Source organism: Chiloscyllium plagiosum, unplaced genomic scaffold, assembly GCF_037043375.1.
Source record: "Chiloscyllium plagiosum isolate Xiang-an unplaced genomic scaffold, Cpla_swu_hap1 HiC_scaffold_25, whole genome shotgun sequence".
Classification (NCBI taxonomy): domain Eukaryota; kingdom Metazoa; phylum Chordata; class Chondrichthyes; order Orectolobiformes; family Hemiscylliidae; genus Chiloscyllium; species Chiloscyllium plagiosum.
The window spans coordinates 24,886,205-25,123,584 of NW_028270163.1; the positions used below are offsets into that span (position 1 = coordinate 24,886,205).

General features: G+C 40.8%; 3 protein-coding genes across 5 annotated transcripts in view; 1 reads left to right on the forward strand and 2 right to left on the reverse strand.

Moving 5' to 3' along the window:
• Positions 1-403: 403 nt before the first annotated feature.
• On the reverse strand, positions 404-127,062 carry LOC122562073 (glutamate receptor ionotropic, NMDA 2C-like). The gene is made up of 14 exons (XM_043714557.2): positions 126,916-127,062; positions 87,959-88,353; positions 72,864-73,456; positions 51,608-51,722; positions 46,055-46,266; positions 35,480-35,639; positions 33,403-33,556; positions 32,380-32,505; positions 21,681-21,910; positions 17,418-17,578; positions 15,389-15,576; positions 11,939-12,171; positions 6,948-8,408; positions 404-1,135 (listed from the first exon to the last, which is right to left on the reverse strand). Exons 2-14 carry the CDS (start codon positions 88,343-88,345, stop codon positions 1,115-1,117), a joined length of 4,041 nt encoding a protein of 1,346 aa, XP_043570492.2. The 5' UTR covers positions 88,346-88,353; positions 126,916-127,062; the 3' UTR covers positions 404-1,114.
• A 30,400-nt stretch (positions 127,063-157,462) lies between these two features.
• Positions 157,463-218,434, forward strand: LOC122562075 (protein HEATR9-like). Its single transcript, XM_088000522.1, is given in 19 exon segments — positions 157,463-157,824; positions 172,390-172,510; positions 175,012-175,079; positions 175,539-175,649; positions 178,873-179,021; positions 182,454-182,580; positions 188,251-188,307; positions 191,873-191,929; positions 197,236-197,296; positions 198,227-198,357; positions 202,184-202,372; positions 203,531-203,623; positions 206,290-206,409; positions 208,171-208,244; positions 210,297-210,348; positions 214,618-214,704; positions 216,698-216,789; positions 218,191-218,241; positions 218,243-218,434. Coding segments are annotated over 16 exon segments (1,467 nt in total). The 5' UTR covers positions 157,463-157,824; positions 172,390-172,510; positions 175,012-175,079; positions 175,539-175,547; the 3' UTR covers positions 218,268-218,434.
• Positions 212,723-237,380, reverse strand: part of mrpl27 (mitochondrial ribosomal protein L27) — a 27,520-nt gene continuing 2,862 nt past the window's right edge. For 2 of the 3 annotated variants that reach the window (XM_043714573.2, XM_043714572.2), the window contains exons 2-4: positions 235,938-236,063; positions 230,606-230,673; positions 220,304-225,744 (exon numbers count right to left, since the gene is read on the reverse strand). In XM_043714573.2, coding sequence (XP_043570508.2) covers positions 225,538-225,744; positions 230,606-230,673; positions 235,938-236,063 — 401 coding nt within the window. In that variant the 3' untranslated portion in view covers positions 220,304-225,537. Of the gene's footprint in view, positions 216,793-220,303; positions 225,745-230,605; positions 230,674-235,937; positions 236,064-237,380 lie in introns of those variants that run through there. The other variant, XM_088000523.1, reaches the window with a different exon arrangement.

Here is a 237,380-nt window from a genome sequence, read left to right on the forward strand (position 1 = left end):
TTGTGTGTTGTTCGTAATTTTCAGGTTCAGTTAAAGAAATGAAGATCAACATGCGAGGCAAACATTACCAGCAGGAACTGGTGCTCAACAATTGTCCTCCTTTATTTCTTACTCTTTATTTTTATTGCTACAATTAAAACACTTAATGTAAACAATGGCTGTCATCACTCAGTACAGAATACACTAATGTGGCCTCATCATACAAAGTGACATTCTGATATAGAATCATAGTGAGTTGGGCCAGTTGTACAGCATAGATTGTGTTGTCATGTACTAACGTATGTAGTTCACTGAAGGAAGACTGTCTCTGTCTCCTATTCATACCTTCTTTCTCACTTTCTCCCTCCTACCTATTCTGCACCTTAACTCCCACTTCCCCCTTTCTCCCCCTCGTTCTTTCCATCCCACCTCATTGTATCTTCCCCTTCCCTCTTTCCTCACCAACCCATCCTGTTGTTTCTGTCTCTCCTATTTTTCCATATCTCTCTCACTCCCCATTCTTGCTCTCCGCCTCTCCTCACCAAATTCTGTCTTGTTCTGTATATGTAGGGGTGTGTGTGTCAATGTGATTGACTGCAGGGCTGTGGCAGGGTGAGGGGTGATGCAAAGGTGTACCATTGGTGTTAGGCTTATACACACAGTGGATCAGCGTGGCCCATTATGCATGGAACTGAGTTTTATAATGCACAATACAGGACAGAAAACAACCCATTTAGTAGGTGCTTTTGTTTCCCGTAATATTTTGGATATGAAGCTGATGAGTGTTTGTGATATTAATACAGAGATTAGTTTTGTAATGTGTTTGGTATGGTCAGAGATGTGTAAATGTAATTAAATGTCTGAAGAATGAATAGAGGTGCCATTAACTATAGAGTGAGCAGGACGCTAAATAGATCTTGTACTTAAACGTGTACTGACTTGAACACAGCACAAAGAAGTCATTGTTCAGGAAATTGAATTTCTTAGATTAGAATAGTCATCAGCAGTTTGGTCCAAGTCCAGGCCCAGGATGTGTGGGTCCAGGCCCCAGGGGATGGGGGATAGGTCCAGGTCCACCAAGGGCAAGTCCAAGCCCTCCAGTGGCAGGTCCAAGCCCAGTGTATGTTGTGCCGAATCAGACTGCCACCGTGGTTTCCTGCAAGGAACAAGCAGAGCTGGGGTTATATTAGAGCCTGGTGCTCCTAGTAGGACTGAATTAACCCTCAGCAGAAAACGCAAGCTTTTGAGATTGGACCTCATACAATCAATTGAAATGTTACCGTTGAACAGAGCATGGTATGGATGCAAAGCTCCCAGAATAGTGTTGAAAACAAAATCCTTCCTGATACTTTTCAATAAAACTGAAAATTCTGGGGTGAGGTGTTTTCAAACAAAAAGCAAATTAAGTGGATTCAGGAACTCTGTTTGAACATAGAATCCCTGGAGTGTGGAAACAGCCCACTTGGCCCATCATGTCTACATCAGCCCTCCAAAGTTCATCCCACCCAGTCATTACCGTATTCCTGTAACCCTGCATATACTATAGCTAATCAACCTAGCCTATACATCCCTGGACACAATGGGCAATTTAGCTTGGCCAATCCACCTAAGCTACACATAGTCACAGAGATGTACAGCATGGAAACAGACCCTTCGGTCCAACCTGTACATGCTGACCAGATATCCCAACCCAATCTAGTCCCACCTGCCAGCACCCAGCCCATATCCCACCAAACCTTCCTATTCATATACCCATCCAAATGCCTTTTAAATGTTGTAATTGTACCAGCCTCCTCCACTTCCTCTGGCAGCTCATTCCATACACGTACCACCCTCTGAATGAAAAGGTTGCCCCTTAGGTCTCTTTTATATCTTTCCCTTCTCACCCTAAACCTATGCCCTCTAGTTCTGGACTCCCCCACCCCAGGAAAAAGACTTTGTCTATTTATCCTATCCATGTCCCTCATAATTTTGTAAACCTCAATAAGGTCACCCCTCCGCTTCTGATGCTCCAGGGAAAAAAAGCCCCCGCCTGTTCAGCCTCTCCCTATAGCTCAAATCCTCCAACCCTGGCAACATCCTTGTAAATCTTTTCTTAACCGTTTCAAGTTTCACAACATCTTTGGGACTGTGGGAGGAAACACACACAGACATGAGAACATATAAACTCCATACAGTCACCCAAGGCTGCACTCAAACACAGGTCCCTGATGCTGAGGCAACAGTGCTAATCTCTAAGCCCCATTCTGCCCTTAAACCAAATAAAGGAGGGCGTAAGTCAGCGAGATCTCATGAAGTGTGTCATAGTTCAAGTTGATTTTAAACTGAACTCACCCAAACTATTTACCCATTTACGCTAAGATCGCTAACATTATAACATGAGGATTCAATTCATGATGAGCTTTTACTGTAATATGACACAATTCAGAGTTCTCTCCAGTGACGAAATACCATTCTGTCATGTTACAAGGTTAGTTGCACAAAGATCTCATTCTAATTGTCTAACACTAGGTCTTATAATATGAATATAAAGTTGTTACACAGAATTAAGACTCATGGGATTTGGGTAACATTAACGTGAATTCACGATTGATCAGTGGACAGGATTAGAGTAATGGGATATTTAGTTGGCATTATCTAGCAAATATCAATACTTAAGCCTTAGGTAGTTACAAATTATCTTAACTTGGATGAAGAATCCAAGTTTTCTGATGATACAAGTTTTGCATGAGGACATAAAGGCTACAGAGGAAAAAAAATTAATCGAAAGCTAAAGCATGATATATTGGAATACAAGTGATGAAGTTTGAAGCTATCCACTTTGCTAGAAAAAGCAAAAATAGTAGATTTTGTTTACACATTGAGGGATTGGAAAATCTTAATCTTTAAAGACATGGATGTTTTTGTATACAAATCAAAGTTAAATGCTGGTAAACCAAGCAATTCAGAAGATAAATCATGTGTTAGACTTTACTGCAATGACATTATATATGATATTTTTAACATGTTATGGAATAACATGTCCCATTTGATCATCTCATTTAAGGAAAGATGTGCAGGCCTTAAACAAAGTTTCACTCCAGTCATTTCTGGTATGAGGCCATTGTCCCATGAAGAGAGAGTGAGTTGACAAGGTCTTTCTCCTTTGGAGATTAAAAAGGTGTAAGTGATCACATTGGAACAGGTTATATTCTTACGTGCCTTGATAGGGTAGATGCTGGGAGGATGTTTCTCCTCTCTGACAAGCCGATAAACAGATTGTATGCTGAGGGTAAGTGGTTGACCCTCGACTGAAATAAGGATAAATTTCTTGATTCAAATGTTTCTAAATCTTTGTAATTTTATATCATTGTGGTTTGTAGATTCTCATTTTGGAAAGTACATTCGAGTAACGATTAATAGATAATTGGAAACTCAGAATTGAAGGATATGGGGATAATGCAGGAAGGTGAAGTTTTAACAGAAGATCAGCCATTATTTTACTCCTTTTTTTTCTTTGAAGTCATGATTTTATTAACTGATAAATCAGGCTTGAAAAGGCAAATGGCCAATTACTGTTGCTATTAATGTTCATAAAATCTTGGTACATTACTAAAAACTGTCTCCAACTATAATGTCAAATTTGATTCACACTGAGATCAGTGTGTAATATTAGAACTTGCAAGTTAAAATGGTAGTAAAAAGAGCACAGACATTGAAAAGTGTGATCTTAGACTGTTAGCAGAGCAGGAGAAAAATTGTGAAATGATGTCACTGTACATGGAAGAACAGTGGGATTCATTACGGGGGGTGGGGGGGGGGCAATATTTAATCTAGTCAGAGTCAGATTGACTGAGTTGTACAATGCAGAAACAGACCCTGCGGTCCAACTTGTCCATGCCGACCAGATATCCTAAATTAACTAGTTGTGAGAAGATGTATAGCTCAGATTGAGGTTTTGTATGTAGGTTTGCTCACTGAGCTGGATGGTTCATTTTCAGATGTTTTGTTACCCTACCAGGTAACATCTTCAGTGGGCCTCAGGCAAAACCAACATATTGAGTTATATCCCATCTACCATCCCCTGAGAAAAGGAAGAGGAAGTGACTTCACCATAGGAAATAACATCACTACAGGAAATGACATCACCAACCCAAAGAAATCTAAACATATATATAGAAAGCAGAAATTTTCAGCATTGCTTTGCCTGAGGTCCACTGAAGATGTTACCTAGTAGGGTAAAGTCTGGAAATGAACGTTTCAGCTCAGCGAGCAAAGCTACATCCAAAATCCTAAATTAATCTTGCCCCACTTGCCAGCACTTAGCCCATATCCCTCTAAACCCTTCCTATTCATATGCCCATTCAGATGTCTTTTAAATGTTGTAACTATACCAGCTTCCACCACTTAACACTTAAATCAGATCAAGTAAGTGTTTTACTTTTTTAAAAAGAGCTAAAAATTAATCAAAACACTAACTGATTAAATAACTGAAACAAGGTGAGACAGGATTGACTGGCAGTAGGGGGAGGCAGTAGTGTAGATGTATTGTCACTGGACTAATAATCCAGTCATCTGTGCACTGGATACATGGGTTTAAATTGCTCTACTGCTATTTGAATTAAATTATTAAACCTGGAATCAGAACTAGTCTCTGTAATTATGCAACTAAATTGCCATTGATGATTGTTAAAAACCCCATTTAGTTCACCAATGTTCTTGAGGGAGGAAAACATGCTATCCTTACCTGGTTTGGCCTACACATGACTCCAGATTAACAAGCCCCCTGAAATGACCGAGCAAATCAGACAGTTCAGAAATAATTTGGTATGGGAACACATTCTTGTCTTGCCAGTGATACCATCAAAACATAAAAGAAAAATGGGGAAAAAAGTCAGGAAGGTAGTACATAGAGGTTTTTGATGTTGTTAGCAACACATTCCTTAATTATTTTTTGGAATGCATAGATGATTTGATTAAGTGTGCAGATTGTTTAATTCTCTTTACATTGGCATGCACACATAGCAAGTTAAAGGACATATCCTATGTGGGAAACAATTGCAATGAACGGGCTGGATAAGAGAGAACCCTATGATGTAGTAATATTTGGATTTTCGAATATCTAAGGAGATGCTGCATAATAGGCTGTTACCCAAAATTATGCCCCTGAGGACTGGGGTGCAGAAAGCAGGAATTAATTATACTTTTTAGAATGCTATATTCTAACTAGTGGATCACTATTTGTGTCTCAGCAGAGGGACCCGTCTGTCCATACAGAACTTTACCATACAGGTATAGTAAGCAGTTTAAGAAAGCAAAAGCTTTGTTAGCAAAAGGATTGTAATATGAGTAAAGAAATCTTTTCACGGTTGTACAATTGGTACAGATATCCAGGACTTGATTAGACCCAATGTGGAACATTGTGTTCAACTGGACCTCCTCACATAAGGAAGGATGCATTTTATTTTGAGAGAGTGCACTGAAGTTCACTTCAATTTCTGAAATGAGAGAGCTATACTACAAGAAGAAATTGTGTAGAATTGGCCCACTATGTCTTAATTGTTTAGAAGAAGGAGAGATGATCTCTCAGAAATATCTCAAATACGTAAGGAGCCTGATGGGCAGGTGTTAGTAGTAAGTATTCAGAGCTGAGGAATCTGGGACATGGAGCCACAGTCTCAGAATAATTGATCTCCTAATCAGGACTGAAATATAAATTTCTTTATTGAAAGAGTCACAAATTTCAGAATTCTTTAGCTCATGGATCTGTGGATGCTCAGTCATTTGAATACATTCAAGTCAGAATCGGGTAAGTGTTTGGACAATGAACAAATTAGAGGTATGAGGATTGTGCATGAACATGGATTTTATGGAGAAGATTAGTTGATATCGTATTGGATGTGCAGCAGGTTTGATCAAGTAAATGTATTTCAGTGCTCTCTATGTAATGTTAAAACGTAATTGTACAAATCTCAGGGTGAATCAAGTGGTGTGCCTGATTTTGGATGTAGTTATGTCAGAGAATGATCCCTCAACCATCTCAAACTGCTGCCCAGATAAACGTGTTTGAGACTTAATGTTAAGAGGACTGGCCTCCGCAGCTGCCATAATGTGATCTCTCATGTTAGCCCTACTTCTCTTACAGGCCCAACTCATGTCTGAACTCCGGTAACAGAAACACTTTTTATGGTTCTGTATTAGAGAGCAGTCTGTGACACTGCTGATTGCACCATCAAGTATAAAGTTGCCGATCTGTCTGGTTACACTGGCAGCGCCTCTGTCAGGCCATTGACATTGACTTTAGCCTCTAATGCCTGCAAGTCCAGTTGACATGGCAGGGCAGCTGTGCAATAGTTTGCTGTATGAAAATATTGAAATATTTTGCTGTTATCCACTTCTGTCTAAATGCAAGGATTATATGTCATAAAACATTCGTACAGCTGTGAGCAGCCAGGAGCCATCTACTTTGAGATGTATTAAGTCCTCAGCTAAACTGTGCAGCTGCTACTACTCGGATGAGATCAATGAAAGCTCAAGTCATATGACAAACACATTGGATAATTTATCAGTTTTGAAACCCCACAGAATGGATGCTTCATTTCTACCGAAATAGATCTTATTTCCCAAGAGAGAACCATAGCACTGAATGCAGTTGATCCCTTCACTCTGTTCTCCATTCAATTCATAGTTGTTTGCCTCCAGCATTTGCAGCTCACTCACCTGAGACCTGCTTGATTGTCATGACATCTTTTTCCCATGTAGCATTATGGTGAATAGCTCAGGTATTAGGGACTGGAAGAGTTAGATTGGGAAGAAAAGTCCTTTCAACCCAGTTGGCTAAATAAAATAATCAAGGTGTGTTTTAATCAGAGAGAGAGAGGGAGAAGTTGGAAAACACTCAAAGTAATTGAACGAAGAAGGGGATCACTGAATGAAAGGAAGGTTTTCACTCCTGGAGTTTAATTCTTTAAATTTTACTGAATCTATACCTCAGATTCAAGGCTGGAAAACCTTGCACACGATTTTCTCAAATGAGTGCAACTGACTCCTGCTCTTCCAGCCTCCAGCTCCTCGCATCCTCTAGCTGTCACCCTATGGTCGACCATTCTGCTCCTTCCAGCCGTGGGCTCCCTCGCAGGATTGTCATGGTATGGAGTCCTTTTTTCTAAGTACTTCATCACAATGTCTCTGTCACAGGATTGGTGTCCTGATCCAATCAACCAATTGAAATGCTGGGAGCCCACACGGCGATGCCAGACGTACATGGAGGGACTAGGACAGGAATGTGACCACGACTGTTGGTGTAGTTCTGTGGAGGCATGTCTCAGAGCAGCTGAGTTTTGCAGGCAGGCCTCTCTGTATGAGGGAAGTCTGGCAGGTGGAGAATACCTGGGTCTACTTGGTGAGCTGGAATACAAGAACTTCTTGTCATGACCCAGGATTGCTTCTCTCAGATCTGAGGAATGCTTGGCAGTGTCCCTTCTTGGTTCCAGAAATTCATTGTTCAGGCTGGAGAACAGATCAGTAATTTCTCCACGCCGTCCCAGCTTTTCAAAGTTTACTGTTCTGCCTTGAAACCTAGAGGTTTCCTCTGGTTCCTTTGTTGCTTTAATATATGAAGATCGTCTGGTCAGTGAGGGTAGTTCTTCTGACTGTGACCCAGAATAAAGTCTCATACATGAACTACAATTGGTCTGGTTGGGATATGACACTGGATGGTGCAAGTTTCGCACAGGCCATTTCTCATTCAATCCAATACAAGATTTCACTGCAGGCACTGTCTTTGTCCCACTCTGAGAAGCAACATGCCCTGCAGAGCAACTGGCCAATTTCCTACAAGGTAACGATAGTCGTCTTGTGAAATATTTTCTGTTATAAATATCCTGGTGATGTAATTCATTATTGCTGATAAATGGAATATACGGGGATTCCAAGTCTTTTCTCATATCAGTTCCCCTGGTATGTTGGGAGTGCTTAGGGAACTCATTTGATGTCATGGAATGAGGGTTGTGAATCTCAGTAAAAGGTTTTGAAGCTACATATTTGCTTTCTAGTCTGTTCTTATATTTAATTATTGGTCGACCTGACCATCTTGTCTCGCGTTCAGAAGCCAGAGATGGAGATAATGTTGCTGGAAGGTAGCAAAGTTGGTGTCTGTTAGAAATATAGGGAACTGAAAGTTGGCTATCCATGGCCTCTGACCCTTCAATCTGCTGTGATGGTGCTTTAGGAAGTCTGTTTGTGAGGTTTTCACCTGCACGTGTCCAATGTTCTATTGTTTTTGTTGCGTTCTCCAAAGAACTTTCCACGTTTGTGGATGAGACTAAATCTTTGGCCGCCTGCAACATCATCTTCATATTGGCCTGAGAAAAGCTCGAGGAGACAATGGGAGAGGCCACATGGAGTGGGCTGGAGACTTCCTGTACACCACTGAAACAACTGTAGATTCCCTGAAAAGGATGAAGGGAAACAGACAACTTTGTTACAATTCCATTCACAGCCGAGGGCAATTGAAACCCTTTCACCCCAACCAATCAGCTAAAAGACCAACTCTATAATCACAATTCTGTGGTGAAAATCAGAAAATTTGATTTCTGTTAAAGTGAGACTTGTCATTTCTGGAGAGCCCTTGTGCCTTATGTCTGTTCTTGTCGGGCAGGTATAACACAGGAATGATGAAGCTTCCTCTAACTATCCCCATCAAATTGTCCCTGGGCAGATACAGCATAGGGACAGAGGGATAATCTGTTCCAAGACATTCCATTCTCTCTTAATTTGCAGGATATTAGTTAGTGTAGGAGGTATTGTAGTACCTCAAGCTCTTTTTGCTACTTAAAGGCAACTACTGTCAATTCCTTTGATGTACAAGGGTTTATAGCAAACCTGCCTCAAATTAAAGCAAAGAGGAGTTGCTACTGGAAATGGAAAAGCCTGTGCGAAACCAGATTGTGATCTGTTCACATCTCTGTGGTGGTTTTGATTTTATGGATCTGGATTCATACTGAAGATGATCACAATACTGTACTGGTTATTAGGTTGGTCAGAAATTTTGCAGCAGTAGCTTTCAAACCTTCTCAGCATGGACTCAAATAACTGTGCACCAAATCTTGTATTGCCTTTTCTTGTCATTGTGTGTGCTCTTACATTAATTTTTAAAAATTTTGAGTGTTATGCTTATTGTCTCATTTGTATTTTATTTCCCTTTTTGGATAAGTCCTGGCTGCAAACATCCCATACTCTTAGCTCCTGCCCCCCTCGCTCTCCACTTTCACAATCCCTGTCCTCATCACTCCCCACGTGAGGCAAGATTTAGATCTATCCGCCAGCATTGTAGTTGTGCTCTATATCCTGTTTTCATAGAGTCCCTATGCGAAAACAGGCCATTTGGCCCAACAAGTCCACACTGACCCTAAGAAGAATAACCCACCCAGACCCATTCCCCTACCCTTTTACACTACATTTACCCCTGACTAATGCACCTAACGTACATATCCCTGAACACTATGGGCAATTTAGCATGGCCAATTCACCTAACTCCCACATCCTTTGGATTATGGGAAAAGACCGGAGCACCTGGAGGAAACCCAGACAGACACTGGGAGAATGTGTGCAAACTCCACACAGGAGGTGGGAATCAAACCCGGGTCCCTGGTGCTTTGAGATAGCAGTGCTAACCATTGAGCCACCGTGGTTTTATGTTGCTTCAGCTTCTACCATCAGGGTCCCAGGAAAGATGTCCACCATTGCAGTAATCATATGGCCCTAAATTTCGAGTCCTTTATTGAAGGTGAAGGTTAGTGGGAATCGTAGAATCCCTACAGCATGGAAACATTCAGCCCAATAAGTCCACACTAAGTCTTCAGAAAGCATCCCACCCAGACTCATCCCCCTACCCTATCCCTGTAACTCTGCATTTACCATTGCTAATCCATTTAACTTGAACATCCTTGGACATTATGAACAATTTGACATGGCCAATCCACCTAAGACACGCACCTTTGGACTGTGGGAGAAAATTGGAGCACCTGGAGGAAACCCACACAGACACGTGCCTAGTTGGAATTTAACCTAGGTCCCTGGCACTGAGAGATGGCAGTGCTAACCACTGAGCTACTATGCTGCCACTTCTGTATTGGGAGCATCCTGTTTATGGACTACTTCTTGGAAAGAGGTGATCCTGTATTTGGAAATCCATCCCTTTTTTAAGAGAGTTTCTGCATCGGGATGATAGTGTTGTACTGGAGTCCCTGTACTGCAGATGATTCAAGAGCTGGTGAGGTAAATTAGATCCCTCATATCCAACACAGGATGAAATTTCTGAGCAGTTAGGAGTTGATGAGTGATTATGACTAATAATCGTAGATTTATAAGTGACTACTTTGCTTGACTAGCCTGACAACATTATTTAATTTAAAACGCAAGATAAACAGTGTGGCAGGTCTACAAAAGTAAGGTCTCACAGATTAGTCTAATGGAGGTTGGAATCCCATGGAATGTGATGGTGACATTTGGGGAATTGAAAGTTAGTCTGCAAATTTCTGGTGAGTGATTTTCACAGGTCACTGAGGTTGCACTTACTCAACCCATAACTTGCATTGAAAGCAGTGGCAGCACCTTGAATGTAGAAAAGCCCTGCAGTCTTCATTGAGGCACAAGAAAAGCCAAAGATGACACAGACAGATGAGGATTGAATAAAACCTGGTCAGGGGTGCGGCTAGAAGAGAAGCTGAGAAGTTTGGGAATGAATTCCAGATGTTGTGGCCTATGCAGCTGAAAATTCAGTTGCCAAAAGTGTGAGGGAAGGAAGGGCTGGATTTTCAAGAGGCCCATATCAGAGGATTGAAGATTATATTTACTATTTTGAATACTAGTCACTTCTCTATGATTGCTAAGTAAATTTGATATTTTCCAGTAAGTGGTGAAAGGGAACTTAGTGGACTTTTGTGTCCTATTACATTTTCCCAGTTTGTGGATAGCCTTTGTTTTGTATTGCTGTTAAAGTTCTGATTATGGAAATGGTCAGTAATGTGGAACTCCAGAAAGTGTAGCAGAAAACTTCAAAAATATAACTGCAAAAGCTTTTAAAATTGATGCAGTCCAAGGTTTTGTATCTTATGGTGTAGGATTCCAAAGTCAAGAGGTGTGTGGAGAATGAGTCATTGATTACTGGGAATAATCATAAATGTGGATTTTAGGCCACAGTCTAATCATTTTTAATTTTATTGAGCAGGTCAGAGGACTGAATGGCCTACTTTTTCTCTTTCATCTTTTTTTACTTGTATTATATAGTGTAATTGTTGAAAATCTGGGTTTCTGATTAACTAAATCGAAGGTATTAGGATATTCTTCAATGGCAGTGAGAACATTAGATGATGGATTAAGACAAAATACCATGGATGCTGGAAATCTGAAATGGAATGCCCTGAAGAAAAGTCATACCAGACTCGCCACGTTAACTCTGATTCTCTCTCCTCAGATACTGCCAATTTACTGAGCTTCTCCAGCATTCTGTGTTTAAATCCGATATTGAGATGTTCTAAAAGATCAATATTGTACTGAAATAGTATGACAGTCCTGCTACTTAGTAAATCATTTGTTCTCCCATGCTTGGGGCATGGTTCTGGTCAATATAGTACCAGAAGGATATTTCAGTTTAACTGTTTTTTATAAGGAACATCTGTGGATGTTTGAAGTATGTCTAACAATGGACCTCAGGGTAACGGTGATCATGTCAATGTAAAGTTATTGTAGCAATGCTCTGATGACATCATGAATGGTTCAAGCAATAAGTGGAATAGTGATGAACTAGAATACTGGTTAGTGCAAGTCTGCATGCAGTGGCACTCACTCCCATTGTCAGTGTTTACAATAGTTACAGTCTGCCCTGATCCTCTCTGACTCTTGCCCTTTCCCCCTCAGGCTGCTGCCCTTTACCTCCTCTGCCCTGTGCATTATGCTGTTTCTGTTTTAGGCAGCTTACCCTGCTGATTGCCAGAAGAAAATCTGTCTTGCTGGATTTCTTCACATGATGTCTCAGCTTCCAATAAACCAAGTGTTCCCAAGCGAAGACCAGCAGACTGAGGCCCATAGCCACCAGGAGCATGTAGAAGACACCAGCCATATTATCAATGTCCAATTTGCTGCTCATTGCCTCATTCTTCTCATTCTGACAGATTCCTGTCAACCACACAGTGTGCAGCTTATGTGTCTCTCCTGTAGAAAATGCAAAAAGAAATGCTTTATTATGAGTGGGATACGAGGAACGAACAAGCGTGTGTTAAACTGAATGAGATATTGAAGGGCAAAGAGTGTTAGGGACAGTGAAATTAGACATGGGTGGATTTTTATAAATATTTTTAGCACAGGAACAAGCTATTTTTTTCCAAATGACTCTGATGTTACTGTTCCACACAAGTCTCCTCTCACCTGTATTTATCCCATACCATCGATATATCCTTGCTATTCTAATTCTGACATGTTTATCTATTGTCCTCTTAAATGTATCAGTGCTACTTACCTCCATCATTCTCTGTGGTAGTGAGTCTCAGAGTCACTACTCTGAGAAGGATATTTTTCCTGAAATCCCTACTGGGTTTATTGATAACTATGGTATAATTATTGACCCAGTTTGGATCCCTGCAAGTGGGCATATCTTCTGTATTTATCCTATTAAACCTTGTCATAGTCTTAAACACACAATATTCTCTTTTCAAGGGGGCAAAGCCCCAATCCATTCAATTATTCCTGCGAAGTATAATCTTTCAGTCTTGGTGTCATTCTAGTCAATTGTTTTGCACATTTACAAGTGTCTCTATCCATTTTAATATGAAAACAAGAATAGTTCAGAGCTCCAAGTATGTTTTAACCAAGTTCCTGTCCAAGTTTAACAAACAGCACTGCTGCCTCACAGCGCCAGGGACCCAGGTTCAATTCCACTCTCAGGCGACTGTCTGTGTGGAGTTTGCATGTTCTCCCTGTGTCTGCATGGATTTCCTCCCAAAGTCCAAAGATGTGCAGGTTAGATGGATTGGCCATGCTAAATTGCCCATAGTGTCCAGGGATGTGCAGGTTAGGGAGGTTAGCCTTGGGAAATACAGGGTGAATAGGGTAAAGGGGTGGGTCTGGTTGGGATGGTTTTTGGAGGGTCGGTTTGAACTTGATGAGCCAAATGGCCTGCTTCTACACTGTAGGGATTCTATGAATTCCTTTGCTTTTCAATGTTATATCTCTAAAAATAAGCCCAGTGCTTTGTTTACAACTTTTTTGCTTTATACCTTACAGAACTACTTTTAGTAATGTTTATATCTGTATTCATGGGCTCTTCTGGTCCTTTACCAGGATTTAGACACACCCAACTGGATTCTTGCTCTGAGGTGGATAGTTTGAGTCAGGAAGTATCCTGACTTGACAGATTTGTTGTGGATTAAAGAATCTCATTAGATTCACATTCAGTGAAGGCTTTTGAGTGTTAGAACTTGCTGACCACGGAAGTAGATCCTCTGCAAACAGATGAGTGCAGAACTATTTAGAAAGTCCATCTCCACTCCTGCCAAGGTGTTCAGCCCTCACACACTTTCTGCCTACTCCCTTAACCTCCTTGCCAAATCGTACCTCCTTTACATTGATACACCTACAGGCTAATTCATGCCCAACATCCACTTGTCATGCCCCGTCACTGCCAATACACTACTCTATTCACCTCAATACTCCATGCCATTTCCAACAATCTGATAAATCTCTCACACATATACACTTGATAGTGATTAAAATGTTCCATTCTTGAAACTCGACACTTTTAAATCTTCTCAAGTATTCAATCTCTTATTAAAGCACTTCTATTCAGATCCTACATCAAACATAGCTGAAACTAAAGCCTCTTTAAGTCAAACTTTGACTTCAGAATATCCTGCTGGGATCATTGGGTTACCATGAAGGTAACCTTCTTCACCCCTCCCCTAGCCTGAGGTGTGGTGACCCTCAAGGTAAACCACCAACAGTCATCTCTCTCTAATGGGAGAGTAGGATGATGGTGACTTTACCTTTTTTAATTGTAGTTTTCTTTTTAACTCAGGTAAGTGTCAATGATGACAGAATATTAGCCCCAGGAACTGTCAAAACAAAGAAACTTTATTGAAACTATACATATTGATAATTATTTTTCTCACCTACACCTTATGGGAATATAAATCAAAGCAGTCCAACAGTTCATGTTTATTTAACTCTCATTGACTCTTGTTTCAAGTTTAAAGGATTTAAAAATCCTCACATCATGATGTGTAAAGAAAAGTACAGGAATGTTTATATCCACGCAAACATTTTATTGCCAGACATTGGGCTAAAGCTATTGGACCAGCTAAAATGGAGTTTATTTAAACCGAGTATTATGTTCCAGTGGCTTGCTGCTTTCCCTCCTGTGTGAATCGTGCCTCAACTCCAGCAAAAATTGCATTTGTCAGAAACAAACATTGGACTGCCACATCAGGTCACGTGTACCATTTTAAAATGTCTGCAGAAGCTAAGTCTGGCCTTTATTTCTAGGTAATATGTTGCCTCTGATTCCTCCTAAATTTACCCTCTAACCCACATTGAACTCCATTTATGTGCCTGTTCTGTTGGTTTATTAATGTCTTCCTTATTGTTGCAGTTTTCCTCTCTATGTATACTCTGCAATTTGGTGTTATCCTCCAATTTTGAAACTTTATTTCCAATTCCTGAGTTCAGATTGAGAAGATTTATAGCTCAGGTTGAGGTTTTGGATGTAGGTTTGCTAGGAACCTCCTTGCTCAGCGAGCAAACCTTTTTCCTGATTGTTTACATGGATAGTGAAAACTGTGATCTCAGTACTGATTCCTCTGGAACATTACTTCCCAATCTCAGGAACTACTTTTACTTCCCTGCTCTGTTCTGTAGCTAACGTGCTATCTATTCTGCTATTTTTCTCTAAATTCACATATTCTGATCTTAAAATGAGTCCAGAATGGGGTACTTAGCAAATGGATTTAAAAGATATTCAAATATGCCATGAGTGAGCAGAGTTGTAGAATTACAAAAAACAAGAGTGTAATGGAGAAACAAGGCAGATTTGGCAGCATCTGTAAGAGAAAATAGAGCTAAAGGTTAGAGTCCAGTGACTCTAAAAATGTTCAAGGAGGGTTCTTGTAGGACCAGACTAGTTGCCAGAGCGAGCTTAGTGAGAGTGGAGTTCACTTGGTTTGAATACTCCACTATTTCCTTATTTGGCATAGTATCTATTTTTGACAGTTTACAGATTAGTGGAGTCCCTTGGAATGCTTTTACATCACTAGGCACACAATGATTTGATTTTTGTATTGACTGCAGTCTGTGCTTTATTCCTGTTTAATGAGGGCAAAACTTCAATGTTCATTTCCACTTGCTTACCATAATAACATGAATTTAAAGTTTAACTTACCATCGCCCAGGAACTGTAAGAGGGCCAGGTCAATGGCTCTCTTCCATTTGGAGTTTTTCTGCAAAGCAATTCCGTAACCAGTCGTTGCAAATACTTTGCCACTTCCGATGGTAACGAGTTTACAGCCCTCATCCTTCCCAGCCATATAATTAAGAACAGCTGCATCATAAATAAAGGCATCAAGCTTCCTGCAAGAGGGAAAACACATCAACCAGAAACGCTGGTGTTAGGAATATCAGAACAAAAGGAGGCAACTTAGCTCCTTGATTCTGTTCTACATTCAAATTAAATAATGGCGGACGGGTATCTTAACTCCAGGCTGCCTTGATTTTGTAACTCCGAATGTCCTTAACCATCAAAAATACATCTAACTCTGTTTGTCTTTTTAATTGAAAACTCTCCAGCCTCAACAAGGTGGGAGAGAGTCCCAGATTTCCAGTGCTGTCTGTGAAGAAATGCTTTTTGACATCATCCGTGAATGGCCTGGCTGGAGTTTTAAGGTTATGTTTCCTTTTTATAAGTCACTCCACTAAAGGGAAACAGATCAATAGAAAAAAACTATCATCATCTTTAATCATCCTAACATCATCATTAACTGGAGGAGGGGAGTGATTTCCTTCAGACTCCCTTAAACTACACACATCCATCCGTATCCCCTCCTCTCCATCCAAAAATCTTAACTGCACAGGTTAGGTTCAGAGAGGGATGACCAGTTCAAATTCTTTCCATACCCCTGCACTGCTTCACAAACACTCCCCATCTCCCAAGAGAAACCTGTGCTCGTGATATTGTATGAGGACAAACAAATCACCCTGTCCTATAACAACTTTATGAAAAGAAAACATCTCATTGCCTCATTTATTCTATCTATTGCCTTTAGAGATACAAGAAATGGAATATTCAGATCTCTTTCTTTCTCAAAAATCCTTGATGCTGTCTCCCTGAAGGCTACAATTAACATGTTTCCTGTCCATAACACTGCATCACATTTCAGTCTTCCAAATTAAACATTATCTGTGAGTCATGAGCCCAAACCCCAACATGTTCAGATCAGCCTGAAGCAACTGGGCATTTTGTACGGTCCTAACACTCAAACCTTAGTATCATCTATGAGTTTTCAGATATTGCTGAAAAAAGGAGAATTACTGTCAAACTTTCATCTTGCACACATTACTTATGCAAGAATGCCAAATTTCCAAAGGAAGCATCAATTTAGATTGCATTAAAATGTTTGCTGATTGGTTAAGACATTGCCATAGAGAATTTATCAGGGAACTATTGATCGGCAAGTTTTTGTTTAATTCAAAAAATGTTTGAATTAATGCAGCTTTCAACAATTTTGTTAGAATGACTGATAACCTTAAGTTGGTTGTTACTGAAAGAGGGCAAAAAATTTACTCGAATTGTTCTGTGAATGAAGATCTTCAATGAAATGTGTAGTTGGAGAAGCTGAGGTTCATCTTCTCAGAGATGAAATTGTTGAGAAGGGATTTTAAACATTCTATCAAATCACATATGTCAATCTGGGCCACAGAATAGAAAGGGAGAAACTATTTCCCACAGGTGGAAAAGTTGAGAACTAGAGACCCTGATTTATGGTAATTGGCAAAAGAAGCAAGGACAACAAGAGGAAAATCTTATTTTATGCAGCAAGTGTTCAGAAATCTGAATGTATTGCCTAACAGTCTGCCTCCATCAGACTTAATCCTGGCTTTCAAAAGTGAATTGGATAAGCACCTGAAGAAAAGGTAATTGCGGGATATTAGGGAAAAGATGGGGGCTTTGAGATTGGCTGATTTGCTGTTGCAGAGAGCTGACACAAACAGAATGAGCTGAATTTAAGGGTATCAAAGGGTATGTGGAGAAGGTGGGAGAATGGGATTGAGAAACACATCAGCCATGATTGAATGGCAGACCTGGTTTGTTGGGTTGAACAGCCTAATTCTGTTCCTATATCTTATGGACTTAAGTCCTCTTTCTGTGCTGCAATCAATGTATGAATCCATGTTGATGAGATTCGACAGCTTACCCTGATTTTAAACTGTCAAGAGCATCTGCCACAGAGCGTTGATTATATTTAGTCATGTGAGTATGCATGTCTGGGTAATTGTTCTTGATATTCCGCTCTGTGCTGCCATTGGGAACCGTACCAAATCGAAACGGCGGATAGTGATCCTGTGGCTTCTGAAACTGTTCACAACGAAAGATCATGTTAGAACCTCACCAATGAGTAAATCACAAAACTTATTCTACCCTTTATTCAGCCCTCTGTTGACAATTCCTGATGTGGGGCAAGTGACAATAGCAAGGTTTTCACTGATTCCTACCAAAGACATTGGCCCCAAATTGACAGAGTTACAGCAGCCAGCCTCAGAACTCATAATGTTCAAATCAGGTGATAGTAAACAAAGTTCCAGATGAGGAGAGCCATATCATCCACTGAGTACCCCACAATCCCCTTTAACACTCACCAATTTCAAGACTCCCTAAGATGCCCCTAATAGCCGATGACCTCCAGAATCTCTGAGAGTCCACTTAACATATAAAGATTCCAGCTGTGCAGCAGTTCAAAATATTTCCAATGTTTTGCTTCCACATTCTACCTAAAATGTACATCCAATATGGCTCACTTTCTGAAGAAGACTTTTCTTTTATATTGATCAATGGTAACCTATTTCAAAATCAAAGTAGTCTTTTAGATTAACCCTTAAATAACTTCACATTGAAGTTATCAGTATTTTACAGAAAGAGATTGAACAGTGCCACAAAGTTTTTTTTATATTTTATTCATTCATGGGATGAGGGTGTTGCTGACAAGGCCAGCATTTATTGCTTATCTCTAATTGCCCACTGGACAGTTAAGAGTCAACCACTCTGCCATCCTTATTGGCAATGGTTTCATAGTCACCATTAAACTCTTAATTCCAGGGTACATATTGAATTCAAATGCCACCATCTGCTGTGGTGGGATTTGAACTCCAGTCACCAGAACATTATCTTGATCCCTGGGTTAACAGTCCAGCAATGATAGCACTAGGCCATTGCCTTCCCATTTATTCTACTGTTCAATATCATAGAATCCCTACAGTTGGAAACAGGCCATTTGGCCCAACAAGTCCACAAAGACCCTCTGAAGAGTATCCCACCCAGACCCATTTCCCTACCTCTCTACATTTCCCCTGACTAATGCACCTAGCATACATGTTTCTGAACACTATGGGCAATTTAGCGTAGCCAATTCACCTAACCTGCATATCTTTGGATTGTGGGAGGAAACCGGAGTACCCAGAGGAAACCCATGCAGACACTGGGAGAATGAGCAAACTCCACACATTTGCCTGAGGCTGGAATCGAACTGGGTTCATGGTGTTGTCGGGCAGCAGTGCTAACAACTGAGCCGTCATGTAGTCCTAAGTTAGATTGTATTTTATTTTTACCTCAGGCCTCTTAATTCATTTTATGATTTTAAAACATCCGATCAGAACATTATTTATTCTTCTACATACAAGGAAGGGTGAGCCTTCTCCAAGCAAATTCTTTTCATAACTTCATCCACCATTCTGATGGATACGTGCTGCATCCTTTCCAGGGCCAGTATATCTTTTTTGAGTGCAGTGCCCAGATCTAAACACAGGCAAGGTCTGGAGCTGCTGCGATAAGGCAGATTCTGATTTTGAATTGGTAACAAATGCAGTATGTTAACTATCCATCTCCTTCCTTCCTTTCATCTACAAGAAAATGTTTCAAGAAATATTCCATATAAAATGTTGCTGTTCATAGTCAGTTTTATCAATGAGCAGTATCATTAAATCTTATGTGCTGTTTAAAATGGAACAAGGCCAGGATGCTATCTTCCAGATTGCTGCACAGTTATGCATGTGCAGATCATAGCAGGAGTTGCCATTTCAAGTAAGCACAAGATGCTTGATGGGAGATTATCTGGAACAGACTTCTTTTGAGATGCAACACTGGGATCTGTCTAATTGTAATAGCGAGCTTTTCCTTTCCTGTATCTTTTGAGCTCTCTCAAGACCTGCTCCATTGTATTTCTGCTACATCAAAGATAAATATTTCAGATAAGACTTCATGATGTGTCTGTTCCTGAATCTTTTAAAGACTGTCTCTTTGTAAATAATTGCAATTCATTACTGCGAAGCAACTTCCCTCAAATGAAGCCTGTGACAGTTCTGAACCTATTTGAACTTGGAGAAAGTGAGGATTGCAGATGCTGGAGTTCAGAGTCGAAGAGTGTGGTGCTGGAAAAGCACAACCGGTCAGGCAGCATCCGAGGAGCAGGATAATCTATGTTTCAAACATAAGTCCTTCATCAGGAATGAGGCTTGTGGCCCAAAGGGGCTGTGGGGAAGGTAGCTGGGAGTGCGAAAAGGTAGGTGAAGGTGGAGCTGAAAGTGATAAGTCAAAGAGGAGGATAGAGTGGGTTGGTGGGAAGGAAGATGGACAGGTCGGACAGTTCAAGAGGGTAGAGTCTAGTTGGAACTTTGGATCTGGGATAAGGTCGGGGGGGGCGGGGAAATGAGGAAACTGGTGAAATCCACATTGGTCCTGTGGTTGGAGGGTACCAAGGTGGAAAATGAGGCATTCTTCATCCAGGTGGCAGGTGGTTGGGGTTTAGCGATGGAGGAGGCCCAGGACTTGCATGTCCTTGGCAGAGTGGGAAGGGGAGTTAGTGTTTGGCCACAGGGTAGTGGGGTTGTTTAGTGCGTGTGTCCCAAAGATGTTCTTCGAAATCTTCCAACTAGATCCAACCTTCCACCTTGGCACCACCCTCTTGAACTGTCCTATCTATCCGCTCCACCCTTCCCTCCAACCTAGCACCTTCACTCCCACCTTCATCTACCTATCACATTCCCAGTTACCTTCCCCAGCCCCACCCCCCTCCCTCCCATTTATCTCTCAGCCTCCTTGGCCCACAAGCCTCATTCCTGATGAAGGGCTTATGCTCGAAACGTCGATTCTCCTGCTTCTCGGATGCTGCCCGATCAGCTGTGCTTTTCCAGCATAACACTCCTTGACTCTGAATGTATTTGAAGAACAGGTTTTGTGAACTATTTTGTTTTGATATAACATTAATAGATCTATCAGCCTGTGTTTATTACGTTAACCACTAAAGCTACAATTCGGTCACCCATAGGTTTTATCGCCATTGTTGCTTTGTTACTTACTCAATCATTTCTCAATATAATATTGTAAACAAGGCAGGAACATTGTTTCAAAGTGGCCAAAAAACACCATAATGCTAGAAACATATTGTGGAAAACCGTTGAAGGAAAAAGCTGGGTATTGTTGCTGAAATCAGACTCTTAAAGACCCTAAGCTTCACTTGGAGTGCCAGGCAATATGGTCAGGAAGGATATATTGATCTTGGAAAGTCAGTTTTTATAAGAGTTTATTTTTGATTCTTAATCCTTAACACCCAACAAATCAAGTCGTCTTTTTCACTTGGACATGTTAGATTCAAATTATAGCATTAAAACCCCGACCTCAGTTTTGGAGCATCACTTGTTAGACTGGCACACAAGTTAAAAAAAGGTCCAGGATGTTGATGTAAATGAGAGATTAGTGGTCATGCTATGGGCATGATGTACATGACTCTCCAACACTCTACATTCTTGCTATTGGTCAGTTGACAAAACATTACTATAATTTATGAAAGATATAACTTGACAGATTTTAAATGTGGAACCAAGGTTTATACCAGCACAGCAAAAGAGCCTTTCTGAATTTAAGCAAAACCTACTCATTAACTGCAGGCTGTTTTCCAAAGGTAATCAAAAGCCAAAGGTTGGTGAAGAAGGTCACACTTTTAATGCCAAGGAATGTTTAGCCAGAGACCCTGGGTTGTGAAATTAGAACTAAGCGTAACAGAAAATCATACTCCAAAGCTGGGATAACTTTAGTGTTGTGCTTCAAGAAGTATGATAAGAAGTTATCATGATTGGTCTCAGACAGGCAAACGGACTCAACAGACACCTATTGCTCAATTATTATCCAGGAGGCTTTCTCTTTAATCTACTTTCTGAGACGTAATGGAGGATTACAGGTTGGGGAGGAAGGGACATGAAAAAGTGTCAGAAACAGAATAAGGAGAAAGTAGATGAGGGAAGAGAAGGTGATCATTTTGACAATTGATTAGTAGAAGAGTTGTTTCAGCGTCAACAGACGTGTTCTGAATTTACCGCTGATGTTGGTAGTAGTAAAGATTCAGTTACAGTGACATCACTTCTAGATGCAGTGCTAATGATGTAGATTCTGTTGTTGGGTTGTGCCTTACCTTTTTGTCACTGAGACCAGAGACAGTGTCAATGAACTGCTCTTGAATCATAAATGCTGCCAGGTTTGCTGTATAACTTGCCAGGAAGATGACAGCAAAAAAAGCCCAGATTAAGACCATGATTTTGCTTGTTGTTCCTTTAGGATTTTCGATGGGGACAGAATTGTTGAAGACAAGTGCCCAGAGGAGCCACACTGATTTCCCAATGGTAAATGTTGGCCCTCCTGTAACTGAACAGATATTCGGAGAGAATTGTAAAAACTACTGCGACAAATATAGTTCTCCATTCATTTTCAATCTTACAAATGTAATCAAACAAAATGTTTGTAATACTGTACATCCATCTCTACTTTTTCCCTTCACCACAGGCAATAATTCACCAAAAATCACCTTCTTAATCTTGAACATTTTGATAGAAAACTAAAGACTATTTGGTGAACCTCAATAAATTGAACCCTTAAGCCTTCCTGATAATGTTAATTCTTGATGCCCATGATCTAATATATGTGACGAGGGCAGAACAATATGATACTATTTGTTGCACACAAGGGCTCTGGGAGATGCACAGGGTTGATGTTGATGTATTGTATGAGACTGGGCCTACTCACATTCTATTGACTCAAACTAACATTGTTTCTGTTTTGCTAACTAAATATTAGTGTTTACATTTGCTCACAAGTTAATTATGTTGCACTTTTTTGAGCACTTGGCCTTTCTCACAATATATCCATTCAGTTTGATTTTCATAAAGACTAATAAAGCTGTTAGTAGGATCAATTGAGGCAAAGAGAAGTGAGCAGTCTGTCTGTATGAAAAACTGAAGTCCCACACACCAGTAATGTCGTCATCAAAGGAATTAAATGAATGGAGAAGAGGTGCCAGCTCCTCCCAGAGACTAAATAGCAGCAACAAGTTGCATTAATGTTTCTGTCTGTACGAGATTGGTGACCGAGAGGGCTGTGAAGAATTAAGAACATGGTTCTGCTGTGCGGGCCGGCTGGCCTGTAGTTTGGTCTATGTCAAGGATCATTCAGAGTTCTAGTTTGCCCAGAACAATTTTGTAAAAGAACTGAGTTTGGCTGTTGCCGGTGAGGAGGCCCTATCTCAGTCAGAGGCAGGCTACTTGGCAAGGAATCTTCATTAACTACCACAAGGGAAACTAATGCAAAATCCTCAGTTAAATATTCTCGACAGTGCCAGTCTACCATTACCTTTATCATAAGACCATTCTTCTCAATTTCTACTTAAAGGGACGTTTTCTTATTTGAATGTTCATTTTATTCTACTTTAGTCAATGAGAGAGAGAATTGCAGGTAATTGATGTCCATGCTGTACAATAGAGGAGCCTCTTGTTATGGCAATTCATTTCAAACTAGAAGATACAAATGGCAGTAACTCTGGAGTTGTTCCTGTGCATTCTGGTGCTGCTTCCCATGCTCCACCTGCCTGGTATGGTGAGAATGATTTAGTGCAGTGAGTTCTTTGAAGGTGTAATTAATAATACAGATAATAGGGAACCTGCTGAAATTCCAAAAGACATTAAATAAGGGGGTATGCAAAAGATTAATAGGCAAGATGAGGGCTTATGTACTTAGGTGTAACATAGACGGGAAGCAGAAGGTGGATATAAATGGGGCCTCAAGATGATAAGGTATAGGAGCAGAAGTAAACTCTTCAGCCCATGAGTCTGCTAACGATTTAATAAGATCATAACAGGTCTGATATTCTTAAACTCCACACTCCTGCCTTTTCTCTATAACTCTTGGTTCACTTATTGACTAAAAGATCTATCTGAGCCTTGAATATACTTAATGATCCAACTTTTACTGTGCACCGTGATAAAGAATTTCATAGATTCACTATTTTCTGAAAGCGGAAATTCCTCATCGCTGTCTCAAATGTGTGACCCCTTACTTTGAGATTATGCCCTCCTAGACCTTCCCACAAGGGGAAATGATATTTCCTCATCTAACCTGTCAAGCCTCCTGAGAAACGTTTATATTTCAGTAAGATAGTCTGTCCTCATAAACTCCTAAATGAATACAGGCACAGTCTACTCAACTTCTCCTCATAAGAAAATCCCTCTATGTCCTGGATCAACCTCATGATCCTTCTATGGATTGCCTCCAATGCCAGTTTACCTTTCCTTAGAGAAGTGGACCAAAACCATACACAGTATTCCACATGTGATCTAATTAGTGTTTTGATTAGTTTTAGCAGGACTTCCTTCTCTTTGAAATAAAGACCAGTGTTCCATTTGTCTTTCCTGTTATTTGCTAAACTTGTGCTAGCTTTTTGTGACTTATGTACAACTTCATATTCTTTTGAGCCGCAGCTCTCTGCAGTCTTTCTTCATTTAAATGTTATACATTAACTTTATTCTTCTTACCAATGTGTATAACCTTATATTTTCCCACATTAATTCCATCTGCCAAGATTTGCCCATTTCCTAAACTGTCTATAACCGTTTACAGACTCTGCGTCATTCTTTCCACTTGCCTTCCCACTTATTTTTGTGTCATCCACAAAGTTGGCAATAGCACATTCACCATCCTCAAAGTCATTGATATACATTATAAATAATTGTGACCCCAGCAATGATCCCTGTGGCCCTATTTACACAGCCTGAAAATGGCGTCCTTGAACATAACTCTATATCCTCTTAGTTAGTCAACTCTCTGTTCATGCTAATACACTACTCCCAATATGATAGGCTGTTATTTTATTGAGTAGCCTTGCATCCAGAACCTTATGAATTGCATTTTGGAAATCCACATATATTACATTTACTGGTAGCCCTTATCCTGCTGGGTTACCTCCTCAAAATAAAACTCGAATGTAGTTTTCAGGTATGATTACTTCTGCATGAAGCCATACTACCTCGACTTGATTATATTTTGTATTTCCAAATGCTCTGCTGTTCCATCCTTTATAATAGACAATTTAACATTTAGTCACTGACAGATGTTAAACTAACTGACCTATTGTTGCTGTTTCATGTCTCTCTCCCTTTTTGAATAAAGGGTTACATTTGCAGTTTTCTAATCTTCTGGGACTTTTCCAGAATTTAAGGATTCTTGGAAGATTACTTCCAATGCATCCACTATCTCTGTAGCTACTTCCTTTAATATCTTAAGATGGAATCCATTAGGTCCAGGGGACATACTAGCTTTTAGGAGGAAGCGAGGATTGCCGATGCTGGACAGTCAGAGTTGAAATGTGTGGTGCTAGAAAATCACAGAAATGTGGAGGGGGGTAGGAGGCTGGGAGATAAATAGGGTGGGGGTGGGGCTGAGGGAAGGTAGCTGGGAAGGTGATAGTTGAATGCAGGTGGGGGTTGTAATTTTGATAGGTTGGTGGGGAGGGTGGAGCGGATATGTGGGAAGGAAGGTGGACAAGTAGGGCAGGTCAGGAGGGAAATGCTGAGTTGGAGGGTTGGACTGGGATGAGGTAGGGGGAGGGGAGATTTGGAAACTAGTGAAGTCAATGTTGATGCTGTGTGGTTGTAGGGTCTCAAGGTGGAAGATGAGGTGGCTTTGATTTGATGGTGAAGGCGGCCCAGGACTTGCATGTCCTCGTAGGAGGAGGAGTTGAACTGGTCAGCCACAGTAGAGTTGTTTGGTGCATGTGTACCAGAGATGTTCTCTGAGACTTGATATCCTGTCTCCCCAATGTCGAGGAGACCATATCGAGAGCAATGGACTCAGTCGGTGAGTTGAGTGGATGTGCAGGAAAATCTCTGCCTGATGTGAATAGATCCTCTGGGGCCTTGGACAGAGGTAACAGGGGAGGTGTGGGCACAGGTTCTATACCTTATGCGGTGTCAAGGGAAGGTGCCGGGTGTGGAGGGTGGGTTGGTGGGGGGGGAGTTGTGGATCTAACAAGGGAGTCACGGAGGGAATGGTGTCTGCGGAATGCAGATGGGGCGGGGAGGGAAATATATCTCTGGTGGTGGGGTCTGATGGTCGGTGGCAGAAATGGCGGATGATAATACGCTGTATCCAGAGATTAGTTGGGTGGAAGGTGTGGATCAGGGGGTTCTATCCTTGTTGCGGTCGGAGGAGTGGGGTTCAAGGGCAGAGAGGCAGGAAGTGGAGGAGATGTGCTGGAGGGCATTTATGATCACGTGGGAGGGGAAATTGCGGTCCTTGAAATAGGAGGCCATCTGGGATGTCCTGGAGTGGATTTGCTCCTCCTGCAGATGCAGTGAAGGTGGAGTAATTGGGAGTAAGGAATCATTTTTAAGGGGGAAGGGCGGGTGGCAGGAGCTGTTGTCGTCAAGGTAGCTGTGGGAGTCGGTGGATTTGAAATAGATTTCCAAATCTCTTTTCCCCCCCCCTCCCACTTCATCCTGGATTGAACCCTCCAACTCAGCACTGCCCTCTTGACTGTCCTACCTGTCCCTCTTCCTTCGCACCTATATACTCCACCCTCCCCACTGACCTACCACAATTATCCCTCACCTGCATCCAACTATCGCCTTTGCAGCTACCTTCCCACCCAGCCCCACCACCACCCTCCTATTTATCTCTCAGTCCCCTTCCCCGTCCACATTCCTGATGAAGGGCTTATGCCTGAAATGTTGACTCTCCTGCTCCTAGGTTGCTGCCTGACCTGCTGTGCTTTTCCAGCTCCACTTACTCTCTGACTCTTACTAGCCTTTAGCTCTGTTTGTTTACCTAGTAATATTTTTCTTTGTGATAATTATGATTATTTTTATTCCAGCCTTTGCCAGTTGATTATCTTTGGAAGGCTATTATTCTCTTCTACTGTGAAGACTGATACAAATTAATTTTTTTTTAAACTCCTCTGCCATTTCCTGGATCCACCTTATTGTTTTCTCTAGCCTTGATTTCTTTTTGGCCTGTGTTCACTGGTCTTTCTCTTTCTTTTTACATATTTCAAGGAGTTCTTATCGTCTGTTTTTATTTTATTTCCTACTTTGCCCTCTTGGTTCATTTTCTCTCTCTTTAATAATTGTTTTTGGTGATCTTTTGTTGAATTATCCTACCCTCCTAAGCCTGTGATTTACCGCTAATCTTGGCCATATTGTAGGTTCTTTCTTTCAGTTTGATACTATCCTTAACTTCATTAGTTTACCATGGTTGGTTTTCCCGCTTTCTAGAGTCCTACTTCCTTACTGGGATGTATCTTTGTTGCAAATCATGAACATCTGTCTTTGTTCCTCAACCATATTTTCTACTAAACTCCTTTCTCAATCTACCAGCCAACTCTGCTCTCATTCATAAAGCACAGAAACAGATCCTTCGGTCCAACTCGTCCACGCTGACCAGACATCCCAATCTGACCTAGACCTATTTGCCAGCATTTGGCCGGTATGCCACCAAATCCTTTCTATTCATATACCTGTCCAGATGCCTTTTAAATGTTGTAATTGTACCTACTTCTGCTACTTCCTCTGGCAGCTTGTTCCATAAATGCACCATGTTCTTTGTGGAAAAACTTACCCTTCAGGTTCTTTTTAAATCTTTCCCCCCTCACCTTGAACCCATGCCATCACAGTTGTTACTGACCCAAGTCTCAATATCAAATTGAATGCCAAGTTCCACCATATTATGGTTACTGTTTCCTAGGGAATCTTTTGCTCTGAAATGTTTTATTGAACTTGCCTAATTACCAATAACCTGATCTCTGAGTGGATATAGAACATACAGTTCTCAGAAACTGTCCAAATTACTCCACTATATGGATATTTCTTGTGGCTACTTTTTGGTTTTTGCCAATATTGTTTTCCTGGTTTATATGAAGATTAATATCACCCATGATTCATGTACCTTCTTTTTTTGCATTCCCTCAATCCCTCCAGATTTATTCTCTGTCCTGTTATAGGCCTATGGACTACTCTCACCAGTGTCGTCTTCCCCTTGTTTTTTCTTGTCTCCAACCATATAGATTCTACATCTTCTGATCGAAGGTCATTTCTTGCTATTGAACTTATTCCATCTTATATTAACAAAGCCTCCCTATTGTCCTTTCCTTTTCACCTGTCCTTTTGGAAAAAAACATATTCCTGAGTAATTAGACACAGCTTTGATCTCCTCATAACTGTCTCCTGAATAGCGATAAGATTATATCAATCATAACATGTATTTGTATTTGTTTCTCTCCTGGTACATGGGCATCACTGGCTGGCATTTATTGCTCATTCCTAGTTGCCCTTGAGGTGGTGATGGTGAGCTCCTTTCTTGAACCATTGCAGTCTATGTGCTGTGGGTGGACCCACAATGCCTTTGGGAAGAAATTCCAGGATTTTGACCCAAAGAGAAATTGAAGGAATGGAGATATATTTCCAAGTCAGAATGGTGAGTAGATTAGATTAGATTAGATTAGATTACTTACAGTGTGGAAACAGGCCCTTCGGCCCAACAAGTCCACACCGACCCGCCGAAGCGTAACCCACCCAGACCCATTCTCCTACATTTACCCCTTCACCTAACACTACGGGCAATTTAGCATGGCCAATTCACCTAACCCCTGCACATTTTTGGATTGTGGGAGGAAACCGGAGCACCCGGAGGAAACCCACACAGACACGGGGAGAATGTGCAAACTCCACACAGAGAGTCGCCTGAGGCGGGAATTGAACCCGGATCTCTGGCGCTGTGAAGCAGCAGTGCTAACCACTGTGCTACCGTGCCGCCCAGAGTAGTCTGGAGGGAAACTTGAAGGTGGTGGTGTTTCCATATATCCGCTGCCCTTGTCCTTATAAATGGAAGTGGTTGTTGATTTGGAAGGTTTTGTCTAAGGATCTTTGATGAATATCTGCTGTGTATCCTGTAGCGGGTACACAGTGTTGCTACTGAACGTCAGTGGTAGAAAGAGTGGACACTTACGGATATGTTGAAAGTGAGGACTGCAGATGCTGGAGATTAGAGTCAAAAGTGTGGTGCTGGAAAAGCACAGCAGGTCAGGCAACTTGCACAGAGCAGGAGAATCAACGTTCTGGGCAAAAGCCCTTCATCAAGAATGAGACTGAGATCATCGGGGGTGGAGAGATAAATGGTAAGGGGTGGGGCTGGGTGAAAGAATGTGATAGGTAGATAGAGGTGGGGTAATGGTGATAGGTCAGAGAGGAGGGTGGAGCGGATAGATGGATAGGAAGATGGACAGGTAATACAGGTCATGAGGCCGGTGCCGAGTTAGAAGGTTGGAGCTGGGATAAGGTGGGAGGAAGGCATGTCCTGGGCCGCCTCCATCGCCACTCCCTTACCACCTGTTGCCTGGAGGAAGAACGCCTCATCTTCCGTCTCGGGACCCTCCAACCCCATGGCATCAATGTGGATTTCACCAGTTTCCTCACTTCTCCTCCCTCCACCTTACCCCAGTTCCAACCTTCCAACTCGGCACCACCCTCATGACCTGTCTGCCTGTCCATCTTCCTTCCCACCTATCACTCCACCCTCCTTTCTGACCTATCACCATTACCCCGATCTCCCTTTACCTATCGCACTCTCAGCTACCTTTGCGCTACCCCCCACAGCCCCACCCTCTTCTCATTTATCTCACCACCCCCTCGGCTCACAGCCTCATCCCTGTTGAAGGGCTTTTTCTTGAAATGTCAATTCTCCTGCTCCTCGGATGCTGCCCGACCTGCTGTGCTTTTCCAGCACCACACTCTCAACTTCTGAATATGGTGCCAGTTAAGCAGACTGTTTTGTCCTGCATGGTGTAAACTTCATAAATATTGTTGGAGCTGCACCCATCCAGAGAAGTGGTGACTATTGCATCATATTCAGACTTGTGTCTTATAGATGGGAGGCTTTAGGGAGTTACATACTGCAGTATTCCTAGGCTTTGACTTGGTCTTATAGCCACTGTATTTACTTGCAAGACCAGTTGAATTTCTGGTCAATGGTAACCCCTAGTATTTTGATAGTGGGGAATTCAGTGATAGTAATGCCAGCGAATGTCAAGAATCAACGGTTAGATGGTCTCTTATTGGAGATGGTCATTGCCTGACATATGTGTGGCATGAGTTTTACTTGCTACTTGTTAACTCAAGTCAGGATATTATGCAGCTCTCATTGCATTTTAACATGGGCTGTTTCAGTATCTGAGGAGTTGCAAATTATGCTGAACATTGTGCAATCATCAGTGAACGTCTCCACTTTTGACATTATGATGGAGGGAAGGTCTTTGAAGCAGCTGAAGATCATTGGGCGTAGGACACTACCCTAAGAACTGCAGAGATGTCCTGGAGCTGAGGGGACTGACCTCCAACAACCGCAACAATCTTCCTATGTGCCAGGTATGAGAGTTTCCCCCAGATTCTCATTGATCCTAGTTTTGATAGGGTACAGCAAGCAATTAGGAATGCATAATGCATGTTGGTCTGTATTGAATGGGGATTGCTGTGCAGGAATAAATAAGTATTGCTAACATTGTGCAGGTTAGGCTGCATCTGAAGTACTATGTGCAATTGTGGTCTCTAAAGTTGCAAAAGGACACACTTGCATCGGACACAGCATAACAAAGGTTCACTAAATTAGTCCTAGAGATAATGTTTGTCCAATAATAAGATGCTGAGTAAATTGAACCTATACTCTGGAGTTTAGAAGAATTAGGGCCTATTTCATTGAAATGTAAGGATTCTGAAGGGGTTTGTTGGTTGGATGCTGAACATTGTTTCCACTGGTCAGGGAATCTAAAACACAGAGCATAGTCTCAGGGTACAGTTGAGTAGAGGGGTGATCATTTGGGGCTGAGATGCAGAGAAATTACTTCATTCAGTATGTAGTGAATCTTTGGAATTTGCTACATCAGAAGGTTGTGGATGCTCCAACATTGAAAACAGTTAAAGTGGGGATAGGCAGGTTTTTTTTTTATTTTTTAAAGAAAGAGGAATGTTATATTGTCATGTAGAGAAGTATCCAGAGCTATATTATGTGGACCTGTACATCAGTATCCAGCTGCCATCTCACTCTCTACTACACTACTGCATGTATCCGAATCTAACAGTATATCATTTGTACATACACCACCTGCAGGAATAACTGCAAGAAATACACTTGAAGAAAGCCCTGGTATTGCGCCTAAACATACGCTTATTTTTAAATTCTGTAAACCACAAACATAAGTATGGAGATGAATGTTAGATTCAAATCTTCAGACCTAAGGATTCCAACCTTGACCATACTAAAGGTTGTTGATTTACCTTTGGAAAAGCTTTCCAAGCAAACTCCTTGCCCAGGGGCCTGTGAAATAGTGCAGTCAAGACCACGAATTCACATAATCGAGAGTGTAGTGCTGGAAAAGCACAGGTCAGGCAGCATCCGAGGAGCAGGAGAATCGACGTTTTGGACATAAGCCCTTCATCAGGAAGGGCTGATGAATGGTTTACGCCCGAAACGTTGATTCTCCTGCTCCTCTGGTGCTGCTTGACCTGCTGCGCTTTTCCAGCACTACACTTTCGACTCTGATCTCCAGCATCTGCAGTCCTCACTTTCTCCAAGAGTTCACATAGCCACTCCTTCTCCAGCACTAACTGCTGTATTCTGTGGCTTAAAGATCCTTAAACCATTTTCACAGCTACTGAGAGAAGGTAAGTATTGAAGTGATAGTGAGGTGCTGGGTGGGTGCAGGTATCAGATGGTTGAAAATGCAGATAGGGTGGCAGATGGGTTATGCGCTGGGGAGTAGATGCTGGAGACGGATAAAGTGTTAGGTGGGTGGGAGGGGTTTAAGAGTGCTTGGTTGGCAAGGAGTGATGTGTTGGGTCCAAATAGGTCAAGGTTCATGTTTGGAAAAGTGGGTCTGAAGAGTCTATGGGAGATGATGGGGTGCAGAGAGGTTGGGAGAAGAGAATTGCTATCAGATCATATGGAGCAATGTGATGTTTTGGATCTCTGTGTTGGCATTGCATGTTCCAGGATACAGAAGGGTGGGCGTGGTGACTGTTCCTGTAACCTTTTCAGGCAAGTGACTCAAAATTATCTGAAGCCTCTGACCCTAATCCAGAGTTGGAGATGTTTTCAGAGAATTCAAATGGGGGGTAATTGCCAATCAGATTTGCGCAGAGTGAACTTCATCAGGGCTTCTGCATGGTCCTGTCACACAATTCCAGTTTATGTTGCTGCAATAGATCTTCCTATTGGGAATAGTGATATCTGTTGTCATTGGTTATAACACAGAAACATTACCATTTGACCCACTGAATCATGTCAGCTGTCTATTGGGGCAATTCAATAATTCCTACTACACCATGTTAGAATCCGATCTTCCAAAAAGAAGATAAGCCATGGACATATACTCCAGTGAATGATGGGATAGGTGCACTGATAACCACACTCAGAAAATGGAATCACTAACAAACTGCAGCAAATATTGTGTGCTGAGGGCCTTGGAGCCAGTATTCAGGTTTTGTAAGGCTCTTGTGGAATAGTGTGGTATTTCTACCTCTTGGTCAAAAAGCCTGCATTAAATTCCCATCTGTTCCAAAGGTGTGTCTGAATAGGCTGTTTATGGGTCTAAGGTGTGGAGACAATATAAACTAAATAGTATAATTTTGAGAGATTGCACAATCAGATGATCAGTGAAAAGGCTAATGAAATATGGCTAAATGGAGTTGAGACACAGACCAATGATGATTGATTTGAGTGGTGGAACAGGCATGATGGGCTGAATGGTTTCCTGCAGTTCCTATGTTTCATTCCAATCATTATATCTCACTACAACTTACTTTTGCCATTCATGAGGTTTCTGTTGTATCCAACGGGACTGAAGTACTCAAATAGACAGACTGTGAGAGCAACCACCGTCAGACACATCACAAACATCATCATCCACACTGCGGGGCTGTAAGGTTCTGCAGAGAGAGAAATGGCAGCTGAGTGTCTTCAACAAGCAGTCATGAACTTTCTAATTACTCAATCAGCATGCATTCACTTCCTGCAAAGCTCAACCTGCAAACTGAAATGTCTCAATGCATTAGCTCAGAGAACACTCCTATGCATGAAATCAAATTCCTATCAACCACATCTAATTGTTAATTTTGTAAACCTCACAAAGGTAGCCAGATCCATCTTTAACACCTTCACTGTTTTTTAGCTCAATCACTGATCCCAATTCTGATCACTGACCCGTGATCCCAAAAACTGACCCCAGACTCCGAACACTGACCCCTGACCTATGAATACTGATCCCAGACCACATCACTGATCATGTTTGATTATTGCAGTTTGTTTCAAATCATTGTTCCCAGTCCCCAATCACTCACTCCAGTCCTTGACCATTAACTCCCAGTCCTTGAATGCTGAACATTGACCCCAATTACTCACTAGTCTCAATCATCAACCTTTAACATAATTATAGATCTGACTCTTTGATGATTGACACCTGACTTCAATTTTTGACCTCAATCCATTGCACACCTATGACATCCCAATTAATGAATGATGCAGCTCCTATTATAGAAACCAGCACAATGATAAATCCTTGCCTGAACCATTATCATCATTGGAAATCTTTGATCTCAACACTAATACCCTCATACTCTTCATCCCCAAATATTTAATAAAACAAAGGTACGGCAATCAACCTGGGCAATCACACTCAAAATTTCTTGTGAATAAGTTGAAAACAGCAGATTTTTTTTTTCCCTTGTGGCCGACTTCATGACAACATTTTCAACTATGACCTGATGTTGACCCATTTGCTGCACAGTTTTATCAGTACAAACTCTTCACAACACCATGCTGCTCACCAAGAAAAGCTGATGGGGAGACAGTACCATTGCTCCTGGCCACCATCACACTGATTCCTGTTTCCACAAAGGGGACAGAAAAACTCACAATCTCCGAGCGCTCTTCATTGATGGTGAGAGATCCGATGGCCATGTCTGCTCTCTGGTAGAAAACCTAAAGTGGGAAATAAAGGACCAAATGGGGTAAATATAAGGATGAAACTGATCAGCATTTATTTGGAGTGAGTGTTTTCTACTGGTTTAATGTGAGTAGACTTAGAGTAAATATGAAGAGTTTGTATTTGCTGAGTGTAAGGGGTTTTGTATTGACTAGGTGTCAATGGTCTATCTTTATTAGACGAGTTAATCACCAAATGAAGTCATTCAATCCATCATGCCAATGCTGGCTCTTAGAGCATTGCATTTAGTCCCATGTCCTTTTCATTTGCCTATCATCCTGCAATTTTGTCACCCTAAAATATGCATCCAACTGCTTTTAAAAATATATTTATTTATCTGCCTCCTATTTTTTGGGTAAAGAATTCCAGATCCAAATGTCTGAAATACTTTTATAATTATGGTTTTTGGTTAATGATTCCTTCACTAGAGGGTTTTTTTCTTTGTCAAAACTCTTAATTCGATAGGCTTCTGCCTTAGCAATCATCCTTTGAGACTTTTTAAAACATATTCTGAGGGTCCATACATGCAACAGCTACTGCAATACCCCCTCTGTTGAAACATTTGATCCACTTAGTCAGATGTTATTTCTTTTAACAAATCCACAGCTGTATTCCTTGAGTAAATAGTGTTGTTGCAAATGAAAATGTATTTTGTCTCTGATATTAGCTTCCATTAATTCCTCCATCACCAACATTTGACGGACTGGCCTGGAGATGCTTGGTTTATGTCTGTCTTGTTTCTTGCCTCAAACAAAATTGCCTCATCAGAATTGAAAGGTGTGGCACTTGAAAAGCACAGCAGGTCAGGCAGCATCCAAAGAGCAGGAGAGTCGATGTTTCAGGAATAACGTTCAGGAATTCCTGATGAAGGGCTTACCCTTGAAACGTTGATTCTCCTCGGATGCTGCCTGACCTGCTGTGGTTTTCCAGCGCCACACGTTTTGACTCTGACTCTCTAGCATCTGCAGTCTTCACTTTCTCATAGTTTGCATCAGTGATTTATATTAATAGAGTACAAGTTAATTTTATATTTTGATTACTACCCACATTTAATTGCTACAAGTGGTCCAAATTTCTGTTGTTGTTATGTATCTGGTGGAGTGGTCTGTATGGACGGAATGAAAGTATTTTTTCTTTATTTGATTTGGGGGCCCTTAATTGTGAATGTGCTCTATTGATTGGGTTTCATTTTCTAAGTTAAAGGATGTAGTGATAATAATGAGGTCATAGAATATAAGTTCACTGACCTCATAGTCTCATTCAATCAGGGAACTTATATTCTAACGGCCCCAATCAGGGAGCCTCAGATACCCTGACACTCTGAGGAAGGTGGACCAGTGTCCAGGACTTTCCACATGTTTTTAAAAAAAGGGTGAACTGGTGATGGGAAACCGGCCTCTATTTCAACGGTCTCTGAATTTATACAAAATGAGTAATTCTGTTAAGTGAGTGTGATTTTCTTTTTGTTTTGTTTATTTTTCTGTATTTAACGAATAGTATTTATTTGGCCCGAATAAATGGTATTTAATGTGAGTGTCTTGTTTTATTGAAGGTGATGATCTATGTTTCTTGTAACTTTTTTGAATTATGTTGAGAGTGATTGATCTATATATGTAGTGTCAGTAGTTTTTATGTGTCTGGTTCATATTTGTTTGTTTTGATTTGTCTGCATTTGATAGTTATTTAGTAATTGTTGCTTAATAAATAAACATCTTGTGAAGTTTGAGCATGTGTTATTTGTTGGCTGCATGGTTTCTGTTTAAATATTCTTTAAGTTCTCCCAATGACAGCTTGACCTTCGATCCCACACTTGCCATTCTGCTGCAACCCTCAACCTCCCAAGCCCGTGTCACCAAGCCGTGCCCCATCCATTGATGATTATTTTTCATTGTTCCTCAGAGGAGACATGAATTCCATACCTCTCCAATCATTCCGTTCCAGGTTCCCCGAACTTTCTTGCCGTGTTTCCCATTGGTCACGAGGTAAAGGTCATAGGAAAATTTGACAGTTTTTGCGAGTTTCTTCAGGATGTCGATGCAAAATCCTTTACAGCACAGCTTGGTGTACGTCTCTGCAATGCTGAAATATGTTTAGGTTAAGACAATGCATCGCAACAGATCAGGACTTGGCACAGTTTTAAGAAGCTCCACAACAAGTTACAGACTAAGAAGTCCAGAGACCTGGCCTCATGATCAGACATATAATCTCAAACCCTAGGTGGCTGCCTGCGAATTTGAACTCAGCTATTTATTTTATTCTGGAATGAAAAACTAAGTTTGGAGGGAATGGGATTCCTCAGCATTGATTCCAGCCCCCAGGCTGTATCAAGATATCAGGTCAGTCATAGGGGAAGAAACCTCTGTGTCAGTATTGGCAAGAGTGATCGCTTTGCTGTTCTTGAGATAAAATCCAATCTTCACACTGAGAACAATACACTCTATTGTATAACACATTTACTGTGCTAAAAACAGATCTTACATCCTAGAGTTAGGCATGCAGCTGTGGGCCATCAGCAACAGCAGAACAGTATTCAGGTACTAACCCTGGATCAATGAAGAGAGTAGAAGACGATGTCAGGAGCAACACAAGGCATATCTAGAAGTGAGGTCCTACTCAGTGAGGCTAGAACATGGACTACATACCGGTTAACTAATAAAATCAATGTGTCAGAGACACAGCTAAGCAACCTCATGACCAAGATTACATTTCTGCAGTCTTGCCACATCTCATCATAATTCAACAACTAAACAAAGGAGAAAATGTCAGAAATATCCTCATTCTCAATGATTGAAGAGCCCACAAACCAATGAAAAGCAAGATTGAAAGATTTGCATTATCCTTCATCCAAAAGTGGTGATGGTTAATGCACCTCAGCTTTGCCCTGAGGTTCTCCATATCACAATTTTGAGACAGATTAAGCAAATCACTGAAGGCACTGGATGCTATGGGCCTTTACAACATTTTAACCATAGTAGTGAATACTTTTCCTTCAGAACTAATCATGTCTAAAGTCAAGTTACTGTAATACATCTGAAATGGAAACATCTAACCGGCACTATGGAGACGTCCCAGGTATGTTCTGCTACAAAAAGCAAGATCAATCCAATTCTGATTGGATATTGCAAGGATCTGGAAATGGATGGGTGGTGATGTAGTATTAATGACAAGGCAGATACAACCATAGGACATAGCAGAATTAGGCCATTTGGCATATGAAGTCTGCTCCACCATGCGATCGTGGTTGACATATTTCTCAACTCTGTTCTCTCCAAAAACTTTGATTCCTTTACCAATCAAGAATGTATCTGTCTTAAATACACTCAATAACTTGCCCTCCACAGCCCTCTTTGGCCATAGGTTCCACAGATTAATCATAAAAATGTACAGCACGGAAACAGACCCTTCGGTCCAATTTGTCCACACCGACCAAATATCCTAAACTAATCTAGCCCCATTTGCAGCAGTTGACCCTCTAAACTCTTCCTATTCATGTACCCATCCAGGTGCCTTTTAAATGTTGTAACTGTGCCAGCCTCCATCACTTCCTCTGGCAGCTCATTCCACATGTGCATCATCCTCTGCATGAAAATGTTGCCCCTTAGGATTTCTATCTTTCTCTTCTCACCTTAAACTTATACCCTCTAGTTTTGGACTCTCCTACCCTGGGGAAAAGACCATGACCATTCACCCTATTTGTGCCCCTCGTGATTTTATAAACGTCTACAAGATCATTCCAGGGGAAACAGCCCTGGATTCAATCAACAAGCACATCGACCTGGACCCAATATACCGGTCACTGCAGCGGACAGCTGGAACTGACAACCGGAAGCGGCAGATACAAATCACTATAAATGCCGGAGGAAACATCACAGAAGCGCTTCAGAGGAGGCTCCCAAGCACTGAGGATGTCACCTAGACAGGGGACGAAACGTCTGCAACACAAATTCCCAGCTCGGCGAACAGAACCACAACAAGCACCCGAGCTACAAATCTTCTCCCAAACTTTGAAAAACAGCCCCAGCCTATTCAGCCTCTCCTTATAGCTCAAACCCTCCAGACTTGGAAACATCCTTGTTAATCTTTTCTGAACCCTTTCAAGTTTCACAACATCCTTCCTATCGCAGGGAGACCCACTCTCTAGCTGAAGCAGTTCCTCCTCATCTCAGTTCTAAGGGATTGTCCCTTCACTCTGAGGTTCTTTGGGTCCTAGTCTCTCCTACTAGTAGAAACACCTTTTCCACCAACACTATCCAGACCTCTCAGTATAAAGTTTCAATCAGATCCTCCAATCCTTCTAACACTCCATCGAGTCAGACCCAGAGTCTTCAACTACTACTCATATGATAAGCCCTTCATTCTCAGCATCATTCTTGTAAACCACCTCTGGCTCCCTTCCAATTCCAGTGTATCCTTTGTTAAATATGGGACCCAGAATTGCTCACAACATTCTAAATGCATTCTGACCAAAGCCTTATACAGCCTCAGCAATACAATTCTGCTCTTGTATTCTCTTGAAGTGAATGCTAACACTGCATTTGCCTTTCTAACCACCAACGGAACTTGCAACGTTAACCTTAAGGGAATCCTGAACTTTGACTCCAAAGTTTCTTCGTGTTTCAGATTTTTGAATCCTTTAATCTTTAGAAAATAATCTGTGCTTCTATTCTTCCTACCAAAGTGCATAACCTCACACTTTTCCACATTGTATTCCATCTGCCACATCTTTGCCCACTCTCCTAGCCTGACTAAGTCCTTCTGCAGCTTCCCTACTTAATCAACACTACCACACCTACAACTATGTTTCTATCATTTGCAAGCTTAGGAACAATCCCCTCAGTTCCTTCATCCAGATTATTAATGTGTAACGTGAATAGTTGCATTCCCAACACAGACCCCTATGGAACTCCTCTAATCACTGCTGTCACCCTGAAAAACTCTCCTTGATCCCCACTCTCTGCTGCCTATCGGTCAGCCAATCTCTATCCATTCCAGTACCTTGCCTGTAATTGCATGTGCTCTTATCTTATTTAGCAACCTCCTGTGCAGCACCTTATCAAAGGTCTTCTGAAAATCCAATAGATCACACCCACTGGCTCACCTTTGTCTAACTTGCACATTACTTCTTCAAAGAATTGTAACAGATTTGTCAGGTATGACCAAATCATGACGAAGAAATGCTGACTCAGCCCTATTTTACCATGCACTTCCAAGCACTCCGCAATCTCATCTTAATAATGGTCTCTAAAATCTTACCATCAACTGAGGTCAGGATATTATTTCCTACCTTCTACATCTCTCCCCTCTTAAACAGAGGAGTTACGTTGACCATTATCTAGGTATCTGAGACCTTCTATGACTCCAGTTATTCCTGAAAGATCTCCACAAATATCTCTACAATATCCTCAGCCATCTCCTTCAGAGCATAAGGATGGTATGGTAATATTATGTTTAACACTGCTGCCTCACAGCCGGGGACATGGGTTTTATTCGAACTTCAGGTGACTGTCTGTGTGGAGAATGCATGTTCTCCCCGAGTTAACTTCTGTTTTTGATGGATGCTCTGGTTTTCTTCCACAGTCCAAAGATGTGTAGGTTAGGTGGATTAGCCACCTAAATGTGGGGTTTTGGGGATGGTTGGAGGCGGGGTGTTCTTTGGAGGGTTGGTGAAGACTTGATGGGCTGAATGGCCTCTGTCTGTACTGTCGGGATTCTATGATTCCAACTCAAATGGGGTGTAATCCATCTGATCCAGGTGATTTATGAACCTTCAGAACTTTAAGCTTCCTTAGCACCTTCTCCATCACTTCTCCATAGTGATGCCCACCACACTTACTTTGCCCCTGGCTTTCTTTTGAAGTTCTGGTATGCTACTAGTGTCTTGCACTGTGAAAACCGATGTAAAGTACCTATTCTGATTCTCTGCCATTTCTTCCTTTTTACCTATTGTCTAGGCTCACTTTCCAGCAGTCCAATGGTCCAATATACACTCTTCCCTATTTCTTACCTTTTAGATATAAAAGAAAATTGCAAGATTTTTTTTTAGATATCACCAGCTCCCTTACTCTCATATTTCATCATCTCCCCTCTTATTGTCTTTTTGGTTATCCTCTGTTGGTTTTTAAAGGCTTCCCACTAATCTTCACCCCACTGCATGCTTGTAAAAAATAAGGGTAATCACATAGCGATGAAGCCAGTGTTGGCTAGAGTGGATTGGGAAAAGAATTTAGCAAAAAAATAGTTACATAAGAACGTAAGAACTTATGAACTAGGAGCAGGAATAGGCCATCTGGCCCTTCTAGCCTGCTGTGCCATTCAATAAAATCATGGCTGATCTTTTCAGGGCCTTACCTCCACTTACCTACCCTTTCTCCATAGCCCTTAATTCCTTTACTGTTCAAAACATTATTTTAGCTTTAAAAACATTTACTGAGGAAGCCTCCGCTACTTCGCTGGGCAGGGAATTCCACAGATTCACGACCCTCTGGGTGAAGAAATTCCTTCTCAATTCAGTCCTAAATCTGCTCCTCCTAATTTTGAGATTATGCCCTTTTGCCCTAGTTTCACCCACCAGTGGAAACATCCTCTCTACTTCTATTTTATCTATTCACTTCACAATTTTATATATTTCTATAAGATTCCCCCTCATTCTTCTAAATTCCAATGAATATAATCCCAATTTACTAAGTCTCTTCTCATAAACCAACCCCCTCAACTCCAGAATCAACCTAGTGAACCTCCTCTGCACCCCCTCCAGTACCAGTACATCCTTTCTCAAGTAAGGAGACCAAACACTGCACACAGTACCCTAGGTGTGGCCTCACCAGCCCTATATGGCTGCAACATAACCTCTCTGTTTTTAAACTCAATTCCTTTAGCAATGAAGGACAAAATTCCATTTGCCTTTTTAATTACCTGTTGCACCTGCAGACCAAACCTCTGTGATTCGTGCACAAAGACAAGCAGGTCCCTCTGCAGAACAGTGTGCTGGAATTTTTTACTATTCAAATAATTGTTCTTTTACTGTTACTCCTACCAAAATGGATGATTTCACATTTATTAATATTGTACTTCATCTGCTAGACCTTTGCCCACTCACTTAAAGTATCTATATCCCTCTGTAAAATTTCATAGTCTTCTGCACACTTAGAGGAACAAAGGCAAATGTTTAAAGAAACAGTTCATAACTCACTTTTACGTTATATTCCAGTGAGGAAGAAGGACTACAGGGAGGGAATAAACCAACCATGGTTAACCAAGGACATTGAGAATAGTATTAAGTTGAAAGAAATAGCATGTAATGTGGCAAGGATTAGTCGCAAACTAGAGGTTTGGGAAAAAAAATATAAATCAACAAAAGATGACCAAAAATGAATAAAGAGGGAGACAATAGTTAATGAGGGTAAACTGGCAAGTAATATAAAAATGGACGGTAAGAGCTTCTTTAAATACTTAAAAAGGCAACAGTGAGGCCAGCTTCAATATAGGCCCCTGAAATAACGAGGCTGGTGAAATAATAATGGGGAATCAGGAAATGGCAGAGGAATTGAATAAGGTTTTATGGTTGAGGACATTAGTTGCGTTAACAAAACCACTGAACAATTAAGTGCGCAAAGTGGGACAGCAAATAAACACAATAACTGATTAGAGAGAAAGTACTAGGGAAACTAATGGGGCTAAACACTAATAGATCCCCTGAACTTTGTGTTGTGTCCTAGGACTTTAAAGGAAGTAGTTAATGACATAGTGGAAGCACAGGTAATGGTCTTCCTAGATTTTGGGAAAAGTCCCACCAGATTGGAAAACTGCAAATGTAACATCCTTATTCAAAAAGAATAGACAAAAAAAATCACTCTAGACCAGTTAGCTTAACATATGTCATGGGAAAATGTTGTTTTTTTTTAAATTAGATTCCCTACAGTGTGGAAACAGGTCCCTTGGCCCAACAAATCCACACCGACCCTCTGAAGAGCAACCCACCTATTCTCCTACATTTACCCATGACTAATCCACCTAACACTATGGGCAATTTAGCGTGGCCAATTCACCTGACCTGCACATCTTTGGACTGTGGGAGGAAACTGGAGCACCCGGAGGAAACCCACGCAGACACTGGGAGAATGTGCAAACTCCACACAGACGATTGCCTGAGCCAGGAATCGAACCCAGGACCCTGGCGTTGTGAGGCAGCAGTGCTAACCACTGAGCCACCCTGCTGCCCCAACTGCACTATAAGTGCTCTTAATGCAGTGTATTGTCCCTACCTCCAGGCCATAAGGCCTTGGTTCAAGTCCCACCTGTGTCATAGTCATCTATAGACTCTGTATAAATAACTGTTGAATGTTGTAATAAGCCATCTGGTTCACAATTTTGGGAAGGTAACTGCCAACCTTATCTGACCTGGCCTGATATGATCCCAGGCCCACAGCAATGTGGTTAACACTTAACTACCTTCTGGAAATTAAGGATGGACAAAAAATGCTGACCCAGCCAGAGATGCCCATATCACATAAACAAATAAAAATAAAACTTAGAGGGTACTGAAGGAGGTGAGTCTACAATGACAAGTATCTTGCAGAGTCTGAAGGTGAGTTACTTGCTGTAGGATTCCCTTGCCTTTGACCTGCTTTTGTAGCCACAATACATACATGGCTAGTCCAGTTCAGTTTCTGATCAACTCGAACTCCCAGAATGTTAAAGGTGGGAGATTCTGTAATGGTAATGCTAATGGTGATTGTCATCAACTGGCAATGATTTCATTCTCTCTTTCTTGAGATGGTCATTGCTTGACACTTGTGTGGCATGAATGTCACTTTTCATTTGCATGTCCAAACCTGGATATTGTCCAGGTCTTGCTGCAGTCACCAGCAAATATCCCCACTTCTGACCTTATAATGAAGGAAGGTAATTGATGAACCTGCTGAAGATGGTTGAACCTAGGACACTAGAATGAAGAATTCCTGCAGAGTTGTCCTTGATCTATGATGACAAACCAACAACAACTCCAACCATCTTCCTTTTGTGTCAAACATGATTACAACCGGCAGAGATTTTTTTTCCTTTTGATTCACATTGACTTGAGTTTTGCTAGGTCTCTGATCCTACACTCGGTTGAAGACAGTCAATCTCACCATACCTCTGTGAAGAGTCCAGATCCTTTGTCCATGTTTGAACCAAGGAAGTAATGAGGCCTGGAGCTCAGTGGCCCTGGCAGAACCCAACCCAAGAGTCACTGAGCAAATTATTGCTAAACAAGTGCTGCTTGTTAGCACTGTTGTTGACATCCTCCATCACTTTACTGATGATCCAGAGTAGACTGAGAGGATGATATTTGGCCTGGTTGGATTTGCTCTGTTTTTATGTATACAGGACATTGTCACCACATTGTTGGCTGGATGCCAGTATTGTAGCTATACTGGAATAGCTGGCTCAGGGTGGGCAAGTTCCAGCAGACAATTTTCATTACTATTGCTGGAATATTGTCAAGGCCAATAGCCTTTGCAATATCCAGTGCCTCCAACCATTTCCTGATACCTCATGGAGGGAATTGAATTGGCTAAAGACTGTCATTTGTAATGGCAGGGGCTCTGGAGGAGTGAGATAGATCATTAACTTGGCACTTCAGACTGAAGGTTGTTATGAGTGCATCAGTCTTGTCTTTTTCTTTGATGGGGAAGCTTAGCATATCAATGAGGATAGGGATGTTTGCCTCCCTATGAGTTGTTTAATTATCTATTACCACTCATGGTTGGATATGGCAGGATTGCAGCGTTCTGATCAAATGCATTGGCTGTGGAATCACTTGTCCCTACCTATCGCATGCTGCTTACAGTTCTGGCATTCCTGTTGTGTAGCTTCATCAGGTTAGCATCTCATTTTTAAAGTATGACTGCTCCATACATACCCTCCCGCACTCTTCATTGAACCAGCATTGATCCCCTGGCTTGATGATAATGGTAGTTTGGGGAGTATAATGAACCATGAGGTTGCAGATTGTGTCACAGTTAAATTCTGCTGCTGCTCATGGGCACCTCCTGGATTCACGGTCTTGAGTTGCCAAATCTGTTCAAAGTCTGTCCCATTAAGCATGGTGATGGTGCCAGACAATACAATGGAAGTATTCTCAATGTCAAACTAGATCTTCACCTCCACACAGGCTGTATGGTGGTCAATCTTATCAATACTGTCACGGACAGATGCAACAAAGAAGTTGCTGAGCTATGTGTTTCCCTCTTGGCTCCCTCACCACTTGTTGCAGACGAAGTCTCGCAGCTGTATCCTTTAGGACCCGACCAGCTTGATCAGTAGTCATGTTGCTGAGGTAGTTATAGAGTCATAGAGGTATACAACATGGAAACAGATCCTTCGGTCCAACTTATCCATGCTGACCAAATATCCTAACCTAATCTAGTCCCACTTTCCATACCCCCTCTCAACCCTTCCTATTCATATTCCCATCCAGATGCCTTTTAAATGCTGTAATTGTACTAGCCTCCACCACTTCCTCTGGCAGTTCATTCCATACATGCACCACCCTCTGTGTGAAAACGTTGCTCGTTAGGTCCCTTTTACATCTTTTCCCCCCTCAACCTAAACCTCGTCCACCCCAGGGAAAAGACTTTGTCTATTTATCCTATCCATGCCCCTCATGATTTTATAAACCTCTATAAGGTCACCCCTTAGCCTCCAATGCTCCAGGGAAAACAGCCCCAGCCTATTCAGCCTCTCCCTTTAGCTCAAATCCTCTGAACCTGGCAACATCCATGTGGGCGGCATGGTGGCAGTGGATGGCATGGTGGCACAGTGGTTAGCACTGCTGCCTCACAGTGCCAGAACCCAGGTTCAATTCCTGCCTCAGGCCACTGTCTGTGTGGAGTTTGCGCATTCTCCCTGTGTCTGTGTGGGTTTCCTCCGGGTGCTCCGGTTTCCTCCCACAGTCCAAAGATGTGCAGATTAGGTGAATTGGCCATGCTAAATTGCCCACCGTGTTAGGTGAAGGGGCAAATGTAAGGGAATAGGTCTGGGTGGGTTGCTTTTCGGAGGGTCGGTGTGGACTTGTTGGGCCAAAGGGCCTGATTCCACACTGTAAGTAATCTAATCTAAATCTTTTCTGAACCCTTTCAAGTTTCACAACACCCTTCCAATGGGAAGGAGACCAGAATTGTGTGCATATTCCAAAAGTGACCAAACCAATATCATGGACAACCACAACATGACCTCCCAAATCCTATACTCAATGCTCTGACCAATAAAGGAAATTATACCAAACACCACCTTCATTATCCTCCACTTGCAAGGAACTATGAACCTGCACTCCAAGGTCTCTTTGTTCAACAACACTCCACAGGACCTTACCATTAAGTGGTTTGCTTTTCCAAAGTGCAGCACCTCACATTTATCTAAATTAAACTCCATCTGCCACTCCTCAGCCCATTTGCCCAACTGATCAAGATCCTGTTGTACTGTGAGGTAGCCTTCTTCGCTGTCCACTTCACCTCCAATTTTGGTGTCATCTGCAAACTTACTAACTATACTTCCTATGCTCACTTCCAATTCATTTATATAAATGGCAAAAAGTAGTGAACCCAGCACCGATCCTTGCAGCACTGCACTGCTCACAGGCCTCCAGCCTGAAAAGCAACCCTCTACTAAAACCCTCTGTCTTCTACCTTCAAGCCAGTTCTGTATCCAAATGGTTAGTTCTCCCTGTATTCTGAGATCTTACCTTGTTGGAACCTTGTTGAATGCCTTACAGAAGTCCAAATAGACCACGCCTACTGCTCTTCCCTCAAAAATCCTTCAAAAGCTCAATCAAATTCATGAGACATGATTTCCCATGCACAAGCCATGCTGACTATTCCTAATCAGTCCATGCCTTTCCATTACATGTAAATCTCCCAGTCTTGTGATCCTCAGTGCTTCTTCCAAGTATTGGTCAACATGGAGGATCACTGATCTCTATGTTGGTCAGTGGGGGGGTGTTGGTAGAATGTGGGGACGTGGTATGGGGAGTGAGGGACATGGTGACCAGTAGCAGGCTCTCTCTCCCATGTATGACCTGATGCCATGAGACCTCATTGGATGTAGAATGTTAAGAACTCCTATAGCAGTATCCTTATGGCTCTATTGCCTCTGCTGGGTATGTCCTTTTCCACAGGAATGATGATGTCGAGAACATTCTGTGTAACAAATTATCCTGTGACTATGTCTATATCAAGTTGTTTGTTGATGTCAAGTGGTACATCTGATTTCATTCCTTTTTCACTCTATAGTAGTTGAGACAAATGAATGCCTTGTACTTACTTGTCGGCCAGACCAGATAAAGATGGCAGTTTCCTTCCCTAAGGGACATTAGTGAACCAGTTGGGTTTTTCCAAAAAAATCATCAAGAGTTCCACAGTCATCACTAGACTTTTAAATCCATGTAATTGTGAGCCTGTGATTCCTGTAGGCATTGCACCAGTTTATTACCTACATCACAAAATGAAGCTCCTTACCTTTCACTCAGGTTTGCTTGCTTCCTGCAGGGGACAGTATTCCGTACACACGCTCCATTTTCAGGATCTGCTTCTTCCACAATCACAAATGGCCTCTCCTCCAATGTGGCAACAGTTAAATGGGCACTGTCAGTTACAGGTTGCTGGAATTTTCCATATCTTGGCCACACTGGATATTTCATTCTTATCAAGCCATTTTCCCATCTTCCAACCTGTAGATGCGTGGAGAGATTTTACATTTAACTCTCAGTATATGCAAAGAGTGGCAGTCACCTCAAATCTAACCGTCCAGCCATTATAATTTCTCTTTATTCAATCTTCATAATGATAGAGAGTTATGCAAGAGAATGAGAATAGTGGAGAAGTGCTGGCACTGGACAATAAGAATGACCGTGACTGATATGGGAAGGGTTTATGGTGCTACACTGACACTTGCAAATGGATTGATAGTGGGAAAAGAATGAATCTGGGGAATAGTCAGGTGAGGTTTTGCCAAGAATGTCAGAGTCCTATTGGAGTGAGTAGTACAGTGGAAAATGTGAATTATAGGTTGTCTAACACTGGCATGAGCAAATGAGGCTGTTAATGAGATAATAATGAAGTTGCAGAATGAGAATCAAATGAGAAAGAAATATGTGTGACAGGCAATCCCACAATCTGAATATATCAATATCATGGTCAATGTGTGGAACCAGCACACAATGAGTCAAACTACTTTCTGTTAGTTATGATGTACCGCATCGGGGAGTTGAAGACAAATGTATCTCTAGAGACAAGCAGGGTAATAAAATATTTGAACTTCACTCAATGGTTTGTAATGGTCTGTGATAATTTGGAATAAGCCAATTCGACACTAATGTGTTTGCAGAAAGGGATTGAAAATAAGGTGATGATGCAATCATATTAACACGATTATTGAAAGAGATTAAGAAGTTATATGTGTTCTGCTGAGTCCTTGTCATTATTCTGCTGTCATTTGTATGTTTTTTTGTTTCACTACGATTTATTTATGGGATGCATGAAAGATAAAAATGGAGCACCTGATGAGCAATTCATTGTATTATAGCAATCATATGGCTGTTGTGAATATGACATCTCAATAAGGATCTCTTATTACAATTTCAGTATATAAATCTGTTGTTTAAGTAACAAAATGAATTTGATGTAGAAAGCAGTTTATCGTCTTGAAAATTTCCAAATTTTATGAACTTGTAATTGTTTTGTGAAAGTTTTTCTAAGACACCTGTTTGTCTATTTGTGTGACTAGGTCTGCTGTTCTCTTAAAAATCACAACCTGAAGGGATTTCCAGTTGATGATGGGAAGATCAGGAGACATTCCAGTAAAAGTCTAATCATTTCATAATAAATTGATTTAAATGTAAGGCGGGGGGGTTCTGTGGAATAGATAATGAACTAATTAGAGGAGGATTGAGAGAAAGACAACAATCTTAGTGGAAACTGTTTAATTAGGTGTATCAGTGTCTAATGCTGGAAACATAGAAATCAGGAACAGAGGCAGAAGCCAGAAATAAACAAGATTCAAAATGAGGAAGAAGGCCATGAAGGAGACTGTGAAAACTTGATGATTCAAGACACTTGGAGCAGACAACACGATTCTGAATCTGGATTAGTCTCTCGCTAATAAATAGGTTAAGAACTGGGTTATTTAGAGAAGAATAAATTGGCAGAAACTCAGGTAGATTAGAATGGGCTCTATTGTCCTGCATCCAGTGATGGGGATGGAGGGGCAGTAGATGATGGGATAAGCTTTCTCAGTGGAGATAGATATGAATAAAGCACAGTAGAGTCCACAGGATCCCAAGATCTAAATGTTGATAAGGTTGTAATGGAACATCATTCCCTTCTGCAACTCCTTTACCTTCTCTGCCTTTAGAGTTTGGAACCAGATGGTACTAGTGGTGATTTTAGATAAAGTCGAAGAGCAATTAAAAGCCTTTTTCATTCTTCACTCACTTATTACTTCAAAATAGTAGGCAGAGCCTTTCAAAAATGCAGAGATTGAGAGAAGTACACTTGGGTGGACAAGCTGACAGTCTGATCATGAATCTTCAATTCCCTTGAGAGGTCATAAAGGTAACATGACCTTTAGAGGTTTAATGGATACCTGATGAAGTTACAGGACGTGAGAAAAGAACTGGTGTAGATGAATATGGAGTGACATATGGAATTAAGAGCAGGTTTTTCACAGCATATAAATGTTATGAGAGGTTTATTGATATGCAACAAAAGGGTAAGGAAAATGAGAAACGAAGTTAAAGAGCACAGACCAGAAAATTTCAATGAGACTGTAATAGTAGGTTAATTAGATTCCCCTCATTCTTCTTAACTGCAGGGAATATAGAAAGGACTAGTTCTACTCTGGGCCATGGAGATTCTAATGTATGCATTGTGTATATTGGTTGGTCCTACTCAGAAATTGATCTGGAATTTTATTCAAGGTTTGACAATGCTATCTGTGATACTACCTTCAGGGCAATTTTAGTTTAATTTGTGATTAAGAACAAACTTGCTCTTATAGAGTTGAATTTCATTGGTTAAACAAATCTATAATTGTGGATGTGGGATGTGCTTGATTATGTGTATATAATTTGATGTATGCATCAGTTTTGTTGTCATTCATTCCCTGAACAACTGTACAGTGCGATTGAACAAGCTATGATTTTACAGATAACTCCTGGCAGGAAGGACAGAGAGAAGATTTGTCATTACATACACTTAAGCAACTTCACACTATCCAAGTAGCCTGCGGGACCAGTTCAGGATGAGTTAAAACTGTTTTCTGTCGAGACCGAGGTATAGGTTTATCTGCACAAACATGGAATGTGCTTGAATTGTTCAGCCCATATTTGATGGTCTCGACTATATTTGTCTAGTCACTATTGGAAAATGAAACTTAGATTAAGACCATAAGATATAGGAGCAGCATTCGGCCATTTGGCTCATTTGAATCTGCTCCGCTGTTTAATCGTGGCTGATATATTTCCCATTCTCATACCTTCTCCCTGTAACCCTTTACCCCCTTACTAATCAGGAACCTAGCTATCTCTGTCTTGAACACACTCAATGACTTGACCTCTCAGCCTTCTGCAGCAATGAGTTTCACAGATTAAACACCCTCTGGCTGAAGAAATACCTCCTCATTTCAGTTGTAAAGGGTCATCCCTTTGCTTTGAGGCTGTGCCCTCGGGTCCTAATCTCTCCTCCTTGTTAAAATATCATCTTCATGACCACACAATCCAGGCCTCTCAGTATTCCGTAAGTTTCAATTAGAACCTCTCTCATCCTTCTGAACTCTATCAAGTACAGACACAGATTCCTCAACTGCTCCTGACATGCCCCTCCTGGGATCATTCTTGGAAATCTCCTCTGGATCCCCTCCAACACCAGCACATCCTTCCTCATCTATGGGACCCAAAACTGATCACAATATTCTAAATGCTGAGGGCAGCGTAGTCAAGTTAAAGTCGAGATAGAAAACAGCTTAATGACATTTTAGTCTAACCATTGTTGTTATTCTGATGTTACTGTACTTGCATTTGCATTAGATTCACTGATTTATTGCTATTTCTGGAGTGTAGTGATAAAAAGATAAAAAATTGTTTACACAATGAATACCACAGTACAGTTAATTAATCACATAAAAACTGTAAGGTGTTTCAGAGACCTAATTCTGAACTGTTACAACAGTATGCATACATGCAATCTGTTGTTTATTGTAATTTAAGTTGAATTTCTATGGGAAATTCATACACTATTAAATGTGAATGAAATGGTGACAGAATATTGTTGGAGAATGAGAATTTTAATGGGGTGGAAAGTTCAATGGAGAATGGAATTAATAAAAGGGATAGAGATATAAATAAGGTGTCACTGCGCTGGCAACTGAGATTGATCTTGAAGAATGAAGTACACTGGGACTGGGAAAGATAATGGAGAGATATTTACACTGGGAAATGAGAATCTTAGGATGAGAAATAATTTGGTATTGAGAATCATAGGTAGAGTCACTGTCACTGGTTCTTGATGACACCAGTGGGAAAAATTAGACTTAAACTAAGGAATGATTATAAGGTGAAGGAAGGTTTGCACTAGGGAGCAAGAATGATGATGGGTGGGACAGGATCTGGAGATTAAGAATGATAATGGTCAGGGAAGCAAATTGGGGAATGAAAATCAGAGGTATATCACTGACACTGAATTCTCAGAATATCATCAGGGAAAGCTGATGTTGCTGGATGGCAAAACATTAATCGGATGTGAGGCAATGACTCTGTTTCCTTCCTATGTCTGCCTGATTAAGTCCAAGGCAGGAAGGCTCAGGACACAGCCTCATACTCCAACATTAATTGAAGTCCTTAAGTGGGCATTTAATGTTTATTTAAAGAGCCTTATTCTGCCACTATTGATGCTCGATTTGAGAAGGATCATCAAGCACTTAACTGGCCAGCATTGATCCTTCCCGGAATTTAGGACTCTTGGGAATTCCAGTTCTCATCACAGACACCTTCCCCATTGCCTGTTAGAGCCACTGGCAAAAATGGCAGCTGACAGTAGCGTACCCACCCGAGACCTATCCCATACTAAAGATGACTGAAGGTGGGCTGGAGTCACTAGCTAAGGCTGGAGAGGTCAAAGAAAGGGCAGGAGGTGACTCTCAGTACATCCCATCCCAATGTTAAATTCCTTGAGCAGGCTGTGAATATTTTTGATGCAATTTGGTTTTATTTTGGTTTCCTCATGTGGTGACTAGTTGAATCCCAGTGATGGTGAGATGTGCCCTTGGACAGGCATTAAAATCTCCATATAAAGAAAATATATTGGAGATGTTGGAAATCTGAAATGAACACAGAATGCTAGAGAAACTCAGCGAGTCTGGCAGCATCTGGGGAGAGAGAATCAGAGTTACCGTTTCAAGTCTGGTATGACTCTTCTTCATTCAAACTCCTCCTCTTCAAGATTAAAATTTCCTCGCTTAGCAGACCTGCCTTAGTTTAAAGGTGTCTGTAAACCCAATTTCCACCCAAGGGGGCAGAGATAGAATGCACCCCAGAAGCGTTTCCTAGGCAGCCGCTGGGCAGGTGAGTGCTGAGGTGGGCTGATTAGAAAGTCCACCTCAGTTCTCTGAAACTTTGTAACAATTATTTTGAATGCTGTTTGCCCTTTATCCATTCCTTCTGCCTTCTCCATGCCTGTTCATGCTCACTTCCCACACCCATACTCTCCATGGCAACTGCATAGCTAATCAGCTACTATCCAACATGGGCAGATCTCAGGAACCATGTGCAGATCAAAGAAACAATATAATATAGTCTTCATTCATGCACACTTCAAGCATTTAAATCTTAAGTGGTTAATCTTTTGTAGAAACAAACACTCCTCATGTTCTGACTTTAATTTTTATGAATATTATCACCACAAAACACATACACAGACTAACCAATTTGAACCATGTACACTGAATACATCACTGGGGGATAATTCAGACTGTTCTTGACCAGGTCGCTATCATAAAAATATTCATCTAATACTCACCATTTCCCAAAATCTGCTTCGGTTCAGTGTGACCACAGCCATCGATGGTCTCACCAAATAGCCATCCTCATTGAAAGAGAAGTCTTTACCTTCCCAGCTAATGTTCAACATGTGCCTGTGAAATATGTTTCAAGATCATTGTTAGGTCTAGTGAAATGGAAAATATAGAGAATCTTGGTTAATTCAAACATTCATTATTCATCGTTTCAAGGTGATACTACTCTGCAATATGCTCACCCACAGGTAGAAACAGTTTCTCTCCATCTGCACCATCATTTACAGGTTGTTCTGCTAAAGCGTGCATTTGATTAATGTGAATTCGCTGCAACATGATTAATGAATTGGGGACACTGTTTCTAAAGAGCGAACTTTTAAACGTGTTGGTTGTAACACGATTGCATCGGCAACACTTTAAGTGTTGTTTCTAAAGCGTGATTTCTCTATACTCTGGGTTTGTATAAGAATGCAACCATTGCGTTATATAAGAACTACATGTACTTTCCCAAAAGCTTCATTCAAACCATTTGCCATATTTCAGGTTATGTAATTTTTTATTGTAATCTAGCCCTTGGAGCTATTGTAGCATTTTATTTAATCTGTGTGCCATTCCTTCCCAAGACCAACATAACTTTCATTATATACAGTTCCCAGAACTGTACACAACAATCAAGACATGGGTTAGATTTTATGTTATCCATCTTGGCAGGAACCATGGTTATTGGATATATGCAATTGCTGGAGATGCCCCTGTTGTTCTTGTAGTTTACAATATCCCAATTATTGTTAATACTGGACAAATCAGATTCCAGACTGAACTCAGTGGATCACATTTTGTTGTTTTGGTTTTAATGAATGGGCTTTCCTGGAAACACAAACACACAATGTTGCAAATTTGATTTTAACAATAAAATAGAAGTTTAAGATGCAAAAGAATTGAAGACAACATAGAATAAACCAAACTATTTTCATAAATACAAGTTTAAGGATTTTGAAACATGCTGTAAAATAAAATCCTGTTAATCCCAAAAGCACTCCTTTACTCTCATCATTCCAGACAGAAGTCCCACTCTATCACTTCTATAGGACTTAGCTTAATTGTGATTTCAATTCCCAGCCTAGACAATCCAAGAGCCTCTTCCTTGAGTTTAAATGGAACTGAGCTTGGACTCTCTCAGCTTCAAATAACTGGTTCAAGATTTTAACCAAGCATTTGTGATTTGGAATTTTCAAACTGATTCCTTACGCTAAAGTAAATTATTTTTTAACAGTTCTAAACTACTTCTATTCTGTTATTTTGAAGCAACTGTCTTACACATCCAGCTTCAGCCAAGAGCTCTGCAAAAGTGAAACCAAAAGGTATTTCTTCAAACTATGGGTGCTTCTCCTAAGTCAAAAAAATTCCAAAACCTTCTACCTGTAACATAATACCCAACTGTTCACTCTGCTCGTAACAGTCACCCAATGAAAACAAAATCCAGGAAGTCTCTCTCTCACACACTTTCACTCTCTCTCACATTTTTTTAAAAATAATAAATGACCATGACTATAGAAAGGTTTAAAATCCAACCTATAAAGTAAATGATATTAAAATATATATCATACACCTTACATCACCACCATGAGCAGCATAACCTCTCCTGATTGAGTCAGAGGTTGGAATGGACAGATGTTGGATTTCTAGCCATGAGCAGAATGTCATTTAAGCTCATTAATGAGTTAATTGATATCTATCTCCCTGAGCCCACTACAATGCAGTGGTGAATGAGTGGGTATCATAAACCCTTGGAAGGTGCTGAGCAAAACATGTTGGTTTTTCCTCAAGGTCAGGTAGTTTGTGCATGATCAAGGAACCTGGTATTGTGTAAGAACTGAAAATTACCCCTTGCTTTTGTTTCACCCTCACTTGGGGTCTCGCTATGATTATGGTCCTCAACTGTGTTCAGTGCCATTAGCTACGGCCAACACTCTCACTGGTACACATGCTGTCACCCTCTGAGTGGCTGGAAGATCTTGGAAGGTTTGATTTCTGTCATCTTGGACTCCAGTCAGGGAGTAAGCATCATTGCAACCAATTACTGCCAGTTCTCCTCACTCCTTGTGTAATACTGATCGAGTTTCTGTGCTAGTTGTTTGATCAGTAGATGAATTCCCCATGGTTACAACAAAATCCTGGCTATTCTGTAACCTGACCTGAGTTGATATACCCATTCCACTTTATATTCCCAGCCCTTATGTTATAAATGCTAACAATAAATTAGACACTTTGATTTTTCTTCGAACATTGCATTTTGGTGATCAGTTTACAGAACCCCCAAAAATCTCTTTGGACTTTCTACTGCTCCTGGCTTTTTACTATCTAAAAACTCAATTCTAGCACTTCTTTTTCATCCAGAACAGATGACATAACATATAACTGCAGTGAAAAGTATCTGCTATACTTCTATCTACTCACTCATTCAATCAATGTTTCTTTGCCATTTTATATTCCCAGCTGAAGCATTTACTATACTAATTATAGTTCTATTATTGGCAAACATGGATATAATGAATAATTCAACTCCCAAGGATTGTTGTGGGCCACTAGGTCACTTGCTTTAAGTTCAAGTGCATACCCATCACTCTTTATTCTGTTTTGTACTGTTGAACCAGTCAGCAATCTCAATCATTTGCTGTCAATTTGCTTTGTTTTGAATCATGGAATGTGTTAACCATGCATTTGGGTGTTCGTTCACTCATTTTGCTGCTCCAGTCTTGATTTCTACTGTGACATTCAGATCTGTAAAAAGTAACCCTCAATCTTTTTTTGTTTGTAACTATTACATTGAAACCCACATTCTGTATTTGACTGATCTTGACAGACTGCAATTATTGATATCTCCGTTCTTGAGTACACCACAGAGTGCCCCATTTGCACTATCAAGGCTGCTGGAAATAATTCTTCTTCCAGGAATTTAACTAAACAGCAGACATTTGATCCAAAAGGGTATATTTTCCTGGAACTAAATGCCTCAAGAACCGAAGCCTATCCATATATGACATCTCAATAGAATCCAGCAATATGAAGATGAGAACTGATTGTCTGACTTCTATCTTCAAGTTGACTTCCTACATTTTTACAAACAGTTTAATAAAGTTCATGATATTCCTCTATGGAATGACTGTCCAGTATTGAAATCTATCAAAGTCTGCATTTAATGGATCATCTTTTTTTATAAATTTTAGACGTGAAGCTTACGACAAGATGCAAACCATCACCAGCAATTAAAATACTTTGCTTTTGATTTTGTTTGTATTAGTTAGAGGCAATACTCTGGCCATAGCTTGTTTTCACTTTAGTAAAACCATATTTCATGTCCACACATCTGCTTTTTTTTTCACCAGTCACAAGTTTCAGATTCAGAGAACATCACTGGGTATTCATATCTTGACAACTTATCCTTGCTTTCAGCCATCCTCCACAGGAGTAACTCAGATTACAATCTTCTGTCTGAATTGGAATAACTTAACCCTGTTGGAAAACTTAACAGGATAACAGATACTACTACTAATTAACTACTACCAATAAACTGTTCCAATATAGTAATGTTCCATAAACACACCCTTAGCAAAAGGCAAATGTAGAAGACAGATTGTCTCAGTTTTCAAGTTTCATCTTTTGGGAAACATTCTCTGCAACTTTGGTGGGTTTTTTAAAAGTTGGAACAATAGAAGCAACTTGAGTGGGTGTGGTCAAGCTCCCACCCACAGAAGCAGAATGTTTTAGTTTAGCTTTCAGCAGTTTCTTTTGGGGACTTGAAGAAGAAAAAGCTTTTTTTTTCCTCTCTCGGTTACAACCAAACATTGAGATTTCTCAAGGGAGTTGCATGTGAGGCAATCTATGTTCTGAATTTGTCTTTTGTTAAGAGTGTATTTATCTGATGTTACTTTATTGAAACAGATCAATAATAATAATTACTGTATCTATTACTCTGTTGAGTTTTCCAGTCGAATTATGTTATTCCAATTCCATCTTTCTTTTTGTTGTATTTTAACTGTAGTGGATGAATGATGTATGTCTTGCTTTAAATCTGATAGTTTGACCAATCTAATTTAACATCCAAAATAAAGGACACGATCACTTACCACTTGCTTCCTTTGAATTCAATAATCCTAAACCCAACCCAGACTTCGAGATTTTGATCCCGATAAGAGTGCCAAGTTTGTTATGGACCAGATCAAACCCCCTCAAAATATTCAGAAGATGGTCTAGATCTTAACCTGTTCTTATTTTAAAAGTAATTGTGAGGTGTTGTGTTCCAGATGCAATTCAATTGGTCAAACTACCAGATTTAAAGCAAAACACACTTTATTCATCCACTATAGTTAAAATACAGCAAAAGAAAGATGGAATTGGAATAACTTAACTCTGTTGGAAAACTTAACAGCATAACAGGTACTACTACTAATTAACTACTACCAATAAACTGTTCCAATATAGTAATGTTCCATAAACACACCCATGGCAAAAGGCAAATTTAGAACTCAGATTGTCTCCATGCCAATCCCTTGGTAGGCAGAAACCTCCCAGCGTTTGGTTGTAACTGAGAGAAGGAAAAAAAAGCTTTCACTTCTTCAAGCCCCCAACAGCAACAACTGAAAGCTAAACTAAAACATTCTGCTTCTGTGGGTGGGAGCTTGACCACACCCTTTCAGACTGCTTCTAATGTTACAACTTTTAAAGAAAACACCCAATGTTTCAAAAATTGTTTATCTTGTAGAATGCTCAGTACCTGTTCCCCAATCTCTCTTAAAGGAAACAAGGACAAAACACACTTTTTGTGAAGCACTTGTGACATCTGGGAGTTGCATGTATTAAAACACAGGGCATCTGTCTCTGCAGATATGCAGAAAGAGAATGCAGTCACTGAATCTATGTTAACGCAACAAAATAGACAACAACCATTCTCTGATTTATTCTTGACAATCCCTCGACAGAAAGGAATCTGCCTGGTTTAAATTTGAACAAAGCAAGCAGTTAACTGTCAATTATCACCTAACTGCTACATTCTCAGTAGCAACACCTCTACCAATCAGGTTCCACTTGTCAACCAATCAGCACTCTCTTCTCACATAGTATAAGGTGTTGTTTTGGCACCCGGTACGGAGGAGGGAGGGCAGGTCTGAATACCTCCTCGTGGGTCTGCTCCTGGGCCTGGCCAAACTGGCCATCAACAGGTCCAGGCAGTGGGCCGTGGAGGGGGTCGTTACGGCCGACTGCCTGCCCCTCTTCCGCGGTTACGTTAGAGCCCGGGTGTCCTTGGAGAAGGAGCACGCGGTGTCGACCAACACCCTGGAGTTGTTCAGGGAGAGGTGGGCGCCGCAGGGAGTGGAGTGCATCATTTCTCCCTCCAACTCTATTTTGATTTAGTCCCTACCCTCCCCCTTCACTGTTTTGATCACACAGCACTGCCCTTTGATGTGAAGGGCAGTGTTTGTCACTGGCCACCCGGGTGTTTTCCTATCTTCCTGGTAGTGGAAATTGAATAAAGATTCGTGCACTTTGTGTCTTTCACTGTGTCTCACATCTGCGCACACACACACACACACCATGGGTGCTGGGGAAAAAAAAATATAATAAGCACTACCGCACTTAGGTGGTAGTGTGGGGGGAAAAAAAGAAGAAAAAAAAGGGGACTAAGGTAGTTGTCAAAAAAAAGAAAAAAAAAAAATAAGGTGTTGTTTGGGCACCCGGTACGAAGGAGGGAGGGCAGGTCTGAAGACCTCCTCGTGGGTCTGCTCCTGGGTCTGGCCAAACTAGCCATCAACAGGTCCAGGCAGCTGGCCATGGAGGGGGTCGTTAGGGCCGACTGCCTGCCCCTCTTCCGAGGTTACGTTAGGGCCCGGGTGTCCTTGGAGAAGGAGCACGCGGTGTCCACCAACACCCTGGAGTTGTTCAGGGAGAGGTGGGCACCGCAGGGAGTGGAGTGCATTATTTCCCCCTCCAACTCTATTTTGATTTAGTCCCTGCCCTCCCCTTCACTGTTTGATCACACAGCATTGCCCTTTGACGTGAAGGGCACTGCTTGTCACTGGCCACCCGGGTGTTTTCCTATCTTCCTGGTGGTGGAAATTGAATAAAGATTCGTACACCTTGTGTCTCTCACTGTGTCTCACACCTGCACACACACAACATGGGTGCTGGGGAAAAAATAAGCACTACCGCAGTTAGGCGAAAAAAAAATAAGGTGTTGTTGTCCTTTATATTGGCATTCTTATGACTATCCTCCTGATGAGGGCTGTTCAAAAAGCTTTGATAAAATGTCTTACTTTACAAGACATAAGTTACAAGACAAAACAGACGTGGATGAATTCTTGTTGAGCAAGAGGGTGAAAGATTGTCAGTGTGAGCCAGAATGTGGACTTGAGGTTACAGTCCGATCCACCATTATATTATTAAATAGTAGAGCAGACATAAGTGGCTGAATGGCTTACTCCCACTCCTTTTTAATATATACTTTTTTCCCTACCTTGGCGTCATCAGCAAATTTAACTATACCTTCAGTCCTTTCATCAAAGTCATTGATGTGAATTTTAAAATGTGAGGCCCCAACACTGATCCTGTGGCATTACATCTTGCCAACTAAAAAATGACCTAATTACGTTGAAACAGTTTCCCATTAGCTGGTTAATCTTTAATCTATGCAAATTTATTGGCTGCCACCGCACAAACTTGTAGTTTCTACAATAATCCACAAATGTGTTCTTGGAAATCTAAGTTCAGTACATCCCCCGTGGCTCTTTATTCACAGCTGTGTCAGAGTGTCTGTGTGGATACCACCATTACGCATGGGGACACCTCCCACCATGTATGTGGCAGGTACTCATGCAACTCAGTCAATGTTGTCTATCTCATATGCTGCAGACAAGGATGCCCTGAAGAATGGTACATTGGCGAGACCGAGCAGAGGCTACAGCAAAGGATGAATGGACACCGCACAATAATCAACAGACAGGAATGTTTCCGCCCAGTCGGAGAACACTCCAGCAGTCCGGGACATTCAACCTCGGACCTTTTGTTGACTGTCCTCCAAGGTGGACTTTGGGACAGGCAACAATGCAAAGTGGCCGAGCAGAGGCTTAGAGACAAGTTTGGTACTCATGGGGATGGCCTCAACCAGGATCTTGTGTTCATGTCACACTATAGGTGACTCCACTACACACAGATCCGGACACACATTGACAGACATACACAGACACTACTACACACATACACTCCTACAGGTACACACAGACTTCTACAAATCCATACATTCACACAGACCCTCTCTCATACACAACCTGTCCCTCATACGCTCACACGTACACTCACACACAACTCTCTCACAGACTTTACACTCACACTTGCACATGCACACATGCACACTCTCCCACAGACACTTGTAACACCCCCATGCCTACACACACGCACTCACACGTACACACGAACACACATATAGGTTTGTGGGGGAATTTGTACTCGCAGAATTATGTTTTATTTTGTTCAAAAACTGCATGAATCCATGTAAGATTCTGTAAATCCATTTTTTAGATTAGAATTAGTCTGACCATTGTGGCATAGACAATCTCACACAGAGCACTTCACATCTTTCATGCAATATCTGGGCCAACATGACACCAATTGTTAAAGTCACTTGAGAATGTAACTTTAAAAACATTCTGTGATTTACATACGAATGTACTGCAACCAACATGGTCATTCTAAAAGATGAGAGACTTAACAAACAATCCAAGTCTTTTTCAATATATAATTTCAGTTACATCACACTGTAAACTTTTGCTTTTAATTCTGTGTCTTATGATCTTATATTCCACAACCACCTGAAGGGGCAGCGCTCTGAAAGCTAGTGCTTCCAAATAAACCTGTTGGACTATAACCTGGTGTTGTGTGAATTTTAACTTTATTTACAGCACTTGTTATTTTGTCTAAAAAGTCCAATAAATTGGTAAAACATGATTTTCCTTTCACAAAAGCATGCTGACTCCATTGATTATTTTGTGCCATGCAATAACATCTTTATAATAATCATGGAGCAGGCTATCTCTGGTCACTTCCATGAATCAATCCACTCCCCTTTCATGTCCAATGTGACCTCCTTCTATGTCTATGTCTAGAAAATACTATCAAATCACTTACAACTGTACGTACAAAATGTCAATTGTCTAGCCTTTGACTCTATGTTCACCACAACATTTCTACATCTATAGATTTTCTTAATTGCACTCTCCACCTTTAATGCCCTTCTCCATAATAAATCCATTTTTCTTTCTCAACCCAACTGTTCCCTGATCACAGATAGACATAAATGGATGTGGTGGACAAAAGATTTAGCCATTCATCACTAGATATGGCTGGACCATATAGAACATTATCAGGTTTCATTATCATTTGCTAAAACTGCTCACTATTCCAGAAACATCCTGGAATGCAAAGCTGTTCCAAAGAGCTCACAGATATCTTTATCACTAAGATAAAAACAATCTGTTCACTGCCTCTGTCACTCAATCCTTTTCACTAGTCTAAACATCCCTTAATTCTCCCCATTCCCAACTCTAAATTTGCATCTTTCTCTATTTTCTCCCCTGTCTCCCCTCAAACCCTCTGTGAACTCATTTTGTCCATGAGTTCCACCATCAGCTCCCTCAAACCTATTCCCACTTAATTGCTGATGACCTCACTTCCCCTCCTGCTCCCCATATTAACCAATATTGTTACTCATTCTCTCTTCAGTTGTGCATGTCAATTTATGTTGTTCATTGTTGTTAAAATGAATATTAAATAAGTGAGATTTTGTCCCTTGGTTTTCTTTGTTCAGATCATCTGGTAAGTTTGATTCTTTTAGATTATTGGTCTCCAGGGGGATCAAAACAGTCTATGAAATTTTGCTTAATAACATCCCTGTGAAATGATTGATATAATCTACTGCATTAGAAGGTATTACATAAATGTAGGTTGTTGTCTTTGAATGCATCTCAGCACGTAACAGACGTTTCTCTGCACTGCACAAAACTATTTCCTGTGGAATATCACTCTGCACAATAGATTTTTATTTATAAAATGCTACTATTTATAATAGAGTATCTTCTGTAAAGTGTAAATATTTATAATAGATTATTACTTGTAAAATCTGAAAGCCTGCAGTGGAGCATTACTCCCAACACAATGCTGTCCATAATGGATCATTATCGGTATAGATGACTACAGTGGACCATTCACTGCAAAGTATTTCATGATTGTACTGAATGATTATGTGTATGTGGTCAAAGCCCATGACAACTCCCTCCATGCAAAGTATTACTCGCTATAACGGATCATGAATTGCATTAAGTTACTACCTATAATGGATCATTACCTTCAAAAGTTTGCTCTCCATAATAGATTATTAGCTAAAAAGGGTCTCAGTCTAAATGGATGGTTACCCATAAAACTACTCTCTATAATGGGTCATTATAAGTATAAGGTCATTGAATTTAATGGATGGTTATCTTTAAAAATGTCACTTTTTGCAATGGATTATAATGTCTACAGGGTCCATAATGGACCCATTACCTGTCAAAGTTCACTGTCTATAATGGATCATCCTCTGAAAATTTCACTCTCTGTACTGGATCATTACCTGTAAATCTTCACTGGTCATGAAATATTGTTGTCTTGAAATACATTTCCCTGGAAAGGGTCAACACCTATATTGCGTCCTCATAAGCACAGGATCACAGTCCATCATTCATCCTCAAATTTAATGGGTCATGTTTCACTAACTCTAAAAGTTCATTGTCTGTAATGGATCATTAACTGTAAAGTGTCACTGCCTATTTTTAATTGATATCTATAAACAGTCACTGTCTCTTAGGGATTATAACCTGTAAATGGTCATAACTTTAATAAATCATTATCAATAAAAGTTCACTGTCTATTGCAGAATTTAGTTATCTGTAAAAGATTATGGTCACTGGTCACCTGTTATTAGCTTATTAGATTATTAGCTGCAAATGATTGTTATACATAAAAGATCAATAACTGAACAAAGTTGCTCTATGGAAACCTTAAAGAGTTACTGTGTGTAATGTCACTAAGAGTTTTCACTGAACAATAAAGGTATAATATTTGAATGTGTGGTGCCTGTTTTCTGGTTGCCAGTAGACATAGTTGTCCAAGCAGCATCATATATTAAATTAGTGATTGCCCATTTTTGAGTTCAATACTCTAGTTAATGTGTCTCAGAATCACACAAATGTCAGCTTTGATTGCTCAGCAAGAAGAAGCATCCTATGTCTGTAGAACATAACTTATTGGGATCACCAATTACTTACAGATTAGTTACTGATTGATTTCTAAAGGCTGGTAAGACAATTTAAAAAGGAAAAGTAAAGACTTTCATTTCTGTGGTACTTTTGCAATCACTGAAAGTGTCAAAGCACTTTGCAGATAATGAAGTACTTTTGAAGTATAGCCACACTATTGTAAAATAAACAATGGAATGGCAAAATTCCCTGAAACAGCAATGTGACAAAGACCAGGTCATCCATTTCAATGATATTGATTGAGAAATAAATATTGGTCAAGATACCTAGGACAGCTCCCTACTATTTTTCAAAATATTATGGACTCTTTAAATCCACTTAATGGGCTCTAGTTTAAAATCTCATTTGGAAAACACAACATGCTAGATTTTCCAAGAGTGGCAATTTCACACAGATTGGGAGGGTGTTAGGTCCAATGGCAGGAGGTGTTGAGTCCTGGTGAAAGAGATAGTGTGCTAGGCCAATGCTTGCTCTGTGTAAGGAGTTTGTGGAAGGTATAGTCGGTTGAGTAGTTACTTAAGAATTAGGCTAAGTATTTAATTATCTGACTTTTCCTGAGTAACTATTTGATTAATGGAATTGGAACCTTCCAAATTCTCCAGTTTAAATGGATACTTTTGGAGAGTTTCAGGCAGAAGAGAATTTCCCGAAGCAATCTTCAATTCCCAGGCAATTCTCTTGGAGTCTGTTACATTGGGGAATCTGCAGGGTTGCTGTGCACAACTCCACTTTGTGGTTTAGAACCCAAACCATTCTGTTAGCTAGCCCTTGGAAACTCGGGGCCAACCTTTGCAACTGCAGTGAAATGTCAGCCCAGGAGCATGTGACTCAGAGACAAGAGTGCTACCTGCTGAGCCAAAACAATCACATAAAATAACATAAAAACTTGGTGTTCTCCAGAGTTCTTTAAAGTTTCCAAAGTCTGGAGGAAGTGGCTGTGGCAGCTGCTAAGGGAATTGATCCCAGACATGTGCACCGAAGTAGGCATTTACATTGGAGGAGGATGATGCATTTGCATCATAACAGGAGGAATGCACAAAGGACTTGAAGAAAACAACAAAGTTCCAGAAGGAAAAAGGAGGAGGGAGAAAAGTTAGGAAGGGGTAAAAAAAGGGACAGACAGGAGGGCATTTCATCCAAGGTGCTCAAGAAGCAGTTCTCCAACTTGAATCTGTGAGAAAAGACATATCTATGCTTCAATAAGAATGAAACACTCTGAAATCTGCCAACTGCTGAATACTATTGCTATTGACTGTGATGGTGATCGTGGCCTTGAGCTTTTATGTGCTGGCTAGGCTGGAGCAGACAATGTCTGTAACATCACCCAGTTCCCATTCTTTGTTGCCTGAGGAGGTCACTGAAACCCTCTATACAAAGAGAGCTGATTACATTTCAATTTCTCTAGTCAGTCAGCAGCAGATGGAGTGAGCACATGACTTCTGAGGATTGCAGGCTTCTCCTTGATGCAGATCTCTCTTGAATGCACAGGCATCGCTCTGCGGGAATTGCATGTCAACTCCATACCCCAATCAAAAGGGATTACATTCCCTCAGAGTCCAGTTAGATTGTAACCATATACAGTGTATCCATGAGGACAGCATTCACTATCCTGGGAGCAGTCATCTTCATCATGCAGCAGATTGCTGTAACATCTGCATCTGAATCATCATGAAAAGCCAAACAGTCGCTGCTAGGTTGTGAGCTCTCTGCACTGACCATGTGATTGCTGTCTCTAGTGTGTCTACATGTGCAGTATGCTTAAAGTGAAAGTCAAATGTCTGTTGACCAGGGTGGCACGGTGCCTCAGTGGTTAGCACTGTTGCTTCACAACACCAGGGTCCCAGGTTCAATTCTAGCCTCGAGTGACTGTGTGGAGTTTGCACATTCTCCATGTGTCTGCGTGGGTCTCTGGTACTCTGGTTTCTACCCACAGTCCAGGTGTGCAGGTCAGGTGAATTGGCCATACTAAATTGCCCATAGTATCAGGTACATTAGTCAGATGGAAATAGGTCTGGGTGGGTTACTCTTTGGAGGGTTGGTGTGGACTTGTTGGGCCGAAGGGCCTGTTTCCACACTGTAGGGAATTTAATCATATTCAAAATGTGACCATTGGGGTGCAGAAGCCAGTACCTGGGCAGCTCTGGAGGAACCACAGTACTTGGCAGAACATGTGTCAAGATTCGTGGTGGTCTACTGCATCCTGCACAACCTTGCATTATGAAGGCGCAATACTCACAATGAGTGATGATGATGAGGAGGAGCAGGAAGAGGAAGCAAGGATGTAACCAAGACAGTCTTTTTCTGGCAGGATTATACAACTGTAATCCCAACATTCTCTCCATTACTAACTATACCATAAAATAAACATTTCAAACCAAATTTGTAAATTTAGTGATACTACATCAAAGACAAAGGTCAACTCTTGTCCACTGCGTTACCTTTCCTTGCTACAAAACAATGCTACCACCAATTTGCTGACTTTCAATGGGGAGACTACAGCTGTCATTGCTGGATGATCTTGAGCAGCTCCGTGCTGGGAAGAATGCATCATCCTATGGACTGGCTGGATGATACGCAACAGCAAAAGCTCTGAAAAGGCTGCAGTTATGAGAGAGAGCAGTAGGCCATATCAAAAAGTTCAGATTGACTCTAAGAGGGGACAAAATTTAATCTGGGGAAGAACAATGAGCTACCTTCAAAGGAGAGGCATTCAGCAGCCAAGATATATCCCTCAGAGGGGAAAGGTAGGGCAAACAAAGATAGAGCTCCCTGCATGACAAAAGAGATAGAAACCAAGATAATGAAGAAAACACACTTTAGATGAAAATACAATTGAGAACCAAACTAAACATGGGAGGTTTAGATAGGAGGTGAGAAAGCAAAAAAGAGAAGCAAAGAAGAAGTGTGTAAAAAGACGAGCAACATGAATAGAATAGAATACCAGCTTACCGTCTCTGTATTTTTACAAAAAAAATTGAAAATTTTTATATGTCACCATATCACAGCACTTAAATTAATGTCAGAAGTCATCAATAAGAAAAGAAAATGTAAAATGTTCATCACAGTTCAATTAATGGCTCCTGGGTTCAGGGTAGGCTGGAAAACCAGACTGAGACTGCCACATTGGACTGAGATGAGATCTCCTCACCGGGACTAGACCTTCATGCTGGGCTGCTGGAATACCCGGGAGCCACTGAAGAAGACCTCCATGCTGGGATGAGACCTCCACACTGGGTGCTACATGATAGGAAGGATGTGAAGTCATTGGAGACATTGCAGAAAAGATTTGCAAGATTGATTGCAGGGATGAGAAAGTTCACTGATGAAAATAGGTAGGAGAAGTTGAGATTGCTTTTACAGAAGAGAAGGCTGAAAAGCGGTTTGTTTGAGGTATTCAAAATCATAACAGGTCTGGATAGGGTAATAAGGGGAAACTGATTCCACTCCTGAGAGGATTGAGAATGAAAGGACACAGATTTAAAGCATTCGGCACAAGCAACGTGAAGAAAAACATTGCTGTTTCAAGGCATGGTTAAGGTCTGGAATATGCTGCCTGAGAGAATGGTTGGAAATTCAACTGAAACAATCAAATGAGAATTGGAGTATATTCTGAAAAGTAAAAATGTACAAGCTATACAGGCAGAAGACGACAGAACAGCACTGTGAATTGTTCTTTCAGCGAGCCAATCCATTCATGATAAGCTGAATGGCCACCTTCTTCTCAGTGACAACCTTTTTATTTCTGTAGTTCTGAGGTTCCTGTTCTTTAGAGCCGCATGAAATCCCACAAGACGATGCATCAACAATCCAGTCGTCTGTTAGAGTCATAGAGTCATAGAGATGTACAGCATGGAAACAGACCCTTCGGTCCAACCCGTCCATGCCGACCAGATATCCCAACCCAATCTAGTCCCACCTGCCAGCACCCGGCCCATATCCCTCCAAACCCTTCCTATTCATTTACCCATCCAAATGCCTCTTAAATGTTGCAATTGTACCAGCCTCCACCACATCCTCTGGAAGCTCATTCCATACATGTACCACCCTCTGCGTGAAAAAGTTGCCCCTTAGGTCTCTTTTATATCTTTGCCCTCTCACCCTAAACCTATGCCCTCTAGTTCTGGACTCCCCGACTCTAGGAAAAAGACTTTGTCTATTTATCCTATCTATGCCCCTCATAATTTTGTAAACCTCTATAAGGTCACCCCTCAGCCTCCGACTCTCCAGGGAAAACAGCCCCAGCCTGTTCAGCCTCTCCCTGTAGCTCAGATCCTCCAACCCTGGCAACATCTTTGTAAATCTTTTCTGAACCCTTTCAAGTTTCACAACATCTTTCTGATAGGAAGGAGACCAGAATTGCACACAATATTCCAACAGTGGCCTAACCAATGTCCTGTACAGCCGCAACATGACCTCCCAACTCCTGTACTCAATACTCTGACCAATAAAGGAAAGCATACCAAACACCTTCTTCACTATCCTATCTACCTGCGACTCCATTTTCAAGGAGCTATGAACCTGCACTCCAAGGTCCCTTTGTTCATCAACACTCCCTAGGACCTTACCATTAAGTGTATAAGTCCTGCTAAGATTTGCTTTCCCAAAATGCAGCGCCTCGTATTTATCTGAATTAAACTCCATCTGCCACTTCTCAGCCCATTGGCCCATCTGGTCCAGATCCTGTTGTAATTTGAGGTAACCCTCTTCACTGTCCACTACACCTCCAATTTTGGTGTCATCTGCAAACTTACTAACTGTACCTCTTATGCTCGCATCCAAATCATTTATGTAAATGACAAAACGTAGAGGGCCCAGCACTGATCCTTGTGGCACTCCACTGGTCACAGGCCTCCAGTTTGAAAAACAACCCTCCACCACCACCCTCTGTTTTCTACCTTTGAGCCCGTTCTGTAGCCATTTGGCTAATTCTCTCTGTATTTCATGAGATCTAACCTTGCTAATCAGTCTCCCATGGGGTACCTTGGCGCCTTACTGAAGTCCATATAGATCACATCTACTGCTCTGCCCTCATCAATCTTCTTTGTTACTTCTTCAAAAAACTCAATCAAGTTTGTGAGACATGATTTCCCACACACAAAGCCATGTTGACTATCCCAAATCAGTCCTTGCCTTTCCAAATACATGTACATCCTGTCCCTCAGGATTCCCTCCAACAACCTGCCCACCACTGAGGTCAGGCTCACTGGTCTATAGTTCCCTGGCTTGCCTTTACTGCCCTTCTTAAACAGTGGCACCACGTTTGCCAACCTCCAGTCTTCCAGCACCTCACCTGTGACTATCGATGATACAAATATCTCAGCAAGTGGCCCAGCAATCACTTCTCTAGCTTCCCACAGAGTTCTCGGGTACACCTGATCAGGTCCTGGGGATTTATCCATCTTTAACCGTTTCATGGCATCCAGCACTTCCTCCTCTGTAATCTGGACATTTTGCAAGATGTCGCCATCTATTTCCCTACAGTCTATATCTTCCATATTCTTTTCCACAGTAAATACTGATCCAAAATATTCATTTAGTATCTCCCCCATTTTGTGTGGCTCCACACACAGGCCGCCTTGCTGATCTTTGAGGGGCCCTATTCTCTCCCTAGTTACCCTTTTGTCCTTAATATATTTATAAAACCCGTTTGGATTCTCCTTAATTGTATTTGCCAAAGCTATCTCATGTCCCCATTTTGCCCTCCTGATTTCCCTCTTAAGTATACTCCTACTTTCTTTATACTCTTCTAAGGATTCACTCGATCTATCCTATCTATACCTTACATATGCTTCCTTCTTTTTCTAAATCAAACCCTCAATTTCTTTAGTCATCCAGCATTCCCTATACCTACCAGCCTTCCCTTTCACCCTGACAGGAATATACTTTCTCTGGATTCTTGTTATCTCATTTCTGAAGGCTTCCCATTTTCCAGCCGTCCCTTTACCTGCGAACATCTGCCTCCAATCAGCTTTCGAAAGTTTTTGCCTAATAACGTCAAAATTGGCCTTTCTCCAATTTAGAACTACAACTTTTAGACCTGGTCTATTCTTTTCCATCACTATTTTAAAATGAATAGAATTATGGTTGCTGGCCCCAAAGTGCTCCCCAACTGACACCTCAGTCACCTGCCTTGCCTTATTTCCCAAGAGTAGGTCAAGTTTTGCACCTTCTCTAGTAGGTACATCCACATACTGAATCAGAATATTTTCTTGTACACACTTAAGAAATTCCTCTCCATCTCAACCTTTAATACTATGGCGTAGGACACTTTATTAGATTTTTACACCCTGTAAATCATTTTGGGTATTCTTATCCACAGCCATGAGGTACCAGTCTGAATTTTCACTCTTATATTCAGAGTAGGTAATTTTCATGAGCTGAGAGTCAGCCATCAGGTGATGTGTTGTAGTTGTGTCCACAAGTGTGCTAATGTCATTGGCTGCCATTTCCACATTGGAAAAATATGGGCTTCAAGCCATGAGCAAAGCCAGATCTCTGCACATATGGATTTGTTAAGGAAAAGTTGTGATGCTTAACGTGATTGAAATTTTTCTGAGGGGGCAACAAAGAGGGTTAATGAGGACAGAGCATTTGATGTTTTTTACCTAGATTTTGGTAAGACTTTCAACAAGAGTCCCAATAACAGACCAGTCAGAAAAGTAAAAGCTTTTGCGATCCAGTGAAGTAACAAATTGGATCCAAAATTGTCTCAGAGATGGGAAGAAAAGTGTGATGTCCAATATGTTTTTATTTAACTGGAAGGTCATTTGTACTGGAGTTACACAAGGTACAGTGCTACATCCCCAGTGTTCACAAGTAGAAAGCAGTGATTTATAATAATGCCTCTTTAGTTTAATTTAAACATTTACATATGCAAAAATTGACCATGTGTTGATAATGAGGAAAATGTAGACTACAGGAAGATGTCGACAGACTAGGCATATAGGCAGAGAAGTGGCAAATGGAATTAATTTCAGAAAAATGTGTGGGAATACATAGTAACTACAGAGAAGTGCAGAGGAACAGAGGAACCATGGTGAATATTCACAGATCCTTGAATGTAACAGGACAGGTAGATAAAATGATTAAGAAGGCATAGAGGATATTTCCCTTTATTGGTTTAAATATAGAATTTAAGAGTAGCAAATTTATAATAGAACTGAGTGAAACACTAGTTGGATCACAGCTAGGGTACCATATAAAGTACAGTATACTTTTTTATTTATTCATTCACAGAGTGTGAGTGTCAGGACTAAGCTAGAATTTATAGCCCATCTCTCATTGCCCTGGAGAAGTTGGTGAGCCACTCTCATGATCCATCGCAGGTCCATACAGTATAGGGGAATTCCATGATTTTTTACTGAACAACAATGAATGAATGGTGGTATAGTTACAAGCCAGGATACTGCATGTTTTGGAGGAGAACCTGCCAGCCATATTGTTACCTTTGCCCATCTTGGTGATGGGTAGTGATGGTGGGGTCACAGATTTGGAAGATGCTACGAAAAGACTATGGGTAAATTAATGCAGTGCATCTTGTAGGTGGTACACATAGCTAACTCCACGTTTTGGTGTTGGAGGGAGTGGATGTTGAAGTTGGTGGATTTGTTACCAATCAAATAGAATGCTCTGACCTGGATTTTATTGAACTTCTTCAGTATCATTGGAGCTGATCACATCCATTCAAGTGGAGAGTATTGGATAACAGTCCTGCCTTGTAGATGGTGGACAAGCTTTGGAGAATCAGGATGTTGACTATGGTCAATTCGATGATGGTAATGCCATTGAATTTCAAGGGGAGATGGTTAGATTCTGCCTCATTAGCTTTGGTTATCACTGGCACTTGTGTGATGCAGGTGTTACTTACCACTTATCATCCTAACCTGGAAGTTGTCCAAATCATGTTGTATAGCACACAGACTGCTTTTGTATCTGGTGTTGCAATGGTGTTGAGCATTGTGCAATCATGAGGTTAGCATCACCAAATTTGACCTTATGATGAAAGGAAGGTAATTGGTGGTGATGGTAATTGGGCCTGCGACAGTAACCTGAGGAACTCTTGCAATGATATCCTGAGACTGAGATGATTAACCTCTAACAACCACAACTATCTTTATTTATGCCAGGGATGACCCAAATCAGTGGTGTGTTTTCCAACAATTTCCATGGAGTTCTGTTTTGTCAAGGCTTCTTGATATCAAACTTAGTTAGATTCAGTCTTGAGTTAGGGCCAGTCACTTTCGCCTCACTTCTAGTGATCAGTTCTTTTTGTCTGCACTTAGGCAGCACGGTGGCACAGTGGTTAGCACTGCTGCTTCACAGCGCCAAAGACCTGGGTTCAAATCCCGACTCATGCGACTGACTGTGTGGAGTTTGCACATTCTCCCCATGTCTGCGTGGGTTTCCTCCGGGTGCTCCGGTTTCCTCCCACAGTCCAAAGATGTGCAGGTCAAGTGAATTGGCCATGCTAAATTGCCCGTAGTGTTAGGTAAAGGAGTAAATGTAGGGAATGAGTGGGTTGCGCTTCGGCGGGTCGGTGTGGACTTGTTGGGCCGAAGGGCCTGTTTCCACACTGTAAGTAATCTAATCTAATCTAATCTAGGCGAAGATCGTGATGAAGTTAGAAATTAAGTATCTTGGCAGTATCAACCTAAACTGAACATAAATGAGCAGATTTTGTTAACCAAGTTGAAGACTCATTCCTGCCTAGTAGATGCTAATCTTGCAGCTGTAACTGCAATAGCTTGACTTGGGATGCAGCTATTTCTGGAGCATAAGTCTTCAGTCCTATTGACAGAATGTTGTCAAGGCCTATAGCCTTCATAATTTCCATTGCTTTCAGCCATTTCATGATATCATATTGAAGTGAATCAAATTGACTGAAGACTGATTCTGTGATACTGGGGATTTCTGGAGAATGCCTAGATGGATCATCTACTTTCCACTTCTTATTGGTTGCAAAAAGCTCTTTTGCTGGATTCCTCCATCATTGAGGATGAGTGTTTATAGAGTTGCATCTTTCAATTATTTATTTAGTTGTCCACCAACATTCATTAGCTGGATGTGGCAGGACTGCAGACCTGAGATCTGCTATGTTGTTGGTTGGATTGCTTAACTCTATCCATTGCAGTTTGCTTCTGCTGATTGGTATGCAAGTAATCCTGTTTTGTAGCCTCACCAAGTTGATCCCTCATTTCTATGTAAGACCAATGCTGTTCTTGACATAGCCTCTGGCATTCTACATTAAACCAGGGTTGATCTCCTCGCTTTCATGGTAACAGAAGAGAGAGGGATATGCTTGGCCATGAGGTAACAGATTGTGGTTGAATATCATATTAGCCAGTTGAGCCCTGTGGCATCAGGATAGTCTCCACTTAAGGTCTTCCTTGGTTTGCATCCTTTTACTGCAGTGAAGTATTAAGAGATTCATTTTGGTAGGATGAATGAGGAGAGACAATTTAACCTGAAGGGTACAATTCTAACAAGGGTGCAGGGACAGAGAGACTTGGGGTACATGTGCACAAGTCAGTGAAGGTACAATTCAGGTTGCATGAGCAGTTAATAAACCTATGGCATCTTCGGATTTATTAACAGGACCATAACATAATAAGAGTACAGAAGTTATATTAAACCTCCATAGCTAGAAATGGAATACTGCATATAGTTTTGAGCATCACACTTTAGGAAGGATGTAGAGGCATTAGAAAAATGCAGAAAATTGTCATTTACATAAATAAATTAGAGAATTTATAACTGTTTTTCTTAGAGAAGTAAAGTTTGAGATGAGATTTGTTCAAGGAATACAGAATTAAGAGGGGTCTGCTCAAAGCTCATTGGGAAATCCTTCCTGTTGGTGGAAGAATTAAGAATGAGAGAGCAATGATTTAAGGTGTGGGAAGTCTTTGTTCAACTCTGACCCATTGGGTGTTTCACTTAAATGCCAATTCTCCATTAGGGCTTGACATTTTGGTATCAGTGCCCTGGGTTCCATTCTTGGAGTGTCAGGAAATAGGAGAGGCTGCAAGTCAAAGGTTCAGCGAGGAAAAGAATCCACAACCAACAGGAGGATCAGGGAGCTGGAATCATAATTGACAGTGAGCAAGAGATATTCCAAATTTTTCTTCTGTATTTTATTTTAGTGGTTATTTAGTTTACAAATATAGGAACAGCCATTTAAAAATATTACATTTCAGCTTAATGGCTCTCAGTATAATTTTAATTTTCTCTTCTGCAACTGAAGGTCCTATGGAACACTTGACTCCAATTTGATTCTTATGCTAATTAATGCATCACTTAAAGTCATCCACTTTATTTTGCAATTTTCAGGAATGCAACTATGACCTTATGTGAGAACTTAATGCATTGGCAATCAAAGCAATGAAAACATGAGGAAAAACCATTTCACGTGTTCAAGATCTGGAATTCACTGCAGGTGAGTGTGGTGGGGTCAGGTTCAGCGAGGCATTTAAGAAGCAATTGGCTTATTAGCTGAAAAATGTAAAGCATGCATAGCTAAGGGAATTGTTCCTTTGGAGAAACGGCACCGATGCAACCAAATAAATTCCTGCAGGAGCAGTAATGGTTCTGTGATTGATTTTTTATAGCAACAGTAGATGGGCACCACAAGCAGTGATAATGGGCCCCTGAGAGAGCTAGGAGGTGCTGTACCAACTCTCAAAGCCACACTATGCAAACCAATTCCTAGTCCACTGGAGATCTGATGGATCAGTAGTGTAACATGTCTCTGCAAATAACAGATATTCTGCCATAAAGGAACATTGTCTGTAAAGAATGATTACTTGTTTTAACTGCCATAAGTCACCTGCCAATGGTCGTTGATTATATTTGATATCAGCTTGTAATCATTCACTATCTATAATGGACCAGCATCTATAATTGGATTTCCATGCAACGGTACCTGTACAGTATATTCCTTGTGGCCCCTCGAGCTGGATGCCGACAGTCAGCACTTGGTCCCGGCATGTATCCATATGTTTTATAAAAACTTTCTGCACCTTTTGCGATGATTGCCACTCCATCCCTCACCCGCTGCTGTAAGCTCATCTTCCATCTCTCTGTCATGACGCTGATTAATCCGACTGGAAATTGTTTCGCCACTCGTTCCATGCTGCCCATTGCGATACTGGACAGTATCCAGATATAGCCTGGGCCAAGGAGATTAACTTGTTCAGCCAATTCAAACAGATTTTCTGCCTCCTCTCTTGAGCAATATAGAATCAGAACCTGTGCATCAATCTGCTGCAGAAGTCTCTTTGTTTTGAAATTGTCCTCATCTTTTGTCATTTCAAGAGTAAGAGTCTGTTCAATTTCCCACCCATAATAGCTGGTTTCAATAAAAAGCTGAATGTGGGTGATGAATTCCTGATATCCAGGGAAATAACTGGTAATGATGGTAAAGCTCCCCCAATCATACTCTTCCATTACTTTGAAAATGACCCTGATCTGCTGTTCCATTGAAGCACCCAACTGTAGAAATCCAGAATGCTGCTCCTGGAAGGAAATGGAAAGTTAAATAAGTTTGATTAAATAGCAGGATCCTAACCACAACTTCACTTTGTCAGAACCGTTTGGGAAACAAGAGTTACTGGGGTTTCTGCTGTTCCTCCCCCTACCATCCAACGTTCATATCTTATCTGAATCAAGTAGGTGTTCACTGGTTTTAACATCAGGTCTACATAAAATCTGACATCATGCCCAGATTCTGACAACAATCGTTTGTAGAGCCTGACATCAGGCTTACTGTGAGACCTCACTGTTGAGTCTATGGCTTTCTGTTTCTGTTCCTTGAGATTTATGAGAAGTTACACAGGAAAGTCAAGTTCAGTCTATAAGACCTTAATATATTTTTAGGACAGTTTCAAAAACACCACTACCACAATCTAACATTCAGTATAAAGGAACACTACAGTGAAAGCAGTTCGTTGTAGGTATGGTTATCACTTACATTGTAAATCACAAATAGTTGATTAGTCTTTGCTGAGTATAGGTCTTCCCAGCCAGATTGGTGCCAAGATGGACAAGTTGCCATCTTCTGACTAGTAATGAAGTGCCTTTAACAACAATTTTTTATATTTTTAAAATGCTTTTTAATAACCCCACACTACCACCTAACTGCGGTAATGCTTTTTTTCCCCAGCACCCATGTTGTGTGTGTGTAGGTGTGAGACGCAGTGAAAGACACAAGGTCTACAAATCTTTATTCAATTTCCACCACCAGGAAGAAAGAAAACACCCAAGTGGCCAGTGACAAATGGCAATACTGTGTGATCAAAAAGGTGAAGGGGAGGGCAGGGATTAAATCGAAATAGAGTTGGAGGGAGAAATAACGCACTCCACTCCCTGTGGTGCCACAACAATCTTTTATAGTGCTATTCAATAGTAGACAGGATGTTAGATTGACAGGGCCTCACTGTTTAGTAAAAGTCTTTTGTGGTATAAATTATCCAATGGAATTTCAAGTTCTTCATTGGAACCATGGCATTAAAGCTTGCCTTGACATTGTCCATTCTCTTTGAGCTTTCACATATGATTTCTGTCAATGAATAACCAAGCATTGATACTATCTTGTAAATAGACCTGGATTAAGATTTTAAAATAACCCGATAATTTTAAAATTATTTCCATTTTACATTCACTGTAGCAATCTAGCACGGTCCAAAGAAGCCATTTTGAAACAAGTATTAAATAAGCTATTTTACATTCTGTAACTTACAAATACAAATCTATTAATTGGAACTACTGTACAAAACACCAATTAGAAACAGATGATTAAATAGCTTGTGAGTGAAGTAACTATAGAGGCCAATATCCCTTCACCAAATCACCCATTATCTATACATAGTTGACATGGTTCCAGATCTCTCAGAACTAACTCTCAGAATGAATAGGATATCTGACACTCCTGTTCTTGCCTGTCAGCCAGGGCTCCCTGATTGGACCAGATTAACAGCCCCAATCAGAGAACTTATATTCTATGAGATCTACTTGGCTGACCTCGTTATAATCACCACAGTGAACCTCCATCAAGTTACAATTGAAGAATCAGTGGTTATATTTTATTGACTGGGTAATATTAAAAGCTCTTTAATTCTGTTTTGATGTCATTAATTATCCATGAGTTTTTGTACATGTGAAAAGAATGTAGATATTTTAATCAACATGTTTAGAGATGTAATGATACGTAATGATATGTCTCTGGAGCACGTGGGACTTGAATCCAGGCCTTCTGGTGTAAAAGAAATGTATGATCCAGTCAAATATGTTAGTAATTAATCCTGCTGACCTTGATTAGCCTACAAGAGAACTACATGACTGTACAGAGCATTGATATCATTGGAACATTTCTATACATGGGAGCATTATCCAAAATTAGTTTGGCAGATGCTGTAAACACCTCTAATGTAGATATTTTCAAATCAACCTGTCCAGAGATGTTGCATACCTCTGCAGTAGGTGGGACCTGAACCCAGGCCTTCTGGTCCTGAGGTAGGGACATTATCAATGTGCCATGAGAGCCCAATATCACCATTGCATATATCTTTAATCAACTTGTTCAGAGATGCTATGACACACCGCTGGAGAAAGTAGCACTTGAATCTTAGGCTTTCAAAGCCAAAGGTAGGGCATCACCATTGCAGATATTTTCTAATCAATCTGTTCAGAGAGATTATTATATACTTCTGGGATTCGATTCTTAGTCTCTTGGCCCAGAGGTAGGGATACTGTCACTATACCAGAAGATGCCTTCACATTACCATTCTAGGTATTTTCCAATCAAACTATTCAAATATATTATAGCACACCCCCTGGAGCAGGTAGGACTCAATCCTGGGTCTCCTGGCCCAGACATACAGACACTACCACTACACCATATGAGCCCCACATCAGCATATATATTTTGCAAACAACCTGTCCAGAGATGCTATGGCACATCTCTGAAGCAGATGGAACTTGAACCTAAGCCACTGTTTCCAAGATAGGGACATTATCACTGTTCCACAAAAGCACTTTCATATCACCATCTTGATATTTATAGTCAACCTATTCAGAGACATTACTGCACACCTCTGGAGCAGATGGGACTTGAATCCGGGCCTCCTAGGTCAGAGGTAGGATACTACCACCAAACCAAAAGAGCTTCAATGCATATCACTACTCTTGCCTGGGAGCTGGGATAGTAAGCATAGATGACTGTAATAATTGGGACCTAATTGAAATACTTAAATCATAAAATTGACCAATTATCAAGTTACACTGAATTCAACTCAGGATAAGGTAAGTCATTTCATGGTTAAAATTAAAGACTCTGATGTGCTTCCAATCTAGACATAGACTGAAGATTCTGTCAGACAGAATTCCTAGAGAAACATTTGGCAGAGAAGGATTCCAATGGAGTAACACTTTTGTGTACAGATCCCCCCTATAAATCTGTTAATAGTTATCTTAAGTTGCATATCTACCATTTTCTTTCAATATATTCAAAGTTCACTTTTGTCTTCAATTGGTTAATATCTAGTTTGAACCAAAATTAAATGGCAAGTTGGGGTGACTAGAATCAATAATATTACAGACAACAAGATTGAAATTATCAAGATATTAACAGGAAAAGACAATGTAGAAAAAGATAAACTATTTCTACTGTTGGGGCAGATTCTGAGAAATTGGGGCAGACTGTTCAGGAGAGATGTTAGGAAGTACATCTCTACACAGAGAGTAGCAGACATTTGGAATTCTCTTCCACAAACTGCAGAATCAGTTGTTAATTTTAAATCTGAGATAGATTTTTCATTAAACAAAGGTACTAAGGGATATCGGCCAACACAGCTTTATAGAGTAAGGTCATAGATCACTCATTATCTCATTGAATAGCAAAGCAGGCTCCAGGGACTGAATGGCATATTGATGTTCCCATGTAGATAACTTGAATCTTATCTAAAATCCTATCATCTTCCCTTCCCTCATTCTAGGCTTTTTCCTTGACTCTCTTGAATCATCTTATCTCTGGTTTGTATAAACAAAATGACTTTCAATCAACCTGTCATGACACAGATCTTGGACAAATGGGATTTGAACCAGGACTTTCATGATCCAGAAGTAGAAACAGTGTGCCGCAACACCTCTTGCATCCCTACTTTGCAAATTGACATTCAGAAGCTCCTCACTGGTATTTATTTGTTAGCCATCAGTAATGATCGGAGCTGTTCATAATAGTTATCTAGTCCAAGAATTCTGAACAGACTATTGAAACCATATTAAAAATGTTCCTTCTCACAATATATATGGAATTCTTGTCTGTGAAAAAGCAGTCTGCAGCTTTGAGCAAATGACTTTACATCCAAATGTTTCCTCTGGCCTTTTCAGAGCATGCCGTAAAATTGGGTCAGGTTTCTGAAAAGCCAGCTCCTGTAAGCAGCATTCATACTTAATGTAACTGTCAATGTCGTGTCCCCTGGGTTGGATAGTTTTTCTGAGTCTCAACCTCATGTTCTGAGGTTAGTTGATAATATTATAGTGTCTCATATATTGCAATGTCTTACATCACACACCGACATTGTCTTTGCACAGGGCCTAACATCATGAAATATGAACAGAATCTGACGTTAGAATCTAAGAACGGAGCAGGAGGAAACTGTTTGACCTTGAAGCATGCTCTAGGATTCCAGAATTCAATGTGATCAGGGCTGACTTTCTGCCTCAATCCCACTTTTCCACCTGCTGTTATATCCCTCGGTTCTCTGAGAGATTCTCTAAAATTGGTCTGTTTGAATCTTGAATATATTCAATAATGGAGCGTGTAGAATTTTACGGAGTAGAAAATTTCAACAATTCATAACCCACTAATATAAGTTATGTCTCCGCATTTCAGTCTGATTGGTCAACCCGTTACCCCAAGACTGTGCCTCGGTACTCTACATTCCCCAAACTGGGAAACCATCAGTATCTACCCTATAGGCCCCTTAAGAACTTTGTATGCTTCAATAAACTCAGCTTCCTTTCTTCTAAATTCCATTTTACTTAGGCTCCCATCCTGACAGCGTTGTGGATATCCCTACAACTCCAGGACTGCAGTAGTTCAAAAAGGCAGCTCACCACCACCTCTCTCCAAATAGGGCAAATAGGAACGGCCAATAATTGTTGGCCATGCCATTGGCAAAAGCATTTCCTGAACAAATGAGGGGAAAAAAAATCATAGGACAACAATAACATCCCAGAAACATATCAGGTGACCTTTGGACTTGTCACCTACGAGTGAAGCATACCCACCCTTAATTATTGAGACCAAAACTTCATACAGTATTCCAAGTGTGGTCATCAAAAATCTAGCAAGACTTCGATAGTCTTATATTCTAACCCCCTTGCAAGTAAGGTTAACATATTATTCAATTGTCTAATTGCATCAGTCTCCTTATACAAACTCCCACATGTGATCTGCCTAGAGCCTGCTGCTAGCAATAAACTGAATATCATCCATCAATATGTAGTGATATGAGCTAATTCATTTTGGTAAGAAGAAATGAAACACAATGTAAAATAAAGGGTGCAATTCTAAAGTGAATGGTGGAGGAGATGGATCTATGTCTCCATATAGATAAGTCACTGAAGGTGACAGGACAGTACCTCAGACTTTATATGTAAAATAGAAGAGCAAGGCAGTGATGTTGAACTTACATTGGACTAGCTGTCCCAAGTTGGAGTATTACATCCATTTCTGTGGACCACAATTTGGGGAGGATGTGTGAAGACTTCAGGGAGTGAAGAAATGATTCACATGAGAATGGTTTCAGGGATAAGGATCTTCAGCTATGAAGATAGATCGGAAAAGTTGGGATCATTTTCTTTGGAGAAGAGAAGGTCAGGACGAGATGTTTTTGAGGTATTCAAAATCATAAGGGGCCTGGACAAAGTAAAATGGGAGAAATAGGGAGGGGACAGAGAGAACAAATTTAAAGTAATTCGGGAAAACTGTACAAGCAAGAAGGCGGTTAAGATCTGTAATACATAACTTGAGAGTGTGTGAAGTTAGGTTCAGGAAAGGCATTGAAAAGGGTAATACTCCTTTTGTGAAAGGACGGAATATGCAGGGTTATTACAGTGAGAAGGCAGGGAAACGTTTTGCGCTGAATTGCTTATTTTGAGAGCCATTACAGACACAATGGGCTGAATGGTACCCTACACTGTGAAAATTGTGTTTGGGTGAGAACCAAATTAAATCTGAATTTCGTATCTGAAGAAGATCTGTATTAGATTCAAAACATTCTCTGTATTTTTCTTTCTATCCACAGATACTGCCAAACCCGGCAGTTGTTTCCACGACTTTGTTTTTATTTTAAATTTCCAGCATCAGTAGTATTCTGCTTTTACAAAAAATCTGAAATCAGGTCAACACAGAATCTGCCGATTTATAAGTGCACAGCATCTGTCAAAAGCTGGTCCACACAGAGTATGACATCAGGCCTATAGAGGTTTTAACATCAAGCCTACACAGAATCTGACATGAGGATGCCAGAGTTGCAGCACCAGGCGAACACAGAATCTGACATCAGAACAACAAAGAATCTATCAGGACTACAGAGTCTGACCTCTGGATCACATTCTCAAAAATCAAATATGCACACAATCCGACATGAGGATGCAAGAGATTTTATTGTCAGACCTGCAGAGAAACTGATATTAGAGGCTGTGTTGTAGCTAGCCTGCAGCTACAATCAGAACTGGGTGCAGAAACCATTTAACTTAACAATTGACTGACTACACGCAATGATGAATCATTGAATGATAGGATACCTACAGTGCAGAAAGAGACCATTCTGAAGAGCATCCCTCTCAGACCAACCCTCCTCCCCATCTCTGTAACCCCACATGGGTTTCTATCCTGGCCAACCATCTAACCTGCACACCCCTAAACACCATGGGCAATTTAGCATGGCCAACTACCTAACCTGCACATCTTTGGACTGAGAGGAAACTGGAGCACCTGACAGAAACCTTTGCAGAGAACAGGAGAATGTGCAAACTCCATACAGTCTTCCAAGGGTAGAATTGAACCCATGTCCCGAGCACTGTGAGGCACCAGTGCTAACCGTTGTGCCACTGTGCTGCCAGCACATGAGAAGAAAGACCATAAAAGCTCTACAATACAGCAATGCCCCTCTCTGGGCTCTCCATGAGGCTGCATGGGCAAGGTCCTCTTCAGGAATGAGAGGCAGAAATTGATTTAACTGCCTAAGCAGGATGAGATACAGAGGAAGCAAGCAGCTCTGAGCTTACCTCCAGAATCTGGCTCCGGTGTTACATGTGCATCAATGACTATCTGTTCAATCCGTTTAGGTGAGTGCCTCGTACGGGATAGGGTGGGGTTATGGGTCTGGGTGAGATACTATTCGGAGGATCAGTGCAGATTTGGTGGACTGAATGGCCTCTTTTCACACAAGAGGGATTCTATGACATCCATTTTAATTTAAACCCTGCCCTCTTTCCCTGCGATTACTATTCTCTTTTGTTCTTGTTGGGGGCTAAGCTTGTACTTTGTTAATTTACTTATATACAGTAATATCCTTCCTATAACTGGCTGACCAGAACAGGACACAGTATTCCAAACCAATGTCCTGTATAACCTGAACACGACGTCCCAACTCCTATACTCAATGTACTGAGCAACGAAGGCAAGTGTGCCAAATGCCTTTTTAACGAACCCTGTCTATATGTGATGCCATTAAATAAAGCTTTTTATAAAAAAAAAATACCCAGGTAAACATTTAGAAAAATAATTCTGTATCCTACTTTAAAACATTACTGATCAGTAATAAAATTACTTTTCTTCATAGTCCATAATATTCAATTGACAAACTTTTCTTAAGTCAGCCTTATCAAAAAGATGGATATTCACAGACAAAGTTCTTCCCATTGAGACATAAGGCTAAAGCCAGACTTAAGGCCAAGTGGTGTCAAAGAAAGATTCTGTGATCAAGATGTTAGATTGCATAGGATTTTCTTCAGAATTTGGCAATAAATACACCCTGGAGCTATAATGCCTACAGCACCAATGTTTCAGCTGGTAAGATACTTCAAATTAACCTTTTTGTTTCTTGGCTTCCCAAACCAATGGGCAACATTTGTTAATCTTTCCAACCGAGACCATGATAAATCTTGCCATTCTAGAAAGAGCCATTTAGAATAGGTTGCCATGTGAAGCATCACTGAAAAGGACTCTCTTCATAACTTCTGGGTGACTCAAGGTTGGATATTTCACTGTGTATTTTTTGGAACTTACCTTCTTTGATGTCTTGTTTGCTCCCAAGACTTCCTCATGTTTCATTGTAGTCTTCAAATTCTAATATTGGCATCAGTTCTAGTCAAACTGGATGATCCGATTAACTATTCGAATAAACCTCTTGTCAGGTCTGTATCATCCTTGGACGTAAAATCATCTTTGTCTGAGGGCCTGACCCAATTTCTCAGGGTAATTTGCTCCAAGGAAGCTCCTGATTTATTCTGCTCAGTGTCTAACCCTGTACGTTTAAAATTCCTTCCACCAACCCCCAAGCCTGATCTCTAAATTTAAATTTCCCCTTTTTAAAAATTTTATCTATTGCTCAAATTCTGTAGAATCTCCTGACAGAAAATTGATGTTTCTCTTTATAATTCCTGTAGAAAATTGCCAGGTCTGCTATAAGTTGAATGCAATTTATTTTAGATCAGGACAGACCTAATTGAGAAATACCAAACACATGCAGAATATTCTGGAGAAACTCAATAGGTCTGGTAGCATCTGTGGGGAGAGAAGCACTGTCAATGTTTCAAGTCCAGTATGACTTTTCTTCAGAACTGGTATCAGTTCTGGTGTAAACATTCAGACACAAACTTTAACTCTGTTTCTTTCTCCACAGATGCTGTCACTTCTGCTGAGTTTCTCCAGACTATTCTGTCTTTTTTCCCCAAGATGTCCAGCATTCGCAGTAATTTTACCTTTACTTGAGCAAAAGCAAAACCTCGCTGCAATTCAACCCATAAACATGATTGTTTATTTTCTATAGCTTCGCTTCCTTATCACTTGCTTCTTCAAGTGACTTCAAAAATACTTCCCTTTGAAAGTTTTCATCCTGTAACAATGCAATTGTTGCATTGATCAATTTTCACTTCCAGGAGTATGTTGTGAAAAGAGGCATGAAGATCTTTAAGATCCCTTTTCCTCCAGTAGGGGAGTCCACTATTACCTCTTGATTACCATGTTTTTCTTCAAACCCTTGATCCTTTAGCCGGACTTTATCTTGACATATCCTATTAGAAAGGAGGAGAAAGTGATGCTGCAGTCCTTTTCAACTCCTTTTCAACTCAATATCCTATGAGAAAGAACATTTTCCGTGAATACCCATCTGTTTGGCTGTCCCCCATAGAACATAGAACAGTACAGCACAGTACAGGCCCTTCAGCCCTCACTGCTGTGCCAACCTTTTATCCTACTCTAAGATAAAACTAACTTACATATCCTTCATTTTACTATCATCCATGTGCCTATCAAAGAGTCACTTAAATGTCCCTAATGTATCTGACTCTACTACCACTGCTGGCAATGCATTCCACGCACCCACCACTCTCTGTGTAAAGAACCTACCTCTGACACCTTCCCTAAACCTTCCTCCAATCAGTTTAAAAGTATGCACCCTCTTGATAGCCATTTCCGTCCTGGGAAAAGCCCTCTAGCTATCAACTGTATCTATGCCTCTCAAATTCTTGTACACCTCTATTAGGCCACCTCTCACCTTTCTTCGCTGCAATGAGAAAAGCCCTAGCTCCCTCAACCTTACTTCATAAGACATCCACTCCAGTCCAGGCAACATCCTCGTAAATCTTCTCTGTACCCTTTCTCAAGCTTCCACGTCCTTCCTATAATGAGGCGACCAGAATTGAACACAATATTCCAAGTGTGATCTAACCAGTACTCTTAAACTCAATCCTCTGCTAATGAAAGCCAAACACACCATATGCCTTCTTAACAACTCCATCAATTTAGGTGGCAACTTTGAGGGATCTATGGGCATGGATCCTTCTGTTCCCCCAAACTGCTTCCACCAGTTTGTTGTCAAGTACAAAATCTAATATGGCCTCCCCTCTAGTCGGCCTATCTACATATAGAGTCAAAACTCCTTCCTGGACACATCGGTCAAAAACTACTCCATCCAAACTATTTGAACTAAGGATGTTCCAATCAATATTAGTGAAGTTAAAGTCACCCATGGCATCAACCCTGTTACTCATACACTTGTTAAAATTCTGCCTCCCAGTCTGCTCCTCTGTGTTTTTGTTGCTATTGGGGCTCTGTAAAAAACTCCCAATAAAGTGACTGCTCCTTTCCTGTTTCTGACTTCCACCCACACTGACAGTGTAGACAAACCCTCCTTGATGACCTCCCTTTCAGAAGCTGTGATACTATCTATCACTGATTAGCAATGCCATTCCCCCACCTCTTTTACCCGTCCCTCATTCCTTTGAAACATCTAAATCCTGGAACATCCAACAACCATTCCTACCCCTGTGATATCCAAGTCTCCGTAATGGCTACATCATCATGGTTCCAAGTACTGATCCATACTCTCAGTTTGTCACCCTTATTCCTCATACCTTTTGCATTAAAATAGACACACTTCACCATCACACTGACTGCACCTTTGCCCTATCAATTGTCTAATCCTCCTCACAGACTCTCTGCATGCTGCGTCTGGCTGTTCACTACCTACTCCATCATCTGATCTGTAGCTCTGGTTTCCACCAACCCCTGCCAATGTAGCTTAAACCCTCCTGAAGAGCTTTGGTAAACCTCCTGCCCAGGATATTGGTGCTCCTCCAGTTTAGTTGCAACCCGTCCTTCTTGTACAGGACCCACCTTCCCCAGAAGATATCCCAATGATCCACATATCTGAAGCCCTTCCTCCTACACCAGCCCTGCCGCCGCGTGTTCATCTGCACTCGCTCTGTTTCTAGTTTCACTAGCCTGTAACACCGGTAACAATCCTGAGATTACTACTCTGCTTGTCATGCCTCCTAGTTTCCAACCTTCTCTATTCCCTATCCTTACCCATGTCAATGTTACCGATCTATACCATGACTTCTGGCTACTCCCCCTCCCTCTTAAGAATCCTGTAGACTCAATCCTTGACCCTGGCACCCGGGAGGCAACATACTACCTGGGACCTCATTTGCGACCACAGAATCTCCTGTCAGGTCCTCTCACCATTGAGCCTCTTTTCACTAACATTCTCCTATTTCCAAACCCCCCGCCACCCAAATTCCCTTCTGGGCCACAGAGCCAGGCTCAGTGCCTGAAATCTGGCCACTGTGGCTTTCCCTTTCTAGGTCCCCCCTCAATAGTATCCAAAGTAGTATTCTTATTATTGAGGTACACGGTTATAGGGGATCCCTGCATTGTCTGCCTATTTCCTTTCCCTCCCTATAACTCCTCTCTATCACCCCCTCGTGATCTGCAGTTCATCCAGCTCCAGCTCCAGTTCCCTAACGCAGTCTGTGAGGAGTTGGAGTTGGGTGCACTTCTCACAGGCGAAGTCAGCAGGGACACCAGTGGTGACCCTTACCGCCCACAACCTACAAGAGGAGCATGCAACTGCCCTAGCCTTCATCCCCTCTGCTCTAAATTATCAAGAGAGATTGAATAATTGACCTTACCATCCCTCCACACACAGTCTTTTGTTTTGGTTAGAGGAGGAGGACAGGTGGGAGACATTACACGTGTAGTGTCTCGGGTTTAGCCACAGTCTAAATATATCAGTCCACATGTTCAGAAATCCCTGTGTCCGCGTCGTCTCCTGTTGAGCTTTTGCCCCGCCTATTCACGAGGTAAATCTTTAAGAAGGAAATTTACCTTCCCTAGTCCGTGCTCTCACCACTCCCGCTGCTGTACCTTAATGTATACACAAATTCTTTCCAGCTATCCCACTGTTTTTGGTTGGCAAACTTTATCAACTTATATTCTATTTTCTTTGTAGCCACTGAAACTTCTTGATCGTAAGGGTTTCTACTTCACGTGGTACTTCCAGCTTGATCCATGTTCTTGTTTTTCTCTTTTTGTCAAACAATGACCTCTATTCGCCATCATAGCTTTTTCTGGACTACTATAGCAAGGTTCTTCCAACCATGATCAGAACTCCTTTCATAAGTTTGTTATTTTTCCCATGGTCCATGTTCAGAACTTGTGCTGTATTTTCTGGTCTTCCACATCTTTACGTCATTATGTGAATTCATGGATCTTACCTTCTATCCCTCAACTTGTACACTTAATCAATATTTGTACTTCCTGCTCCCCCTATAATGGTGGCACTAAATTTTGATTAAGGAATCTAGGTCTTTTGGAGAAATACCATAACTTTCTGATTGTGTAAATTCTAATCCCACTGACATCAGAAACAACTGCCTATTGTGTTCAATGTCTGGTTTCCTTTTGAGCTCCTTTCATAGAGGGCCTGCTTAATAGTAGGAGTGAACATTATGCCTGTGCTGGTAAATTTGTTCATCCGTGCTATTTTACATAGAATCACCACTCTTTTTAATGATTTAGCATGCTGTCAATCACAAGTCTGAAGCTCTTAACTTCCTGAACATCACTTTAGTTTTTATTATTTAAATAATCCAGACAGCATTTTATCCAATCCATTCCACATGGTGTGGATGTGCATTCACTGTCCAGCACAGTGCAACTGAATGAGTCTGACTAAAATGTTGATTATTGGAATGAAGTTTCTTGTAACTAGTACAATATCCTCTGCCCGATCAGTATCACCTCTTCCTCTTCTGAACCTTCCAGATCATGTGTAATTTTGAAAATCTTTGTTATTCAGTTTAAGATAATTCATTGTATAATGGCATAGAGTTGCCAGTAACCATACCCTAGACATTTCTGGGATTTGTTCTTCTGCTATAGTTTCTCAGTCTCTGTTATAATTACTCAGGGTATCTCTATTCCCACTTCTTTTTAGTTATGATTCTCCTTCTGAATTTACACTTTCAGCCTGTATTTGGAGATGTCTTATTGCTACCACTACTGAATTGCTTATTTATTTGAGTTCTGCTGAATGTCCTATGAAGGCCACTGGGAATTAATGTCTTCCCAGGAAATATTGTTAGGAATTCTGGTATGTGTTCCTAAAGCAAGCTGCTTTCTTAAAATTTAATTCTACTGAACCTATTTGTGTTCAGTGTCTTAACATTGTCCAAAGTTCAAAGACAAGCACTGAATTAGGGCTGTTCAAGTAGAATTTAAACAATTTTGCGTATTGTCTGTTAAATTCCATTATATTTTCTTCTATAGAATATCCAACCTGTTTACTAAATTTATGAACGCCTGACCATGCCTCATGCATTTCATAAGCCATCTTTCTTTTAAATTTTATCCGTAAATGTTAGTAGAATTTGCAAATCTTCCTCAGTGTCGAATTGTTGATCTTTGAACTCAAGCAATACTTTGAACATGTTTTATTAGAAAGTAACAAAACTAAGGTCACGCCTTGCTCTTTTTCTTGGTAAAGATTTAACCTATCTCCACATATTCATTTAGTTTGTTTATTGATCAAAAGGTCTTTTATACAAACTATCAATGGGAAGTCAAACCTCAAAACTGTGTACTTGTTTTCATCCACCCATCTCCAAAGTAATTCCAATTACAATATTCTGTCTGAAAAGAACTTTTAGTCTTCAATCTGCAACTTTCAGAAACCACCTTCTGCTACCAATATCATTTTGGATCCAAGCCAGTTGGTGAGACAGAAACCAAGAGACCTTTCTTTGTGAGTAGAGTTTATTAACTACCAACATTTTCAAAATTATGTAGGCTGGAGATACAGTACTTTATCTCCCCCTCCAACTCAATTTTGATTTAGCCCCTTGTTGCTCTCCCTACCCCACCCGCACCTTTGATGGTTTGTGTTGCCCATAATAAGCTTTGCTTGTAACTATTCAATTAGCTACTTGATTGTTTAACTGGTGGTAGTCACTAGTTTAAAATAAAGCAATAAAAAGTCAGAGATTTTGATAGTCGAATAGTCACTCAGTTGTGCATAATAGCACTTGTGGGTTTTAAATAAAGAACAAACAATGATGTGATCAAACATATTGATGGGAGAGGGGTGCTCTTGTGGTACTGTGGTGGTGTCCCTGACTTTGAACCAGGAGGCTCTGATTCAAGTTCCATCTACTCCAGAAGTGTGTCATAGCAGTCTGAACAGATTGGTTTAAGGTATCCAACGTATTAAAGGTTGCAAACAGATTAGCAAGAATGAAAAGGGATAGCTTACCTTTGTCAAGCTTTGCTGGAGAAAAATAATTATTTGTGTGCAATGCAGGAAGGGGAGATATAATCAGCAACAATCAGCAGAAGGTTTGTTCAATGAACAAAAGAAATAGAAATAGGAATAATCTATATTGCCTCTCGAGCTTGCTCCACCATTTGATAAAATCAGGGCTAAACCTCTCCCATTTCCACTTTTGTGGCCAGTGTCCTTATACCTTAGATTCTGTGAGATCAAAATTCTGCCAACTCAGCCTTGATTAAGTTTAACTGTGTAGAAACACAACAATTTGAGAGAGAAAATTCCAAAGATTCACAAACTTTCGAATGAAGATGTTTTTCATTAAGTCTGTCTTAAACAATCAGCCCTTTTTCCTGAGACAGTGCCCCTATGTTTTAGCCAGGCACAACAGTGCCCCAGTGACTGATCTGTGAAACCCCTTTAGAATATTGTATATTACAACGAAATCATCTCTCGTTCTTTTAAATGCCAAAAATTACAGACCCAATCAACTCAGCTTTTCATCATAACTCAGCACCTTTCTGCCAGGTACACATCATTAACTGCATCATCACTGATGCAATTATATCCTTTGTTAAATATGCAAAGCTAAACTGCACATGATATTCCAGGTGTGGCCTCAGCATAGCCCTGTAAAAAAAAATGGATTTTTGCTTGTGAGACTGGAACTGGAACTAACCTTTGGAGTGAGCACAACAGTAGAGCCTCCACTCATCCCTATGATTGGAGCTGACACTTCTGCAGAGGTAAAATCCAGAATTTGTGCCACAGCCTCAGATTCAATATCATCCTCAAAAATAACAGCATGGATCCTGGATTTGGCCAGCACATCACAGATGTGAGTGATCAGGCTGCTGGGATTGGTATTGTTAACTACTACTGTGACGGTGTTGATTTGTACAGGCAGGTCCTGGAAGGTCTCTTGATTAAAGCTGCCCCTGATTTCCATGTGGTACCAAGATCCTCCGAGTACAACAGCAACATTGATGGTAGGTTGACTGGGTTGTCTGGTGAAAGCAGATTCTACGGCAGACAGGAAGAGGATGGTCTGTAGCATTTGTTCCATGGTGTTCCCTAAAGAAAAGCAAGGATCGTCTAGTTAAAATAAATCCAAAACTGTTTCCATGTAAACCAGTCACATTTAAGGTGTCATAAACAAGGAGACCTAGACCAAAACCTCAGTTTGGGACCATTTGGGTAGGAGAGGAAAGGCAGAGATTGAGGAGAATGGAATTAGAGGTAATGTGGAATATTGGATTTAAAGTTGCTTAGAAGATAGGCAATAGAGTAGGAACTCAGGGCAGATTTTAAATGTGGTTGGAACTACATTGTGGAATCTTCAAGGATTCGGTTCTGGGGCTATATCTCTCCACTGTCTCTCAATAATCTGGAAATAAACTAGAGACATGATGAAAGATTTGTAAGAATGGAGGGCGCTGCAGGGGATGTTGATGAGATGGTGGACAGGATAATAAAAGGTGCAGTGGAGTTCTATGCAACTTAATGACAGATTTTGCATTCTAGTTTAAAATGTGATTATATTTTAACAGCTGGGTGATTGGAATTATGATTTGGGGGTTCAGGTTTGTAAGACATCTATTCAAATGGATAAGATCATAAATGAAAATGAAATGAAATGGGTCAAATGACAAGTGTACAGAATGGAATAATAAGCATTTATGAATCTAAGCAAAACCTTTACTAGATCACAGCTGCTGTGATTGAGTCCGCTATACAGGAAGATGCTGAAACTTTAGAGGTTCACTAGGATGTTGCATAGTATGAGGATATATAAATACAAGGAAAAGGTAAGAATAATTGGAACTGTTTTCATTTAGGAGATTAAAGAGTGGTTTGACATGAATGATTAAAGATTAATCGGTGATGTTGCCAGTGAAAATTGTTGACATCAGAATTTACAGTTGAAGAAGAAATTAGCGTGTTCGAAATCCCAAGGGAACTAATATTGAATCAGGGATAGCAAATTGAGCAAAATAAGAACTATGAGAAAACATAATGGTACTAAACATAATGGTGACAAATCAGAACTAAATATTTTCCTTCATCATTAGTAGATGAGAACGTTATAGAAATGCTATGAGCTTCTGAAGTTCTCTGAACTTAGCAACCATTTATTTAGCTTGAAAAGTTGTGCATGTCACTCTGCAGCTTCAGTAAAGTGACCTGTGTGGGAAACAAGGGAATGAGAGGCCATTAAGCCTAATATTTTGTGTCAAGAAATTGCAAGTATCGATAATTATAATAGGGTAGCTGAATACCTTGATATTTTCAGCCTCAGAGAGCTAGCATGAAGTTGTAAAGTGTAACTCATATCTGATTAACTTAATTGAATTATTTGAAAGGGTGGCGAAATTAACAGAAAGGAAACACCTTTGGATATTATTTAAATGAAGTTTAGAATTCATTTGTTTAAGCCATTTACAATAATACTTGTTAGATGGAAGTGAAACTCATGAAATGCAAGAATATTATTGACCTGGATAGGAAATTGACATAGTGGAAGGAGACAAAGAGGAATAAAGGACAACAATAATAGTGACAAGGGAAGTTTGGGGTGGTCTGTCGGTGCTTGGGTTGATTAACCATTAAGATGTCATCATATAGACATGGTTACAAGGTGACCAAGATTGGGAAATAAATATTTCAGCATAGACAAAATTATGAAAAGAGAGTTAAATAGGAAGAGGAACAGCCCTAATATTGGAGAGTAACATAAGGACATTCATAAGAAAGGATCTTGGCAAAGTGAATCAGCATGGGTGGAGATTAGGAATAGCAAGAGTCCGAATATGCTAGTAGTATAGTTTATAGGCAGCTAACAAGAGTTATACCATTTGAAAAAGCATTAAACAATATAATCATTATTAAGGATTTTAATCTTCACATAGACTGAATCAATCAAGTCGGCAAAGATGATCTGGAAGATGAGTTTGTGAAGTGGTTTTGTGATATTTTTCTGGAACAATACATTGTGGTACCAGTTAGAGTTTAAACTATTTTCAGATCTGATATTGAATAATCAGGCAGTGTTAATTAGTAATCTAATGATAAAAGGTACACAGGGAAAATGTGATCATAGTTCAGTTCAATTCCATATTCAGTTTGGAAAAGACATATTCCAGTCCCAAACAAGAATAAAAACCAATTATATAGATATGAGAGGAAACTGGCTATGGTTGATTGTGTAAACAGACTAGAAGTTATGCTGACAAATAGATAACAGGTGTAATTTAAAGACACAATTCAATATGTTCCATAAAAATACTTATCATTTTAAAAAGAAATCTCAGCAAGAAAGATCCATCCTTGACTTAATAGAAAAGTTAAGGACAGTTAAAACCCACATCCTTAATATTCTTTATTTTTGACTGTGGATTAAAACTGCAGGTCTATTGCTTTGATTCAAAGGGACTGTGGGGAAAATGGGTGCAGTTTTAAAAATCATGTTTGCAACTCTGATTGTGGATTGCAAAGCAAATGGAGCTAACAGGTCCATCAAAAACTGTTACTGTGTGGGACACATTGAAATCAGACACATTGTCATCACTTTTTCTGTTCAAGGTAAACCTGCCCGGAAACACTAGTTTTTTTTTCCATCAACCACTTGGAGTGGATGTGAGAGAATAATGCTAGGATTGGCCTTTGAGGAGGAGACCAGTTCTGTGTGCAAGCAAGAGCAGCAGAAAAAGCCCAACTTCTGAGGAAAAGCTTAATGTTTTGGCTTCACCTCCTTCAGTCTGTGAAAAGTATCAGCAAACCCCGTCTTTTCTAGCTATTCTCACCCATTCCTGTAATCGTTTCTTTCATATCTTGGCTGAAGGAAGGGAAAATAAAACTTTCCAACGCGTTCAAAGGATCAATTCTCAACAATAAATGAAAGACTGAAATTTACAGACAATCTTATATTGCTGTTTTGTAATGCTCTCTTCCAACCTCTTCCGTCAGGCAGAAGATACAGAAGCTTGAACACATCCACCAATAGGTTCAAGAACAGCTTCTTCCCTGCTGTTATTTGACTGCTGAATGGACCTCTCTAATTTCAAATAATGTTGATCTTGCGTGGTGCACCTCCTGTGCAACCATAACCTTGTATGCTTCACCCTGTGATCTATATGTCCTTGTTTTCTATAATCTGCCCGTATTGCTCACAAATCTTTTCACTGTATTTAGGTACATGTGACCATAATAAAGCAAATCAAATCAAAATGAAAAGATATCAGGAAACTGGAAGACAGCAAACTAAAACCACTTACTCAATCCTGTACTCCAGGTTGGCACTATTGAACTTGGTTATCCCTGGGGTTTTTTCTCATCCTTAAAATCCATGTGTCTACCTATGTGTCTTAGTCGTTAAAGGCAGACGCATAGAGTTTTAATTTAGTAATTTATATTTATTTCTTACTATCAGTTAAAGACCATTTGTTCATAATGAATACAAATCTGGTATATTCTTTTGACCAGAGTTTATAGGTCAGGTAAATTTGATGGTTTAATTAAATCTTTTCACATTTTATCTCAGCTCCAGGATATCGGGGCTTGATTTTTTGTTTAGAGTGCACCCTCATAAGGTCATAACACAGTAATGAATTAAACAAAGGGGTTTACAATGTTGCAGAGAATAATGGTTAACCTGAGCATTGGGCTGTCAACAACATTGACAGAAAGTGAAGAAAAATAGCACACAAGTAAAATGACAGCAAGGCAAAAACAAATTATCTAGTCTTTTATAACAATGTAAAAAGGAAGCAAACAGTTAAAATACATGTTAGTCCCTTAAGGGCACAGACAGGAGAAGTTATCTTGGGGAATGATGAAATGGCAGAGACATTTGAACAAATATTTTTGTCTGTAACCACATATTATAGACCATAAAAAGAGAATAATCAAAGAACTTATAAGAGCAAAGAGCTTGAAATAATTAATGACAGCAGAACCAAAAAGCATAGGAGACACTTTCGGGACTAAAAAAACATCAATTTTCTATTATCTGTTGGCCTATATCCTACGGTTCTATAAGAAGCAGTTGCAGAGATAATGGATGCACTAGTTATGATTTTCCAAAACTACCAAGATTCTAGAACATCCTAAGCAAATTGGAAGCTAGAAAACATAAGACATAAAACATAATTCAAGAAGAGAGAAATAGAGAGAGAGAGATTTAGCCTAACATTAAACATTTGGAAAAAGCTGGGATCTGCAATAAAGTAAATCCGAACAATGCAATTAAAAAATTCTCATACTATCAAACTCAGTGTGGTTTCACAAAAAGATAATCACATTTGTCAAATGATTATAGTCGCATGGCACCTTTTGTTGAGACTAGTTTTTAATTACACATATATTAATTAACTTCACCAACTGCCATGGTGGGATTTGAATCTATCATCAGGGCATTAGCTTAGGCTTTTTAAAAATTTATTCACAGGATGTGGGCATCGTTGGCCAGGCCAGTATTTTTTGCCCATCTCTAAATCACCAGAATGCAGTTAAGTGTCAGAATTCTTTGAGGCTGTACGTAGTAGGGGGAGTAAACAGAACCAGTAAATGAAGCTTATCTAGATTTCCAAAGATTATTCAATGAAATACTGCATTAAAGGCAATGATAAGGCAATATGGACTTGATGTCATAAATCAGCACAGATAAAATATTAGTTGATGAAGATGAAGTAAAACATAAGGATATATGGGGCATTTTCAAGTTAACAGATTAAGCATTGCAATGTTGGCACTGTTGTTAAGAATAATGGATCTACATCTGCTGAAGATACAAAGCTAGATGGGAATGTTAGCTGTGAGGACCAGAGTGGCAGAAAAGAGATGGAGTCAGGTTGAGTCTAATGATGACCATGAAACCATTGTCAATTGTCAAAAAAAGATATTTCAAGGTTAACATCCTTTAGGGAAGGAAACTACCATCCTTACCTGTTCTGGCCTACATGTGACTCCAGACCGACAGCAATGTGGTTGACACTTAACTGCATTCTGGGGATTTAGAGATGGGCAAAAAATACTGGCCTGGCTAACAATGCCCACATCCTGTGAATACATTTTTTAAAAAGTCCAAACTAATGCCCTGGTGATAGATTCAAATCCTACCATGGCAGTTGGTGAAGTTAATTAATATATCAGTAATTAAAAACTAGTCTCAACAAAAGGTGCCATGAGAGTATAATCATTTGTCATTGAAAATATACGTTCATTCATATCTCTGCTGTCCTTACCTGATCTGACCTACATGTGCCTCCAGATGCACAGCAATTTGGTTGACTCTTAACCGCCCTCTGAATTGCTGACCAAGCTACTCATCTCAAGGGTAATTAGGGATGATTAAGAAATGCTGCCTTTACACACATCATAAAAAATAAAAATAAATAGATACAGTGAGTCATTTGCAGGTTGATGTACTAACTGACATTCGAACAATGTTGAGGCCATAAATATTTATGATGTATACTAGTGATTTGGATGAAGGAGCAGGCTATATTGCTGTCAAATTTGCTGATGATCCAAAAAAAAGGAGCGGAACAAGTTAGTAGGTGGATAAAAAGTATCCTTCAAAGTGATATAGATAAATGTATGGTCAAAATTGTGCAGATCGACTACAGCGTGGGAAAATATTAGGTGTGCTTGATAGTTTTTCTTATCCCCATAAATTTTGATTACAGGATTTCATCTCTCTTTGCCTGAATGGTTTGCTACAATGTGGATCTCAGCTGTTGGCTGGTCATTTTGTCCCCCTCAGCTGTGATATCCTTGACCCTGGCATCAAGGAGATACCATTCTGGATTCATATTCACAGCTGCAGAAATGCATGTTTGTTCCTTAATCCACGAATCCCTCTTTATTGCTTTTCCAATTTTCGTCCTGACATCCTTCACATCTGAGCCAGGCCTGGTGCTCTGGGCTATGCTGCAGTTATTCACCCAGAAAAAAAGCACTATGCTTGTGGAATACAGGCCGGGTAGTGAGGTGCACTAAGGAGGACTCCTGCACTACCTGCCTGTTCTTTCTTGACTGTCTAGCAATTTCCCAATCTCTCTCTACCTGCACAGCATTCAGCTATGGGCTGATTACATCTATAAATTTGGTATCAATAAAAATATCAGGTAACACCTCCTCACTTAAAGGAGTTGAAATCTCTCCACATTAGGCAAGGCTAATTAAAAGTTTCAAAACTAAGATCCTGTAAAATGTGTTTTACTTGTCAGGACCAGTCTGGACTTACCTTTCAGTATTTACCAGTATTTTCAGTATCATATTTGTAACAAATATAATGATGCACCCGTGTACGGTCATGTTGAAGCAAAAAGCTTTATTTTCTCTCTCTGGCACTGCTGCCAGCTGTTGGCTTCAGTAGAGAAGGTGCCAGATTGCTCTTATCCCTGTTCTGACTGCTAATGTGTTTGCAGATAATGACGTTCTTCTTGTTGTAGCTCAGGAATGCACAGTCACTGACTGCTCTAGAACCATAGTGGGCCATTGGGAAATGAGACTTCAAGTCAGGTGTTGTTTGTAGGACATGATAGGTCTTGTATGGGCATGCCAGATCATGAGACTGTAGGAGCTGCTGCTCATGGTGGTCGCCACCACCATCCTCTTTCAGTGTAGAAAACTACAGGGCCTGTTTGGTCTCTGGTGGTAGAGGAAAACCACTTCATGGTCTAACCGTAATTATCTCTCATAGTTAACAATATATAGTTTATCGCATTTTAGCAACTAGTTACAGGTTATATTGATATGATGAACATTGTCACAGAGACTTTGAACAGGAACAAATGTTAGGTATCACTGCTTTGAGATCCCAAGCTGTTCTACCCAGAAGCCCATATGAAATAATCATAATAATGATGCTTATTATAGTCCTCCATTCAGATTCCCCCAAGCTTTTTTTCTGGTATCAATTTTAATTCATTTGTGCATAGATTACATTGACCACTAACTCAACTCCTCCCCATGTCTGACATTACAAATTCAGGCAATCTGGAACATACGCCTTAGCACTATTGCCAGAATGTTGTCAAGGCCCGTTGCCTTTACTGTATCCAGTGGCTCCGAGCATTTCTTGATATCACATGGAATGCTTCAAATTGGCTGAAGACCGGCATCAGTGGTGCCAGGGACCTCTGGAGGAGGAGAAAGTGAGGTCTGCAGATGCTGGAGATCAAAGTTGAAACTTTATTGCTGGAACAGCACAGCAGGTCAGGCAGCATCCAGGGAACAGGAGATTCGACGTTTCGGGCACAGGCCCTTCTTCAGGAATGAGCAAGAGTGTTCAGCAGGAGAAGATAAAAGGTAGGGAGGAGGGACTTGGAGGAGGGGCGTTGGAAATGTGATAGGTGGAAAGAGGTCAAGGTGAGGGTGATAGGTCGGAGTAGGATGGAGGCGGAGAGGTCAAGAAGAAGACTGCAGGTCAGGAAGGCGGTGCCGGGCTGGAGGGATTCGGCTGAGACAAGGTGGGGGGAGGGGGGATGAAGAAACTGGTGAAGTCCAAGTTCATCCCCTGTGGTTGGAGGGTTCCCAGTCGGAAGATAAGACGCTCCTCCTCCGACCGTCGCGTTGTTGTGGTTTGGCGGTGGATGAGTCCAATGACCTGCATATCCTCGGTGGAGTGGGAGGGGGAGTTGAAATGCTGTGCTACAGGGTGGTTGGGATGGTTCGTCCGGGTGGCCCAGATGTGCTCTCTGAATCGCTCCGCAAGTAGGCGGCCTGTCTCTCCAATATAGAGGAGGCCACACCGGCTGCAGCGGATGCAGTAGATGATGTGGGTGGAGGTGCAGGTGAATCTGTGGCGGATATGGAAGTTTCCTTTGGGGCCTTGGAGAGAAGTGAGGGGGGAGGTGTGGGCGTAAGTGTTGCACCTCCTGCGGTTGCAAGGGAAGGTGCCGGGAGTGGAGGTTGGGTCGGTGGGGGGTGTGGATCTAACAAGGGAGTCGCGGAGGGAATGGTCTCTACGGAAAGCTGATAGGGGAGGGGAGGGAAATATATCCTTGGTGCTGGGGTCTGTTTGGAGGTGGCGGAAGTGACGTTGGATGATGCGCTGTACATGGAGATTGGTGGGGTGGTAGGTGAGGACCAGTGGGGTTCTGTCCTGGTGGCGGTTGGAGGGGCGGGGCTCAAGGGCGGAGGAGCGGGAAGTGGAGGAGATGCGGTGGAGGGCACCGTCCACCACGTCGGGGGGGAAATTGCGGTCCTTGAAGAAGGAGGCCATCTGTGTTGTACGTATTTTGAACCGGTCCTCCTGGGAGCAGATGCGGCGGAGACGAAGGAATTGGGAGAATGGGATGGCGTTTTTACAGGGGGCAGGATGGGAGGAGGTGTAGTCCAGGTAGCTGTGGGAGTCGGTTGGTTTGTAGTAGATGTCCGTGTTGATTCGGTCGCCTGAGATAGAAACAGAAAGGTCTAGGAAGGGGAGGGAGGAGACCAAGATAGATCATCCACTTGGCACTTCTGACTAAAGACTGTTAGAAACATGAAAAATAAGAACAGCTGCAGGCTCTGTGGTTTTTCAAGTCTGCTCTGCCATTCAACATAATCATGGCTGATCATCCTACTCAGTACACTGTTCCTGCTTTCGCCCCATACAGTCCCTTTAGCTCTGAGTACTATATCTATCTCCTTTGTGCTTCAATTGCTTTCTGTGGTACAGACTTCCACAGGCTCACCACTATCTGAGTGAAGAAATTTTTCGAGGAGAAAGTGTGGACTGGAGATACTGGAGATCAAAGCCGAAGAGTGTGGTGCTGGAAAAGCACAGGCAGGTTAGGCAGCATTCAAGGAGCAGCAGTGTCGACATTTCGGGCAAAAGCCCTTCATCAGGCCAAGGGGACAGAGGGATAAATGGGAGGGAGGGCTGGCTGGGGGAGGGAATTGGGAATGCAATAGGTAGGTGAAGGTGGGTGTGATATGTCGGAGAGAAGGGTGGAGCAGATAAGTGGGAAGGAAGATGGACAGGTAGGACCATTCAAGAGGGCGGTGCTGAGTTGGAAGGTTGGGACTAGGATAGGTGAGGGGAGGGGAAATGGGGAAACTGGTAATTTTATCAGGTGGTGCAGGGTTCCCAGACTATGAGGTTGGAAGCTATGGATGGTTCATCAGGTTCCCCATTCTGTGGTAATCAGTAGGACGTTCCTTTGCCCATATTTGACCTACTGCCATGAGACTTCATGGGATCTGGAGTTGTTGTTGAGGACTCGTAGAACAACTTCCACCTGACTGTATCCTACTGCGGTGCCATATCTGCTGGGTCTGTCCTCTCCCATATCCAGAAGTGGTGATGTTGATGTCTGGGACATTGTGCGGTATGATTCTGTGAGTATGGATACGTGAAATTGTGTTTGACTAGTTTGTGAAACAGCTTTCTTAATTTTTTTGCAAGGTTTGTGAAGGTTTGTAGCTCAGGTTGAGGTTTAGGGTGCAGGTTTGCTCGCTGAGCTGTAGGTTTGAACCCTAAACCTCAACCTGAGCTACAAAGATTCACAAACCTTGCAAACACCTGTGGGCGCAACACGCTACAACTTGCCCGAAGATGGGAAAGGAGTCCACCCGCGAACAATTGTACTTCCTGCATGAATGTTTGAGAAAACAGGTACTGCCAAAATGTCTCCAATACAAACCGCCGATAAAAACACCTCAAGCCAGAAGTTTAACAGAATGAAATGGCCGCAGAATGCTCTGAGAACTAATCAACGACGCCCACCACAGACTCCGAAAATACAACAGGGAAATTGCGCGCCAAAAACCGTTATTCAAACAAGCAACAAATCAAGAAGGGACAGACGCGGTAGAACGAGCCATAAACACCAAACAACGACAAACACAGATAAAGAAAAATCGGGACCTGAAGAAAAAACTGGACAAACTCACAAACAAAGACAAAACTGACAACACAGGGGCATGGATAAAGAACTTATCAGACAGAACCCTATCAGACACAGAAAAAGCGGTACTAGTAAAAGGACTAAATTTCAATTACTGAGATGCTGACAAGAAGGATTTCCTAGCGGCACTAGAAACCACATGAATATCAAACCTACAGCTCAGCGAGCAAACCTACACCCTAAGCTTTCTTAATTTTGGCAATCGGCCCAAATGCTGGTAAGAAGGACTTTGCAGGTTTGATAGAGCTGTGTTTGTTGCTGTTGTTTCTAATGCCTTAGTGGACGCCATGTAGTCCATCTGGTTTTGTTTCTTTTTTCCTTTCTAGCAATAGATGGAACTGAAAGGCTTGCTGGTCATTTCAGAGGGCAGTTAATAGTCATCCACATTGCTGTGGGTCTAAAGTCACATGTAGGCCAGACAAAGTAGGCCAGACATATTCTTTTCTTAAAGGGCATTAGCAAACCAGATGGGATTTTTCACAATCAATAATGGTTTCATAATCATCATTAGAATTTAAATTTCAAATTTTTATTGAATTCAAATTCCACCTTCTGGCTTTGCAGGGTTCAAACCTGTGTCCCACAGAACATTGCTGGAGTCTCTGGATTACTAGTCCAGTAACAATGTCACTATACTGTCACCTCTCCATAATTATTAAAACTATGCTATATGAGCTTCTGATCATGATTAACGTTGCTGCTGCCATCCTCTTTAAGTCTCATGAGCTACAGGACCAATTTGGTTTGTGGTGTAGTAAGGGAAAACCACTTCCAGGTCAAACTCCAAGAGCCTGTTATAATTAGATGGATAGTATAGGTAAATGGGTTATGGTTTTCAGTTCTGAGAAAGTGAATTGTATATTTTAAGGGTCAGAAACTCATTTTCCTTTATCAGTGGGTCAAAACAGCATTTCCAAAATATCACATGATTTAAGTTGAATGAATAACAAACTACCTGGCAAGATAAAGGCTGGTAGGTATAGGGAATGCTGGATGACTAAAGAAATTGAGGGTTTGGTTAAGAAAAAGAAGGAAGCATATGTACGATATAGACAGGATAGATTCGAGTGAATCCTTAGAAGAGTATAAAGAAAGTAGGAGTACACTTAAGAGGGAAGTCAGGAGGGTAAAAAGGGGACATGAGATAGCTTTGGCAAATAGAATTAAGGAGAATCCAAAGGGTTTTTACAAATACATTAAGGACAAAAGGGTAACTAGGGAGAGAATAGGGCCCCTCAAAGATCAGCAAGGCGGCCTTTGTGTGGAGCCACAGAAAATGGGGGAGATACTAAATGAGTATTTTACATCAGTATTTACTGTGGAAAAGGATATGGAAGATATGGACTGTAGGGAAATAGATGGTGACATCTTGCAAAATGTCCAGATTACAGAGGAGGAAGTGCTGGATGTCTTGAAACAGGTAAAGGTGGATAAATCCCCAGGACCTGATCAGGTGTACCCGAGAACTCTGTGGGAAGCTAGAGAAGTGATTGCTGGGCCTCTTACTGAGATATTTGTATCATCGATAGTCACAGGTGAGGTGCCAGAAGACTGGAGGTTGGCAAACGTGGTGCCACTGTTTAAGAAGGGTGGTAAGGACAGGCCAGGAAACTATAGACTGGTGAGCCTGACCTCAGTGGTGGGCAGGTTGTTGGAGTGAATCCTGAGGGACAGGACGTATATGTATTTGGAAAGGCAAGGACTGATTACGGATAGTCAACATAGCTTTGTGCGTGGGAAATCATGTCTCACAAGCTTGATTCAGATTTTTGAAGAAGTAACAAAGAGGATTGATGAGGGAAGAGCAGTAGATGTGATCTATATGGACTTCAGTAAGACATTTGACAATGTTTCCCATGGGTGACTGATTAGCAAAGTTAGATCTCATGGAATACAGGGAGAATTAGCCATTTTGATGCAGAACTGGCTCAAAGGTAGAAGACAGAGGGTGGTGGTGGAGGGTTGCTTTTCAGACTGGAGGCCCATGACGAGTGGAGTGCCACAAGGATCGGTGCTGGGTCCTCTACTTTTTGTCATTTATATAAATGATTTGGGTGTGAGCAGAAGAGGTACAGTTAGTAAGTTTGCAGATGATACCAAAATTGGAGGTGTAGTGGACAGTGAAGAGGGTTACCTCAGATTACAACAGGATCTGGACCAGATGGGCCAATGGGCTGAGAAGTGGCAGATGGAGTTTAACTCAGATAAATGCTGCATTTTGGGAAAGCAAATCTTAGCAGGACTTATACACTTAATGGTAAGGTCCTAGGGAGTGGTGCTGAACAAAGAGACCTTGGAGTGCAGGTTCATAGCTCCTTGAAAGCAGAGTCACAGGTAGATAGGATAGTGAAGAAGGCATTTGGTATGCTTTCCTTTATTAGTCAGAGTATTGAGTACAGGAGTTGGGAGGTCATGTTGCGGCTGTACAGGACATTGGTTAGGCCACTGTTGGAATATTGCATGCAATTCCGGTCTCCTTCCTATCGGAAAGATGTTGTGAAACTTGAAAGGGTTCAGAAAAGATTTACAAGGATGTTGCCAGGGCTGGAGGATTTGAGCTACAGGGAGAGGCTGAACAGGCTGGAGCTGTTTTCCCTGGAGAGTTGGAGGCTGAGAGGTGATCTTATAGAGGTTTAAAAAATTATGAGGGGCATGGATATGGTAAATAGGCAAAGTCTTTTCCCTGGGGTGGGGGAATCCAGAACTAGAGGGCATAGGTTTAGGGTGAGTGAGGAAAGATATAAAAGAGACCTAAGGGGAAACTTTTTCACACAGAGGGTGGTACGTGTATGGAATGAGCTGCCAGAAGAAGTGGTGAAGGCTGGTACAATTGCAGCATTTAAGAGGCATTTGGATGGTTATATGAATAGGAAGGGTTTGGAGGGATTTTGGCTGGGTGCTGGCAGGTGGGACTAGATTGGGTTGGGATATCTGGTCAGCATGGACGGGTTGGACCGAAGGGTCTGTTTCCATGCTGTACATCTGTATGACTCTATGACTCTGAAGATTTATGATCCAAAGAGAGACATTTCCACAAGTGGGTTCGGTTCAGAGAGAAAAGATTCTTACCAGCAGAAAAAACAGTTTAATTTTCCCACTGTCTAGGCCATCAGAGCTAGAAAAAAATCTTAAGCTGTTTTAACAATCTGAGCTGTATTCTAAGAGTTCAGCAAGTTAGTTTGAACATAGAACATAGAACATAGAAGAATACAGTGCAGTACAGGCCCTTTGGCCCTCGATGTTGCGCCGATCCAAGTCCCACCTAACCTACACTAGCCCACTATCCTCCATATGCCTATCCAATGCCCGCTTAAATGCCCATAAAGAGGGAGAGTCCACCACTGCTACTGGCAATGCATTCCATGAACTCACGACTCGCTGAGTAAAGAACCTACCCCTAATATCTGTCCTATACCTATCACCCCTTAATTTAAAGCTATGCCCCCTCGTAATAGCTGACTCCATACGTGGAAAAAGGTTCTCACAGTCAACCCTATCTAAACTCCTAATCATCTTGTACACCTCTATCAAGTCACCCCTAAACCTTCTTTTCTCCAATGAAAACAACCCCAAATGCCTCAGCCTTTCCTCATACGATCTTCCTACCATACCAGGCAACATCCTGGTAAACCTCCTCTGCACCTATTCCAGTGCCTCCACATCCTTCCTATAGTATGGCGACCAAAACTGCACACAATACTCCAGGTGCGGTTGCACCAGAGTCTTATACAACTGCAACATGATCTCAGGACTCCGGAACTCAATTCCTCTACCAATAAAAGCCAGTACGCCATATGCCTTCTTCACCGCACTATTTACCTGGGTGGCAACTTTCAAAGATCTGTGTACATGGACACCAAGATCCCTCTGCTCATCCACACTACCAAGTATCCAACCATTAGCCCAGTACCCCATCTTTTTATTACTCTTACCAAAGTGAATCACCTCACACTTAGCTACATTGAACTCCATTTGCCACCTTTCTGCCCAGTTCTGCAGCTTATCTATATCCTGCTGTAACCTGCCACATCCTTCCTCACTGTCAACAACTCCTCCGACTTTCGTATCATCCGCAAACTTGCTCACCCAACCTTCTAGCCCCTCCTCCAGGTCATTTATAAAAATGACAAACAGCAATGGTCCCAAAACAGATCCTTGCGGAACACCACTAGTAACGGCACTCCAAGATGAACCTTTACCATCAACTACTACCCTCTGTCTTCTTCCATCCAGCCAATTCCTAATCCAAACCTCCAACTCACCCTCAATGCCATACCTCCGTATTTTTTGAAGTAGCCTACCATGGGGAACCTTATCAAACGCCTTACTAAAATCCATATACACCACATCTACCGTTTTCCCCTCGTCCACCTCCTTAGTCACCTTCTCAAAGAATTCAGTAAGGTTTGTGAGGCATGACCTGCCCTTCACAAAACCATGCTGACTATCCTTGATCACATTATTCCTATCCAATGTTCATAAATCCTATCCCTTACAATTCTCTCTAAGACTTTGCCCACAACAGAAGTGAGACTCACCGGCCTATAGTTACTAGGGTTATCCCTACTCCCCTTCTTGAACAAGGGAACCACATTTGCTAGCCTCCAGTCTTCTGGCACTACTCCTGTAGACAACAAGGACATAAAAATCAAGGTCAATGGCTCTGCAATCTCCTCCCTTGCTTCCCAGAGAATCCTAGGATAAATGCCATCAGGCCCAGGGGACTTATCTATTTTCACCCTCTCCAGAATTTCCAACACCTCTTCCCTATATACCTCAAAGCCATTCATTCTACTTAATTGTGACTCAGTATTCACATCGGCAACAATGTCCTGTTCCTGAGTGAATACTGACGAAAAGTATTCATTCAGTGTCTCCCCAATCTCTTCAGCCTCCACACGCAACTTCCCACTACTATCCTTGACTGGACCTATTCCTACCCTAGTCAGTTTATGTCTGATTAAAATACTAGCCTTGGACCCGATCACCAGATGCAAGATTCAGTCATGTTCTGGTCACTGTCATCTAGGATACTTTTATTCTGAGGTATTTTGAGAAATAATCCTGATGCATTACACAAAACTAATGTAATGTGCTGCTTTAAGGAATCATCTGAAAAGCATTCTACACACTCCTCATCTAGGGTGCAACTACCGATTTGATTTTTTTCAGTATATGTGTACATTAAAGTTATCCATGATTATTGCCACACCTTTTATTAAAAGCACCGAATATTTCTTCTTGTATACTTCTCCCAAATTGTGGTTACTGATAGAGGTCTTGTAGATCACTCCCACTGGTAACATTTTTCCCTGTATTCCTCATCTCTAACCAAGCTAATTCATAGTGAGTCATGATTTGGATAGATGTGAGCATGTGGTTGATTGTAGCAAATACCTTCTGTTAGAGTGTCTCCCATACTGAGCCTGGTTTGATGATGTGCATTAGGTTGGGCAGAAATGTGCACAGCTAGTTTATTTTCATAAGCAGGTCCATAAAATATTAGAGTTTGGGTAATGGATAGTGGAAAATTCTTGAATAGCTGTTGTCTTTTGAGGATCTGTCTTGATACCTGAGGCATGGACAATGTGACTGAGGATGATGATGGTGAGTTTGGTAAGCACAGACTTTGTATTTAGTGTGAACTCCACCATCTGCAGATATTGTTGTATTTCCTGTACTTTGGCATCATGCTCTGTTGAGTGGAGTCATGGATGATGATCCTCTGGGCCCTCTAAGATGTGTAAAGCATCGAAACATTTCGGATGCTGAGTTCTAAATGGAAGACAATGTAAACAGTACGTTCCTAAGGGAGTGAAAGATGGAGCAAGGAGGCTGGACTGATCATCCAGTGGAAACTGTCAAAAGCTACCGCTGGCATCTAACTTATTGAAATCTGGGCTCCCTGTGAGTTTTGCCAAGCTCATATTAATTATGTCATGGGGTGAATTTCTCTTCCTGCCTTCTTATTCAATTTTATATGGTTAATACAATATCATCAGACAGACGATATCATCTTCCCTTCAGTGTAGCATGAAGCTTATCCCCCTCCTGACCTTTTGTAAGAGGGGGCAAGGAACCTTCAAAAAGAATGGACACTACAACTCTTGTAGATAATTTAACAATAGGCTTGTGGTTTTTAACCATTGTTTTCGTGGTTCAGATTCTCTGAGCTCACCTGAAGAAAGGTTGATACTCTCAATGGTTTTCTAGTGCTTTAGAAATTATAGGAACATGGCAATATGAGTAGGCCATTCAGCCCTCAAGCCTGATATATCACTGTAATTGGGAGTAGTGTATCTTTAAATTTTCAACTTAGATCTGAAAACTTTCTGTTACAACACTCTGTTTGAAAATACCCCTTCCTGTGGCAAGTCTGGCAATCTATCTTAATGAATGCACAGGCACATGCACAGACACAGGGTGGCGTGATTGTTTCTTGCAATGATGAAAACCACAAACAATGGCTGCAACCGTGCCTTTACTCTTCCCCCTCAGCTTGTCGGTGGATGTCCTATGAACTGTTAGCTGATAACAATCACTTTGGAAGGGATCAATACTTGCTGCAGTTTTGAGTGGCCCTGCCAGTCTTTTCTCAGTCTGTACCATCTTGTGTTTCAGAGGAAAGCAAGAGTTGAAGGCAGTAAGTACATCTGCAAATCTAGCTGTTTCCTATTAATCCATCATCAAATTAAAATGTCTTAGTGCTGCTGGATTCATGTAGTAGCATCCTGATCTGATCCCTGTTGACTCTGGAGGCTGGTGTGGTAGTGTTGAAGTAGAAAAGCCAATTGGTCCAGTGTATAGCCCTCTGTATGGTCTAGGGGCTCAGGAAGGAGTAAGGCTTTCTCAAAATCTATGCATACCTATTTTCAGCTGATGTGGGATTCTGGTAACGTCATTGCTCCATTTGCAGAAATAGTGCATTTTGAGTTGGTTGTGATGAGTTGACTCCTCTTCAGCATTTTCAGCATTGATGAGGATTCTTGCAAAGCAGTTTGTAAATCATTGCCACTGCACATTAATACCAGAATGGGCTGTGATGTTCTTGACAGAAGAGAGCTGGAAACCATGCTATGATAAATTAATAAACATTTGTTGGCTATTTACATTTTTTAGAAGGCAGACTTTGCAGGATCGTATCAGAATCTTAGCATCCAGTCACATATGATTTGACATTACCTAACATCACTGATGAAGCCCTATAACATTTTGCAAAATTTTAACCATTATTACTATGTGTGGAAACTGGCTATATCTTTGGCAGACAGTGATAAGAAGACTGGATCTGCAATTACTCCATGGTATAACTTGTACTGAGGCAGCTAGACTAAGAGTCGAAGAATGTACATTTTAAACCCCAGTGATGTTTTTTCACACATGTTCAAGTTAGGCCCCTGAATCCCTTGTGCCATTGAGGAATGTGTGCTTGGAAGGTCTTTTTGCACCTCCAGCATAGTCCTTCTAGTCGATACCTATCTGTATTCAGCATCTTCATCAAACCAAGCAGAGCTTGGAAAGAACAATGCCCTCCAATAAAGACTCTCCATAGCTGACTCTGCCACTACACTTTTTTTGTGCTGGCTTGTGAAGTGTGATTCAGCTGGTGAGATCTAGCCTAACTGTGCAAAGGACTCACAATATGTTCATACCTGGCCTGGAATGCATGTATCTTCTAATACACTTCTCATCAGCAATGAGCTCATCTGCATTACATAATCTTGCCATTCACTGCCTCAGTAAAGTGAAGATTGGTCTGATGAGAATGAACCAGAAGACTGGGTCCCCAGTTAACACATTGTTATTCAGATAGTTCTGCCATATTATGGAAAGGCCCTTCACATTGCAGCCTTTAGGCTTTGATGCTGCTTATACATAGTCTACTGTGTAGGTGACTAACATCTTAAGTATCTTCCATTCAAATTATTCAGCATTCTGTGTCTACAGTAGATGAGGTATTTGACCTTGCTCTCTAATTTTTTTTTAATGTTCTAAAAGATTTGCCCAGGAGTTTTGGTAGTATTGACAGCAGAACTGTCAGCATTCATTGCCACTACTCTTCTGTAATTAAATACAAATTCTGGAGTCCACATGTATGCAGCTAAATGCAGAAATTCAGAAGTTGAACTCAGTGTGTCTATACCACTCCATAGGGCTGTTGAAGTCCTCACAGACTGCAGAGATTAGCAATAATCAATTTGACAAAAACTTGCCCTTTCATGCTATTAGTCTCATTGTAAGAACTCTTGAAAAAGTTATACATTGCTGAATGAAGTGTAGCTGAAGTTTTAACAGTGTAATTGACCTTGACTGTACCTGACTATATTTCTGTTTTAAAGACAGCACACTGTTCCATTACAGCTCTGCCTGCCAGCCTTTGATTCCAATTTACCCAGGCTAGATCCATTCTCAGCCCACTGAATTTGGCCCTGCCCCAATTAATTATGTTATGTTAGATTGTTTATACTCCATGCTCCAGCTAATATAGTAAAGTATCCTATAAATCTTTTCATCCACCTTATCGACCTGTTTTGCTACCATCAGTGATCTGTGAACACAAATTTCAAGGTCTCTCTACACTTTCTTGGATCCTACATTTATTATGTACTCCCTTGCCTTGTTATCCTCCCTAAAATGAGACTTTCAATTGTCAGATAAAAACAGGATTGGCAACAGTGAGAGTCAAGAGAAAAAAATCTGAGGAGAAACAGTGTAAGAGGACAACAAGCAAAACTGGGAAACCTGGCAGCAAAGTCAGAGAGAGTGGAGAGAGTCATCCTAAGGGGAAACATTCTGAGAGGGTGGAGTGTCCAAGTGCAAGCAAAACACATAAAACCAAGAAAGAAATTCAAAAGTGTGAGTCACTGCCTTGTAGAGTCACTGCTACTTTGTAAATTTATTCTATTACATTGTTCACTTTATCACTTTTGAATTTCATTGATGGTAGTTTTTTGAATGAATGGAAGATGCCTAAGATGTTAATCACCTACACAGCAAACTATGCATAAGCAGCATTGTGTTTTAAGAAATAAAAAACTCTATATAGCACCCTTCATGACAAATGAACGTCTTAAAATCATGTTACTGTTAATGAAGTACTTTTGAAGTGCTGTCACTGTTGCAATTAAGGAAACACAGCAACTAATCTATTCACTGCAAGCTCCAACAAACAACGATACAACAATGGCTCGGTAATCTGTTTTTAGTATGTGGATTCAGCAATTGGCTCGAAGACTAGGGATAGTTCCCTGTTTTTCTTCAAAACAGTGCCATGGGAACTTCCACATCAATCCGAGAGGACAAACAGGATGCAGATTTACCATCAAGTCCAGAAGATGATGCTTTGAACAATGGAACACTCCCTCAGTTCTGCAGTGGAGTTTCAGATTAGATTACTATGCTTAAATTCTGAAATGGGACTTAAACCCAGAACTTTATAAGCAAGAGACAAGAGTGCTATCAACCAAGCCATAGCTGATGTATTCAGATTTTAAAAAAGGGTGCTAAATTGAACAATGCCTGAAAACAGGTACAAGGATCACAATGCATGATCAACCAGTCAATTTTATATAATATAATGACAGTAAGAAGTTGAGAAGCCTTCCTGCGCTGTAGTTTCAGCCAGTCTAACTCACAGACAGAATTGATTACAAGATTTCTGATTCTTTTTGGACTTGATAAAGAGGGAACAGAGATTGTGGAATGGAGTTGCAGGCAATTTCTGACAGATTATAGGTTGTGAAGGGATAAAGAGAGAGGTGGTGAAGGAGAGCTGGGTGTTATCTGAATATATGTTGAAATCAATGCCATATTTTCAAAAGTCATCAGCGTGGTACAACATTTAGGAAAGCAATAGGATGGGATTAAGGAGAGAAGTAATAATGCAGGAGTGGGAAGAAAAAATGATTGTAGGTGATTCTGTGGCTACAACTGGAATCAAACAATTACAATCCCCACAGCTGGAAGAGGATGGAGTAATGAACTATGCTAAAAGCAGGAGGTAGGTTGAGAAGGATGAGGAAGGATAATTTCCATTTGTCATGGTCACGTTTGTCATTTGCACTGGAGCAGGGATCAGAAACCATACTGGAGAAATTCAAATGCACAGATCTGGATTTGGGAAGTAACAGCGAATTCAAGGACTTTAGGGAAGAAAAGGAGGTTAGAGATGATTCTGAAATTTGCAAGGATGGAGAGGTTAAGGAGTTTTTTGCAAAACATCATAACCACATATTTGAAATACATGAGAAGAACACATGAAGAGAGACAACCATTAACAATATCAGTCAATGTGGAAGCAGGAAAGGAAGTTGAGTGCTTACTTGTTTAGTGGAATTAGAGTAGAGGGAGCTGAAGGAGAGTTTCATGGAAAAGAAAAGCTGCAAGAGGAGATGAGGAGAGACTGGAGGGAAACCAGATAAAGGTGCTAGATGTACACAGTGAATCCTTTTAGTAGGAAAAGCAAAAAAAAGGCAGCATAAAATAAAATAAATTCTAAAGGGGATTCAGGAGCAGAGGCACTTGTGTTATGATAGTGTTAAAAATTGATGATCCACTTTCAACTTCCATGATATAATTTTTTACCTTGCACTTTTCATGAATTAAAAATGGATTTTTAAAAAAGTAAAACACTGACATAAGAAGAGTAAAATTATCACCAAACCAAATTAAAGTGAGAACTGCAGATGCTGGAAACCAGAGTTTAGATCAAAGTGGTGCTGGAAGCGCAGCAGGTCAGGTAGCATCTGAGGAGCAGGAAAATTGACGTTTCGGGCAAAAGCCCTTCATCAGGAATCTTCCAGCACCATTCTGATCTAAACCCAACCAGATGAAGCCAAGTCCAGGAAACCATTGTATAAATAAGACCTAGCCTGAACAATATGGCTTGGAAAGGATTTAAGCCATTTAATTATATCCCCACCTTTTATTTGATATACATGTTCCTGAAAGTTTCACATATTGGGATGGAACTTTTTATTTAAACTGCCTATTCTTTTTCTTCCTTACTTATACATCTAGTACATCCTCCTTTTTAAACTTTATATCTATGTTTTTGTGTGTGTTTGATGTCTAAAATATGAGTAGAATACAGTGTTCAAAACACTGTTTCAACCTTAATTGAAATATTTTGCCTAATTCTGAGCATCACACTTTAGGAAGGATATGAAGGCATTAGAATGAGTTTCAAAGAAGACAATAATGTGACATATGAGTTTAAATGCCAGTGTAATGCCAGGTACGTTGGCAGTACATTCCTGAATCCAGTAGTCTAAATTTAACATAGACAATTTGCAAGGAATGATAACCCCATTAAGACCCATGGGGAATCACTAATTAATCTCCTTTTTGAGTTTCCTTGGTAATTTGGTTATAGTGGCTTTTCCAGCCAGAACTCATCACCTGAGTCCTTTTACTTTTGAGCCAGAGGGTCCCTTATGGTGCAGTGTTAGTTTCCTTACCTTTGATCTAGGAAACCTAAGTTCAAACTTCACCTACTCCATCGATGTGTCATGATATATTTGGGCAGGTGGATTAGGGATACCTTTTTGGGGGTTTGCCCTCTTGTGACAGTGGTAGTGTGCGTACACCTGGACTGGGAGGCCCTGATTCAGGTCCCACCTGCTGCAGAGGTGTGTAATAACATGTCTGAATGGGTTGTTTAGAACAATGGGTTAAATTAAGAAAACACTAAAGTCTCAGATGTAGCTACATGGTGGGTCTGGTTTATCGAGAGTTTTCATTCAAAGAATCTAAACACTTCTGCAGTTACTCTCTGGGCCCTCTTGTGACACAGTGATATTGTCCCCACCCCTGGACTGGGAAGCCAAGGTTCAAATCTAGAAGTGTGTAATGACTTCACTGAACAGATTGATGAGAAAAAAAAAGGTTAAAATAAAAGGAGTATCTTTCAGCCAGAGGTCTTGTGGCACAGTGGTAGTGTCTCTACCTTTCAGCAAGGCGACCTAGTTTCAAGTTCCACCTCCAAAAAAGGTGTGTAATAACATCTCTCAAAGGGTTGACTAGAAAGTAATTACCTTTGAGCCAGAGGACCCCTTCTTGTGGTGCAGTGGTAGAGTCCATACTTCTGAACCGAGAAACCTGCGTTCAACTCCCTCCTGCTCCAGAGGTGTGTAGTAACATCTCTAAATAGTTTGATTAGGGAAAATAGGGTCAAACAAAAAGAAATGAAGCAGACCCAGCTGCCATCTTCTGTGGTTATGTTCGTACCTGGGTGTCCTTGGCGAGAGAGTACACTGTCCATTATTGTTTTCGAAGATTTTAAGGAGAGGTGGGCACCATGGGGGGATTTGGTGCATTATTTCTCCCTTCTAACTCCATTTTGTTTAGCCCCTTCCCACTCTCCCTACCCCACCTCACTTTTAATGGTTTGCATTGTCCTTAATAGGCTTTGCTTGTAAATGTCTAATTATCTATCCAGGTGTTTTACTGGTGGGGGGTAGTCATTTATAGAAAATAAACAAAAAAGGGTCACAGGGATTTAGTGGTGAGAAAGTTGCTCAGTTGTCTGTGATAGTACTTCTAGATATACAAAGGAAGAAAAAATAAAAATAAAGCAGACCCAGAACACATACTTGGCTCCACGGGTGTTTATTGATCCTGGTTAGTGTTTAAAATGGAAAAAAAATAAGAGTCACAGTGATTTTGATGGTGGGAAAGCCGTCTGGTTGTCTGTGATAGCACTCTGGATATAAGAAACAAAAAGCAGACCCAGTCCAAGCAGCGGAGGCTGTGGGGGATAATATCTGCTGACTGTCTGTCCCTCTTCTGAGATTATGTTCATGCCTGGGTGTCACTGGAGAGGAAGTATGCAGTGCTCATCAATGTTCTTGATGCCTTTAGAGTGAGATGGGCACAGCCAGTGCTTTATTTCCTCCTCCAGCTCCATTTTGATTAAGCCCCTTCCTGCTCTCCCTCCCCTCCCCAACTTCACTTTTGATGTGCACATTGCACCTAATGGACTTTGCTTTTAAATATTTAATTGGTTACACAGAGGATTACTGATGGTGGTTAGTAATTCAAAAGGTGCCATGGTGATTTGATGGTTGGAAAGTCATTCAGTTGTGTGTGATAACAGGAATAAAAATAAAGCAGACCCAGGGCTCTTGTGGCATGGTGTTGGTGTTTCCTGTGCTGTACTGTTCTATGTTCTAAGGCCCAGGTACAAATCCCACCTGCTCTAGATGTAAGCTGTAACACATCTAACACTATCAATACATACAGGTTGGTTGAAAAATATCTACAGCAGAGACTATGTTTGAAGAATGATGGGCCCTTGTAACACAATGGTAGTGATTTGACCTGGAGGCCTGGAAGTCCTACTTACTCCAAAAGTGTATAATAACATGCCAGGACAGGTTGATTGAAATAGTGACAATCTGTAGGCTTTCTGTGAAAATTTGTCAAGATTTAAGCAATATTTAATAAAGCAGACCCAGATAGTTTGTGTTACCCATAATGGGCTTGCATGTAAATTTCTATTTGGCAGAGTGGGTGCTTTACTGATGGTGGTTAATAGTTTAAAAACAAGAAAAATGTCATGGTGATTTGGTGGTGGAAAAGATGTTCAATTTGGTGTAAGAGCATTTCTGGATATAAAAACAACATTTTCCTTGATAAAGCAGATCCAAAAGGGCTCTGTGGTGTAGTGGTAGTATTCCCTACCTCTGAACCAACAGACCCAGGTTCAAGTCCCATCTGCTCCAGAGATGTGTAATAACAGTTCTCAACAGGTAGCTTAGAAAATATATTTTCAGTAAAGCAGACTCAAAGCATCTTGTGGAGCAGTGGTGGTGTCCCTACCTCTCAGCCAGGAAACCAAGGTGAAAGTCTCACTTGCTCAGGAGATGTATTGTAACATCTTTAAGCAGGATGATTAGAAAATAACTGTACTAGCAAATGGAAGGTAGCTTTAAATGATTAAGTTTTAAAAAGTAAGCAGCCCCTAGGGATCTTATGGCACAGTGGCTGTGTCCCTACCTCTGAGTTAGAAGTTCTGGGTTCAGATCCCATATGTTCAATGTGATACGTAATAACATCTCTGAATGGGTTAACTAAAAAAAGTAGACCAATGCTCATGATGGGCTTTATATGTAAATATTTAATTGGCTGCATATGTGATTCACTGGTGGTGGTTAATAATTTTTAAAAAAAGGAATTCATAGTGATTTGATAGTAGGAAAGCTCTTTGGTTGTTTTGTAAGGTTATTTCCAAATATAAAAGAGAAAACAGCAGAACATTAAGAGGTCTTTCGGACATATACATAAAGGAAAACATGAAGCAGATTCATACTCATAACAGCCTCTGCATGTAAATATCTAACAGACAACATGGGAGATTTGCTGGTGGCAGATAATAGTTAAAAACAAAAAAAAAGGGAAATACAGCAGACCGAGGGATGTGTCTACAGGACTGTCTTTCTCGACCTGGAACTAGCATATGTACACCACGAACAGTAGCTCTATTTTGATGTTCAACAATAAACTATTTTCTTTTCAGTTGGGCTTTCTAAGTTTATTACATTATGCTTTTGTCTTTTAGTAGGTTGATACAACTGAGTGGATTACTGAATTATTTCAGAGAGCAGGAGAGAATCGATTGCACTCCTGTGAGTGCGTATGGAGCAGACTGGTAGGGACTACAGACTTTCTTCCTGAAAGGAAATGAGGGAACTAGAGCTCTCTACCCTTTAAAATATTTACTAAAATGTAGAGCCCAGAATTGTCTGCAAACCATTAGCTGAGACTCAGTCAAGGACTTACAAAGTCCTGATATGGTCTCTTTGCCTTTGATATTCTAATCTGCTAGTTTAAAGCCAGCTCATTCATGTGTTTATGAACTATCTTATTAGTGTGTTGTGCCACCTTTAAGGTATATATACATGAGAACTCTAACAATCTACATGTATGCTGTCTTTACATGGTAGTCAGCCCAAAGGGCCTCACAACACACACCAATGCATTGAATGCCATTTGTAATGTTTTTATCTATTCCATACTCTCCTACATTCCTCTTTTCGATGTAAATGTACTGAATTTTTCAAGCATGTGAGAAAATATGAATTGCCTCCCCGATAACCTCCTCACTTGCCCCAAACACAGATTTATTTTTTCTTAACCCACAGCTGTACCTCACTGCAATGAAAAATATAGTTCCCTGATTCATCTATATCAAAAATAAGGAACCAAGTAGAAGGTTTCCTTGTGGAAAACCAAGATGAATGTTATTACTTACTAACCCCAAGAAAACAATAATGATGAAGCACCAAACTCACACACACAAACATCCATATAATGTTCTTTTTTTAAAGTTAATGGTGCCTAGTTCATAAAAGAAGATAAAAGAATATGCAGTCTAAAAGTCCTTAGCGTCCTTCGGATGTTAGTTTCTAACCTAGATCCATGGTTGTTTAATCAATGTTTGTATTCTTTGTAGTAGTGAATATTGTAAATATCTACATGACCACTTTGCTTTATCACTGAAAATTTTGTTTTGAGACACTTGGAAGATGCAAGGAAAAACAAAGAGATTTCAGTTCTCTGTCAAAGCAGCTGCTTGAAATACAGTTGTTTGTGTATTCCCATGTCTGACTTCATGGTTTTTCTGAGTTGAATAATTTGCAGATGAGATTTTTTAATCCGTCAATATGTGAAACTATTCCATAATGGTATCAATTAAAGATAAAATATAGATATGAATTTTAATGCAATTCGATAAAGGTGTTGATTTCTGTTCAGACTGCTTTTTGTTTAATAATGGTTTCAGGAAATTGGCTCAATCTCTGGTCGTTTGAAGTTGGTTGTTTTTTCTCCCATTTATAGAAACCGTCAGAGTCCATCAATGCCCCAAGTATAAAAAAAAATGGAAGTCAAAATTGATAGTCTATTCTTCCACAGTCATAACACTTCCCTGCTACAAAGAAATCTCTAACAAGATTTCTCCTTTTTGTTTATGTGAGATTCCATTATGAATGTCAAAATGTGAAATAGCAAGACAAAAATTGGGATGATAATCTACACATGTTCTCTATTCACTCTCATTGTCCTAAACTGAGTTCAATACCCTGCTTGAGGAATGGTAGTTGGATTTGTTCCCTGACTTATGTGACTTTTCTGAACCTTATTCTGTTACTGCCTGGTTCCATGATCCATACACTTGTGTCAGGCATTTTTAGAAATTTACCTTCAAGGAGATCTGTACGTGGTAGTCTGGTGATTGGCTCCTGTAGTATTTCAGGACTTGAATCCTGCACTTCAATTGCTTTGAATTTTCCAACAACCCAACTGGACTGGTTGCAGTTTGAAACTAGGTTCTGTTCTTTGGTCTCCCAGTGGCTACGTTATTTCACTTCACTGGTGTACCCCTGGGGGATCCACCAGTATGTCTGCTGTGATGCTTTTTTTAATTAATTGAATGTGTGCTTCACATGCTGAACCAGCATTTATAGGAAAGATGATAGTGAGCTTCCTTCTTGAACAACTGCAGTTCATTTGGTAAATGTACATCTATAGGGAGGGAGTTTCAAGATTTTGATCCATAACATTAGAAGAACAGTGATATATTGCCAAATCAGGTTGGTGTGTGGTTTGGAAGGAAACTTGCAAGTGATGGTGTTCCCATGTATCTGCTGCCCTTGTTCTTCTAGTTGGTAGCAGTTGTGGGTTTGGATCCATGGTGAATTTCTGCAGTGAATCTTGTACATGGTATACACTGCTGCTACTGTGTCAGTGGTGGAGGGGTTGAATTCTTGTTGTTGTGGTGCCAAGAAAGTAGATTGTTTTGTTTTCGATGGTATTAAAATTGTCGAAGCTGCACTCACCTGGTAAGTGGGCAGTATTCCATTACACTCCTGACCTCTACCTTGTGGATGGCGGACACCAATTAGGATTCAAGAGGTGAGTTATCCGCTGCAAGATTCCTAGCTCCTGTACTGCTCTTGTAACCACAGGATTTGTGTGGCTAATCCAGCTCAGTTTCTGGTCAATGGTAACTCCCAGGCTGCTGATAGTGGAAGATTCAGTAATGATAATGACGCTGAATGTTCAAGTATAGTTAGATTCAGGGTGCCAGGGTGGTTGTCAATGCTGCCTCACAGCACAAGGAACCTGGGCTCAATACTAACCTCAGGCGACTGTCTGTGTGGAGTTTGCACGTTCTCCCAGTGACTGCGTGGGTTTACTCTGGATGCTCTGATTTCCTCCCACAGTCCAAAGGCGTGCAGGTATGGTGGGTTGGCCATAATAAATTGCCCATGCTATCCAAGGATTTGCAGGCTATGTGGTTTAAGCAGGGAAATGCAGGGTTACATGAAGAGGGTAGGGGAATGGGTCTGGGTGAGATGCCCTTTGGAGAGTCAGTGTGGACTCGATAGGCCCAATGGCCTGTTTCTACACTATAGGGATTCTATGATTATTCTCTCTATTGGTGATGGTCATTGTCTGGCACTTGTGTGACATGAATATTACTTGTCATTGTCAGTCCATGTCTGGATATTGTCCAAGTCTCGCTGCATTTAGGTATGAACTGCTTCAGTATCTGAAGGATCATGAATAGTGCTGGAAACGGTGCTATTATCAGTGAACATCCCTACTTTTGAACTCATGATGAATGGAAGGTTATTGATGAAACAGCTGAAGATGATTGGGCCAAGGACAGTACCCTGAGAAACACCTGTAGATTTATCCTGGAGCTGAGATGACTGACCTCTAACAACCTCGACTGTCTTCTTTTGTGCTAGGTGTGACTTTAACTAACAGTGTTTGTCACCTGGTTCCCACTGAGTCCAATTTTGCTCAGGTTTCTTGATGTCACATTGAGTTAAATATGGCCTTTTTGTCTTTTCTCTCTTTAGTGGGTAGTGGTTTTTCCCTTGCCTGTTCAACTTTCCCCTGAAACATACTGCCCTCAAGTGGATTCTACATTCTACCCTGCAGCTCTTCCACTAAATGAGGTTTCATATTCACTTTCTCCTGGCCTGTCTTGAGAACTCTGGTCCCCTTATAAATTTACCATGTTAGTATCTGTCAACCAGCTTTGCTGTGCCATTTTTGTTTGTAACTTTTTCTGGGATTTTTCTTGCCTCGTTTTATGGCTAACTTCAGATTCTTTTCTGTACCTGTTGACTGGACTTCAGCTCTGTTTAATTTGGGTGACCCTACTGAGTCATCCTAAATCTCAGGTTTTACCACCCTGAAGAGCTTCAGAGCCTTTTTCACTTCCTGGCCCTATCACCCGATGTAGCTTCCCCCAGCCTTTTAAGCCTCTTTGAGCTGTCCTTTTATCTTTTTGAGGGAGATGGCCCTTTTTTTTATTCTTGTTTCATAAAAATGTGAATTTTGGTTCAGATTGATCTATGTTTATTTATGAAGCTAGTTCAACCTGGGCCATTTTAAGGAAATAATTTATTACCATTATAACAATTATAATCTATGACATCCCTAGTATTATAAATCAGAGACGGAATTCAAAAGAGAAAAGATTGATAGTCTATTTTTACCACTATCATTACACTGATACGATAAGGAGAAAGTGAGGGCTGCAGATGCTGGACATGAGAGATGAGAGTGTGGTGCTGGAAAAGCACAGCAGGTCAGCCAGCATCTGAAGAGCAGGAGAATCGATGTTTTGGGCATATGTCCTTTATCAGGAATGAGGCTTGTGAGCCGGGGGGCTGAGAGATAAATCAGAAGAGGGTGGGCTGATGGGGAAGATAGCTGAGAAAGCGATAGGTAGATGAAGGTGAGGGAGAAGGTGATAGGTTGGAGAGGAGGGTGGAGTGGATATGTGGGAAAGGTGATGGACAGGTCAGGAGGGCGGTGCCGAGTTGGAGGTTTGGGATGCAAGTCCTGGGCCTCCTCCATCACCAAATCCTTACCACCTGATGCCTGGAAGAAGAATGCCTCATATTCTGCCTTGGGACTCTTCAACCACCACAGGATCAATGTGGATTTCAACAGTTCCTTCATGTCCCCTCCCCCCACATTATCCCAGTCCCAAGCGTCCAACTTGGCACCGCCCTCCTGACCTGTCCATCACCTTTCCCATCTATCCTCTCCACCCTCCTCTCCGACCTATCATCTTCTCCCTCACCTTCATCTACATATCGCTTTCTCAACGACCTTTCCCCTCAACCCCACCCCATCCTATTTATCTCTCAGCTCCACATCCCGCCCCCCCCCCCCCGACACACAAGCTTCATTCCTGATGAAGGGCTTATGCCTGAAATGTTGATTCTCCTGCTCCTCGGATACTGCCTGACCTGCTGTGCTTTTCCAGCACCACATTTTCAACTCTGATATAATAAGCATTGGTAAAGCAATAATATGGGTTCTTTAGGAGCAAATTACTGCAGCTGCTGGAATCTGAACGGAAAACGAAAAGTGCTGGTAATCACGGCGGGTCAAGCAGCATCCATGGAGAGAGAGAAAACTAACATTTCGAGTCTAGATGACTTTTCAACAGCGCTGGATTCTTTATTTGAAGATAACATCACATACAGATGGCATTAACTAGGAAGCTAAATATTTGCATCTGATCTGTAATTGTGCTGTTTGTAGATTAAATCTATTATGAAACGAATACATCACAGCCTTGTTGAGGTATTTGTGATTGACTGTATTTTAAGATACAGATTCCTGAAAAGTGCATGTACCTTAAATCACAACATCATTTTTCTAACCAAAGGTTTATTCTTAGAGAAACAACATAACTTTGTGTCTGCATGAAAGTCAATGAATAAGTCTCTGGAAGTGGTGGTTTAGTGCTTTACCAATCTGACCAAACCTTGTTACGGTGATTTCTGCTGCATTCTGCTATATGTTTTCAGAACTCTGGTTGTGTTGTGTACCTTTTGCGTTGCGTTTTCAACTATGTTCTAGTCACAATCAGACTGCTCAGTGTTTCTGGTTGACCTATTGTTCTGATTTGGCATTTGTTTTGCTGCATTGTCATTTGGTATTTATACTTGATGTGGTCTTGTTTTGGGGCATGAGCTGATAATTTCTGTTGGATTCCATTTACCATCAGTTGGATGTTGCACTTGATCTCTCTATTACATGTACAAGGTTGGTAATTTACTACCTGCAAGCCCAGCCATGGGCTCTTTCATCTTCCCATGTTTTTGAGTGATGCATTTTGTATTTCTGAGAGTTTTAACTGGTAATACCTTGGGAGATTTGCTGATATTTGTCTGCCAAATAGTAATTCTGCAGTGAAATTCAGAAGATATGCACTTATTCAGCTGTGACTGTTTTGTGTAGTCCGTTGGCTGATGATCTGCATGGCAAAGTTCAGTGATTTTCTCCCAGTTCATCTGGTGCTGCTTGTGGTGTCTGGGTTTTGCTGTTGTCTTAATGATCATCGAGTTATAGAGATGTAGAGCACTATGCCGACCAGATATCCCAAACCAATCTAGTCCAACCTGCCAGCACCCAGCTCATATCCCTCCAAACCCTTCCTATTCATATACCCACCCAGATGCCTTTTAAAAGTTGCAAATGTACTAGCCTCCACCACTTCCTCTGGCAGCTCATTCCATACACGTACCACCCTCTGTGTGAAAACGTTTTCCATTAGGTCTCTTTTATATCTTTCCCCTCTCACCCTGAACCTATGCCCTCTAATTCTGGACTCTCCCATGCCAGCAAAAGACTTTGTCTATTTACCCTATCCATGCCCCTCATGCTTTTATAAATCTCTGTGAGGTCACCTCTCAGCCTCTGACACTCCAGGGAAAACAGCCTATAGCTCAAATCCTCCAACTCTGGCAACATCCTTGTAAATATTTTCTGAATCCTTTCAAGTTTCACAACATCCTTCCGATAGGAAGGAGACCAGAACTGCATGCAATATTCCAAAACTGACCTAACCAATGTCCTGTACAGCTGCAACATGACCTCCCAACTCCTATACTTAATGCTCTGACCAATAAAGGAAAACATACCAAACCCCTCTTCGCTATCCTATCTACGTGCGACTCTACTTTAAAGGAGCTATGAACCTGCACACCAAGGTCTCTTTGTTCAGCAACACTCCCTAGGACCTTACCATTAAGGGTATAAGTCCTGCTAAGATTTGCTTTCCCAAAATGCAGCACCTCACATGTATCTAAATTAAACTGCATCTGCCACTCCTCAGCCCATTGGCCCATCTGATTAAGATCCCATTGTAATCTGAGGTAACCTTCTTCGCTGTCCACTACACCTCCAATTTTGGTGTCATCTGCAAACTTACTAACAATACCTCCTATGTTCATATACATATCATTTATGTAAATGATGAAAAGTAGTGGATCCAGTACCGATTCTTGTGGGAATGATACCGTGAATGGTGACCAAGCACACATCCATGAAAACTGGCAGGCCTGCATGCACTGGACCATGCACTGGACCTGTCGTATTCACTGTATAAAATATCTGAGGTGACCAGGATGAGGTTTTGCAATGGATCCCAGCGATGGAATTGCTGGCGAACTTGTCACTGGTTTTTGAAGCATAGCTTGCCATATTAATGGATACATTTATCTCAGTGGACCATTTGCAAGGATGATTGCACTTGCACTGATATTCTCTGACAGTGACAAAGGCTTCTGTTGATACCACACTGCCAAAATACCCTTTGATGCTGACCATGCTAAAGGTCTGTTTATTTTGTATGTCAATATACTGGTCATTCTCATCATCTGACTATACAGCTTGGCTAGACATTTTGTGGATCTTGTCTTGATACTGCTTGGCATATGGTGTTGTTTGTTTAGGATGTTTTACCTGTCTCGCTTTTGATTGTGGTTTCTCACAAGGTTGAAGTACTTGTTTGAGCTTTGACACTTCCAATTACCATCTGCCTTGCATACAACAGTTAAAAACTCGGCAATTTCCAGGTACATGGAAGAGACTACATAATCCATATTGCTTACCCCTCTCACTTCTATTGACTATTGTAGTGATGGTGGATAAATTACATGCAGCGTCTATGCTATGTATAACCATTAGTATAACTTTGTACTTCAGTCCACTTTGTTGTAATTTTTACATGGTGTAACCTTTGCGTTGGTCCAAAATATATTTTTGGAATGGTCTGTCAATGTAAATGTCATCACAAGCTCAGTTTTTCTATCAGCTAACTCCACCACTATTAAACCACAATCTTGGCCCTCTGTCCATCTACTTATGACTTGATTAATAGTTGTTGTCAGGTTTTGCTTAAAAAAAAAGAATTCCAGGAGGTGTGTTCTGAAGTCAAGGTTCACTCATAACTGATCCTCAAGGGTTGTCCTTATTTTGTGTGTTTTGAGATGGTCATCTGGACAGCCTTAAAATCTTTAGTCTGTGGAGTCCTTCATTTCCTATTGCAATTTTAATTTTAATGCTTGTATATCTGGCCTGGAAGTATTAAGGTCCAGAATACACAGGTCTATACATTGTTACAACGATTAAGTTCAGATAGGAAGTGCTCTGCCCTTCTATTGAATGTTGGAAATGTTATTATTTTGTGGCTTATTTGCAGGAGTTTTAATGCCATCTGGTATTTGAAAGATTGTTCAGGGACTCTTACTTTCTCGTAAGCTTACTGTTGCTCTGAGTTGCAGTGCCATTGACTGTGTTCTCTTTCTGTAGATGCTGCAAGACCTGTTGAGTTTCACCAGCATTTTGTGTTTGTTTCAGACTTCCAGCATTAGCAGGTTTGCTTTAATTCATGGATTATTGTTTGATTGCAATTGTGGCACTGTTGAGTTCTTTTTGATTTTTTTTCCCCCGGTCTCAAAGCACTGATTTAAGCATGAATAGGAACTGCAGATTTCTAAAGTATACCAAAACAGTGAGATTTTCTTTTACATACTTCTTCATGCTGCTCTGAGCTTTTACCAAATGAATTATTCTTTCCACCCCAGCTTGCAGTATTTTAACATCCCCAGACTTCATATAGCGATAGTGATAGCAGTAATGGTTTCTGTCCTTGCTTAAACTTCGCAACAGGTAGACTTACTAAGTGCTCCTAAATTTAAACAATCTTTCCAGAACCTGGTGTCAGATGGCTGTGAAGTGCAATATGTCTCAGAATGAAGGTACAGAACATAGGATTACTGCTTAAATCCAGAATCCCTTCCACATAGTAAAGCTTCCATGTTGTTTAATTTTCACTCCAGGTCTTATCTCTGACTGTGCATGAAGGGTTGAGGGTTGAATACAGGTACTTCAGTTGAAGCTTCAAAACCATACTGCTCCCATGTTACAAATCTTCCCTTAGATTAAATTTACCAACAAGAATTGGTGAAACAATAATGCGAGTTCTTTATTTGAAGATAAGGCTGTAGCCGTGTAGAGTTAAATGGGAACCTAAGTATATGCATCTAATGTTGATGCTGCTCTTGTGCACTGAATACAAGTTGTGTGCACAGTACATCAATTCCTGTTGAGTAATAGTGTTTGAAAGCAACTAAAGACATGAATGTATGTACCTCACTTCACAACTGTGTATGTCATCTGGGAGCCTGCAACTAACCTTATAACTATGAAGTATTTTGCCAAGTTTTGTATCACCTGCAAGCTTTATTGTGCTGCTCCCTTTGTCTGATATAAAGTAAAATTCTGCGGTGCTAGAAATCTGATTATAAATGGAAACAGTTGGAAACACTCAACAGGCACAAAAGTAAGTCACCTGAAACGTTAAACTTAGTTTTTCTTTTATGAGATGCTGCCAGACCTACTGAGTATTTTCAGAATTTTCTGTTTTTATTCCCTACACCTGAATGTATGTTGTTCATAAAAATTGTAAAGAGTTTTGGACCTAAAATATACCTTCAAGGGCACTTAGGAATTGGTAATAAATGCTGGTGTAGCCAGCAATGCACACATTCCTATGAATGAACATGTATTAAATAAACCCTTGTGAAGTATCACTGTTTTTTCACGAGACTTAAATTCGTTCAGCTCCCAGCCAATAGCTTCTGTCACTGATTTAATCTGGAGTCTTAACTAACACTATTCCCTTTATACTATGGACTTCTCACTTTCTAAAAAGCTTTCTGTGTAACATTTTGTCACATGTCTCCTTACAGTCCATATATACATCTATTGCAGCCCCTTGATCTGTCTCTTCTGTTACCTCAAATAATTCAATCAAGTTAGTTGGATACAACTTACCTTTAACAAATCCATCTAACTCACCTTGACTAAACCATGCCTTTGTGAATGATACTTTATATTATCTGTGACAATCTTTTCCAACAACTTCACCAGTATTGATGTTAGGCTAACCACCCTGTATTTTACTGGTTTTTCTCTCTCCTGGTTGTTGACCAATGCCATGAATAAGCAACACTCTGGCATGACTACTACTATTTCAGAGGACTGTGATTAATACTTATGCTATTTCAACTTGTGCTTTTTTAAGCAACTTGGAATGCATTTCACAGTACCAAGTGGTTTAACAACTTTTAATAATGCTACCCCTTTTTGTATTTCTTACCAATTTATTATTATCTTGTTTATCTTCCCTTTTAGTGTAACCTTCACACAACTCCATCCTTTGTGAAGATTTTCCTTTGGGTCCTTACTAAAGCCACATTTTTGCCCAGTGAATCATCTACATTTGATATAGTCATGACTCATTGAGGTCATGTACTTGAGATTAACCCCATCTATTCTTGTTGTCACAAAAGATTTTAAATTAAGTACATAGAATTCCTCAATTTACCCAAATGTCAGACTCATATAGAAAACTTAAAGCAAGTTTTTGTGCTTAACAATTGATCGTAATTGGAAACCAGTTACAGGTAAACAATTATAAATGGTCAGCAAATGACATTACTCATTAAATCTATAATGCCCTTATTGACTCACCTTTAAATACATACATGCATACATATAGCTGATCAAACAGCCAAGGAAAAACTGGAAAGACAATCAAGTAGTCTTTGTCCACAAATTCTGTTGTGTTGATTCTTACTGATCCAAAATTTTATTCCTAACTTCCCTTTTCTGAATCCTTCCCGAGGTTTTGCAAGAGGCTCAGAGTGGCTGGGTGACTTATAAAATGTCTCTGATTTATCAATTAAAAGTCACAGCTTATAGCTGGAGGAAAGTTTAATTGTTTATTTTTTGGGTTTAAAGTGAGTCTGACTGCAAGAATGTATCTGAGCAGGTGGAGATCAGATCCCTCCATCATTAAGGTCAGAAGTAGGGGTGTTCATCAATGATTGCGCAATATTTAGCACCATTCACAACTCCTCAAATACAAAGCAATCCACACCAAAAACATCAAACCTGGACAATATTCAAGTTTGGACTGACAAGTATAAAGTAACATTCGTGCCACACAAGGGCCAGGCAATGACCATTTCCAACAAGAGAGAATATAACGTTCACCCCTTGACATGCAACGGTATCACCATCACTGAAAGCCCACCATCAATATCCCAGGGGTTACCATTGATGTGAAACTGAACTAGACTAGCCATATAAGTACTGTGACTGCAAGAGAAGGTCAGAGGCTAGGAAGCATGCAATGATTAACTCATCTCCTGACTCCCCAAAACTTGTCTATCATCTATAAGGCATAAGTCAGGAATGTGATGAAATACACCCACTTGCCTGGATAAGTGCAGCTCCAATAACACTCGAGAAATCTGACAAAATTCAGGATAAAGTAGACTGATTGGCACCACATCAACAAACATCCAATCCAGGACTGTGTGATATCTACAAGATGCAGTGTGGAAATTCATTAAGGCTCCATAGACAGCACCTTCTAAACACATGACCTCTACCTTCGAGAAGGATAAGGGCAGCAGACACATGGGATAATCAAATGCAAGCTATCCATCCCCAAGCCACTCACCATCCTGGCTTGGAAATACATGTCAATCCTTCAGTGTTGCTGGCTCAAAATCCTGGAACTGTCTCCCTTAACAACATTGCAGGTGTGCCTACATCAAATGGACTTCAGCAGTTCAAGAAAGCAGGTCACTATAACTTCCTTAAAGGTCACAAGGGACAGGCAATAAATACTAGCCCAGCCATTGACACTCACATCCCGTGAGTGAATATAAACAATTCGGTCATACCTGCTTCTCCTTTCCTTCTTTTCCTTTCTTATCTGTACTAAATACATTACATGTTTATTATTTTTTTGTCATTTGTATTTATTGCATACTTTAGTAAGTTTTAAACCCTTCCTTGTTTAAGCTATGTCTCTAATATTGCAATTATTTCACAATCACTCATGCTATTTAAGCCTTCTGTTCACCAATTCTATCTGCCATGCTCCTTGTATTTCTGTCAATACACTCTGAAACCATATTCATCTGCCTTGCATTCCTGAACCCTACCTCCTTATCATCCAAGTCCAATCACTCCTGTTTTCCTGCTGTTTGCCTGTTTTAGCCACCTGCACCACTTGTACGCTCTTCTAATCCTTAATAGAAGTGCAAGCTATTGTTATTGAGGATGATATTAACCTTCAGACAACAGCAAGACAGAGGGGCATATGATAGAAAATTATTTGAGAAGCAGTAGCAGCATTACTCTTCCTGGAATATAAAAAATGTGCCACAAGTAGAGAGTATTTCAGTTACGTGTTGCAGTAACAAAAGGAAAAATTGATAACCCGGGTAACTATAGATCAATCATCCTGACATTCAAAAGCTTCTAGGGGTCATAATATAGGATAATTTACTTTTGTTTTGACCCGAGATAATTAAGAATAATTTGCATTGATTTATGAATAGGAAGTCAAGTCTGACAATTTTAAGTGTACCTTGAGGAAATAACAGTACATTAATGAGGAAATGCAGGCAATGCAGTGGATGGAATGAATTTCTACAGGCATTTTATTAGATGCCACCTGAGAATTGTGTTGATCAATTTATTAATGTATTAAAAGGAATGTCACCACATGAATAGGAGGTGAACTAAAAGAACAGAAGGTGGCTATAGTCAGATATGTAGTTTTCAGATTGAAGGGACATAAATGGAAATTTCCCCATGAATCTAGGCTGTGATTATTGTTTGTGAAATATAAAAATAGCCTGGTTAAAATGGACAAAGTATCAACATTTTAGGCAGGACAACAATAGACAGCGTGTTTTTTATGAAGTTGATTAAAGTGACTTCAGGAGCAGTGAACAGAGAAACGCCAATGGCAATTTATTGGTGAGAAATATGAAGTAATACAGTGCAGAGGAAGAATAAGTAGAGACTAGACATACTGAATAGTAAAAAGCAACAGGACCAAAATGCCCTAGGGATTCAAATGCACAAATCTTCAAATGCAAAATGTTCAAATACAATTTCAGAATTTGTGGATGACAGTAAATTCAATACACATACAAATAAACTTGCAGAAATTGATAAAGTAATTTCAATAATTGTTAGGTTTTGCATCTGCAAGGCTCTTTGAAATATTATGTCCTTCTGGGATTATGAAACAAAAAGATTGGGTGTGCAGATTCACCAATCACTAAAAACATAGCTCGGCAGCCTAATAAGGGAATTAACAAAACTAATAAAGCACTTCAGTTCATTCCTAGAATAGAATCGAAAAGCAAAGAGGTCATGTAAACCTTTTGGATGAACCTGATGAGAACACATTTAAGACCATTGTGCATATTTCCAATCTTTCTCTGTATAATCTAACGTATCTGCTTTCTGAACCAATACTTCACACAAAAACACAAGAAATGGAAGCAGGTGTCAACCATAAGGCCCATCCATGCAACATGATTATGGCTGATCTTGGGCTTCAATTTCACTTTTCTGTCAACTCCTGATTTCCTTTCAATGTGTTAATTCCAGCTTTAAATATGCTCAATAAAAGAGCATCTACAATCCTCTGGAGTATAGAATTCACAACCCTTTGAGTAATATCTTCTCACTTCAGTTTTAAATAAATCGCCCCCTTATTCCTAGGCTGTGCCCTTATGATTTAGATTTCCTGAATAATCTCTCAGTATTTACTCATCAAGCCCCTTCAAAAATCTTGTATGTCTCAATGAGACCACCTCTCATTCTTTTAAACTCCCAACTGTATAAGCCCAATTTATTCAGCCTCTCATCATTGAACAAGCTGTTCATCCCAGGGTCCAATTTAGCAAGGTTCCCTGCACTGCCTTCAAAGCAGGTCTATGTATTCTTAAATATGGAGATCAAAATACCACACAGTGTTCCAGATATGGTCTCACTGAAGCCCCATACAGTTAAAATAAAACACATTTATTTGATACTCCAATCCCATGCAATCAAGGCCAGCATGCCATTTATCTTTTCTAATTGTTTGCTGTCCTTGAATGCTAACTTTCTACGTTCCTTCTTTGATTATTAATTTTTACATGTAATGTAATATATTTTAAAAATCTGCTTCTCTGTTCTTACCAACAAAATAAATAACTTCACATTCCTCCACATTGTACTCAATTTGCCATCGCCAAAACACCTGTACCAACCCTCAATAGACCCGTATACCCGCCCTCTATAAACACTTGATTTAATCACCCCCTACTAACCCGGCACAGCATTTCTTGTAGTCAACAATCCACCATCCCCCAACTCCAATCCCTCAATATTGCTCCTGAGCATAGCTTCCTGGGTGACTAAGTGATGGGCGAGGGTCAGACGTGGCTGGGATTTCAATCGGTGCCGAATAACAAACTCTAGTCCCAATCAAGCAGCTCTCGAACGCAAAGGTCCCAGTGTAAGAATGTCACAGAGAATATGGTGAACCCACCTTGCAATCCAGCGCGGATCGGCTCCTTTGGTCTCCGGAGTCCGTGGGAACGTTCAAGTTCAACCGGCTGTTCTGTTTCGACGCGATTACCGAGGAGCCGAGACTATTAACAGCAAGGACCTTAGCGAGTCCAGCAGCCAACTCTCAGACTCCAGCATCAGCGCACCCAGCCTCACCTCTCCAGCTCCGAATCCCCAAATCTCAAGTCTCTAATCCCCAGACTCCAGCCTCGAACCTCCCCCGCCACCCCATCAGAGTCCTGCGTCTCCCTTCAGTCCCTGTTCCCCAGCGTCCAGTCCTGAGCCCTCCAGTCACTTCTCACTAATCCCATTCTCAGTTTAACAAAGCGCTCGCCTCCAGTCACAAACGCCGACTCTCAAACAGACTCTGGAATTTACAGTCGGGACGCGGGGACGGGCTCCGGAGCACTGTCCTCTTGGAGGGGGGAAAGAGCAAAGAAATAGAAATGTTTCGGCGGAGGCAGGGCCAACACAAAATACTCTTCAGCGGACAGGCATTCCGAATCAAGGCAAGATAGTGAAAAGATTCAGAACAGTGGACAGCTACATTCACGGCTCATCTCCCATTCCGCACAAAGGACGCAGCAAGCAACCTTTCAAGTTCAACAGTTAACCCTTCGACAAAGAATCAAAAAATTAAGAATTGGGTCGATCATTTTTCACCTTTTTCTCTTCCCCCAGTGATTGTTTTCCTCACTCAGTCTTCTTACTCCTTGCATTATCCGATGATATCCCTCTTCCCTCACCCAAACCCCTTGCATCATCTTTAATAATTCATCTGCCCACCATCTCTGTACCCGTACTCTCTCCGCTCCCAGGCGCCTCTCTCTTTAGCCCCCTATGATATATCTCTGTTACCCCTGTGTCTCCTGTAAACTGTCTCTCTAATCAAATCCACTGTACACACCCTCTCTGTGAGAACATGAGAAAAGTGATTGGGTCATTCAGCCCCTCGGTACTATCCACCTTTCAACAAGATTGTGGTCGATCTGCAATCTAACTTCAGCTTTGCCCAACATCCCATAATATTTTGATCACCAAAATCCACCTCAGGTTAAAAATTCACAATTGATCTAATATCAACTGCCATTTGCAGAACAGAGTACCAGAAATTAATCACCTTTTGGGTATAATAGGTGTTTCCTGATTTTAGACTCTGCCCTTTAGTACTGGACTCCCAAACCAGTGAAGATAACTTTTGTCTATCTCCTCCTCTTCCTGTCTATCACCTACATACTTTGTATTGAAAGCCTTGAACATTTCAATAAAGCCACCCTTTTAAATTCCAGGGAATATATTTTGTAGTTTGTGGAAAATATCCCTGTGATTTATCTCCCTTGGAGTGCAGTATCATGCTGCTAAGTCTATACGGCATGTTCTCCAAAGCCAGTATGTGCTCCTTCAGGCGTGAAGCCAGGAACTTTGAAAAAAATTGAGACTTCCATCAGTCTTTTCAATTATTTTCTGTATCCATTTACGACATATTTATTATCCATTTACCTAGAACTCCAGGTCTCTTTGGAACTTCCCTGTCTTAATTTTTCTAAATGCTGTTCACAAAGCATACATTTTATCCTTGTTAGCTTCAAAGCGAATGACCTCTGCCAACGTTGTGTTCTAGAAGTACATTTATATAATTTCTCTGAACATTCCTTTGTCTGCCACTTCAGGCATCTTTTCAATAACATTCAATCAGATTTGTCAGGCTTGACCTACTCTTTACAAACCTATGCTGGCTGTCTCATCAGCTGAAAAAAAATTCAATTAGTTCAGTCACTCTATACTTAATATGGACTCTAGTAACTTAACAATGATAGATGTTAGACTAACTGATCTATAATTCCCTTCTCATACCCTTCTCACCTTGCTTCACAATTATTCTTCTCCTCATTGTGTTACAATCTTGTTAGGGATCATTAATGTTCTTTAAAAATCCAAACACTCACCAATTAACCAGTCTGACTATTTCACTATTTTTAAAATAAAATATTTTTTGTATATATAATGTATCATTAAACAAAGCAAGCACTAGTAACATAATTCTACATCTCAAAGACTTATACAATAAACTTTGTTCTATCTTTTACTTCCCCAAAAAGTTGCTTGTCCTTTCAAAATATTACAAATATTCATTCACTTTTTCTGGGACCAATCCAAAAAAGGTATGCCACAGCACTCTGGAATTTATTTTAATTTTCTTTTATATTGCAGTTAATCCACAAGGTAGAAATTACATGTGTAACTACTAGGCTTTGATTAAGCAATTTTTCAACATTCTTTAAAAATCAGTAGCTATGTCTCCATCTGTCAATGTTTTGCATATTTACTTTATAATTTTGCAGACTCTTTATATCTTCATCACAACCTGATTGCCTGTCAGACTTTTGTATCATAAGCAGATCTGGCTAGAATGCAATTGATCCCTTCATCTAAGTCATTAACATAGATCATGAATAGATGAAACCTTGTAACACTCAACAGTTTGCTAACCTGACTATTTTCTGTTAATTAGCCAATCCTCTATCCATAACAATGTACCACTCTCAACATCATGTATGTTATTAATGTTCATTGATTATGAAACAGTTATTAAGTCTGGTTTACACTCATTACTAAAACTAATGTGACCTGTTCTCTTGTTAGTTCTAGGACCTATATGCCAAATCTTCCAATCCCTGAATTGCTAGGGACTGGAGATGTCCAATAGAAGTTCTTAGGTGCAGACCTACTAGGGAATTACTGCAAAGTTTCAACTTCAGATGGGCAATTTCCCAGCTCCTCTGCATCTGCAAATGTTCCTGACTGTAATTTAGAGTTAGCATTAGAGACTTCCAGACTACTCTCATTAACGTACCTTGATGGTTATATAGAAAATGTTAGATTAAAATCTAATCTAACCTCTGCATATCTACACAATTGATTTCCAATCATCCCCAAACCTCCAAATGATTACCCCCAACTCTACATTACCCCCCATTTCTTAACTATCCTCTGACACATCCCACCTACACCACGCAACTTGACCTGATTATCTTCTCGCAACCAGACTATTCCCTTTACCCTATAACTATTTCCTGACATGACTACCCTAGAACCCACCTAACTACCCTATCTACTATAAACTTTACTACCCACCATCCCATCCAACTACTCATTCACTTAGTTATTCAAATACATTCAAACCAGACCTTTACCATTTGACAGGATTATGGTACATGTTTCTTCCTCTGGCTCTACTCCACATCAATGAACTTCCCTGAAGGACACTGCACTCTGCATTTCTGGAAATACAGTGATAAGAAAGTCCTGAAAGAAATATGGAACATTGAGTTGAGAGAATTTTGAGTGGAGTGGTAATCCAATGATAATTGCTGCTTTTTGGAATATCTGGGTCATTATTTCAGAAAGTAGTTCAGGAATTCACTAATGGTCTGACATGCATTAGTCTATCTTAGCCAACTCTGTTAGAAAGATATACTACCCCATTTAAGCAACTCTACCTTTGTTACATGCTTACCTAATAACTGCTTCTACATCATTTGCCTTCTCAGAGGTATGATCTGAAGACCTAGTCAGAGCTCCTACTACAATCTTATATCTTTTTCTATTCTTTAATACTTTGCATAAAATCTCTATGCCTGCTTACCTTCTGCTCTTTCTTCTCTTATCATTGACGTTATTTCACCCTTAAACACAAAGCTTATCCATTTCCACACTAACATTTTGTGGTCAGCCTTGACGACATTATAATGAGGTACATTTAGTTCTGATTCAGTTGTAATTTTGGTCGCTCTCACATTCATGTCTCTTTCTTGGCTCTCATGATATTGCTTCCAAGTTGAACTTATGCCGATAGTTCATTAAATTTGCCCATTTAACTCCAGCACTTATGTAAATGATTTGTATTTGGGTCACACACCTTAATCTGTCTTTCTATTTTAATATTTTGCTCACAAGTTTCTAATTTCTCTGTTATGGTTAATTACTTTACTACTTTTAATTTTTCATTTAGCTGTGATCCCTAAAGTACAGATTTTGACTGATACTCTTGCTCTATTCCTCTTTGTTTTGTATTCAACAAGTGCTTATGCTACCTTTTCCACCACAGCTCACGACACCATATATTATGTTAAAGTAAGTTTGTGATCACAATGTATCCATTCCAATAGGACTTTGATCCTAGCCTGGTTCAGGTGGTATTCACACCACTAATACTGTTTCTTTCTTTCCCAATATTGGCGCCAGTGTCTCAAGACAAAAATAAAAATACTGTAATTGTTGGGTATCTGAAATGAAAATAGAAAATGCCGACAATTTCAACAAGTCTAGCAACATCTTTGGAGAGAGAAAAAGAGTTAACAGTTGGAATATTTCCATCGCAATGAGGGTGTCAATAATAAGATTGGAAGTGTGTGGCATTTTCACTTGTATTTGTGTTGGCTAGCTATGTGCGAGAATGTGTCAGTCAGGAAACTCATGATGGTTTATGATTTATTTATTTTCGCTTGCATTTTACAGTGAATAATACACTAAAAACAGTGAAAAGATTTAATAGTTGCCACAAGCTGGCGCCATTTTGAATAGTTTAAGAAAACAAAGGATAAAAGATATATCTGAAAGAGAATCTGGAGTTGGCTCACCAATTACACCTGTGTCACCTCCCCTCCTCTCTGCCATCTGCACTGCACCCATCAACCTATGAGGTGCCACTCTTTAGGTGCCATCTCTTCACCACTGGGATCACCTCGCCAATGCCGCCACTGATGTTGGGTGCCATGCTGAACACACACTCTTCCCACAACCAGGAGTCCCCGCTCTAGGTATACTGCAACTAGGAAGTCCCTGGCTCCGCTGCCAGACCAGGCTAACACTGCCATCATGCCAAGAGTCCCGCTACAGCTGTCCTCCTCCGAGATGCCGCCTTACCGGAGCCACCATCTTGAAAAGTCCACCGCCACCTCAGATTGCTGGAGGAGCTTTGTTGCCACTGCTGGCCCCAAACACCAGGAAAATGGCCCTGCTGCCACTACCACCACCTTGAGTCACCTTGAGGAACTGCATCCACTGTCACTTCCGATTGTCGGGAGGAGCTGCCAATCCACGTAAGGTCCACTCTGGCTGCCACACCAATTTCACTGACTAACCTGCCGCAAAAGGCTCCAAAGAAAAGAAAAAAACAAACAAAAAGCACAAGAGTAGAAGTAAAAAGAAAGAAAAGAAAACATGCAGGAGCAAATGAGCTCACATGCAGCTCTGTTACTGCCACCATCTTGATTTCCAGAACCAGTGACTCATGTGAGTGAAGCCCAGCCAATCATGCAGCAGGGATAAGCAGAAAATCCACATTACCACCCACTATTCCACTCCACTATTATCACACAGGGTCAAAGGTCAGGCATCATACTTAAAGAGCACCTGGCAGGCATTCATTCCCTGCATTGGTGTTGGCTCTGAGAGGAAGTTTGTGAACTGAACCTAATGTCACCCCAGGCACAAGTGGACAAATGCCTGAGCAAAGACAACAAATGATCCTGTTGTTCAGTGATGCCTCACTGCAAGTTCTTCTCCAGGCTCCCTGGGAACAGGGGATGTTTTGGCAGGGATGGTAGTAATTGGCCTTCTTTCTTGCCTTGAAAAATATTGACCATCATGGTCTCCTTTACATGGGATCAGACCCATCATGGTCTCTACCTAATACCTACTTACACCATGAACAACTCTTCCTTCAGCTATTTGCTAAGGTGCAGCCATGTCCATGGGCTCTTCTGCAGTGAACCGAGAAGTAGAAGCCATCACCCTGCACTCTCTCTCAGACACCTTTGAACCTCCCTCCATCATCCTCACTCTCTCAATATTGCATAGATTTTGATGTCATTTAACCTATTCTCCATTACCTTGACTCAATATGATGGATGCTCTGGTTTTTGCCAGACACTGGAACTGCCTCAGTACCCTCAATTTGCCATATATCATCCTTGACCTTCAATGATCCTCATTCTTCCCTCTGTTGCCTATTTTACCATTGACCTTTCCTGTATAAACCTTGACCCAAAATCATGCATTGTCTACTATTCTAGATACTGCACTACCCTGCACAGTCCAGCTTCCACCCTCGACCCAATGCAACTTTGTGGGGCTGCCCCCTCCCTCCTTCCCTGCCTCTCACAGCCATGTCCTGTTCCCATTTCACTGCCACTATCCAATTGCAATGTGTCAACGTCTCCTCTCCAGTATTTATCATAGCTCATCATACAAAAAGCAGCTCCTACTCCATGCAAATCCACCAGGAAGTCTGCGGCACTTGCTGCACATCATGTTTAAGCTGTCATGAACCTGAAGGCTCATTTGTTGAATACTTAATTTGAAAAGACACTTAATTCTGGTGATGTTGCATTTTAATTAGCACACATGACATGCTAATCACCTCCAACTTAATACAGTAATTTCATTCTACTTTCAGGAAGCTGATTTTTGCTTCTGTCCAATTAAATGCCCTCTCATCTAACCCTACCATCGCCACCTCATTTACCATTATCATAAGTTTTATACAGATTCCACCCAACATTTCAGCTTTGTGACTTTCCATCAGAAATAAGAAAATTTAAACATGCCATAGATTTTATTACATGAAGGTGGAACAAGGAAAGGATCGTTTTGTGGGGATGAAGTTTGAATAGTAAGTTTAATAGCAGCCATGTAGGAGAACATTAAATAGATTAAGCAGAAACAACAAAAAAAACCTAAATGGCAAAAAAAAAACAAAATAGGGCTGAGGTTATGATCCACAATTGTTGAAGTCAATATTAACTCCAGAAGACTGGATACAGGTGTCAAAAGGTGAGGTGTGTTTCCTTAAGAACACATTGAGGTTCATTGGAACATTCCAACAGGCTGAGGACAAATAGGTCAGAGTCAGAATAAGGTTGAGCATTCAGATGAGAGGTGACTGGATGCAATGGGTCAGACATGTGCAGTGAATGGAGACATTCCACAACTGGTCACGCAGCTTAGGATGGGTGTTCCCAGTGTAGAAGAGATCACATTGTAAACAGTGAATAAAATATATGAAATTGAAAGAAATGCAGATAAATCACCTTCATTTGAAAGGACAGTTTGGGGCCTTGGATAGTGAGAAGGAAGGAGATAAAGGGAGGTATTGCAACATTGCTTCTTGCACAGAAACGTGCAACAGGAAAGGGACGAGCTGTTGGGGTGGATGAAGAGTTGTCCCACAGGGTACTCAGTTTCATTATCTTGTAACCTTCTCAATGACCTTTGAGCTGAGCTTTCCCTTCACCTTTATCTCTGTTTCAACTTCTTTGGTCATGAGTATTCTTCCTTCTCAAAAGACCTTTTTTTTACTCTTCCCTAGTATTTTCCCATATGTTGATCATTCCCTTTGATCTCCTACCATTTTAATTGAGAATGCTGGCGTGACAATGACTTTCTCAATTTTTCTATTCCCCTCATTTATTCTACTCAGCTTCCTCAATTTGTAAGATTCTATTCTCTATGGTCCAACACTAACAACATCAAACCTGCCAACAATAGAGGTGACATTTTTTGTTGGAAGTACTGATCTCACCAAGCAAAGGCTGAACCCTAATTCTCTGACACTTCCACCCAACTTCCCTGGATGATGACTCCACCCAAAAACATCAAGTTATTGTATCCAGAACCAATACTGACCTCATCTCCTCTGAAGTTCTTTACTCCAAGGTCTCCAATCTCAGAGTGCTCAAATGTTATACATCACACTTCTGCCTCCTTCCCAAAATTCACAAACAGGACAGCCCTGATTGTCCCATTGTTTTAGCCTGTTCCTACCTGTATTCAGCTTTTTTCTTCCGATCTGGACTCTATTATTTTTCCTCTTACTGACATCTATGACTACTCTGAAATCTCTGTTACTTCAATGGTTTCCACTCACCTGATCCTAACCATCTCCTCTTGGTGAAAATCCCTCTACAGCTTCATCTCTCACCAGAAGGTCTGAGGGCTCTCAAGCTCCCCCTTGATCAGAGGTCCAGACTGTTCCTATCCACCACTATCACCTGTCTGGGTGAATTTGTTTTCTTTCTGAACAATATCTCTCTCGATTACATTCATTCCCTCCAAATGAAAGGTGCTGCTAGGAACTGGATCCACATACTGAATCCAAATTTTGTCTATCATTTTGTGGGACATTTGGACTATTCCTTTTGTCAGTATTATTCAGATCTCTTTTTTGGACAGTATTAGTGTCACTTCCTATTTTTTAAAATATTCTTGCATGGAAATTGGGTGTCACTGGAAAGTCCAGCATTTGTTGCCTATTCTTAATTGCCCTTTAAGAGGTGGCAAGGGAGCTGCCTTCTTGAACCATTATGGCCACAGAATCATAGAGATGTACAGCATGGAAATAGACCCTTCAGTCTAACTCATCCATGTCAACCAGATATCCTAAATTAATCTAGTCCCATTTGCCAGCACTTAGCCCATATCCATCTAAACCTTCCTATTCATTTGCCCATCCAGATGCTTTTTAAATGTTGTAATTGTACCAGGCTCCACCACTTCTTCTGGCAGCTCATTCCATACACGCACCATCCTCTGTGTGAAAAAGCTGCCCCTTCGGTCCCTTTTAAGTATTTCCCCACTCACCCTAAACTTATGCCTTTTCTGTAGTGGTTTGAAAGACTACGAGGAATTTTCATTAGGTGTAAATGTAGAATTGGTTCACTAGGTTAATACCAAGCATGGAAAAGCTGTTTTATGAGGAAAGATTGAGTAGATTGGGTCTGTACTCATTGAAATTTACAAAACAAAAGTGATCTTATTGAAAGATACAAGACTCTTAGGGGACTTGACAAGTTAAATGCAGAAAGGTCGTTTTTCACCCCCATAGAGAGTCCAGAACAATAAGGCATAATCTCAGAATAAGGGATTGCACACTTAAAATAGAGATGAGGAGAAATTTCTACTGAGGATGGTGGATCTATGGAGTTCTTTACAACAAAGCACTGTTGAGACTGGGTCATTAAGTATATTCAAGACTGACATAGACAAACTTTTTTTTAATCAGTAAGGGAACCAAGGAATATGGGGAAAAGGTAGGAAAGTGGAGCTGAGCTTTATTAGATCAGCCATGATTATATGGAATGGCAGAGCACTTGAGGGGCTGAATGGCCTACACTAATCTTATATCTTATGGATTTAGATTTGAGAGGACAGTTTTGTGTGAAACCGTCCTCAGTATTAGTGTAGGCTTCTAAATTACTAACTCCATTCCAAAGAAGAGTCAGATCAGATTTGAAATATTAATCCTGTTTCTCTTTCACAGATATGTCAAACCTGTTGAGACTCTCCAGAACATTCTGTTTTTAATTCAGATCTCCATCATCAGCTTTTGTGCCTCTGGATTACTAGTCCAATGTAAGTACTATTACACCATTGTTTCTCTTACTTTCCCACCTGTCATTGTCTTTGCTTCTAATTTCCAATCTTGGCTACTTTCACCTCTTTCTTTCTCAGTCTCAATTTATGGGAATAGGCTATCAAGTTGTATTTTGCATTAGCCAAACAATGATATTTTCTCATTAATCACCTTCTGTAAGGACATTATTCTATTATTCTTTATCTCGAGCACATATGTTCAGACAATACAACCAGCCATACTGTCACTTACAATATATCTTCCTTTTTTTCCTCAACCAAGGATGCCCCTTCCAGCATAATGGTAGAGGCCTCAAATGTTTTTATTCTATTTTATACCATTCTACTGTTAACCTTCCCTCCTTTCAAAACCACAATAGGGGTCCTCCTTCATTTCCTTATTCAATTATTAATTCAATCATTCATTAATTTATTTACTCATTCTCTCAGTCAATCCTTCAGTCATTCAATCATTTATTAAATCAATCATTACTTAAATCAATAATTCATTTGTTCAGTCAGTCATTCGATCTGTCCTTCATTAAGTTACTTACGCAGGCAGTCATTTAATAATTTGTTCACTCATAGGAATATAGGAATGTGGGCAAATTAGCCCCTCAAGCCTGTCTCACCAGTCAGTGAGATTATGACAAACTTGTGACCTAATTCCATGTCAATGTCATCTCTTAATATCTTTAGGTAACAAAAAAAATCTCGTATTTAAAATTCACAACTGATCAAACTTCTCTTGCCATTTGTAGAAATGAATTTTAAACCCTTTCTGTGCAAATTTTACTTCTGAAAGATCTGGTCAAAGTTTTTAAACTATGGCCTTAGGGTCTGGACTTCTGAGCCAATGGAGATAGTCTCTTTCAATTTGTATCTTCACCTCCCCAACTCTCCTAAAAAACTTCAATAAAATCACACCTGAAAGCTATAGATTCACAGAAATACAGCCCTTGTTTGTGCAATGTCTCATTGTAATTTTATCTTTTGAGACCATGGATCATTTTGGTGCTTCTACACTTCGACCATTACATTCTTCCTAAGTGGCAGTGGCCCAGAACTGCTCCCAGTATTCCATGAATCGAACCAGTGCTTTGTATATGCAAAGAATGACTTTACCCCTTTGTATTCTATTTCTGTATTTAGAAAGGCTCTTTCATTATTATTTAGATAACATTTGGGCAGACTGGTCAAGCAACAGCCTGACATAGCCATCCTCTCTGAATCATATTAGACAGGACAGATTGAACAGAGTTAGAGGCATGTTGGTATGCAGCTGGGAGACAGTTGCCCAAGAATTCCTTAAAGTTGATCCCGGATCTCATGAAGTTTCTTAGCATCAAGTCAAACATGGGCAACAACATCTCCTACTGATTACCACTAACCAACTCTTCTCCCCAATTGAGCTGATGAATCAGTACATCTCTGTACCACCATTTGGAAGAAGCACTGAGGCTGGCAAGATTACAGAAATTATTCAGGCTGGGGCATTTCAATGTCTATCACCAAGACTGGCTCTGTAGAACTACCACAAACAAAGCTGGCCAAGTCCTGAAGGACATGGCTACTCGACAGGATCTACACAGGTGACAAGAGAACCAACAACAGGGAAAAACCTATTTGATCACATCTTTACCAATCCACCTGTCACAGATTGCTCTGTCCATGACAGTATTGGAGGAGTGATGACTGCACAGTCCTTCTGAAAACAAATTCCCATTGTCACATTGAGAGTACCCTTTACTGTGTTTCGTGGCGTTACCAGCATGCTAAATGAGATGGATTTAAAATAAATCTGACAACTCAAAACTCGACATCCATGCAGCACTGTGAACAATCAGAAGGATTACTTTCAAAGACAATGTGTAACCTTTTGACCTGACATATTCCCCAAATTACCATCATTATCAAGCTGGAAGATCAAACCTGTTTCAAATGAAAAGTATGCCAAGAGGAAAGTTAGACAAAAGTAACACTGAGATTTTAACCAGGTGAGGTTTCAACACAGGACTACTGGCATGCCAAAGAATGGAAGAAGCATGTGATGAGCTAAGCAATCCTACAACAGATCAGAGCAAAGCTCTGCAGTCATGCCACGTTCACTGGTGATGGACAATTAAACAGCAAACCAGAAGAGGGTTAGAGGCTCCACAAATATCCCTTCTTCAATGATGGAGGATCCAAGCACATCCATGTAAAATGTAAGGCTGAAGTATATGTGACAACTTTTGGCCAGAGTGCCAATTGAATGATCCATCTCAGCCTCTTCCTGATGTCTCAATAACACATATTCCAGTCCTCAGCTAATCTGGTTCCTTCCACATGATATCAAGAAATGGTGCAAGGCACTGGATGCTGCAAAGGCTATGAGCCGTGACAACATTTTGGAAGTAGCACTGAAGACTTTTGCATCAGAACTAGCCACTCCGCTTGTCAAGCTGTTGGATATGTCACATCATGACTGAGTAGAATAATCAACTTTTCCCACAGTCATATGGTATTCTTTGCCGCTTCTGTTTATGGAATAGGTTGGTCCCATTAGAAGAATTTATATCATTATAAGTAAATGTCAGCACATGTTCTTAAAATCCAGTCTGGCTAAATGAAGTTTATTAGGGACATAGTGAGGAAGATGGAGCATTGGTGTGGGCAATTGAGGAATGGAGGCTGGTGGTATAAGTGTGTGACAGAGAATAGAAAGGGATTTGCAGAGGGAGGATGGTGCATGGGTGAGGAATAGAATGGATGTCTTGAAAAGGAGTGGAAAAGTTATGTGATAGCAGAGAAGCAAGATAATGGGGCATGGGATTGATGTAGGGAGGACGTCAGGGAGGGTTAAGGGGTTCAGAAGTGGGTTCAGAACATATAAATGAAGAGTGAAAGAGAGATTGGGGAGAGACATGAAGGCAATGCATGAAGTAGTCTGCGAAAGGTAACGTAAGAGCCAAAGAGAGATTGGGGACAAGAGGGTTGCAGGCATGGTGTTGGGCAGAAGATGTAGGGGGAGTGTGGAGAAGAATTGAGAGTAGAAGAGAAGGGGAAAGGATTTTGATTTTTGATTTATTATTGTCACATGTACATAGGTACACTAAAAAGTTTTGTTTTGCATGCAGTACAAGTAAATCATACCATACAAAGTGCATCAGTGTAATAGAACAGAGCAAAGAATAAAATATTACCATTGCAGAGAAGGTGCACAAATCAGCATAAAGTTTAACATTTGAGAGTGTAATGAGAGGAAAGTGGGGAACAAAGTGGTACAGGAAGTGAAGGAGTGGAAGAAGGAGAGGCATGAAGGGGTGGGAGGGCAGGAAGATGGAGAGTGAGGAAAGGAAAGTTGGATAGGGGACAATTGAGCTAGAAAGAATAAGGAAGGCATTGGAGGGGTGTGTGCAGGAGGAACTCATGGAGTGAAAGGGATGACAGCAAGATAGGAGAGGAGGTGAGGGGCCTAATGAGGAGATATGGAGTTGGTATAACAGGAGAGTGGAAAAGAGAAGGGAGAGAAGGAAGAAGGGAAAGAAGTTGATATAGCGGAGCGACTTGGAGGATGAGCAAAGGGGACTGGAAGGAGGAGGGGCACAAGAAGCTCTTTTTTGAATTAGTCCTCTGCCATCAACGCAGCATCATATTCCAACTTTGTTATCTCTGTACACAGCTCACCAATCTTATTCACCACACTCCATGCTTTCGCATACGTGCACAAAAATCTAATCAATGGTTGATTGCCACAGGATACCCTTGTGCGTCTCTGAATGACTGGATACAGATTGCACTTGACAAGGTCAAGGAAACAGGCTGTCAGTAGAAGCTGTGAATTACACAATACGACCAGATCGAGAACTCAAATTGCAGAGTGTGGATGGGCAGCACAACTGATTGACAGTACAACTGAATATAAAGGCTTGCATTTATATAGCACCTTTTGTGATTACAGGTCATCCCAAAATACATTATAGCTGAAGAAGTTTTTAAAGTGCATTCCTGTTGTAATGCAGGGATAATGGCAGTCAATGTGCACACAGAAAGCTCTCACAAACAGTAATGTGATAATGATTATATCTGTTTATTCTATTACATTGAAGATATTCAAGATAACTTCCCTGCTTTTCATTGAAGTAGTGACTGGGATTTTTATGATCAGCTGAGAGGGTAGATACCGCCTTGGCTTTATGTCTTAAGAACAGAGATATGAATTGTCGACAATGATCAAACAAGACAAATGCATAACACAAAATACAATTAGAACACACAGTCCTTGGGATGTCCCAAAGCATTTCACAACCATTGAAACATTTTTAAAGTATCATCATTGTTGTACCATAGGGCAATGTCAAACAGTGTGGGGCTGGAAAAGCACAGCAGATAGGCAGCATCCAGGGAGCAGGAGAGTTGATGTTTCAGGCATAAACCCTTCATCAGAAACGAGGCGGTGGGAAGGGGGCTGAGAGATAAATAGGAGGGTGAGGGTGGGGGGAAGGTAGCTGGAAAGCTGATAGGTAGATGTAGGTGGGGTGTGATGGTGATAGGTCGGAGGGGAGGGTAGAGCAGATAGGTGGGAAGGAAAATGGACAGATAGGACAGTTCAAGAGGGTGGTTCAAGTCGGAGGGTTGAATCTGGGATAAGGTAGGGGGAGAGGAGATAAGGAAACTAGTGAAGTTGATTTTGATGTGACAATAATAAAGGATACAATTTCAGGGGTATAGGAACAGAGAGATTTGCGAATATTGATACACAAATCATTAAAGGTGTCAGAGCAGGTTGAGAAAGTAGATAATAAGGCACAGGAACTTGGGCTTTGTAAATAGAAGCGTTTTTTTCTTTATTAATTCATGGAATGGGGGTGTCACTTGCTAGCAGCATTTATTACCCATCACTAATTGCCCAGAGGGCAGTTAAGAGTCAACCACTTTGCTGTGGATCTGGAGTCACATGTAGGCCAGACCAGGTAAGGATGGCAGTTTCCTTCTATAATGGGCATTAGTGAACCAGATAGGTTTTTCTGACAATTGATTTATGGTCATCATTAGAATTGTAATTCCAGATATTTATTGAATTCAAATTCCATCATCTGCCATGGTGGGATTCGAACCTAGGTCCCCAGAATCTTGGTCTCTGAATTAACAGTCCAGCGATTATACCACTAGGGCCATCACCTCCCCTACATAATGTGCAAATATGAAGAAGTAATGGTGAACCTTATCAAAAATGGATTTGGCTTTCACGAGAATAATGTGTCCATATTGGACATTACACTTTAGTAGGTGTTAACGCATTATGAAAATTGTTCAAGAGGGACTTCAGTTACATGAATAGATTGGAGAACTTGTAAGTATTCTCCCAAGAAAAATGAAATTGTGTGGAGATTTTATAATGGTGTCCAAAATCATGAGGAGTCTGCACAGACTGTCAGAGGAGTTAAGTATGAAATTAGGGAGGTTTTTGTTAAATTATATAGGGCACTGGCGAGTCCACATCTGGAGTACAGAATTAGTCTCCTTATCAAAGAGAGGATGTAAACGTATGTCAGTATTCAACAAAAGTTTACTAGACTGATACCGGAAATGGTTGGATTGTTTTATGAAGAAGAGAGAAACAAGCTAGCCTTATAGCCTCCAGAGTTTAGAAGAGAAAGAGATGACTTGATTGAATCACAAATGATCCTGAGGGATCTTGAAAGGTGCATGTGGATGGGAGAACCCTTGAACTAGATGTCACTGCTTAAAAATGAAAGGCTTAAAAAGATAAAAGGAGAACATTTTCATTGAGGGTCAAGAGTCCTTGAAACTCATGTACTCAAAAGGCTGTGGAAGCTGAGTCTTTGAATATTTTTAAGACAGAGGTAGACAGATTTATGACAAGTTAGGGGATGAACAGTTATCAGGGGTAGGTTGGAATGTGGAGTAGCTGAAAATGTGTTGCTGGAAAAGCGCAGCAGGTCAGGCAGCATCCAGGGAACAGGAGAATAAGCCCTTCTTTAGGAATGAGGAAAGTGTGTCCAGCAGGCTAAGATAAAAGGTAGGGAGGAGGGACTTGGGGGAGGGGCGTCGGAAATGTGATAGGTGGAAAGAGGTCAAGGTGAGGGTGATAGGTCAGACTGGGGTGGGGAGTAAGCAGATCAAATGATCCTATTGAATGATGGATCAGGCTCGAGAGGCCATATGGCTTTCTCCTGTTCCCAAATCGTATGTTGGTGGAGAAGTAGTCTTCCCAATATTGGTAGGGTTGAGAACTGGAATTTACAACTTTAAAGTGAAGAGTAAGTGAACCAACGAGAACCATGGGAAAAACAATTTTATGCAGTGAATGATTAGAATCTGAATACGCTTCTTGAGTGTATGGAGAATAGACAATAAACAATAGGTGCAGGAGTAGGCCATTCTGCCCTTCGAGCCTGCACCACCATTCAATATGATCATGGCTGATCATCCTTAATCAGTATCCTGTTCCTGCCTTATCTCCATAACCCTTGATTCCACAATCCTTGAGATCTCTATCCAACTCTTTCTTAAATGAATTCAGAGACTGGGCCTCCACTGCCATCTGGGGCAGAGCATTCCACACAGCCACTACTCTCTGGGTGAAGAAGTTTCTCCTCATCTCTGTCCTAAATGGTCTACCCTGTATTTTTAAGCTGTGTCCTCTGGTTCGGCACTTACACATCAGCGGAAATATGTTTCCTGCCTCCAGAGTGTCCAATCCTTTAATAATCTAATATGTCTCAATCAGATCTCCTCTCAGTCTTCTAAACTCAAGGGTATACAAGCCTTGTTGCTCCAGTCTTTCAGCGTAAGGTAGTCCCGCCATTCCAGGAATTGACCTCGTGAACCTACGCTGCACTCCCTCAATAGCCAGAATGTCTTCCCTCAAATTTGGAGACCACAACTCCACACAATACTCCAGGTGTGGTCTCACCAGGGCCCTGTACAGCTGCAGAAGAACCTCTTTGCTTCTATACTCAATCCCTCTTGTTATGAATGCCAGCATGCTATTAGCCTTCTTCACTACCTGCTGTACCTTCATGCTTACCTTCATTAACTGGTGTACAAGAACACCCAGATCTCTTTGTACTGCCCCTTTATCTAAATTGATTCCATTTAGGTAGTAATCTGACCACTCACCTAACCTGTCCAGGTCACTCTGTAATCTCCTAACATCCTCCTCACATTTCACCCTGCCACCCAGCTTAGTATCATTAGCAAATTTGCTAATGTTATTACTAATACCATCTTCTATATCATTAATGTGTATTGTAAAAAGCTGCGGTCCCAGCACTGATCCCTGCAGTACCCCACTGGTCACTGCCTGCCATTCCGAAATTGAGCCATTTATCACTACTCTTTGTTTCCTGTCAGCCAACCAACTTTCAATCCAAGTTAGTACTTTGCCCCCAATACCATGCGCCCTAATTTTGCTCACTAACTTTCTATGTGGGACTTTATCAAAAGCTTTCTGAAAGTCCAGCTACACTACATCTACTGGATCTCTCTCGTCCATCTTCAGAGTTACATCCTCAAAAAATTCCTGAAGATTAGTCAAGCATGATTTCCCCTTCATAACTCCATGCTGACTCTGACCTATCATGTTACTACTATCCAGATGTGTCGTAATTTCATCCTTTATAATAGACTCCAGCATCTTTCCCAACTCTGAGGTCAGACTAACTGGTCTATAATTTCCTGCTTTCTCTCTCCCACCTTTCTTAAAAAGTGGTATAATATTAGCCACCCTCCAATCCGCAGGAACTGATCCTGAATCAATCGAACTTTGGAAAATAATCACCAACGCATCCACGATTTCTCGAGCCACCTCCTTCAGTACCCTGGGATGTAGACCATCAGGCCCCGGGGACTTACCAACCTTCAGACCTAACAGTCTCTCCAACACCAATTCCTGGCAAATATAAATTCCCTTCAGTTCAGGTCCTTCAGCCACTGTTACCTCAGGGAGATTGCTTGTGTCTTCCCCAGTGAACACAGATCTGAAGTACCAATTCAATTCTTCTGCCATTTCTTTGTTCCCCATAATATATTCCCCTGTTTCTGTCTTCAAGGGCCCAATTTTAGTCTTAACCATTTTTTTACCTTTCACATACCTAAAAAAGCTTTTACTATCTTCCTTTATATTTTTGGCCAGTTTACCTTCGTACCTCATTTTTCCTCTGCGTATTTCCTTCTTAGTAATCCTCTGTTGCTCTTTAAAAGCTTCCCAGTCCTCAGTTTTCCCACTTATCTTTGCTATGTTATACTTTTTCTCTTTTAACTTTATATGTTTCTTAACTTTCCTCGTCAGCCACGGCCACCCATGCCTCCTCCTAGGATATTTCTTCCTTTTTGGAATGAACTGATCCTGCATCTTTTGCATTCTACACAGAAATATCTGCCGTTGTTCCTCCACTGTCATCCCTGCTAAGGTATTGCATCATTGAACTTTGGCCAGCTCCTCCCTCATAGCTCCATAGTTCCCTTTATTCAACTGAAATATTGTCACTTCTGATTGTACCTTCTCCCTCTCAAATTGCAGATTGAAGCTTATTGTATTATGGTCACTACTTCCCAATGGCTCCTTCACTTAGAGGTCCCTGATCAATTCTGGTTCATTGCACAATACCAGATCCAGAATTGCCTTCTCCCTGGTAGGCTCCAGCACCAGCTGTTCTAAGAATTCATCTCGGAGGCACTCCACAAAGTCTCTTTCTTGAGGTCCAATACCATCCTGATTCTCCCAGTCTACCTGCATGTTGAAGTCCCCCATAACAACTGTAGTAACATCTTTGCAACAGGCTAATTTCAGCTCCTGTTTGGGGGCCTGTAGATAACTCCCAAGAGAGTCTTTTTACCCTTAGAATTTCTCAGCTCTATCCATACTGACTCCACATCCCCTGATTCTAGGTCCCCCCGCGCAAGGGACTGAATATCATCCCTTACCAACATGGCCACCCCACCCCCTCCGTCCATCAGTCTGTCCTTACGATAGCACGTGTAGCCTTGAATATTCATTTCCCAGGCCCTGTCCACTTGAAGCCATGTCTCAGTTATCCCCACAATATTGTATCTGCCAATTTCCAAAAGAGCCTCAAGCTCATCCATCTTATTTCTAATGCTTCGTGCATTCATATATAGTATTTTTAATTTGTGACTGCCCACACCCTTCCCATCAACTCCTATTTCACTCAACCTTACAGCATGATCCCTTTTTGAGTTTTCTGCTTCACTGATACAGTTGTCTTTCTTGACTTTCCTTGTTCTAACGTTCCCTTCAATTTCCTTGTTAAACATCCAGTTTGTTCCCTCCCCCCTTAGTTTAAACGCAGCTGTATTGCAGTAGCAAACCTGCCTGCCAGAATGCTGGTCCCCAGCCTATTAAGGTGCAAACCATCTCTCTTGTATAATTTATGCTTACCACAAAACATACCCCAGTGATCCAAGAATTTAAATCCTTGCTTCCTGTACCAGTTCCCCAGCCAAGTTCAAGTCCATTATCTCCCTGTTTCTGGCCTCACCAGCCCGAGGAACTGCAAGCAAACTGGAGATAACCACCGTGGACGTCCTGCTTTTCAGCCTTCTTCCTAGTTCTCCGAAGTCCCGCTGTAGTATGTTCCTCCTCTTCTTCCCGACATCATTTGTGCCGACATGTACCACCACCTCTGGCTCTTCACCTTTAGTCACGGTCTTTGGAGGTAATTGGTTAATTATCTGAAGAGAAAGCACTTGCAGGTCTACAGGGAAAAGAAGGGGGAGTGGGACTAATTGAAAATCTCTTGCTGTTAGTCAGCATGGATATTAAGGGACAAATGGTCTCCTAGTGTACTGTAATCATCCTATGATTTCTATGATTTACATCATTCCCAACTGTATACCACAAAGGAAATTTAAGATCAAGCACTAATGTCCAGCAAACTAAATGTTACTGTAAGTAAATCCAACTGGCAATAAGCCCATTCCAGAACAAATACTTAGTAAAGAGTGCCCTCTGTTGGCTATCATTGCTCCATGGTGTCCAGAATTTATGAAGCCAGCTTGTTGTACAGAGAGAGAGAGGGAATGAAAGAAACAGAGAGAGGGAGAGGGACTAAGAGACAAACAATGAGAAAGTAAATGCGTTACACAGAGACAGAAAAATGGAGAAAGAATGTGAGAGTGTAAATGAAGTGGAGAAAGCAAGGTGGAGGTAGAGAAGGAAAACTGAGGGAAGCAGAGAGGGACAGGGATCTGGAGGGACAAGAAGAGATGGAAAGATTTAATGAAATTCAGGCATGAGGGGAATGAGAGAGAGAGAAGTAGAGACACACAATTAAAGAAACTGAGAAAAAAAGAGATAGAAATGGGAAGGGAATGAGAGAAGAGAGAGAAACAGAAAAGGAGAAAGGCAGAGAGATAGAGGGATAGTGAAAAAGAGAAAGATGGAATAAGAGACAGGAAAAGAGACAAGGAGAGAGAAAAAAAGGAGGGAAGAAGAGAGAAAAGTCAAAGAGAAGAAAAGATAGAAAGTGAGGAAGTGAAGAGCCATGAACACTTGCAAGTTACACACATTTTAAAAAATATTTAACTTGTCTCCTCTTATGATCAATGTGAATAACGTCACAGTTCCTTACATTATACTCCATCTACCAGCTTGTTCTCCATTAACTTAATGAGTACACATATCTTTTCAGCCTATGTGTGTTTTCTCCATAGTTTACATCTAGTTTGTATCATGAAATTTATTTACATAACTCTGTTTCTTTGTCCAAGTCATTAATACTTGAATCATAAATAAATATGATTCCAGCAATGATCCACTATTCACTGCCTACCAACTTGAAAATGCCCTGTTCTGGTTCACTCTCTACTTCCAGGCTGATCCTTACTCAATTTATATCTATACTAATATATTACCATCCAACATCTCATCTTGTTACTAAACTTTTATTGAAAATCAAAGTATTACCCATTTCCCATTACCTGCACTACTAATTACATCTTTTAAAAAAACTGATAAAGTTATCAAACAGAATTTTGCTTTCATTAAAAAATGTTGATTTATGTTAGTCATACCATCCCTTTCAAAGCTAAGACTTTCTTAATAAATTCCAGCATTTTCTCAACTGCTGAACTTCGATCAAATTGACTATAGCCCACAGACTTCTTTCTCCGTCCTTTCTTGTAAAGTATTGTAACATTTGCCAACTTCCAACCTAACGAGTCTTTTAGAATTTAGTGAACTTTGGAAAACCTTAGATAACACATCCATTATGTCTTTAGCTATCTCTTGAAGCCACAGGATGTCGCCTGTCATGTCCTGAGGTTTCATTGGATTTTAGTCCATTAAGCTTCTCTGTTATTTTTTTTTAAGTGCCATTATTCATTTCATTAATTAATTCATTCTTTTTAGCAACTGGAGTCGTTTTTATTTCTGATGAGAAACTTATGTCTTCTACTGTAAAAACAATCATAGATATTAATTTAGTACTTCCGGCATTTCTTCATTCCATGGCAATATTTCCTATCCATTTCCAAGAGACTTTAATTACTCTTTCTATGTACAACCTGTTTTTATATTTCTGGCTAGTTTATTCTTCTATTCCATTTTTCTGTTTTCAATAACTTTTTTGGTAACCCTTTTACTTGGATTATGATACTTTAAACGTTCTTCAGAAAGTGGCTGTTCCAATGAATCAGAAACATGACGATGATCTTGAAGGCACAGGAATGGCCTAGCTTCTTGAGAAGTTTGTGCAAAGATGGTACTTTCCCCAATAAAAGTTTTGTATTACTAATAAAGAAGTTAAAAATACCTTTGTAAGTCTCTGGAGGAGTAGGTATTGATTGAATCTGGTCATAATTTAGTAGCAAGGTTCATGGAGTCATACAGCACGGAAACAGACCTTTTGGTCTGACCAATCCATATCGACCATGTTCCCAATATGAATTAATCCCACCTGCCTGCCCTTGGCCTATATCCCTCCAACCTTTCCCATTCATGAACTTATCTAAATGTCTTTTAAACATTGTAGCTGTACCTGCATCCACCACTTTCTCTGACAGTTCATTCCACACACAAACCACTCTCTGTGTAAAAACATTGTCCCTCATGTCCTTTCTAAATCTTTCTCCTCTCACCTTACATATATGCCCCCTAGTTTTGAATTCCCCACCTGAAGGAAAAGACCCTTGCTATTCACCTTATCTATGCTCCGCATGATTTTGTAAACCTCTATGTCACCCCTCAACATCCTATGCTCCAATGGAAAAGGACCCAGCCTATCTAGTCTATTTTCATAACTCAAAGCCTCCATTCCAGCAACAGCTTGGTAAATCTTTTCTGAACCTTCTCCACTTTAATAATATCCTTCGTATAACAGGGTGACCAGAACTGCACACAGTGTTATAGAAGGCACCTCACCAATGTCCTGTACAACCTTAATATTACATCCCAACTCCAATGCGCAAATGTCTGAGCAATGAAGGCAAGTATGCTAAATACTTGCTTAACCACCCTATCTATCTATGGTGCAAACTTCAAAGAATTATGTATCTGACTCCTAGGTCTCTCTGTATTACAACACTACCCAGGTCACTACCATTAATTGTATAAGCCTTGTCCTTCATTGTATTACCCAAATGTATTACCCCACATTTATCCTAATTAAACTCCATCTTAAATTTCTCAGCCTATTGACCTAGCTGACCAAGATCTCTTTGTAATTTTAGACGACCTTCTTCACTGTCCACTACACCACCAATTTTGGTGTCATCTGCAAACTTACCATGCCTTCCATATTCTGAGCCAATGTCAACTGAATGAAAAAAATTAATGCAGTTCACATTAATGGCATACTTTTTCCTATTAGACATGAAACACTCTTTTAATCATCTCCAGTCGAATGTGAAGATTCTTGTCATTTTTTTCTATACCCCATGACCACTGTGTCATCTGCGATATGAACACAGCTAGAAACACCTTCAGTGCACAGAATCACAGAATTGTTACAGTACAGAAAGAGGCACTATCTTTACAGAATTGGAAACAATACCCCATTGAGCCTAAAATACTATCTGCCAGATGGGAGTCTATGTTCTTGCCAAGAAGAACTAGACTCAATGTATGTAACAATTTGCCAATCAGCTAAATGGAATATTGATCCATTTAGCCCAACTCTGTTTCTTGTTAGTTAGCAATCCTCGATCTATGCCAAGTTATAACTCCCAGTGCCTTCCAATCTTATCATTTACAGTAGCTGTTTCTATGACTTATCACTTGTATTTTTGGAGATTCTCCTTTATCTATCCTGCTATTATATCCTTAAAGAACTGTAATAAATTTGTCAAACACTATTTCTCTTTTGCAAAAACATATTCATTCTGTTTAATTGCATTATGGTTTTCTAAACATTTTGCTGCTACCTTGTTAATAATGGATTCCAGCATTTATTAAATGGCAGCTGTTAGGCCACCTAGTCTTTATCTTCATAGTTTCTGTCTACCCTCTTTCTTGAATAGAAATGTTACATTTGTGAATTTTCAGTCAGCTGGGAGTTTTTCAGAATTTTGGAAGATTACAACAATCTTTGCAGTTACTTGTTTGCACACCCTTGGATGAACAGCCCTACTCCTCACCCCATAATGGACAGCGAATGTTTGATAAGGCAGTTGGAGAGAGTTAGGTTTTAGTGATGCCCTAAGCGATTATTCCCCTTTAAGACTCACAGCATCCTGCAGCCAACTGAAGATTTTCACATTGACCTCAATTGCTGGATTTCTTTGGCGCTTTGCTTTGTTGAATGTGTAATGGTGTTGAGGTGTTTTAACAATTGGCTGTCCCTATGTGCGTCTGGATAAAAGTTACAATGGACCCTGACGCTGGCTGGAGCCACACAGAGCAGGCAGTTTCTTGGTGGGTAGACGCTGTTGGCTTTATTGAGGACTTCTTGTATCCCTTTGACGGAGTGAGAGTCAAGCAACCTGATACCTCCAGGAAGGGCAAGGCAGAGAGACAGTCACAGAGATCCACAGTGATCCAGCAGGAGACCAATGAGAGGCGGAGAGACAGTCACAGAGATCCACAGTGATCCAGCAGGAGACCAATGAGAGGCGGAGAGGGAGGTGCCCCGCTACAGTTGTAGCAACCGAGAGCAGAGTTGGTGACAGTGCCCGGGCAGCGAGACTGGGGAACGGACAGATGTAGGTAGGACGCCGGCTACAGTAACTCTTCTGCACTGGGGACAGTTGGGAAAGAACAAGTGGGTAACTGCAACTTCCCTCGCAATGATTTGCTCGGAAGGGATTACATGAGGAGAAGTCCTGCCTGCAATCTCCGATAACTGCTGACTGCAGCTCTCGGATTTGCAGCGTCACAGCGAGAATATTGTGGGTTGTGGTGGGGATACAATCTGAGTCAGGTTGTTACCCACTGGCTTCAGTGAGGGCTAAGAAAGAGGGAGTAGTCAGGGATCGCAGACTTGTTGCATTCAATGACATCGGCAGTATCCGTATCTGAGTCTGTTTGTTTCAGTGGCCTTATGTGTTTCTATGTGTCAGCATGTGTACCTTTGTGCTTTTGGGCATCTATGCATTCGTGTGTGTATGTCTTGGATAAGAAAATGCGCTGTGAAGCCCCGATTTGATGAATAACCTACTCCCAGTGTCAAATCTCACACGTGAATGATCGTTTCTGAAGTAGCAGCTGTGCTATTCCAGCGCCACAGTTTTGACTGTGATCTCTAACATCTGCATTCCCCACTTTCTCCTCTAAGTACTGCAGACTGAGCATCTATGGAGCTGTGAAGATGAATCCACATTATTAGAGCAGGGAACAAACAGAGGTGACAAGACATCTGGGATGTTTACAATACTCATGGGATGTGGCTGTCACTATCCCTAATTGCCCTGGATCTCTTGAACCGCTGCAGTCAATGTGGTGTAGGTACACCCACAGGGTTGTTAGGGAGAGAATTTCAGTATTTTGACCAGCAACAATAAAGGAATGATGGTATGGTTCCAAGTTAGGATGGTGCGTGGCTTGGAGGGGATCTTGCAGCTGATATTGTTCCCATGCTTCTGCAGCCTTGGATTTCTAGGTGGTGGAGACAGAGAGTTTGTGAGGTGCTTCTGTGCAAACTGTGGTGAATTGCTGGAATGCAATTATCTTGTAGATAGCTAACGGTATTCCCACTATGTGTGGGATCTATCCAACAATGTAGAAAATCACCCATGTATGTTCCACAAATGAAAAGCAGGAAAAATCTAATTTGACTGATTATTGGCCCATCAGTTCACTCAGTTGGAGCAACTGAGAGCAGAGTTGGTGACAGTGGCAGGGTCAACTAAATTCAAATCAATGGGAATCATAGGTATTTCCTCCACTTGTTGGAAAAAATATCTAATCCATGAAAGATGCTTCTAGTTATTAGAAGCCAATTGTCTCAGTCCCAGGACATACAAGTGTGCTTGACAGGGCCTTAAGCAATGTCCAACACATTTCCCTTGCTTCTATCCTCACTCTTTCCCCTCTTTCCTAAAACAACATTAGGGTTCCCATTGTCCTCACTTTCCGTTGAAGCAGCAGCCTTTGCATCCAAAGGATCATCTTCCACCATATCTACGATTTCCAGCAGGATGCCCCCATCAAACATACCTTCCCCTCGCCTCCACTACGAATATTACAAAGGGCCTGTGCCTGTCATAACATCTAGGTCCACTTCCTTCATCATCACTATCTCACCCACTCCCCTTGGCATCTTCCCCATGCAGCTATAGTGGTTCTTTCACCTCCTTCCTCCTCACTGTTCAAGGCCCTAGATGTAGGCAGCGGTTTAGTTGTACTTCTTTCAATCTAGTCTACTGTATTCGTTACTGACAATGCAGTCGGCTTTACATTGCCGGGATCAAATGCAGACTGGATGACCACTTTGCAGAACACTTCTGTCCATAAGATTAACTCCAACCTTCCATTTGCATCCCATTTTAATAAATCATCTCTCTCCCACGTTAACATTTCCATCCTGGACCTGCTGCGGTGTTCAATGCAAGCAAGGACCCACAATATCTCACAGAGTCATAGAGATGTACAACACGGAAACAGACGCTTCATTCCAACTTGTCCATGCTGACCAGCTATCCCAACCTAATCTAGTCCCAATTGCCAGCAGTTGGCCCATATCCCTCCAAACCCTTCCTATTCATATACCCATCCAGACGTCTTTTAAATGTTGCAATTGTACTAGCCTCTACCACTTCCTCTGGCAGCTCATTCCATGCACACACCACCCTCTGCAACAAAACGTTGCCCCTTAGGTTCATTTTATTTCTTTCCCCTTTCACCCTAAACCTATGCCCTCTAGTTCTGTACCCCCCCCACGCCCCACCACCACCCCACCAGGGAAAAACTTTGTCTATTCATCTTATCCATGCCCCTCATGATCTTATTAACCTCTATAAGGTAACCCCCTCAGCCTCCGATGCTCCAGGGAAAACAGCCCCAGTCTATTCAGCCTCTCCCTATAGCTCAAATCCTCCAACCCTGGCAACATTCTTGTAAATCATTTCTGAACCCTTTCAAATTTCAGAGGATAGGATAGGAAGGAGACCAGAATTGCAAGCAATATTCCAAAAGTGGCCGAACCAATGTCCTGGACAGCCGCGACATGACCTCCAAATTTCTATATTCAATGCTCTGATCAATAAGGGAAAGCAAACCCAACACCGTCTTCACTATCCTATCTACCTGTGACTCTGCTGTCAAGGAGCTATGAATGTCTCTTTGTTTAGCAAAACTCCCTAGGACCTTACCATTAAGTTTATAAGTCCTGCTAAGATTTGCTTTCCCAAATTGCAGTACCTCGCATTTATCTAAACTAAACTCCATCTGCCATTCCTCAGCCCATTGGACCAAGCATCTGATCAAGATCCCCATTGTAATCTGAGGTAATCTTCTTCGCTGTCCACTACATCTCCAATTTTGGTGTCATCTGCAAACTTACTAACTACACCTCCTATGTTCATATCCAAATCATTTATATAAATGACAAAAAGTAGGGGATCCTTGTGGCACTCCACTGGTCACAGGCCTCCAGTCTGAAAAACAATCCCCCACCTCCACCCTCTGTCTTCTACCTTTGAGCCAGTTCTGTATCCAAATGGCTAATTCTCCCTGTATTGTATGAGGTCTAACCTTGCTAGCCTGTCTTCCATGGGGAACCTTGTTGAACGCCTTACTGAAATCCATATAGATCACATCTACCGCTCTGCCCTCATCAATCCTCTTTGTTACTTCCTCAAAAAACTCAATCAAGTTCGTGAAACCTGATTTCCCACTCAGAAAGCCATGTTGACTATCCCTAATCAGTCCTTGCCTTTACAAATATGTGTAAATCCTGTTCCTCAGGATTCCCTCCAACAACTTGCCCACCACTGACGTCAGGCTCACTGGTCTATAGTTTCCTGGCTTGTCCTTATCATCTTTTTAAAATAATATCATTTTCTACTGAGAGACCTTGCAGCCTTCAGGCCTCAACACTGATTTCAAAAGCCTCTGAGAATGACCACTATCCTCCAAATTGACTATTACCACTGGGAATCCCCCTGCCCTTGGCCATGTCTTGTTGGCTTTGCTCTCAGCAGAGTTGACTCATTTTCTTCCTTTCACACTGAGACATATTTTACAGCTCAATCTCTCCTTTACCACATTAACACTCCCTTTGCATTCTGTTCAGTTGCACCCTTTTCGCCTCAAAGCCCATCAGTTGTGAATCTGTGGAAGTCCCTGCTGTAGAAGGCTATGGAGGCCAAATCATGGAGTCTTTAAGACAGAAATAGATGGGTTCTTGTTTCGTAAGAAGATAAAGGGTTATGGGGAGAAGGCAGGAGAATGGGGGTTGAGAAACATATCAGCCATGATTGATTGGCAGTGCAAATCTGATGGGCCAAATGGCCTAATTCTGCTCCTATATCGTATGGTGTTATTACTCACAAGTAAAATTGAAATTAAATGAGCAATCTACCTTTTCCTGTCTCTGTGTGTCACTATTGCTTTGTCAATTCATAATGCACAGCTTTCAGCGATGTTCATAGCACTTATGAAGGACGTAAGAACATAAGAACTAGGAGCAGGAGTAGGCCATCTGGCCCTTTGAGCCTGCTTTGCCATTCAATAAGATCTTTTCATGGACTCAGCTACGCACCCGCCCTCGCACCGTAACCCGTAATTCCCTCATGGTTCAAAAAAAAAATCTATCTTAGCTTTAAAAATATTTACTGAAGTAGCATCAATTACTTCACTGGGCAGGGAATTCCATAGATTCACAACCCTCTGGGTGAAGACGTTCCTTCTGAATTCAGTCCTAAACCTAATTTTGAGGCTATGCTGTCTTGTCCTAGTTTCACCTGCCAGTGGAAACATCCCGTTGACGTCAATCTTATCTATTCCCTTCATAATTCTGTATGTTTCTTTAAGAACACCCCTCATTCTCTAAATTCCAATGAATATAATCCCAGTCTCCTCATAAGCCAATCCCCTCAACTCTGGAATCAACCTGGTGAACCTCCTCTGCACCCTTTCCAGTATCAGTACATCCTTTCTCAAGTAAGAGACCAAAAACTGCATGCAATCCTCCAGGTGTCGCCTCACCAGCACTCTATACAGCTGCAAACTTTTAAACTCAATCCCTTTCGCAAAGATGGATAAAATTCTATTTGCTTTCTGAATTAACTGTTGTACCTGCAAGTCAATCTTCTGTGATTCATGCACAAGGTCACCTTTTACCATTCAAGTAATAGTCGTTTTTACTGTGATTCCTACCAAAATGGATGACTTCACATTTAGTAACATCGTATTCCATCTGCCAAATCTTTGCCCACTAACTTAAAGTATCTATGTTCCTCTGCATAGTTTCACAGTCCTCTGCACACTTTGCTCTGCCGCTTATCTTAGTGTCACCTGCAAACTTTGACACATTACATATGGTCCTGACTCCAAATCATCTATGTAAATTGTGAATAATTGCAGTCCCAACACTGATCCCTGAGACAAGTCATTAGTTACTGATTGCCAACCAAAATAGCACTCATTTATCCCCACTCTTTGCTTCCTGCTAGTCAACCATTCCTCTATCCATGCTAATACTTATCTGTGACACCATGCATCTTTATCTTATGCAGCAGCCTCTTGTGCAGTACCTTGTTGAAGGCCTTTTGGAAATCTAGGTACACCACATCTACTGGGACCATGTTGTCTATCATGCTCGTAGTGCCTTCATAGAATTCCAAAAGATTATTTAAGCATGACCTGCCCTTCATCAACTCATGTTGCATCTGCCCAACAGGACAATTTCTACCTAGATGCTTTGCTATTTAGATTCGATTCCTTACAGTGTGGAAACAGGCCCTTCGGCCCAATAAGTCCACACCGACCCTCCAAAGAGCAACCCACCCAGATACATTTCCTTCTGACTAATGCACCGAACACTATGGGGAACTTAGCATGGCCAATCCACCTGATCTGCACATCTTTGGATATTGGGAGGAAACTGGAGCACCTGGAGGGGACTCACACTGACACAGGGAGAATGCGCAAACTCCACACAGACAGTTGCCCAAGACTGGAATCGAACCTGGGTCCCTGGTGCTGTGAAGCAGCAGCACTAACCACTGAGCCACTGTGCTGCTTTTCTTGATAATAGATTCAAGCATCTTCCCCATTACAGAAGTTAAGATAACCGCTCTATAGTTCCCCATCTTTCGTCTACCGTCTTTTTTAAACAGTGGTGTCACATTTGCTATTTTCCAATCTGCTTGAACTGCCCCAGAGTCCAGCAAATTTTGGAAAATTACCAGAAGTGCACTTGCTATTTCTCCCGCCATCTCTTTTAGTACCCTGGGACACATTCCATCAGGGCCAGAAGACTTGTCTATCCTTAGCTCCATTATCTTGCCCAACATTATCTCTTCTGTGGTAATAATTGTTTCCAGGTCCTCACATATCTTTGTCTCTTTGCCAATTACCGGCACATTATTCGTGTCCTCCACTGTGAAGACCAACACAAATTAACTATTCAATGCCTCAGCCATTTAATCATATCCCATAACTAAATGCCCCTTCTCATCCTTGCAATATGAGTCTAGTCCCACTCTCATGGCCTCATCTCATGATCCCTGCATACCATTCTTCACAACATCTCACCATACTTAGTGGTAGCACTACAGGCCACTTTTGAGGAATGACATTCCCGACCTAGAGTGCATTTTGTGCCCTTGCTCCCCTCAGTTCTTCTTCCAAGCAGAGTTCAACAAGGAAGTATCCTAATTCATCAGCTGTGGCATCTCTGCAAGAGCTTTTCTTGGCCATATTTGACCTGATGATATGCAATATCATTGGGTCTGGAGTTAATTTTGAAAACACCCAGGGTTATTGGGCTAAGTGCAACTATGTCAGGCTATTGCTTGACCAGTTTGTGAAACAGCTGTCAAGTTTTGGTAGTGCCTCCAGATGTTAGTAAAGAAGACTGTGCAGGGTTGACTGGTCATTGTGTGCTATTGTTTCTAGTGTCTAGATTGATGCAGGGCGATCCTTTCAAATTTATTCAGTATATAAGTGATTTAACAAGGTAATTAAGAGTCAACCAAATTCTGTGGTGCTGGAGTCACAATTTGTGTACCAGGTGAGTTTTATGAAAAATCTGTAGTTTTTAATACCAGATAGTTAAGAATTGAATTTAAATTTCACCATCTGCTATGGTGGTAATTGAATTCATATTGCTGGATCATTAGCGTGGGCCTAATGATAACAAATCCAGTGAAATTAGTACTGTCAAACTGTGGTTAATGGGGTTAGAGTTGCATGTGTATATAAGTTAAGTGTAAAAAGATAAGGCTTTAGTTCTATTTTCACTGTCTGATTATCTGAATTGGAATTAAGCATCTTTGTTCCTTAACAGTGGAGGTGACAAGATTGTTAGTGCATTAGAATTGAGTGATGGTATAAATCTCCTAGGCCCCCACCTCCTATAAGATAAAATCTGCTTCAGTTGACCTAAGCATTTAATGAATGTAACCACATTGCTTCTGTGCACTTCAACATGATAAAGTTCAGTGACTAAATCTTATCCTTGTCTTTCCTCCCCCAGGGTATGCAGACCCCTCCAGGGTCTGATTTGGAGAAGATCCTTCAGAGAAGTTCATTCTGTTGAATGATTCAAACAAAAAATTAAATAATTACTGAATCTTAGAACATAAAAATACAAGGATACCATTCAGGTTTTTTACTAAATATAAAGTGGATAAAGGGAAAAAGGAGCTAAAGGTGAGATTATCCTGGTCAGTATCCAGAAAAGGCGCAGGATAAAGGAGTTGACAGTAGGTACAGGTACAACATTTTAAACTTGAACCTCCATCAGCATCAGCTGGATAATCCGTCATATCACAATGGAGTAGCAACTGTAACATACTATACACATCCTTTAACTCCAAAAATATGTAGACACTATAATGAATGGTGAGTATAAATGAGGATGTGTACTCAGCTCTGCATTAGCTTCCATCATTATTCAATTATTATCTTGAAGCTTGTGTTACCTAAGTGAGTCAAAGTCTGAATGGTGAGAGGTGGCACACAGTTTATCAATATCAGACTATACTGTTCCCAGGGTTTGGATTGATCCCAGTCACTGTTGATCCTGGGTCTGTATTGATCGCTAAGATGAGAAATAAGTAGCAGTTGGGAAGAGCGGGTAGAGGGAGGGAATGCTTGATCTTTGTAGTGTGTGTCACTCTCAAACTGGTACTGAGCACCGCACACTGTTGGATTGTCAACGCTTTAAAGGAGTGGAATCCAGACTCTGGTACTAATGGGAAAGGGACTACACAGGAGGACCCAGTAAAAAGTTTAAATGCACTTGTTATGGGAGTCAGGTAGGCAGACCAATATTCCTGTAACCATTATTGTGAGACCTGTACAATGTGTTGTCTCCATGATGCCAGGAGGTCATAGTGAAAGTACAACATATTCTGCGGGGGAGTAAGAAATTGTGACGTACACCAGGACCAGTAACATAGGGCAGGCAGAGTTCTGTGGTCAGACCTACAGAAGGTGGGAAGGAAATTGAAGAGTGAAACATCAAATCTCTGAATTACTCCCAGGGCTACCCAATGAGAGCCGAAAGAGAAAGACAGAAATCATCAATGTGAGACATTAAGAAATGGTGCAGGAGGGAGAGTTTCAGATTTTTGGGACATTGGGACAACTTCTCGAACAGAAGGCAGCTATTTAAAAAAGAGCAGCCGCAAATCAGCAGGTCTGCCACGGGAAACTGTTGAGGCCAAAACATTTAAAACTTTCAAAAAATATTTAGATATAGTTCTTAGGATTAAGGGGACCAAAGAATCTGGGGAGAAAGCAGGAACACGGTATGAGTTAGATGATCAGCCAGGATCGTATTGAATGGTGGAGCAGGCTTGAAGAACTGTTGGTCTATTCCTGCTCCTATGTTCTATATTTCTATGTTAATTTCACCAGGATAACCACTTTTTTTAAAGATAGTAACAAATTATTATCTCAGATTAAAGTGGGGTAGAGCTTTCATATTGTTTGACTGTTTTGTCCGAAGTTTACAAATAACAGTTTAGTCAGTCGATGCCATACGCTACTGAGATACAGCACAACTTAATAAATCAGGCAACTGAGATACTCATGGCTGACTTAAGTCTTCAGCCACTATCGCAATGTTTTCTTGCTGTTCATCCTTATAGTATTCATCTTCAGATCCATCTGTTTAATGAACTCTACCAAATACGATTTATCTTTGAATAGTTCCTGACAGAGTCACACGAGAACCACCTATTAATTATACCCTCTGATTTTATGGGATTTACTTGTTGTCAGCTATCATTCCAATCTTGTATCTTCCTTTGATATTATTGGAAATCTTTTAAAATATGATTCCCCTCAAAATATTTTTCAACAATTCCATACTTACTTTGGCATCTGTGACAAGGCAGTCATAGTTCGTCAATAATCTTGAAGTTTTCTATACTGTGCATTGCCACAGAATATCCAACATGTCCTGATAAGATAGCTGGAAACAATTGTCTCCCTAAACCTTTCTTAAGGCAGTAGTGATTTGTTCAAAAAGAGACATTGCCACAAAATTAAAACTACCTGCCAAAACTAAAAGTCTGTGTGTGAGATTTGTGGGCAATCCAATAATTTAAAAACCAGCGCAGCTCTGGAATTTCTAGATTGTATTTTTTTAGCCTTTACATAACCTCTCAGATTCTGTGATATACCTACGTTCTTCCATAAACTGATTGTCAACCTTTTTAAATTATCAAATATTGATCACAAGTCAGAGGCTGCTCGTAAGCCATCCTTTTGTAAACTCTGTCCATAGGTGATATTGGAATTTCTAATCGCTCTTTGCTTTCTAAATCTGTAACACTCAATTCCAAAACACTTTAAGTTTACGCCTTCTTGGTAAGGATAAAGCAAAAGCCATCCCTTGCTTCTTCTTTGTTCGGGAAGTGACATAAGTCCATATCTTCACCTGATGTTTTCACTAGTACTATTGCTCCAATTCTGACAACAGATGGTGTATACAGTAATTATAATTCATGATCCTACAGTGTGACTCAGATGTTCACATTAAACAGCTACCTGGAGCCTTACTTCTGCAATTAGGAATTACTTTCTACTTTCTTTATCTTCGCATCTGAAATTATCGAAGGTAATCATGTCCACAAGATTGATATCCATATGAGTAGCAAAAGACCTTCAGATATTTACAAGATTTTATTTTGAATTTGTAGCTTCACAGTAACATCAGTTTCCATCTTTTCCTTCTGGACACTTTCCTTAAAGACAACTCCTCATGGAAGAAGAGCCCAACATTTTTTTTTAATTTATAAAGCCCACCACCAAATCACCTATTTACTGATTAACCAAGGAGTGAATTCCAAGCAAGAACCCAGCTCCTGAAACCTTTCACCAACCTGTTTAGACACATTATCACACATGTTTGGAGCAGATGGCACCAAATCACCTGTGGTGATTTTCACCTGTTAACCACCACTAGCAAATCATATATGTTTTCCAGTCGATAGAACCTAGCATGTTTTAAAGATACTTTCCTAATTAACCTATTCAGTAATGTTATTGCACATCTCTGGAGCAGATGAGACTTGAACTGGGCCTCTTGGTACAGAGGTAGGGACACCATCACTGTGCAACAAGAGTCCTTTAAAACCCAGCTTTCTTTTTAATTAGCCTATTCAGACACATTGTGACATGTCTGTGGCAGCGGAGACTTAAAACTGGACTTCTGGCCTAGAGGTACAAACACTACCATGTTCCACAAAATCCCCTTGAACCCAGCTCTTTTTAAAAAATATTTCAGATCAATCTGTTCAGGGATGTTATTGCACACCTAGATTAGATGAGACCTGAACCTGGGCCTTTTAACTCAGAGGAAGGGACTGTACCACTGTGTGACAAAACCTCCCTGGAGCAGGTGAGACTTGAACCTGGCCTCTTGACTTAGAGGTGGGAATACTGCCACTGTATCACAAGACCTCCCCAGAAAGCTTCAAGCTAAAATTGGCAGGGTAATGAATGCCAACATAGGAATGACAGAGGAATAAGGAAGTGAGGTTGTTGAATAGTACTAAATAAGGAATTAGTACATATTGGACAGAATCTGGATTCAAATGGTGCTGGAAGAGCACAGCAGTTCAGACAGTATCCGAGGAGCAGTAAAATAGATATTTCGGGCAAAAGCCCTTCATCAGGAATACAGGCAGAGTGCCTGAAGGGTGGAGAGATAAATGAGAGGAGGATGGGGGTGGGGAGAAAGTAGCATTGTTTTTACCATAATGGACAGAAGGAGATCCAGAAGGACTATGAAGAATACAAAGAAATGTTTGGACTGAATGTATGCAAATTCATAAAACGTGGTGAATAAAGTTATGAGCTACAAGCACAAATAGCCATATAGATTAGATGGTGACCTAACAAGTCCACACCGACCCTCCGAAGAGTAACCCACCCAGACCTATTCCCCAACCCCCTATATTTACCCTGACTAATGCACCTATCACTATGGGCAATTTAGCATGGTCAATTCACCTGACCTGCTCATCTTTGGATTGTGGGAGGAAACCGGAGCAAACCCACACAGACACGGGGAGAATGTACAAACTCCACACAGACAGTCACCTGAGGCGAGAATCGAACCCGAGTCCCTGGCGCTGTGAGGCAGCAGTGCTAACCACTGAGCCACCGTGCCACCCTTAATAGAAGTATCGTGTAATGTAAATAACAGAAACTTGGCTTAACAATTCTTATACCCTATCTGTTCTTTCTAACCTTTCCTTTTTTAACTAAATTCCTACATTAACGTTTCAAAAATAAATGATCAGAAAAGATTAGGATTCTGAATGAGGTTTATGACTCAGTCAAAACACTTTCACAAAACTTTCATCACGTGTTATGGACCTGTAGTTCTCCATTTTGTGTTTGTCCGTGTGGTTAACTCCATGACACAACAGTGAAGACTGTGTACTTAATGCTCACAGAAACAGTGTTCAGAAAAGCCAGAAGGAGAAAAGAAAGATAGGATGAGGGGGCTCATTCTAAATTACATCAAAAGGAAGGATGCCATTGAGAAGGCAAGAATCCATTTAACTGGAGTTGAGAAGCAAAAAGGGTATGAAAAGGCTTCTGGAGTTTTTCAGTGTGGTGACAAATAGTGAGAGATGGTTAGGGGAACAAAATCTGCAGGAAATCACAGAAATCCAAAAGTACTAGAAAGGGGTGACACTGGAGAGCTTTAATTATTCACATTTTGTTTGCGATAATATAAGCATAAAGGGAAAAGAATTGGAGGAACTTGTAAAGTGTTTAGGAGAACTTCCTTGACCAGTATGCTCTTGGTTTAATCAAGAAGGAGACCTTGCGGAATCTGGTGATGGGTAACAAGTGACTAGTTCTTGTTTGAGACTGATTATTGTATCATGTGACTTGGATCAGTAAAGTAGAGAGAGCAAGGGGTAATTTAAGTAGAATTTGAAGAGGACTAACTTAAATGGGATGAGATGGGATCTAGCCAGGTTAAAATGGAACTAGAGATTAATTGTAGTGGATCAATTGGTGATTTTTAAGAAAAAAAATTTTTTTGGTGCAGCCTGGAAACTTTCCAACAAGGAACGGTGAGTGGTTAATCCAGGATTTGAAAGAAATACCAGTAAATTCCCTTTTCACTTGAAAGTTGTGTTTGGGCCTTGGACAATGAGAAGGAAAGTGATGTGCAGGTAGATAGGATAGTGAAGAAGATGTTTGGTATGCTTGCCTTTACTGGTCAGTGCATTGAATGTAGAAGTTGGGAGGTCATGTTGCAGCTGTACAGGACATTGGTCAGGACAGTTTTGGAATACTGTGTGCAATTCTGATCTTCCAATCGGAAGGATGTTGTGAAACTTAAAAGGTTTCAGAAAAGAAAGGATGTTGCCAGGGTTGGAGGGTTTGAGCTATAGAGAGAGGCTGAAAAGGCTGGGGCTGTTTTCCCTGGAACATCGGAGGTTTTATGGAAGAAATGTTCACTGTCGAATGCTGAAAGGGGACGGCAGAGTGTGATGTTTTTGGTGATTATTCTAGAGCTGGAAAAATGGCAGAAAATGATCTATTGAATACAGAAGTTGGTGGAGTAGAAAGTGAGGAGAAGGGAAACACTACCAATGCTTTTAGAGGGAGAAGAAGCAGTGAGAGCAGAGATGTGTGCAGTAGATTGGACAATTGGGGTCCCTGTCAACCATACTGGGTGAGAGTTCTCAGATGAGGAAAAGAAATGATGTGTTGGAAGCGATGGTGTAAAAGAAATAGGAATGGATATGAGAGAGGAGAAACCCGGGGGAATGGAATGGAGTCTTTACAGGAAGTAAGGTGTGAGGAAGTACCCTTGAGGTAAATGTGAGAATCTGTCGATTTGTAGTAAATAGGGTATCTCAAGAAATTTTAATAGAGAAATCAAAAAAGGGAAAGGAGTGGCAGAGATTGAACAGTTGATGGTGAGGGAAGGATCAAAATGGGAATCAAAGCTAATAACATTTTGCATTTTAGTGAGACCAGGAGTTGGCACTTACATTGTTTTCAATGAACTAGAAAAAGAGATGAGCAAGATGACTTGAAAAGGAGTACAGTAATGAATAGTCCATGTATTCCACAAAAAGGCAGGCATAACTGAGACCCATGTGGGTTTCCATTACAGCAGCTTTTAGTTTGAGGCTTGAGTGGAGTCGAAAGAGAATTTGTTAAAGTGAGAATAGCTTCAGATAGGCAGAGGAGTATTGTGCTGGATGGAGCTTAGCTGAGCCTCTGTTTTGAGGAAGAAGTGGAGAGCTCCGAGATTGTCCTGGTGGGAATGGAGGGACTGGACATCCATAGTGAAGAGGAAGCAGTTATAGCCAGGAAATTACTAAATGTTGAAGTGAGGTAAGGCATTGAAAGAGTCGTGGATGAGGTCAGAACAGAGTGCACAGGGAGAGAAAAATATGGAATGGAGATAGGATGAAATAAGTTCAGTGGGACAGTACCAGGTGAAACAATTTGTTAGTCTGAGGGGTCTTGTCAGTGGCTCTTCAGAAGCAAACTGTCCAGGCTTGGAGAACTATGAAGCTGCAGGCAGTAGAAAGATCTTCAGAAGATACAAGGTCATTGACAGTCCTGTTACAGGACCTTGATGTTTGGTAGTGAGATTATTGTCTGGGGGTGGGATATGTCATACAGTTGCCATTCAGCCTCTGTAAGCTAGAGAACAACAGCACCAACCTTTTTGATGGGTATGATGCCAATACTAAGATTGAACTTCAAAGAATAGAACGTAGTAAATTCAGAGAGAGACAGGTCAAAAGAGTAAGAGGAGCAAAGCAGTTGAGACGGCAAGATGTCAAAGTACATATTGAAGCAAGAAGGTGATGCGTGATTCTTGTGTGGTGAATTCTTAAGCATGAACCAAGCCAAATTGTAACACATCAAGAGAGGAAGTGAAAGGTAACATAGGAACAGCATGTGGAGAACATGAGAATAGAATGGCAGTTGAAAAAGTCACCTTGATTGTTTGTACTGGTATATAAATTGTATGTGGATGATAAGAGGTAGCTTGAGGACCATTCAGACCATGAATGTAATATATGTTTGGAGTCACTGGATAAGGCTGAAATACTTATTGAAAAATTTGTATTGGTGTTTACTAAGGTAGAGGATGCTGACAAAATATAAATAGTAGAGGAGATGATAAATAAAATGGATGGGATGAAAATACATTGACAACATTACTGGATAGGCTGGCTACGCTCGAGCAGAGAACTCACTGGTCTGGATGATTTGATTGACAAGGAAAGTGCAGTTGGAGATAGCACTGATGCCTGCCATACTCTTCCAACGTTCAACAAGTACCAGGAAAGGACCAGAAAATTAACGAGTGCCAAAAGGGACACCATTATTCAAGAGAGTGTGTACAGGTACAGACATTCCTGATAACTATAGGTCAGTCAGGTTGATGTCAGTGGCAGGTAAATAATAGAAATAATAATGAGGGAAAACCAATCACTTGTTTTAGAGAGGTTTGAATTAATTAAGGAGCAATTGCATTGATTTTAAAAAAAGTGACTTATGCTTTAAAAACCTAATTTACTTTTTTGTTGAATTGAGAAAGTTGATGGGAATGCAATGAATATTGTCTAATTGGATTTTAAGAATGTGTTTGTCAAAGAACCACATTTGAAGGCGCGTTAACAAGTTGAGGCTTTCAGGAAACAGTATCCATTTTTCAGGTGTAGAAACCATCTGCCAAGTCATGATGGATGATATAAAGGAGTGATTAACCAGCACTGTGGTGGCCTCATGTAACGTGGAAATAGTGAAAGAGAAAGAAATAACAGAGTCCTGTCAGTTTGAATTTTAAAAATGGTTTAAGGACACTAAGCAGTCAGTCGTGATAAGTAATTACTTTTCAGACTAAGACGGTAGATAACAGTATTCTCCAAGATTCATTGTGAGGAATACTTTTTATGATTTGACTATTAGAATAAAGTAAGCTTTCCAAATGTGACAATAATATCAAGCTTGGAGGTGTGACAGATAGTGGGGATGATACCAATTAGCAGCACATGATGAGTAAAATGGGCAAGTGGCAGAGAGAATTAATAGATAAGTGGGAGGTGATGGTACATAGAGAGGCAATGTATCATAGAATCCACACAGTGTAGGAGCAGGCTAGGTAATCCAAGATGGAGGATGGGAAAAATTTCTGGCTGCAATAGCTGCTCCTTTTTTGAGATATTTTAGGTGCTGGAGGTGATTTCCTCGAATTCCAGGAGGAGCAATTACTGTTTTATATGCTGTTGCATTGTTTTGGGACTTTGGAAATAAAAAATCAAAACAACAGCAGTTTTAAAAGGGAGAAGAACAGACAAAGGAAGTACATGGTGAGATCAGTGCAGGAGAGAGAGGGAGAGAACCAGTAAGTTACTGCCTTTGAAGTTTGAATTCATGTATCGCTGGATATTGGAGTGCATCTGGGAAAATTAACAAATAGTGAAATTCACAACTGATCTTGGAGGAACTGTTGGGTGAAGTTCACAACACAGAATCAGATAAGTTAATCGTTGTTTTAAGTGTGGCCTACAGAGAATCTGCAGTAGTGAGTAGAGTGGGTTCTTTCTTGATTATATGTTTTTGGAGCTATGTCTCTTGATTAAACTTAAAATATAAGCCATAACTATTAACTTAACCTGAGGCAGTGTTTGTAGAGGAATAAGATGGTGCTATTTTCTGGGTCTGTAGATTGCGAAGGAGCAAAAATGGCCTTTAATAGAGTGATAAGTACTTCTTGTCAGATGTGGGAGTTTAAAGAGAGTTTAAGGGTTACTGCAGATTATATCTGCCATAAATGCTGCTGGCTGCGAATCTTATCAGATCGAATGGATCGGCTGGAGAGACAGTTAGAAGCAATGAGGAATTTGCAATAGCAACAGTATGTGATGGACGGCAGTTATAGGAAGGGGGGGAAAGTCTCAGATACAGTCACATAGATGGGTTAACTCCAGGAAAAGTAAGAGAGGTAGGCAGCTAGTGCAGGAGTCTTTAATCGATATACCCATTTCAAACAGGTATGCTGTTTTGGAAAATGTAGGGGGTGATGGATTCTCAGGGGAACATAGCACGACAGCCAAGTTTCTGGTATTGAGACTGGCTCTAATGCAACGAGGGGTACTTTGAGGTCCAAGAGATCAATTGTGTTAGGGGATTCTGTAGTCCGAGGTACAGACAGACATTTCTGTGGCCAGCAGCAAAAAAGCAGAATGGTGTGTTGCTTCCCTGGTGCCAGGATCAAGGATGTCTCAGAGAGCGTGCAGAATGTTCTCATGGGAGAGAGGGGCCAGCAAGAGGTCATTGTCCACATTGGAACCAATGACATAGGAAGGGAAAAGGTTGAGAGTATGAAGGGAGATTACAGAGAATTAGGCAGAAATTTAAAAAGGAGGTCCTTGAGAGTAGTAATATCTGGATTACTCCCAGTGCTACGAGCTAGTAAGGGCAGGAATAGGAGGATAGAGCAGATGAATGCATGGCTGAGGAGTTGGTGGATGGGAGAAGGATTCACATTTTCGGATCAATGGAATCTCTTTTGGGGTAGAAGTGACCTGTACAAGAAGGACGGATAGCACCTAAATTGGAAGGGGACTAAAAAACTGGTAGGGAGATTTGCTCGAGCTGCTCAGGAGGGGCTGTTGGGAGGGTGGGGGGGGAGGAGGAGGTGGCAGGGGTGTGTGGTGGGACATAGTGAGATAGTGAGGGAAGAGATCAATCTGAGATTGGTACAGTTGAGAACAGAAGTGAGTCAAACAGTCAGGGCAGGCAGGGACGAGGTAGGACTAATAAATTAAACTGCATTTATTTCAATGCAAGGGGCCTAACAGGGAAGAAAGATGAACTCAGGGCATGGTTAGGAACACAGGACTGGGATATCATAGCAATTACAGAAACATGGCTCAGGGATGGACAGGACTGGCAGCTTAATGTTCCAGGATACGAATGCTACAGGAAGGATAGAAAGAGAGGCAAGAGAGGAGGGGGAGTGGCATTTTTGATAAGGGATAGCATTACAGCTGTGCTGAGGGAGGATATTCCCGGAAATATATCCAGGGACATTCTTTGGGTGGAACTGAGAAATAAAAAAGGGATGATAACCTTAAAGGGATCATATTATAGGCCCCCTAATAGTCAGAGGGAAATTGAGAAACAAACTTGGAAGGAGATCTCAGCTATCTGTAAGAATAATAGGGTGGTTATGGTAGGGGATTTTAACTTTCCAAACATAGACTGGGACTGCCATAGTGTTAAGGATTTAGATGAAGAGGAATTTGTTAAGTGTGTACAAGAAATGTTTCTGATTCAGTATGTGGATGTACCTACTAGAGAAGGTGCAAAGCTTGACCTACTCTTGGGAAATAAGGCAGGGCAGGTTGCTGAGGTGTCGGGGGGGAGTACTTTGGGACCAGTGAACATAATTCTATTAGATTTAAAATAATGATGGAAAATGATAGACCAGATCTAAAAGTTGAAGTTATAAATTGGAGAAAGGCCAATTTTGACGGTATTAGGCAAGAACTTTCGAAAGCTGATTGGGGGCAGATGTTTGCAGGTAAATGGACAGCTGGAAAATGGGAAGCCTTCAGAAATAAGATAACAAGAATTCAGAGAAAGTATATTCCTGTTAGGGTGAAATATTTTTCTTGCTGAGATATTTGTATCATCGCTAGTCACAGGTGAGGTGCTGGAAGACTGGAGGTTGGCTAACGTGGTGCCACTGTTTAAGGGAAGGCTGGTAGGTATAGGGAATGCTGGATGACTAAAGAAATTGAGGGTTTGGTTAAGAAAAAGAAAGAAGCATATGTAAGGTATAGACAGGATAGATCGAGTGAATCCTTACAAGAGTATATAAAGGAAGTCGGAGTATACTCAAGAGAGAAATCAGGAGGGCAAAAAGGGGACATGAGATAGCTTTGGCAAATGGAATTAAGGAGAATCCAAAGAGTTTTTACAAATGCATTAAAGACAAAAGGGTAACTAGGGAGAGAATAAGGCCCCTCAGAGATCAGCAAGGCGGCCTTTGTGTGGAGCCGCAGGAGATGGGGGAGATACTAAATAAGTATTTTGCATCAATATTTACTGTGGAAAAGGATATGGAAGATATACACTGTAGGGAAATAGATGGTGACATCTTGCAAAATGTCCATACAGAGGAGGAAGTTCTGGGTGTCTTGAAGGCTAAAGGTGGATAAATCCCCAGGACCTGATCAGGTGAACCCGAAAACTCTGTGGGAGGCTAGAGAAGTGATTGCTGTGCCTCTTGCTGAGATATTTGTATCATCGATAGTCACAGGTGAGGTGCTGGAAGACTGGAGGTTGGCTAACGTGGTGCACTGTTTAAGAAGGGTGGTAAGGACAAGCCAGGGAATTATATCCAGTGAGCCTGACATTGGTGCTGGGCACGTTGTTGGAGGGAATCCTGAGGGACAGGATGTACATGTATTTGGAAAGGCAAGGACTGATTACGGATAGTCAACATGGCTTTGTGTGTAGGAAATCATGTCTCACAAACATGATTGAGTTTTTTGAGGAAATAACAAAGAGGATTGATGAGGGCAGAGTGGTAGATGTGATCTATATGGACTTCAGTGAGGCATTCGACAACGTTCCCCATAGGAGACTGAATAATGAGGTTAGATCTCACGGAATACATGGAGAACTAGCCATTTGGATACAGGCCTGGCTTGAATGTAGAAGACAGAGGGTGGTGGTGGAGGGTTGTATTTCAGACTGGAGGCCTGTGACCAGTGGAGTGCCACAAGGATCGGTACTGGGTCCTCTACTCTTTGTCGTTTACATAAATGATTTGGGTACGAGCATAAGAGGTACAGTTAGTAAGTTTGCAGATGACACCAAAATTGGAGGTGTAGTGGACAGCAAAGAGGATTACCTCAGATTACAACAGGATCTTGACCAGAAGGGCCAATGGGCTGAGAAGTGGCAGATGGAGTTTAATTCAGACAAATGCGAGGTGCTGCATTTTGGGAAAGCAAATCTTAGCAGGACTTATACACTTAATGGTAAGGTCCCAGGGCATGTGGCTGAACAAAGAGACCTTGGAGTGCAGGTTCATAGTTCCTTAAAAGTGGAGTTGCAGGTAGATAGGATAGTGAATAAAGCCTTTGGTATGCTTTCCTTTATTAGTCAGAATATTGAGTACAGGAGTTGGGAGGTCATGTTGCGGCTGTACAGGACATTGTTTAGGCCACTGTTGGAATATTGAGTGCAATTCTGGTCTCCTTCCTATCGGAACGATGTTGTGAAACTTGAGAGGGTTCAGAAAAGATTTACAAGGATATTGCCAGTGTTGGAGGATTTGAGCTACAAGGAGAGGCTGAACAGGCTGGGGCTGTTTTCCCTGGAGCGTCGGAGGCTGAGAGGTGATCTTATAGAGGTTTACAAAATTATGATGGGCATGGATAGTGTTAATAAGCAAAGTCTTTTCCCTGGGGTCAGGAAGTCCAAAACTAAAGGGCATAGGTTTAGGGTAAGAGGGGAAAGATATAAAAGAGACCCATGGGGCAACTTTTTCATACAGATGGTGGTACATGTATGGAATGAATTGCCAGAGGAAGAGGTGGAGGCTGGTACAATTGGAACATTTAAGAGGCATTTGGATGGGTTTATGAATAGAAAGGGTTTGGAGGGATATGGGCCAGGTGGGACTAGATTGGGTTGGAATATCTGGTCGGCATGGACGGGTTGGACCGAAGGGTCTGTTTCTGTGCTGTACATCTGTATGACTGTATGACTCTATGACTCTATGACTAAGTCCACACCGACCCTCTGAAGAGCATCCCACTCAGGCCATTCCCCTCTTCTGTAACCCTTCATCTCCCATGGCTAATTCATCTAGCCTGCACATCCCTTGACACTATGGACAATTTAGCACAGCGAATCCACCTAACCTGGACTGTGGGAGGAAACTGGAACACCCAACGGAAACCCATGCAGATGTAGGGAGAAGGTGCAAACTCCACACAGTCACCAGAGGCTGGAATCAAACCTGGGTCTCTGGCGCTGTGAGGCAGCAGTGCTAACTGCTGAGCCACTGTGAAACCCCCAAAGGCTTGTAGATCAAACCTTTATAAAGATGAACCTGTCTTGTTAGGCCACAACTAGAGTTTAGGAAGGATATGAAGTTACTTGAGAGGGCACAAAAAAGATTAATGAGATAAATTCGCAAGTAAGCGGTACAGAATTCAACAGATCATGACATTAAACAATGTCCAATGCTGATGTGGTTTATACCTTGTCATTTTTGATCTCATTGAACCCTGTTAACCCCTTCTCTTAAACACTCTTAGCTAAACATGGATTCAGCTGCACAAGTGTTCACCCTCTCCCAATTTTTAAAATTAAATCTAGCAGTATTCTCAATGGTGTCGAGATCCATCAATTCCAAATAAGAATAGAAGAAACAGGATTAAGACCAAACAAATCCTTGAGCTTGACCCAACATTCGGTAGAATAATGGCCAATCTTTTGCCCCAATTTCCATTTTCAACACTGCTCCAAACTTCCTGGATTCCCTGAGAGGATCAAAAGTCTGTATCTCTCAGCCTTAAATCTCTGGTATAGAGAATTCCAAACAATTCCTTTAACTCTTTTGAGTGAAGAAATTTCTCCTCATCTCAGTCCTAAATAATCAATCCCTTATCCTGAGGCTTTTCCACAGCCAGGAAAATCAACCGCTTAGCCTGTACCCTGTCAAGCCTCTCCAGAATGCTTCAATGTCATCAACCTCTCATTCTTCTAAACTCTGTAGAGTACAGGTCCATTTACACAATCCCACACACATCCCAGGAACTAATCTGGTGAATGAATATAGGTCTGTGTCCACATATTAGAGGGCAGATGCATCTCACCCACAAATGAGACGACTCTTTGCATGTGCATTTAGTGCACAGCCATACAAACAGCATCACATTAATCAATGCCTGTAAATTTAGCAATGGTTACAAAGTTTGAATCCTTATCCAGTCAGTCCTACCTGTAATTTCAAGCCACTATGAAAAACCTGAGGCTGCCTGTTTGGTGACAAGAGCTGCCTTTCTACATGTTGCTAATGATCCCTCAGCCACTCAGCTAACAGAAACATTCTGAAATATAAAACATAGAATATAAAACAGTGCAACACAGGATCAGGCCCTTTGGTCCACCATGTCTGTGGTGACCATGATGCCATTATGAACTAATCCCGTCTGAATGCACGTGGTCCCTCTATTTTCCATTCATTTGTGTATCTAAATGCCTCCTAAACTTTGCTATCATACCTGTTTCTACTATCCACCTGGCAATGCATTCAAGTACCTACTACACTCTGTTAAAAAAAACTTACCTTGCACATCTCCTTAAAACTTGCCCCTCACTTTAAACTTATGCCCCCTAGTATTTGACATTTCCACCTTGGAAGAAAGACTCTAACTATCCACCCTATCCATGCCCCTCACAATTTTCTACACTTCTCAATGGTTCTACTGCCTGGACTACTCAGGAGAGTCCTTTGGTACTCATTGGAGCACATCTGGAAATTTGTGATGGTCTGCTACATCAACCACAACTCCACTGATATGAGGCCACAGTTCTTGCTAACTAGTATTTGACAGGGTCCCCAGGAAGAGGAAAAGGAGATTGGTTGGATGTATCTGAGAACCCTTCACTTTGAATAGGTCATGGGTCATCATTGATTACTTGCTCTCGTTTCCCCTAAAACAAGAGTGCCCAAGCGTTTTGTCTGAGGGAACACATTTCAATTTTTTTCCAACTCTGTGGAGCCAGTGAGCAATTTTCTATGAATGACATTCTCTTCAATGACTTGATCTTGGGATGTCAGAGAGTGGAAAGAGCAATAGATTGGGTCTTACTGAAAAACCATCCCAAGACAGAAGTATCGAATGTTTTGATTGTATTTTGCAGGAATCAAACAAGTCCCACCATCAAGTCTCAAAGCAGTTTCTGTGCGAGGGGAGAACAGGACCACAGGCCTGATTTTACTGGTATCAGTCAATCGACGTTGCATTGACATATGGTGCGGAAGGTGACCTATTTCTCTGAACCACAATTAAAGTAGCTGCTGCTGAGCCTGCAGGGGAAGGAGAGAATACTTCAACTTTAAATATAGAAAAATAAGAACAGAAGTAGGTCATTTGGCCCTACGAGCCTTCTCCACCATTTGATATGATCATGGCTGATCATCCAACTCGATACCCTCTTTAATCCCTTTAACCCTAAGAACTATATCAACTCCTTCTTGAAAACATTCAACGTTTTGGCTCCACCCACATTTTGTGGCAGAGAATTCCTCAGGTTCATCACTTTCTGGTGAAGAAATTCCTTAGTCCTAAATGGCTTCCCATGTGTCCTTAGACTGTGACCCGTGGTTCTGGACTTGCTGGTCATCTGGGACATGCTTCCTACATTTACTCTGCCTAATCCTGTTAGAATAACTATGAGATGCCCTATCATTCTTCAAAACTTTAGTCTATATAGTTCTAACTCTTCACATGTCAGTCCTGCCATCTTAGGAATCAGTCTGGTAAACCTGTATTACGCTCCCACCAAAGTCAGAATATCCTTCCTTAGTTAAGGAGACGGAAACTGCACTATTATTCCAGATGTGGTCTCACCAAGGCCCTGTGCAAGTGTAGCAAGATACCCCTGCTTCTGTATTCAAATCCTCTTGCTACAAAGAGCAATATACCATTTACCTTCTTCACCTCCTGCTGCACCTGAATACTTGAAGGCTATGCCAAACGCTTTTATTCATGTGGCTGCACCAGATAGACACATAGACAAATGACTAGAGAGTAAAAATTCCAGCATTGTTCCAGTTTTCTGAAAGCTCTGCCCAAGAGAACGTCTTCATCCCAGGAATCAACCATAGAACATAGAACTTTACAACCCAGTACAGGCCCTCTTAAACTCGATGTTGCACTGACCTGCAAAATTAATCTGATGCCCATCTAACCCACACCATTCCATTATTATCCATATGTATGTCCAATGCCCATTTAAATGCCCTTAACATTGGCAAGTCTACTACTATTGAGGCAGGCCATTCTATGCCCTTAATACTCTCTGCGTAAAGAAACTACCCCTAATATCTGTCCTAAATCTATCACCCCTCAATATGTCCCCTCATGTTAGCCTTCACCATCAAAGGAAAAAGGATCTCACTGTCCACCTTATCTAACCCTGTGATTATCTTATACGTCTCGATTAAATCACCTCTTAACCCTCTTCTCTCCAAAGAAAACAGCCTCAGTTCCTTCAGCCTTTCCTTGTAAGAACTTCCATACCAGGCAACATCCTAGTAAATCTCCTCTGAATCCTTTCCAAAGCTTCCACATCCTTTCTATAATGCAGTAACCAGAACTGTATGCAATACTCCAGGTGCGGCCTTACCAGTATCTTGTACAGCTGAAGCATGACCTCGTGGCTCCGAAACGCAATCCCCCTACCAATAAAAAAAGTGCAAACTCCACACAGATTGTCACCCAGGGGTGGAATTGAATCCAGGTCCCTGATACTGTAAGGCAGCAGTGCTAACTACTGAGCTACCGTGCCTCCATGAATGAACCTACAATCAAGTGAAGCTTTTCTAAATTGTTTTAAATGCAATGAGATTCATTCTTAAACTCCTTCCCATTCCATTTGGCTTGAGGGCCTCTTGGATTATGGCTTAAACAAAACCTTTTGGCTTCTTTTGACCTCCTGGATTAGGCGCTGTAATGCAGCATCTGAGAACCTGAGAGCTGCCTCTCTGGGTTGTTAGTTTCCTCCCTTGCCATAAAACTTCCACAGAAAGTTTCATGATCTGCTGCAGCCTGAAGGCATCAGCCCTTTAAAAGGTGAAGGCTGCTTTAAGAAGTAAAGACTAACTGTATGTTGTTAGATTAGATTACAGTGTGGAAACAGGCCCTTCGGCCCAAAAAGTCCACACCGACCCGCAACCCACTCATACCCCTACATTTACCCCTTACCTAACACTACGGGCAATTTAGCCTGGCCAATTCACCTGACCTGCACATCTTTGGACTGTGGGAGGAAACCGGAGGAAACCCACGCAGCCACAGGGAGAACGTGCAAACTCCACACAGTCAGTCACCTCGAGGTGGGAATTGAACCCAGGTCTCTGGTGCTGTGAGGCAGCAGTGCTAACCACTGTGCCACCGTGCCACCCACCATGTGTTAGCCATGTGTTAGCCACATGACACCTACGTAACCATGTAAGAACCTGACAGCCAGCTGAGCATGGAACCAGTCAGCAGTATTGACCCTGGAAAAACCTCACTTTGCTGTGGGTCAGGACTTATGTACAGCTCCTGGTTAGCTTTGCTGGGACATTGCTTTCCATTTTTGTCTATGTGCTCTGGATTACCACTTTTCTAAATGGTTTTGAAGTCAGTTGTTGTAGCTTCATACTGCATTTTGTCTCAAATGTTGCAAAGGCTTCAATACTTTAAGGGTATATATTGGTCTTGTTTTTGTTCCACATATTTATTTCAAAGCCCTCACATTTTTTTTCTGTTAATTCAGATCATCCAGATTAACTGTTTCAGTTTGTATCCCATTTCTTCAACATCAACTTCCTGAAGTTTATAACAGTAAGTCCATGATTTATTCTATATTTAACTTAGCCTGTACCCACTCTGAGAATGTTTGATGGGTCAGTGTAGAGGGAAATTTACCCTGTAATTAACCAGTGCTGATCTATCGATGGAATGTTTGATAGGACAGCCCTAACCTCCCACTGTCAAAGTCTAATGAAAGTTTGATGGGACAGTATAAAGGGAATACTATTCTGTATCTAACCCATGCTGTACCTGACCTGGAAGTGTTTGCTGGGAGAGTGTAAAGGGGGCTGTATTCAGTATCTGCACAGAAGTCTTTGATGGGGAAGTTTGCAGAAGAAGATTTAATCTGTGTATAACCTGTGCTGTACCTGCCCTGGCATAGCATCAAGATTTACTCATTATCTAACCCTGTACTGTACCTGGGTAATTAACAATACTGAGACTAACAATTTTTATGATTTAACCTAATATTTCGCCATATTCTTGTAGCCTTCAAAGATGAATGAAGACAAAGAGTCACTGTTAGGGCCAACAGCAGCATCTGAATATCAAATGATCTCCTTGTTTGAGAAGGAAACAAAATCGAGTTATTTTAAAGAGGTAAGGTAGCTTTAATCTATATGTTACTGACCAGTCTTCGAGTGAATCAAATCATTGACAATGAATGGTCTCAGGAGTCCTAAATGACAGGCATTTGTTGTTTTCACTGTCAACCTTTGCTGAAATTCTGTGACCAGCAGCTTATCTCAATGTTGCTATAAACCTTAGGGATTGACCCTTGACCTTGCTAGACATCAACAGTAAGATGTGATGCATTTGTTTTTAATTTAATAAAGTATTCCAAGGGGCTTGACAGATAATCAGACAAAGATTGACACTAAGTCAGTTAAGGAGATATTAGGACAAGTGACCAAAAGCTTGTCTAAAGAGGAATGCCTTAAAGGGTAAAAGGTGGAGGTGGGTACTGAGGCTGGTGGGCTCTTGACAGCTGCAAGTGTGGCCATCAGTGGTGAAGCAATAATAATCAGGGATACTCAAGAGGCAGCAATTGGATGCATGCAGACATCATGGGTGGAGGACATTACAGTTCGAAAGGGGTGAGGATTTAGGATAGGATTTAGAAACAAATATGAGAATCTTATCATGGAATTGTCGCTTGATTATGAACCCATCCAGATCAGCAAGCACAGTGGTGATGGATGAATGACCCTCAGTGCAAGTATGACATGGGCAGCAGATATTAGTTAAAGAGTAGGAAATACAAATCTCCTTTTGTCTGATTGGATTAAAAATGGAAATTAAGTAGATCAGTTTCAGCTCTTACCCTGCCATGTCTTTTCACTCCTGCAATGCACTGGCTACATGTTTGAAAGCTGTAAATTATCAGTCTGGCTGTGTGTGCAAATCAATATCATCGCATTGGCTGTAGGATGCTGTGCAACAGCTAATGGGGCAGAATATGCAAACTCTTCTTCCTTCTGTTATTCAGTGGAGACTATCTCTTCCCTGACTCCTCTCCTCTAACTCCCAATGTAAACTGATTGACAACTGCAGCTTGTCTGAAGCCAAAGAGCTCAGAACTGTGTTTGAACCAAGTTGGAAATTAATGCAATTGGCCCATATTTAATCAAAATTCATTTCACTGCTGTATCTGGTTGTATAAGCTAGTTGGCCTGGAAGGGTTAACACAAAGCCTTTTATATATCACTGAAATATAAATGGCTGTTTCTGGAGGAGCTAGCTAATTTGTTATTTAGAGTGATTGTAATGATGTCAGCCAGGTGGATATCACAGAATATGAGTTCCCTAATTGGGACTGTTAATCTGGTCCAATCAGGGAGCCCTGGCTGACAGATATAACCAGGAGTGAGCCAGAAGGCGGGTAGCCGTCCTCAGTGCTGTCACCCCGGGCAGGTATCAGGGCGGGCTGCCTCAGAGGTGGTCGAAAGGTGCTGAGGGTGGTTAGTGAAGCCGGAAGGTGGGTAGACCGTCCTGACCGCTGTCACCCTGGGCGGGTACCGGGGCGGGCTGTCCTAGAGGTGATCGAAAGGTGTGTCAGGGCGGACCGAGAACTGGAAGGGGCATGGGGTGGACCGAGAGCTGGAAGGTGCGTAGGGGCGGGTTGCCTTAGAGTGGCCGGAAGGTGGGAGGGACGGGGGGCTTGCTGGGTCTGTATTGTATGCACTGTTTATGTAACTGGATTAGCTTTTTATGTACAAATGTCATTGTTGCTGTCTTTTATATGTGGTACTGGGATTTGAGGTTTGTCCTCATCTCCCTGTAAACTGGTTGAACGGTGGGGTTTGGTGCCTGGCTTTGCTGCTCCTCTCCCTTGTAAAATTGCACTTGTATAAGCTGTAAATGTTAACTGTATTTTGTAAACTGGGTGTTTTGTAATTTGTTTAATAAAATGTTATAACCAGGAGTGACAGATGGTGAGGTCCCTTTACTACTTGCAGCAGTAGAAGGTCAGGCAGCATCCCAGCATTGATGTTTCAGGCATAAACCCTTTATCATGACTTTCCTGCTCCTCAAATGCTGCCTGAGCTGCTGTGCTTTTCCAGCGCTATACTTTTTGACTGATTTCCAGCATCTGGGCTCCTCACTTTCTCATACTTGCTGCAGTACCAGTCTAACAGGAATAACCCGCTCATAACCTATTCTGCCATGGATACTTCTCTAGGGCAGCACGGTGACTCATAGTGCCATAGCCTGGGTTTGATTCAGTCCTTAGGTGACAGTCTGTCTGTGTGGAGTTTGCACATTCCCCGAATGTCTCTGTAGGTTTCCTCTCAGTGCCTGAGTTTCCTCCCAAAGTCCAAAGACGTCCAGGTTAAGTGGATTGGCCATGGGAAGTACAAGGTTACAAGGAAAAGGTGAGTCTGGGTAGGATGCTCTTCAGAGGATCAGTATGGATTTATGGGCCAAATGGCCTGCTTCCACACTGTAGGGATTCTATGGTTGGCACTGTGGTTGACCCACGTGACATGATTGAAAGTATTCTCATTATAAAGACTGAACTTCATTTCTACAAGGACAATATGATAGTCAATCCTACTGATATCATAATGGTTGGTCACACCTGTGACAGATGGTGAGGATAGAGTCAAGTAGAGTTGTTTCTGTTTGGCCCCTTTACTACTTGCTGCAGTACCAGTCTAGCAGCTATGCCCTATAGAACTCTGTCAGCTTGGTCAGTAGTGGTGCTGCTGATCGCCAATTGCTGATGGACATTGAAGTCCCCCACCCAGACTGCATTATGTGCCTTTGCCATACTTAGTAATTCCTCCAAATGGTGTTCAACATGGAGGAATATTGATTCATCAGTGAAGGGGTGGTTCAGTAAGTGATAATCAACAGGATACTTCCTTGCCAAGGCTTGACCTGATGCTATGAGATTTCATGAATAAGGAGTCAGTGGTGAAGAATCCTAGAATAACTTCTCCCCGATATCCTTTCATCTCTGATGAATGGACAATTTTGGAGGGCAGTTTTGAGAGTCAACCACAAAGTTAAAATCTCTCTTGGTTAATCTGTCAATTTTCATATTAATCTATGGGCTTAACTAGTATTCACAAAAGTTATTATATTAATCTATGGCCATATATTTACACAAAGATCCCTGCAGAAGCAAGTACAGACATCATTTGTAACATATCACCCCTATTTTACCGTTTCCATTAAAATGTTTATTTAATTTTCTCTTAAGAAATTATGAATGGAAAATCACAAGGATATTTTATTCCATTTGTTCTGTGCTTAAGGACAGGGCATGTGAGGCTCCTATTCATATAATTTGAATTTGTGTTAATATCTGAAACAGGTGCTTCCACCACAGCCAACTAGGTGGTCAAAAGAGAACCCAGAGTCCATCAAACCACAGCCCCATATCATCAACCAAGTTGCTGTGACTTGTCAGATAAAGATCAGCAGAAAACAAAAGGCTGAGGAACAGAAGAAGAGAAAAATAAAGTAAGAACAAATTCAGCTGGTTGCTTAAGGTTATCCAGTTAAAAATCAAACTGCCATTTAGGTTGGGTCACATTCTGCACCCAATGTCCAACAAATATTCCCAGGACACGTACAGCATGCAGGTTAGATACAGAGTAAAACTCCCAATACGGTGATCCCAACAAACATTCCCAGGACAGCGACAGTGCAGAGTCTGATACAGAGTACAGCTCCTTGTACACTAAAACATTAACACCCCCAGGCTGACTTGGTAGAGTGACACTGCCCCTTGGTCCTAACTTTGGATAGAGTTGTGAAATAACCTGTGAGTTACCTGCCCCAGATCATTCTGAAATCCCCCTTTCAGATGTCTTAAATGTTATATTACCCTTTTGAGCAAATGTTTTGAAAATTCTATACGAATGTGTGGTTTGGTGAACTGTCTGTTTACGTATTTTCTATCATTTGTGCCTCAACAACACTAGCGTCACAGAGTCATAGAGATGTACAGCACAGAAACAGACCCTTCGGTCCAACTTGTTCATGCTGACCAGATATCCCAACCCAATCTAGTCCCACCTGCCAGCACCTCCTTCACCAGAGTTCTCCCTGAGGAACTCTGCCAACCCAGGTGTTGATGATAAATCTCAGAGCCTGAATGAATTTCAAAACTGTACAGCTCCTGGAGAATTTTGGGTATTAAAACAATTTGAGCTCCTTCCACCCATATCCCTCCAAACCCTTCCTATTCCTATACGCATCCGGATACCTTTTAATGTTGCAATTGTACTGGCCTTCACCACTTTCTCTGGCAACTCATTCCATACATGTACCGCCCTCTGTGTGAAAAAGTTGCCCCTTAAGTCCCTTTTATATCTTTCCCCTCTCACCCTATGCCCTCTAGTTCTGGACTCCCCATCCCAGGGAAGAAACTTTGTTTATTTATCCTATCCATGCCCCTCTATGAGGTCACCTCTCAGCCTCCGACGCTCCAAGGAAAACAGTCCTAGCTAAAGCTCAAATCCTCTAACTGTGGCAATATTCTTGTAAATCTTTTCTGAACCCTTTTAAATTTCACAACATCTTTCCGATAGGCCTAACCAATGTCCTGGACAGCCGGAACATGACCTTCCAACTCCTGTACTCAATATTCTGACCAATAAAGGAAAGCATAGCAAATGACTTCTTCACTATCCTATCTACCTGCGACTCCACTGTCAAGGTCTCTTTGTTCAGCAACACTCTCTAGGACCTTACCATTAAGTATATAAGTCCTGCTAAGATTTGCTTTCCCAGAATGCAGCACCTCGCATTTATCTAAGTTAAACTCCATCTGTCACTTCTCAGCCCATTGGCCCATCAGATCCTGTTGTAATCTGAGGTAACCCTCTTTGCTGTCCACTACACTTCCAATTTTGGTGTCATCTGCAAACTTACTATACCTCTTATGCTTACATCCAAATCATTTATATAAATGAAGAAAAGTTGTGGATCCAGCACCGATCCTTGTGGCACTCCACTGGTCACAGGCCTCCAGTCTGAAAAACAACCGTCCACCACCACCCTCTGTCTCCTACGTTCAAGCCAGTTCTGTATCCAAATGGCTAGTTCTCCCTGTATTCCATGAGATCTAACCTTGCTAATCAACCTCCTATGGGGAAACTTGTCGAACGCCTTACTGAAGTCCATATAGATCACATCTACCACTCTGCCCTCATCAATCCTCTTTGTTACTACTTCAAAAAACTCAATCAAGTTTGTGATACATGATTTCCTACACACAAAGCCATGTTGACTATCCGTAATCAGTCCTTGCCTTTCCAATACATGTACATCCTGTCCCTCAGGATTCCCTCCAACAACTTGCCCACCACAGACATCAAACTCACTGGATATAGTTCCCTGGCTTGTCCTTACCACACTTCTTAAACAGTGGCACCATGTTAGCCAACCTCCAGTCTTCCGGCACCTCACCTGTGACTATCGATGATACAAATATCTCAGCAAGGAGCCCAGCAATCACTTCTCTAGCTTCTGACAGAGTTCTAGGGTACACCTGATCAGGTCCTGGGGATTTATCCAATTCTATGCTTTCAAGACATCCAGCACTTCCTCCTCTGTAATATAGACATTTTTCAAGCTGTCATCATCTATTTCCCTACATTCTATATCTTCCATGTCCTTTACCACAGTATACAATGATGCAAAATACTCATTTAGGATCTCCCCCATCTCCTGCAGCTCCACGCAAAAGCCACCTTGCTGATCTTTGAGGGGCCCTATTCTCTCCCTAGTTAGCCTTTTGTCCTTAATGTATTTGTAAAAACCATTTGGATTATCCTTAACTCTATTTGCCAAAACTATCTCATGACCACTTTTTGCCCTCCTGATTTCCATCTTAAGTATACTCCTACTGCCTTTATACTCTTCTAACGATTCATTCAATCTATCCTGTCTATATCTGACATATGCTTCCTTTTTCTTTCTTAACCAAACCCTCAATTTCTTTAGTCACCCAGCATTCCCTACACCTACCAGCCTTACCTTTCACCCTAACAGGAATATACTGTTTCTGGACTCTTGTTATCTCATTTCTGAAGGCTTCTCATTTTCCAGCCTTCCCTTTACTTATGAACATCTGCCCCCAATCAGCTTTTGAAAATTCTTGCCTAATACTGTCAAAATTAGCCTTTCTCCAATTTAGAACTTTAACTATTAGATCTGGTCTATCCTTTTCCATCTCTGTTTTAAAACTAACAGAATTACGGTCGCTGGCCCCAAAGTAATTACAAAAGCAGTGAAAGTTATTGCAGTTAGAAGTTAAAAGACCTTTCCCAGCCTATCTGATCAAGTTACAGAAGGACACAACCTTGGCAGCCACTTTCTGATAACTCCTCCCTCCTTCACCAGAGTGCTCCCTGAGGAACTCTGCCAACCCAGGTGTTGATGATAAATCTCAGAGCCTGAATGAATTTCAAAACTATACAGCTCCTGGAGAGTTTTGCGTATTAAAACAATTTAAGCTCCTTCCATTTCCTTGTTGCTTATTCATTACAATCGTATCAGATATGGGGGTGGGAGAAAGAACTATTGACTGATAGTCAAGACTCATCCAAATGGTTAAGTTGAGGTGGATTGACAGAGCTTCATGAGGATGGATGACAAATGACAGGAGAGCAAGGGTGTGATGGTAGGTCACATGAGTCATATGATGACATTTCCACCACATTGCCTCTTGGAGGTGGAAATCTTCTATCGGTCCAGATTTAAGAGAAAGGCAGTTAGGGAGAGTAGGGGATAGAAATGGAGGAGAGGATAAAACTGCCTGTCCATCTCATAGGGAGGTTGAGATCTCCAAATCTTAAAAGAGCAGGGATATTTTTGTGTTTTTGGAGTGATAGGGGTTTGCAATCATTAGAATTTTTCTTTGATGTTGTCTTTGCTCCTCTATAGGCATGAACGTTACATGCAACAGTTCCGTAAAACAACTTATGCCATCCTCCTAAGTGTTTCGAAACCTCAAGATAAGCCAAGAGCTGTTCACCCAGAGAAAGATCCTTTGAAGTGGCAGAGATTGACGGTCAGTGCAGATGTTGATAGCGTGTGCGGGATTGATGGCAATGCAGGGGTTGATTGTGCTACCTACTGTGCCACAGCTTAACACTTAACACCCATTTTAGTTCTGTTCATCAAATTGAAATAAGTTTAGCTGAAATGTTGCTGTTAGGAGAAATGTGCTGGAACTCAAACCACAGTATTCCATGGTCGTCACAAATCTCTAGGATAGAGAATACCTGACTATGACTATTTTCTAACGTAAAAGAAACTTGCAGGAGTTCGTATCAATGAAGGAGAAAACAAAAACTTATTAATTATAACAAACCTATGCTCGAACATGTGGCAAAAACAAATATTTAGTTACTGATATGAAAATTTAAATTTTACCCTCTTTAAATCCAAACACACACATTTATTCACACACAAGGTAGACAAGACAAATAAATTGAATAGATTTTTTTTCTCAGGAATATCATGGGTAGAAAATGTACAGTAAAAATACACAAAATCTATGGATCAGATTTCAATCTAAATGGTGGAATGAGTTCACTTTTTTTGATTTTTGGCAATCATATCACACTGCTGACAACTACAGTGATTATCAGATTCATAGCTGATCAGTTGGACCTAGGGCTTGGCCTGAGTTTGAAGTCTTTTTTTTTATTTTTACAACGCATTGACTGTCATTAGTTTTCCCACTCTCAGTTAGAAAGTGAGAAATTTTGTTTGCTGGTCATTTTCAAAGTCTGTGTCCCAACTGTCTTCTTCGTTCTGCGATAAACCATACTTAAAGATGATTAGGGGGTTAGATAGGGTCGACAGTATGAACCTTTTCCCGCGTATTGAGTCGGGTATTACAAGGGGGCATAGCTTTAAATTAAGGGGGGGTAGATATAGGACTGATGTTAGGGGTAGGTTCTTCACTCAGCGAGTCGTTAGTTCATGGAATGCCCTGCCAGTAACAGTGGTGGACTCTCCCTCTTTATGGGCATTTAAGAGGGCATTGGATAGGTATATGGAGGATAGTGGGTTAGTGTAGTTTAGGTGGGCTTGGATCGGCGCAACATCGAGGGCCCAAGGGCCTGTACTGCGCTGTATTCTTCTATGTTCTATGTTCTATGTTCTAAACCAATCTACAAACTGATATTAGTCATTTCTTTTTTCAAAGAGACCAGGTGTTGGTGTGTATCAAAATTCAACCACCCAGCATGTTTATACGTTTCTGTGTAACCATTAAATGATCAATGAGTTACATTTTTCCTCTGAGTTGTGAAAAGAAAATCCAAGCTGCCATTTTCTGGATCATATTTCTGATCAAAATGTGTGTCATCCTTATATAATAGATCTATTTGTAGTTTACTATTTTCTCACATTCCTTCTCAAGTTGCTGAGTCTTGCTAGGTTCCACAGAATTGGCTGCCCTCACCCTAATGGACACTGTTCATGTGAGAACTCAGGCAGTGAGCAGGCTATTTGTCCATGCTGGCCTGAGGCCCCCAAGTCACTCTCTTCCTGCAGTTTTTTAAAATTTTACCTTTTCATTTGTATTACCTCTATTCATTCTTCTGAGAAAAATGCATCACTTCACACTCGTGCGTATGAAATTGTTTGTCTGCTCATTTGACCAGTTTGTTAGTATCATCCCTGAGTTTGTTAATATCCACATCACTCTTTATGATGGTATGTTTCCAGTTTTTAGGTAATCTGCCGTCTTTGGTTTTGATATACAGAGCATAATTCCAAAGTCATTAATACACATCACAATATATATCTTTTCAATATGAGCAGCAGGAAAAGTTCACTGTATAATCTTTACCTGTCTGTGAAAAAAACATTCATCACTTCTCTTGAGGTTCATATCTATGTCACCATTGCCAATGAGCAACTCCAACTTCTGAAACTAACCTCAGAGCTAAAATTCCTCATTCTTGGAGCCATTCTAATAAATCTCTTCTGCACCATCTAGAGGACTCTCACAATCTTCCTAACATGCTGTGTTCAGTTCTGGACACCATATTCTACATATAATCTAATCAGATCTTTATAAGAATTCCTCATAAATTTCCTGCCATTGTGTTCAATACCTTTTTCCAGATCCCATATGCTTTATTAACTACAAGGCTAATTTGCACTGCCACCATCAAAGTGATTGTCACATGAAACATCAGGTCCCGGTCTCTGCACATTCTTAAGAACTGTGCTTTTACTCTATGTTACTCTATATTGTGTCCCCTTATCACTTATACCACAAGGCATGAATTTACTACCAGTTGCCTGCCCTTCTACCAACCTATTTATGTCCTTATGTAATGAATTGAAGTATTATAGTGAATATTATCCTCAACATATGTCATTCTTCTAATTTTAGCATCATTGGCAAATTTTGAAATGTTACTCTGCATCCCAGTAATTTACATATATAAAAAAAGTAGTCCTAGTGTGATACTGCATACTAACATTCAGTAAGAGAAATACCAGAATTTGTTTGACCTTATTTACTTGCTGTTTCCTGTCCTGAGACCAAATGTATGTTCCAAACTGACAATTGCCCTCCAATTCCTCAATTTTATTAACTACCCTCTTATGAGACACTTAAAATCCATAAAGACAACATCCACTGCATTGCCTTAATCGGACATCTCTGTTGCTTTTCCAAGAGATTAGACGAGCACCATCAGTAAACCATAGGCTTTCAATAGATAGTGATAGAGATTACATTAAAGTAAAGGGACCTTCTAGGATTGTCCCATTTTGACAATCAATTTGAATGCAGGATGCAGTTTATTAACTTGTGTTAAGGAATTCTTTGCAGCTACAGATTCACATATCACAAAAATGCCATCCATATATCACAAGTATGCAAGAGTTAGGAGATTAGTGAACATTCCATTGATGATAACCAACAAAGACACAAGCAAGTGCTGCATCTAGAGATGGTCTTATGGCAGCACCATCTGTTTCGGCATTTATGGTGTTGTTGAAGCTAAACTCAACTGCACAAGTTGCTGTATTTGATAAAAACAAATTCAGATACCAGTGGCCCATATAGATTGTCATAATATGGTAACAGTACTAAATATGAGGCAGGTTACTTTTGATAGGGCCCTCATGTAAGGCTCTGCTCCCTTTCAAACTCGTTTTTCTTGTTGTGTTGGTAATTGAAAAATTTGCTGACTGTTCCTCCAATAAAATCTACCTAACGTCGTCTAGATTCCCTGACTGATAAATGTGTTGGAATTCCTACAGTTCCATGTGCATAAGTTAAATCTGATAACCCCATGAATAAAGCTCTGGTTATCTACTCACTGTATAAACTTGATACTAAGAGGCCCTATCAAAAATAACCTGCCTCATAATGGATAGCTTGATTATTTTGCAGTAAACATGAGTGGTTTTGTAACAGGGTACTGATAACACAAATGAGTAATGGTGTGATGCCAGGTATATAGACTGTGCCTCCCAAAGACTGTCTGTCTCTATGAAACAATGTATACATTTGACTGCTTACGATGGGCAGCATGAGGAACATGCTCATTTAACCTAATTGCATACCTCAGATCACCATATACAACTTTAGATATGATTCTGCTATTGGATATATTATAACTCTGACTGCTAATGATTACATTGGAAGCCAAGTTATATTATCAATTGAGTTCAGTGTTCACATTTGCATATGATAGTAGCAATATGTATTAATGAGTACCCTAGTCTACTTAGGCAAAAGGAATTTGCCCATTCATTTTATTTTATCATTGAGAAAACAGTATAGAGGCCACCAGTTCCTGTTGCATTCCCCTGGCAACACCACTAGAGTATACCTCCTTGATCCAAATTTATTTTAGCTAAAATTAGGAGTTCCTGCTGCCATGGTCAAACCAGTCATCATCCTTTTTTCATTCTGTATAAATTGGTGTCCCTTTTCAAAGTTTGGTTTCGTGCATCTCAATCCTGACCAGTGAAATGAAAAAAAACTTGGCTTTATGTCTCCTTTTGGCAATGGTTAGTTTTGTACTACAGTACTAAGCAGATTTGTATGATTGCAAAAAAGAAAGACTTCAATTTCATTAATATCTTTCAGGACCACAAGACATCCCAAAGCACTTTACAGTCAAAGAAGTGCTTTTGAGGCCTAATTGCAGTCACAATATATGAAACCTAGCAAATTCCTGCAAACAATAATGTAGTAATTATCAGATAATCTGTTTTTTGTGTTGTTTATTGAAGGATAATTGTTAACAAGTACACAGAGGAGAACTCCCCTCCTTTTTAGAAACATAGAAACATAGAAAAGTACAGCACAGACAGGCCCTTTGGCCCACGATGTTGTGCCGAGGTTTAATCCTAATGTAAAATATAGTAACTTAACCTGTGCACTCCTCAACTCACTGCTATCCATGTGCATGTCCAGCAGTCACTTAAATGTCCCCAATGACTCTGCTTCCAACACCACAGCTGGCAACGCATTCCATGCATTCACAACTCTCTGTGTAAAGAACCTACCTCTGAAGTCTTCTTTATACCTTCCTCCTAATATCTTCAAACTATGAATTCCTCGCACCAGTCAATCCTGCTCTGGGGAAGTCTCTGGCTATTGACTCTATCTATGCCACTCATTTTTTTGTATACTTGATCAGGTCTCCTCTCTTCCCCCTTCTGTCCAGAGAGAAAAATCCGAACTTATTCAACCTTTCTTCATAAGACAAGCCCTCCAGTCCAGGCAGCATTTTGGTAAACCTTCTTTGCACCCTCTCCAAAGCCTCTGTATCTTTCCTATAGTAGGGCGACCAGAACTGGACACAATATTCCAAGTGTGGTCTCACCAGGGACTTGTGGAGATGCAGCAAAACCTGGCAGCTCTTAAACTCGATCCCCCTGTTAATGAAAGCTAAAACACCATATACTTTCTTAACAACCCTATCCACTTGGGTGGCAACTTTGCGGGATCTATGTACTTGCACACCCAGATACCTCTGTTCCTCCACACTGCCAAGAATCCTGTCTTTAATCCTATATTCAGCATTCGAGTTCGACCTTTCAAAATGCATCACTTCGCATTTATCCATCTGCCATTTCTCAGCCCAACTCTGCATCCTGTCTATGTCGCGCTGCAGCCTGCAGTAGCCCTCTATACTCCAACCTTTGTGTCATCTGCAAATTTGATACCCCAACCCTCAACCTCCTCATCCAAGTCATTTATAAAAATACAAAGAGCAGAGGCCCAAGGACAGAGCCCTGCGGGACCCCACTCAACACTGATTCTTGAACTCCTTTACATCCATCTGACAGGGCCTCAGTTTAATATCTCATTTGCAAAACAACAACTCTTGTGCTCAAGTCCTGAAATGCAACTTGAACCAAGAACCTTATGAATCAGAACAAGACTGTTAGCAATGGATCCAAGCAGCTGTAATTTGTAATGCCCAAAATTATTTGAACTCTCTTTGAAGCTTTTTGCCAGAATTATGGATTATGAGTCTAAAAATGTAACAATTGCATTATTGTGCCTGTAAAACTAATGATGTGTAAGAAGGGAAGATTAAACGTGTTGCTACAGTCTGTGATGAGACTGTACATGGGTTATGGAGAAATTCCAGCTGATGGACTAATTGGTGTTTTCTTGCTTCATTTTGTAAGACCTTACACTCATTCACATCTTACTGACTGTGACATATATTTCTTTTAATTTTAGCATCTTATAAAAAGTTTAAGTTCTCCTGTTCCACTTGAGAGGAGAGATGCTGCCAAGGCAAGTCCTACATTTTCAGTTTTTATAGAAATTGAATAAATTCAAAATCTGACAAAACAAATGCAGATTAAACACTTCAGAGAAATGTGAATTATGTGGATTAATCACTGATTTTTACCTCTGATATTTGAGTTCAATTACTGATAAGTCAAAGTCTCTTTAACCTGATCAATACAAATACAGTACAGAAAATACTTTTGGCCTGAAATATACAACTGTTCACGTGGGCTGTGAGAATGGAAAATCCTGTCACAAATGGCAGCATTTCTGCAGTGACACATTGCTGGGACAGGGAAGAGGAAGGTTTGTAGTGCACACACATCCTAGTACCTTCCCTCTCCCCTGCCACCTGAAACTGTCAAGCACAGAACAAAACAGCATTGGAACAGGCCTTTCAGTCCATCAAAACTGTGTTGACCATGAAAATATTGTAAACTAAACCCATCTGCTTGCACATCGTCCATAACTGTCTAGTTCCTGCCTCTTTGTATGTCTGTCTATCTAAATGCCTTTTAAACATTGTTATCATATTTACTTCCACCACCCTAGCCTGGCGCCTAACCACCCTTTGTGTAAAAAAATTGCCTTGCATGTCTCCTTTAAACTTCCCTCTCTCAGCTTAAACATATCAATCTAGTATTTGACATTTCCAGCTGGGAAAAATACCTCATCTATCCAACCAATCCAAGCCTCTCATAATGTTATATACTTCTGTCAGGTTGCTCATCAGTCTCCAATCCTCCAGCAAACACAATCCAAGTTTGTCCAATCTTTCTTCAAGGTTAATACACTCCAATCCAGTAACAGCCTGATCTTTTGCACCTTAGAGTCATAGAGTCATAGAGATGTACAGCACAGAAACAGACCCTTCGGTCCAACCCATCCATGCCGACCAGATATCCCAACCCAATAGAGTCCCACCTGAAAGTTCCACATCCTTCCTATAGTGTGGCTACCAGAAATGCACACAATACTCCAATGTAGCCTAAGTAAAGTTTTATATGGCTGCAACATGACTTCCCAACTTTTATACTCAGTGCTCTGATCAGTGGAGGCAAGAATGCCATATGCCTTCTTTACCATCTTATCCACTGGAATTGCCATTTTCAGGAAGTTATGGACTTGCACCCCAAGTTCCCTCTGTGTATTAATGCGCCTAAGGGTCCTGCCACTTACTATGTACTTTCCTCTTGCATTTGACCTCCCAAAATGCATCACCTCTCACTTGTCTAAATTAAACTCCATCTGCCATTTCTCCACCTGACTTTCCAACTGATCTATATCTTATCTGATTCTTCGACAACTTTCCTCATTATCCACAACTCCATTAATTTTCTTGTCATCTGTACACTTATTAGTCAGACCACCTACACTTAATTCAAATCATGTATAAATATTACAAACAACAGAGCGTGCAATACTGATCCTTGTGGAATACCACTGGTCACAAACCTCCAGTCAGAATAACATCCCTCCACAACCACCCTCTGTCTTCTGACCAAACTAATTTTGTATCCAACTTACCAACTCACTGTGGATCTCATGTTACTTATCTCTGGGCCAGCCCAGCACAAAGGATCTTGTCAAATGCTTTAGTGACATCAATGTAGACAACATCCACTGCCCTATTCTTGTCAATAATCTTCATCATTTCTTCAAAAAGCTCAATAAAATATGTGAGACAAGACCTCCCTCACACAAAGCCATGCTAACTATCTCTAATAAATCCATTCTTTTTCAAATGCTAGTAAATCCTGTCCCTAAGAATTGTCTCCAGTAATTTGCCTGCCATTGATATAAGGCTCACCAGCCTATAATTTCTTGGACTATCCCTCTTTCCCTTCTTCAACAAAGGAACAACATTTGCCATTTTCAAGCTGTGGCGAGAGTGGATACAAAAACCTCTGTCACAATCACAGCAATCTCCTCCCTTGCCTCCCTCAATATCCTGGGACAGATCCCATCAGGCCCTGGAGATTTATCTACCTCAAGCCAAAGTCCAACTCCTCCTCTTAGAATAACAGCAAATCTTGCTTTAGTGTTACCTTCATCGATGTCCTTCTTCTTAGTGAATACCAGTAAGAAGTGCTCATTAATACCTCACCCACCTTCTCTGCTGTAAATTTCACTGTAAGTACTCTTTTTTGTCCTTGAGTGGACCTACCCTTTCCCTAGCTACCCTCTTGCTCCTAATGTATGTATAAAATGCTGTGGTATTCTCCTTAACCCTACTTGCCAAGAGCATTCCATGGTCTCGTTTAGCCGTCCAAATTCCTTGTTTAAGTTCTTTCCTGTGTCCTTTATACTTCTCATGGGCCTTGTCTGATGACAGTTTCCTAAACTTTACATAAGTAACATCTTTTTTTCTTTTTGATTTTCTTTTTGACTGATCTTTTAAAACCTCTTGTTATCCAGAGTTCCCAAATCTTGCCATCCTTACTTTTCACCCTGATCCTTTCTTTCATCAGTCGGCCTTTAAAAGACTCCTACAGCACACTGCCTATTATGGTTTGTGTTTGCTTACATAAACCTGCTAATCTCACACCAAGACTGGTAGAAAGATGCAGGTTCTGTTTATTTGAGGATCTATTATGGGATTTCTCAGCTTGCAGATTTGACACAGAATTTCAGGAACTGTTGTTACTGGAAAATATCGCTCTACACTTTCACACTACTAGCTGCAAGGTAGACTGACAATGGTCACTGGTCACATGTTCTCCACCCTGCTTATTATTCATTAACCAGGTCCCTATTAAAGTGATATTACATAACTACTCCTGTTCTTTTCACAAATTTATGCGATGCCTTCACTGATATTTACCCAATTCATTGGCATTGCTCCTGCCAATGCTGACCTTTACCATAGAATTCTTACAGTTTGGAAAGACGCCATTCCTGATAAAGAGCTTATGCCCAAAACTTGGGCCCTCCTGCTCCTCAGATGCTGCCTGACCTGCTTTTCCAGTGCCACCCTTTTCAACTCTGACTCTCCAGCATCTGCAGTCCTCATTTTCTCCTAGCTGCTGCAAAGCCTCTTCTAAGGATGCCCACCTTGAAGAAATTCTCCTCCTTCCTCATTCCAGATGAAGGGCTTACGCCCAAAACATCGACTTTCCTGCTCCTCGGATGCTGTCTGACCTGCTGTGCTTTTCCAGTGTGAACCTTTTCGACAAAGAGGACATTTGGTCAATCAAGTTGGCTGGACCCTCTGAAGAGAATCCCATTCAGAACCAGTCCCGTCCCCCCATCCTATCCCCATACCCCTGCATTTACCATGGTTAATCCACCTAGCCTGCACATCTTTGGACTGTGGGAGGAAACTGGACTGCCTAAAGGAAATCCACGCAGACATGGGGAGAATGTGAAAACTTCACACAGATAGTCACCCAAGGCTGGAACTAAATCTGGGTTCCTAACACTGTAAGGCAGCTGTGCTAACCACTGAGCCACCATGCTGACCCTGTATTTGCCAGTCTTTGGCCTTCTTTCACTGATCTTTACCTTACATTCTGTAATGATCTATTTTGCATCTCTTTTAACAATGTTTATGGGATTTCTTTGACAGATTCTGCAATGCCTTCGATCTAACAACCAAGAAGTTGTTTCTGCCCTTTATACCGCAGTAAGTATTCAAATAAGTGGCAAACATAACTCTAATTGTTCATTTCTTAGACTGCCATCATGTACCAATTATTTTTTCTCATAACAAAGTGTATGTTGATCATTCAATTTCAGACAATGGGGCAAAGTAACAAAACAGTCATTTTGAGGTAGGGTACTAACTCGGGCTAGACATATTCTGGGAGATATTGATGGGAGTGATGTCATGGAAAGCCAAAAATGTGAATCTGCTTCACTGGCTCAATTTTCCATTCACTTCACCCGATCACCTCTTACTACTTCCCTTGGCTGCTCTCTTGGGTTCAATTTCTTGACTTTTTTTCTCCTTCCCTCACAACAAGTACCTCAGGATATTTTAAAATTTTAAGTCTTTAATTAATTTTTAATTTGACAATGTGTCTTGTTCAATATCCTAAGATTAGCAAAAACCAAATAACACAAATGTTTTCTCTGCTGACTGAATTAATAATGCTTTGAATTTAGCTTCAACAACAGATCCACATGAACTGAAATATGACTGAAGTGTTGACACAACTTTTAAATCTTGTGCCTATCTTTACTGCACAAACCACCAGATCTACACACCACTCTAGCAGAGTGATCCAGAGCTGGAAATGTTCAGCACACAAACCAAGTCCTCAATGTACTAATGGCTCAGAGCGGTGGTTCTTCCCTGCCTGGCCTTTACTTTAATTCATTCTTATGATAGGAACATTGTTCTCTCCCAGAGGGTAGTTGAGAGTCAACCACTCATGTAGGCCAGACCAGGTAAGGATAGTCATTTCCTTCCCGAAAGGGCATTTGAGAATCAGATGGGTTTTTCCTGACAATTGTGACAATGGTCAATTGTGAACAATGACTCTTAATTCCAGATTTTTATTGAATTCAAGTTTCACTATCTACTATGATAGGATTTGAACCTTGTTCCCTGGTTTAGTAATCCAGTGATAATACCACTAGGCCATTGCCACCCTGGTTCTGTGATTTCTGTTTGTGTTGTAAGGTTTTTCTTTCATGGTCTACAGTCACTATCCTAGAGTTTGCTTCCCCTGGTGTACTACAACTGAGTGTTGCTTCAGATTAGCCTCCAATTGATTCAGTCCCTTTTGTATTCAATGGATAGAATTCATGTCAATTAGACAGAATCCTACAGAAATCATAGATCACTTCCTCAGCAGATGCAGGGAAAAGAGCTCATCATAGCTAGTAATCAGAATTTTGGAGTTGGTGATCATAACCACCTCCATGGAAGCTAAGCACAAACTTGAGGGTTAACACAATTGTGAGAATACCCAGACATAGAAAGACATGTGAAAGCCAGAGACTTTTCATTGGATTGATGAGACAATCTTTCTTTCTTCTTTTAGCTATTCATTCATCTCTTCAGTCAGCTGGGTTTAATTCCACTAATTCAGAAGAAACGAAATATTCTGTTCTTTTTTCATATTCAGTTCAGCAGGTGATTCTGCTGCAGTTTCTGTCTGATGTCTGACTGATTCTGTGGATTGTGACCAGAGTGAAGTTAGGGTATGATGTACCTGTGATTGCTGGTCTATTTGCAACATCCAGGTGGATTGACTATACTTATACTCCAGCACTATTGATCTGCACGTGAAATTAGTGATTTGTTGTATACGGAAAGTTTTACATTCATAGGTTTCATCATGGTTCTCCATGTCTGTGGGTACATGTCATTTTGGAACCCACAGGGATAGTATACCAACACTTGCCCCTTAGTTGACAATGGGTTTTTTTGAGGAGAGATAATTTATATTTTTGCAAACATATTAGATGGTGATATATTAATGCTTACCTGAGATTGACAGTGTGAAATGTGTTCACCACATTTTCTTTCTTGTCCATACATCATTGGATCCTGCTTTGTCAATCACATCATGTATACACCTCTAGTAGGATACTAGATGGTGTTTAATGCAGCTAGATCATAGACCTTGCTTGGGATGGTGCTCAGTCTTTGGTCTCGTGCACTGTCTCTGCCAATGGCCTTTACCCGCATGCATTGTGAAATTGATTGAAAGCTGGGCATTTCCTTGGTGCATGCAGAAGGCCACACCTTTCACATGTCTTTCTATGTCTGGGTATTCTCACAATTGTGTTAACCCTCAAGTTTGTGCTTAGCTTCCATGGAGGTGGATATGATCACCAACTCCAAAATTCTGATTACTAGCTATGATGAGCTCTTTTCCCTGCATCTGCTGAGGAAGTATCTATGATTTCTGTAGGATTCTGTCTAATTGACATGAATTCTATCCATTGAATACAAAAGTTTAATTCTGAATCTGAATTGCTCTTCTAATGTTGTCTGTGTCTTCTAATGTGGGGATCTTTTAACTGTTTAGCTGTTAATTATAACATGTTAAGTCTGCGTAGACCTTCATTTCCCATTACTGAACAAAATTTATTAGTCTGCCTTTCTGCATCAGACACACCCAACTTTTGAATGCTCATCCTTACAAACAATATCCCACACTGAGGTGTATTAATATTAGTTTTAAAGGTCTGACATGTGAACATTTGCTCGGACTTACAAATGGCTATTTTATGTTGTGCTATATTGTGTTCTGACTTCCATACAAATCAACCAATGAACATTCTCAAGAATGGAACCCATTTGTAATCCAAGGGCTGCTTCTGCTGTGCCATCAAGTAGATTGAATAGACCACAACTCTTAATTGATTTCAAGGCAGTTTCCATTCTGATTTCATCCCCCAAGGCTTTTACAGCTCTTTATTGCTAATGCTTAAGCCTGTGTGCTGCCTTCCCTGGTGAATAACCTCTCTCCCAATTATGCAACCATTCCCCCTTTCTTTCATGAAAGGTTGGGTTATAGAGATATCCAGTGGTTGAATGAGGCTGGTTAAATCAACAGGAGTCAACAAAATAGCACTGTTTTGCGATCTAACTTTAGCAACAAAATGATTGACAAGGTGCGATCTGAACATGAGTCGGAAGATACAATTAGATTAGATTACTTACACTGTGGAAACAGGCCCTTTGGCCCAACAAGTCCACACCGACCCGCTGAAGCGCAACCCACCCATACCCCTACATTTACCGCTTACCTAACGCTACGAGCAATTTAGCATGGCCAATTCACCTGACCTGCACATATTTGGACTGTGGGAGGAAACCGGAGCACCCGGAGGAAACCCACGCAGACACGGGGAGAACGTGCAAACTCCACACAGTCAGTCGCCTGAGGCGGGAATTGAACCCGGGTCTCTGGCGCTGTGAGGCAGCAGTGCTAACCACTGTGCCACCGTGCCGCCCGCCCACAGTGTTTTTCTTTATGTAGTCTCCTTGATTGGAAACTCTTAAACGTGCCTCGACCATAATTCCAAGTCAACTTCATCCGTCTAATATGTATTGTGAACATGAATGACTGCTCCTTTTAGAAATTGTGTTTTTGGAAGGACTTTTCTCTTGAATGTCACCATTGCCTAAGTTTTGTTCCAGCAGATATATGCACTACTGTGAATCTACTCTTTTCATAGCCATTCATCTTCACTAATATTGTTTCTTTCCAATTATACTGTTTCACTGAATAGCATATCAAATTTCACAGGAATCTCAAATCATGTTTTCAATTCAGGCTAATCAAGATCCATTATTTTGCCAATGTTTGTTTGATCATAAACTGCAGAAATACAATGAACTTGTCACCAGGTTCTGTTTGAAGGCAGTGAAATCTTGATGCAGCCCGAGATACAGCAGTGAAGTGAAGAAGTGTACTACGAGTAGACCTGAGATGTGCCATGAGGGTTCTTAGAGCCTGGCACATGTCATATGCCAATAGCTATGGGGTGCATGTGACCATTGCCAATGGAGTGTTCCCTGAGATGCTAATGCCTGGTGTCCAACATAATTGTCCTTTGGAGCAAGTGGCGAGCTGAAGTCACCAAGTATCAGTTCTGAATTCCATGCCAAGAATTCTTGACATCTACTTTGTTTGGCACATTTGGTAAAACAGGAAGCTGAATATTAAAGAGACAATTTGAGCTGCTAATAAGGTATGGAAAAGCAATAATCCCCCTTAATTAGCAACTCATTGCTGCCTACTGAGAAACTTGCCTAGCCACCTGTCCAGTTTATAAAAGATTTAGCAGTTGATATCAATGTCAAAATATGACTTAGTGGATGTACCTGTATTCTGTGATTCTGCCGCAAAGCTCACAATTTCCCATGTTATTTAGGCCCTTACAAGATTTCATCAATGACAAATGAATAATAGTTAATGGCTGACTTTTAAATAAGATTGGCCATTACTCAAATGTATGTGATAATTGAGGGGTTCAGATCGTATAAGCATATAAATTTTATAAAAATATAGAAATACAGATATACTCTGAAAGAAGCAGGCTAGAATCTATTAAAGGGTTCGGATGGTATATATATTTATTTGTAGATATATGTGGGAAGCAATTATAGATGGATTTGGGGGTTTATTATGGAGTAACAACTATTGAGGAGAAAGATACAGGCTGGAATCTAATTGAAGGGTTCAGGGAGCTTCTGTATGGAAAACAGATACCTGCAAGTGAGTTACATATTAGAACTGTACTGACAGACACTGTCCAAATCCATGACTACTACCATCTAGAAGGACAAGGCAGCATACATATGGGAACACTACTATCTGCAAATTTCCCTCCAAGCTAGTCACATCCAGAGTTGGACATATATCATTGTTCCTTTGGTGTTGCTGGATCAAAATTCTGAATCCCTCCCTAACAGCATTGTGGGTCTTCCCACACCAAATGGAATACAATTGGTCAAGAAGGCAGCTCACCATCACTTTCTCAACAGCAATGAAGGATGGGCAACAAATGCTGACCCAGGTAGCAATGCCCATATTCTGTGAATGAGTAGAAAAGTAGAATAACAGATAACCAAGAGTTAGCTGCAGCTACAAACTAAATAAGGGCTTTGCATATTTTATCAGTAGAATAACTGTTAAGTGGCAGTGTATTCTGTGCTGGAATCTTAGGCATGCAGTTTGGGGATTCATACATAGAACAGCAGATACCAAGACATAAGTTGCAGACAGAAGTCTAATTGAAGGGTTTGATGGGTTTTACGTATAGAATGTTGAATACACAGGAGTGAGTTACAGCCTGGAATCTAGTCAAGAGGTGGATTCAATAACAATAATATAAGATTAATTTGTATAGTACTATAACACAGTAACTGCAGAGTGAGACTCTAAAGGCAACAATAATTGCTATGGAAGCTTTTCTTGTGCACAGTGTAAACCAATTGATCTGCTGCTGATTTGTTTCTTTTAGTTACTAACAGATGAAGACTCTGTGGTGAGAAATGAAGCTGCTAATGCTCTGGTGATCTTGGGTGAGTGTTAGGTATATTAGATGTTAGTGAATAATGGGGAGAATGAGTAGTGAGAATGATTACCTGTAATGGGAGAAAAGTTTCGAATTTTTGGATAGTGAGAACTGTGAGCTAACCATTCCAAATTTTCATCGTTTTGAAATTAATTAATATTAAAAAGAACACCAAACTTTAAAGAAATCTGCTGAGGAACATGTTGGGGATCTACAGTAACCATTGCCAAATGCAAAAATGCTGAGGTACACTTCACAGTTGAAGACTGGGTGCTCTTGGGAAAGGTTGAAGAGGATGCGGAGCATCCAGGGATCTCATCCCTAACACAGGACAGACAGGTTACACAGAGAAAACTGGCCAAAGTCAATCTGAAATTTTCAGACAATGCTGGTTTCATGCCTATGCTTGATCTTGTTCTGGTGCATTTTTAACTGCAGCATTATATTGCAATCATAGTAACTTTAAAGTAGGATAGTATCCCAAAGTCCAGTGTAGAGGTGTACTCAGAAATAAACAGGTCACAGACAGAAATAAGGTGATATTAAGACAGGATAATAAGCTTGGTTAGGGAATTGGTTGGAAAGAGAAAGGAAGAGATGTTTTTCTGGCTCTTTCTTCCTTTTAGGTTCTCCTTAAAATATATCACTTTGACCAAACTTTTGGTCATTTGTTCTAGTATCTCCTTATGTGGCTTGATGGCAAATTTTGTTTACTAATGTTCTTGACACAATTTACAAGCTTAAAGCTGCTATATAAAAGCAAAATCTTGTTGACCAAACTATTGGATTTTGACTAGTCATTGAACAGTAGTCCATGAAATGTCAGCACCTTCAGTAGAGGGGGAGGAGAGGATGAGATGAAGGGAGAAAAAGAAGGACACATACTTAGTAAAATAAATGTGTTTGACATGCCCTGAACTTGACAATTTTCATGTAGGTTATTGGAAAGAGGAGGTGGTACTGAGATTAATCCAACTTATAAAGGAGTCTACAGGAAAGCTTCTGGAGGACATGATGATAAATTTGAGGAACTCACTGTGGGATTGGGCTACTCAATCTTTAGACCAGGTATAGTACACATCCCAGTCCATAGTGAGGTCAACATGGCTCAATGTGTAGCACTATCACCTCTGCCAGAAGTTGTGTGTCGGTGCCCCCTCCAAAGGCTGAAGCAGAAAAATCTAGACTGACACTCAGTGCAGTACTGAGGGTGTCCTGCATGGTCAGTGGTACCCGGGTTCCATGTGAAAGATCCCATGGCACTGTTTCAAGGAGAAGCAGGGAAGTTCACTTTGGTATCCTGACCGACATTCATCCCTTTATCACCTTCATTAAGAAATGATCACATTTCTACTTTTGGAATTTTTCCTACATCAAAACAGTGGCTGCAATTCCAGATTGCTTCACTGTGTCTGAAGCACTTTGGGGCACAAAAAGTGCCACCCACTGAGCCGTGTTGACCTCACTGTGGACTGGCACTCTGAAATCATAACCCAGCAATTTCTCTAGCTTGTTTTTACCTAATGCCTAAAATAAGAACATATGATGCATGCAGATTATGCTTATCATTGAATTTTTACCTGATTATTTTTATTGATCTGTAACAATTTTGCAAGTCTTATGCTTTTATGCATTTCCTGCCTAAAAACACTTCCTCTTCCCATTGTTGTTACATATTTGTTAATGTTTTTCTTTAAGAATTCCTATATTGAAAATGAAATTCTCAATATAAACTTATTGTAGAAACTCTCTGGGCCAAATCTTATGGGCCCATAACATTCTCAGGAGTTCTTCCTGCTGTCCTCCTGCCTTTCTCAACCTGTTCTCAATTTTATGGGAGATAGTTCAGGTCACCCTCCCTCACTCCAATTGAGATCTACTGAATCAGTCCAGGTTCTTTTGTAGAAGGACTAAGACAACATCCAGGTCACAGCTGAAGAATGGCACAATACTTGATATCATACAAGTGCCATACAGTGACCATCTTCAACAATAAGTATTCAGACCATCTCCCCTCGACATTTAATGCTGTTAACCATTGCTGAATCCTCTACTATTAACATCTTTAGGATTACCATAGCTCATAAACTGTACTGGGCCAGCCAAATTAATACTGTGGTTACAAGACCAGATCAGAGGCTATGAATTCATCAATGAGTGAGTCACATCCCAACTCCTCAAGACAGTCCAATATCTACTTTGGCACCTCATTCCACCACTTTCAGCCTTTTCATCACCAACTCACAGGTACAGCATTTTGTACCATCTACAAGAAAGCATTGCAGCAATTCACCCACACTCTCCAAACCTGTACCTTTAATATCCAAAAGAACAAGGGAAGTAATGCAGGGAAACACATACCTTACACTCCAAATCACACGCTGTCAGAAACACACTACCTTACACTCCAACCACACACTGTCCTGACTTGGAACTATATTGTTGTTCCTTCATTGTTGCATCAAAGTTCTGGAACTCCTATCCTGACAACACTGTTAGTAAACCTACATGAAGTGAACTGTAGTGCAATGGCACCTTACCACCAGCCTCTCCAGGGCAATGAGGGCATGTGCCCGAAACGTCGAATCTTCTGTTCCCTAGATGCTGCCTGACCTGCTGTGCTGTTCCAGCAATAAAGTTTCAGCATGTATTTACTGGCTTAGTCTGCAATGCTAACCTCCCATGAAAATATAAAATAACACTAAAACACCCCTTCAGAATTATGTGTTTCAAATCTCTCATTCTTCTAAACTCCAGAAAGTTCAGGCTCAGTTTACTCAGTATTTCATCTTAGGACAATCTTCTTATCCCAGGCATCAAACAGTGCACTGCCTCCAAAGCAAATAGTTATGCAGACTAAAACAATACATTGTAATCCAGGTATCCTCTCACCACAGGCATGTACAAATGCGGCAAGACTCCATTATTTTTGTAAAACAAAATACTTTGGATACTGGAAATCTAAAATAAAAACAAAAAGTGCTGGAGGAACTCAGCAGCTCTGGCAACATTTGAAGAGAAAGAGGCAGAGTTAACAAATTCATTCCAAAGATTCCTCTTTGGAACAAAAGACAATTCATATCAGACTCAAAATGCTAACTGTGCTTCTCTCTCGCTCTGTGTGCAGATGCTGCCAGAGCTGCTGAGTTTCTCCAGCATTTTCTGTTTTATTTTTAAGACTGACTTAGGTAGGTTCTGGATTAGTCAGAGAATTAAGAGTTTTGGGGGAAACAGAGGAAAGTGGACATGAGGAAGGTTGGAATAGTCATGATTCTGTTCAATGACAAATCCGGCTCAAGAGGCCGAATGGTCTTTTCGTTATGGTCTAAAAATGTAAATGTATTGACAAACAATTTTGATTATTCAGATATATATAGATAAAACTGAAAACTATGTGTTAGCTTTAAAACACTTTAGCAAGTAACAGTAAAATTCATGAAAAAAATGATGCTGTGGATGATTCCAAAATTATTCTGTGGAAACAAGCTTTTAGCATGGGAATGGGGTGCTTTCCTGCAACAGTGGTCGATGGTTGAATTCCCTTCACTGGAGATGGGGATAGATTCCAATTAATCCACTGTAGGAACCCTTGAGAAGTTGTAAAGATAACTTTCAGTGTGATTTCGCCTATACACGCTAGTGGAAGAAGTTGTGATAAAGTGAGAGAGAGAGAGAGCAATTGGTTGTTGCTCTTCAGTCACAGCAAATATCTTCAGTCACAGCAAACTCTCTCTCTCACTTCAAAATGTAAATGCCATAGCTGACTCTTAAACTGGGCCATGAAACCTTTCTCTGAAAGTTCTGAAAAGTATACAGTTCCATCCAAGCTCCCTGCTCCTTCCAGATGCAACATTGTTTTGCTTGTGCCTTTTTTTTCCTTAGCAAAGTGTCCTTTGTTTAAAAGTTCAGGATATATATATATATATATATATATATATACATATATATGGGTTCACATAATTTTTTAAAAAGTTGAATTAAATCTACTCATAACATATTGAATTCCAAATCCTATTATCTGTTTGCTTATGTCCAGTTGCAGTTGATTTGCTACACCTCCAAATTTTACACTGTATTCCAATTTGCAAATAATTAATACTTCACAATAAAGCAATGGTGCTCGCACTGACCTTGGGTGACATCACTGCCTGCTGTTCTCTGAATGAAAATCAACCATTGATCATATTGAACCCAATTTTCTATTCAAACTGAATCTAACTTTCCTGTTCAATGAGCCTCAATTTTATTAACCAGCCTTTTATGTAGTACATTGTCAAGTGCTTTCTTAAAATCCATATAATTAACATAACTCTTCATTTTTTCTCTGTTACTTCATCAAGGGGCGACATGATGGCTCAGTGGTTAGCACTACTGCCTCACAGCACCAGAGACCGAGGTTTGATTCTAGTCTTGGGCGACTGTCTGTGTGGAGTTTGCACATTCTCCCCGTGTCTGCGTGGGTTTCCTCCGGGTGCTCCGGTTTCCTCCCATATGTCAAAGATGTGTAGGTTAGGTGAATTGGCCATGCTAAATTGACCATAGTGTTAGGTACATTAGTCAGAGGTAAATGTCGGGGAATGGGTCTGGGTGGGTTACTCTTCAGAGGGTCGGTGTGGACTTGTTGGGCCATAGGGCCTGTTTCCATACTGTAGGGAATCTAATCTAATCAAAGAAGTCAATTTAACAAGCAGAGTCTGCCTTTGACAAATCCAAAATGATAATCCTTTACTAAGTCAAATTTCTCCAAGTGCCTGTTAATTTTCTAATTATTGTTTCTAAAATTTCACATGCCACTGATGTTAATCTGTGGTTACTGGGAAAGTCCTTACACTTTTCCTTGAACAAGGTGGCTGAATGAGATCCAACTGTGTCTCATGTCTCATTGTCCTTTCAGAGGTCTGAGATCAAAGCTAAGGAAAAATTGGTTTTCATGTTAAGATCATTCATGACAACACTGCGCTCCAAAGATATGGTTCCTGTGAATGCTACAGCCTGCCTGTGTTATCTCAACAAAAATGATGAAGAAGCAATTGACTATATAATGAGCTACCTTCAGGATGGCACCTCCTACCAGAAGGAACAGGTACAGGCCTCAGTTTGTTTCTTTTCGACCTCAAATTTTAGAGAGAACCAGCATTTCATCTGACTTTCACCCAGACTGGATGCAAGTTTGGAAAAGCATAGATTAACCTTTATATATATCCTGACTTTTGAAATGATACCTTACAATTTTAGTGACTAGAGCATAAAACTGGATCAATAATGTGTTTATTTGATAGTGACAATTGCAAACAAAAGAATTCTCTAAAACAGGAATACCTGAACAGAATTCTTGTGATTATGTATTCTGTTAATGAAGTTGACATCTGGCTGGTGTCATAGTGGCCATCAGCTATAGGTGAGTATCATCATCTGGATGTTTGGTGATTGGTTCCAGCAATTTGCAGATAGAACCCTATAGAGAAAGTCCATTTCCATTGGTTCAGCTTCTTATTTAATGGGTAGAATTTACCTTTCTTCATAGGTTGTAAATTGTTGATAGCAGCTGGGCTTGTTCTAACAAATCCCAATGGCTCCTCTACTCCCCTTGTCTAAGTAAAAGAAGATAAAATGTCTGCACTAGCAGGAGGGGTTGATAACAGGAAAACACACTGTTATGGAGGGGAGATGAAGAGAATTTTCTTTGACCAGCAAATGGTTCTGATCTGGAATGTACTGCCTGAAGTTGTGGTGTCAACGCAGTCAATATTGCCTTTCAAAAAAGCAATTGGATAAATATTTTAGAAGGTTTTTTTTATAGGACTATGGTGATAGATCTACTAATAAGACCGCACAGAAATGATGGAGCAAATGGCCTTCTTATGTATTATTTAATTCTATGAGGGAACCATCTGACCTACTGCCTCCTTGAATTGACAATTTGGCATAAAGGTCTATGCTGGCAGGATGCTAGTAAAACTTTTTTTATATCTATGGTAGTCAATTAAATGCTGGCTCACAAGTCACCAGATTTAATTGCATTTCTAAATTCGGCATGGTGGATTTAAAATTGCTTGCTTTGAGTTCAGTTGTAGCCTAGGAGAATACATCCTCTCTACCAGAAAGTCATCATGACACAATCTCATGAGATGGACTTCTTAAGTGGTCAAGAAACTTGGAGCAACATAGTTCTGCTAATTTTACTTGTATAAAGGAGAAAGTGAAGAAAAGTTAAGGATTTAGTCACATTTCCTTCCCACAGGCTCTGGAAGTGGTGGTCAGATTCCTCAGGATAAATAAACAATACCAGATCCAAAGTCTCCTGGAGCAGCTCCGAACCTCCCCTGTCTACAAGGTTTGTGGCAGACTTCATTGTTTTTCGTGTACCGTGGAAATGACCAACACAACCAGTTAAAATGAGGTTCATGTAAGTTTGAATTGGATCAAGAGACTGGTACAATCTTCGTGGCAGTACCCTCTTGATTAGACTCTCACATTTCAAGTGTTTATTATGTCCTGCTGCCCCTTCCTCCTTTCCCACTGCATTCTTTCCTTCCCCCCTCTCTCTCATCCCTGTTTTCTGTTTTGCCCCTTCCCCCTCTCTCTTGCCCCTTTCTTTCTGTTTTCTGTCTCTCTGCTCTTCTTCCTGCATTCTCCCCATCACCTTGCCCCTTCCTTCTCCCACCTGACTTGACCCTCTTCTCTTCGCACCCCCCAACCCACACCTTCTCTGTACACTCTCCTTGCCTTCTCACCTTCCCCCTTCTCTTTCCTGGCCCCTATATACTTCTGTTCCTCCCTCCACTGGCACTTTCTTCCTGCTAATGGCCTAGTTCAGCAGCATCCTTCCAGTAGCTCTGGCACTGTGAACAGGCCAGCTTGATCACAGAGGTGCTGGGATTGCTGTTCCATGGAATCCCAGGACCATTCGAAACACATTTAGAAGATTATCTTCCAATACCATGGGCGGTACGGTGGCACAGTGGTTAGCACTGCTGCCTCACAGCGCTAGAGACCCGGGTTCAATTCCCGCCTCAGGCGACTGACTGTGTGGAGTTTGCACGTTCTCCCTGTGTCTGCGTGGGTTTCCTCTGGGTGCTCCGGTTTCCTCCCACAGTCCAAAGATGTGCAGGTCAGGTGAATTGGCCATGCTAAATTGCCCTTAGTGTTAGGTAAGGGGTAAATGTAGGGGTATGGGCGGGTTGCGCTTTGGCGGGGCGGTGTGGACTTGTTGGGCCGAAGGGCTTGTTTCCACACTGTAAGTAATCTAATCTACCACAATCTAGACAGATTGTGAAAACATTCTGTCCAGACTAATGCCTTCAGAGCACATTACAAATACCTAAATTTGTCCCTTTTTTAGTGGGAGTTATTATCCACCATCAATTATTGCATACATTTATTCAATAATAATCAAATGGGCACTTGCTTTCTTGGTGAATGGTTGGGTTGACATGTGATTGTAGTCAGAAGTATGCAGAAATGAATGAGGTCCCATGCTTTGAGCAGATGATTTTCTCAGGAGGCTGATACTTTGCTGCCTGTTGTATTCAACTGTCAGGCCCTTCGATTGTAGCAAATTACAACAGGGTCCACCACCAACTTCTCAGGGCACCAAAACAATGAAAATTAATGACAGCCTTATCACCCTGAGACTGAATAGGAAAAGAGATGAAATGTCCAAATAGAAACAAAATCTATATAAGAAGCCAGAAGTACTTGACAAAGAAATATTTGATGGTTTGGGGAAAGGGATAGGAGATTCAACACAAGGAAATGGGCTGAATGGTCTCCTGTTTTGCTATAAAACATCTTAGATTTTGTGGCTTGGACTCCACTACTGTGCTTGTCAAGATTCCCAGCTGTTTTATCCACAGATCAGAAATGCTGATTTATATCCCAGGGAAAAGGCCATTTGGTGTGTCTGCAAGGTATTGCCTTGGTTCTCTACAGATTTGAGGCCTAACAAAAAGCTTCACAGGGAAACCACACCATCTGTTGTCTCAGCTGCTGTGAATTCCACTGAGGCTTTTCAAGGCATAAAGAACAAAATTACACATGGGAACCTTGAACCTCCCCAAGTACAACCCTTGACATAGATTCACCCACCCACAACTTCAAATACACCTGTTCCAATCTAGGAGGAGCATTGAATTACATCTCTAGAAGTAATTTTGTGATAATGTAAAGTATGTTGGCAGTCAAGTAAATCAGCAGAGATGTTAAATGGATTGCTCATTCATTTTCATTCCTTTCACACCCTCATGTAAAGCCTACATTGCACCTAATAAGTCATGTAAATGAGAGCAGAAAGTTACAAAGGGATATTGACTGAGTGAACAAAACTCTGGCCAATGGAGTTCACTGAAGGGAAATGAATGGTAGACCTCAGAAAGACGGATTAGCGTATTTCCTAAATGGTGAGAATGTGGAACTGTGGAGGAGCAGAGATTTAAGAATACAACTCAAAAAAATCACAAAATGCAAATATATAAAGAGGCTACTGGAACCTAGGTCAATGTTATATTAGAACTAGAATCTATGTTATGTTCCATTTGTACAGGGCTTCAGTTGGACCTATTTAGAGTGCTATGTGTAGCTCTAGGCACAGCAAAAGGAAATAACTTGGAAGGTTGAGAGTGCAGTGATATTAGGGCAAATAGGATTAGGTTATAAGAACAGGTTGTATAAATGAAGTTTTCTTTTACTTGTATTCTCTATAGAAGAAAAATAGAAGAAAATCTGGAACTCTGTCCCCTGAAAAGGCTACAGCTGATGAGGTCACATGGAATTTTGTGGGTAGATTTTTGTGGGATAACAGTATCAAAGGATATGTGGAAGTTGAGTGATCTGGATACAGATAATGGTGGAACAGATTTGATAGGGTGAAAGGTCTGTTTCTGTTCCTAGCACAGTGACTGAAACCAAATCTGGTACACTGCAAAAAGCTTTTGTCTGTTGAATTCCATTCTCAAATCTGACACTGTCTCTTAAATCCATTTCCACATTTAATTCTACCAGCACCGATTGAAGGCATTGGATTTATTAGCCTTTGTTGGATTGTCGCACATCACAAAGGCTGGCATGTACCAGGCTGTGCTCGAGGCACTGAAGCAGAAACTGTGGGATGACCCTGTTCTGGTAAGTAACTTGGAAAGCTTTGTACATGATTCCCCAATTCCTGAGTCTGTGATTACACAACATGGTATTGCACAGGGTGGGTCTGGAATCCTAGGTAATTGTAGTGGTAGGAGGTTTTATATTTTCACGTCACTCTGACAGGGCTATGGACAGGTTTCTTGTTCTTGATCAGAATCCAACTAGGAAAGAATGGAATTTGCATGCATAGGACTAAGCTTCTCTGTGAGATTTGCTGTACTTCAGTGTCCTGACATTCAGTGATGAATGTCTCCTGGTGTAGGAGAAAGAAACCTGGTATTTATGGAACTTTACCCTCGAAGTGCTGAACGGGCTGAAATCTTTCTCTCTTAAAATTAAACTTAACCACCCCACTCCTGATTCCAGACACCTTAGCAACAATTTGTGTTTGTATAGCACCCTTAATATGTTGGATTTGCCTCAAAGTTTTTTACAGGAATGTAACCAAACATAATTTGACACCAAGCCAAATAAGGGGTAATTCAGAATAGTTGAACAAAAGTAGAGATTTACAAAAAGGAAATTCAGAACTTGGGGCGTTGACAGGCTGAAGGAGCAATTCAAATTGAGGACGTACAGGAGATCTGAATAAGACGAGTGCCAATATCTTGAAAGAGTTGGTGCTATGACAAACTAAAGAGATAGGTATAGTGTGGCCATGGACAGATTTGTAAACAAAGATTTTTTTAAAAATCGAGGTGCTAGTCCACTGGGACCTCACGTAGGGGTGGGATGGATGCACAGGACTTAGTACAAGATATGGGATATGATAAGCAGAGTGGATGACCTCAATTAAAGAAGGATGTACTATCCAGGATTGTGTTGGAATAATTGCATCCGGAATTAATAAGGTCTAAGATGTGACTAAATGGAGATGTTTAAAATCTGAAACATTTCGAGAGAGTGGAAATAGTGAGTTTATTTCCACTTGTAGATGGAAACATAACTGAAGTTATCAATGTAAAATAGTCACCAAAAATCCAGCAGAGATTTCAAAATAACTTCTGTAGTCAGAGACTGGTGAGAATGTGGTACCTGTTACTGAGAGGAGTTGCTGAAGTGAATGGCGTAAACTTATGTCTGGGTAAATTACATAAATGTATGTGGGAGAAGGGATGACAGGGTTAAGATGATAGATTTAGATAGGAAAAATGGGAGGAAGTTCAAATGGAGCATAAACACCAGAATGGACTTGTTGGGATAAATGACTGTTGTGTGCCATATATTCTGTGTAATCCAATGAATTGGAGAATTATTTTTCCAGGAGACACAGAGCAGGGTTGTGGGGGTAGGGTAGGGATTGGAACATGACACAAAGAAGTGATCAGAGATGATTTTAGCAATGATTGACATGTTGAGAGTAGCAGGGCAAGCTGTAAATATAACATGGGAAGTTTACTTGTAGAGTCTACAATAAGATTAAAGAAGTGAAAGCTGAGGAGTTGAATTTGGATTCAGTAAGTCATTTGGTGTAGAGGCTGAGGGAGGCAAACTATGAAGATATCTCAGTGAGAAGATTTTATTTAATCGTATTTGGGAGGGTGATGATGAAAGGGGACTTAAAAGAAAGCTGAAAGGAATTTTCTGCTAAAATAGTTAATGTGGCAAATACTGCATCACTGACGGTCACAACTACAACTAGTTTCTGATTCCTATTGTACAACATTGGTTATATTGAAGACTGATAGAATCTGCTTTCTCTAGTGATGATGTACAATCTAACCCTTTCGTCCTGACCATCAGGCTGTGCGTCGACGGGCTGGCCTGGTTGTGAACTTGCTAGATATGAAGATGACAGTCTGGAAGGACATGGAACAGTGAGTTCGTAACTGACTCTCACAGTAAAATTGATCTTTGTTTTTGTCCCTTCTTAGCATGGGCTGTTTTCTGTCTGAATGGATTATTCACTTGTTGAATAGCTATTGAATACCTTGTTGAAGTTATCTTAGTTCCATCCCATTGAAAGTAGGAAAGTTCGACAGTGTGTAAACCATATGTTCTTCCAAAATACTACCCAGGTCACAAGGGTGAGAATTACTCTTAATTGCACCTCTTACTCCCCCACTGAATATGGCTGCCTTCTGTCACCTCCCCCCCCCACCACCATCCTTCCTACTTAGAACAGCTGATTTCTACTTTCCAGCAATTTCTATCGATACGCAGAACTGTTGTAAGTCTGCATACTGTTTGACTATGGCTCCACTGAAAAGCACAAAGCTGGTCTCAACTAACGTCCGCACATATAGTCACCAGTACTTTCAGTGATGATTAGATGATTTTGTTGCCTCAGTTGCAAATATGCCTATTATAGTAGCTGTAAGATTCGCACAGGCTATTTGCCAGGAACACAGGTCTGCTCAAGGCCAAAGAAGGAAAACAAATGAGCATCTATTTATAGTTAGTGGAATCTTTTTAATGCATCGTTGACTGCATCTTTTTGTTAATTCATGGGATGTGTGTGTCACTGGTAAGGCCAGCATTTGCATCCTATTTCTAAATTTCCCTTGAGAAGCTCATGGTGAGCCATCTCCTTGAACTGCTGAACTCCATCTGCTATAGGAATGCTCATAATGCTCTTAGATAGAGAGTTCCAGGATTTTGATCTAACTGTGAAGAAATGGTGATATAATTTTAAGCTGCAGATGTGGGTGTTGCTATGTACTTGATAGAAATCATGGGTTTGTAAAGTTGCCATCACAAGTGCATTGGCATGTTTCTAGGCATAGCTTTAAGATGGTACACACTGCTAGTATTGTATAATGGTTATAGAATAAATAAAGTGGTGATTGGGATACCTCACCCTTGTACTTCTGTATTTATGTATGGAATTTTTTAAAACAGATATGGTTATAGTGCTGGCTAGATCATTGTCAAGTACTTGTATAGCATAAATATTACTAGTTATTTTGATTTATCAGCTTAAGCCTGAATCTTTTCTAAGCCTTGCTGCGTGCTGGCATAGACTGTGTTTTTTTTTCACCTCTGAAGATTTGTGAATGGAACTAAACATTATGCAAACATTAGTGCATATCTCCATTCTGACCTTACAATGGAAGGTTGTGTCATTGATGAAGATGTTGAAGTTGGTTAGTCCTAGGATATAACCTGAAGAACTCCTACAACAATGTCCTGTGACCGAGGTGTCTCACCTCCAAACAATCTCAGCCATCTTTCCTCATGCTCAGAATAACTCCAATTATTGGAGTATTTTTCCCATGATGCCCAGTAACTTCAATCTTGTCAGAACTCCTTAATGTCACTCTTGATCAAACTTTGCCTGTTGTCTTGAATTTAGTTCTTTTATTCATGTTTGGATAAAGGGAGTATGCTGAAATATCCCCCACTTGCCTGGAGAAGTTCAACTCCAACAAAACTCGAGGAGCTCACCACCAACCAGGAAAATGCAGCCTGTTTGATCTGCACCCCTTTTTCTGACTTTTAAAATTCATTCCCCCCACCACCAGTGCACAATAACAACTATTCGCAAGAGATACAAGATGCATTGCAGCAACCTGCCAAAGTACCTTCAACAGCATCCAAAAAACATGCAAACTCTACCATCTAGAACAGGGCAGCAAATTAATGGGAACACCACCTGCAAGTCACACATCAGCTTGATTTGTAATTATATGAGCCTTCCTTCACTTTTGCTGGGTCTAAGTTCTGGAACTCCTTCCCTAATAGTGTTGTGGCTATATACTGCAGTGGTTCAAGAAGGTTACCAACCACCACCACCTCAAGGGCAGTTGTGGATGCTCAATAAATATGTGCCAGAGGTGTGCACATTCCAAAACAAAACCTCACCGAACACAGCCAATAAATATCACCCACTTTCCAGAAGACTGATATATTTTCTTTCTGTTTAACAGACAACTGAAAGATGATGATGCAGAGGTCAGAGGTAGTGCAATCATGTCACTGGTAAGATAACATCTTTTCAATATGTTGTTATTGGGATTGTAATAGTTTATGCAATGAAACATGAGAGGTGATGATGTTAGGATTATAATTTACAAAATCAGCATCAAAAATTCAGTTTAGTCCAACATGGGTTAGATACAGAGTCTCTTCACATTGTCTCATTAGATGTTCCCAGGCCAAATGCATCATAAGGGAGGTACAGAGTAGAACGCCCTCTACACTGTTGCATCAAATAGTCCTATAGCAGGTACAGCTCCGTGAACTGCTGCTTATAATGAAAGTTGCTACCATCATCCTCTAAGTGTAGGAAACCACATGGTCTAACTTGCCTGCTTGGTCTAGTGTGGTAAAGCAGAATATACCCTGGTTTAACTAGAAAAATCTCTTGAAATTAAAAAGATTGAGTTTATTGCATGTGTGCAGCTAGTTAGAGATAATAATGATATAATAGATGTTGTTAGAGAGACTTTGAGTAGGACCAGATTTTGGGTGTATTCAACTCTTCCCCCAGCTATTGTTTTCTCATAATTAGTATTATATATTTATGTATATAATTACATTTACCTCCAAGCCATCTCTCTTCAAATATCTGACTTTGTAAATTTAGATAAGCTGGAAATTTCACTGTTCTCCTGGAATGTGTTCTCTTTAGCCTTGAAAGACAATAAGTCTTCTGGGTTAAAAACCATTGAGTTTGAGGCTCTTCTTGAAAGTCTTTAGTGCCAAAGGGGTCATATGAAGGAACCACAAGAACATGATTCCATTACATTAGCTATTTCTCCATTGGGTTCATCCCAATTAATGAGTGGTGGATTTTTAACCTGTAATGGAATCATGTTCCTGTGGTTCCTTCATATGACCCCTTTGGCAGTAAAGATATACCACCTCTGCTTGTCTGCAGTTTCTTGGTTGACTGTACCATTTTTGTTTAGATACCTGATCCACATCTGCCACTGTTCTAAATGTGACAAGTATCACATGTGATAGTTCCTGTTGTAGTGCATGGGCTGTTGCATATGATAGGAATGCTCCTTAATATATACATCTTTGTGGTCCTATCGACATAAATGTGAAGTCTTTGATAGGATTGGGAGGTATGTTTTTGGGAGATTGAAGTACAGTGAATCTATAATTTAGCGGCACTATGTAGAGTCAGTATTCTTCTTCAAGAGTATTTTAACTGTCCTGAAAGCACACTCAATGTTCCCATTTGATTGGGGGGATGTCAGCAAGCTTGTGGCAGGTTCAAATCCAGAGCTAGCTGCGAATTTGCTGAAGCACCCATTAGTGAACTGTTTTCCATTGCCTAAAACAACTACTTCATGGATATCATGCATTTGAATTATTTCATGTAGACTCTGTATTTCCAATTTCTGCTGTCTACCCTAATCACCGCACTGTTTTCTCACATGTTATACTTGTAATTTTAATTAGGGGTTGATAGAATTTGTTGATCTTTGATGTCTGATGGTCTGTTTTAGGATTGAGCTATGTTGCTTTTGGACTTCAACTTCACTCATCACCTGCAAGTTTTTCTCTAGATTCAGGTCTTCTCTGGACTGTAATGAACCTATCAAAGACTGAACAGCATTTACAAAAGAAATCTTTCTCTTATAAATTCTGAAGTCACCATAGTTGCAGTTCTCCACTAATCTGTAGAGATCATTAGTGAAATCATCAATGGATTCCCCAGATGCTGAACTTTTTCAAGGATTTTACTAGTTCAGCAATTACCAGCTATAACATGACCAACTATACTCCCAGTTGTGTACAAGGATTGTGTATAACTTAATTGTTCAGCTTCTGATTCAGCAGAAAATTTGGCAGTCACTTTACATCTCCAAAATTGTTTTCTCCAAACATATTGAATTAGGTGTTCTATTCGGCTGACCTCTGAAACAAAATCTTCCTGGCAATATTATTTCTGACTTCATGTTTATGAATGAAATCATATATTTTATTTGCTTAATAATTTTTATTTTGTAGTATTAGTAGTTCTGCTGCTTTTTGCTGGACAGAAGGATTTTCCCAATTTTTTGTAGCTGAAGTGGAGAGTTCATATGTTTTCATGGCTGAAATCGAGGAATCCCACCGTTCATGGGTAAAAGGGATGAATCATGCCTTTCCATGGCTTTGATTTGTGTATGAGCTGAAACTTTATTGCTGGAACAGCACAGCAGGTCAGGCAGCATCTAGGGAACAGAAGATTCGACGTTTCGGGCACATGCCCTTCTTCCTGAAGAAGGGCATGTGCCCGAAACGTCGAATCTTCTGTTCCCTAGATGCTGCCTGACCTGCTGTGCTGTTCCAGCAATAAAGTTTCAGCTTTGATCTCCAGCGTCTGCAGACCTCACTTTCTCCTTTGATTTGTGTATCCCGCACTTTACAGTTTAACAAATAATTCCCTCTTTTAAGCATGGTTTACAGAATGCGTCCTGCTCCTCGTAGTTTCAATAAGCAATTCCTGTCTTTATTGCAGTTCTAATAAAGGTTTTCTCACTTTCTCTGTGTCCTGAATAAAGTTTTCCACCTTTTTTTCCTGGTTAGATCAGATCTACTTGGGCTTTTAATTTTCTCAACATTATTGCTTAAATTACGTCTCATATCTGTGACCTTGGATTAATTTTTTTTGTGGCTTTTTACTTGTATTTATGTACCCTTGGCTTGGTGGTGCTTGCTTGCATTGGTGGTGAAGCTCAATCTGAGCTGTAAGTAATTTCTAATTTTTTAAAAATCTGTTATTCTGCCTTTTTAAATAGTCCCATGGCCTAGGAATTTGAAATTTTACTCACAGAACCTTTGGTGAACTCATTGCTCTCTGCTGAACTCTGCCTTGGCACTACTTCCACAGACCACAGGCTCGTACTGCAGCCTATATCTGCTAGAGTTACTAATTCTCCTTTCACGTTTAGCTGCTAACTCTTCTGTTGCAATGTGTCTTCTCTGACACTGAAAAGTGTGTCTCTGAAATGCTTTTACCATTCTCTGAAATACTCTTCCTTGTTGAGGATTGCCACAAGAGTTTCTTTTGTTGGATTCTTAAATCTTCAGCTGACTATGATGTACAAGAGGTGATTTAAAATTGCATTTGGAGCTCTGACACCACTCTGCACCCATACCTATGTCGTATGAGCTGCTGCCACTCATGATAAAGGCTGTTGTGACCACCCTACTTAAGTGAAGAAACTATTTTGTTACAGTGACTTTTGAGGGCTAGCTGTTCTTGTTTTTGAATTTACCTTTCACTTGAACCCACTCATCCATCTTTGTTGGTTTACAGCCCTGTCTACTAATTCAGTTATTTGCTTCACTCAGTCACTGGGCAAAGCCTGTTTAACTGGAGACCAACAAAGCAGTTCAGTCTTTCCACAGTACTGGTCCAATGGTCTATGAAATGACTCTCTTGCTTCCCACACCACTCCTTTAACCAGCATTTTACATTCAAATTGATTTATCCTGTTATCAATTGACTTCTGACTTGGGTAACAATACAGATCTGATTAGTTTTGAGGTTTTATTTTTTAATTTAGATCATTATGTGTGAAACTCCTCCAATAGATCTACAAAATCTACCTTAGTTCTTGGTTCCTACATGAACAATGACCCTGGCTCCTCCTCTTCCCTCTCTTAGCTCATCTCTAAGTGTGAGAGGTGTCCCTGGCAATACAAACTTCAAACCTCTCAGATGTGTGTGTCGAGAGCAGTGTCTTTCTCTAGACTATATTGTTCCTTATCACAACATTCCTCTTCACTCCACTCACATGAATGTTTTCACGAAAGATTAGTTTGCCTATTGAACCTGCACTCCTGGTCTCATCCACACGGATAGTCAGCACTTTGTACCTGTTGGTGAGTCAAGGTTTGAGGTTCCTCCATCATTACATTCAGGGTATCTACCTGACTAATGGCCTTCTATCACTATCATTGATTGACTCTAAAATTCTACTAACTTAAATGGTGTGACTGTCTCCTTGAACAAAGTGCCCAGATAACTATTCTTTTCCCAAATGCCCACAGTATCTATAACACAGAATCCAGTTAAAATTTCTTGAAGTGAGTATATTTACTGCAGGTAGAGTTGTCTGGGGTCACAATTCCATTTACAAACTTCAACCTGTTACAGTGGTAGCAAATCACACATGATTTCTGACCAAATTTATTTATTTGTTTAGCTCATTGTTTAATTTTAATTACATCAATTATTTTCTGATTAATTAACTGGTTTATCCGAAGGAAATTAAATTGTCACTTCTGACCTTTTGCTTACAGGGTGTACTTGGATTACCTAATAACAGAGTGCTCCAGTTGCTGCTAGACATGGTGGAAGTAGACTTAAGTCAGTATGTGCGATTCCAGGTTAGTCCTTTCACCTGAGCCCTAATGGCACTGTCACAAAACACACTGCAGTGAAGGCTGGATTACAATAAGGATAACAGGGCCTGTTGTACTTGAGTATGATCTTGTAGGAGAGAAAATGGCAGCACAGGCAGTATGTCAGGACTCAGTATGTCTTAGCTGATAATATCAGCTGTAAATGAGCCTTCCAACTCAGTAATTATGATGGAAAAGAAAACTTCCGTAATGAAATTACTAAGGAAACAAAAACTACATTATTCAATAGGTACTATGTATTCAAAAAAGATTTTAGATAGGGATGAGACTTCCAAGGGGTGAGAAATACAAACTGACAGGGGACAAATGCTAAAATGGTGATCTTACTGAAGATGTTATATCTCACAGGAGACTAACAGACAGTAACAAATAGAAATAAATTGAGACTATAGTGTGGTGGTTATTAGAATAAGATGGAAGTTTTTGCCAAACAAAAAGGACAAGACCCTGGGTCCAGATGGATTGTCCTGTAGGTTTTCAAACTTGGGAACAGATAGTAGAAGCAACGGTACCCATATGTAACAATTCAATAGCAGAATGAATAGTGCCAGAGAACAGGCGGACATCAAAAATGATTCCTATCTTCTAATGAGGAAACTGAGAAATCGAATGAAGAACCAGCTTGTTAGTTTATCAAGCTTTAGAAACACACTTGAATATTTGCCAGAGGGAAAAGCAGTAGCCTCATAGTAAGGTTACTGGACTAGTAATTCAGACCCCAGGCTAATGCTCTGGGGATGTAGTTTTGCAATCTCTCACCACAGCAGATGGCGAAATTTTAATTCAATAGAAATCTAGAATTAAAAACTAACGCAATGGCAACCTTATAATCATTGCCCATTGTTGTAAAATAAATCTGTCTGATTCACTGATGTTCTTTAGGAAAGGAAATTTGTCATCCTTATCTGATCCTTGCATGTGACTCCAGACCCATGGCAATGTGATTGACTCTTAACTGCCTTTTGAAAGGTTCCTAGCAAGCCATTCAGATCAAGGAGCAATTACAGATGGGCAATGAATGCTGGCATAGCCAGTGATGCTCACATCCCATGAACAAATTTTTAAAAATGAGAAACATCTAAAGACAAAATATATATTTTTTAATGTTATTGATTTCTTAAAGGAATAAATTATTTAGATTATGTTTAAGCAATGTTGTTAAATTATCTGAAGTATTACTAGAAAGATATGATGGTTCAATTAAATGAATATCTGGCTTTGAGACAATCTTCAATAAGGTGTCTCATGAAAAACCTGGAATAAATAATATTTAGATCAGAGACCATATGACAGAATGGAATGTTAGCAGCAAATCATGAGCTTTTCAGACCATCAGAAAGTGGAATGTGATGTCATCCAAGATGGAATTATCAAAAGATATCAAAGGAATAGTGAGGGATGGGGAAAGTTAACTTGGATGAGGAGAGGCAGCTGGCTCAGCTGAGTCGGGGGGAAGTTAGCTTAGTCAGAAGAGAGGGAGCTGGCTGAGTAAGTGTAAGGGGAGTTGACTTTGGACACTTCTCAAAAAGCATAGAGGATAGTGGTAAACTTCTAATTCACAGAATCTCATTCACAAGATCATAAGATGGTTTGTGCAGAAAATGCAAAACGTCCACCTGATGCACTTAGTAGAGCTATATGAGATTGGTTAGTATAGAGGGACCTCTACTCTCTGTCGAACTCACTCCTTACCTGCCCCACAATTTGTCGATGAGATAACATAGAGGGACTTTTACTCTGATTAGAACCCTTCCTATAACTTTCTTGTGCTCAGTCTTCTGGCTCCAACACTCCTCATTTGAATAAGGACTAAGGAAGCAACAGACAAAAACTGTCTTGCTGTTGGGCACTTTAACTTTTTCTTGTTTCAATTCTACATGCATTATCTGCCCTGTTCTACTGCAGCAGTTTGCAATCCACCATGTCTGAATTTCACATCATCTCCTATTTCTTGCAGATAATACGGACCTTTGCTCAATTGCGTCTGAATGATCCACGCGTAAAGCGCAGCCTGTTGAATCGGCAGCTTGGAGAGGGACCATTAGCCAGGTACTGTAAAAGAATAAAGTTAAAGGATCATATAAGGAGAAGGATACAGTTCTGTCTACCTCAGTCAGTAAATAAAGAAAGCAAGATCCTGGACTCACTTCTCAGAAGGTGAAGCATATTAATTTTCTAACATTGGGTACAGTCACCTGGGTTTTATAGCACAATCCAAGATCAAGATAATGAGTTCCAGTTCCATGGTGGAAATATGTGAATGTGAATTCTGTAAGTTTCTAGGCTGACACCATAAAATGATCACAGAAAGATTAGCATCTCTGATAACTCAGGAAACCTGACTGGAAAGGAACATTGGTAATTGTTTAACACTGAAATAGAGCCACTACTCATGATGCACATAGACTAGTCCTAGCTCAGGACAGATTATTCTGCAAACCCATCCTTGGGTCTACATTGTAAAGGGATCAGCTGGTGAATTACTAATGGACAAGCCATTCTCAGTTACCAAGGGAACTCATACTCAGCGAGCTCCATTGGGAGATTAATTAGCAATTGACCCTGGTCTTGTGGATGTCACCACAGAATCGAGGATCAGTTGGTAACATTCTTTCTTTGAGCCTGAAGCTTACATCGTCTGACCACACCAGAGATTTTAACAAAAAAAATCCAGGGTGCCATTGTAATTCTGATGGGGTAATGTACTCTAGGAGACTTTACAATTCAGATGAAACATTAAACTGGGGACCCATCTGTTTTCTAGGATCCAAAGAAAAGATCCCATTCTATTATTTTGAGGAAGTGCAGGGGGATTCTACCAGTCCTCTGGCTAACATTTATCCCTCAATCAACATTGCAAACAACAGATGATCAGACTGTTGTGTATATTATGTTATAACAATGATTACACTTCAAAAATATTTCACTAGCAGTGAAGCACTTAGAAACATTTTAAAGACATGAAAGGCTGTGTGGAAACGTAAATCTTTCGTTGTGAAAATCCAGCTCACATGTGACTCCACTCTTACACTAAGTGGCTGACTAATGTCCTTAGGCTAACTGGTCCTGACAAAAATGTCCCAAGAACAAATATATTTAAATATACATTCCATTCAACTGTCCCAAGTATCTCACATTGACCCTCAGTGACCTTTCATTGATTAGAACAGTTTTTCTGTGTGGTCTTTTGTCCTGTCATACTGAGACTGGGAACAGCGATTGTGAGTAACTTGTGCCATGATGTTATAATCTACTGAATTTAATTAACTAAGAATTCAAAATTAGTACTCATGGTATCACTTCTATAAATGCCTGAACTATGTTTCAATTAGGTCTTCATGCTGAGATCTTTCTTTGATCCACAGAATCTTTAGTCTTGGTTTAGAATTCAAAATTATTACATGATCTCTTTTATAATAAGTAAATAATCAATTGTTTCCATCATTACAGAGAGGCTCAAAAAGCAATGAGAATCCTTGAAAATGCACGTTATCAAAAAGTGACTTCCACTTCCTGATGCCAAATAGGGGAAACACAATGACATCTCAAGACATCACGTTGGAACCCAAGACATTATACTTACAGTATGAGGCACTGTACTGGCACCCCAAGGCAATATTGCCTCAAAAAATTATACTTGTTACGAGTGGTGATAAATGGGTGCACTGCAATACTTCACTGATTCCTCAAGGCACTACGTGTATATAGGGTTCCTGAACTGATGCTCAGCGAACTGAGACATACATTGAAGACCTGTAGAAATACACTGGTGCTCTGAGGAGTTATTTTGTGGCATTCATTTTGCATTTGAGTTGGCCTGGTTGATTTAGTCTCAAAATAAAACAAACTTGAAGTTTACAGTTTTGATATTGAAATCATATAGGTTCTCATTCTAGCTGTGGTAACACCCTGACATCTCTGCAGAAGGCAGAGGAGCAGAAGCAGGCCATTCAAACCAATTGGTTTACCCCACTATTCAATGAGATCACAGCTGATCTGATAATCTCAACTCAACTTTCCTGCCTTTGTCTATGACCCTTGATTAAAAATTTCTTTTTCAGCCTTGAATATACTTAACAATCTAGCTTTGACAGCCTTCTGTGATACACAATGCCATGGACTCTTACCCTCTAAGAAATTCTTATGCATCTCTTTCAATGTGTGAGCCCTTATTATGAGATTCTGTCCTTTGGTCCTCAACTCTTCAATGAGGTATAACAATCTTTCTATATTTACCTTGCCAAGAACCCCAAGAATCTTGTATGTTTCAATAAGGTCAACTCTCGTTCATCTAAATTTCAATGAGTTACAGGCCTGATCTGATCCACCTATCACATTTCCAACGCCCCTCCTCCAAGTCCCTCCTCCCTACCTTTTATCTTCTCCTGCTGAACACTCTCTGCTCATTCCTGAAGAAGGGCCTGTGCCCGAAACGTCGAATCTCCTGTTCCCTGGATGCTGCCTGACCTGCTGTGCTGTTCCAGCAATAAAGTTTCAACAGGCCTGATCTGCTCAACCTCTCCTCACAAGAAAATTCCTCTGTGCCGGATAAGGTAAAGTTACATAGTCCCAGAAGACCATAGGGCTGCACTCTCATAACAAAGAGATGACTGGTGAGTTTAACCTGACAGTAACCACACCTCACCCAAAGGGTAAAGTTGAGAAAGTGGGTTCTTCATTGTGTTCTCAGCTAGCTCAGGATTTGAACTCATGCAGTTGGCATTGCAAAACAGCCATCCAGCCAGCTGCTTTTGTTTCATGCCCTCATTCTTTCCTGGTTTATTATCTGTTTTACATATAGCTACTGTTGAGGGCCTATTGATTACCAGCACCAGTGCTGCCTTCTCCTTTTTATTTCTTTCCTCCATCCATATGGATTCCATTTCTTCCTGTTCAAGACTATTTTCTTTGTATTGAATTTGTTTCATCCTTGTACCAACCATGCCATCCCACTACCCTTTCCTTCTTGCCTGTCCTGTCAAAATGTCACATATGCTGAATATTTAGTTCCCAGCTTTGATCTCTTTGTAGCTAGGCCTCTGTAATGACTACCCCTTAATTGTTTTATTCATGTTTTGAACACATCAGGACGAGGATACACATCAGATCCATTTGTCCAATAACTGTTGAAGTGAAAATCTTAAAACAGAGATTGACCAGTTGTTTTCCAGGCAAGGATACTAAGAGTTATGTGAACACCACCAGCTGGAGTTAAATTATAGATCATCCATGATCTTAGTGAATGGTGCAACAATATTGTGGAGCTGAATGGCTTCTTATTCCATTTTGTTTGTCTGAACAAATGATTTATGATGCAAAGTATACCAACAGCGTGAGTTCAATTTCTGCACCAGCTGAGGTAACAATGAAGGAGTTTTCTTCTCAACTTCTCCCCATCCCCACGATGTGGTCACCCTCAAGCTAAAACCACCATCAGTCATTGCTCTCCAATGACACAGCAGCCCTATGGTCCTCTGAGACAATGGTGACTACTTTATTGCAGTGATAAGGCATTTAGCTGTTGCCTGTTCAATAGGAGAACATAAATCAATTTAGACTGATCTTAACAGCAATGATCAGTTTATATCTCAAGCTCATTTAAGGTACTGCAGGAGACATTGCAGAGAACATTCATCAATTGATAGCAATTTGTGCAGAGGGTAATCATTGTTCTTTTTTGAGAAGAAGGCGATTGACATGAAACAGTACACATTTAGAATCAAATGTAACAAGAGTGATGATTAATATAGCAAAGGATGATTCTTAAATTGTAAAATCTCAATGCTGACAAATATAAACCAATTATAAAGTGGTAATCATTGGCTTAATGAGAAAAATTAATATAAAATATTGGAAGGAAAAGGTTTGGCACAAATGACAGGCAGATGTATTCTCTGCGTTAATTTCTTTTTGGAAGGAGAGAAAAATAAAATCAGCAATTAATCCATATTTTTTTCTTTTCTGGGGACTCCAGGATCTTTGACAGCTGATCTGGAGATGGCTGTTGGTCAAGACTCTCCCATGTGCTGTCGTCTGGGGCCTCAGTGGAGGAGGGTGTGGGTGGCTGGGGGAACCATGCTGTCTGGTGTGGAGGGATTTGTTGATCCTCAGGATGTTGTATTGAGATAATGTTACGAGCCATCTTCTTCCTTTGGGCTGCTGAGCGCAGGACTCTGCTTGTGCACCTTCTGGAGGAAGACACACCAGCACGTCTCATGAGGTCATGTTGCAGCTGTACAGGACATTGGTAGGCCAATACTGGAATACTGTGTGCAATTTTGGTCTCAGTGTTACAGGAAGGATGTTGTGAATCTTGAAACAGTTCAGAAAAGATTTACAAGATGGTGCCAGGATTGGAGGGTTTGAGCTGTAGGGAAAGGCTGAGCTGACTGGGACTATTTTCCCTGGAGCTTCCGAGGCTGATGGATGACTTAGTAGAGGTTTATAAACGCATGAGGGGCATGGATAGGGTAAGTAGGCAAGAATTTTCCCAGGTGTGGGGAAGAGTCCAAAAGTAGAGGGCATAGGTTTAAGTGAGAGGGGAAAGATTTAAAAGGGACCCAAAGGGCAACCTTTTCATGCAGTGGGTGGTGCATGTATGGAATCAGCTGCCAGAAGAAGTGCTAAAGGCTGGTACAATTACAAGATTTAAAAAGCATTTGGATGGGTATATGAATAGGAAGGCTTTAGAGGGATATGGGCCAAATGCTGGCATGGGACTAGATTTATTTAGGATATCTGGCCGCCATGCACAAGTTGAATTGAAGGGTCTGTATCCGTGCTGTATAGCTCTATGATTCTATGTAAATTGTCTTATTTCATGAAGTGAGATAAAAGTATAATTGAGTTTTGAAATAGAGTTTAGATTTAAATTAAGGTTTGATCACTTTGAGCTTGAACTGTATGTTAGAATTTCCATTTACAACTCAAATTTGTCATATATATTGTTAGGCACACAATTAATAATTGCATGCTTAATACCTGACACTTGATAATGGGATTGATTTGAGGATTAAATTATAATAACAAACACACTTGCAATAACCTCTAACAAATGGAGAAGAAAATTGGGTGGACTACATACCTGGCAGCTGATACTGGGTGGATTATATGACCGATCATGGAAGTTGGATGGTAGAAATAACTGGCAATGGAGATTAGACAGCATATAACCAGCAGCCAATTTAAGCAGCAAGTCTAATCAGCAGTATATACTGAGTAGGATGCATAACAAGTAGCTGATACTGATTGGAAAAGGTAACTGATACTGAGTGAAGTAAATTTGATTGCTGATGTTAGATGGAGTATGTTACTGGTTGCTGATACTGGCTTGGGTATATAACCAGTGACTGATTAGCAAATATTTGATATTTAACTGGTACAGATACTGGTTGGAATAAATAACAGGTCCTGATCATTGACTGGAATAAATAACTGACCGTAACATGTGGTGAATGCATTTGGCGCTTGATACTGGGTGCAACATATAACTAGTCACTGATTTTGGGTGGAGTAAAGAACTAGTGCTCATGCTGCATGGAGACGGCATCTACTCTGCTGTTTGGGGAGTCTAGGTCTAGGACGCATTTAAAATATAGATTTTTGAGAGATTGGGTAGGGGTGGGGTCAGAGTGGAGGGGCTATTTCAGTCTAACGTTGGAGAGATTTGGAATTCTTTTCTATAGATGACAATTGTGTTCTGATAAAGTTAAAAATCACACAACACCAGGTTATAGTCCAACAGGATTAATTGGAAGCACACTAGCTTTCGGAACGACGCTCCTTCATCAGGTGATTGTGGAGGGCTCAATCGTAACACAAAATTTATAGCAAAAATTTGCAGTGTGATGTAACTGAAATTATACATTGAAGAATTGATTGTCTGTTAAACCTTTCATCTGTTAGAATACAGTGATAGTTTCACTTCTTTCATGTGTAAATCACAAAACCCTTTTTTTAAAGTTGCATTCTCGGGTTAGCTGTTAACAATGGTGATAGCTAGACAATATGGTGAAGGTGTTAGCCCCCTGTGTTCTCTGTCTATGACCTGATGTTTAGATTGATTCAATCTAAAAAGTGAGATAACAGAGTTTTACATAAATTCATGCAGTTTTTGAGCTCAGAGTTCTACATGAATGTATGTGGTTTTTGAGCAAAGTGCAATGTAACTCTGAAAGTACCAAAAAAATTCACCACACAAAATATGTGTGCATGTGGGTCTTTATCTGTCTGTGTGTGTGTCTGTCTGGGGTGGGGGTTGAGTGTGTGAGAAAGTGTGTGTGTGTGTAGTGAGTGCAGAGTGTCTTAAGTCTGAGGGGGTGCATGTGTGGGAGTCTGTGTGTCTATAAGGGTGTGTGTGGGTGTCTGTGTGCGCTTCTGTGTGTGCTTCTGTGTGTATCTGTGTCCGTGTGTATGTGAGAGTGTGTGTGTGTGTAGGAATATCTGTGTGTGTGTGTGTGTGTGTGTGTGTGTGTGTGTAGTGCAATGGTGATCATCTGTAATGTGGCATGAACCCTAGGAAGGGCTCATGCCCGAATCTTGGATGCTGCCTGACCTGCTGCGCTTTTCCAGCAACACATTTTCAACTCTGATCTCCAGCATCTGCAGTCCTCACTTTCTCCTATACTAATATAATGTCAAGGAAGACCTTGCATCATCCACTCTCCTGCAGACATAACATCCATTTACAACTACATTCTGGTTCTTCCTCTTAGTCTACTTTGTTCTCAAGTTATCACTGTCCTCTTAGGACCAAGGATGTAATTTTTGAAATGAGTTTTTGAAGTGAATATATGTATCATCTACTACACTGCCTTCATCAATCATCTCTCTTGATCTCAAAGAATTCAACTGAAATAGTTGGGTATGGTTTGTATCTAACAAATCTGCACTGCCTGCTCCTTATTAATATAATGCTTCTTCAAGCACTGATTACAGTCTTACTCAAACTGAAACAACCTGTGTTGATCCTTGGCATTCTATTTGATACTCAAATGAATTCTAAACCTCCTATCACCTAAGGCCCACTTCTACTTATTCAACATAGCAGCCCCTCTACCATTGAAACCCTTATTCAACTTTGTCACCTCTAAGCTTGATTATTCCAATGCATTTCCATCCTCCACAATGATTTCCAGCCTTTTTTGTTTTTAATTATTTCTAACTTCACCTAACCTGCACATTTTTGGATTGTGGGAGGGAACCGGAGCACCCGGAGGAAACCCACACAGACATGGGAGAATGTGCAAACTCCACACACAGTCGCCTGAGAATATATGCCTTTCTCAAATCAAAACTCAGCATAGGAGACTGCTGGGAGTAACAATACTCTGAAGGAGTACAGGTCAGAGCATGGCACCAACCACCAAGGGATTGCACAAGAGCAAAGAGTCAAAATGCAGTGTACATTCACTACAGGAGGAGGATCACAGACATTCTTGTTTTACAACAATTTACACATAGAAAAAAAACTAGTACAAAATGTTGTGTGAACTATGAATTACAAACGTCCAACTCTCAAGTTTCAGACCAAACATATGGTTTGTCTGCAATGGTCTTGAATGCCTTTTGGAAAAAAAAACAGAAGCTTGTGGCGGGTAGCTGATGCAATTTTCCCCACACAAGAGTTATTCGACTCTGATATGACTACCTTCGCTGCTTTCATCAAGATGCAGCTTTTACTGTGGAGACTGACTACTTATGGAAACAGTTACAAGAGTGGGGAGAGAGAGAGAGATACTGAACTCTATCCAAGATTGAAGAGCTTACTAGACCTAGGCTGGGTTCACTGGTGAAGAACATTGTAATGAGGCACACAAAACTTGTTAACATGTCTGCAATTCAACATGAATCTGCCTTCAGGTGAAAAGATCAGGCAAAAGAATAGAATAAAATACAATTTCACTCTTTGAGTAAAGACTATAACACCTATATTTGGAGAACAAGAAATATTTATGTGAAGAACAGAAGGTGCCAAGTTAAATTGGAGTGGAAATTCTGACCAAGATAAACTTTGATGCCACCAGGCCAAAAGGTGAGCTCATTTATGTTAAGTGAGGGGTGGTTTGTGTATCTGCTCTTAGCAAGGTCAAATAACCCACTGATTGATTAAATAACAGGATCATTTGCAAGAATATGGGGGAAGAGCAGAGAGTACAACTAATTGTAACACTCTTTCAAAGGCCCAGCATAAGCATGATAGTTTGAATGGTAAGATTCATTACATCCTCATTGGCAGGTTCACAAATGAAGAGTGATGATCTTAGAGCTACACTCTCGGATATCAACTACTAGTGGTTCTGTACCCTAGCCAAGTTATTACTTTACTAAATCTGAAGAAAACTAGCAAAACAATATGTATTTTGCAGACAAGCTGATAACATCTCTACTAATGTTCAGACAGTGTGTGCTGGTATATTCTCCAATGGCTTTTCAGATAACACAAACAGAAACCAATTCAACTCAAATTATAAGAGTATCACACAAAAATGGTTCAGGACATGAATAGAACTCTTATAACGAAAACAAAAAATACAATGCCCACTGCCCTGTACCAGCTTGCAAAGAATGCCAGCAGTATCAAGAAACTAAATGTTACAACATCAAGGTTAATCATTCAATATTACCAGATGGAGCCAGTGTCAATTCAGGGGGGGGGGGGGGGGGGTGCCTTGGGTCTATCATGAAATTCATAGAATTCAAATGAAGCTGCTGTTTGGAGCTTAACAGAATAGATCCATTGTCATTCACTTGCCCCATCCGTTAATGTGTTATGCACAGAAAAATTGCTCCACAAGATCAAAGCATTTCCACCAGTTTAAAACAACCTTCCTGTTTGTTTGGGACCACATTGATAAATGTCTTGTAAAGGAGTGCCCCCTTTGGAAGACGAGAGATCACTTTCATGCTCTCTAAGCTGCGGGGTGGTGGTACATAGATCTCCTTAGTATAATGGACAATACCATCTTCAAGAGCGACGAGAGTGTTATTCCGACCAATTGCTACCTGCAATAAAAACAATTCACATAAATATTCATGTGTAAGGGCACTGAACGTATAACAACATCTTTCATCTCTGCAGAATGTCAAAAGTATATTTCAAGTAAGCACTGCAAGCCTAACAACATATTTCATGTCTGCAGAATATCAAAAAGCACTTAATGACCAATTACATTTGAAATTCAAAAAGAGCATTTCAATGCAAACAAACCTACCAACACACACAAGTTCCTGTTGTAAAAATGACAAGATTATCTTTTCAGTGTTACTGTTTAATAGTTAAATATTTGTTAGGGGACTTCAAAACCACATTGCACTTCTCCGAAGAATGCCGTAGGTTTGCTTCGGTCTGCCTGGCAGAGAATCAGTTTAATGTCCTATACAAAAGACTGCACCTCTGACTGTCCAGCAGTCCCTTAGTTCATCATTGAAGCAAGACCTTAAGCAGACCTATCCCCAAAACAGTCCAAACTACTCAAAGCAGATTGCAAAAACAGGAAGAAATTTATAACTCTTTTCCTTTGAAACTAGTAATGGGGGATCAGAGTTGACTTCTTTCAGCCCCATAATCTAGCACAAGAACATTGAAGAGGGACCCATTCCACCTTTAAATGATTGTGGGAGCTACACTGTCCATAGTAGAACTAACTCTCTCAAATCTTATTCAAGTTCTACATTAGCCCTGTGACCTGGTGGTTCAGGCATATTCTTTCAGTTAGTACTCTCACTCTGTTAGCTGCTACTCACTCTTCATATTAGCAGCCCTTTTTTAAAAAAAAAATTCAATTGTTGGTGCCATGATGTCAAGGGTAATCAATTACACCTCACCTCTAAGGTTAAGCTCTTTTGTATATGATTATACCAAGGCAGAAATGAGATGTGGAGCCGAGTGGTTCTGGAAGAAATCAAATTAAGCATTTGAGAACAGGTTAATGTTGAGTAGTAGCTTTGTCAGCAACATGTTACATCACATTGCTGATTAGATTTGTTCTCAATTGGGTGGACAGGAGATAATATCTAGGCAGTTTTCCATATTGTTGGTAGATGTACAGTACTGCTACATTCAGTTCTCCATGATGGTTTTTAAGATGGCAGAGTACTGAGTCATCAGCTGAGGGAGGACTGAAAGTGGAAGTAATTAGAAGGTTTCCGTGGCTGTATTTCAGCAATGAGGTTTGACTGAGAAATGAAATGATTGTTGACTTACAGGGTCTTTCCCTTCCAAACACATACCACTATACTGTAGTCTCTGCTGGGTCTGCTGAGATGATGGATCAGGTAAATATCAAGGGATGGTCATGGAAGTATCTGGATGTTATGATCCACTGAGTATGATTCTATTAGGCGGTTATTTGACTAGTCTGTGCGACAGCTCTTCTAATTTTGGCACACAAATCCAGATGAAGAGGGCTTTGCTGAGTCGACTGGACAAATGTCAAAGCCAGGTCGTCTATCAGGCTTTCTTCGTTAATTTTTCTATAGTGAATCACAGAATCCCTGCAGTGGGGAAAGAGGCCATTTAGCCCACCATGTTTGCATCAACCCTGCAAAAAGCATTCCACCCAGACCCCCAGTCCCCAACCCAATAATCTCATTTAGCATGGCCAATCCACCTAAGATGCACATCTTTGGATTGTGGGAAAACTGCAGCACCCACAGGAAACCCATGTAAACACAGGGAGAATTGCAAACCCCACACAGGCAGTCACCCAAGTCTGGTTTGATTTAACTGAGTGGCTTTGTAAGCCTTTTCAGAGGGCACTTAAGAATCAGCGAAATGCAGGCCAGACTGGGACAAAATTCTTCTTTTAAAAAAGGACATTCTTGAACTAATTCGCTTTTTTATACAATTTGGTCATTTCATAGTCATCATTACTGAGACCAGCATTTTAATCCAAATTTATTAATTATTTGAATTCAAATTCTTCTGTCTGCTTTGGTGAGATTTGAACTCATGTCTACAAAACATCAGTCTAGACTTCTGGATTAATAATCTGGTAACATTACCATTGCACTAATATCAACATTCTGCTTCACCAAGCTCATGGTCTTTTAATACAGCATCCAGACAGCTTCACTTGTTAATGCTATGAACTGATTCTTGGTTGGCAGAAGTGGGTACTGCAGATGCTGGAGTGGTGCTGGAAAAGCACAGCAAGTCAGACAGCATCCAAGAAGCAGGAGAATTGACGTTTTGGGCAAAAGCCCTTGCCCACTAAGGTGATCCTGAGCGCTCAGGCTCCAAAAATGTCCCATGTGTTCTTCTCTTCTTAGTTTCCAATTTAAGTAATTTCAGGTCATTCCTGGGCAATTCCTTCTAACTTGAGTTAATAGTATCCTACACAGCATTCCAATTATTAAGTAGCTCTCCCGCCTTGATTCCCAACCCATTAACAATGGCTGCTTTCAAGATTGCAACAGACAAAAAGTCAGAAAAATGGCAAATAAAAATCTGGTGTCTGGAAAGATCTGAAAACAAAATAATTACTGCAACGAGGGATGTGATTTGGCTCATTAATTTCTTGTATTCTCTTATCTAGTAATCTGGTCAGTCCTATTTCCTCCTGATCCTGCAAGTTTTTTTTTCCTTCAAGTGCCTATCTGCTTTCCCTTTTACCAAGTCTGGTTCCATGACCCATGTAGATAATGACTCCTGTCTTATCACTTGCTGTATTAAAAAGGTTCTTCCTCACAATAACCCAAAATCTCTTTCCCAAAACCTTAAAAATGTGATCACTAATCCTTGTACCATCCGCTAAAGGAATAGATTTTGTTTACCCCATATTATTCTCTAAAGTGCAAAAAGAGGCCATTTAGCCCATCTCGTCTGCACCGATCCTCCAAAGACCTTTCGATCCAGACCCACACCCCAAATGGGGTTTTTACCATGGCTAACCACCTGAAGTGCACATGCCTGGACATTACGGTCAGCTCTTTTAGCACGGACAATTCACCTAAACAGCATATATTTGGGCTGTGGGAGTAAACAGGAGCACCTGGAGGAAACTTCGAGACATGGGAGAACATGCAAAACACCACACAGTCACCCAAGGCTGCAATCAAACTCTGGTCCATAGTGTTCTGTAGCAGTAGTGCTAATCACTGTGCCACCACAAGTCAAATTCAAATCTTGTACATATCTATTAAGTTTCCCCTCAATCTACTTTGCTCCAAATAAACTCAAAGTATCCAACCTAACTTTGTAACTCAAGACTCTCCTGGAACCGTTCTGATAAGTGTCCACTACATACTTGACTTAAAAAGTGTTCAGGGACGTGTACGTTAGGTGCATCAGTCAGAGTAAATGTAGAGTAATAGGGCAGGGGAATGGGTCTGGGTGGGATACTCTTTGGAGGATCGGTGTCAACTTGCCAAATGGCCCATTTTTGCGCAGTAGGGATTCTATGACTTCTATGAAAAGTAAATTAAAATGCTTCAGAAATGACAGATCTGATCCTTCGCTCTAAGTTTGTCCTGAAGATTCATTGAGTCATAGAGATGTACAGCGTGGAAACAGACCTTCGGTCCAACCCATCCATGCCGACCAACCCAATCTAGTCCCACCTGCCAGCACCCGGCCCATATCCCTCCAAACCCTTTCTATTCATATACCCATCCAAATGCCTCTTAAATGATGTAATTGTATCAGCCTCCACCACATCCTCTGGCAGCTCATTCCGTACATGTACCACCTTCTGCGTGAAAAAGTTGCCCCTTCGGTCTCTTTTGTATCTTTCCTCTCTCACCCTAAACCTATGCCCTCTAGTTCTGGACTCCCCAACCCCAGGGAAAAGGCTTTGTCTATTTATCCTATCCATGCCCATCATAATTTTGTAAACCTCTATAAGGCCACCCCTCAGCCTCCGACGCTCCAGGGAAAACAGCCCCAGCCTGTTCCTCAGATCCTCTAACCCTGGCAACATCCTTGTAAATCTTTTCTGAACCCTTTCAAGTTTCACAACATCTTTCCGATAGGAAGGAGACCAGAATTGCACACAATATTCCAACAGTGGCCTAACCAATGTCCGGTACAGCCGCAGCATGACCTCCCAACTCCTGTACTCAATACTCTGACAAATAAAGGAAAGCATACCAAATGCCTTCTTCACTATCCTATCTACCTGCGACTCCACTTTCAAGGAGCTATGAACCTGCACTCCAAGGTCTCTTTGTTCAGCAACACTCCCTTGGACCTTACCATTAAGTGTGCGTCCTGCTAAGATTTGCTCTCCCAAAATGCAGCACCTCGCATTTATCCGAATTAAACTCCATCTGCCACTTCTCAGCCCATGTTTAAGAAGAGTGGTAAGGACAAGCCAGGGAACTATAGACCGGTGAGCCTGACCTCGGTGTTGGGCAAGTTGTTGGAGGGAATCCTGAGGGACAGGATGCACATGTATTTGGAAAGGCAAGGACTGATTTGGGATAGTCAACATGGCTTTGTGCGTGGGAAATCATGTCTCACAAACTTGATTGAGTTTTCTGAAGAAGTAACAAAGAAGATTAATGAGGGCAGAGCAGTAGATGTGATCTATATGGACTTCAGTAAGGCGTTCGACAAGGTTCCCCATGGGAGACTGATTAGCAAGGTTAGATCTCATTGAATTCAAGGAGAACTAGCCATTTGGATACAGAACTGGCTCAAAGGTAGAAGACAGAGGGTGGTGGTGGAGGGTTGTTTTTCAGACTGGAGGCCTGTGACCAGGAGTGTCACAAGGATCGGTGCTGGGCCCTCTACTTTTTGTCATTTACATAAATGATTTGGATGCGAGCATAAGAGATACAGTTAATAAGTTTGCAGATGACACCAAAATTGGAGGTGTAGTGGACAGCGAGGAGGGTTACCTCAGATACAGCACTAACTTACATTGGCTCCTGGGTGCCAGCGAATCAGGCGCTGCGTTGCCAGAATGTTTCCAATACGAACAAAATTCCCTATGGAAGTAAAGGCAAAGAGTTTATCAGACATGTCTCCGGTTTTTTCTGTGGTGGTTGGAAGGTGGAAAGAGAGAGACAGAGAGAGATACAGCAGTGCTGCAGTAATGGAACAAACTATGGAGAGTTCAGAGACAAGGAACATCGTCTTCCTTCAACTGTTGCTTCTCCTGTTATTTAATATGTTGATAAATTGTATCCCCACATCCAGTTATAAAATATTTCACTGAGACCCCAGCTTGCTTCTCATCAATAGCTCTAAGTTGCAAGTGGAGTGTTCAAATTGGTGGTGGGTACCTGAAGCAGAGAAAGGGGTAAGAAAACAAAAAGCTGAGACAGTATTTCATGCCTGGATGACTTTCCAATACCCTCAGTGTGTAGGAAACAGCTGAGAGATCCTCCACAGTCGAATATTCCACAATTCATAGGAAACTACAAAAGGTGCAAAACATTAATGCTTGAAAACTAAGTTCATAGTTTGAAGAATTTTTCTGCCTGCATCTAGTTTAAAAGAAGATTTTGAAGAGGTAGAAAATAGCAGCTGGAATACTCTGCCAAAATGACAAGTAGCATATGTAAAGACCTTCACATTGGAAAAAAAAAGTGTTTATAAAGAACTTTACAACATAGCTCTAGATGTTCCAGTATGATTCACCTTGACAGCTGGGTAAATACAGCAACCAGAATGCCTTTGGTACTTTGTTCTTCAGGCAAGCTCAGCAGTAGGCTACTGCTTACGTTCAAGATATGTAGTTAGTGTGAAGTCATGAGTCAGTCCAGGACATGTCCTGATGATAGGTGGCAGTAACTGCAAAACTGCAAAGTTGACCAGAGAAAGGATGTGGGCAAATATTAGTCCAGCTATAGCTAGCCCTAACAATATGACCTGACTTATATTCATACTTACTCTTGTTATTGTCCAGAAATTCTCATGTTATGGAGAAAATAGATACAATGAGCTATTTGTCAAGCACACTTGGAACAGAACCGCTTAGGTGAACAAATCACTTCTCACTGACCATTCCTAAGACATTATTGGAGGCTAATACAAAATAATTTGGAACAGAGGATCAAGCTCTGTTACTAAACAAAGTCATACTTGTAACGTCTGCTACTCCTCAGTGTAGGTTCCTATGTTTAGTTTGTATCTGTCACCGATGCTTGAGGTTCTGGTTAAAAGGTACTTATTTAAAAAAGGACATATTGCACCTTGACAGGATTGGTGACAGTGTTCTCAATGGTAGAAGGACTAATTTGGCTAGTGAAGATTTAAATAGGCGAAGGAAGCAACAGGGAGGTGGGGATGAGTTGCAGTCATTGAGCACCAGCATATGGTAAAGCAAAAAATAACACGCATGAATGTGTAAGATTGTTGGACAGCACTAGAGAAAGAATTAGTAACATTTTATATAGTAGCAGACTGAAAAGGATGAAGGAAAACAAAGACAAAAACACAGAGTACTGCAGAAACTCAGCAGGTCTGGCAGCATCAGTGAAGAAAAAAACAGAATTAATATTTCATGTTTAGTATGAATCTTCATTTAAACAGAAAGGAGCTGCAATATGTTTTGTAATTTAGTGGCCAGAAAGGGGTGGTGGGAGAAAAGTGGAACAGACTGGGAGGTTGCCCACAGCAAAAGATTAAGATTGTGATAATGGCAGTATATTAGAGAGATATTTAGTGTTAGGTGTGAAAAGGAAGAAATGGATTTGAGTGCTGAGAGAAAAGCCAACAAGACAAGTTGGAAGCAGGCTGTAAAAAAAAAAAAAATGGAGAACAGCTTTACAAAACACCTATGTCAGTACACATAAAATGTGGTGAATAAAGTTGGTGAGTTACAAGAACATAACTATGTGGGAAAATTATGAAATGCCAATAACAGAAACATGGCTGAAAAATAGTGAGACCACTTACTATACAAGTATATAAAAAGTTCATTAAAAAAAGGAACAGAAAATGAAGGTGGCTGGTAGTACAGACTTTATTGTTGAAAAGAGGACATGTACTTGAGGGAGCAAAGACAGAATCAAATTGATTAGAAAAGCAAAATGGAGTAGAATCATGCTGCTGCGGTATTACCTGTAGACCTTCAAATAGGCATATTTGGCAGGGAATTGACAGAGATGTGCAAGAACTACAAAATGGTAATATTGGAGCACTTTATCATGATTGACATTAGGGTAATTAATGTTATCGTAAAGACTCAGGATGGGGAGGAATTCTTGAAATGTGTTCATAAGAACAGACTTGATTAATAAGTCTTGGGCCAACCAGGAAGGAGGAATTGGTAGAGCTGGGACTATGCCAAGTATTTATTGGCTAAGAATGATTATTATACTATGGTGTGGAAGTCTTTGTACTTCTTAGATTCTATCTTAAATCAGTTCTTATCTAATCTGATAATTTCTGCAGTTTTGGCATTATATAAAACTCATACTCTTTGATGCACCTTATTCCTGTTTCCTATTTGATGTTGCCCACCCCTTCCCCTCCACCAATTTAGGTTATACCTTCCCCAACCCATAATTACTAGGAATGTCCATATATTGTTTCTTAAATAAAGATGTTACATCTCTCACTAGCCAATCAATTGGTATCTATTCCATAGCTAGGGAAGATTGGAAGATTATGGCAAATCCTTCATTCCTCTTCCTTTAGCAAACCATCTGGATTAGGTTACTTATTCATTCTACGTTTCCCAGCCCCTTTAGTTTAACATCAGTGAGAGTAAATTGTCATAAACTACAATCTGGGGAAAAGTAATTTTAAGGCACTTGGGAGAGTTTCATTAATTATGGAGGATAAGAGCAGATTTGTAAAGTATAGAGTGAACTTGATTAAAATAACATTTTTAGAAACTAGTTTAATAAGAAGAATGCAATGGAGGTTGTTGATATGAATCTTAAGAAAGTATCACAAATAGGCTGGATAACAAAACTAGTGTACATGGAAAGAGGGTAAGTAGCAACTTGGTTTAAAGCAAGTTGTTTTTCCAAACTGGAGGCTGGTAGACTGTTGTTCCCCCAATGGTCATGCTTTAAGCACTGCACGAAGATACCAAACTTAGAAGTGTGATCTTTAAGCTCTTGAAAAGTATGAGGTTTAAACTGGAGTATAGTTACTATCCCCATTGCTTAATTTAGCAGTGTTATTCAACATAGATCAACTGCAAGGCTGCAGCGTGTTCAAAGCCAAAAGAAAAAAAGCAGAACCATGGGTTTGCTTCTTAGGGTGGCACTGCTGCCTCACAGCGCCATGGACCCGGATTCGATTCCCACTTTGGGTGACTGTCTGTGTGGAGTTTGCACATTCTCCCCGTGTCTGCGTGGGTTTCCTCCGGGTGTTCCGGTTTCCTCCCACAATCCAAAAATGTGCAGGTTAGGTGAATTGGCCATGCTAAATTGCCCATAGTGTTAGGTACGTTAGTCAGGGGTAAATGGGTCTGGATGGGTTGCTCTTCGGAGGGTCGGTGTGGACTTGTTGGGCTGAAGGGCCTGTTTCCACACCTTAGCGAATCTAATCTATGGAAAAATATTGTCTTTTCAGGTGTGTATATATCATAGTTTCTTTGCTGATTTTTGGTTAATTGGCTGGGCATAAAGTACAGTTTTTTTAAAACATGCAACAGAGTGGGGCAGCAGGAGCATGCTGAATCCATAACCAAAGATTGATGGATCAAAATCATCCTCTGTTCAGGTTTTGTGTAGATTTGTAGCTTGGGTGCCGATTGTCATGGTTGTGGGCATGTTCGCTGAGCTCGGAAGTTGATTTGCAGATGTTTTGTCCCCTGTCTAGTGACATCTTCAGCACTTAAGAGCTTCCTGTGAAGCGTTGCTCTACTGTCTCTTCTGGAATTTATTTGGTTCCATTTCTGCTGCTTCTGGTTGCCGGTTCCAGTTGTTTGTTGTAGTGGCCAGTATATTGGGTCTAGGTCAATGTGCTTGTTGATAGAAACCTGGTACTCATCCACAGACTCTAGGAGGTTGCTGGCTGTCCTTTGTTTGACTTGTCCTATGATCATGGTGTTGTCCCAGTTGAATTTGTGGTCTCTGTCAGCTGTATGTATGGCTACAAGGGACAGCTGGTCGTGGCGTTTAGTGGCTAGTTGGTGGTCATGGAAGCTAATTGTTAGTTTTTTGCCTGTCTGCTCTATATAGTGTTACATGCAGTCTTTGCATGGAATCTTGTAAATTACATTAGCCTTGCACATGATGGGTATCGTGTCTTTTGTCCTGATGAGTTGTTGTCTGAGCGTGGCTGTCGGGTTATGGGCTGTCACGAATTCCACTGGTCAGAGAAGTCTGGCTGTTGGTTCCAAGATTTTTTTAATATAAGGTAGAGTGGCTAGTGAGTTAGGTTGTGGCATTTCCTCGTCATGTTGCTTGTCTGTTAGGCACCCGCAGGTAAAGTTGCAGGGATATCGTTCTTGACGAAGACTCTGTAGAGGTGTTCTTTTTCCCTTCATTCGTCAGGAGTGCTGCAGTGTGGTGTAGCACTTTTGAATAGGGTCCTAATGCAGCTTCTTGTGTGTGTGTGTTTGGGTGGTTGCTGTTGTAATTCAGACCCTGGTCAGCATGTGTGGCTTTCCTGTACACCTTTGTGGCGCTTTCACTGTTCTGTGTCCTTTGCACCATCACATCCAGGAATGGGAGTAGATTGTTGGATTCCTCCTCTCATAAATATGATCCCTATGAGTATGGTGTTGATGATCTGGTGTGTGTTATCGATTTCTGTTCTCTTAAATGATAACAAAAGTGTCGTCTATGTACCTGAGTCTATGTCTATGTGTCGCCTGGTTTGGATCATACCTAGATCCAATATACCAACCACTACGACAAACAACTGGAACCGGCAACTGGAAGCAGCAGAAACGGAACCAAATAAATTCCAGGAGACACAGCACAGTAGAGCCTCACAGGAGGCTCCAAAGCACTGAAGATGTCACCTTGACAGGGAATGATACATCTGTAAATCAACTTCCCACCTTGGTGAACATACCCACAACTACATCATCCTCCGCTGTTTACATTTTCAAAGGGTTCTTGGGGCACAGTGGTGTTGTCCCTAAAAGGCTCAGGTTCAAATCCTACCTACTCTAGAGTGTGACATAACATATCTGAACAGAATGATCAAGAATATTGATATCATTGACCAAGTAGTCTAGTCACAGTGGAGTGACTTTCCAGTCAAAAGCTGGAAGCAAAGTCCCACCAACCACAGAGATGAATCATAAATGTCTGAACAGATGCATTTAAAATCATACCATCGCCTTTCTTCCATCCATATCGCCGACCTGGGCTCTTCCCACCCAAATTTTTGGAACTGCCACCTGCCTTTTTGGATGCACATCTCACAACAATAACTGCTGACTGTGGAAAAGCCAAAAATCCTGTGGGAATATTAAAAAGAGAAGGCATGTTAACAAACAGGTATCTGGAATATGATCCCGTGAAACTGTATTAGGTGAAGTGGAAAAAGAAAATTGAGATTACTGAGTCATAAGTCTATCATGATGGAAAATAGAAATTAGGCAACAATTATGTACCATGTTTTAAAAATATCTCAAGTGGTTTCAGATTCTAATTGGATTTAATATGGTCGATGCTGAATGAGTGTTTCCTTGGCCAATGAATCTCAAATTGGGAACAGCAGTCTCAGTATAGGAATTTATAATTTATTTTATGAATTTAGGAAATGTGGTCTTTTCTGGCTGGGTCAACACTTGTGTTGCATCAGTGTTACTTGTCAGCTCAAACCTGGTCATTGTCTGCATCTTAGTGCAAATAGTGCTGAACATCGTGCAGTCATCAGTGCTGACCTTATGATGGAGGGATGGTATTGATTTTGTGCATGAAAATTGATGGGCCTAGGATGTACCCAGAGGAACACCTACAGTGATTTTGTGAAACTGAGATGAATGACCTCCAACAACCATCTTCCTTTGCGCCAAATATAAAACTAGTTTTGGCAGGCCTTCTTGATACGACACTCGGTCAACAGTCATTCTCACCTCACCTCTGGAGTTCAACTCTTTTGTCTATGTCTGGAAGAAGGCTGTAATTTGGTCAGGAGCTGAGTGACCCAAGTGGAACTCAAACTGAGCATCTTATTGTTAAGCAAGCACTGCTTAATAGCACTATTGATGATACCTTCCATCTCTGAACTGATGATCAACAGTAGATTAAAGGGGCAGTAGTTGGCCAGGTTGGATTTATCCTTTGTGTGTATAGAGTCATAGAGCCATATAGAGTCATAGAGATGTACAGCATGGAAACAGACCCTTTGGTCCAACACGTCCATGCTGACCAGATATCCCAACCCAATCTTGTCCCACCTGCCAGCACATATCCCTCCAAACCCTTCCTATTCATATACCCATCCAAATGCCTCTTAAATGTTGCAATTGTACTTTTTTTGATACATTGTCAGATAGTTACCACTGTTGAAGCTGTACTAGAACAGTTTGGTTCAAGTGTGACAACTTCTGGACCACAAATCTTCAGTATTATTGGCAGAATGTTGTCAGAGCCCATGGCCTTTGCAATATTCAGTTTTTTTTTGCTCATTTCTTGATTGTCCTTTAAGACAGAGTTGAAATGAAAAATCCTTCACGGTGGATTGTGAATTCTGGATCACAGATTATGTTGAAGTATTGAGCACCCTCTAAGTGAATCAAAAGCTGTTTAACATGGTAAGAAAATGGAAT

Excerpts from the sequence above, each read along its gene's own strand:
- LOC122562073 (XM_043714557.2), bottom strand. The coding sequence starts at position 88,345 with ATGGAACAAATGCTACAGACCATCCTCTTCCTGTCTGCCGTAGAATCT. Across the intron at positions 46,267-51,607 it reads GAAGCAGATTTTGGGAAATG|GTTGGAAGATGGGAAAATGG; the intron begins GTGAGTATTAGA and ends ACGCATCTACAG. Across the intron at positions 8,409-11,938 it reads TTCTTCTGGCAATCAGCAGG|GGAATCTACAGTTGTTTCAG; the intron begins GTAAGCTGCCTA and ends CATCCTTTTCAG.